The 282,705-nt window shown below is 49.0% G+C and overlaps 11 protein-coding genes, 1 long non-coding RNA gene and 2 other non-coding genes across 26 annotated transcripts; 6 read left to right on the top strand and 8 right to left on the bottom strand.

The window, feature by feature from the left end:
* Window positions 1-5,580: 5,580 nt before the first annotated feature.
* Window positions 5,581-33,471, top strand: CDH5 (cadherin 5). Its single transcript, XM_040982602.1, has 12 exons — window positions 5,581-5,604; window positions 15,173-15,398; window positions 20,384-20,672; window positions 21,202-21,318; window positions 22,132-22,296; window positions 22,839-23,026; window positions 24,155-24,405; window positions 27,766-27,908; window positions 28,956-29,080; window positions 29,346-29,454; window positions 30,397-30,642; window positions 32,830-33,471. The coding sequence occupies exons 2-12, from the start codon at window positions 15,192-15,194 to the stop codon at window positions 33,345-33,347; spliced, it is 2,358 nt and encodes a 785-aa protein (XP_040838536.1). The 5' UTR covers window positions 5,581-5,604; window positions 15,173-15,191; the 3' UTR covers window positions 33,348-33,471.
* A 3,742-nt stretch (window positions 33,472-37,213) lies between these two features.
* On the bottom strand, window positions 37,214-45,289 carry LOC121157731. Its single transcript, XR_005884099.1, has 3 exons — window positions 45,050-45,289; window positions 39,131-39,163; window positions 37,214-38,339 (listed from the first exon to the last, which is right to left on the bottom strand). It is a non-coding gene; the product is annotated as an uncharacterized LOC121157731 (long non-coding RNA).
* An 18,619-nt stretch (window positions 45,290-63,908) lies between these two features.
* On the top strand, window positions 63,909-70,396 carry BEAN1 (brain expressed associated with NEDD4 1). Of its 2 annotated transcripts, none has more exons than XM_040982601.1 (3): window positions 63,909-64,352; window positions 67,103-67,244; window positions 68,500-70,396. In XM_040982601.1, the coding sequence occupies exons 1-3, from the start codon at window positions 63,989-63,991 to the stop codon at window positions 68,825-68,827; spliced, it is 834 nt and encodes a 277-aa protein (XP_040838535.1). In that variant the 5' UTR covers window positions 63,909-63,988; the 3' UTR covers window positions 68,828-70,396. The 2 variants fall into 2 exon arrangements, with proteins under 2 accessions (XP_040838535.1, XP_040838534.1); XM_040982600.1 differs by having other exon boundaries at window positions 67,094-67,244.
* A 4,667-nt stretch (window positions 70,397-75,063) lies between these two features.
* On the bottom strand, window positions 75,064-92,354 carry TK2 (thymidine kinase 2). Of its 7 annotated transcripts, none has more exons than XM_040982593.1 (10): window positions 92,212-92,354; window positions 91,082-91,119; window positions 88,797-88,871; window positions 86,619-86,672; window positions 84,559-84,648; window positions 83,804-83,877; window positions 78,456-78,544; window positions 77,947-78,026; window positions 76,533-76,613; window positions 75,064-75,533 (listed from the first exon to the last, which is right to left on the bottom strand). In XM_040982593.1, exons 1-10 carry the CDS (start codon window positions 92,282-92,284, stop codon window positions 75,435-75,437), a joined length of 753 nt encoding a protein of 250 aa, XP_040838527.1. In that variant the 5' UTR covers window positions 92,285-92,354; the 3' UTR covers window positions 75,064-75,434. The 7 variants fall into 7 exon arrangements, with proteins under 7 accessions (XP_040838527.1, XP_040838526.1, XP_040838528.1 ...); XM_040982592.1 differs by lacking the exon at window positions 92,212-92,354 and adding an exon at window positions 91,846-91,988; XM_040982594.1 differs by lacking the exon at window positions 92,212-92,354 and adding an exon at window positions 91,855-91,988 and having other exon boundaries at window positions 91,082-91,113.
* Window positions 92,355-93,724: 1,370 nt separating this feature from the next.
* CKLF (chemokine like factor) lies at window positions 93,725-105,912 on the top strand. Of its 2 annotated transcripts, XM_040982590.1 has the most exons (4): window positions 93,725-93,934; window positions 99,101-99,259; window positions 102,826-102,921; window positions 105,731-105,912. In XM_040982590.1, exons 1-4 carry the CDS (start codon window positions 93,869-93,871, stop codon window positions 105,851-105,853), a joined length of 444 nt encoding a protein of 147 aa, XP_040838524.1. In that variant the 5' UTR covers window positions 93,725-93,868; the 3' UTR covers window positions 105,854-105,912. The 2 variants fall into 2 exon arrangements, with proteins under 2 accessions (XP_040838524.1, XP_040838525.1); XM_040982591.1 differs by lacking the exon at window positions 99,101-99,259 and having other exon boundaries at window positions 93,774-93,934.
* A 92-nt stretch (window positions 105,913-106,004) lies between these two features.
* Window positions 106,005-114,376, top strand: CMTM1 (CKLF like MARVEL transmembrane domain containing 1). The gene is made up of 4 exons (XM_040982588.1): window positions 106,005-106,970; window positions 107,948-108,106; window positions 112,504-112,602; window positions 114,140-114,376. Exons 1-4 carry the CDS (start codon window positions 106,323-106,325, stop codon window positions 114,374-114,376), a joined length of 1,143 nt encoding a protein of 380 aa, XP_040838522.1. The 5' UTR covers window positions 106,005-106,322.
* Window positions 114,377-114,693: 317 nt separating this feature from the next.
* CMTM2 (CKLF like MARVEL transmembrane domain containing 2) lies at window positions 114,694-125,569 on the top strand. Its single transcript, XM_040982589.1, has 4 exons — window positions 114,694-115,049; window positions 115,218-115,376; window positions 124,523-124,624; window positions 125,043-125,569. The coding sequence occupies exons 1-4, from the start codon at window positions 114,822-114,824 to the stop codon at window positions 125,295-125,297; spliced, it is 744 nt and encodes a 247-aa protein (XP_040838523.1). The 5' UTR covers window positions 114,694-114,821; the 3' UTR covers window positions 125,298-125,569.
* Window positions 125,570-131,739: 6,170 nt separating this feature from the next.
* CMTM3 (CKLF like MARVEL transmembrane domain containing 3) lies at window positions 131,740-137,975 on the top strand. Of its 2 annotated transcripts, none has more exons than XM_040982586.1 (5): window positions 131,740-131,984; window positions 135,243-135,398; window positions 136,039-136,134; window positions 136,351-136,471; window positions 137,097-137,975. In XM_040982586.1, exons 1-5 carry the CDS (start codon window positions 131,832-131,834, stop codon window positions 137,123-137,125), a joined length of 555 nt encoding a protein of 184 aa, XP_040838520.1. In that variant the 5' UTR covers window positions 131,740-131,831; the 3' UTR covers window positions 137,126-137,975. The 2 variants fall into 2 exon arrangements, with proteins under 2 accessions (XP_040838520.1, XP_040838519.1); XM_040982585.1 differs by having other exon boundaries at window positions 136,351-136,477.
* Window positions 137,976-144,009: 6,034 nt separating this feature from the next.
* CMTM4 (CKLF like MARVEL transmembrane domain containing 4) lies at window positions 144,010-181,019 on the bottom strand. The gene is made up of 4 exons (XM_040982085.1): window positions 180,754-181,019; window positions 150,943-151,119; window positions 146,001-146,099; window positions 144,010-144,548 (listed from the first exon to the last, which is right to left on the bottom strand). The coding sequence occupies exons 1-4, from the start codon at window positions 180,937-180,939 to the stop codon at window positions 144,384-144,386; spliced, it is 627 nt and encodes a 208-aa protein (XP_040838019.1). The 5' UTR covers window positions 180,940-181,019; the 3' UTR covers window positions 144,010-144,383.
* Window positions 152,603-152,706, bottom strand: LOC121158125. The gene has a single exon (XR_005884147.1). It is a non-coding gene; the product is annotated as a U6 spliceosomal RNA (small nuclear RNA).
* A 15,358-nt stretch (window positions 181,020-196,377) lies between the features above and the next one.
* DYNC1LI2 (dynein cytoplasmic 1 light intermediate chain 2) lies at window positions 196,378-220,883 on the bottom strand. Of its 3 annotated transcripts, XM_040982582.1 has the most exons (13): window positions 220,705-220,883; window positions 220,473-220,546; window positions 218,613-218,729; window positions 213,231-213,461; window positions 209,373-209,542; window positions 208,322-208,415; window positions 206,301-206,436; window positions 204,431-204,542; window positions 203,851-203,910; window positions 202,966-203,007; window positions 202,491-202,608; window positions 201,081-201,197; window positions 196,378-199,204 (listed from the first exon to the last, which is right to left on the bottom strand). In XM_040982582.1, the coding sequence occupies exons 1-13, from the start codon at window positions 220,809-220,811 to the stop codon at window positions 199,104-199,106; spliced, it is 1,479 nt and encodes a 492-aa protein (XP_040838516.1). In that variant the 5' UTR covers window positions 220,812-220,883; the 3' UTR covers window positions 196,378-199,103. The 3 variants fall into 3 exon arrangements, with proteins under 3 accessions (XP_040838516.1, XP_040838518.1, XP_040838517.1); XM_040982584.1 differs by lacking the exon at window positions 213,231-213,461; XM_040982583.1 differs by lacking the exon at window positions 218,613-218,729.
* A 3,010-nt stretch (window positions 220,884-223,893) lies between these two features.
* On the bottom strand, window positions 223,894-257,266 carry TERB1 (telomere repeat binding bouquet formation protein 1). Its single transcript, XM_040982579.1, has 19 exons — window positions 257,235-257,266; window positions 257,103-257,152; window positions 249,060-249,122; window positions 247,152-247,262; window positions 246,832-246,960; window positions 245,822-245,953; window positions 243,913-243,973; window positions 243,706-243,821; window positions 243,491-243,613; window positions 241,591-241,743; window positions 240,094-240,225; window positions 239,205-239,330; window positions 236,557-236,714; window positions 233,888-234,225; window positions 231,282-231,346; window positions 230,876-230,971; window positions 228,532-228,681; window positions 228,172-228,234; window positions 223,894-224,187 (listed from the first exon to the last, which is right to left on the bottom strand). The coding sequence occupies exons 3-19, from the start codon at window positions 249,088-249,090 to the stop codon at window positions 224,009-224,011; spliced, it is 2,163 nt and encodes a 720-aa protein (XP_040838513.1). The 5' UTR covers window positions 249,091-249,122; window positions 257,103-257,152; window positions 257,235-257,266; the 3' UTR covers window positions 223,894-224,008.
* On the bottom strand, window positions 245,265-245,475 carry LOC121158119. The gene has a single exon (XR_005884144.1). It is a non-coding gene; the product is annotated as a small nucleolar RNA U3 (small nucleolar RNA).
* Window positions 253,689-279,673, bottom strand: NAE1 (NEDD8 activating enzyme E1 subunit 1). Of its 2 annotated transcripts, none has more exons than XM_040982581.1 (20): window positions 279,591-279,673; window positions 275,315-275,424; window positions 275,158-275,221; window positions 273,839-273,869; window positions 271,693-271,764; window positions 271,417-271,496; window positions 270,399-270,508; window positions 268,558-268,667; window positions 267,006-267,068; window positions 266,546-266,609; window positions 266,138-266,229; window positions 263,973-264,032; window positions 263,727-263,860; window positions 262,386-262,461; window positions 262,068-262,107; window positions 260,090-260,176; window positions 259,641-259,733; window positions 257,235-257,349; window positions 257,103-257,152; window positions 253,689-253,928 (listed from the first exon to the last, which is right to left on the bottom strand). In XM_040982581.1, the coding sequence occupies exons 1-20, from the start codon at window positions 279,641-279,643 to the stop codon at window positions 253,819-253,821; spliced, it is 1,614 nt and encodes a 537-aa protein (XP_040838515.1). In that variant the 5' UTR covers window positions 279,644-279,673; the 3' UTR covers window positions 253,689-253,818. The 2 variants fall into 2 exon arrangements, with proteins under 2 accessions (XP_040838515.1, XP_040838514.1); XM_040982580.1 differs by having other exon boundaries at window positions 275,158-275,218; window positions 275,321-275,424.
* Window positions 279,674-282,705: the final 3,032 nt, after the last annotated feature.

Genomic DNA, 282,705 nt, shown 5'->3' with positions numbered 1-282,705 from the left:
TGTCCATTTTCCAGGTGGCGTGGGCTGCTCATACCAGGCGATCAGCAGCTCCGTGGGCTGGAGGCCCCGAGCTCCTGTCTTCCCGCTCTGCACAGTGCATTTCACACTGTCTTGTTGCCGTCCTTGACCTTACTCCTTCAGGCCACACAGGATCTCATCAAGCCCATGACTGCAGCATCACCTCCTTTCTACAGAAGGGAAAGTTGAGGTACCCCATGCTGTGTAGTTGCCTCAGCATCAGCCAGTTCCTGACACCCAGCGCATACCCACAGGCACCGCCCTGAGCCCAGCCACCTGCCTGTTCCCCACTCCTTCCTCCCTTCCTTGCTTGGGTGTCGCAGAGGAAAGTGAGAGACATCTGGGAAAGTGCTCCCCACCTGCCCCCCTACCTCCTCCCCCTGGAGGGGACATTGTTCTCCAGCCCCGCCTGTGAGATCTCTTCCTGGTCACGGAGGGGCTACGGCTTCCTCCCTTCCACACGCAGCTCCAGCAACCCCGGGGCCTCTCTCCCTGGCCCTACTGCAGCCATCAGCCCCCGCCCAGGAGGTGCCCCAGGCCAGCAGGCAGCCAAGACAGGGCACTCCTCCCACGATCCAAGGATCCCTGGGCCCCCCGTGGGGCATGAGATCCTGGAGCATGCCCAGCTTAAGCTCCTCGGTGCCACCTGAGAGGCCCAGGGCCAGCTGACATCAACCCCTGCCAGAGCCTGCCCCAGCACCTCGCTGCTTCCCCTACGGGAAGTCTTCTTTTCACCCAGACCATGTGCCTTTGATCTTGACCTTCCTCACTGTGTATGAGCTCTTGGGGAGTAGCTTGGGATCCCCTAGGCGACTTCCTCTGGGTACTCCCAGCAACACACATCTTGTCCCCAACCTGCAAGGGCAGGCCCCAGCTCAGGGCTAGGCAAAGACTGGAAACCATTATAGCTTTGTTTGTTTGTTTGTCCGTTTGTTTTTTCAAAAAACAAGTGAAATGAAATATTAGCAAACAATGATAGGCTCTCGAGGATAACACCTTACAGCTGACGTTGAACAGGAACCATGAAGGCAAGGGTTGGAGTCCCAGCTCTGCTGTGTGACCTGGGGCATGTTACTCAGGCTCTCTGCACCTCCGCCCCCTCCCCAGGAAATGAAACTATCACAGATTGTGAGGAATCATCCCCCTCATTCCCACCCACAAGGGGAAAGTGGGGGAAGAACTAAACAGGCTTTGAAGTCAAAACCAACAGAGTACAGCCAGCGGGGTACAAGGACAGGGTGTGGCAGAAGCTTCTCCAGGGGCGAGGTGCTTTGGAGAGCAGGGATCTGAAGGGCTGGGAGGGTTGGGTCTGACCGGGAGAGGAAGGACAGAGCACCCCAGGGTGTCAGACGAAGGCTCCGGGGCTGGAAGTTGGAGCTGCACAGCCTAGGATGGGATCTGGAGTGGTGGGTATGGCTGGGCAGCCACCTGAGCCTGGAGGGAATGGAGCAGTGCCACACTGGCTCCTTGCCACTCTGGGCCCTCTCGCAGGGTTTGGCACAGGGATGGCAGGGCTCTCCTCTGCCCCACTTCGTCCCCCAGCTCGCCGAGGGACAGCCTCGTGTCTTTGAGTGGGGCTGGGGTACCTGGTTCAAGCCCTCCTGGCACACACTATGCACCAGATCATTCCACAGAATACATTCCCCGTGCAGCCCCTGCCTCAACACACCAAGGTAGCTGGCAACATCCACACATTCATCCCTCCTCTGCCATTCCACACCCACTCTGACATCAGATCTGGGCACCCCAGAGTCCTGCTCAAAGCCTGTTCAGGAAATTTCTCAACAGGGATTGTGGCTCCCATCACATCCCTGTTCAATGAAGAACCAATAGCTGTGGGTGAGACCCCTCCCTGGCTCCTCCTCCCTGCTCATCCAAGCCCCCTCCACACTGCCCAAGGCTGACTCTGGTCCATTTTCCCCCTGAGGTGGATCCGCCCCTGTCCACTGGGCTAAAGGTTTGTTCTTCATCCACAACGGACAGGCTGATTCACCAAGACCCCAGTCTCAGGACCTCTCTTCCTTCTTCCACTGTGGGCAGCCTCGGAATCCACAATCCTCGCTAGGAGAAGAAGGAGCCACCTTGCCCCAGCCACCTGCCACCAGAACCATCACCAGAGGACGAAGGAAGGAAAGGAGCTTTCTCCAGCAAACTAAGGAGCCACAGACAGCTCCACCAAGTCAACGCTGGGTGTATTCCCGTGGGGGACCCTGCATATTATTCTGCTCTACTGGTCCATGTATAGGGCCAGGCATCTGGTCTGGAGGCTGAGACACAGACTCCAGGGCAAGCAGGAGAGGTGGATCGAACGGAAGGGCTGCTGTGTGAGACAGAGACCCGGATTAAGTCCAGCATCACTCAACTTCACCGTCACCCAGCAGTGGCCAGGGTGAGTGCTGGGGACAGGGTGGAAAGAGGGAACAAGCTGTCTTCCTGTCTCTCTCTCCCTCTTTCTCTATTAAAGAAATAAATACATTGTTAATTAAAAGTAAGCACGCACATCTGGTATTTGCTCACACCCAGAGAAGAGCCGTAAGGAAGGAAGAAAGAAGATGGTAACGATGCTGGCCACGCACCAAGGGGCTCCAGACCTCCAGGCCAGACCAGAAGTCACACGGCAAGGCAAGGGCAGAAGCAGGTGAGTGTGGGGAGTGGCCTGGGAATTTGAGGTGATTCAGAGCCCAGCTGCAGATCCCAGCACCCCAGAAGCCAGGGAGCTGGCTGTCCTGCTCCAGCAAAGACCCCGGCTGAAGCCACACTGTGGACCCTCATTGGGTACCTACACCCTGTGGACAAAGGAGAGCCTGCAGGGTGCCAGACACAGCGCAGCTCAGAGCAGGAAAGTGGGGAGGCCAGAGTGGGCTCCACTTTGCAGTCTGTGGTTCAGCAGCTCTATCCTGGCACCCACAGGCTCTGAGATCTTGAAGAGCCTCCATTTTTGGTCTGTACAATGGGTCCACAGGAGGAACTGTCTCAGCGTCACCCCAAGGGGCAAGTGAGGAGCCTACCTCACCTACCCCTGCCCCCATCCCCCTGCCTTGCAGAGGCAAGCTCACACAAGTGATGTTGTGTAGGTCTGGGACCCCACCACCAGCCCTTCTCACTCCATGCAGCCCAGGAATCTGTATTTCTTTTCTACTTCTCCTCCTTCTCTTCCTCCTTCACTTCCTCCTCCTCCTCTTCTTCTTTTCTTATATGGTGTGGGATGGGTCTTAAGCAGATGGCCCGAGGGCCACCCTCTAGGAAAGACTGTTCCGAGAAACCAGCTGTTCCCACGGGGTTGTTATTCCCACGGCCTCCTGGGTGCCCCTGCCAAGGGCCAGCTGAGCACCCAGTGCACAAGTAGGGGGAGAAAGGCCACTCAGACCCCCAGGCTTGCACCTTTCTAAGCAGAGCTTCTCCTCATCGTCTCCCTCCTGCACAGGGCTGGGTGGGTGTCCTGGACCTGGACCCCATTGTCGCATCCCCTACCCAGCCCCCTGGCAACCATTCATGCTTCCTCCTCTGGCTGCTAATCTGGTCCCCCAGACGGTCCCGTTTCCTGCCAGCCCACAGCAGCCTCCTTTGCTCCCATTGGCACTTCCTGCCCTCCTGGTCCTGCTGTAGCTTGCAGAGGAGTTGGGGCAGGGGCTTAGCAGAAAGGGGGCATGAGAGCCCACAAGGGGCTGGGGTCCCTTTCATAGTCAGAACTTCCTGTACCCCTCCTCCCATTCCCCACCCCGTGGTGCTGGTGACCCCCACCCCCAGGGGGCCTTCCAGCACGTGCCCAGCTGCCACCCCTTTGTTTATACATGATAGGAACAGCGGTTCTCAGGGCAGAGTCAACTTCCTCACGGGCCAAGCACACAAAGGGAATTGGCAGACAGCGCTAGGACACGACTCGCAGCCCCAGCAGGAAGTGATGGCCAGGCAGGCAGGTCCTGGCAAGGGACACATAGACCCAGGGGGACGGACCCCATGGGGACCAAAGCATTGGCCTGGCCAGTCTGCACACTGTAGGCAGGAGAGGGCAGAGTTAATCCCGCTGTAGGAGGAATCGCTGAGCTGTTGTTTGCTTGTTCCACAAGCAGCAAGTGACCCGGCTGGACCCACTCCGAGCCCCGCCCCAGGACTGGTCGCCCAGCAGGTCACTCCTCTTGCCCCAGCCCCATCTGGCTCCCTCTGTCTTCTTCGTGTGTTGTGGGGAAGGAGCTCGGATGGCCCCTGACTTCACCAGCCCTCCAGTGGCTCTCATCTGCTTCTTTCCATCTGACCTGCTCTGGTCCAAGTCGTCAGCCACCTCCATCTCCCAAATCCAGCCATCACGTCATATCCTCCCACCCCAGGCTGACCCAGCTGACCATGTCCCTTTTCTCCCTGGGCATCCTGCCCACAGATCCACAAAAATCGTCGTAAGCTCACCCCCTCCAGCGGCCCCAGGGGCCTGCCAGAAGCGCTGGGCCTCCGGGAACAGGCCGTACCCTGTGTGAGCACACAGGACCAACCTGACCCTCCCCTGCATCTCAAGGTCATTCTGCCCAAGATGGAGAAATCTCCACTCCTCCCACCCCGTCCCCAGATGTAGCTCCCACCCCCTTTCCCGCCTCACTCACTGACTTCTTCAGGGTCCATACTTGCCCGCACTGTGTAATGGGGGCAGTTGGGACTTCCCAACCACTCACCCGTGGGGGAATTGAAGGTCCAGGACCTGGAAGATTCCAAGTGAGCCAGGCTGGGGAGAGGGGGTGCAGTGGTGGTCTGACTCTCTCCAAAGCTGGCTCTCAGCCCCTCCCTCTCCCAGCCGCTTGGTCCAGCAGACTCAGGCCCAGGTCCTAGCTCCCCGTCCTTCAAACCCCTCTTGTTTATCTCAAGGGCTGGGTGGCCCTCGTCTTACAGATTAAGAAACTGAGGCCCAGGGACTCCCGTGGACCCTTGATCAATATCAGAAGCAGATCTTGGTGCCTGGATTCCACTCACTAGTCTTAAACACAAGTGGTCCCCACAGGCACCCAACGAGGAGGAGCTGACCACTAACTGCTCATCTCCCTCCCTTGGGACCCATAGGGCCACCTCTAAGGCTGGTGTCACAGATGCTCTAGGGCCAGGTTGAGCTTACCTCACCATCACAGGATGGACCAGCCCTTTCTACTCACTGAGCCTCAGCTTCCCGGGCTGTGAAATGGGAGTATGACACCTGCCACTGGGGTTCCCAGGAGTTCTGGTGCAGGCTCAAGATCCCCACAGCCAGGCCCAGGGCAGCGCTGGGCTCAGTATCTCAGGGCAGGGGCCTGCAGTTGTGGGGAGTGGTGGGAGGGGGGTCCAGGGTTAAGGGCTCCATGGGGACAGAGCAGCCAGGCCGCCCACCGTGGGGCCTTGCCCTATCGGCAGCCAGCCCGGCCCTTACAAAGGAACAATAACAGGAAGCCATCCCGGGGGGAAGTGGGCCAGGGCCAGCTGGAAAACCTGAAGGGGCGGCGGCCGGCCTCCCTGGCCGCCGGGTGTGGCTCAGAGCGAGAGGCCGCTGTTCGGCCGAGCTGCACGCAGCTGCAACCTCGCTCAGCCCTGGACGGCAGCCTGCCTGGACAGACTCCCTGGGCCGACGACACGGTGAGTGGGGCTCGCATACTCCAAACCCCGCACCCATCACCCCACTCCTTAAGACAGGGGTCCCTGGCAGTGCCCTCCCTAAAGGGGGCAACTCCCCTGGGAGAGCAACTCCCTCGCCAGCAGAGGGCAAATGGGCTTTCTTCTCCGCTCAGGGTAGGACTGGATGAGGGGCAGCCAACAATGGGGCCACTGCCCCATTCTGGCATCCCTGGGACGAGGGAGAACAGCAGACCTACTGCCCCCATACTCTGACTTCTGTGAACGTCATAAGGAGGGCAAGATCCTGTGTGAACCATCGCCCAGCCAGATGGCAGAGACCTGGCCCCAGGCCTTGGTTTGCCCTGGTGCCCCTCTTGTGGTGGGAGGGGACAGATGGGTCGAGAGCTGACACTGTCCCAAAAGGTTGGGTTGAGATTTGCACTGTATCTGTCAGCCAGTGGCACTCTGCTTTCAGAACTGGTAAATTGAGGCTCGGCTCTTGAGCCTTGCTCCCCTCACCCCTTGGTCAGCCTAGCTCCACAATGGGGACAGCAGCGCTTTGGCAATGTGCTGTCTCTAAGGGCCACACACACACAGGTGGCTCTCAGACCCTGGGGATCCTGAGTTTCCATCAGCAGCCCTGCAAATTTCGTTCGTTCTTCCTTTCTCAGTGGAGGCAACTGAGGTCTGGGAAAGTCATGTGATGGCTGGAGGCCGGGGTTCAGTGGGATTCGAACTGGGATTTGGTACCCCACAAAGCCAAAGCTTGTTTCTCTGCATGTTGGGTCTATCTTGTGCAAAGTGTGACGAGCCGTCTTCCTTCATCAGTTCACTGAGATCATGTGCATGCTTCATGTTACCAGGGAGGGTGTGAACTGGGGACAAGAGTGGGGGGTGGGACCCTTAAAAAATATTGCCCCAGGCCAGATCAAAACCTGGCACAGATTTGGACCCCTGGTAATGGCCTGCACTGTCGGCGAGGGGTCCACACCCAGCAGGTGGCAGGAACAGGTGCAAGCCAGAAGGCAAATCCTCCTGGGTGCCCATCCATGCCAGGCACTGTGTCATTGCCTCCTGTATAGTTCTGCTGAGGATGGTGGGCAGGCAAGGATTCAGGCTGAAGGCAAAGGGCATTAAGGGGAGACAGGGATGTTCAGGCAGCTTGGAGGACCTGGCAGGTAGGTAGGATCCCTGGCACAAGGGATCCTCAACGTGGGTAGTGGACGAGCAGAGCCATGGCACTTGAGGTCCTCGAGCCCTGCTCATCCTTAGGAGGGTGGGCAGCAAGTCTGCTCTCAGTCCAGCCACCTGCTTGCTGCCCAAAGCCTGGAGGACAGCTTGTGACCCCCCCTACCCCACCCCGCAAGGGGACTCTGGGGCTCCTAGCAACCCTCCCCAGGGAGCCCAGCTACTTCCAGCCGGGGTAAGGGAGCTGCCTGCTGGCCTTGAAGGGGTTAAGCTGCCCCCTCTGAGGCTCAGCCTGAACCATTGTGTAGCTAAACAAGGGCCGGACATGAGGGCAGGAAGCCAGAGAGGACCACGCTTATTTTCTTCCAAAGTTGGATGACTCATGGCTCCATGGCCACCTTGGGGACACTCACTGGACACAGCAGTCACCGTCCCAGGAGACATGCTTGGTGCCTTGCCTACATGGACCCATTCCCAGTATCACCACTGCAAACATTCCAATTTGATGGGTGGGCTCTCTGGATGAACTGGGAGAGACTGGGTGGCAAGTATAGATGGAAGCAGGACGTGCGTGAGCCCCCACCCTCCCGACCCGACAACCCACACGGCACTCCATAGTCAAGTTCATAGTGGGTGGGAAGATCGGGCTGTTCTGGGCACAGAAGTGGCACAAGAACCCTGGCGAAATTCTTGGGAACAGGCTAGGGAGATACTGAAACTGCCATCATGACCCAGATCCAAGCTGGTGTTGGGTGGGGAAATCACAGGTTTCCTGGAGGAAGAACAGCACTCTAGATACTGGGAGGCTTTGGACAGCCCCTCTGTAACCTGGGGCTGGGTCATCTTGTTAGGGCAAGGGACATTCTCTAAACTTGTCCAGGGACATCCAGGCCATGGGACTAAGAGTCAGACCCTGGCTGAGTTGAGTACTGGAAGAAGAAAGAAGCAGGGCTCAGGGACGGGCCAGGCAGACAGTGAACGAGATTTCCTTCTGGAAAGGGACAGAGGGGAGCAGGAGGTGGGACCCAGGGTGGAGCCAGGAAATGAAGTCAGGTGTGATTGGGCCAGTGGAAATCCCAGCCACCAGGCTGGTTGGGGGAGGGAAGGGGTACAACAGATCCAGCACATGCGCATTCACAGAGCCCCTCCTGAGCACTGGGCCCTGTACCTCACAACCTCTGTCACTGCCTTCACTGCGATGACAGCACTGAGGCTCAGAAAGAAAGATGCTGGCCTGGGCCACAGAGCTCACAGCAGCTGGGCAGGTGCGTGGGGCTCCCACTGTAGCCCCCAGTCAGTGCCAACCCATCCTCAGCCACCCAGGGCCAAAGGAAGCCCAATGGAGGCTGGGGGTCCCCTGTGGTGCCAGTGATCCCCCCGAATCTGGGAGCTGGTTCCTTTAGGAGGTCTTGGCACAGGTGACATGGCCAGGGGTCCAGCACTCCCTGTACAGATTTGTTTGAAATCATTAACTAGGTCTGGTGACTTGGGCTGCCTGCAAATCAAGGACTATAGTGAGAATCAGGATGAGTTCAAATTCAGAGGAAGGAACACTGTAGTTGATTAGTGATGCCTGCCACAGGTATGGGAGAGAATGACAACTTGTGAGTTCTGTATGACAGCCCTACCCTCTTGAGAGGCACCTGCTCAGATCCTTCCAGTTAGCTGCCATCCACAGGCATGCAGATTTGGTTTTCAAGTCCCACACATGGGGAGGGAACTCATGGCAAGGTTGGAACTGGAGACTGAGCCGGGTTGATGGGCAGGCATAGGGACTTGGACACGTCGCATCTGGGGCCATGCCTATGTGCATGTTCCTGGCTGTGGAGTGGAGTGGAGACTCAAACCCAGCCTAGACAGAGGCTGTGCTGCAGGCGGACAGGTGACAAAAAGGAAGCCCTCATGGAGGAGGTGTTCCCGGGGGCTGGAACAGAGTTAAGTTTTCACACAGGAAGAACATTTCAGGCAGGGAGAACAGGCTGTGCAAAAAGCCTGCTGGTGAGAGGAGGAGTGTTGGACATTCCAGAAACTTCTAGTTCTCCCCATGGGGGAGGGAGGAGAGGAGAGCTGTAGCTTCGAAGGCTGGCCTGGGAGGGGGATGTCATCCTGCAAGAGTGAGGGAAAAGGCCAGTTGTGTTGGCAGAGCCCGAGGGGGAGGAGGACAGGTCTAAGATCCTACAGAGACGCACAGAGCTGGCGTGGGGCCTCTTCCCAGCCCAAGACTCCCTGGGCCTCACCCTGCCCTTGCCTATAGCTGCCAGATGCCGTGGTGATGCAGGAGTCCCAGGAGAAGACTGGCAATCGCTGCGCCTTACTCCAGTCTAGGCTGAGACTTGGGGTGCAAGTGGGAGGGCAATGGGGAGAGCTGCCCAGGGTCACACAGCGAGTGGGGGGCTGCAGGGCCTCCCCCAGCCCACTCTACCCCCAGCAGGCATGCCTCGTGTTACCCTGCCCCTCCTCCCTGACCTCAGCCTCTGGGCTGCAATCCAGAGCCTGTGGGAGGCCCGGCCAGGACAGAGGACCCATCCTCCCTCACAGCTTTCCTCAGATCAGGCTTGGCTGCCAGAACTGGCCCTGGGTGCCAGCTGCAGCATGCAGGATGGGAGCTGGCACGGGCAGGCAAGAGTGTGGACATCTTTTGGCCCAGGTGTGTCCCAACCTGGAGCCTCCCTCTTCCCCACGTCCCAGGCCCTCCCAGCCTGTTCAATAACCCATCCGATCCCCCCACCTTTAGGCCTGGAATCCAAGGCTGCAGTAGGACTCAGGACAAGTGGAGGGGCAGGGGTCTACCCTAATCAAGGTCAGGACCCTTCTGGGGGGCTCCAGGCTATGTCCTGATCCCCTGCCATCTATTTAGTTGGGGCTCCAGGGACCCCACAAGGAGAAGTGGCAGCCCCACTCCCTCCTTCCTCTTCCACTACCACTGTGTTCCTTGCCCATCTGTGGAGCCCATCATTGACAGCACTGAGCCCACCTTGCAGCCCCCTCGAGGCCAGACCCAAAGACAGAAGGGGCCATAGTAAGAAAAGGATGAGAGGGGACGTTGGCTGATGTACCCATGAAGCAGAGTGAGAGGTCAGTGGCCTGGGGCCACCACCGCCCAGCCATCCTCTGGGCTCTCCAGGGCTGCCTATGTGCCACAGCCAAGTGCACATCTCAGTGGAAAACACAGTTCTTAAATCCCCTGACTCAGGTTCCTCTCCCCCAAAAAGGGCAGCCTGGCTCTGCTACCCTGGGGTGTGCAGCACCTGGAGCATGGTAGGTGCTCCACCCATGTTTGTCTGGCACCCATAGAACCCTGAGTAGCTAGACAGGGAGTTCCAGGGGGTGGTGCCAGGTGCCCCCATGTGCTGTCAGAGAGAACAGCAGTAGGGGAGGCCAGGAGTGTGTAAATAAGCCCGGAGAGGTCGGGGTGCTGCCCAGGGTGAAATAAAGCTGGGGTTGCACCTGGAGGCGCCACCAAGCACCTGGAGACACAGGCAGGGAACTGAGGAAGAGGATGGAGCCGTGGGAGCCCAGCCTGTGGCCATCCATGCAGGCCCTGGGCAGCCCTGCCAAGGTGCCCAGGCTCCAGGTGGCCTAGGTGTCTGGACTCTGAGCCATTGCAGGTGCAGGCCCAGCAGCACCCAAGGTCCCGACCGTCCACCCCCTAGTCCCTGCCCCAACTCAGGGCTCAGACCCCGGGGCACTTGGGCCACACACTGCCTGTATGACACCCCAGAACTTCCCAGGTTGACCAGGGGCACAGAGAAGGGTCTGTATCTGTGCAGTGATTCCTACCTCTCAGGCAGCGAGGGACAAGGAAGTGGTGTGGCTTTCAGAGCAGCTGGAGCAGGGAGAGCAGGCCCTGATGTTGCCTAACATGTCACCACAGACCCAGAAGGGTGGTAAAGAATACCCACTTTTGGGGTCAGAGGTGGCCCAAGTTCAAATCCCAGTTCTGTCTCACTGCTCTGTCACCTGGGTGTCTCTCTTGGCTTCTCTGAGCCAAGTCCATTTTCCCACATACTCAAGGGGATGGCTGACAGCTGTGAGCACAAGTCCCACCGCCCCAGCCCGCCCCGATCCCAAAAACTCAAAACCAGATATGTCAGCTTTTCTGCTCTCTTGGATTTGGGAATATTTGCAGGGACTTTGCCAGTTGAGCATCTGTAGTTTGAAAAACCTGAAATCTGAAAGGCCTCCAAGTCCCATGCACGTGTCAGGTCCTGGCTTGGGGACAAGTGAACAAGGGGAGGGGGCGGGGGATGGTGCTCCATCTGGATCATTTGATTCCAGCTTGAAAATAGCCCTAAGTGGGTGGGGAGGGCTGGGGAAACACCTTGCTGACCCATTGTACAGATAGTAACACTGATGTCCAGAAAAGACAAAGTACAGGGCCTTGGGTCACGCCACGGCCTGTGTATGGACCTTGAAGAGGATGGATGACACAGGCTGAGGCAAAAGGGCAAGGAGCAAGTGGAAGAGAAGGGTGGGACATCCCCCACTGGGTGATTGGTGTGGGTGCAAAAATTACAGTTGGGGGACTCGCTCAGACTCCCCACATGTCTGGCTCCACTTGAGCAGCGCTGGAGCTTTCTACTTCCTATGGTCCCTCAAACGCGTGGGATCTGCACTAGATGGGGAGCATATGATTAGAAGTCCCACCAGCTCAGTTGTGGGTAGGGGAAGCAGCGCAGGTACACTATTTGGGTTGTTAACTTGTGGCTTTATGACTTCCTGGAGATGTCCTCAGGTTGCTCTGCCTCAGGGCCTTTGCGTCTCCCTGCGTTCTGGGGGACCCAGCATTCGCAGAGGGGCTGCAGGGGTTTTTTCAGTCTGGGTCCAGCCAGCCTCCCCTCCCTCTGCATGCTGTCCACTATTGGGAGGCCCTGACCATCTGCCATCAGCAGCCCATGCTGACTTGTCTTTCTGTTATTCCTATAACAGCCTTCACACCCCAAGGGCCAGCCTGTCTGATTCACTGCAGCTAGAATAGTCTAGCATATAGTAGGTGCTCAGTACTGCTCAGCTTTGTGCTTGGGCTTTCACCCAGTTACGTCCAGAGGCCCCAGACCCACTCCCACCCTCCACCTGCCCACCATCCCTCCACCCCATTTCTCAATTTCACTTCCTTTTCTGCTTCCAAGTCACTTGATGGAGGCGGAACTACAACTTGCAGTTCCTTTCCCCTGAAGAGAAGGAAATGAGCTCAGGGGCCTGGGCCCAGCAGGGCTGGGGCAGGGGTCATAGCTGCCACTGCCTCCCCTGAGTCAGGACCTGCTTCCTGGAGACCTGCCAGCCTCCCCGCCACCCACCTCCACCCCCAAGCCTTTGACCACCACCTTCCTCTGAGGGCACCTGGCCCCTTCCAGGAAAGCCTCCTTTGTATGTGAGGACCTCGGGGTCTCTCCCGAGACCTGCGTGATACCTGTCTCTGGGGCCCTCTCCCTCCCCCACTCCTGCCCAGGGCATCTGCTTCCTCCTGGGCTGGAGGGAAGGAGGGGACTAGGATGCTAAGGTCAGCCAGCCCTGAGCAGACACCCATGGTCCCCAGCAAGGCCAACTTGGCGCCAGCTGCCCTGGAAATATCAGCGGAGTTTTGAAACCCTGGGAGCCACAGAGTCCGCCTCTCCCCCTGGGTGACACAGGAGCACCGAAAGGAGGGGTTCAGCCCACCCAGCACCCACTGCATCTCCATTTCTCTCCTGGCCATGAGTACTGGTTCCTGCTCCCACTGACCTCCTGCCTTTTGCCCCTCCCACCTGCACAAAGGGATGGCTGTAGGTCCCTTCTGCCTGCCTTTACACCTATTCCACCCTAGGGGTTTGCAGGTCAGTAAAAACAGGGACCCAGAGCAGAGGGGCCTCTGAGCTCAGGACTGAGGGATCTTAGTGACTGTCAAGGTCATGGCCTTTACCCACTCGGACAGTGGAGACATCTCTGGTCTCAGGATTCAAGGCGAAGGCAGACCTAGATCTCCAGGTGCCCACGTTGGCCTCCCAGAGTGTGCCACCTGTGCAGCCTCCCAGGTCCTGCCCCTAAAAGGTCCCCAGACTTGATTCCAAATTTGTCCATCATAGCTGTCTTGAAATTTTCTTCTTTGTCACTAAGCTGGCCAGTGTGTAGTACTTTTTTAAGACCTTTCTCTTGGATCAGCATAAATTACCTTTAAGTATTTTTCCACTTCTAGTAGGATTTCCCCCGTGGAATTTTCACATATCAAGTCCACATACAGTTTAACAGTTCAGTTATCCTGGATTTCAAGTGACCTAAGATGGCCATGTTATGCTGACTCAAAAAAATTAGTTTTCTTGCGCTGTGACATTAGAGGTTTCATCTTCATCCTCTTCTTTTGTCTGAGCAGCCTGTCTCAGGCAGCAGGAGGATTCATGTCCTGCCCCAGCCCACTCAGAGCTGACCACCATCTCTAAAGAGGTGGATTTGGATCTGCATTTTAAAAAATTACCAAGATGAAGCCTTTGATGGACACAGACAACTTCAGGAAAAACTCAAAGTCTTTGTGTTGCTCGATCAATTGTGTATACGTGGCAGGCAGCAGCGTGGGCCTCCCCAGCTGTGCCAAGAGATAATATTTTCATTGTGATCAGTTCTGCAAATACGCTCTTCCTGCTGCTCAAAGTTGAAAGCCACTTCTTGCAGCTGGTGAGCTGGGCGGGCAGCGTCCATGGTGACTCTCTGGGGCAGGGCTTCTGCCCGTAAAATTCCTGCCATTCGCATCGTGTCCCCAAACAGTGCTTTGTAACTGCGCTAATCGCTCAGCGTCCTGGCTCCAGGCTTGTTCCTCTCTCTCAAGTCATCGCATCTCATTCAGGTTTAATTCCTTGGGGTTCAAGACTTTAGGGCTTGGCTTGGTGATAAGCCCTGAACTTAGCAAGCTTATCAGTCAAGTTACTCAAGTCCTGCTTTCAACTGGGAGCTATGGAGATACAGAGCAGGGAAGGGGGTGTCCTCTGAGTGTATTTTCTTCCTCCCCCAACTCCTGGGAGGGTGGCTTTACCCTGCAGGTGGGTATTGAGACAAGTCACTTGAACCCAGCACAAAGGCTTAGTGATTAAAATCATCACATTGCATGCACTGGTATCCCATACAAGCACCAGTTGGTGTCCCTGCTGCTCCATTTTCCATCCAGTTCCCTGCTTGTGGCCTGGGAAGGCAATGGAAGATGGCCTAAAACCTTGGGACCTTGCACCCACATGGGAGACCTAGAAGAAGCTCCTGGCTTCTGATTGGCTCCAGCCATTACAGTCACCTGGGGAATGAACCAGCAGATGGAAGATCTTTCTGTCTCTCCTCTCTGTAAAATCTACCTTTCTAATATAAATAAATAAATAAATAAAAAGACAAGCTGTGATTTGGCACAGCCCTGTAAGATGCACCTGAGTGTGTTTAACAGCATGTAACAGCATTGGGCATCCCAGCTTTCCAGGGCTGTGCCACAATACTTTGTGTCTCCTGACCCTGGGAAGCTGGACCAAACCCCAGTTACAGGGGACCCTAATGGGGGACCCTAGGCCCAGGAGCCAGAGAGGCCACTTGTGGCTGTACTGCCTGGGGCATCTGGTCGTTCAAGACGCGTGAATAAAAGGCCCCACCCGCCGCTGTACACTGGCCCTGCAGGGGCCAGGGGGTAGGGTGCTTCAGAAAGCTTATGGGGGAAAACGGGATTACAAAAATCAGTTTCTTTTGGCACAAAAACATTCTGAAACACGTGAGCAGCTTTCAGTGTGTGCTTTCATGGATTTTGCAAGGATCCCTGGCACGATGAAGTCCTTTCTCTCAACAATCCCCACGCCCTGCCCCACAACAGACACACACACTACCAACATCACCTTGCTCTGGAGATGGCACCTAGGCTGACCACTCTGCCCCCATGAGTTTTGGGGTGAGAGCCTGGTCCTCAAAGTTAGCCCATGACCAAGGTAACAGTGCTAGGAAGATTCAGGTGCAGGATAGCAGTGGAGGTCCAACACCACACTTCCACTCTCAGCCACCACAACTCACTCCAGTGCAAACTTTGTCTCTCTGTGCCTCGGTTTCCTTATTTGCAAGGTATCAGAGGATACCCTAAGTGTCCCTGCAGGAGAATCTGAGCACTGCTACCAAGAACAGTCCCCTGGCCGCCCCCTCCTCCAGCGCTTCCCAGCATTCCTGCCTGCAGGTTCCCACATCCCCTGCCTTTGCATGTACCCTAGTCTACATGGAACTGTAGTTGGGTCTGTCCTCCCCTGTCTCAGACTGGGAACTCCTCAGGGGGCAGTCCCAAAGCCTGATCCTGCTGCCGTCAGCAGAGAGAAGGATGGAAGCATACCCAGCCAGAGACAGCTCAGTTCCCACAGAGATGGCCTAGCCCCTTGGACAGGGGCCACCCTGCCTCATGGAATCCCTCCTCTCTCTGCAGGTTCATCCCTTCTGGGAAGATGCAGTGGCTTATGATGCTGCTTAGCGCATTGGGCACATGCCTAAGCCTGCTGACGGCAGCTGCGGCCATGACAGGTGCTGACCCTGCACAACTGGATACCCCCAGCCTGCTGCTCAGTCACCGGCGCCAGAAAAGAGCCTGGATTTGGAACCAGATGCACATCCAAGAAGAGCAAAACTCCTCCCTGCCCCATTATGTGGGCAAGGTAAGGCACAGCCCCTGGGATGACCAAAACCAGCTGCAGTGGCCAAAAGATGGTGACACAAGTTGTGGCAGCTGTGGGAGGAAGATGATGTTTCTTGAAGGGAAGTGGCAATGCTGGCAGTGATGATGGTGATAACAACAGTGATGGTAGTGGCGGTGGCTGTCGGCAGTAATGGTGGCAGTGATGAAGAAAGTAGCAATGATCATTGTGGTGGTAGTTAGGATGGTGGTAGTGACTGAGGTGGTGATGATATTGGTAGTGAAGGAGGAATGTTGATGGGGTGGAAATGGAGAAGGGAGTGATGGTAGATGGTAGTGATAAGGGGTAAGAGTAGAGAAAGTGGTGATGGTGATGGTAGGTGTGGTGGTGGTGATAAGGGAGTGAGGATGCAGAAGGTGGTGACATGATGGTGATAATAAGGGGTGAGGATAGAGAAGGTGGTGATGGTATAGGTGAAGGTGCTGATAAGGGGAAAGGATGGGGTGGTGATGGTGGTGATAATGGTGGTCATAAGGAGGTGTAAGTGGAAAAGGTAGTGATGGTGATGGTGGAGACGATGGTGATGGTGTGATGCTGGTGGAGGTGATGCCAGTGGTGGTCACTGTGATGGTGGTGAACACTATAGTTCCTTTTTTCCCAGCTGTTGGTCTGTGGACGAGATATCTGTCCAGATGGACTTGCCCTGTGGGTTCAAGGCTCAAGGCGTAGCCCTTACATTTTCCCATCTAAGAGACCAGGAAAAGTCCAGAACGCCTTCCATAAAGCTGCTCTGGGGGGAGAGTTAGCCATCCAGGCCACAGTTTGCCAACCCTGGTCCAAGCCTCTAGGCTCCTTTCTCTCAAACTTACCTTCTTTGGTTCCCTGTGACCCCACAGAGCTCCTCCAAACTCCCCAACATCCACAAGGAAGTACCTGACCCAACTCCAGAGCAGTGCCTGGAGTTCTGACCTGCCACTTCATCCAAGAACACATATCATCCCAAACCCCTCTTCTGAGAGCTTAGAAAGAACCTGAGTGATACTCAACAGTCTCATCATGTCAAACTATCATGGAGGTCAGGACCAGACCATCTACCCTACTTCAAGGGACTGGCCCTGAAGGCAGAATTTCACGCATAATTACCAGCAGAGGGCTTGGTATTTTGAGAACTTTCTGCAAGAAAGTTTCTGAGTGCATTATAATCCCACTATGTCAACTTCTGGGAATCTAAACATCAGCCTGAAAATAGACTAAGACCACGTGCTGGGAAAGGTGGGGCGGATCCAAGCCCAGGGCTGGGGACTGAAAAGACAGCAGCAAGGTCCTCACCCTTAGAGGTGGCAGTCAAGAGCAGGACCCCCATAAGCTTCCACCTTTGGGACTTATTTGGCCCACTGCTTGGTTTTATAAATAAAGTTTTATTGGGATCCAGTCATCATGGCAGCAGTGAACAATTCTGGCAAAGACCCCTAAGGCCCACAGTCAAAAGTTTTCAATCTGACTCTTTGTAGGGATGGCTTACCCATTGACAACAGGGAGTAGCATTAGCCAAAGAACCACACCAGCAGCACTTCCAGGAAGGAGCTCCCAGACACACAGGCCAATTCCTGTTCCAGACACAACTGGGCACCTTATCCTGGCATGCTACAGCTGGCTTGTGTCACCTTGGTTTCTGAGAGCACCAACTTAAATTTCCAGGAGTATTTGTGAAATGATTGTTAAACACATCCATTATCCAACATTAAATTTTATAAATTAAGCATGCAGAAAATATCTTTAAAACAAAAGTATGAGCTACTTAGCACCTAACACTTCCCAGGGTGCCTTACTGTGTTATTGGGGTGATATGCTGCAAATCCTGTGTCTGCAAAAGGGAACAACAAGTAAATGCAAGCTTCTCTACTTGGTCCACTCCAGTAGAAGGGAGCCACGTGGAAGCTTTGCTTGACTCTGGATCTTCCACCTTTGCTAGAACAACAAACCAGTTTTCTGGGATAATACTTCCTATGAGAGTTCATGAGGAATGACAGTACAGAAGGAAATGAAGAGAAGTAACCTGCACAGAACAGGGCTCTCAATCAAAAGTCACCAGGTGGAGGTGTTAGGAGTTAGAACTGCTGAACATTCCCTTTAGATTCTGATCAACAGAAGCTATCAGGAATATGAGACAACAGTATTTCATGTCCACACAGTGGTGATCTTCAAAAAGGGAAGAATGCCTAGGCAACAGGAATCCAGTTAGAAGAACTGCTTGGGATGCCCATGTCCCATCTACGAGTGCCTGGATTTGAGCTTGTGACTCCAGCTTCCAGCTGATGTGCATGGTGGGAGCCAGTGGCAATGGCTCAAGCACTCGGTTCCTGCCATCCTCCTCACAAGTGAGACCTGGATTGGGTCCTGGGCTCCTGGGAATCTGGGAAGTGAGTCAGCAGAGGGGAGCTCCCTGTCTGTGATTGCTCTTGCCATTCTGCTTTTCAAATAAGTAAAATAAATAAAAATAGAGAAAGAGATGAGCCTAGAAGCAGAGGAAGTGAGGACAGGAAGTGGGGCCCCTCCCCTCCTAGGGTCTCAGCCGCTGGCAGCAGGAGATGCCTTGGAGTGGGGACTGTGGTGTGCAGGGTGCTGGGCCCCTGAGGATGTCCCAGGGCTGGGGTGGGGACCTCTGATGGACAGCTGGACAGCAGGCTCTGTAACCTGTGGGGGCGCTGGGGACTAGGGAGAAGAGGGGCCTAGCCTCCCTAGCCTGCAGGGACCCTGTGGGTGTTGCTTAGAGCCAGGATTAGAGCCCAGCTTTCAAACTCTGTCTTGGGGGAGGAGGAGGAGATGGAGGGGAGTGGGATATGCCTTAGGGCCTGAAGGCAGAGATGATGAAGGGAGTGTGTCGGCTTTCTGTCTGCTTTACAGGGGTTGTGCTTCTGGTTTTGTGCAGATATGTGCCTATCCCTCCAAGCATCCTAAATTGTCTTCCTGTTTCAGAACAGTTTAAGATGGACAGAAACATGGGGCTGCTGGAGAGGAGTTCTCATGCCCCTGCTGCCCTCACCCCTGGGTGGGCCTCTCAGGCCTGCTGAGCCATTGCTAAAATCAATGGATTGGTACTGATTCGTCATGCTCCAAGCCCACAGCCAGGCAGATTTCCATAGTCTTTACCTCCTGTTCTTGGCTTCCAGGATCCCACTTAGTCATTGTGTTCCTTTAAGCTCCTTTTGGCTGTGACAGTTTCCTGGACTTCCATTGTTCTTGTCTGGGGAGAGTTAGTGGGGAGTTAGTAGGGAGTTTGGTAGGATGCCCCACTACTGGAGGGGAGGGGAGCTGTACGCTTCAGGTCGCTCAACCCTCTCTAACATCCTTGTGTTTGGACACAAGTCCTGAGTGGCATGTGTGAGGCCGAGCCATATTTGGGGATGCAGAAGGCTGTGCAGGGCGTGTTCCCATTGTCTGATGCTGGGGTCTGTAAACAAAGCCTCTAGACCATGACCTTGATAAGCAGGGACTTCCTGACGTCAGATCCCAGCTTCGGGAGCCGAGGGGTGATGCTTGTAACCTGTCCCTACCCGGGCTGGGGACAGCCTGTGGCTCTCCTGTCCCCTGGTCCCCTGCTTTGTCTGTGGACAGATGACGTAGGCCTGACGCACGCTTGGCTGCTTGAAATCCTCGGGCAAGGGCGGCGGCACCCGTTTCCCTCTGAGTCACCCCACATACTTCCCTTGGGGTCGGCCATTCTCTTCAAGACTGACTCAGGGCACATGTATCCCATTGGGAGGGACACAGGTGGGTGGACGTCATTCTCCTGTGACATGGGGCTTGCATTTGTGACAGCAGTCAGGAACTCCAGGGCCAGCGTCTGCCCCTCCACCACGCAGCCATTGCTGGGAGCCAGAAGTGCTGGCTGTGGCCAGGGCTGGCCCCTCTCCTCCATGGGTGCTCACAGGCCTGGTGACCCCAGAGCTTCCCAATTAGAGTGCTGTTACAATGGAAGCAGCACTACTTCCTTTTTCAGAGGAGGTGACTATAAGTCAAAAAGGTTAAACATTCAAGGGGCAAAACATTCACTTTCCGATGGTACCAAGTATACTTCGCCATTCAAAGAAAAGTTTTCTAAGAACCTGCTAGGTGGTAGGCACTGTTCTAGGCACATGAGCTGCACCCAGGTGGAGCTTGCAGTGAGCTGGCTGCAAAGAGTTCACAGGTGATCAGTCAGAAGTTCTTGCTGAAGTCTCAGCATGTGAGGGAGACACTTGGCCTAATAGTTAAGATGACAGGCCACCCACATCCCACATCCTGGTCCCCCGTTCACTCTTCAGCTCTGGCTGCCAACTCCAGCTTCTTGCTAGTACAGACCATGCGAGGCAGACACAATGACTCCAGTTACCTGAGTTCCTGCCACCCACATGGGAGACCTGAACAGGCGAGCACTAAGGACGTGACAATAGATGGAAGCATATGTGTGTGCATTCTCTGTCTCTCTCTCTGACTCTTAAATAAACATTCAATTTTTTAAAAAAAAAAAAAACATTTATTTATTTGAAAGTCAGTATTAGAGAGAGGAATAGACAGATGAGAAAAGATTGTCGATCTACTGATTCAGTGACCAAATGGCTGCAACATCAACAGCTGGGCCAGTCTGAAGTCATGAGCTTCTGCCGGGTTTCCCACATGGGTGCCAGGGGTCCAAGGCCTTGGACCATCCTCTGCTGCTTTCCCAGGCACACTCATGAGGAGCTAAATCAAAAATGGAGCAGCCATGACCTGAGCCAGCACCCAAATGGGGTGCTGGTATCACAGACAGCAATGTACAACACGAACCTCTGAAGTCTTTAAAAAATCACCTCCGTGTCACTTTTAGGATCTCCAGCCAGCACCACACACAAGCAGGCACCTACACATAGTCACATGCACACAGGCATGCCCATGTACATGCACACACAAGCACATGCACCTTCATGCCTGTGCACACACAGCCATCACTTCCCACATCCAGCTCCCATCATTTCTTCTTCCCCCAGATCAAGTCGAGCGTGAACAGCAAGAAGGCCAAATATGTGCTCCAAGGGGATTCTGTGGGCAAGGTCTTCCAGGTCGACTCAGAAACAGGGACTGTGTCTGCCTTTGAGAGGCTGGACCGGGAGAAGGTCTCTGAGTACCACCTCGTGGCCCTCATCGTGGACAAGGACACCAACAAGGACCTGGAGTCTCCTTCCAGCTTCACCATCAAGGTCGATGATGTAAATGACAACTGGCCTGTGTTCTCACGCCGGCTGTTCAATGCCTCCGTGCCTGAGATGTCAGCTGTGGGTATGTGTGTTGCCCTCTCATGCCAGCTACTCCACGACCTCAGCTCGGGAGTTCGTGGGCTCAGGACTATCGTGTGTGTTGCTTGTGTTGCCACCTTATGTAAGGTGAAGGAAACTCTGACTCCCACGAACTGAGCTTGTCATTGACTGATCCCTGGTCCTAATCGTTAACTTAGCCTCCACCATAATGACTGTGGCTAAATAAGCCCTGGCCATCATACACACACTCATTATTCTTGGGAACAAACTCCATCCACTGTCTCTGACTCCCAAGACTAGCATATCAAGAGCACAGTTCTTACACAAAAATGCCATGCCTGCTACCTCAGGAGCCAGTTATCTCCAGAGGCCAGGAGGGACCAGGGGCCAGAGACTTGTGTCACCAGAAGGTTCCAGCTCCTGCCTCAGTCCTCCCCCGTGGGGAGGTGCTATGAGAAAGTTTCCCTTCTACCCAAACCCCCATAGTCTAGGGTCCCGAGCCAGGGCCACAGTCACACGGCAGCAGCCGCCTTAGGATCCTTTCTCGGCAGGAACCTCGGTCACCCGTGTGACAGCAGTGGATGCGGATGACCCCACCGTGGCAGACCACGCCTCTGTCCTGTACCAAGTGCTGAAGGGGGATGAGTACTTCGGCATCGACAATTCTGGTCAGTGGGACTAACCCTTCTGGGAAGGACCAACATGGAGGGAAGAGGGGAGGGAAGAGCCACATCAGGTTCAGGTGCTGGGGGAACCCAGGCTGCCAGGTCTCACCAGCCACAGCACTACACTGTCCCGTGGGGATGTATTGCCAGCACAAAGGCAAGACAGCTGCTCAGGGGAGAAGGAAGCAGACATGGACTTACAAACATGGACCCGGAAACAAAAGCAGGACCCTGTCTGTACCCAAGGAAGGAGCGAGAGACAACAGCTAGCAGCGCTGAGCATGGGTTCAGGCAGGTCTGGTTTCCAAGCCCATTCCCTCTAGAGCCCTTGAAGAAGCCAACGTGCCTCTGCAAGCCTTAGTTTGCCTATGGGCAGAATGGGCACGATTTATGCCTCCTGTATGCCAGCACTGACAGTTAGGTAATGTGCAGAGAAAATAGTGTGTGACTTAACAAAAAACTATAAGGACTAAATCCTGGTAGCCAGACAAGTCCCATGGGTCAGGCTGGGGTGATTGTCACACACTGTCCAATGTTGCACCAAGGCAGGCATCGCTAATCCATCCCAGCAATCCCTCACTCTGGGCCCGGCTGAAGCCTCAGGATCTCTCCCAGCATCATGTCCCAGGGGTTTCTGGCTCATGCTGGACTATGCTGTGGCCTTTCAGGGCAGGGCACGGAGGGTCAGAGGCTGTTGGTCCTCAGCCCTGAAATGAGAGTTCTCTAGATCCTCTCTGGGTCAGACTCAGGCATCAGCATTTCCCCAAAGCCACTCCCACCCCAGGTGACACAGCCCCTGCTGGGGCTCTTTTCCAGGACTCATTTATACAACAACCAAAAACTTGGATCGAGAGACACAGGCCAAGTATGAGATCGTGGTGGAGGCACGAGATGGCCAGGGCCTCCGGGGCGAGTCGGGAACAGCCACCGTGCTGATCAACCTACAGGATGTCAATGACAACTTCCCCATCTTCAGCCAGGGTGAGCCTCTCTCCCAGGACCCCAGGAGGGCAGACGTGGGTGGCAGTGGCACAGGCACAGCCTTTCCCACGGTGGGACGGAGTGAAGGAGAGTCAGATGTAGAAATGGGCTCACTTCCAGTGCTGAGGGTGTCATATGAGAGGTCAGCCACCCCCCAAACAGGCCAGTTCTCTTGAGGTGGCCTTGTTGTATGTCATGTAAACTCTGGAAGACAGGACTTGTCTATCTTGGGAATTGACAAGTCCCCTAGCAACATGCATGGCACACAGGAGGTGCTCAATAGCTGCTTGTTGGGAAGAAGGTAAGGAAGGAGGGACAGATAACTGGAGGGGATGAATGGATGAGTAGGTGGGTGGGTGGAAGGGTGGACAGTCAAAAAGACTTTCTGACTTGGGACATAAAATCCCAAGGTTATTCTTATACTACCATTTATTTTAGCATGTCCATTTTCTAGGTCAAAATACATTAGAATAGCATGAATGGGCAATTGCCTTGTCTGTCTCACTAATTTAATGCCCTCTGGGGTGTCCTATTTGCACCAGCCAAGTACACCTTTACTGTGCCTGAAGACGTCCGTGTGGGCAGTCCCGTGGGTTCTCTCTCTGTCAATGACCCAGATGAGCCCCAGAACCGGATGACCAAATACAGCATCGTGCAGGGCGAATACAGGGACACCTTCACCATCGAGGCTGACCCCACTCGCAATGAAGGCATCATCAAGCTCATGAAGGTTTGTGGCCAGGGTATCAGACATGGAGGTCAGGGCTCCTGGCACCCACAGGACCTGCTCAGAGGCCACTAAAGGACAATGGTCTGAGTCAGTTCAGAGCCACTCGTGCACATGAATGCTGTGCCCCCAAATACAATAGAAGCCAGCCCTGAGGCAAAGGTTTGGGTGTAGCTCACTTATTTGGGAGATGATGCCAGGAAGTCCCAGGAGCAAGACTGGGTGAACAGAAGGAAGTGCCTATTGGACTCTGAGCAGGAGTGAAGGTGGCGCACAGTCCCACAGTGGACATCTAGGAATAGCAGGGAACATGGAGCAGCCAGAGCTCAGGGTCAGGGAGCTGAGGAATTTGTGCACCTGCTCCTACAGTGTTGACTAAGGACTGTTCCTGGGGGCAGTTTTAGCTCCCTGAGTCCCAGCCAGGAAATGTCACCAGCATATAAGGGAACAGTGAGTGACAGGAGATTCAAGTGGGCATGGGCAGTACCGGCTGCTGACAGAACAGACAGACCAGAGTCTGGTGGGAGAAGGAGAGGTTCTGTTAGGAGCATAGAACTAGGGCATCCTGGGCCTGAGTCCTTCTCCAGCCTGGCTCCATGCTGGGGCCTGGAAACACCAAGGGGAGGCAGACAGATTGTTGGGAGTCACTGAAATAGGAACAGACAGGTGCATGGCCAGGCTGTGAGCAAGCACCTGTATTGGTAAGGCTCCTGAGAGGGTGTCTGATTACCTTCAGTCAGCTTCTTGAAGGATGAGCAAGTGTTTGTGAGGCAGACAGAGCTGGCAAAGCAGCTCAAGTAAAAACAGAAAGGAAAAGCATATCCATCGGGACCCACAGATAGAGCCATGCATTTATGACTCCCTAGTGAGCAGTACCAGAGCTGTCGCATTGTATATCCTCAATGCTTGGGCCAGGCCAGATCGAGAGCCAGGGTTGAGCATGTGGCCATAAAGCCACTGAGATGTGATGGGGACAGTAGGAGAGAGTCTCTTGGTAACCCTGGAAATGCAATGTGTACAGGCTACAGGCTCCCTGTCTGTAAGGCAGCTGCTGTCCTGGTCCTACCTTGCAAGGCTGTAGTGACACACTAGACTCAGAGCATGTGCCTCTCATCCTCTTCCTTTATGCAGCCCCTGGACTATGAACTCATCCGACAATACCGTTTCACCATCGAGGCCACAGACCCCACCATCAACCTCCGGTACCTGAGTGGCATCTCAAGCAAAAACAAAGCCCAAGTCATCATCAACATCACGGATGTGGATGAGCCTCCTGTCTTCCAGCAGCCCTTCTACCACTTCATGCTGCAGGAGAACCAGAAAAAGCCTCTGGTTGGTTCTGTACTGGCCATGGACCCTGATAGGCCCCAGCGTAACATTGGGTAAGAGGATGGCTGGTGGATGTGTTGACTATGGTGGTGGTGGTGGCCACAACAATAACTACCACTACCCTTGAATTGATGTTCTTACACCTGCGGGGCTGAGACCAGGAACAAGAGTGGGAAACTGGCTTCTCCCAGCACCCACAGAGAACGTAGTAGAGGCAGGACCAGACCCCTAAGCTCTCTCTGTAATCTATCCTTGCACTCCTGGGATTATATCCTGTGTGGTCCCAGCCATCTGCAGATGTTGGCTCTCTGTCTCACTTTAAGGGTTTGTGTTGGATCACGGACCCCACTATTCCAGAGAGGAACCCATCAGATGACATACCTGAAACCCCTTCACTAAAAATGTGCCCAATGTGGGTCTTTCCCAAGTCACAAGTCAGGCACATTCAGTTGGCACAGCGATGCAATACAAACACCTAAAAAGAAGACCCTGATGACCATGTTTCCAGGTAGCTGGCAGTGTTGGAATGATGGGGTCCTCCCCTGCTTTTCTTCATGATCATATGAAAGTAGAGGCACCTTACGCTGCATTTGCTCTTGCTGCTCTTTGAGGTGTTTGATTGCTTTCAGTTTTGGCAGGCGTCAAGCCGTGCCCATTCGCCAGCACTTAGGGTCTGATTCCATTTCCAGTTCCTGTTAACTGAATACCACAGGCTGAGTAATTTAGAAAGCAGTGAGGTCTTGTTAGCTCATGGTTCCGGACCATGGTGTCAGTGCCAGGATGGCAGCTTGGGAGGGCCTAGCATGGTAATATACTGACGCCATCACACAAGCCTCACCCTCACGACCTTCATCAGTTCTAACTACTTCCCAAAAGCCCCACCTCCAAAAAACATTTGGCTATGCTTGACAACACAAGCTGGGATGCATTCAAACCACAGCACTTGCTCTTGTAACTTGAGCTCACCCTGTGTTCTATAACACAAGGTACAGTTTTAGCTCCCACTCTCTTAGTGTCAGATTACTGGCTAGCAGGAATCCCCTCCAGTCTTACTGCTTTCCAGATTGGTAGCCATTTGTGCTGGGACGGGCTTATTAACCAAGTCATCATCTTCCTGCCTTTGTTTTGTAGACAAACTTCATGCACGTACCCAGCCTACTTCTGAATTGCCTCCTCTGTCAGTCGTTCTGTGGCACTCTGCTGTAGTGTAGCAGCTTAACTCTAAATAAAGGACATCTGCATAGGACAGCTATCACTCTGTCTGCCATTCAAATAGGTATAACACATAAATAAAAAGTTTTTAGAAACAAAATTATTTTAGCCAATATTTAGGGGGGAAAAATAGCTCTGATGAGTACTATATTTATGGATCACCTTTGGAAGAGCTAAGTTTCCCACGCTTATTTCCTAAACTGGTTAGGTCTCCTTCTTAAAGGAAAACAGGTCCCTCTCACTAAATAGTTTGTAAAGATGATTCTTGCTTTTTAATTAGAAGATTCACTTCATCTTTTTCTTTACAAATGGTGGGGATTTGTTGGTTTTGCTGTAGCTAATTCTCTGAAATAATACGATTGTGTTTGTGTCCACACTTTTCCTAGAATATCTGTTTTTCCTTTATGCATCCTAATTTTTATATTCAGCTAACAAAGCTTTGTAACAATGCCTTCATGATGGCTTATGCCTTTTATCTATACAAAATCACCCAATTTGTCCTGCTTAAACATTTTGCTTTCAGTTGCACGCTGCCTCCTGCTAAGTGTACCAGTCCTGTTTCCACGTTATCCATTGTGCCTGATATAAATTTTCCAACCTTTACTTTTAACTTTTCTAGGTCATCTGGCATTGAGTTGTCTCTTGAGAACAGAACATATTTGTCTTTGCTTTTTAATCTAAGCCAGGATGGTCTGTATTTTACATTTTTCGTAATAAACAATATGTTTGATCTTAGCTCCTTTATCTTGTTTCACATTTCCCCATTTAACTTAATGTGTTTTTTCTCTTCCCCCATCTTTGCTTTACAATTTTTCTTAACTTTTTTTTTTCTCGTAGATATTTTATGAACTACATCCATTTTCATCATTTCTATCAATAAGTAGTTTTCTGTCTGTAAAATTTCAATGTTTTTCTGGACAACACACACACACATACATACCCACCCCCCCACTAGTTTTCTATGTATGATAGAGAAATTAACAGTTTTATTTCCATTCCTTCCATATCATGTTTTTACTTTACATTGAGACATTTGTTAGCTAGATGGAGTAAATTTTCAAAATCAGTTTTCCAGGAAGGTCCCACCTTTGTGGGAGATATCCATCTGAGCTCTCGTGCACTGATGGAGAATTGAGTTCTTGCCTTCAGATTTTACTAGCCAGATACGCTCACGTAGTCATCAGAGGATAGCCGCCTGCCCTCTAACTGGCTAGCACCATGTTCCAGCATGGAAGTGCGTGGACATATCACAAGCAAATCCAGTTACTCATTCTTTGTGGGGAATTTTTTTTCTGCCTGGATTCTTTTTACTTTCTTCACATAGACTTGACCCACCTAAAATTTGCCTTAAAAAAAAAAATATGCCTGGGGGCTAGCACTGTGATATAGCTGGTAAAGCTGCCACCTGCAACACTGGCATCCCATCTGGGCACTGGTTCAAGTTCAAGCTGCTCCATTTTCAATCCACCTTCCTTGCTAATGGCCTGGCAGTGTAGCAGAGGGTGGCTCAGGTGCATGTTACATATATGTCAAGTATTTTTCATGCTTTCATCTTTGATTTCTGGAATAACTTTGCAAATGTTTGCTCCACAAATTTCTTTGTAACAACTTCTTATCCCTTCTAACTCGTTTTATTTCTTCCTGGTCCTTGCCCACAACATCCATTCTTTTGAAAATACGTATTCATTTATTTTGAAAGTCAGAGTTACAGAGACAGAGAGAGAGATGTTCCAGGCTGGAGCCAGGACCTTCATCCCGTTCCCCCACGTGGATGACAGGAGCCCATCTTCTGCTGCTTTTTCCCAGTGAACAGGTGCCCATAAGGGGTGTTGGCATTCCAGGTAGTGGCACCATACCACTGGCACCTGCCATACCCTTTAATTAAGCACAAAAATCAAGCCCCAGTGGGGTGCAGTTGGTTATAGGGTCACCTGCACAGCTATGGGTGCCACTGATAGCGTCTCGGGTTCCCCCTGCAGTCCCAGCACAGCAGCACTGCCAAGATCAAAAACCTCACCTTGCTTCCCGGTCCCTGTATGCTGGCATTTGAGTCTGCTCTATGCTGAGGGGTCCAGAAGGCAACAAGCAACGAGAAGAGAAGGCAGGGTGCAGAGGACATACCCTGAGGGGCCCTGTCTGTCATGATAAGCGGCTGGTACTTAGCAGACCAGCGATAAGCCATGAAACCCTCTCTCCCGCAGATACTCCATCCGCAGGACCAGTGACAAGGGCCAGTTCTTCCGAATCACGAAGCAGGGGAACATTTACAACGAGAAAGAATTGGACCGAGAAACTCATCCCTGGTATAACCTGACCGTGGAGGCCAAAGAACTGGATTCTCGCGGTGAGTGGGTCTGCCTGCTATGGAAGCCCGGACTCTGCTCCTCTGCCTTCTTCCTTTCTAAGCTGGCATCATCAACCTTTTGGGGTCTCTAGAAAGGTAGCAAGCACCTGTCGATGCCCCACGCAGCTGGGACACAATGGGGTTTCCATGCCCAGGTATGGCCCTTGGACCTCCACACCTACATCATCTGGGACCTTATTGGAGGCATAGAATCTCAGGCCCCACCCCCAGACCAGAGCAGACACTCCCTGAGCTATATGCTGCTCTGTGCCCAAAGCAGACAGCACCTCAGACAACTCCTCCCTGGAGGCACTGGCCCAAGGAAGGGGCCGGGAAATGTTCATTTCACCCACATGAATCTTCTGATGGTGGGTGGCTGGGAGATGCTCCTTGGAGGGCTGTTACTGCAGTAGTACGTGCACAGAGTCCAATGTCAGCAGCAGCTTCTGCAGAAACTGTGGAGCTCCTGGCAGAGGGAAGGGCAAGGGCTGAGGTCCTGCATCCTCCTACTGAATGAGAAAACCCTAGCGGGGGACTGATGTTGCCATTGCACCGGGGAGCCAAAGAGGTCCAGAGAGAGGGTGCGGTCTGCCTTAAATAATTAAGCCACTATGGAGTTATTACTACATGATCGCCTTACCTTCATAACTCACATCCGTTTGCTTAATGAATTATAACAATTAGTAAGTATTCATTGAGTTCAAGCCCTTTCAAATGCTCTTAGGTTGATTCTTACAAGACGAGGCTACCTCCAAAAGTTCCTAGAAATTGGCATTCAAAGACAAATTTGTTTGATGTAAAGCAGTTTTGAAATTCATGGGCTTTTTGCATCAGATAGACTTCTCACGGACTTGCTCATAATTCCTTTTGCATGAGATTGGCTGCCTCCTCTTCCTCGCTCCTCTCCTATGTAACAGTCTTCAGCCTCTTTTCTGGAGAGGCAAGAGCCCCCTCTTCCCTTCTGGGACCACCCACCCCCGTAACTTCCAGCTGCCAGGGCCAGCATCAGCAGAGCCCAGAGCAGGTGACAAGTCCTTTGTCCTACAGGGAACCCCACAGGCAAAGAGTCCATTGTGCGGGTACATGTTGAGGTTCTGGATGAGAATGATAATGCCCCTGAGTTTGCCCAGCCCTATGAGCCCAAAGTATGTGAGAACACAGCCCCAGGCAAGGTGAGTAAGACTGGGGCTGGGGTGGGAAAGGGAGGTAGCACTCCCTGGGGTGGAGGGACAGGACTGGGGCTCAGAGAGAATGCTGGAGGGCACATGGGATCTGTGCAGAGAATTGGGGTTCAAACACTGCTAGTGACTTTATGAAGGCTGCTTCTGGTTTATGCTGCAGTGAGGGGCAGCCACACTCAGGTGTAAGCCCAAAATCACCATGGCTGAATCACCATCCCATCACCACCACTGACCATGCCCTTTTTCCACACTCTAGCTGGTGGTGCAGATCTCCGCAATCGACAAGGATATAACACCACAAAATGTCAAGTTCAAATTCGCCCTGAGCACCCAAGACAGCAACTTCACTCTCACGGATAACTATGGTGAGCAGCAAAATGATTGGTCAGCTAGCAGCAGCAGGGTCGGGGGGCTGGGAGTGGGTAGGCTATGCCTACAAGTGCCTGGGACCAAGGACCAGCCCACCCAGCCAAGGGTAGGCCATCTCTCAGACTGGCAAGTGTCAAGGCATTTTGCATAGCTCCCACCACATACATCATACCTTTAATTTGCTTGGTAGAAAAACCACAATGACCCTCATGCTGACCAAACCAGGTCCCTGTGGCCTTCCACTCCCCTAGTGAGAAGTGCAGGTCAGTGAGGGGTACAGTAGACAGGTGGACATGCGGGCAGCCAGCTGTGGCCGCAAGGGACCATGTCCCCATAGTGCTTCACAAAGCCCTCCAAGTCCCTTCTAGGATCAAAGCTGGCAATGGGAAATCATGAGCCCCCAAGAAGGCAGGGGACTTCACTTCAGTAGCTCCCAGCTGACCACGAGGTGGCCCCCCAAACAGGACCTGGTCCACTACCCACAGCACAGCACAGCAAATGGGCTCCAGCAATCACACAATGCTTCAATGTCAGTAGCAGCCAATCAGAGCTTCCAACAGATATGTGCTTACTAGAATAATGACTCAGTTAGCCACAGTCCAGGTGAAGCACACACAGGTGTCTGTGGACTCTGCAACTTCCTCTGAGAAATGGAGAGGGGGCTCCTTGGGTGGAATCAGAGTTCCCTACTGCCTGTCCCTGATTGGCAACACCATGGGCTATGGGGGTCCCATGTTGAAATAGCCCTTGTAGCCTTTCAAAAGGTGGAAGTGTGAGCCTATCTCTGCTGAACAGTTGAATCCTGGGGCAGAGAAGTGGCCCAGGCAGCATGCGGGCTGGCGAAGACATGGTAGGCTTCCTAGAGAAAGCAGGTTCCTCTGTATGCAAAACAGAAGGAACATCCCACAGATCTGACTCTGTAGCTTTGGTGTTTTCAGATAACACAGCCAATGTCACTGTCAAGTATGGGCAGTTTGACCGTGAGCAAGCCAAGGTCCACTTCCTGCCGGTGGTCATCTCGGACAACGGGAGGCCGAGCCTCACGGGCACCAGCACTCTGGCGGTGACTGTGTGCAAGTGCAATGAGTATGGCGAGTTCACATTCTGTGAGGAGGCGGCTGGCCAGACAGGCGTCAGCATCCAGGCGCTGGTAGCCATCTTCCTGTGCATCCTCACCATCACAGGTCAGTGTCCAGGACGTGGGGATGGGGCGAGGCAGGGAGGAGACACGGTCATGAGGTCAGGATCCAGGTCCACGCCTCCAGCCCTGGGCCTCAGAGAGTCGGATACAGGGCCATGGGCTCTGCCAACCTGGGTGTGTCAGGCTAGGCATGGGCCAGGGATGGTGTGGGGGTGACCAACGCCACTTCTAAATAACCAGTATTTACCTTCACCTTGAAGCTTCTGTAGTGGCACCTCTAGGTCCACCAGACTTTACCTACAAGGCATTCAGTTTTTAAGCTTCTCCTATAGATTTTCCAGGGATTTTTTTTTCTTTTGCCTTCTTTAAAATTTTGTCCGGAAGTCTATAAGAAAGCCTTAGAGCTCACCCAGTGGTTTACTCTCCAAATGTCTACAATAGCTGGAGCTGGGTCAGACTGAAGCCAGGAACTGCAAACTCAGTCTGACTCTCCTGTGTGGGTGCAGGGCCCTAAGTATTTAAGCCACCACCTGCTGCCTCCCACAGTGCACAACGGCAGGAAGCTGGTACCTGAAGTGGCCAGAGCTTCATCCCATCCAGGGAGCCAGGAGGCAGGGAGAAGCCATGGGCAGCATTCCCCACCAAAAGAATAACCTGTCCCCACCCACCCGCTGCTCCCAGAGGGTAGATTGCACACTGCCCCCTGCTGGAGATGGGACAGAGGCTGGCCCTCCAGGGGAGGCCCGCAGTGGTCAGATCCCCCAGGCCTGGGGGAGGCAACAGCACATAGTACCTGCCACAGGCTTTCCCTGTGCAGGAGCTCCCGGGAGATATTCCCTGTGCTTAGTGTGAGTCGGCTTCTCATCACCACAGCAAACTACCCAAGGTGAGAGCTGCTTTCAGCTCACAAAGTCTGAGTGTGGGATCAGGCAAGCAGCCTCCGATGAAGTGCCCTTGCTGGCAGAGTGCCCGGGCAGGGCACAGCAGCACACAACAAGGGCAAGGAGCCTGCCTGTGTCTACATCCCCTGTGAGGCCACCAGGACTCAAGCCCGGGGCTCCACTCAGTTGACATAATCCAATCCAGCTGCCTCCTGAAGTCCCCAAGCTCCCAACACCATGACAGGACCACATGTCCACCCTCATAGTGGCTGCTCAGCCAGGTGGGTCCCACCGTGAAGCACTTGGGTTCAAGACCAGATACCAGTTCCTGACCCCAGTGTCCCACTAACACAGACCCTGGGAGGCAGCGGTGATGGCGCCACTTACTGGGTTTCTGTCACCTGTATGGGAGGCATGGATTGAGTTCATGGTTCAGGCTTTAGCATAGCCCAGCCCCAAACACTGCAGGCATTTGAGGAGTGAGCCAACTGAAGGAGTGCGTCTCTCTACCTCTCAAAAGGTCATCCCCTGTAACAATGTCTATGAATGAGGCTGGGTGCAGCACAGCCTACACAGGATTGCATCCAGCCTCATGGCCATCTTCCCAAACAGACTAGAAGTCATCTCTGCCAGCTCATTAACAAGGACACTGGAGCTGAGGGGAGGGTCTCCCTGGGCAGGCCAGCTTCACTCATACAGGTGGCAATCTCTGAAGTAAGTCAGGGCTCGAGGGGCAGAGCTCAGGGCATGGCCCCAACCTCACTGGCGCATGGCAGGTCCATGTCTACACCACAGCCTGTCCATATAACTCCAGGTGAGTCATTAGGTTTCCCAGAACTAAGTTAGGCCTTAACTGTATCATAGGAATAGTATCTCCTTGAATGAGATTTCATGAGAATCCACCCAAGTAAAGCTCAAGCAGTTATACAATCGGTGCTTAATAAGAGCAGCAGCAGCTGCTGCAGCAGCAGCAACAAACACCATGGCTGCCAGTCCCATTGTTTGTCACTGTCACCATCATGGTCCTCAACACAGAGGATGACTCTGAATCTTTACACCCCAAATTCCAAGCCCAGTCCCATTTCTGCCCCCACCTCTGGCCTGCTGGCCTTTGGGAGATGCCCCCCCAAAACGTACCACAGTGCCCAGAGCAGGAAGAAGAGGAGAGCTGAGGGGAGGGTGAACTTGAAGAGGCCCCCTCCCCCACCTGGATCCATGGCCACCAGCCAAGAGACAGTATTCCGGGGGTAGGCGTGGGAGGCAGGGGGGCTCTACTCTGGGGGGAGGGCATGGGCCCTGCCAGACGTCCTCAGCTGACCCTGTCTGTCGCCCCCGCTGACCGCCGGCAGTGATCACCCTGCTCATCATCCTGAGGCGGCGGCTGCGGAAGCAGGCGCGCGCCCACGGCAAGAACGTGCCTGAGATCCACGAGCAGCTGGTCACCTATGATGAGGAGGGCGGCGGAGAGATGGACACCACCAGCTATGACGTGTCAGTGCTCAACTCGGTGCGCCATGGTGGCGCCAAGCCCCCGCGCACAGTGCTGGATGCGCGGCCCTCCCAGTACGCACAGGTGCAGAAGCCACCGCGCCATCTGCCGGGGGCACACAGTGGCGGGCCCGGCGAGATGGCTGCCATGATCGAAGTGAAGAAGGACGAAGCGGACCAGGATGGTGGCGGACCGCCCTACGACACGCTGCACATCTACGGCTACGAGGGCTCCGAGTCCATCGCCGAGTCCCTCAGCTCCCTGGGCACCGACTCGTCGGACTCCGACGTTGACTACGACTTCCTCAATGACTGGGGCCCCAGGTTCAAAATGCTGGCTGAGCTATACTCAGATCCCCCGGAGGAACAGTGGTATTAGGAGGCGGGGAAGGGGCACCACCCAGGCCGATCGGACACTTAAGCCTCGCGGGTCCTTCAAGAGTAACCCTGACTCCCCAGCCTGGCACCCTCCTATAGCCCAGGAGTGGGGGGGAAAGGCACCAGAGACCTGACCATCTCCTAATAGGTCCAGGTCTCAGGAATGTGCTTCAGCTGTAGCCAGTCTACTGTCCTGTCTGGGCTGGGACAGCCCACATGGCCCTCACGTGAGCACACGTGCACGCACACACAACGGAACACAGACTTAAGGCTCTGCAAAGCTGCAGAGTCTAGCAGCCTGTGTTCAGTTGCTGAGTTCCTGGCTCCTGTCTGCCTGGAGGCAGGGGGATGGACAGCAGGACCCTTGGAAAGACTCAAGGGGCTGAGCCACTTCGGCAGACCTCCAAGGGACACTGCTCCTATGCGTCCACCTGTCTCTCCCACTCACAGAACCCTGTCACACCCACCCCTGCTAAGCCTCTCCCACGCGTGTCAAGAACAAGGAAGGCACCACGTGGCAGCTCCCCACCTTGGGTCCTGATATGTTCTCACAGACTGGCCAGACCCAGTCCCTGTGCTGTACTGAGCATCCATCCATTCAGCCAGATACAGGGAAGCGGCTTGTGGAACCTGAAGCAACTGTGAATTCATCCTGGAGAGATAGTGGTGACCACATGTGATAGATCATGGGCAAAGGAGGGCACCTCTACACCCTGCATGGCCAGAGGGGCATGGAGAAGCTGAGACCAAACTTCACACTCATCCACACCCCTCCAGTTCAGCCTAGGCGTGTGTGAGGAAGCAGGTGTCTTTGGAGAAGAGGTCGCTCCTGGTTTCTCCTACCTGGCTCTGACTGTACCCTTTGTTTCACCTCTCCCTGACCCTGCCATCTCTCAGAACTAAGTCCATCCACTCCCTGCCTCCCACCCCTACCTCGCCCCTGCTGCCATGTAGCCTTGAGCACAGCAGGCCAATGCCCCCACCTCCATATACAACGCTAAATGTGACTAGTGACATAGTCAGGCCACTTGCCTTTACGTCTTGAGGTGGCCACATCTCAGGGAACCAACCCCTCAGGCCCACCCTTGCAGAAGGCAAGGCCCCGCCCCAGCTCCATGGCACCTGCATGGCTCCCACTGTCACCCATGTAAGGAATATCCTACTGCCAGCCTGATATCATTAGTCCCAGAGAGGGCAGCAAAGGGGTGACTTCTGCTCTTCCTTCTTTGTGGACTGACCCTGGCCCAGGCCCCTTGCACTCCAGGGGGTTGTAGATATCTCCAACTTGTTTTAATCAATAACTTTTTTATTATTATTATTTTTTACTAATAGTACTCACAAGTTTCTAGCTCTCACAAACGTATAGAATAAGACTGTTCGCATGATGTTGTTATTTTAGGTTAACAATTCGGGATTTTTAGAGGGAGGAACAAGTCCTGTATCCTTTTGCTTCCTATTATTATAGTAGATGCCCTACAGGGACAGACTGTATCTGTTGGCCACACTGGTGCATAAGACGTACTGTATTTTTTATACTTAAATAAATTTTTTTTAATCTTGGGATTCTTACAGTTCTGGAGCTGAATATGTATGTATGAAACACTTATGCGTGCATGCAGTCATATTCCTGCATCTCAAAACACACACACAGACACACGCACCTCCACCACCATCATCAAAGGAATCCAAAGGGAAAAGGCATTGGCAGCCACTATAGAAAGGAGATTGAAGCAGAGGAAAATGGGAGCCCTGGCTGCTTCCCCCACCCCCACCAAAGCCTTCACTCAGCCCCAGAGCATGCCCCCCACCACCACACACACACTCCAACTCTACAAAGCAAGTCAGGGCTGCTGGGACTCGAGGCTGCAACATTGTTTGCATTTCGGCCAATAAGAAGCCAGGGTTTTCTCTGGGCAGGGGCACAGCCCAGCACACTGAAGGAACCCCAAGCAGTTCATGAGGAAAGAGGAATTATAAGATAATGCAAAATTTCCACCAAAGTTTGGAAGCCACTCTATGTATATAAGCATCTAGATTCCCAGGAATATGCCAGAGCTTTCCAAAGCATCCTATGGACAGCCTATACTCCAACTTTTCCTTGTAAATTTTGAGGATAAAAAGTAAACGTAGGGCCAGCTTCTGGCTTGCCCCAGATGTCATCTTCAATGTCACATAGTCGCTGCTGATTGTTTTCAACCAACACTCCCCAGCCCCAGGAGAAAAGGCTGGAGCCAGAGTGCTCCAGGCCAGGTCAACACAGCCTTCAAGGGGAGGGGGTCTATCTGGGAACCAGCTATTGATACAAGGTGACCACAGGTCTGGGGCAAGGAGGGTGGGGCTGGGACAAGTTAAACTGTCACCAAGTTCTCCATCACTACCAAAAACTCACTTGTGTTCATGGACTCGGCCCTCAAGCCAGATTGTTGCACATTTTTTATTAGTCTCAAAATCCCAAAACGGAAACACTTGGTTTTGACCACTTCTGCCAGGACTGTGTGTGTGCAGGAGAGGCGTTCTATAGGCTCTGCCACTCCTGCCATCACCTCCTCAGGAGGGTTTTTAAGCCCAGCAATTCCACCTGCCTGAGGCTCCTGTTTCCCAAATCCACAGCTGCCCATGTGCTCTGTCCACTAGATCCTACCCCAGGTCACAGGCACCTCCAATGAGGAAGTCCCTGTCGCTCCCTCCCTCCAGTGGGGCTTGGCTCTCGACTCCACCTGCCCTGTCTGGCTCCCGCATAACCAGGTGGGGGAGTGATGATCCTCCTGAAGGCCAAGGATCTGCCTTTGAATCTGGAAGCTCCAGTGGACACAATGGTGGGACCCAAACCCAGTGACTCCAGAATCTCCTGACCACATTCTACCGGCTAGCTTCACCCAAGTGGACAAGAGAGAGGCTGTGAGCCCTTACCGCTCCCCTCCAGGCCAAATCTTTGAGACCCTTCTTATTTCACAGACGACCAAGGGGAGGCCCAGAAGAGGGGAACCCAGGTGGCTTCCCCATACCTGAGGGCCAACAGCATGCAAGATGCAAAAATACCGTGGAGCCTGTTGGGGGGGTGGGGGGGAGGGAGGCTGCTGAACACGAACACTAGAGGGCGCGCTGGATCAAGAGATGCCTGGCCGGGGCTGGGGCACCAGTGCTGTCCTGCAACTCGTCCTGGGGTTCTGGGGGTCCCGCACCTTGATCAAAAACTTACGTCAGAGAGGTGGCCACGGGCCCGGCCAAGCAGCCAGGTTGGTTTGCTCTCCACTCCTTTGCACCAGGTTGTGATGAAGTAAGGAGAGCCTGACCCACCAGGGCAGTAGGCACAATGGGCAGATCCCGGGACTTTGGAGGGCTGTGGTGCATCCCCTGCGTGGCCTGTGCTGGGGCATTCTGCCTCAGGTGCCACCCCAATCTCAACCCCAAACCTTCTCTGCCCTCCAGATGATGCTGGGCCCACCTTCCTGAGGGCCCAGATGCCAGGTGCCTCCTTTATCCTCGATCCTTAATGGTCAGGCCAATGTGCTCCAGGTGGGAGCCCCACCTATCGAGCAATCCTGCCCTAAGGACTGGCCTGTGAGGTGCACACAGGTGTATCTGTTAACAGACCAAAGGAACTGAAACAACCTAAGAGCCAGCTGGGGTAAACAAAGTCAGGGGGATGGCAGATCACCATCCAAGTCACCTTGTGCCCAGGGGACCTGGGGTTGAACTCAAGGCTGAGCAAGAAAGCAGAACTCAATCCGTGGCTTATCCATCCCCGCCCCCAAGAATATCGCCATCTCCGGGCTGTGGCATTATCTTTTTTCTTCTGTATCCTGTGTTTCCCATAATCAGCATGTATTAACTTGAAAGTAAGAAAACAACATTCACTTTCATCTGTAAACACTTTCTTATAACTGAAAAACACCAACTCTAGGTCAATTCCATCCCCAACTATTATTTCAGATCAAAAGGCTTTGCTTTCTTAAGAAGATAAACAATTTTTAAATTAGTTACATCGCTTGTGAAGTCATGGTCCTTGAACCCAGAAATGTTGTGGGGGACTCCTTACCTTCACGGCTCTCTGACCCTGGTCACACCTCAGAGCCTTCAGCGTTCTTGAGCTCCACCTCTCCCGCAGCTTTCTAGACTAGAACCACCACAATCCATGGGGTGAAAGACACCACGTTTACGGCTGCGTGGGCCTCGGAGGCACCTTCCACGCTCGGACCCACTGACAGCTTGCTTTTCACAGCTGTGAGGTAAGCAGCTGGGGCCTGTTTCTCAGCCCAGCTAGAGGCTTTCAGGAAATTTGCGTGTGCAGTAAGACCTAGAGATCTCCACAGGACTCTGCCATGTGCGTTTCTAGTCCAGGGTGTGGGAAGCTGTGTTAACCTGGGATACACCTGGGTATTGGTTGCTGTGGGGGGAGGTTTGATGTTACACAGGAAGTTTTAACGCTGAGCATAGGAGGTTGCATTTCAGGTGAGGACTCTGAGCAGGAAGTGAATCTTCACATCGAAGAAAGCAAAGTAACTTCTACCTTTGGATTCAGGGAACCAGAGAAGATTATCTTCTGGTTGAACAGAGCGAGTCTTGCAGGCCCTGGGGCACCAGGCTGGCCAAGCCATGCCAGGGGCACAATGCAGAGCTCACAGTGTTTTGCTGAGTGAGGAATGATGCAGGGAGTTTGCAGACAAGAACTTGAGAATCTGGTGGCAACAGTGTCAGCATGGGTCGGACAGGACAGACGGCTTCTGTGCAGCTGGACACAGCGGGGCCATCCTTGATGGCCAGGCAGGGCTCTGGGGAGTGACAGATTCAGCCTGGCTTGCACGGGGCTACCTGGTTTTAGTTTGAAATTCTGCTGTCTTGAGAAGCCTCTCGGGCTCAGGCCGGCTGAGCTCTTCAGGAGTCAGCACTTTGCACCTGCAGGCAGGACAGAGATGTGCTTGCTGATGTCTGGGAGCCACAATGGTCTGTGTGTCTCTGAAGGCAGGGAATGTTATGACACCTGCTCCACGGGCTATAAAAGGAAAGAGATCTTGGAAATAGAATGGAACTCTAGCACCATCTCTCTCCTCCTTCTCAGGGCATCCATCTCTACCTCACTCCCAACATAATTTTCTATCTCCCTGCCCTGACTCTGAGACTTCTACACAGGGTCAAGCCTGCCTCACCCCAGTGACCCTGTGACTAGCCCAGCACCTGGTCCAGGGCAAGCAGACAGATGAATGAGTGAAGCAGAGAGCTTCCCAAGCAGGTTCTCTCCAAGTCAAGCCTTCACAGCTGCTGCTTCTCCCCATCCCCCTCCTTCCTTCCTGATTCTTCTAAATCCTTGAGCATCCGCTGCCCCACCCCTACCCATCCCTGCCACGAGGGAGTCACTCCCATCCCCCCTGCTTCCCACCCATTCAATATCTCCTTCTAACCGACTCCCTGTCCCATGGCATCAAGGTTCTCTCTAGTCTGTCCTCACTCTGAGAGCACCCTGAGGGCAGCGGGGCCTGAATCTGCCACATCTGGGTACATCTGGAACCTGCCTCCATCCAAGGTTCACACACATGGCTAGTCACCAAATGAACTCTGATCAGGGACTCAGTGATGGTAAGACAAACACCCAAGGTCAAGAAACACTTTTAGCCTTCCCTGTCTAACTGACCCCTGCTCTGGAAGACCCCAGGAAAACCAAGCAGCAGAGGAAAAGGAGCTGGCAATCTTGAACTTGACCTGAAGGCCGACCTCAGAAACCTCCAGCTTCTGGAAACCAACCAGGTACAAAGCCTAAGATTTTATGCAAGCAATGAGTATACTCACCCAAGGAGTAAAGGTCCTAAGAACAAAGGGACCCTGAAACAAAAGAACATGAAGCAGGAACTGGCAAAACCCACAGGATCCAATAACATTATAGCAGTGTCAACCTCCTGGTTTTCCCATTGTAACATTGTTCCAGTGTGAACTTCCTGTTAACCATTGTGTTGTGGTTACTTAAGTTGCTAACATTAGGGGGAGCCACTTCCAGGGTACATATGAACTCTATACAGTTTTTTTTTGGGGGGGGGGTTGTTTTGTTTTGTTTGCTTTTTAAATTTTCTCCAAGTCCAAAATTATCTTAAAGACTGTTTTTGCTTCATCTTCTAAAGGACTTCTATGCAGCCAGCGACATCCTGGTATGAATGAAGTCTTCCACCAAACCTGGTTTTGCTGAATGGTCCATGAATGTGGCTTCTTTAATTAGCAATCAGAGATATTGTTCTCAGAAACCTACAGCTCTTCCACGAAGCCTAGGAGGCTCAGTGGGAAGGAAGAGGAAAGCTAGGCATGACATCTTGGGAAGCGGCATGGAGAGCCAGAGGACAAGCATTAGGCAGTTCGAAGCCACTGGATGCCAGGACAGATGAGCCTCCAAACCCAGACAGTTCAGCACAGTCACTGGTATCTTTGTGAGCTCCTCTGTGAATCTGGTTATGTGCCACCCCGAGCTGAGGACAGAGCATCAGACAACACTCAGGTCCTCCCCACTAAAGGCTCCCCCAACAGGGCAGCAAGGAACTGAAATGCACACATGGTATATTACAGGATCCTGGATGAAAGATCTGTCTGGCCAGGGAGACAAGGTTAGCGAAGCCACCAAAGTAAGGGGTGTTTGGATACTACAGGTGGTAAAAGGAAGTGAGGAGTCGAAATAGAACCCAGAAGTGAACAGAGACCACATTAGCTCCTTAAGAGACAAGCACTGTAGCACAGTCAGTTAAGAAATAGTTAAGGTGCAACCCCCACAACCCACTGGAACGCAGGTTCAAATCCCAGTGCTCTGCTTCCAATCCAGCTCCCTGCTGATGCACATAGAAAAGGCAGCAGGTGATAGCCCAAGTGTTTGAGCCCCTGTACCCACTTGAGAAACAAATGATCCAGGAGGCCGAGGAGACAGAGCTGAAGCCATCACTCCCCACTGCCCTGAATAGTTACCCAGACTTTCCCCAAGTACCAAGCTCAGCTGCTTGTGGTGGGGTAGGGGGTGATTCACAACAGCACAGCTAACTTTTCCTGGGCACGACTTCTCCCAGAAGCTTTTTAAGTTCATCCCACTCAGCTCAGTACCAACAGACACAGGTGGGTTCTCCCAAGGGCAGACACAGGGGCAAGCCAAGCCCCACCCCAGCTTTAATGTTGCATTCTGGGATTCCTCATTCCTCCCAGTTGGGGGTGGAGTGTATAAGCAATGTGGGGACAATCTCCAGATCTGAAAGTCACTAGGCTCTCTAGAGGGAGGACCAGGTCACAAGGAATAGGGGCAAGCTCCAACTGATTCTTCCGGTGCGGGCCACAGACTGAAGATGCTGAAGAGAGCCCTAGGGGTTGCCTCCCGAAAGACCCTACCGTGGGACCGAGGTCCTGAAAGACAAGGTTGGCCCTGGGACATGGCGGGGGGGAGGGAAGTAAATGGCAGAAGGAGGTTTGAAACTCAACCCTCTGCCTCCTACCAGCTCCCTTGAGCACCCTGCAGTTTCTGGAACTTTGACAAAGCAAGGTTCTGGGGTGCCCCAATTGGTCCCTTCCCTATGTCCCCTGCCCACCAAGGTTTCACAAGGGTACCATGTACCCACTACACACCTGGTCAGCCTCCTGCCCCTCTGTCCTCTGAAATGAACAGTGGAAACACCTCATAGACACACACACACACGTTCTATGGCTGGCTGCTGCAGTTTAGTTTATTCATGCATCATCTTCTAGAAAGAATCAAAGCTGCTCAAAAACACACACTGTATAATGTTTCCTGTAATGAATAAAGAGCATCTCCACTTCTTTAAACCCCAGGGAGCACATGAGGACAAACGAAACATCAGTGTAACAACGTCTTAAAACAAGGGAGTGAGTTGAAACAGAAGAAAAAGATAGGAAACAAGAGCAAGCCCAGGATGGCACCAACAGACACAATTCCTGCACTTGGCCCTGGGTTGACCTCTCCCCATCCCCACCCCCAAAACTGACTTCCCTCTGAGTCACCAAAGAGGGAAGCATTGTCTGTTGCAAGTCACAAAACTCAAAAATAACAATAATGTGAAATTCCAAAAAACTCATTAAGAAGAAGTGAAACTGGAGAAAAAGCTCTCTCATGAACTGTAGAAAATATCTGTTTCTTCCATCTTCCGGTTGTTGACGCTATTGATTTGGGTGGATAATACATGAAAATGGGACATCCTTTAAAAAACTAAAGTATTAGCACAAAGAACATGCAACTGCGCCCCCAGCACCCCCAGCAGCCTTGCAGCCTCCGTGCAGTCCCCATGTTGTCACCCCAGGGTTCAGCATGGCCAGGACCTCCAGCTCTGAGACCTGCTTTTCCTGCTTCTGCGACTGGTGTGCACACAATCACACGGCCTGTGTTTGTGAGTCATGTATGTCATCACCCGCAGTTGTAAAAGTCCAAGCTCATTGCTGTAATGTCGCCATCACATGACCCTGCCATCATTCCCTCTCCTGCAATGAGCAGATCCCTTCTTCCCTGGACAGGACAATGCAAAAGCTATTGCAGGTGGCAGGCAGATATGTGCATAGGTGCTACCTCTGTTTATCATTGCTGAAGTGCTTGGCTTCATGAGATGCCAACTTGAACTCTCTCAACTTTTCAATGAGACTCCCAGCAGCATCTGAAACTGTCCATCTGGCAGCTGACATGATTTTTGAACACTGAAGTCTATTTTTGTAACCAGAGATGCCTCAGTCCTATGGCCAGGGGCGGGGAGAGCAAAAGCAAATAGAACACTTGTAAGGGGCCCAGTATCATGGCTCAACGGGCTAATCCTCCACCTCCTATTACCAGGATCCCAGAAGGGTACCGGTTCATGTCCCAGATGCTCCACTTCCCATCCAGCTCCTTGTAGTGAGGGATGGCCCAAAGCCTTGGGACCCTGCACCCACATGGGAGACCTGGAAGAATCTCCTGCCTTAGGATCAGCTCAGCTCCAGCTGCTTGCAGTAATTTGTGGAGTGAACCAGCAAATAGAAGACATTTCTTTTTGTCTCTCCTCTCTGTAAATTCTCTTTCCAATAAAAATAAATAAATGTTTTAAAAAATAAAGTTATGAGTTTTTTTCTTTTGCTCTTGTAGATTTTCAACATTTGGAGGCAACACTGATGGCAAATGTACAGTGTGTCAATTGCACACGTTGACTATACTCTTTCAGTTAATCCCAGTAATGACCATGTGAGATTAATCGACATTTATTTCTCTCATTTTTCAATTCCTTCATCCTCAATAATTAGCACAGCAGCCAGTACCAACCAGGTCCTCTATAAGTGCTCATTAAACATGATAATGAATGAATGAATAACAACAGCTACCATTGAAGAGTATTGGGCTCTTAGTATATCCCAAGCACTGTGCCAATGCCTACATCATTACAGTATTTAATCTTCATAACAAACAAGGCACTTCCAAGCCCCACTGCCTCTAAGAGCTACCCTCTGCTCAGCCACACTCGCGTGCCAGCTGCCATGTTTGTGCAGAATGGCCCCACCCCCTTGATCACAGTTGATTGGGCCAGGGGTGGACAGCCAGTGCATCTCTGCCAATTTTGTCCTGCCTTGAGAATTTGGAATTATGATTGCAGATAGCCAGATACTGCCACTTAGAGCTAGAAGCAAAATTCTATGCACTGACTTCCTAGTGTGGATTTTTCTATGGAATAAATGGAAGCAGAGGGTTGACAGGAAGAGAAATGAAGTGACCGAGCAGAGAAGCAGAGAGAAGAGTTTGGCCTGGGTTCCTGAATGTTTCTCTGTTTCTCACTTAAGTCCTCAAAGAGCTCAGACATGGGTTCTAGCAAACCCTCTTTTGTTGATTAAAATGGTTCAAGTGGTTACTACCAAAAAAAAAAAAAAAAAAAACAAACTAACCAGGACCAGCATTGTGGCACAGTGAGTAAAGCCACCACCTGCAACTCAGGCACCCTATATGAGCCAGAGTTCAGAGTTCAAGTCCCAGCTCTCTCACCTCCAAGTTAGTTCCCAGCTAACAGGCCTGGGGAAAGTAGCAAAGGACAGCCCAAGCACTTGGGCCCCTGAACTCCCATGGAAAAAAGGTCCTGGCTCCTGGCTTCTGCCTGGCCGATCCGTGGCTGCTGTAGTCATTTGGGTAGTGAACCAGCAAATAGAACATCTCACTGTCTCTTCCTCTCATAATCCTACCTTTCAAATAAATATTCTTTGATTCTAAAAGAATAACTAATGTACAATAGGTAAATATTATTTTCCCATTCCTTAGATAAGTTATTGAGGCTAATGAGAAGTAATATGACTTGCCCAAGGCCACCCATCCAGAGACTGGCAAAGGCTTGAACCCAAGCCCTTCTAACTCTGCCACCTGAGCTGTTCACACATTGGTGGACATCTGTCTTCCCACTGCCGCAAAAACTCTTGGGTGCTAAGCTCAAGTCTGACCCCCTGTAGCAGATCCATGGGGACTGAAACTACCACAGACCCTTGGAGAACAACCAGATGGAGATTCCACGGAAACCAGGGGCGACATCATTGGCTAAATTGGCAACATCATTGACTAAAGGAAATGAAACGGTTCTGAGGTTATAAACTGCAGAGGCAGAAAGTGGGACATGAAACTGCCGAGGAAGCCCTGGTGCCCAAGGTGGACAGAAGCAGGAAGAAAAGTCTTTGGCAGCCCTATAGCGGGAGAGAAGCCACCTGCGCCTACAGTCCTCACAGTATGTGCTGCACCAGCAAGAACCCTAAATCCTCCTCACCCACAAGCTTCAGTGTGGCTGCACCGGTGGGGTGAGGAGTGATTTTGGATCCTGATCTCTGGGCTGGCCCGAGTCTTCTGCAGAGGCTAGCCCAGCACTGAGCCCTTCTGTACACAAATGTCCCCTCCGGTCATCCACATGACAGCAGAACCCGACCACACCATCCTTCCTCAAGCCCTCCCATGGCTGCCAAGGCCTTCATCCTGTCACTCGAGGCTTTTATGACCCAGCTTTCCACATGTTGCTTATCACACACCACTAATTCACATTCAGCTTCACTCCCAATATCCCAAGCCTCCTACATCCCTGGACTCACTGTGGCCTCTCAATGCTCCCCTCCTCATTGTACACACTAGCTATTCCCTCTCCTGGAACATCTCACTTTACCCCGTCCAGCCAGCGAAATCTCCACTGAACTTGAAGCTCCATGCAAGAAGCACAACAGGCCAGATTGAGCGCCCTTTCTTGGCACACAGATCTGGCCCAGGAAGCAGCCTGTTCTGTGACCACTGGGCATGAGCTCTAACCTCCTAACAGGCTGCGGCTCCTGGAAGACACACCCTGCAGAGTCTGTGACCGGGTCACTGCCCTCCCACACCATCCTCCCACACCATCCTCCCTGCTCCTCTTACCCCTCCACACCTTCAGCTCTTCCTGCCATGCTTTGTTTTCAAGAAGTTCTTCCCAGACAGGTGCAAGCCTGCAAGTCTGACCTGCCAGTTCCCTTCACCTCTTTAAATCCCAGTGTCCTCATCAATAAATTGGGGTTAGGAGTGGTTTGGCCACAGGATGTGTCATCAAGTCATGCATCAAACTGACCGGGGCACACCTCCTGCAGCAACCCCTCCCCCCACACAAACACCTGCCAGGAAAGTAGGAGAGGCTGAAGGTGCAGACTGGGGCCACACAGGGTGATGAAAGCAAGCCTGCTGGTTGCTCCGGGGCCCATTTGAAACCCTAGTGCCCCAGAACTTACCTGCCAGCAACTGGGCAAGGGAGCCCCTCTACCTGCCGTCCGGTCTCCACTTTGCCTTGGGTTTCTGCCCTGGCCAGGGGTCCCCTGCCCAAGTGCGTCCGACCGCCTAACTGCCCCTTCCTGACACCGAGTGTGTGCCCATCCTTGTTAGCATGTGTCTGGGTGGCAGCCCTTCCCTGTCCCCGTCTGTCAGTGTGTCACTCTCTGTGCACGCCTGTCTGTCCTCCCCGCTCCTGTCTGGCTGGCTGACTGGCTGGCTGGCTGGCGCGGGCTGTGGCTCACCGCCTGCCCCGCCTGCCGCCGTGTGGGTGTCAGGCTGGCTGTGCGCAGAGAGGCGCGGCTCGGCCCTCCCCCTCGCCCGCGGCCCCGACCCCGGCCGTGGCGCAGCAGCGCTGAACCCAGGAGCCGAACGGCCACCGCCGCCGCCGAGGGAGCCCGAGCCCGGTGACGGTGGCGTAAACAGTGGCTCGGGGACAACAGGCGCCCGGGCAGGGCTGCCGCAGGGCAGGGTCGGGCCGGGCCCGGGTCCCCGGGAAACCTCCACCGCCGCCGCTGCCGCCGCTTGGTCCCGGGCTCGCGAGCGGCCGGTGCGCTCGGCCCGGCCCCGCCTCGCCTCGCCGCCCCGCCCCTGCGCGCCCAGCAGCCCGAGGCGGAGCGGCGCGCCCCCCGCGACGCCCGAGCTCGAGCCCGAGCGCGGCGGCATCCGAGCAGGACCCGGAGCTGGAGCTGGAGCCGGAGCCGGGGCCGGAGCGGGGACCGCAGCGGGGGCCGAAGCTGGAGCCGGCACTGCGGCGCACGGAGCGGAGCGCGGCAGCCAAGCCAAGTAAGGGGCGTGGGGGCCGGGGGGTACACTGGGGAACGGGGCCGGCTGCCTTCCCCGCGCGCGGCGGCGACAGCGGCTGTCGCACAGAGCCGGGGGCGGCGCGCGGCGCGCGGCGCGGCGGCGGGTGGATGCGCGGTCCCGAGGGCACCGCAGCGCGCTTGGAGGGAAGCGGGATCCTGGGACTCTTGACGGACCCCCGGCCCTTTTCCCGCTCCCACCCCTGCCAGGCGGCCCACCGAGATCCGGCGCGGGCAGACACTGCCCCGAAGCCCGCACCTGGGCCTCGGAGAACGGGAGCTGCCCCTGCAGGCTTCGAAGCTCCGACGCGCATTCATCCATCCAGCGTAGGGGTGGGGTGGGGAAGAGGATGCGAGATTCGAGACCGTCTTCCCGCCCTCGGTTTGGGGGACCCTGGAGTGTCCCAGCAAGGAAGGGAGCCCAGAGCACGCTTATGGCCGGAGTAGGAGAGGCAAGGGCCGGGGGTGGCATGGCAGAGTTTGGGGTCCTGAACCCCTAAGTCAGGAAGTTTGGCCTCCGACGGGCGGCTCTCGCGGGCTGCATGCCGGCTTCCATGGCCGCTGCGTCCGCTTCTTTGCGCCCAAGGTGGGACCGGGAGCATCTCCAGTGCGCCTTCTCCCGCTTTGGGGCCGACTTTGTCAGGGGCCTGAGGCAGAGTCCCACCGAGGAGGTGGCAGCGGTTTGTTGCCTGCGCGCGCGCCGGGCGGCAGTCGCTCTGCCAGGCCGAAGCCTAGCAGTGCGCGGCCCACCACGGCCGACCCACGCCACCCGGCCCTTCCTCTTAGCCTGGAGCCTAGCTGGCCCGCCTAGAGGCCGCCCCCTCCCACTTCCATCCCCACCCACGCCAGCATAAGTGGCCAGATCCAGACTGGGAAGCCAAGGGCGCTAGTGACGATGTTAAAGGCGCGGGTTCCAGGGACTTGATCCACAGTCACCTATCCTTGGAGGCCCTCAGCTGTGGCTGGCAACAGGTGGTCTTGTGTGAGGTATCCAGCACCAACAGATGCTTGGGGGCAGAGTGACTTCCTCTGAAGTAGTGAGTGCCCCCACTCCAACCGCCAAAGATGCCTGGGACTCACCCAGGGTGGCTGACTACCACTGCATTCCAAAGCCACACTTACTCCCTCTTGAGGCCCAACCCTTTCTCGCACAGACCCCTGCCAAGCTGCCTATCCCACACCATCTCCCTCCAGGCTGGACTTCTCTGCCTGTGGATCAGGGACATTTGGCCTCCTGGTGCCAGGCAGGGAGTGGGGGGGGGAGCCTTGGGGCCCCAGAAGGATTACCCCACACACTATTCTGGCTCTGTATAAGGGAACCCACACCCCTTGCTCCTGTCTGGGCTTTGAGGGCATGGCCAGAATGTCTTGCTATAGCTGTTGGACTGGATGTGCCAGTGCTGAGGGGTTCAGGCAGGCTGCAGGGACAGCAGCCACGAGGATCCCAGCCCGGAGTCCTGGTTGACCGGGACTTGCTCATCCAAGTGACAAGTCAGGAAGCATCTGAAGTGGTAATGTTTGGGAGGAGGGCTTGGAGCTGGTGACTGCCTGGGAGAGGAAGACTACAGAGTGGAGCGTGGCCCAGGGCCTGAGGAGCATGCGCAATCCTTGGGGTGGCAGGGAAGGTGTGGGCAACAGGAGCACTGATGGGAGGAAAGCAAAGTCCAGCTTGTGGGCGCTCGTGTTGGTCCCTGGCTACCTGTGGTCCAGCTTGGCACAGAAGGGCATGGATGAGTAGTTTCCAAGGGGGAATCATGGTCATGTGGCTCAAAGGGGAGCTAGTGAGGCAGCAGAATGGGCTGCCTCTTGCCTCGCCTCCTGTTCCTCTTCCTCTTGCTCTGTAGCTTGCCCCAGTGCCCAGCAGTGTGTCACAGTCCTGCATCTTCCCAGAGGAATGCTTCAAGGATGACTAGCTTTGTGTCCACCAGGTCACGTTGAGTGCTTACAGCAGCCCAGAGGGAATACCATGCGATGTGGGCACGGCCCTTGGGAGTCGCTGTCAGCAGATGCTGGGCTTGGAGCCAGGGGGTGAGGGCAGTTCTTGCCTCATGCCCCTGCTGCGTGCATAGGGTGCAGGGCAAGAAGTTGTTGGCCTCCCAAAAGCTGTTGGCACCTTGGGTGGGAAGTGAGGACAGTGGGGGGTCACAGTTGGGAGCGGAGTAGGATGCCTGGGTGACTGCAGGTGGTCCCGAGCAGATCCCTGCCTTTGCTAGATGGTTTTTTGTTTTGTTTTGTTTTGTTTTGTTTTGTTTTGTTTTTACCTTTCAAAGCCTTTGTTTATGCTCAAACACAGGACTAACAGTTAACGTGTCTCACGCACAGTCGTGGGACCCAGAAGGGAGGGTCCAGGGGCCTCTGCCATGGCCCTGCTGTGTCTGGGTTTCATGAACACACATATCACACACATGAGTGTTCTCTCTCTGAATCCTGCCGGCAGCTCCCGGTCAGTCATCGGCCAGCTGTGTCATCTGATGTCCCTGTTGTAAGAGTGACCGCACTGAGGCTCCCAGGGGTGAGGTCCACGGAACTCCGCAGGGGGCAGACCAGCTCCTTCATCGCTGTCACTCATGGGGGTTGGAGATGTGTTGGTAGAAGTGATGGCCCCGTGTCCCTCGGCGACACGTCACGAGTTGTTGGAAGTCTTCAGGCAGATCACGTCTCAGGGAAGAACATGAGTGCTGGTGGTCCGCAAGGGGCAGGGCTGTTAGAAGTGCCTTCAGTCTGTGCAGTCATCCAGCTGAGTTTTATCAGGCTGATTCGAAGAGCAGCCCTTCTTGCTTGTGGCCCAGCCCTCTGCAGGCTGCTGCGCCGTGCTCACTGCCCACACCGCTTCTACACATGGTCTGTTGTCACCTGTAGAAGCAGGCTTCCCACAGGTGGGGATGTTTGGCCATTGTGTTTGTTGCTCTCCCATCCCCGGGGCTTAGAATGATGTCTAGCATTCCCTGAGCGCTGCAGCGTTGTAAAATGTTTTTTAAAATGTGAGATCCAGGATTATCATGGCCAGGGGTGTATCAGTCGACTGGAAATAAAACCTTAAGGTTCACGCAGAAACCGTTTCCTCAAACGTTGGGCAGATCCAATTTGCTCCAGCACCAGGAATGATTATGAGGGTCAAGGACAATGGAGATTATTTGTCTAGGACTTTAATGAAGTTTCCTGTCAGAAAGTGCAAAGAAATGTTTGCTTTTTAAAATTTTTTTTTCAAAAGGCAATAAAATTAGCTTTAAAAGTTTTCAGTGAGTTAAATATCACTGACTTAGTCACCTAATCACTTTATTTTTGCTGGCACCAACGGTGTTTTGCAAATCTTCATTGTAGTGATTTCAAATTATAAAAGCAATGTGTGTTCATTGTCGAAAATTTGGTAAGCTTGTTAAAAACAACATGAAGGACACAAAACTAGCTAATCTCCCCCACCATACACAGTAACTAAACATTCTATTTTCCTCCTAATCTGCTAGATATGAATACATCCTGGGGGATTTTTTTTTTCTTTTTGTAAAACACAGATCGTGCTATTAGGCACAGTTCTGTAACCTGGCTGCCGTTTTAATGGTTTGGGATTTTTCTTCTTTGTATTATAGCAAAGGCATGTTGTTAGACTTCTCTAAGTGTGGGGTTTCACAGCTGGCCCGTATTCCACTCTAAGTGGATACCATCCTTGCGCAGCCTGCTCTCCACGACTGGGGCAGTGCTCATGTGTGAGTCCTCCGACATTTGCTGAGCCCTCACTCTGGCCTCACTACATCCCTCGTCATGACCTGTGGCAGGTGTTATGCAGATGGCTCATTCATACAGCCAGGAAATCCAGCCTTCTGCAGGGGAGTTGGGGAGAGGATGCTGCTGATTCCAGAGAAGGCTGTTGCTGGCGAATTGAGGCACCATGGAGCCCTGGCTCGCTCCCGAATTGCCCTGCCCTGCCCTGCGCTGCCCTGCCCAGGAGAGCCACAGGTGGCCACAGGCAGAGTCAGCAGGCCTCCTGGCCCAGCCTGTCTGACATGCAGGAGCCCTTTGCCAAAAGCAGAGCCGTATCACCTGCTTTCAAACCTAAGCACCTCGTGCCCCTTGCTTTGCTGCTGTTTCTCTCTCCCTCCACCACGGCTGCGTTCCTTCGTCCCTCCGTTCCATCACAGGGCATTTGGAAGCAAGTCCCCAGCCAAGTTCCAGCCTCAGTCATTGTTCCTATAACAGGACAAGAGCTTGTTGTCACCCCTGGACCTAGCCTGGGCCTCAAGGAGGCTGGTGTGGCACTTGCCAGCTGAGTGCAGCCCCCCAAAGGCCCTGGCATTTGTGCCTTCTTTCTGGCTCGGCATACCCACGAGTCTGTGGTGCCCTGGTGAGATGACATCCTATGTGCCAAGCACTGAGGCAGGTGCCAAGAGTATGGTAATTGTTTGGCCTGTCTAAACTGGAGTTGACCCTTTTCCCATCTCCGCCATCCCCCTGTCTCCAAGGCAGACACAGGAAGTCACCCTCACCCTCTGCATCTGATCCAGCTCTCCCCCCAAACCTGTCCAGTATGCTACAGGTCCTTGGCTCTCTCTGCTGCCTCTGCTAGAATTCTCTTCCTCAGGGATATGCCCACCTGGCTAGCTCTGGTCCCTGCTGACCTGTCACCCACTGGCCAAGGCCTTCCACAGCCTCCCAGCTGAATGTGAAGTCCCCTCTGCACACCCCATATACACAGCTCTGGCAGGAAGCTCTGTGAACTCTGGTGTTTCATGGTCAGGTTCATTGCCATCTCCCCTGTATCCCAGATCTGGCCTACCAGGGACACCTGGCCCAGTGAGCACAGCCTTTCCCCACCCCAACCCCCACTTTTAAAGCATCAATGCTGTCCCTCTGGACCCCATCACCTCTGACCCACTGGTTCCCAGACCCCACTGCCTGTTGCCACCATGCCAAGCCCAGGGAGAGCATCCTAAAAATGTACACACTGACCACATCACTCCCTGTCTCCAAACCCTGAGTCTCAGAGTTGTCATCTGTAGAATGGGTTTTTGTGGAGGATCCAGTGAGCTGGCAGCAAGTGACAACAGTGGAGCAGGAGCTGCATGCCCCGGGAAACGCCGCCTGGCATCATTCACAAGGCCAGCCACTCCCACAGCTCCTCCCAGTCTGCCGTGCTTCAAGGCAAAGCTAACTACTCTTGGGTCCTTCTGTACCTACAAGAGGCCCTATGCCCTGTGTCCCCCAGCATTGTTACCTAGGCCGTGCGGAGCCATGCTGCTCCTCACAGGTCTGAGTGGTTCCCACGGGACACATAGTAGCCATGAAGGACAATGAGCTACCTTGGGCATCCAACCTGGCGTGCCACCAACTACCCTCAGGTTCCCAGCCAGCCAGTCCAGATGGGAGGGGAGTCACTGGCAGGAAGGTTGAGTTACCAGCAGATGCTGGGCTCAGAAATGCCGGCTGGGCAGAAGTGACCTTGAGAGGGGTGAGCACTCCAGTACCCACAGCTGAAGTGCCCTGACTCCCGGCAAACCACAGCCTAGACCCATCTGTGCTGGGCCTCATCCACTGTCCTGGCAGTAGCTGTGGTCACAAACAATAATACCTTATGCATATGGGGGTGACTTCCATCCAAGTGTTGCTGGTCCCAGCGAAGCTGAATGCAAGCAGCACATCTGCCAAAGGCTGAACAGATTGTGACAATGAGAAGGGAAGGGACCCAGAGACCTCTTCAGTCTATTGTGAGGTCCCCAGGACACAGTGGGGATGCCTGGTGAGGGATACAGGGGTGCTGGGCAATGCTAAGTTTGCCAGATTATTTAGGGAACATGGCTGGTCGGCCGGGTTGTCACCAAGGGTGACAGGTGTCTCAGAGAAGCTCAGCTCCTTCCATGGGCCTCCTCGCCCTCACCATCATGTCCCATGTCCCAGCTTGCTGCAGGGCTCCGTCATGCCTAGTGTGCTCCTCAGTCCCACTGCTGCACAGGTCTGCAGAACCCACACTGCACTCGGGTCCTCACAAGCCCCCCAAGCTGGGAGAGGTTTGTACCACAGCCTGTCCCATGCTACAGAAGCAGCCAGGGAGGACCTCGCTGGGGAGGACTCGTGATTGGGGCATTGACAGTTCTATGGGAGCTCGCCAGCTGGGAGGAAGCAGCTGCATGTCCAGGAAGCGGGCCAGCAGGTCTGCACAGGGTGTCCCTGGCAACTGTGGAGGGGTGCTGGATGACAGAGGGAGGCCCTCTCACACAGCGCATCCCCTACCTCTTCTCTGTGACCTTGATCCAACCCTCACCCTGAGCCTCAGTACTCTTATCTACAGAGCTGAAGGACCTGTGGCAGAAATGTTGGTGACAGCCCAGGCACACCCACATGTGTGGCCCGAGTACCCTGGTGGCCTCTGCATAGAGAAGTATGATGGATGCCAAAACACAAGCCCCTCAGCAACCTCCAGCAAACTCCCAGGCTCGCTGTGGCAAACCATGTGTCGTGCAGGTGTTTCTGCGCCCCTGTCCCAGGAGGCCTCCTCCCTGGGCCCCCAGGGGACCCACAGCTTTCATCACAGACTCATGGAGGCACCGTGAAGTGACAAGAGGGGTACAGGAAGGAAGGGGCAGGATCTACTTTCCCTATAAGGAAGATCTCTCTGGAGAGGCGGGCACCCTAGGCACACACATGTACACACACACAGACACAAGACATGCCAACACCCCCACCAACACCAGTGCAGGCGCATGCACACATGTATTTTGAGAATGTGTGTATGGCAGGCCCCAAGATGTCTCTGGAATTTGCTAGTATGAAATCACTGTTCCCCAAGCAGCCTTCCCTAACAGCCTGGGAGAGATCACCTCCCACCCTCACAGCCACAGGTCAGAATTCATCCGTCAGTTACTATGGAGACCAGGAGTGGATGTATGTGTTGGGGAGGGGGAGAGAGGAGAGACTTCATACCAGGGAAGGAGTGGCAGTGTCGCTGGAGAGAGGGACTCTCCAGGTCACTCTCCCCAGGACAGGGCTCCCTGTGAGACCCTATATTCCTGGTGCAGACTAAAGGTGCTTCTCTCTATATGCTGCTAAGAATGCTGAAATGCAAAGAGAACAAATGCCTGGCCCAAAGTGATTGCAGGAAGTGACAGGCAGGGAGAATTCACCTGTGCTATAGAAACCTGTCACTCATTGATGTTTGCTTGGTCCATGGGCTCTGTCCAAATGTGGGACCCCACTTAGAGAGAAATGATACTTTAGTGCAGGTCTTCAGTGATGGAGAGTGGAAAATGGGGACTTGGGGAGGCGAAATTTGGGGTTCAGCCCCAGGTGCTACTCTTTCCTGCCCTGCTCATTGCAATCAGTTACCTTTGCAGAGACTGAGCCAATAGGAAGAAGGAGTTGGGGGCAGGAAGGACCGATGATGGGACACACTCCATGTTGCATTGTTCCTGTGCCCACATAAGGCATCACTAGTCAATTGCAGCACTCTTCCCCACTGAGCCTGGATACAACCTCATACCATAAACACATCAGACACAACTCAGTGGTCGTTAGCCTGTGCACCAAAACTCTGTCTGCTGTTGGCTGAACTCTGACATTGGAGTAGAAAATGAGTCAGGATTTAAGGCTAGACTTGTGTCTGATGCCTCACACACAGCAGAGCACAGACGCAGGACCAGCAGAGGCCAGCCTGGAGCTGAAGTTGTAAATTTAGGGTCTGTCAGAGCATGGCTGTGACTCAATGCTAGGAAGCTGGGTGAGGTTGCCCAGGGAGAAAGTGCAGGACTGTGGGAACTGAGGGATGTTCTATACTGGAGCCTCGGGCCATGGCAGGCAGATGACCTCTGGGTCTAGAAGCCTTGCCAAGGAAAGGCTGGTCCCCGGGGTTGTCGCCACAGCATCCCAAGATCAAGAACATGCAGGGACTAGGAGGTAGTGAGGATACTACCTTTTCTGTGCCTGGAGCTACCCTAGTTTGACATCCAGGACCTGCCTGCCCCTGGCACTATGCCCACAGGGTTGGGGCAAGGCTGTAGAAGAGAGCAGCTGCATGCTTCCAGAGAAGACAGAGGGACCCTGGAGGGCAGGCACGTGCCCAGGGACACACTGCCAGAAGCAAGCAGGATTCCAAAGCAGAACCCCTGGTCCTGGCCCAGGGCACCCTGACACCATGCCCTCCCTTTGGGCGCTGGAATCTGTGCTGCTTAGATTTGTCTCTAGGGTTTTTTTTTCCCCCAATATTTATTTTTTTATTTGAAAGTCAAAATTTACAAAGAAATAAAAGAGAGCTAGAGAGAGAGGTCTTCCATCCACTGGTTCACTCTTCACATAGCTGCAATGGCCAGAGCTGAGCTGGTCCAAAGCTGTGAGCCAGGAGATTCAGAAGAATCTCCCAGAAGGGTCTCCCATGTTGGTGCAGGGAACCAAGGATTTGGGCCAGTCTCTGCTGCTTTCCCAGGTCATAAACAGGGAGCTAGATCAGAAAGTAGAGCAAAGGGGCTTGACTGGCATCCAGATTGGATGCTGACACTGTAAGGTGGAGGATTAACCTGTTGAGCTCCTGTGCTGGTCCCTCTAGTTGATTCTCTGTGCCAACTCCTAAGGGATGTTCCCCTGTACCCTTGACCTCACACTGACTCCACATCTCAATGTCACCTCCCTCCACAACCCCAGTCTTGCTAGGGAAAACAATTCCAGAGTTTTCCTCTGCCCTTACCCCAGGGCCCTTTCAACCCCTGCATGACATCTGTGTGCCCCAGGATTGGGGCCCAGGGTGGGCCTTAGGGGAGAGGGAACAGATGGAGCCTCATGCAGTAGCAGCAGCGGGAGCTGGAAGACCAAGTTCAAGAACAGCTGGAGCCCGTGTGCTTTCCTCCCCTGAGTCTCCTCCCGCTGGGTCTCCCAGGACTGCTGTGGTGGGGAATGAGCTGGCTGTCTCCTCTCCCGGTGCAGGGTGCTGGCTGGCACACTGAGTGTCAGACAAGCCCTTCTCAGGAGGCAGGTCAGGGACCAGCCTGTCCAGACCCCACCTCCCCTCAGGGCTGGGCTAAGGCCAGCAGGCAGGCCCTCCCACCTTGCAGAGTATGCGTAAGAAATACTCCACGACCCTCACAGCTTTAAACCCCAGATGTGGAACCTGAGTGCTGAGAGGAGCCTGGGCTGTGCCAAGCAGCGTGGGAGTGGCTGACACTTCACTGTCCCCCTAGACACCCACGAAGGGCTCATTTTGTGCAAAAATGAGCAGATGCCCCAGGAAGGAGCCTGCTAGGACCCAGGGACAGCACAGGCCTCCCTTGGAGTAAAGCCATGATTGGCCCTGGCTGTTTCTCTAAGAGGGCAAGGATAGATGCAGCCAGGCCCCCTCAGACTCTTGTACAGGTAGCAGACAGACCCCAGACCCCAGACCCCGGGAGCATCCCTGCCCTTCTGGAGCGAGAACTGGGGGTATCCTTGCCTGGGGAGAGTCTCAGGGGAATGTGCTTTTTAAGAAGAAATAGCCAAACCAGGGAGTGAGTACAGAGGTTCCGTCATAAAACACTTGTTATGACTTTGGTAACCGGAAGCACACCATGATGAGAATGTATGTCATATACCATCACATTGGCAGATGGGACACATGAGGTCCGTCTGCTTCCTTCTCTCTGCTTCTCCCTCCCTCCATCACTCTCTCCCTTCGTCTTTGAAGGCAGATTTACTCACCATGCAGTCTAACATGCAGAAGTGTCCAGCGCAATACATTTCCACAAACTCACGTCAAGGAGCACCTGATGACCTGCTCCCCAACATTCTCCTTGTGTGCCCCTCTCATCACCACCCTTATTTGACAGCATCACTGGAAGCAGTTCCACCACTGTTTTCATTTTGCAGGGAATTATGTGGTCTGTTCTCCTTGGCGCCTGACTCCTTTGGGTCACTTCATGTGGCAGTATTCTACCGTGTTCCCAAGCATCACCTATAGATCAGGTATTCTCACTACGTGATGCTCCAGGTGGGGATAGACCACCAGGAGCTTATCTAGTCTGCTTTAGTGGGCATTCGCATACTCTTCCATCTTGAGTGAGGAATGGCCTGTGCTGCTGTGAACATTCTGCCCACTGTGGTCCAGGAGAAGTATGTGATACTGAAGCTGTTCCTTATCTTTGCCATGCAGTATCATGGCCACTAGCCACTGGCCGCTTTCAAGCCCTTGGAGTGTGACCAGTGTAACTTAATTTTTCATTTAAAATCATTTTAATTGAGTTGGATTTTAGTAGCTGCATGTGGCTAATGACCATTTCCAGGGGCAATACAGCTGTAGCATTTCTGTTGGAAAATACCTCCCTCTGGGAGTGGCATCTCTGGATTGCAGGGTAATCCTGTAATCGCCAGAATTAGGTTCGAATCACTAGAGCAACACAGTCCTCCAACACACGTGCGCCAATTCACACGTCTACTGCAATGCATGATGGTTCTTGAACCAGCCCTGGGTGATGCCTAAAGCTTTCGTTTTCATCATTCTCATAGGCAGCAGAAATTACAAATTGTGTTTTTCAGTTGACTTTTTTGCTAAGTAGTTTAATACCTTAGAGGTCCTCTTGTGAACCGACTGTTCAAGTCTTTTGCCCATTTTTAGTTATTTACTTCAAAAACAGACAGAGGTCTTCCGTCTACTCCCCCACATGGTCACAACAGCCAGAGACTGGGCCAGGCTCCAGGTGAGAAGCAGAAAGTCCATCCAGGTCTGTCGTGTGAGTGACAAGCACAGGTAACTGAGCCACCACCTGCTGCCTCCCAAGGTGCACACATCAGCAGGTGGCTGGGATCAGAAATGAAGCCGGGACTCAAACCCAGGCCCTCCAGTGTGGGATATGGACGTCCAAGCTGCATATTTACCATAGTGCTAAATGCCCTCCACCCTCCCCGTTTTTCTATTAGCTACTTTTATAACTGATTTCTAGGAGTTTTTTATACATTGTAAATGTGAATTCTCTGTTCGATATATCATTGCAAAAATTTTTCTGCGAACTGCCTTGGACGCTCCTAATTGCCTCTTGGGATAAATGGGCAGTCTGGAGGGTGGATTCTTGTACAGTTATTTCTTCTATGCACGTTTAACCTCACAGTTGACAGAAAGTAAAATCATACGGCTCACAGTACTCCCGGGACTCCTAGGGCCAGGTTAGACTGCTGCAGCTTAAAGAATAACCATGTGTAAGTGTGAAAACCACTTTGAACACATTTTAAGTTGGATAGCGGAGGTTCCCTCTTACTACTGAGATTTCAAGTTTTAGGTTAAATGCAACTTAACGGATGGCTAGTGAAGTAAGCTGAGCATTTTCAAAGATCTATTTTTTTTTTCAAGATATGGAAGCACCTCTGTCTAATGCTTGAGAATGTCCACAGGGCTCCAGGACAGTACCTGTGGCTGTCGTGGGCATGCTGCATGTCACCAGCAGGCCGTCAACAGTGAGAAGAGCCACCCAGTGGCATCACTGGCACATTACTTTCAGGATGGAGGGGGGCGATCAGTTACACCTGCCAAGCGAGGGTGCTGGCATGTCTGCCAAGCGGAAAATCCAATTCTCTACAACAACATGACTACCAGATTCCTGGGCAGTGTGTCATTTAGACCAAGTCTGTCTATTCAGAAACCTGTGGAGTATGCTTGAAATCCTTTTCAAATATAAATTATGCTCAGCGTTAAATAAAAACACTGAGCCAAACAGTCTGACTACAACAAATTCAGTATTTGGCTTGACAAACACAGGCCTGTCATTCCTGAGAGCAATTTTTTGCTCAATCTCAGCACACCGTGCTGGGGGAATTTGTTTGTCAGTGTGCAAATGGAAAAGCTCAGCTACACGCAGACGGCCTTACTTCTAGAACCAGACAGGGATTGGGGCGGGGGGAGCGGGCGGGGAGAGTGGTTGAAGGAACATATGTAGATCAAAGGCGAGGTGCAGACATATGCTTCCTTTGTTTAACATTGGCTTCGCTGTAGAGTGGAAAGCAAAAAGAAAGCATATTAATAAAGACAGAACAAGGCTCTGCTCCTGAGCCTTTTTATTCGATCACCAAGAACTATACTTGCATTGCAAAAATCTGTGCAACGTAGAAAGTAGTCAAGTGACATGAGTGCTGAGACAGGTAAGGAGGGATAGCAAAGGCCAGGGGAACGCGAATCACCGTCAAAGGTGGCCTGAATCGACGGTGCACGTTTCCCGTCAGCTGCTGCTAAGACCTGCACCTTCCGAACAGACCGGGGATCAGAAGGGGCTTTGCACTTCTTGTTTATTTGAGGAAGACCCCACTTCAGTGGCCCCATTGAATAGCAAGTCCTAGATGTCAGCATTCGGCTCCCTGCGGCATCACAAGAGAGATTAGACTCTATGCTGCTAGGACGGATGGCGCAACTGCCTCTCCTGTGAATTCAGCAAAGAACAAACCCATTAGAGGAAAAAGCTAATCATGAAAAAAAAAATGGATGATTCCATAAAGATGGGAGGAAGGACCACTGTGCGTGCTGGGGTCTATTCACCGGCATCCAGGTGTTTATACTGAGAAATCTGAGCATGTTTCAACAAAATGTCATGGGAAGTGGAATGCAAAGCTGAGTTGACTTGAGTGTAAAAGTGTCTGAGAGCCATAGCTTTATTCACAATGACATTGGTCGTGAACTTGATGGAGATTGTTCAGACCTTTGCCAAAAACATTCTCTGGGACCCAGGGGGATATGTTCATAAAGTCTTGTTCCATAAATCTCTCGCTGGATTTGATCATGGCCTTGACCCTGTTCGTGTCTTAATCTTTGGGCCAGTTCATAGCCTCAACCCCCTCGCCCCCAAGGTCTCTTCCTGTAGTCTGGTTTCTGCACTCAAGGTCATGACCCTGTCCTCTGTTGTCTTCCTCCTCGAGCTTTATCGTTTAGTTTTTGACATATAAATCTCTGTCTGGGGCATATTGTTGAGATTTTAGGTTTAGAGCAGCCATTTGGCCTAGCAGTGGCAGTCTCTTATCTAAGTGCCTGGGTGGGCCATTCCTGGCAATGCTTCCAATCCAGCTTCAGGGGTGCGCACTTGCTAAAAGCAGCAGGTGGTGGCTCAAGCAGTTGAGATCCTGCTAGCCATGTACAGGAGACCCACATTGAATTCTGGGCCCCTGGCTTCGGCCTGACAAGTGGAAGATCTCTCTCTCTCTCTCTCTCTCTCTCTCCTCTCTCTTCTTTCTCTCTCTCTCCTCTTCTCTCTCTCTCTCTCTCTCTCTCTCTCTCTCTCTCTCTCTCTCTCTCTCTCTAGCTTCTGGGAGCAATGCAGGAAACGACCCCAAATCAGGATGGGTGCCTGTTGCTTTTCTCCTTTCTACCATAAACCTGTCCTCCCCCTATTGCCACTAACAGCCATGTACATGTCCCAGCGTGGCAATCTGCTACTGCATGGAGATGTGTCTGCACTGAAGGAAGAACTCTGAATCCCTTGCCCAGAAGCGCGTGTCCCCACCAGCCAGCAACAGTCGAGGTGGCATCCCCAAAACGCCCCATTTCCCTGAGCTCTGCTGGGCCCCCGCCCCTCCGTGTTCCTGACTGTGCCCCTCACTCCCTCCCACACTCTTCAAGACACAGCCTCTCTCTGAGATGTCCCTGCCTGCTCGCAGCCTCCTGTCAGTTCCCCAGTGGCCAGAGGCTGAGGGCCAGCCAATGGCTGAGGTCACCCAGAAACAGTGGGGGAGGGTGGGACTCAGAAGTGCCCTCCCGAGGTCATACTTGCCAGGGCAGTGGGCTTGTGACAAATGTCTCTGGAATTTTTGTGACAGAAGCCATCAGTGAGGTCCGTGTGCTGGGGCCCCTTCTCCCTCTCCACAGCATCTCCTGGGAAGCAGCGGCAGCGGCTGCAGAAGGTGCAGACTCAGCACCGCCTGCCTTCCCTTTGTCACTGTGGCTCAGATGGCTTTGGGCCACCAAGAGCACATCCCTGCCCATTCGCCACCCTCAGCAGGAACTCAATAGGTAGCCATGGCTGCCTCTGTTTCCCTGCCTGTCTCTCAGCACCTCCCAGAGCAGAGTCAGCCCTGACTCAGGCCTGATCTCTTAGTTCCCACACCTTCCTCTCCCACCCAACTCACCCCAGAACCCTTCACCCACTCAGGAAGGAAAATAGTTCAAGAATCAAAGCCTCTTCAGCCGGCCAGCCAGTGGTCCAGTGAGTCTAGACATGGACCCAGGGTCACACAGTGAGGGTGAGAACAGGAAATAGATCCATTCTCCTGCCCCTACCCCCACAACCCCTTCCTCCCAGCCCCTGCTCTATGCCTTTGTTGGATGAATCATCAGGCAAGTCTGGGTTCAAATCCCCAAAGTGCCTCAAAACAAGGTAGCAGACTTGAGCACATGACTTCAGGCTCCCCAGGGCTCCGTGTCCTCATGGGTGTGGTGGGGCGGGGGGTGACTGTGGCATCTGCACAGACAGAGAGCAAGTGTGAGTGCAGGTGCATCCTCAGGGCAAGTCTTTTGAGATTGACTGACAGAAGCCTGGAGGCCCTTTAGCTGGCTTCTGCCAGGCCCAGCTGGGACCCAGGATCTACCTTAGCCCCACAGGGAGCCTTAGGACTGCACCTGCAAAATGGGAAGGACACAGGGTTGGTCAGCAGGGGGGCTCTGCAAGGGTACCATCATCAGAGGCCAGCCAGGTGCTTGGCCTTGCACAGTGTGGCCCTGCTGCCCAGGGTCATCAGTCTGTGTGGAGCCAAGGGCACTTGAGTGTGTGGGTTGAGGAATAGTAAAGAACAGCCTGGATTTAATTCCTGGCTCCATGCCTCTGCTTGCCCATCTGGAAAATGGGGAGAAAGGCAGTACTTCCCTCCCTGGGCTGCTGTGAAGATCAAATAGGCTCATCATGTGCTTCGAGCAGGTAGAGCCCATTGGATGCATAGCGAGGGCCCAGTAGCTGAGAGGTCTCTTATCACTACATCACTTGTCTTCTGGGAAGTCTCCCGGGGGGACCCTACACTGCAGACTAGAACTTTCCCTGGGCATATCTGGAGATGAGTTTGCATTCTTCTCTATATAACCTGCCCAGCAGGGCCATCATGCCCTGAGATGCTCCAGCTCTGGTCTCTGCAATCTTGGTGTCCTATCAGCACAAGTCAGCTGCAAATAAGGACCCTTGGTTATGGCTGCTCTGATTGCATCCACTGTAGCCCAGAAGAACCAGGCACTGTGTTCAGCTGTGCTGAATGTCACTGTATTGAGAGACCGTGGTGCTTCCAACCCGTCCAGTCTCCCGTGAAACCAGGACGAAGTCATTCAAGCTCTCTGAGGCTGTTTGCTTCTCTGTTCATGGTAGGAGAGGCGGGGGGTGGGGGGGGGGCAGGGAGGATCTCATCTGAGGCCACTAGGAGGATTAAATCAGATCATAAAGGACACACAGCAGGTGTCCACGAGGAAATGTTCCTGCTGGTGTGTGGGGAGGCCATGTGAGAAAGAGCTTCATTATAACTTCTACCTGACAATGGGCACCTTTATAGGAACAGATCTACAGAGATAAGGAGAAACAGAGAAAGATGTTTCATCCCCTGGTTCACTCCCCCAAATGGCCACAATGGCCAGAGCTGAGCTGATCAAGAGCCAGGGGATTATTCTGGGCCTCCCATGTGGTGCAGGGTCCCAAGGCTTTGGCCTGTTCTCGACTGCTTTCCCAGGCCACAAGCAGGGAACTGGATGGGAAGTGGAGCAGAGCAGCCGGGATTAAAACCGGCGCCCATATGGGATCCCGGCGCGTTCAGGTCGAGGACCCCAGCCACTAGGCCACGCTGCCGGGCCCTCAAACAACTCTTATCCCTGGAATAAATCTCACCTGATCATACTCTAGAATCCTTTCTTACATGGGGCTGGCTTCAAGGAGCTAGTATTTTATTGTTTTTGTTTTGCATATATGTTCAATAGAGAATTGGTTCCTATTTTTCTTTCTTTTTTTTTTTTTTTACATAGACATTTACGGCTATAACTTTCCCCCTAAACGTTGCTTTGGCAGTATCTCTCATGGTATGGGCATAGTGATTTCATTATTTTTCCCTTTGATTCCTACTTTATGAGTATGTTATTTCAACATATTTTTGAATTTCAAAAGTTAATTTCTGTTATTAATCTCTGCTTTTATTGTGATTGGAGGACATACTTTGTTTCATTTCAGTCATCTTAAATCTATCGGGAAGACATTCCGTGTGTGCTGGAGGAGGTGGTCTATTCTGCTGACTTGCTCTGTGGACACCTGCTAGGTCTAATGTGTGTTAGTGTTGTTCAAGGCAAAGATTGCTTGTTGGTCTTCTGCTTTGTTTTTCTATACATTGCTGGGAGTGGCGTGTTCAAGGCTCCACCTGTTTTTGTTGAATTATCTGTTTCCCCTTCATCAATTATCCATTGTGTCAGGTATTTTGAGACTTTGTTGCAAAGTACCTAAGTGTCTACCATTGTTATAACTTCCTGATAGATTGCCCCTTTTGTCATGATATGCCCTTCTAGTTTTATCATTAAAAAGTCATCTCTGATAACGTTTTATGCTTTTAAAGGCTATTTTTGTCTGACATTATTATAGCTCCTCCAGCTTTCTTGGGATTGCTATCTACACAGTGTATCTTTTCCCAATCCTTCCTTGTCTTTTGATTCTCCAGTGCGTCTCTGACAACTGGTGTGGAACTGGGTCTTATTTCTCACCCAGCCTGAGTCTCTGCCTTTTTTGTTGTTGAGTCTGTTCATATTTAACATTACATCAATGGAGTCAGACTTGCCTCTGTCATTTTGCCTTTTGTCTCACAATGGGAGGAGGAGGGGTTCTCCATTTCTCCTTTTGTTTTGAGTATTTTCTAGAATCATATTTTAATTCAGTTCATCTTTCACTAGATGTTTTTTGATTAGGTCTTTAGTGGTTGTCCTAAGGTCTATCATATGTATCTTCTCAGAATCAACTTCACATTTATACTAACTTCATCCCAGTGAGAATCAAGCCACTCTGGCTTTTCCTATTGAACTGGATTACTCTTCCCTCTTGTGCTGTTACTATAGGAGAGCTCTTCATTCAGCTCTGTATGGCCCAGAGTGGGCTTGGCTAGGATGCACACTGACTGCAGGTGAGTCACTAAATATCTTAGGACTCCAGTGTCCTCACCCATAACGGGGAGAACTGGATGAACACAGCTCCAAGAGCAAAGTGAGCTACCAGCCTGCAGCCCCCACACGGTGGGATTATGCAGAAGGCTCTGGCCTGTGTTGGGCCTTCAGGGAATTCCAGAATTTACCCCAGCGTTTCCCCAGCATTCAGACACCAGGCGTGGCCAGCCAAAGCCAGGAGGAGGTCCTTCTGCTGCCCAGAATTGGGCTGGCAGCCTGAGGACAGGCTTGTACCTGGGGTACGGGGTGCAGGAGAGTGAGCCATGAAGCTGGAGGGCAGACCTGGCAGTCCTGGGTCCCAGCCTGGCTTGTCCACAGAGTAACCTGGTTGGCTCCAGGTCTTACACGCAGTAGTGCTGAGCCTCAGTCCACCCATCCATTGAAGGGGAAAACCACATCCCCAGCTGTGTTGTGTGGCACTAACAAGGCTGGCGTCTCTGCCCCTGGCTGGCTCTGACCCCCAGACCCAATCACCTAATCTGTGAGAGCGGATAAAGTCTCCACAGTTCCCAGGGTGTTCAGGGACACAGCTCTCCACCCTGAAGTTCCTGCACCTTCCTTTGCTCTGCTACACCATGCCCCTTCTTTCACGTCCCCTCCAACTCTGTGTTCCTCTGTCCGGCCTGGGATGCCTCCCCCTTCCTTCTTGCCTTGCAAGAACTCCTCCAGGAAGCCTTCCTTGATTGGCTCCAACCCCCTGACCTGTCTGAATCAGTAGCTGGCCCCATGAGTCCCTCACCCTCCCAGAGGCCTTAGTAACATCACATTGACCTTCCACCCATTGTCTTGGGGCAGTAGAGCCCCTGCCTATCCCCAAGAGTCTTGGCATCTAGGCCGCAGCTCTGCTACTATTTGCTGGACAAATTCTCGGTCCTCCAAGACCCCTCCATCCTGCCCTATGAGTTAGCTGAGTGCCTAGTCCAGAGGAGGGGAGCTTTGGAGGAGAGGTGGGCTGGGCAGCCCCCAGCACAAGGGGCTCCTACAGGCAGTGGGTGAGCACAGCCCTTTCTTCCATGGTAGGGGCAGCCAAGACAGGGCCTACCATGGATTCAGGGATTAGTACCACATGGGGGAGGAGGGAGGCGTGCAGAAGCCCGGGCCCAGCACAGGCTCCCCTCTCTCTGTCTGCAGTAGCACGCTACAACCGCACCAGCTACTTCTACCCCACCTTCTCAGAGAGCTCGGAGCACAGCCACCTGCTCGTGTCCCCCGTGCTGGTAGCCAGCGCCGTCATCGGCGTGGTCATCATCCTCTCCTGCATCACCATCATTGTGGGCAGCATCCGCAGGGACAGGCAGGCCCGGCTGCAGCGGCACCGCCACCGCCATCATCATCACCACCACCGGCGCCGACACCGGGAGTATGAGCACGGCTACGGTGAGCTGCCCCCTCGGGGACCCTGCACCTGCATCCTGCCCAATGGTGACTGCTATCCAGGACATACCGGGAAGGTAGTGCTCAGGGAAGGCGTCTCAGAGGTCCTGGGGCATCGGGAAGAGTTCCCAGATGCCCACCAAAATGAATGTCCTCCATACCCTAGGAGCCCCCACCCCCCAACCCCTGTGCCTGCCGAAAGGGGAGGGACCTCAGAGGGAAGCTAAAGGCTGAGGAAGAGTGAATGTCACTGCTCTCCAGCCCCTACCACTGCTGGCCCAGCCTGGACCAATAACTAGTTCAGTTGGTGCCTGGAGGGAAAGATGGATGGAGAGGAGGGAGGGAGGGATTAGTGGAGAGAAGGATGGAGGAATAGAGGGAGGAATAAATGGAGGGATGGAGAGAAGGATAGAGGGAAGGTGGAGGGAAGAGGGATGGAGAGAGGGATGGAGATAGTCGGGAGAATGGAAGGAGGGAAGGATGGGGGAGGAGGATCCATGGAAAGAGGGATGGATGGGCGAGTGGGTTAGTGAAAGCTTGGTGCCTGTCCCTGGTGCCAAATCAGAATGATGACAAGCTTTGGGGGTGCAGGAGGGAGAACACAGACTCTGCCCACTGATGAGAGGGCAGCAGACAGGCTTCTGAATCTTAAGGATACTGTTGCACTAGGTGAGAGGGCTTATAAGGAGCCACAAAGAAGGGCCCACGCCTGAACCTGGGACGAGGAGCGGAGGGCAGGGGCTGCTGGAGTTCTCAAGCTGAGAGCGGTGAGAGGCCAGCCTGGGCTGTGGGGCACAGAAGTGGTATGTGGGCAGCCCCTCCTTAGCTGGGGATGCCTAAGGGCCAGGCCTGAGTCTGGGCTCTGACTCTGTGCAGCCCTGTGCCCTGTGGGGGAGGGGAGTTGGCATGAGGACACCTAGGTACGGTGCCCCCCTCAGCACTCCATCTGCTCCCAGCTGTGGCCTTGGCTCCTTCCTGGGCCTCAGCAGGGAGCCTGGAGGCACTGCAGTCCTCACCCCTCCCCCAACCTTGGGCAGTAGAAGATGCAGGGCAGTGCGGGGATGCAGGGCAGTGCGGGAATGCAGAGCACCAGAAACTGGGGCCTCTGGGGATGGGGAGCCCTGCCTCCTCCCAGACTCCCTGCCCTGGCTCCTGGGTTCCCGTCCACCCCTCCAGCTGGGCCTCCTCAGACTTCAGGAAACTCCTCTGCCTTGTGCACGCGGAGCCCCAGCCTTGTACCAAGCCCCCTCACTGTACCCATTCTGCTCTGGCTCCTCCACCGGCCAGCTGTAGCCTGCAGCCCCCTGAACATCACCCTGTGTGCACCCACGGCAGGGGGCGTTCCCCACTCGGGAGGGTCATCGCAGTCTCATCGCCCACTTCTCACTGTTCAACCTCAGGAGGGCTGCCCAACCTCTCTGAGCCTCAACCTCAAAGCAGAGACTTACCACAGGGAGCCACCACGAAGGCCAGAGCAGCCCAGTACCCTGCTGAGGAGGCTACCCCCACCCCCATATATTAACAGAAAGCCTGTTCCTGGCTGCTTCTCCAGACCCAGCATGTCCCCTGCCTGCCTGGCACCCCCCAAACCTTCACAGGCTGCTCCAGTGTCTGGACCAAAAAGCTTCTGTGGTCAGCCCTCTGCAGCCAGTGGCTTCCTGGTGACTTCAGGACTGAGCCAGCCCCAGGGCAGGGAGAGGGCTGCAGTCCTGGCAGTTTTGTATTCAGATTTTTCTCTTTGCTGTTGAAGCAGGCATGAGAAGCAGAGACTGTGGAAGGCAGAAACCATCTCTAGCGTTACACAGGCTGCATGCATTCCGGCTTCTGCATTTGCGACCCTGAGCCTCAGTTTTCCTGCCTGGGGTACAGGGTGGGCAACCCTGCCCCTGCAGCTCCCACAGTTCCCCCGCTGAGCCTGGGCGGTGGAGTTCAGAAAATCAGGAGCCAAGACCCCCAGCTGCCTTCAGCCCTTACTTACTGTGTTCTCCAGCAAGGCTCTCAGCCTCTCTGAACGCCAGCAGAGCACAGTGCTCCAGCAGTTTCCTAGGTCTAAGAAAATAAGATTCTAGGGCCAGGCACGTTGGACCTGCACACTAGCTGCCCTTCTTAGCTGCAGGACTGCTCAGAGTCTGTGATGCAGAGAATGCAGTGGGCAGGGGGGGTCACCATGCCCACCTCAGTTGTGTGTGCTTGGAGTAGGGGGTTGGAGGAGGTACCTGTTCCTGGAGACCAGACACCCTGCAGGCCTTAGTTCCCCCCACCCCACCATTCTTTTCCCTCACTTTATGCCCCAGGCCAATGCCGCAGCTCACAGCGCCCCCTGCAGGCCATACTCTTTTCTGCTCTCCCTCCATGGCTCAAACTGGTCCCTGCCTTCCCTCCTGCCCATCTCCCCGTTGGCTGAACTCGAGACAGCTCTGAAAGCCCCTCCCTTGGGGACCCCTCCCTGACCTTCCGCTTGTCAGCCTATGTGCACCCACAGCTCTAGTACAAGCTTTAAGCTTGGTTCACTGCTCAGAACAGACCTGTCCCTGGGCAGCCTCCCACCCGCTTGTCCCCGCCCTGCCCCAGTCAGGACAGCTCTCCCGGCTTCCTCTGGGACTTGTGCCCAACTCACTTCCTGGGACTGTCTGTGAGGGAAGGTGGGCCGCTGTGCTCGGGGCCCCTGGAGATCTCAGGTGGACCCGTGGGGACCGTCCATCAGCTGCAGCCTAAGGTCCAAGCTGAGGGTGTCTCTCCCGCAGTGTCAGAAGAGCACGCATACAGCCGTTCAAGCCGCAGGATGCGTTACGCCTGCAGCCCCGTCGAAGACTGGCCCCTACCCTTGGACGTCAGCTCTGATGGGGACGTGGATGCCACAGTGCTCAGGGAGCTGTACCCAGATTCCCCGCCGGGGTAAGGAGGTGTGACAGGGAGGGGTACGGGAGGAAAGGGTTCTGGACAGACACCCCTCCCCACACTTGCTCAGTGGGTGTGCTGTCCCTGCTCACCCTCCCCTGGAACCAGCTGGTCCCATCACGATAAGGTAAGGCTCAGCAGATGGGGAACAAAGAGAGGACGAGCTCAGAGGCTAGCACCTGGAGATTCCTTCTTGCACAATCTTAAGTGAATTCCATAGTGTCACCATGCCTATGGCTGCCCCAGTCACAGCAGCAGCTGCCACATCAAAGGGCGAGAACAACAGCGTGGAACATGCAGTTACATGCTCAGCTCTAAAACACATGGGGGCTCCTCCCCGCAACATCATTCCCGGCTCAAGACTGAAGGAGATAAGGTACCCGTCTGGGCTGGAGAGGGAGCAGCGAGAGCAGGCTAGCATGGGAAACTGGCCTTCATCAATGACTGGCCGCTGGAATGGAGCTGGGCCTTGGGGCTGTGGAGGAGGTGACTAGAGGCGGGGGAGGGGGAGCACAAGCAAAGGCCCAACAGTGGGGGAGCAAACCACAGTGCAACTGTGCTGCTCTAAGCTGGCTCCACCTCTCCTCTCATTCTTTCTGGCTTCCGGGGAATTTAGCCCTGATCCCGGCTACACCACTGCCCCTCTCAGGGTCTCTGCTGCTTTGTCTGTGAACCAGGTATGAGCAACTCTTCTGTGCTGGGCTGTCCAGGGCAGGAAAAAGACACTGTGGGTATCTGGGGACATGATGCCACCCCTGGCCCTGGAGCACAGTGCTTCCAGCCATTTGGTGGGGCAAGAGTGGGGAATTAGACCCTAGACACCAAAACCTGGGCCCAACGAGGATGCCCCCACCCAGTGTGGACTGACCACGTGAGCAGCTGCTGCTCTGCATCCATGCGCATGTGGAATGAGTCTGGAGACCCTGGGGCAGAGTTCTCCTTGAGCCGGGCCCAAGTTGGGTCTGGCAAGGCTCAACACTCTGTCCCAGGATGTCTGGGCTCAGGGCCTGGCCAGGCTAGGCAGGAAAAGGCAGGTCAGACACACTTGACCACCAAGCCTCACAGGTGACAGGAGTGTGGGGGAGCCCAGGGCATCATGGTCTCAGCTGCAGCCACTGAAACAGACATTGGCTAGTGGGTCAGGAGTCATGGTTATGGTATGGTCATGGTCATGTCCTCCAGCCCTCGGGAGACACCACCTCACCCAGGGCCTGGCTTACACAGGGCCCTGAAGGAGCTCCTTCTCTTGTAGCTACGAAGAGTGTGTGGGGCCAGGGGCCACAGAGCTGTACGTCCCCACAGATGCACCACCGCCCTACTCGCTGACTGGCTCCTGCCCCACATTGGACAGCGCCGTGGATGCCAGCAGTGGCCAAGATCCCAGCCAATCCCAGCAGGTGCACAGGCCTGAGGAGCTGAGTGGTCTCCATACCACCTCCATGGACATGCTGCCTCCATACGAGGCTGTGTGTGGAGCTGGTCCTCCGTCCGGTCTGCTGCCGCTGCCGGGCCCAGGACCAGGGCCAAGAAGTTCTCAGAGCTCACCCGACCCCAGCCAGGGCTCAGAGAGGACTGTGTGAGCGACTCAGCTGACCAGCTCCTGCTGGTCCCTCTGGGCTGAGCCATACCCTGCAGGCATACACACACACAAATATACAATGCACCCACCCAGGTACAGACACTGACACACCCCATGTGCACACAATCCAGACATGCAAGTCTCGTGTGCAGACAAACCTACCTGCACAGGTATCCTTCGCCCAGGTTAGGAGTGCCTCTGTGAATGGCACTGGGGGAAAGAGGGAGCCAAGTTGGAAAGGGCCTTTTTTGGCCATCTCCCCAGGCCTGTTTGCCCCTGCCCTGCCCAGCAGACTGTGCCAATATTCTGATTCCACCTCTGGAAACTTCTTGGCCAACCCAGGCCAGCCCCTGACACCAGGATCCAGAGGAGATCAGGCTGCGTGTTGTGCCTGTCTCTCACCTCCAGGGCAGAAGAACCACAACACCACCACCCTGCTACTTATGAGGCTGAGGGGCCTGGAGACCCTCGCAGCTCACTGAGCCCCCACTGACACAGGCCCCTCCATCTGGTGCTGTTAGTGGAGCTCTTGGCTCCCAGCTGTGTAGGGCCCTGCATGAGTTGGTGGTGGGTGTGGAAGGATGGGGCTATTTTCCCACCAGGATGCTGACCCCTGCCTGACACTGAGGTCTCCAGAACAGATGAGGCCATGGCCCTGCCCCAGGGGGTCCCATTTACAACGCTGCCAGGTCGCTGCTCCAAGGCAGAGATGTGGCTCCCCTCACCCAGCACGTGCCCGCTTAGCCACTGTGGCCTGACCTCAAAGAGCTGGTGCTTTTTCCCTGGCTGGCAGCAGGTGGCTGGGGACTGGGAGTCCCCCACTTTTGGCCTTGGCCTTCCGCAGTTCCTGCAGAGAGTGACCTGGGCCCCCTAAAGGTCGCTGTGCCACCTCAGAAGCAGTTGCAGTTGATGGTGGCTGCAACAGGGTATGCCAACAGGTCACCTCCTAGGAAGCCCGGCGACTTCCATCCGAAGCCACGTGGGCAACAGGTGGTTCCTAAAGAAGACTCAGCCAGCCAAGGGGCCCAGTTGCTCTGCCACCCCCACTTCTTGTCACCTACCCTCTGCTCATCCTCTTCCCCACACCTCAACTTCTCTAGTGAAGGGCTAAGACACTTCTGTAAATCCCTTTCCAAAGCAGAGGGGCAGCAAAGGTGGCAGCCCTGAACTTGACTTTCAGTCCAGAGCTTGAGTTCCAGTGCAGAATGGAAAGGAACTCACCCACTGGCCCCCGGAGCCCCTGACTCCACCTGAGGGCTGGGAGGGACCTTGTTTACAAGTTCCGTGCACCTGTGCGGTGTGCTGTTTCCTAGGCAGAAGTGCCTGCCTGCTGTGCTTAACGCCTTTAACATGCGCCCCAGGGACGAGGCAGCTCTGAAGACGCATCTGCAACTGCTGAGCGTGCTGGAGGAGAGGGCAGGGGACGGGAGAGAAAGATAAAGATCCCTGCCTCCTCCTCAGTGGGCACCAGAGACAGAGCCAAACTGCTTCTCTTGCTGCTGGCTGAGGCGCTGAATAAGCAACAATGTATCTTTTCTGTGTTCAAAATAAATATATCCTATCAATAAAACATACCCAGGAGTAACACTTTAAACACCAGCCCTGGAATTCATGCAGATCTGAAACTTCACAGTAACCAGCTGAAAATATGTCCCCAGCTAGCCGCCTGCCACCCTTTTCTTCTGGAGCCTTGTCACTGTTCTGGTGACCTGTAGGAGTTCTTTGCTTGCCTAACCTCACCCAGACATGGTTCCCATCCCTATGGCTTGGCTGGTGTGAAAGTCCCTGCTTAGGGCCACCGATGCAGGGAGCATCAGAGACTGCACACTGCCCTCTAATGGCACAGGCTTTTAGCACAATAGCATTGGCTGCTGGGAAAGGGGATAGGGGAGCATCGTAATGAGATCAAAATGATACCCCTTCTGCACAAATTCTTTTCCATTCTGTGCCCTCTGTAAGGTACTGGCTTTGAAGGTAAATCTTGTGGCAGACACAGCCCAGTTCCCTTCCTCTGCTAGCTCCCCTCCCACTAGGAGCCCACCAGCATCATCTGGGACGCCCCCCTCCCCGACCGCAAGTGTCCTAACATGGGTGTGATCCTGATGGAGGGTTCAGCCACGTTGAGGATACCCAGAGATAGGGCCCACAGCTCCTTCCAGGGCTCCCAGCCAGTTCCAGTCCCAGCTGGAGGTGCTGTCAGCCCACACTGCCACCTGCTGGCTCCCTGCTGCCACTGCTCCTAGTAAACAATCCCTGAGCCTATACAGACATTTGTCACATTGACTCTGGGCTTGTCTTCCATTTGAGGGGTTCAACCCATCCACGAGTCTCATGTCCAGGACTAAACCTGCCCCCATCCAGCATCTCTCTTTCTGCCCCAACTTCCTCCCTCCCTCTGGAAACAGCCTTGGGCCCATGCCCTCCTCTAGATCTAAAAGAATCATCCTCTTGCTCTGCCAAACACCCCGCCCCCCGCCGCCGTGGCTCAAGCACCAGCTCTGTGCTCTGGGACCCCCCCACCCCATCCCAGCACTAAGGCAGCAAGCTGCATCCCAACCTGGTGCCACACTGACTCCCAGCTCCCACAACAAACAGCCAGTATCAGGGCCTTGCTGGCCCTTCCATCTATGACATGCCCTGTGCACGCCAGATCCTTAGCTAATTTCTACTCCACTGGAGGGGTGAGGGGTGAGAACACGCCAGGAGGTTTCTTCAGCTCCCAAGGAGACGGGAGGCGAAGCTGCACCCCTGGGGCCAGATCCTGGGGCATGGCTGGGGTCAGGGCAATAACCCAGGAGCACCAGAGGGAGTGGGTCAAGGAAACCAGGAAGAGAAGGCAGGCACGAGGGGGGCACCATGAGGCTACTGCTATTGGCCGCCAAGCCCAGGCCTGGCAAGTCTGAGCAGGTAGTGTGGACATGAACTGTGCTGTGAGGAGCCACCACACGGGTCTCCACTTTCACATCAGCCACGTCCACTCAGATACACACACACTCATCTGGGGCTTCCCCTTGCTCCCCACACCTGTGGCTTTGCACACAGAGGGGCTTCACCTAAGCCACTACTGCCCAAACTTACCTGGCCATGGGGTACTTTTACTCACAGTCAGCTGATTTAAGAGCCCCAAATGAGGGGCTGGCAGTGTGGTCCAGTGGATCAGGTCAAAGCTTGCAATCTCACATAGGAGTGCCAATTCAAGTCCCAGTTGCTCCATTTTCAGTCCGGCTCCCTGCTGATGTGCCTGGGAAAGCAGCGGAGGATGACGGCGCAAATGCTTGGGTCCAAGGACTTAAGGAGACCCGGAAGAAGTTCCTGACTCCTGGCTGTGGCCTGGCCCCACCCTGGCCATTACAGCCATCTATCTGGGGAATAAACCAGTGGATGGAAGATCTGTCTCTCCATAACTGCCTTTCAAATAAAAACCTTTAAAACACAAAAAAAGGACAGGAGAGCCACCAAGGCGCAGATGGAGCCTGTCACAGCTGGGAGACCACATGAAATGCACTTCAAAAGTACAGAGGCAAAGGACAGGAATTATGGCCTCATCCTATTCCCCATTATGACCCAGGAGGAGATGAGCTCCCTGTGGCCTAGAGGGCACATGAAGCCCAACAGCTGGGATCCTGTGGCTGTGGACAGGATGTGAATGCCGCATGCTTATGGAGATGAGGACTGAGCTGAGCTGAGCTGGGCCCACCCCTCTGGGAGGGACTGGAGAAGGGGCCCCAGGTCCTGGTGTTCCTGAGTGACAGTAGCAACAAAGCCCTGGGCACAGCTTCTTCCTTGGCTTTCTGAGTCTTGGATCCATGCTGCCCAGTGCCCAGCACAATCCCGTGAGACCCTCTGCCCCACATCCAGACGCCACTAGTGGGCTACAGAGCTGCTCAGCTCTGGGTGAGCTGAATAAGAGCTCCCCCACCCCCACCCCACTGCAACCCCAGGACACGTGACATGCCCCAGAGTGCCAGTTCCCATGGAGGACATTAACCCTGGAGGGCACAGGGCAGATGCCCCAAGTATGGAATGTAATCACCCTGACACCCATCAGGGAAGGTGTTGGCAAGGGTCACAGCTCTGGGGCCAGCGTAGGGGGAAGCCAGCAGCCAAACTGAGGGCCCATCAGGCATGGGGACCCATCTGCTGAGTGCATCTTAGGACAGTCCCAGAAGCGACCTTGGACAACTCCCTCCAACTGTGAGCTAACAGTGAGCAGACCCAGCACACAGGAGAACTGGAGGAGTGGGGGTGAGAGCAGGAAGTGTGCATGGCACCCAAGGGCTCCCGAGGAAGGAAGCCAAACCAGGAACCAGAACAGGACTCAGCCAAATCCCAAGAGCCTGGAACCCTAATGGCCAGTGAGCCCCCATGCCCGCTCTAGGCCACATTTATTTTATCAGAGATTGAGTGAGAGTGAGCAAGTGAGAGAGAAGATTTCTTTTTTTTGTTTGTTTTAAGTCACCAGACCTGTGAAATATTTTCTGATGGTTCAAATCATGTGTTTTGCATATAAAACCAAATAGCTTAAATAGGCTTTGAAATTATTCCAGTAAAAAGGTTAACTGAAAAGTAGGAAATGTAGACTCATCAACATTTAAAAACCAAAACAAGACCTGGTAAGCCAGCAAACAGCAATGGACAGGCGGCCTCCTGCCAGCCTGGGGGTGGGGCTGGGTGGGAACAGCCACCCTCATGGTAAGTGATGGCCACAGCTCTGGAATGTTGCAACCCGTCTTGCCTTGCCATCTTGCTGCCAGCAGCTCCTCAGACAGCAGTCCCTAGGCTAGCTCTAGCCTCTCTAGGGAGGCTTCCCCCCAGGACACACCTGACATGCCATTAGCCTCTTGCTGCCCTGGCCCACAGCTCTGTGACCTTGGCCTGCAGCAGCCCCGTGTAAGCTGGCCCTGGTCCTGTCCTTTTGGGTGATCCTCCCAGCCTGGAGACTCTGTGGCTGACGTATGTCAGCTCGGTCAGGAGGGTGGAGGGCTCCTTCAGAATCTAGACACATGACATCAGGAAACCGGGGGTTCCAAACAAGTAAACAAAACCTGTGTCATGCTGATAGCAAACGCCAGCTGTGGAGGGTTCCAACACAGTGGGGAAAGCCCCCAGAGTGAACCACAGGGTTTAGAAGGATTTTATGGGCTACCACAAGACTCCCCAAACAGTGCTCCAACTGAGCCGAGGTAGAGAAGGTCAGATTGCACAGCCACAATGTCCCAAGGATGGCCCAGCATGTCAGGATTCCTGGGGTGCGCAGGGCTCTGCCTTTCGCAAGCTCCGGCTCAGCTCAGCATCCAGGTTGCAGGTGCTGTCAGGTGCGGTCCCCATTTAACTGCTGCCCTCATCCAGACACCTCCACTCCAAGAATTGGTCCAAACAGGGAGTACCAGGAGCTGGAGTCTATGACTGCTGGATGACCAGGATGGCCAGAGGCACTGGCACCAAGTTAGAGGGAGAGCGCCCACACACAAGGGTCCCCACACAGGAAGGGGTGCTCAGGGACCCCCACAGCCGACTGTGGCAGTCTCCTGGAGGCCTTCACACAGCTTGCCTCCCACTACTGTATCCAAATGGCAGGGCAGCAGTGCTTAGTGACTCCATCACAGACCCTAATTTGCTCATCCTGACCATTCCCACTAGACTCCAGTGGTAGCTGTGCCTCCATGCCTCTGATGGGCTGCGGCAGCTGGGTAACACTAAGCCACTTTGCAAATCAACACACACACCTTCACGCCCCATGGTCCCAGATACCCCTGCACAAACACAGGTCACAAAGACAAAAAGGCTACTCACATGTCTCCCCAAGTCACAAAGTCACAGTAGGGAGGGAGCTTGGGAAGTCATGGCTGCCTGTCCCTCGTCCCAGCTCACTCTGGGAAAACCGGCCAGGACTCCAAGGCCAGTGCCCAGCTGTGGACCAGGTGTGGCTTAGTATGTCCTACCAAAGTCCAAATGCCTGGATGGAAAACCGCTGACCTTGGGCTCGAGCCAGACAGTGTGGTTTGGGGACAGACTTCTAGTAACAGAACCATCCTTGAGAACAGCTTGCCCCACCAACACACTCAGGAAGTGTGGGAGGGATGATCTCCAGCATGGCAGGCACAACTTTGGGTTAAACAATCTTCTGGGTGACATGGCCAGTGGTCCAGTAAGTGCCAGCAGGGGGAGGTCCGAGGCCTGGCTGGGCTTCCAATTCCTCTCCTGGACACAAAACTGTTTCCTGATTCCCCCTACACACACACACACACACACACACACACACCCACACCTGGCCCAAACATAGTGTCCAGAATGACATCGGGGCCTCTAGTGCCGGTGGCTACACGAAGGCTTCCATGGAGGAACAAATGATAGGGAACCTTAGGAGACTTGCAAGGCTACCAACAACCAAGGGCACAGCAAACCCACTGGTCCCAATTGTCACTCACCCACGAAAGTTAGAAACCCAAGGCCAGGACCCTAGCCGAAGAGAACAGTTCCAGCCAGATAAGAGTCCCCCTGCCCTCCAGGCCCTTTCCCCCTCCCCCCCCCCCCAGATGGTTCCAGACAGTTCCTAACTGGGCAGTGGCAGGTATTTTTCTGACACAATCCCATGGGCCGTTCCTGTCCTAGGGGCCACGCTTCCGGTTTTCTGGTGCCAATATTTGGTTCCGGTTTTGCTCGAGCACTTCCAGCATCTTCTCCATGTCGTGATCAGCCTCTATCACCTGAAAATCAAACACCCGAGAGGCACAGGGCTGTAGCAGCCTCTGCAGCCTCCTCCCTGGCAGCCGGCAGAGAGCAGGTGGAGGGACGCGAGCAGGAGAAGTGGAGAGAAGGAGGGGGACCAGGCAGGGGCACGTACAACAGAATGCTGGAGCCACTGGCTTGCACTTAGAGGCCCACTCGTCATTTTATACCCACCCCAAGTTATTTTTTTTTTAATAATGGGGAAATAAATTTAATGAGGGTTTGTCAAAGAGTTTGTGGAAAATGGTTAGAATTAGGGTTAGGGTTAGAAAAACTACATGCATTTTGAAACCATTTTTTGTTTTTTCTGCACCACAAGACGCTTGACATTCCATTTTCCTGCAGGCTTTGTGAAGTCCCTTACACCTTGTTACAAATTCACTCTGGTGAGTTTCACGCTGTGACACCACACTGCTGTTCGGGGTGCCACATTAACATCCCCAACACAAGTTCTAAGGGCTTGCATGGCGTTCCCTGTGCCACACTGGTGCAGGCAGCAAGCCCAGGTTGCCCCCTGGCCTGAGGAAAGATGCCTCACAGCAGCTGGTGAGGATCCTTCATTGTCAGGCAAGAGGGGAGAGTGGCCCTACACAGCCAATGCGGGTGCCCAGGCCACACCTTGCCACAGACCATGATAGCACCGCGTGTTCCCTCTGCTGCCCAAGTCCTCATTCAGCTCTGAGTCACCCAATGAAGGAGGAAGGTCACAGCAGATGACTAACACTCAAGCCCAGGGCCACAGGCTGTCTGGCGGACCACACTGTGCTCAGCAGGTGCCATGGCTCCAGGACAGGTGTTGGCGGCCTTCCCTCAGGTGTGTCCCCTGGTGCTCAGCTCAGCCTAGGAGCAGGCACACAGGGACGCAGGGGGCTGCCCTTCCAGCTTTCCCACCTCCCCAAGTCTGAAGGGCTTGCCCCACCCCTGCCGTGCTGCAAAGTGCAGATACTCCCTGGTCATTCCCCATTCTGGGAACCTACCAGAACAGGAGCTGCCACAGAGAAACGGTCTCCAGCGATGAGCCACTCCTCGTAGAGGTGGTGGATGGCATGCAGATACTCCTGCCAAAAGTCCAGGAATGCAGGCTGTTGGAGGGGGCAGGAGCAAAGGCTTCCCACTAAGGGTCTCAGGGGACTCGGTGGTGGAGGGGGGACGTTCAGCAATGACCTTGGGACAGGAACCCGCAGCAGCCAAGCAGGCTTGATGGGGAAGCAGTGAACACAGAGCAAGGTGGAGAGTTGGCATGGGCACCTATGATCAGAGGCAGCATCAGCCACCCCACTCTGCTCCACCGGGCTTTCCTCTCAGAACCAGCCCTTCCCCAAGTGCCTGAGGCAAAGCCAAGTCTAACAGCCACACCTGGCTTTGCCTGCGTCCTGCTATTTCTACTGTGGCCAGGGCCCCGGAGTCCAACACAGTAACTGGGCATCATGGTGTCCAGCCTCCACACATCCCTACTGTCTTGCTGCCAAGACAACCGTGGCCACTAAGTCCTCACCCAGCCTCTGCAGACCAGGGCGCTTGCTGCCATGTTAACTGAGTGACCACTAGGTGCCAGGTCAGGGGACCTGTGCAGAGGACACACAGGGAATCCAACGTCAAGGCCTGAGGCTTAGCAAGGGACGAGGCCTAAGCCATATCACAGTGCTTGTCAGGGGAAGAGGTGTCATACTGTGGGGAAGGCCAGGGAAGGCTTGCTGGAGGAGGTCACACCCCCCATGGTTTACGTGTGGCCACAACCAGCTCTTCATGGCTTCAGCATGAAGGCAGGGGGTGGATGGAGTTAAGGCCAGAGAAACTGCTGTGACGAGGGAATAGGGAATCTTGTGCCTCAGGCTACAAGGTATGGACTTTGTCTGAATCAATCGTGAGGTACTAAGGGGTCTGGACTAGGCAAATCAATGGTGTGGTATGCCATAGTGAAAATACCACCCTTGTGGGCAACAGTCAGGGGTGGACGACCAAGGGGCACATGGTGGGTGGATGGGCCAGGCCACTACGATGGCCCCTGTGCAGCCAGTACAGCCCTATGTCAAGGTGACTCCTCTGCACCAGGGTCTGTGCTGAGCTCCATGGAGGCAGCAACGAGCCAGAGGGCTCCACCTTTCCGCCCAGAACTCAGCCTGGTGACAAGGCAAAATGGGATGCATGGCAAAGTCACTGCTGGGAAGCCCAGAGCCCTGGTGGTGCCCAGCCTGGAAAGGGGCCAGAGTGCAGGGCTGCAGCACCCTAGCTGGGGCCACCAGGAAGCCAGGATGCATCCTCCCATGCACTTAGCTCCTGAAACACAGCTCACAATGGCTACCACGTGGCAGGTGGGACCAGGACCAGGGCCAGAGTTCCAGGGACGGGGTTCCGGGAACAGGGACCTTGGCCAAGCCAGGGACCTCTTACCAGCGGAATGACCTTCTCCTCCTCCCTGCACCTCTTCTTCAGCCTCTGGTAGCAGTTCTCAGGGGTAGTCCGCAGATACACTGGGGTTAAACACACCCAGGGGCTCCAGTTACTCTGTGGCAGGCATAGAAACCACAGCCGAGGAAGAAGGGAGGAAGGCATGGGCAAGGGGTGGAGAGCAGTGCCTGCCGCAGCTCAACTCACCACCGACCACCACCTTCTGTCCCCTTTCACTGTCACCCACCAGCAACAGGCAGCCTGGCACAGGGCCTGGCATACAGCAAGTCCCAGCAGATGTGCCATGACTCTGTCCCTCCCTGTCTTTGCAAACCAGAAAAGCCTGTCACACCACAGCAGGCTCCTATTTGGAGATGGCTGTGGCAAAAGAAGGCAGCATGATGGACAGAGACCAGCAAGCGTCCTCCATGAGCCCAGAGGTCCCAGGGCAATGCGGACAAGGGTACCCCAAGGGTCCTAGGAGGTGGGGAGGGAGGGAAAGGCTGGCTTACCTATCAAATCAACATGCACATCCAAGTTCCTCCCAATCCAGTTAAACCACTCAGACAAGACCACATAGTCCACCTCAGGCATCTTCCCACTGTGGAGAGAGTTGCCAGGGCGTCAGCAGCCTCAGAGAGAGCTTCTGGGGCCGTGCCATCCCCCAGAAAGAGAGTTTAGGGGTTTTGTTACACGAGCATTGCCAAAACAGCAAGACAACAGGACCTTCGGTCATTGCACATGAGTAACGACAGCAACTGGGCTGTGGCAGGCCTTATACCATCCAGGGTAGCCTGCTGCAGCCAGAGCCCTGCTATGTGCCATCTGAACTCCAGATGAGACAAGGACATGCACGCTCATTCCTGGAGAACAGAGGCAGAGTTCAGGCTGGGAGACAGAAGAGGTTGAGGAGGCAGACAGCAAAGCCAGGTTCATATCTGGAAATGTGTTTGCTGGAAACAATCCCTGCACACTTGCTGCCTAAATTACTGAAGAGCTAGGTCTGGGTCTGCGTGCATCATGGAAGGCCCTGCTCTAATGGACACGGGGCGCACTGCAGCATCTGATGTGAAAGTCCCCAAGAGAGGAGAGACCATGTCTGTGCCCAGCATTCCTGAGGGATCGCTGCACCACGGGGGCATCCAGAAGGGACAGAGACAGAGGGATGGCAGCATTTGGGCAGGTCCCACAGCAGTTAGGGGTCCTCAAAGCCCAACAGAAGAAGGCTTTGCTGCTTGCCTTATTTTAAAACTTATGTATGTGAAAGGCAAGGAGAGCAAGATCTTTGTCTGCTGCTTCACTCCCCAGAGGGCTGTACCAGCCAGGGCTGGGCCAGGCCAAAGCCAGCAGCTTCATCTGGGTCTTCCACATGGGTGGCAGGGACCTGCAAGCATATGGGCTGTCACCTACTGCCTTTGCAGGTGCCTTAGTGAAAGCCCAAGGGGAAGCAGAGCAGCTATGCCTCAAAACAGCACTCCAACATGGGACATGATAACCCAAGCAGTGACTTTACTGGCTGTGCCCCAGCTCCTGGCCAGCAGCTCTCCCTTTAACACCCTTCCTGTGTGGGTGCCACTGGGATTGGCTCAGCCCTGCACTTGGCAAACTGGCTCTTGGCAGCAGGGGCTGGCCTGCCCGTGTCCATGCTGTGTGCAATGGAAGCTGCTCACTGGGACTACAGCAGCACAACCCACAGGCAAGGGCATGGAAGAGGCTGGATCCGCCCAGCTGTGTATAAATTCACTCCAGCCCCTTGGGAGGAAGGAGAGGGCCAAGGAAAGAGGGAGGCGAGAAGCTGGGAAAGCAGCTCAGGGAGGTGCTCTAAGGACTAAGCAGTCCCAAGAAGGCTGATGGGACGGCTTACACGTGTCGACAAAGATGCTATCACCTCCCAGAGCTGGGACTGTGGAACACAAGCACAGGCCAGGCCGCCCGCAGCCCAGAGAAGCCAACACCAAACCAAAAGCACCATGGCCCAGGGTCCTGAGTACCTGTGGGCATGCTGCAGACGCCCAGGGATGGGTTTGATTCCCACAGCTCCCACAGGAGCAGCATAGGATGTCCAGCCCAGGGCTCAGCAGCAGCGAACTGAGGGGCTTTGCTAGTAGCAACTCCTATCCCAGTGCAGGAAAAAGAATCCAGCTGACCTGTTTGTTGTAACCTGCCCCACCTCCTACTCCCTACCAAACCAGGGCCCAGAGAGCCCTGATGGCACACAGCATGGATAAGAACAGATGCCTGCCCCACGTTCAAACACTAGCTGCCTTGTATACTCCTTCTCCTTATTTCACAAACCTCACAGGGCTAGGATTAGTCCCAACTTAGAGACGAGGGAGGCAGATACAGAGAGGGTCATGTTCGAGCCTGGCTCCCCTGCCACCACCAAACTCATGTCATGTCCTCCCTGCTCTGTCGCTGGAGCACAGATCATGCCCAGAGTGACCTGGGCCCTAGGAGAGCCACAACTCTTGGACCCTTAACCCAGGCTGACCAGAGCTGGGGCAAGACAGGCCAGTGAGAAAGGTAGAAGGCCCAGGAGAGTAGACCTGGCTGAGCTCTCTGCAGGGTGACACTATAGCATCCTGCCAAAGAACTCAGTGCTCCATCACAAGTGGCTTCACTTCTGGGGAACAGCAGAAAGCTCTGAAAACTCCCAGTTACTCGGTAATATCGCACTGTGGATGAGCAGCTTACTGCAGGAGCTCCGGGGAGACATCACAAATCCAGCCCTGACCCATTCCTCCTGTCACCCATCCCTCTGCAGCTCTGGCCTCCTACTGTGCCTCAGAGAGGCAACCTACAGCCCGTGGCTGAAGCAACCAGAACACAGGTGAAATGCAGGGACCACAAGCAGTGGGCAGCACAGCCTGGAATGCCATCCCAGGATTCGACTCGCATTCTTATGACCCCCCACAGGCCCAGGGAGGCCCCAAGGGAGCCATGGGAGCAGAACGCTGGCAGGAGAGTGCCAAGGTGTGGGGCCAGGAAGCTAGCTCCCCGCTGGCCAGCTGGCTGCGGGCCACACTGCTCAGAACACAGCCTCACTGGGGCGCCTGCGAGGAAGGTGGACAGGGGTCCGGCCTAGCCTCACTGAAGCAGACCTTGCATGACAGTAAGGTGCACAGGACTTGCAGGGAGAAGCCTGTGCTGAGGCTGAGAGGGAACAGCCTCCCCAGGGGACCAAGGACCTGCCTTTAGGGGGCTTCTACGGGCTCTGAAGCCAGGAGCTACAGCTGCCCCTGGCCACTTCCTCATCCCCTGCAAGCCCCATATAGCAAAGTGCCCAGCACCACTCACCACCACCTCGTGACCACGGGCAGCCTCCACCCAGGCAGGCAGGGACAGTGGCCTCGTCATCATATCTCAGTTCCTCATCTGCTGATGGTCTCAAAAACCAGAAGACAACCACAACTCCTGTCCAGGCAGTCACCTGAATTTCCAGGGAGTAATGGGCAGGTCCAGGTCACACAGCAACGCCCTGCCCCTCTTGGGCACTCTGGGGTGCGTGGCTGCAGCAGGGGGTACTCCACAAGGCTCACCCACTGTCCTCAATGAGAAGTGAGGAAGCTATTGTTTGCGGTAGGAGCACAAGAACACATTACAAAGCAGAGCACAAAACCCAGATGAATCCCAGGACCAAAGGTGAAACTGTTAAGAACAGGTGGCTGCTCTGAGCCCCAGGGATGAGGTGGGCAAGGTGAGGAGGCAGCACAAGTTGGGGGAAGTCAGTGGGGGGGGATTGGTTTAGGGGCTCCCTGCAGACCGTGGTGGGTGGCCTAGCCCTCCAGGGTGTCCCAAGGCCATGTCTTTGGTTTCATCAAGTGAAGCTGGGGGCAAGGTCTCAAGGTTCCGACCTGGCTTTCAGGGAAATATGTGCCCACTTGGAGGTTGCAGAGGCTTAAAGCTATCAGAACAGAAACAGGAACTCTATGAATTTCTTCTTGAAGTTCATTGTCCTCCAAAGAAATCCTAGCCCCAGCTGCCAAGCATTCTGGGAAGACTGGAGGAGAGAATAGAAGAGTGTAAAAGCTACATTCTCTTGCTGTACTGCCCACAAAACAGGCCAGGCCATGGCCCTCGTGGCCTGGACCAGTGCCACGGCCACAGCAATTAGGAAAGGCAGGATGGACTCATTGAAGGTGCAATCATGAGGGAGGATGGGTGTGAGCTGGCAAAGTCATGATCATGAGCTAAACCATGGCTCAGGATGAGATGGGACAGACAGCTCCCAGGGTGTTCCTCTGGTGGTGGGTGGCCAACAGTGGGGGCAGGGGAGCTGTAGGATTACTGACTTTACCAAGTCCAAGGTGACCAAGGAGTCAAGCAAAGACCACAAGACCCAAACTGCACACCCCCATCTGAAGGCCCATGCAGAGTCACATCCCTGACCTGGGATGGTCCACTCAGCAGGAGTTGCCCACTGCCACACACAACCCACTCAGCTGGCTGTCATCAGCATGCGCTCGTGCGCACACACACACACACACACACACACACACACACACACCAGTGGCATTCTCTTCACAGGAAGCCCTACCCTACCGCCCCTTCTTACACCACAAGTTACACTTCTAGTTACAGCAGTAAACAAAACCACTCTGCTCTCTTCTGCCTGTCCTCCTCTGGCTAAGGAGCCAGGCAGCAAGAAGCCAAGACACAGCTTTGGGCTGAGTCAGCCCAGCGGGAGACTGCCCACAGCTGGGTGGGGATGAAACTCTGGCATAGGGAGTGCTGCCTCCTGGAAGAGCAAGCCCAGCAGCAGAGCCTGAGGCAGGGGCCAAAGTCATGGTCAGCACTTGCCCTGGCTGCCAGCCCCAGGCCCTGCAGCTTTGGTCTGATGTGCAAGATGGGATGGAGATTTAAGACTAGACAAAGGCTCTTACTGGAAAGGGGAGCCACACCTCAAATCAAGGTAGCTCAGGACCCACAAAGTAGCCCCCTCAAAGGAAAGCAGGCTTTCCCAGGCAGGTAGAGCCTGGGAAACAAACAGGCCAGAGGCCAAAGAGCAACCAGGGGTACCAGCCAAGGGTCAGCTTTGTGCTGGATCCACTCTGGGGAAATGAAGCAGACTCAGCCCCTTTCCTATAGGAGTTGGTGGTTGAGATGCCCCACATCCCACATGGAAGTGCCAGGGTCCCTGCTCCACCTTCCTGACAGTGCAGACCTTGGGAGGCAGGGTCAAGTAACTAGGCTACTGCTACCCATGTAGAACAGCCAGATTCAGCTGCCAGCTACCAGCTCCCTCCTGGGCCCAACCCAATCATTGCAGACATTTGAGGCATGGCACCAAGAGACAGGAAGATCACTCTCACACATCATTTTATAAAAGTCACACCACATGACACATGCACTACAGTAGACCAAATTCTCTAGTAAACCTGATTCTCTACCTCCCCCAATAACCTTGCACTTCCCCATGGAACTCTCTAGGCCCTCTCACCTCCCATGGCTGGGCTCCCGGGACCACGTGACCTGCAGCAGCCAATGGACTGTGACCCGGTCAGGAGCCAGGCTTTGAAAAGGCGCTCCTGCCCTCTGCCCCTACAGCAAGAGATGCCCGGTCAGCCCATGGTCCCAGGAGGCAGACAGGTGTCACTTCAAAGAGGCTCAGCTGCCTACTGAGGTTGGGTTAGGATAGCCAGACCCCAGACAACTCACTGATCCAGGCCATGTTCTGCAGAGCTGGCTGGGCAGGAACTACGGGCCCAGCCTATGGAGTTTTTGGATTGTCTGTTACATAGTATGACCGGAGTGATGGGTAATTGATATAATGCAGTTGGTATCTGCCATGTGTCCACCAAACATATCGCCAAAAACTTAATTGTTCAATAATTTATCGGGAACTGGGCAAACCACGTACCTTCTGTATAGGTTTTCTACAAAAACATATCTGGCGCTGTGAATCGACCGCTCCATCAACCGAACAGGTGATGTCTAAAGGGAAGCAAGAAGCGGTCACTACCTCAGGCGAGAGGAGTGAGCACCTGGAGCTCACTGAAGGCGAGGATACAGAGGCCACCGACAAAAGTGCTCCCACCTCCCCTTCCTAAGAGACACGGACTCATAAAAGAGTGATGGCTATGGCTGCAGGGACCCAAACCCACGCCCAAGGTGCAGCTCTGCGGCCGTGCCAGGTTTTTAATAGCTGGTAGGAAGATTCTGGCTGTTTCAGAAGGTCCCTACTGCACTGTCCTCTCTTGCAGGATCTCCTCAACCACCCTCTGTCCTAACAGGTTCTACCCGTGGTCACAACCCAGCTGATGGAAGGGGCCCACACAGCTATATCTGCGCCTCCTCTACTTCTGCCCCCAATACCTGATGCCCACGTCAGGCTCAACCTGTCAGACTCTTTCAAGAAAGGGATGACAAGCCAGGCTATGTGAAGGTCAGGCAGGCGACCCTCAGACAGGCAGACAAGGCCCACACTCATGTTCCCAGGAGGACTGGCTAAAACAGATAGCTGGGCCCTTATTCCCAGTCTCTGATCCTCACACAGCTGCAACGCAGGAAAACCTGGTCACCAGCTGGGCTTTCCTGTGAGTATTCCTCCACGGCTACTGCATCCCCGAACTGGAAGGTTTAGGGGGAGGTTGCAGCCGGGCACCTGAGACGCACCTGCGGGCGCATGTGCTGTTCCAGCATGGTGAGCTGCACGTACGTCTGCAGTGTGAGGCCCCATCGCCAGGCATCTCGGTACATCAGGCTCTGCAATAGACAAGGTGCACCTGTGGGACCTGGCCTCACCACTCACTCGCCGTAATTTTGTCAAGCCTATATGGCAGCAGAAATGGCCGCAACAGGGTCTCAGGGCCAGAGACTATGTGGCAACTACGCGATGGCCCAGTGACAGCCATTCTTGAACACAAGCCCCATTGTGGTCTGTCCTCCCCTCAAGTGAGCTGGCTGGACTTGTATTCATTTACTGTCGCCCTCCCCTCCCTCCTTGGTACTGAATTCTAGGTGAAGGCCACTCACTGCTTCAGAGCCACTTCCGTCTTCTTGCACCTCCCACCACTCTTCAACCCTTGAGCTTCCTTAGTGCCCCCCATATCTGCCCAGCATGGTCCCAGATCTACCCAATGGGATCCCATGGGACTCAGGCCAGAGGCCTGCTTTTTCCTACTGCCCAAACACTTCCTCCAGACATCTGCCAAGCCACTGCTCAAAGGCTATCCCGTTTGAGACAGAGGCCCACCCACAGCCCATCCATTCTTCTGCCGCCTGTTACTACAAACCTTCTGCTCCGGAGCCCAGCACCACTGTTCTCATTCTGCGCCTTGGCACATTTCTGTTCTCCGTTTTCCTCTGGATACAAACTAATGCAACAAAAAGGTCTGTTTTGTCCAGAATGCAGGCCTGTGGGAGACTCACCAGTCCTGACATATTCTGGCATAAAACTCATTGGAAACACCATTCCTTCCTAAAAGACACAGAGATCAAGCAGGCCCAGGCTTCTGAGGCAGGGGTGCTGGCCTGGGACATGGTATCCCCAATCCCTGACATTGGCATTTAGCCCTGGCTGCCACGGAGCGCAGATGCACCTAAAGTTTTCTGACACTCAACAAGAGATGGGCCCTGGAACTTCATCATGGGCATGGAGGTGAACTGCTTTTCATCCCCATGGAATTCCTTACAGATTCTGCAAGCTTCTGCTTTAAGAAAAGTGCTTTCCCGTCCTTCAATGTACTTCTGGGCACCCATCCCCATCCACTGTATTTCATAGGAGATTATCTTTCTGCCTCCCCACATGGGGATACCAGAGCCAGGATAGGGGCTTTGAATTACTCACTGCCCCAACACTCAACAGCATCTGCCACATGGCACGCATGCAATAAAATAGAGCTGAGTAAACAAATGAATGAATGAGCAAGCACTTGTAAAGTGGGGAGCAGTGGGCCTCCATTCTACTCTAGCAAAGAAGGGTGAACCAAATGGGCTCCGTCCCTGGCCCTATAGAAGCACACATGGAGATGCCAACTGCGTTGCTGACAATGAGAAGGCAGCACCTGCTCCCTGGTCCAAAGTTCAGACCCACATCTGTCCTCTACCCACTGTGTGACCTTGGGCAACGTGAAGAGACTAACTGTCCCCAAGCCATGAGAGCCAACATTGCTCTAAAGCTCTCTCTGGCAAGAGCCAGATCTTCACCATCTTGTTCACACAGCCAAAGCAGAGCCTCGTGGGCAGGGAAGAAACACAGTCAGTCCCCTTGCTTGAGGAAGCAGACAGGGCAGGATGGGGCGGGGCAGGGCGAGGCAGCTCCTGATACTCAGCAGTGCCAAGTTCAGATCCGCTCAGGGGTGCACCAACAAACCTGGCTACTTTGTGAGGCCCCGGGGGCTAGGCCTGAGGAAACCTGGATTCTGAAGGTTCTAGAATGAGATGGGGCATGGGAGGCAGGAGGTGGACAGCCGGGCAGCCATCTGGGGGGCAGCTGAGATCATCTGCTTGGAGCGGGGAGTAGGCCCGGTTTCTGGGCACGTCCCCACCACCCAGGCCTTGGGGACCCTGGCGCTCAGAACACCATTAAGATGCTCTTCTTCCTCCTCTTCCTCCCTCTCCGCTTTCAACTTGGCTTCTGAGGGCGGAAGAGGTCTCAAGTGCAGGCCCCAGCCCCACATCCCGCAGCACAGAAGGATATGCTGGGGCTTCATGCAAGAAACAACCTCACTCACCAGAGGATTGTGGCCACGCACGTTTCTCCACTTGGACACAGGTTCCATTAACACCTACAAGGCAAGAAAACATCAGAGTGTGGCCATGTCTCAGCTTAACGCCCTGTGACTGTGGGCAAGTGCTAACACAGAGAGAAGGGGACAAGCAAGATTCCAGGTGCCTGGCTCAGCGGGCCAAAAAAGCTGATCCACCCCCTCGGTGAGGCCACAACTCCTTCCAGATGTTGTTTCCTGATGTGACTCCCAGATAGGACCTTAGAGGCACTATCCCGCTCTGCTGCGGCATTGTGGCAGCAAACCAGTATCCCACAGAAGCGCCAGCTTGCATCCCAGCTGTGCCAGTTCTGATCCAGTTCCCTGGTTATTGCCTGGGAAAGCAGAAGATGGTCCCATGAGGTGATGATCCCTACAGCTGGCACCCAACACTGCACTGCTGAGCTAAGGTGTTCACCTTCATTTTCTTACCCCTGCTGCTGTCATCAGCAGGCTCTTAGGTCTTCAACAAGAATCCAGGCCTTCCAAAATGCCACCAGCATCCCAGCATGGGGGAGGTGCTGTGAGCTCCTCAACTCCAGCCCCACGAGTCGAGTCGTGGTGGAGTCATCATCACAGGACACACCCACACATCAAGTTCACAGCTAAGATCTATCATGTGACAAAAGCAGCAACCAGGAAAAGATGCTTGGGATGGTCTATAAGGGGCCCTCTCCCAGCCTAGTTGCAGAGGACATGAGCTCAATTCTCCCAGTAGGTTAATACCAGTATTGACCTAAGCCTGGGGCATCAGGGTTCCCAGGGGCGCTCAGTCTCATCCAGGGGAACTGTGCCGGACATGGTACCACAAGCAGGTTAACACCAGAGAGCTCTTCTCATCAATCAGCAATGCTGGAACTCCATTCCCAGCCAAGGACTGACCCTGCAGGCAGGTCTGCCCATGGCAACCTCCTCAGGCAGCAGGTGGACGGACATAAGTAAGATGGAGACACACAGTGGTCTTCCCTAGCAAGCCACATACCATTCAAGGGGAGCAAAAACAAGACAAGACAGAAGGAGGGCAAGAAAATGACTTTTAATGATGCAACTACAAGATTTGTAGCAAACCACAAAAAGCCACACACAGTGAATGGGACACCACTGGCAACAGGAAGAGGACAACAGGTTAGGCCCCCAGTGTGGACGACTGTGAAAAAGTTTGTGGGGTTGTTTTTAGCGACGGGGCTTTCAATGAGCCCAAGTTGTACTGACTGTCCTTTGTGCACACGGAAGTGAGGAGTGCACACTGTACATTCCGGCCTTGTTCAACAGCCTGACTTCTCTTCTTCCCCTACAGACCTCCTGGTGGCCAGATGGGGATAGGGTGGAGAGGGGGATATGTTTAAGTGTACAATACACTCACTTCCAGAGACCTAGTAGGAAAACCGGAAAAACCAGAATGCAAACTAGCCCACTGGTGGATTATCTTACATTTGACAGAGGTGTACAGGGACAGAAACAGATAGGCCAGCCATGGCCTGGGCTGAGCCAGGCTGAAGCTGAGACTCCATCCCAGACCTTCCCCCTGGACGGCAAGGCCCTAGCTACTTGAGCCCTCACCCGCTGCCTCCCAGGATGGAAGCAGGATGGAAGCAGAGCCGGGCCTTGAACCCAGGCACAGTGATACGGGATGATGGTATTCCAAGTGATATCTCAACTGTTAGGCTGAACACTTGTCCCCACTGATGGTTTTTACAATGATCACATATTGACATGATAGTATCAGGCAGGGTGTGATATTCAATAGGTTATTCTTTTTGCTTTTTTTCCCATGAGGTTATTAGAAACATAAATTATGAGGCTAGTACCAGCTTAGGAGCATAGGAGCACCAATTCCAGTCCACTTCTGAGCTAGCTCTCTGCCAATGTAACTGGGAAAAGCAGCAAGAGATGGCCCAGATGCCTGGGCCCCTACACCCATGTTGGAGACCTAGAACAAACTCCTTGCTTTAGCTTGGCCCAGTTCTGGCTGTTGTACCATTTGGAGAGTGAAGTAGTAGACTGAAGACTTCTCTCTGCTACCTCCTCCCACACACACTCTCTCCCTTTCAAATAAATAAAAACAACAGTAACTCTGTGTCATCCTCCATAAATTATCCTAACAAGTGTTTTTGGGTCCCCTTGCTCCCAGCGTGGAGGTCATACCTCGACATCTGTGGTGTTGGAGAAGAACTCCAGGCATGTCGTCTTCCCGCTGGCAATGTTGCCTTCCACACAGATCTGAAAAAGACAAAAGTGTGTTAGCCAGAAACTGGGCGCCTGGGGGAATGGCAGGAAATGATTTCCAGGAAAGGCTCTCAGGCAAACTGCATGACTGGTTGGATGCTGAAACAAATAGCAAGCTGACCGGAGAACTAAAGTCCCTCCTCACTAGCCCCAAGCATCCACAGAAACAGATCAACTACCTCGCCCTGGCTGGACCCAAGCGGTCCCTCTAGGCCCTACCTCACTCTTTCAATCCCCTGGTCTAGCCACAGCCTGTCCACCAGGCCCCTCCTCAGATGGTTTGGGCCCTTAACCTAAGCTCCTGTCCCCTTAACCAGAGCCCAATTTAAAGGTCTTGAGGGGGTTGCACATGGCACATTATCTAGAATCTAACATGTTGTTTCATGTGAAAAAAGCACTCAGTCACATGAAAACTGCCAAAATCCAAACAAAGTGGCTGTGATTATCCCATAAATAACTGGTGCAGCAGGTTAAGTTCCCACTGTCTGAAGGGTTGTGCTTCTCCGCCTTGGCCCAATGCCCGCAACAGTGGTATGAGAGCTTTTACGTACTTTACAAGGAAGCTACAATTCAAACCAATTACACCACAGTGCTAGGTGTGGGATATCGGTTTCAAAGCCCTGCAGGATTCCCCTGCCTGAGCCAGCACTGGTCTGCAGCGGGCTCTCTCCATGTGGGAGTGGTGGGGCATCAGCTACAGAAGCACCACCACCTGAGTCTGTTGAACACAAGGTGGCAGCAGGCAGCAGTGAGACCCTTGCGTAAGATTTGCAGACCACCAGAGAAAGAATATCTCAGCCAAATATACAAAAAGAATGTAGATGGCCTTTATTCCAGGAAATCACTGTCACGGGCTTCCCTTCCCCATGCAGGGGAAAGGCAGATGTGGAGGGGCTGCAAAGGGAAGAAAAGCCAGAAGAATGGTGCAAGGGACGGGGGAGGGTTTAAACTCCCTTCAACACAAAAGCTGGAGCAGAAGCTGGAGCAGGGATCACTACGGCCCTTCATTGGTGCAGCAATGATCTCACTGCCTCAAGGGCCCGCCAGAACTGGGCCCTCCATTCCAGGTTATAGCCTGGGACAGGGCTCAAAGCAAGCTCTACACTCCTCCGGTTACCATGGTAACCATCACCTTGGAACCAGGCTTCTGCTTGGGGCCCTCCAACCAGAGGCTGCATGGCTGCATGGCTGCATGGCTGCCGTGCTGGTGGCTCAGGAGTCCAACTGACCCAAGCAGGGAGGGGGGCTCTAAGTCAGAGGAAACAGCACACAGCAGACACCCTACAGGGGCAGGGGCAGGGTGGCACATATAGGTACAGAGGGACCCATCTAGGGAAATAAGGGCCATGTGGCTGGCTCCATAGACACAGCGCAGAAAGAGTTCACAGGCAGACCTGGCAGGCCTCATCTCACGATTCCCAGAGGGCTTCAGGCACACTCACGGAAAATCCCAGCAACATCTGCCTTGCCTGGGCACCCACTGTATGGGACTATGCCCAGTGACACTTCCTCTTGCTCCAGTCCTAGCAAGTATCTAAGGAACTAGACAAATATTTCCACCACAGACAAGTCTACCCTCCAATTCCCACCAGCTCACTCCTTCAGAACCCCAAACTCCAAAATCAACCCAAGTGAAAGTGGCAAAAAGGCAGAAAGGGACCCCACTAGGAGGACTAATGAATGTGACTTTCTTGTGGCTCTTGGGGGCAAAAATTACTTTTCCCGGAGCTGTATTGTGATACAGCTGGCTAAACTGGCACCTGCGACTTTAGTATACCATTTGAGTCCAGGCTGCTCCATTTCCAATTGAGCTCTTTACTAAGGCACTTGGGAAAGCAGAAGATGGGTCAAATGCTTAGGCCCCTGTCACCCATGGGGGAGATAGGATGGGGTGGAAGGAGTCAATGGGTGGGTATCTAGGATGGCCTTTCACAATCATTCCCCAAGCTTTAACAGTCCAAGCACACCTGAAGGCCACGAGGGAAAACCTTTCCACGCTAACCTCTGTGTAGATGCTAGGGAGGGAGAACAAGGGCCTGGCCCCGGGGAGGGAGAGCCAAGGGCCAAGGGTGGGGGGCCAGCCTGTCTTAGCCCTGACAACCCTCTTGCATCTGTACTATGAGCACAGAGGCTCTCATTCTCCCCCCTCCAAAGCTAAAACCAAAATTAACCTACAGTGGCGCTGCACATAAAAAGAGACTTACCACTGACTTTTTCTCTTTTTCATTTTCTCTACCTTTATCTACAAAACAAGACCAAAAAAATCAACTTGTAAACCCAGTTTTTAAAACTCACTCTTCTCCATCCCAGCTTGCAAAAAGGACATGTCTGTGCTTGCTCCCCAGGCTTAAACCTGGTTTCCATTTCTGGAGCCCCTGGAGGATGAGTGGAGGCACCTGCTTGCGATCCTGCCTGGAGTCAGGTGCGCACATCAGGGCCCCATGCGTGCGCAAGTGCTTCCTCCAGACCGGCTGTGTGCCCTTTTGCACACACGTCGTATTTCAGAGGTTTATGGGAAGGGATACACGAAAACGCCAGGAGTGGATGCCAGGTCCGGGTGTGGGGCAGGGACCGGCGGCGTCGCCCAGGCTCAGCAAGGCTTTCTCGGGGCAATTCAACCGAGTTGAATTCAATTCCCGAGTCTAGGCGGCCTCCAGGATCTATGCTCCTCCATTCTCTGACTGGAGCCTGGTGAGAGGCCGCTCGCAGCTCCCACCTAACCAGCCCCCCTACCCCCCAAAATCAGACTAGGAAATGAGCCGGGAGCCCTGAGCCCTGCCGCCACTCTCCGCGTCCCTTTCCCAACCCACAGCCCAGGCGACACCCGAGTCGCGGGAGTCCTGGTGACGGCTCGGCCCAACACCTCCGCACCCCCAGGGAAGGAGTTTCGGGGTCGGGAGTCCACGATGCGGGGGTTTGGTGGTGGTGGGGGAACCACATCGCGCCGCCGGCGAGGGGAGCAGACAACCTGAGTAGCCCGGTGGCCAGGCTGGCCGCTGCGCCCCGCTGCTCCCCGAGCCCACGCAGCGTAGCGCCCGGGCGGCCCAGCCCCGCAGCGGCTGCAGCAGCATGGCCAAGAAGAGGGAGACCTCGGCAGCCGGCTTCCTTCCTGCCCGAGCGCGGCCCGCAGCACGTCCCGCCTCGGCGCTCCGCCCAGGGCCGGCAGGCGCCCGCGAGCGGCAGCTGGGCCCGGGCCCTTAAAGAGACCTCGCCGCTTTTCTGATTCCCTGGGAAAAGGCTGGATTTCTAATCCTTGCAGGGAAGAGGGAGGTAGGGCGGGGGTGGGGAGAGGAGTGCTAATGATTGCGAATTACTTCACCAAGCATCTACTCACCTGTATTCTTGTCACTGCCATTCTTGGAGGTGGAGAGTTGCGCAACCTGTTCACGTTGATCAAAAATATTCATTAAGTGGCAGAGTGGAGTTCCAGCCCAAACCTCTTGCTTGGAAATCAGTAATCTTTCTTCTCTGCAGCCTGCACTAGATTGCTTGGGGAAGACCACACCCAACATACCAACTAGACAGACAACTAGCGAGTGGAAAGGAACGCTGCACCTCCTGGATCTGCTCAGCAAAAATCCTGCCTTGGGGCTGGCGTTGTGGCACAGGCGGTAGCCAAGGCAGCATCCCGGATGAGCACTAGTGGGTGTCCCGGTTGCTCCACTTGGGATCCATCTCCGTGCTAATGTACCTGGGAAAGCAGTGCTGGATGGCCCATGTGCTTGGGTCTTCACACCCACGTGGGCTTAGGCCTCTGCAGCCCTTCGGGGAGTGAACTAGCAAATGAAGAACTCTGTCTCCCTCTCTCCCTGACTTAAAAAAAAAAAAAAAAAAAATCCAGCCAAGCCTATCAGTGACAGGGAGTCACAGTTCCTAGAGCCTACATGGAGAGGTTCACACACACTGTAAGATGCTGGCAGCCAGGAAACCATTGGCCAGTCTGCTGTACATCTGTACTGGGAAACCAAGCCTTGTGTCTTGTGCTTCCAGCACAGCTGCTGCATACCTGGCAGGGGGACAGCGGGGGGTTGGGGGGGATGCAGGGGACGAGGATGCTCCCTTGTCAGCAAACTTCAGAATTAACATTTTTGTGACTTTCGATGACGGCACGGGAGTTAACAGCTGCTCAGATCAGACTGCATCCACTGGACTGAGGCTAAGAAAGGGCAGGAGCCACAGACAATGAGTGGCCTGCGACTATGGCCACATTATCCCAGGTAGAATTTCAGTCACATAATGGGGGCAAGATATATTTCACATTCCCACTGAAAAAAGAACTGACTCCCCCCCCACCCCCCCCACTCCCGTGTAACTCCAAGTTGATTTCAAGAACTGGAAGAGCCTACAGCTGTGATAGGAAAAGTTAGCACCAGTGGTAGGCAAAAGCAAAAGCGAATGTCTGCTGGACAGGTAAGGGATGCCCTGGGAGCAGAGATGGGGATGGGGCCCGAGGCCCAGGTCACTGGTTCAGGCTTCCCAGACTCAACACCTGCTGGGTGCCGGACCCTGGGGACCCTGCCCAGACCGAAGCCGACTGGTCTCTGCTTTTGTGGCATCTGTGTGCTCCCGGCGTCCAGCGCGCGGGGCTGAGGAGGCAGAGGTGCTGGCTACTTCTAAGGACGGGGCTGCTGAGATGCCCAAACCACGGGATGCGGGACAGTCAGACCAAGCCCTCCCTCCCTCGCCTGCCCACCTCCCCAGCTAGGAAGCACTTCCCGACTGGAATCACTCCCCCGGAGAGCAAGATGAGTTTTGTCATTCCGGTCAAAGAGGATTGCGCAGGCGGCCCACCCGGACACGGCCAGGCGGGGCGTGCCTGGAGCGGGCGGCTCAAAAGCACGCATGCGCACGAGTGATTCAGTGAAGCGGTGCGCCTGCGCACGAGAGGGCGGGAAGCCGAGAGGGGCGTTGGTTGTGCTGGCGGCTTGCGAGGCTCGGCAGAACGCTGAGCATGTGGAAGAGGAAGTGCGGCTGTTTCATCCACTGGCGCTATGGCGACACAGCGGTCTAACCCCTTCTGCTTGAGCGTGAAAGGCCATGTGAAGATGCTGCGGCTGGTGAGGGCCAGGGCAACGGGGATGGTCACGGGGGGCTCAAGGGTAGTGAGCAGTGGAGGGGTGCAGCCAGAGTGCCTGCTGGTGATGGAGATCTCCCCACGGGGCGAGGCCTTTCACCCTGCCCCCTGGAGGAGACGCAGCACCCAAAGCAGGTACGGTCTCCGCCTTTCCACAAACCCAACAGAGCTCTCCCCTCTTCCCCAATCGCCTACCCTCAGACCCCAGTCCCTCAGGGTGCACCGCGAGGCAGCTGTATTTGTGCTGCACGCTGAAGCCAAAAGGATTCAAAAGAAATTGTTTTCCATCATAGGGGGTGTGGTGGGTGCCCCGTTTCTAACTAAGTCAGGTGCCGGCTGTGGATGTACTGAACGCAAGGACCACCGAGTCCAGAACCAGGATCAGGGCTGCCCACGACCATGAGCCTGGCCGGCAGCTCGGACCAAACGGGAGAAAGTGACCCATCACGTGGAGCAAAGTGACCGGGCATAGATCAGCGGGGACTCCTAGTTGAAGGAATACAAGAGAACTTAAAGAGTATAGGAAAAGATATAAACTGTCTTAAATTATAAAGAGTTGACTCGAGGAAGGAGGGAAGGTGGAAATTACTAAAAACTACAGGGAGACATTTCTTCATAATCTGGGGAAGGCCTGCTCACTCCTGGTCAGCACTGGTTCCAGGGAGAGGCTAAGGCAGGTTCCAGGGGAGGGGACAGAATCCGGGAATTCGAGAAACAGCTAGGATGGAAAACAGGGCAGAACGCTTCAGAGAGACTCAGAAGCTATTCCAGAACCAGAAAGAGGTGAGGGTCCTTTCAGTTAAGTAACCAAAGGGAAAGAGAGCTGCAGGTAGGCCTGAGCAAGGGTTGTACCAAGTAGTAAAAACCCTGGAACACTGGCAGAAGAATGGGATCGTAAGAAAGGTCTAGTATGGAGCATATTAATTCTTTCAACAATCTGAGTTATTCGTTTGTTCTAGGCTCTAGATTAGGAACCCAGAACAACCAAGATGAATGAAGGCAGAAGTCCCTGACTAGAGGAGGTTTCATTTACTCATAGCTTGCATCTAGCTATGTAATATGTGATAAGGTGGAGGCAGGGCATGAAAGTGAAATGTCTAATCAAGAAAACAATGAGAGGTGTCAAAAAAGCTTTCTGGAAACCAAGGGAGGGGTCTGAGGGCCACCTGAACAAGGCCGTAGAAGTAAAGATACCATCTGTGCAGCAACCTGAAAGAAGCTGAATGTCGCCTTATTTATTCATTCAACAAATAGTTCCGAACACCCGTCAGGTGCCAGGAATTAACTCAGGCTCTTGAGAGAGATCGGTGAACGAAAGAAAGATCCCTGCCCTCCTAGAGTTTCCATCCTGGGTGGGAGGGTAGAGGAGACAAGCACAGTGTGTTGTGTTCTAGAAGGTGGTGAGGACTATGGAATGAGAAAAGTAAAGCCCGGCCAAAGGAGGGAGGGTTTTATAGTGAAAGGTGTTATGGTCAAGCTTTGTCAGGGTAACAGCCGATCAAAGACATGAGTGAGGTTAGCTGTAAGGATATCTGGAGGAAGAGTGACCCAGAAGGAAGTGCCACTGGGATGGTCCTATGGCAGTGATGTGCCTGACTGGGTCCAGGAGCAATGTGGCTGCAATAGAACACAGCGGAGACAAGGAAGGCTTTGGGTCTGATCATGTTATATTAAAAAATGCAATGTTAATGATAGACCAATGAGAAGGGACAAGAAAGAACTAAACTAGGGATCAGGGTAGACCAATCAAAAGTATTGCAATAATCTTGGCAAGAGGTGATGGCACCCCATCTTTCCAATAAAAATACATCTTTGAAAAAAGGTGCTGGCACCCCAAACTAGCTGGTGTCTGGTGGAGCACAGTAGCTAACAGGGATATATATAGGGACTTCAAAAAGTTCATAGAAAATCACAATTTAAAAATGTTTGTTAGGGTACAGAAATTTAAATCCATTGGCATTTTCATAAAGTATATTTTTATGATCTTCTTAAACAATCATCATATTCAGGAACTTCAGATATTTTTTTCACCAAGATAAACTTATCTCCTAATTCCATTTTTCGTGAAGTATGTATGTGGAAGTTAAGTATCCTTTATCCAAAATCTTTGAAACCAGACACATTTGGGGTTTTGGAGTATTTGGATATACGTAGTAAGATGTCTCAGGCATAGAGCTGAAGTATAAACATGAAAGTTATCTATGTTTCATATACATACAGCCTGAAGGTAATTTTACACAATGTTTTTTTATAATCTTGTGCATGAAATAAAGTGTGTACATTCAACCCTGAGAGATTCAGCCATGGAATTTTCCATTTAAGAAGCTTGGGATTTTGGAGCATTTGGAATGTCAGATTTTCAAATTCTAGATGTTCAATCTGTATTTTGAAAGTAGTGCCACGGGAGCCAGGGCAGGGGGCGGGCCTGGTGGGGTTTATTATGGTTCGTTACTACCAGGCCCCAGCTCCCACTGGTTTGCATGAAGGCCGAGTGTGTGGTGGGCAGGATTGGACTGGACTCCAAAACCTGTTGGTTTGTGTAGAAGACAAGGCTGGAGGCAGAACTGACCCAGCAATTGTAACCACCCACATTTGCACAAGCTGATTGGGACGACGCTTGGTGCCAGACCCTGTATTGGCAGACACACAGAAGAATCAGGTCTGAGATCACCTCAGATGAAGTTTCTTTTTGCCCCCCAGCTGAATTGCTGGACTCAGAACCCCAACCCTGGAGAGAATTACAAATTCCATGGTCGGACTATGGAGTGCATGTGTCAGAGCTGGGCCTCTTCAGTGGTTTAGACAGAGCAGTGGACGGCATGCCTGGGTGCATATGGAGGATATGGCAGCACATTGAAATCTGCAGAGGACACCTGGCACTACAACAGAGGATGGAGGACAGATCAAATTGATCAACCACCCCAGGCTAGTGAATATCTGCGTAAATGGTGACTCTAAGGTTGACTATGTCAACCAGTGGATTCTGGAGAGATTTCATCGTGCTTGGAGTGGCAAGATTGGCAGTAATTCAGAACTATTAAACTATCAAAACCTCTTGAGCAGGACCCTCAGAGCATGCCCCACATTGGGGACCCTGTTATGTTTGGAAGGCTGGGTGTGGCTTCTCCCCTTATCTCCTTCCTACCCCCAGATACAGGAAGGAAACTAAGAGAATGTGGAAATAATGGTCTCACCCACCTTCCTGTAGCCCTTGATCCTTATCACCCTAAGCAACTATGTAAAAATCATCAAAAATAATTATTAAAAAACAAAAAAATAAGGAGAAAGCAGTGCCAGCAAAATTGCTTATGAACAAAGAGAAAGAGAAGTCAAAGTAAGTGTAGGTATGTATGTATAAGTGTACGTAGCTGCTGAAGTGAGCACAAGCTAAGTCCAAAGCTTTGGCCTAAGCAATTGGAAGGACAGTCACTATCCTCAGAAATCAGGAAGTCTGTGGGGAAACTAATGTGAAAAGAAGATCAGGAATTAAATTCTAAATTTCAGTGTAAGAGTAGAGATATCTGTTAGACTTCTAAGTGGTGAAACTGGGTATGGAACTGAAATAGACAAGAATGGGTTTTGATAGGGAGGCCAGCCTTCAGGAACAAAAATATTTAAAGCCACAAAAGTGATTAACTCACCAAGATATTAAATCATGGAGATAAAGAAGTATGGACTGTACCACCGTGCACTTCAATACCAAGAGGCTGGGGGAAGGGAGGAACCAGCAAAGAAGACTATGAGAAAGCTCTGGGGAGAAACCAAGGAGTGACCAGTTTTGTCAGATGCATCAGTCCAAGTAACATGAAGACTGAGATGCAAACACTAAAATTACACAGTGCTTTGTTCCAGAGGCAGACAAGAGCTGAGTCTCTGCGGCCTCTGAAACAGGTGGAGATGCGCTCGATTCTGAAGACCGAGGAGAGCCGTGGAAGCACTTCAGCTAGATGAAGAAATGCATACATTGGCTGTCATTTTAAAAGTTCTACTGTAGTGTCTCTGTCCCAGGAGTTCAAGGGAGGGATGCTGCCCGGCAGTAGTTGCAGGGCTGGAGAGGAGAGGATGCCACAAAGGAACCCTAAGCCATCAGGACCTGACGACTGACCCAGCGGTTCTAGAGAATGAATAGCAGTAGTGGTCCTGGGTTCTCACCATCGGAATTAGTTCAGTTTTAGACATGGTGAATTTGAGATTCTGGCAAGTTATCCAGATGAGAATTCCAAATGGTTGTATTTATGTGTGAGCTGTGGAAGGAAGGCCTAGTGGGATGTGAACATATCACAGAGAAAGGCCAGCATCCTAAAGAGTAGATAAAAGGAGAAGGCATCACCAAGAGAGAGTAGTTGCAGAAGTAATGAGAACTAGGAAAGATAACATGGGATCCAAAGGGGTGGAGAAGTCAGGGGAAGACAGCCAAAGGCAAGTAAGTCATCAAGATCCTTAGGGATTTAAGACTGACAAATCATTATTCAGCTTGGTACTTCTGAAATCATCAGTGATGTTAATGGGACATTTAATGATAATTGGAAAACACAGCTGATCAAGAGTTCAGGAAAGATGAAGAGCTATCAGTATGGATTGAGAGAGAACTCAATGTAGTGGAAATCATAAAAAAAAACATCGAATGGAGTAAAATCAGCACTCGTTACTGTAGTACACACAGTTGACACAGAAAGGGAATTGAAAAAGTGACCCTGATTTCATAATCTATGAGCTTAAGACCTCGGTCCAGTAGAGGAACTGAAGTCGTTTCAGATGGCATGTTGCCAGAAGGGCACTTCAGAGAGTATGTGGGAAGTGCGGGTGTGCCTTAAAACCCTCCAGACGTGTTTCCAAGATGACGAGGAAAGGCGTATCAAAGCACGACTGAAGGTACGAGACAGAAAGGGAACATTGTGCGAAAATCAAGAGGATGGCTGTGCGAGTGACAGTATCAGAAGTACAAGTGGTGTTAATTAATTAGACTTAAAACAGAGAGGGTTACCTGGGCATCCAGTGCATACAGAGAAGCCATTACCTGCACATTTTTATCACACTCCTTTGAGGGGGCAGAAACATGCTTAATTTTTGAAACATTTTACAGCTTCATTTATTTTCAGTCATTTATTTCAATCATCACTGACTAAAGCCTGATTTTTTTTTCTTCTAGGCACTTTCTGTGGCGTCTATGACCTTTTTTATCCTTGCACAAGCCCCTGAACCATACATTGTTATCACAGGATTTGAAGTCACTATTATTCTCTTTTTCATTATTTTATATCTTCTCAGACTTGACCGTGTCATGAAATGCTTATTTTGGCCTTTGCTTGTAAGTGTTCCATTTCATCCTTTTTTTTTTTTAAGATTTATTCTATTTTTATTGGAAAGTCGATATACGGAGAGGAGGAGAGAAAGATCTTCCATCCGCTGATTCACTCCCCAAGCGTCCACAATGGCTGGAGCGGCACTGATCCAAAGCCAGGAGCTTCTTCGAGGTCTCCCATGTGGGTGCGGGGTCCCAAGGCTTTGGGCCATCATCCACTGCTTTCCCAGGCCACACACAGGGAGCTGAATGGGAAGCAGGGCTGCCGGGACACAAACTGGCACCCAGATGGGATCCCAGCGCATGCAAGGCGAGGACTTTAGCTGCTAGACTACCGCACCGGGCCCCCATTCCATCCTTAAAATGTGTGTGTTTCTACCACAGTGAGACTTCTGGTAACTCTGTTTTTTGGTGCTCTTGAAGCTTTAAGATAGTCTCTGGTAGCTGAAGGTCTAAGAGGAGCTGGACTCGGAGCTAATGTGCTTTGTGCAGTCCTTGGGGAGAATTCTCAGGTTCCTTCCCGATAGCTTCCCAAGACTCCTCTGAGTGCCATCTGTCGATAGATGTGGGTGGCCTTTCTGTAGGAAAATCCAGCCCAGCATAGAATCTTCTAAAATTAATTTAGGATCATGTTAGTAAAACAAAGCATTCCTAATCTCCTCTTCCCCTTGAACGCACGTTCATATGGCTTTTCAAGGAGAGAACTGAGAGAACTCTAAAATGGAAAATCGGACCGGGTGAGGAAGCTGACTGAGGCAGGTTGACTAGTCATTAATGCCAAGCAAGTTTCACTGATCATACAGAGCCTACTTTGCCGCATACAAATGTCAACCTGACATGCTCAGAGCAGCAGGAATCGCAGCTCCCAAGCAGGGTGCCCAGGTGGTTCTGGAAACTCAGAAATGCACGTGGAAGATACTCGTTCAGGCGCATGTGGTCCCTCCAGCTGGCCTAGAAGCTGGTTCTAGGAACATCTGAGTGACAGCACGCCAGCACACCGCCTCCAATGGGTCGCTGTCATGAGCCCCTGCTGCCCTTCTTTTCTGTCACTGACTAGCAACCACCATAACATTAATCAAGCTAACACATTTTGGCCATTCTTTTCCTCTAGACTATAATTCTCTGGAATATCTACATATCCCAATAATAAACTTAGAGCCCCACGTTTATCAGCACACACAGAGCAATCTCCTGTTTCCAGATCACTGAGAACAAACTGCTATGTGGGAAATCTGGTTATCACTCTTAAGAAACCCAGCTTGCTCTCTGAACTTGTGCTAAGCATCTGTTAATCCAGTCTGCTAATCAATATCTGTTACCTTGAGTCAGAACTAAACATGCAGCCCAGAAGAGAAGCAACCTAGGAAAGCTAGTCTCAATGTTTCCAGCAAGTGAGAACTGTTTTTTTCCTTAAGTATATCTAATCTGTCCTGCTGCCATTGAACTTTAATAACTCCAGAGTTATCCGGATTTTGAAATCTGACATTTCTGTTCATTCCTCCTGCTTATATACAGTTATATATATGCCCTTCCAGAATAAAGATGGCTTGCCTTTTGCACATTGTACATCTATTCAGAAGTATGAATCAGGGGTCGGTGGTGTGGCACAGCCATATTCGGTGCCACTTGCAATGTCAACATCTGATACCAAAGTGTCAGTTTGAGTCCCAGCTATTCTACTTCTTTTCTAGCTCCCTGCTAATACTTGGGAAGGAAGTGCAAGATTGCCCAAATACTTGGGCCCCTGCCATCCATGTAAGACACCAGGGTGGAGTTCCTGCAGCCTTCAACCTGGCTTAAACCTAGCTGTTGTGGCCATTTCAAGAGTTAACCAGTTATGGAAGACTCTCTCTCAATCTCTCTCTCCCTTCTAAAAAATAAAATTAAGAAATTGTCCTTTTAAAAAATATTTACTTATTTTTCTTGTAAAGTTAGCTTCAGAAGAGTGAAGGAGAGACAGAGAGAAAGATCTTCCATCCTCTGGTTCACTCCCCAAGTGGCCACAACGGCCATAGCTGAGCTAATCTGAAGTCAGGAACCAGGGGCTTCTTCAAGGTCCCCCAGGCAGGTGCAGGGACCCAAGGCTTTGGGCCATCCTCCACTACTTACCCAGGCCACAAGCAGGGAGCTGAATGGGAAGTGGAGCTGCCAGGACACAGACTGGTGCCCACATGTGTGCAAGGTGAGGACTTTAGCCACTAGGCTACCATGCTGGGCTCTAATTTGTTCTTCTGAAAGCCACAGTTAAGAATTAAAATGATTTATCTGGGGAAATTATTAGATGAATCAGCTGTATCAGAAATAGGAGCAGGTGTTTGGTGCAGGTGTTCAGGTACCTCCTGGGATGCTCACATCCCCCATCAGCACTGGCTTCACTTCTGATTCCAGCTTGCTGCTAATGCGTTCCCTGGGAGGCAGGGCACGATGATTCAGGTGGCTGCGTTGCTGCCACCCACAATGGGACACCAAGTTCAGCTCCCAGTTCCCGGCTTCCGTCTGACCCAGGCCCAGGTGTTATCATTCAGGCACTCAGCCAGAAGACAGTTCTCTTTGTCTCAGCCCTTCAAATAAATTTTTTTGAAAGAAAACATTCATTTTTAGTTTTTTTTAAAAGCCTCTACATTGTCAATCACAATTATAAAAATATCAGCTCAGATAGTTATGCTGAACAAAACAGAAATATCTTAGGTGAGAATTCTAGATAATCATATATACTACAGTAAAATCAGTTAAACCCATACCTGATATTCACTTGAACAGAAAGTTAATTTTCTTCTTGGTGAAATACTACAAGTAAGCAATGTTAACCAAGTTATAGTCACACTTAAAAATATAAAGGCACAGACAGAAAAAAGAACATTCTATCCAGATTTCCCACTGTGAAAATGAAAAACTGAAAGAAATAGGATCAAAAGTACTGATGCTTTTACATGTTTTAATTTACCTTAACTGGCTAATAAACGAGTATTTGAGGTTACAATGGGAAATCTAATCCTCTCCAAGTGATATAGCAAAGTGGCTTGTTTATGAACTGCATGCATCGAATCACCTAAAGCTTGGCATGTTTCCATTCACTGGAACTCCTACCTGTACTACAAACAAGTCTTGTTCTAATAGCTTACAATACACAGAAAAACACCAATTGGCCAACCTTTACGTAAGTGTGAGGTTTTTTTTGAAATTCACTTTCTCTTTGGTGTATACTATTTAAAGTTTATTTTCATTTTAGTAACAAAGTTACTTTATATACAGTGTAGAGTACTCAACATTTTCCCTTATTGAAACTGATCTGCATAACAAATGATCTTTCTTTCCTAACTAGATGAATTCTCATATCAGACATGCTAAGTGATAAATGCAAAAGAAGTTAAAGCTTAAATGATCGGTATGTGATAGCTTTTAAAAAGAATCATTAAATGCTGTCATAAGGATAACATTTTGAAAGATACATGGAATATAAATTTGTTAAATAAAAGGAATTTTTCAAAATCCTTGTAAATTCAATCTTTTTTTTAAAGTGTTGCTTAAAGAGTTTCATGTTAAGACTTATGCTTCTTGCTCTGTGTTTTCAGGATATTATCAACTCAGTAGTAGCAACATTATTCTTGATCATTTTATCTGTATTGGCACTGCTACCAGAAACCACATTATATACCATCTTTGGAGGGGTAAGTGAGATTTTTCTGGCTTCTTGAGGTTTGATTAGAAATTTATATACAAATAGAAAAGTGAAAAACTATGCTCTATTCGTCCTTGAGAGTCCTAGGCCTGAATGTAGCATCTAATGGCTTAACATGTTGTGTGTGAGAGTGCTTGCCTTTAGTAATGTGAAGCAGTATTATTTTACAATGGAGTTGATCAAATATAAGAGTTCCTACATAGTTCTTATGGGCATATAGTGCTAGAACAGACTGAGAAAAGCTACTAAAATCAATGCCAGCACTTAGCTCTGAGAAACCTGATATGAAACCAGAGAAAAGCATGATGGGTGAGTTTCAAAGCTCTCCCTTTTTAAGAAAAATATGTAGATGCATATCATTGACAAGATGAGACAGCCTGGGACCAGGGTTGTGGTGCATGAAGCTTTCACCTCATAGAGGTACCAGTTGCAGTCCCAACTTCTCTGTTTTCAATCCATCTCCCTGCTAATGCACCTGGGAAAGCAAAGGAGGATGGTCAGAGTACTTGGCCCCTACAATTCATGTGGGAGACACAGAAAGAGTTCCAGGCTCCTGGCTTTAGCCTGGCCCAGCCCCAGTTGTTGCAGCCATTTAGGGAGCAAACTAGTTGATGAAAGATCTCTGTCTCTCCCCCTCTATCTGTAATTCAACCTTTCAAAGAAATAAATACATGGGCATTTTTGTGCCTGGGAAAGCAGCAGAAGATGGCCCAAGTGCTTGGTCCCTGGCACCTCCCTTAAAAGATCTGGATAGAGTTCTAGACTCTTGGCTTTGCCTTGGCCTAGCTTGGCCTTGCACCGCTTTGGAGAGTGAATCAGCAGATGGAAGATCTCTCTTTCTCCCTTCCTCTCTCCTTTCTCCTGTGTCTCTATAACTGCCTTTCAAACAAATAAGTAAATCTAAATAAACAAATCTTAAAAAGAAATAAATATGGGTTTCATCTCTTTTAGGCTCTAAGCAACTATGAGTAATCACAACTTTTCTAAAACTGACATAACTCCCCCACCAAGTTGTTTGTGAAAATAACCGTATTCCTCTACTCGGAAGAAAGAGGAAACAGGTGTCAGATTTACTTCCATTCACTTAATTACTCATTCATTCATTTATTCATTCCACAAGTCACTTTTCAGTTTCTTAAAAAGTATGAACTGACCAATACAACTATGCGTAGACCTAAGTGACTAAGTATGGAATTATGGCTAGTCTAAATTAAGATAAATTCTAAGTATAAAATCAACATTGAATTTAAAAGATATACTACCTAAAATAAATGTAGAATAATCTGTTAGATTAATGGCATGTTAAATGATAATATTTTGTATATATTGAGCTAAATAAAATATTCAAGTCAATTCCACTTTTTTTCTTCCTTTTAAAATACTGTTATTTTATTTTCATGTTAGCCAAAGGGCAGAGAGACAGAAAGGGATTGCCATCTGCTGGTGCACCCACAGGATGCCCACAGTGGTCAGGGCTGGACCAGGCTGAAGCTGGGAGCTGGGAACTCAGTTTGGGTCTTCCACATGTGTGGTAGTAACCCAAGTCCTTCAGCCATCAGCTGCTGCTCCCAGGATACCACCCTGGCAGGGGTGTGGGACTCACACTGAGGCACCCCAGGAATGGGATGTGGGTATCCCCCAAGTCTTCATTGCTCTGTCAAATGCTCACCCTTTTCCTCACCTTTTCATGTGGCTCCTAGACAATGTTAAATTCGTTTTACAGCTTCCAGAGTGACACTTCTTATGTTTCCTATAGACCACAGCAGACTAGAGCGTGAGCCCCATGTTCCTGTTGCTCCGAGCCCAGTACAGCAGACAGAAGCAGAAACAGCTCAGCTTTAGACAGGCTGTCAGCAGAATGATGAGGGGCAGAGAAAAAAGGGAGCAACTGCCTCTGACAGTAGAATTGCAGTATGTGCTGAGAAAAAGGGAAAGATCCCAGTGGACAGAAATAGACATCAGCCTAACCCCAGATACAGGGAAAAATGATTATATTAGCGTGGAAACGATGATATTACCCACTTTCACCCTGTAGCCCTCAACCCTTTGTACCCTAAATCAACTAAGATTATTAAAATAAAAAAATTCAAAAAACAAAACAACAACAACAAAAAAGAAATAGACATCAGGAGAAATACTGAATCATGAAAGGGTTGGTAGAGGAAACTGTCATAATGGTCAGAAGCCAGGAGGCGGTGGTTCAAGACTTGATTCTGTGATTTGAAGAAACCAGAACTTGTGAATGAGGCCAACCCAATAGTGTGCTCGTTAGGACACCCACTCCATCCCTGGCCACGTCCTTGTTTGTGCTCTTCCATTTAACTTTATTTTCCCAAGGCTTATTTAAAGTCCCCCTCCTTAAGCAGACACAGCCCAGCCTTTCAGAATTCACTTGGGCTTGTCTTGTTACGCTCCCAGCCCAGTGCAGGCTCTGCACACTCCTACCTTCCAGTGTGTCGGTATGTCGCCAGAACTTTTATCACAGCTCCCATTCCCAAGATTGGATCCTGAGCTGGTGTGAACATTTACCATTGCACCAGTAGAGCCAGACAGTAGGGAAACAGAAATATTGACGGGTAACTGTCATTAGCAGGGCTTGAAAGATAAATGTAGCAGCCAGGAAAGAAATGAAGTCATCTGTACTCAGGGTCCAGTGTCACCTCCGCTCACTTAAATGACAGGTGCTGGGAAATCTGAGCAGTGAGGGGACTAAGAGGAACGGGTAGGTCACTAACACCTGTGAGAATCAGGGCAGCCTGGGCCAAAGCCGCGCCTGATGCTGTGTCTCTTGTCTGCAGGTGTTCGCACTCCTCACAGCGGTGATCTGTATTGCTGACAGTGCCCTTATTTACCGGAAGCTTCTGTTCAATCCAAGTGGTCCTTACCAGAAAAAGCCTGTCCGTGGCAAAGAAGATACGTAATTTATTCCTCCTTTGTAGTGAATCTCAAGAATTAAACCTATTTCTTCCTGTTTTCATACTATTTTCCATGGTCTTGTCATTTTAATCTCCAAATGGAAGCGGAAGAAGCAGTCTTCCAAAGACCTAGTACCTGTTCTTTTAAAGGGAGTATTGGGACCACTGGGCTGGGGTCGGGTATCCGAGCTCCTGGGCCTGAATGCATGGGCAGACAGCACTGGATGGGGCCGTGGAGGCTCTTCCTTCCTGGCTGGCCTGCAGCACGGAGGTGTCGGGGCACACAGATGGTAAGTTTCCTGGGAGCCGGAAGAGCAGATTGCAAGGCTGTGCTTGTCCGCGGGTCAGCCAGAGTTGGGAGCGCGTGAGGGAGAGGCAGCCACAGCCGTTGGTGTGTGGCAGCGCTGGCTCCTGGGAGCTGGGAAATCCAAGCTGGCTGCCACTACTCAGAGCTAGCCAGATCCAGTGACCCATCATGGATCCTGAAAATACCAGTGATGAGCTGTATAGTTCCTCTCTTGACGACTTCCAATACCCAGAAAAACCGGAACCTGTAGCACCCTCAACACGGGACGCCACTCTGGCACATCCCACCTCAGAGACGAATGCTGCTCACCCAACACACAAAGCTGCCTCTCATCCTCCAAGGCGTGCGTTTTCTGTGTACAGCAAAGCCTCTCCTCAGCCTTCTCTTGTCGTGCGCCCGGTACCTCCAGCCCCTTCCAAACCTGCTCAACGTAGTCCAGCTCCTCCCACAGGCTCCATGCGCCGTCCTGTGCGTCCAGCTCCTTCCGCAGGCTCCATGCGTCGTCCTGTGCGTCCAGCTCCTTCCGCAGGCTCCATGCGTCGTCCTGTGCGTCCAGCTCCTCCCGCAGGCTCCATGCGTCGTCCTGTGCGTCCAGCTCCCGCCATACCCCAAGTGCCTCCACGACAAGGGACTGACAATAAGGCAAATCCCGAGGCGTCCATGGAAAGCCAGTATGTGTGGCTCGCTGCATACCAGGGATCCAAGAAGGAGATCCAAAAGCGTGCTAAGGGCCGGACCAAAGTGCCACAAAAATTAACGGACAGCTTCAAGAAATTTTTCTTCTCACCCACTGGAATTCTGAAGCTCGTGAGAATGGTAAGAAGAAAGTGGGCGACCTGGCTGGGTGGACACTGGTGGGTTGGTAGCCTTGGGGACAGAGACTCAGAGGTGTCACCTGAGGCAAGAGATCCTTGTCTCTTTGCCTCTCCCCTTTGCTTTGCATCACCCACTCACCCCTACTAACCATCACCACTAAATTTGGCCTTTTTATTTTTTTGTCCCTTTCTTCCTTTCATAGTTCTCAAAGTTCCCCTCACCAAGAAAACAAGGTAGCAATGAGGACAGCATAAATGTGTGAATTAGCAAACAAACAAATGATCATGGGATGTCCTTTGAAATTCCTGTTAAATTGCTAGGCCACTGAGAGTAAATACAAAACACCTGTAGAATTTTTTAATCACAATAACTGAAAAAGGCACATTCTACTCTTGAGTGGGAGGGCTGAATTTTATCGTCTTCACAAATTGTAAAAGGTCAAATGCCAACAGGTCAGTTTGGAAGAAACTGATGAGGTCAACAGTCTGCGAAGGGGAGAGAAGGAAGACCAGACCAAACTCCACTCCAACAAAGTCAGTCTGCTCATCCTTTTCAAAGTACTGGAGGCAAAATCGGCAACCCACTGGGAAAGAATAGCCTCAAAAAAATGTTGAGCTACCCTTCGGGTTTAGAGAAAAAGAAAACTGAGGCTCAACCTCCTTGTTCCTATCAAAATTAGTAAATTAGTGCAGATATACATATATATATATATACGTGTGTGTATATAGATCCAGTGTAAAATATAAGCTTTAAGAGAGCATAGGGTTGGATTGGGAGAAAAGAAAGAAATTAATACATTTTTACCCTTACATACTATATACATTTTTATCGTTTGCATGCATTACTTCTTAAATATAGGACAAGTTTTTCGAAATAAAACCCCAGCAGTGGCACTGTATCCAGACGTACGTGCTGATGGCTGTATTTTCAGTGACATCGCCATTTGCATCCAGTGCATCCTGTCTCCTTTATTGCAGGGTGTCATCACGGCGGCAACCATCTGCTTCTTCAAGGCCAACGCCCCCGAGTCTTACATAGGGATCGCCATTCTGGAAGCCTTCATCGTCATCTTCTTTATTCTAATATATCTGCTGTCCCTCCAATACCTGCTGACTTACATACACTGGCCCTTACTTGTAAGTCATTATTTTCAGAATTCCAATATTCCAATATTCACTTTTGCCCTTAGGGAGTTGTGGCTGAGCTAGGACAGTGTCACCCTGGACTCAGGACAAAAACTAGCCCAGGACCCAGACAGGTTCCCTGGACCCTTCTGTCTATAGGCACACAGCCAAGGACACACACAACTGCTTCCTGTCCAGACTAGGAAACCCATGGCATCACTGCCAGGAACACACAGTATTTTACAGCTCCTCCTAACCAACATTGTAATTAGTATATTGGGCAGGTTAGCATATTCCCAACCCACTGCTTGTACAAGAGGGCAAGCTTCCACTTTATTATTTTTTTATTTTTTTATTGGAAAGTCAGATTTTACAGAGCGAAGATATAGAGAGATCTTCCTTCTGATGTTTCACTCTCCACGTGGCCACAATGGTCAGAGTTGAGCCTGTCCAAAGCCAGGAATCAAGAAGTTCCTCCAGGCCTCGCACACAGGTGCAGGGTTCCAAGTCTTTGGGCTATTCTATTTTCCCAAACCACAACCAGGGTGCTAGATGGGAATTGGAACAGCCAGGACATGCACTGATGTGCATATGGGAATCCCAGGAATACAAGGTGAGGACTTCAGCCACTAGGCTGCCGTGCTGGCCTCAAGCTTCCACTTTTCAAACAGCTTGCTCATTCTATCTTTCTCACACACACACACACACACACACACACACACACACACACGACCTCCATTCCCACCCCAAGTGGAGGAGCTGACATGGCAGAGCTGTAGAGCTCCGTGTGTATAAAAGACTGCAGGAGCCAACTCTTCTGTGAGTATTCAGAGTTCATGCTCCCAAGAGACTGGCATATAATGTAGTATCTAGAAAATGACATTGCATTTTCTCCCTCCAGTTGCTGTTTCCAAACTTTCACCTTCTCTCCCAAATAAGAAACTCCCTGAGGCTTATGATCTAGGTCTGACCAGATAGCAGTTTAGTTTTACCAGAGGAAGACATGAGCCTCGTTGCTAGCCATGCCACCTTACTGGCCGGCTAAGTGTGATGCTAACTACCTTGTAGATTTCTCATAACATTTAAAGGCGCATGATTTTTCTCATGTGCACATTTAAGGATTTTTTCCTTATGTTCAACTGAGGAGAACTTGATCATCATGTGTTTTGGTAAAGATTGCTTTTGTCAACTCTGTTGGGAGTCCTATGCCCCTCCTGGATCTTGTTTCCCAATTCTTTCTCTAGATTAGGGAAGTTTTCGTATATTATTTCATTGAATACACCTTTAATCCCAGTTGCTCTTTCTGCGCCTTCTGGAACTCCCATAATTTTTATGTTGGTCCTTTTAATTGTATCTTTTAATTCCTGGATACTTTTTTTAGCTTGGCCTAGCTCTGCTTCCAGCTTTTTGTTTGTTTCCCCCTGGTGACTGGAAATATCTTCCAATTCTGATATTCTTTCTTCTGCTTCATTCATTTTATGTTTTAGACTTTCCACTATACTTTTAATTTGCTCCACTGTATTCTTATTTCTGAAATGTCAGCTTTCATTTGACTCATTTCCTATGTAACAAATTCATCAAATTCTTTGAACTCTTGTATTATGTATGCGCTTCTCATTGTTGGTCAGAAGCTTTATGATAATTTTTTCTGAATTCTATGTCCCCAATTTTTTCAGTGTCTTCCTCAATTAACTCTGAGGGTGCTAGAGGCTTTTGTTCCTTTATTGGGGAGTCTTCAGTAACATTCATTGTGCCTTTGTCTCTTAACTTTTAACACTGCAATCCTGTTTGGTGTATTTTTCTCCTTAGTGCAGATTTCTAAGATGTATTACCTACAGGTTTACAAGTCAATTTTTATGTTCAATCAGTGTCCTGATTGGGGTTAGGAAGACCCCAATTGTCCCAGATAATTGGTTTATCGGCAGTATTTGGGCAGCTAAGGGCTCTGCAGCACCATCTGCTGTGGGCAAGGGGACCAGGTCCCTGCGAGAGAAGGCCTCAAGCAGTTGGGTCCACTGTCACAATGCTGGGAGGGTCTATGAGGGCCAGACTCCACTGCAGAGTACCAGGGCAATGTCCAAGAACCATCCCCAGAATAGCAAGAGCAAGGGCCTTGGAAGGATGAATTGGGAGCCTGCAGGCCACTCCTAGAGCCCGAGGTCTTTGAGCAACCTCACTAAACCAGCTCCCCCACCAACATTGTCACAATGATCTTAAGGGAGAGCACCCTATTTGGGGAGGGATTCTAAAGGGTGATTCAGACCTCCTGAATTTCCCTTTCTATTGTCCTCCAGGGTCTATACCCTGTGGGGGACCTGGAAGAAGCTCCTCATTCCCAACTTTAGCCAGTCCCAGTTCTGGCCATTGTGACCATTCGGAAAGTGAACCAGCAGATGGAAGGTGCCCCCGCTCCCCCCGTCTCTTGCTCCCTCTTTCAAATAAATAAAAATGTTTTTAAGATGTTTACACCCTGCTTCTTAGCTTCTTGGTTTACACAATCCTCAGACCTTACGCTTTCTGCAGAGCTGTCTAGGTCAGCCTGCCCGTGGTCGGGAGACCTCGGACTCAACCTGCAGAACCCAGCAGAGTCTGACCTCCAACTCTAACCAGCCCTGCCCTATGTATCCACCAGGAACACACAAAACCATAGACACTGGTGCTTTGTCAAGAGGCAAGTCAGATGCCATGAGAAGGCCCCTTGCCACCTTCACACAAAGAGTCAGTGGAGTCTGCAGAAAGCACATCTAACTGTGTGAACATGAATTCACATTTGTATGCCCTTCCACCACCATCCCACAGCCTGGTCTCCGATGCTATCAGACTCATTATGCCGGGCAGCTCTCGGATCCTCCCGGTGCAGCCCAGCCATCATCCACAGAGCAGAAATCAGCAAGTTGTCAGAGGTGACAGAACATACCCCAGGTCCCACCTCTAGCAAGGGTACCAGGCCAAAGCACCAAGCAATGAGAGCACTCTCAACTTAGTGTTCAGTTCCAACTTAACCCTCCAGACCCAGGCCAGAGAAAATTCCAAAGATGGACTGGGTGTGGTGCTCCCAGCCACTGGGGACAGTTCATTTCCTCCTAGTCTGGGTGTCCTTGATGAGAGGCAATGTGAGAGGAGTTCTGGCTCCATTCTTTAACAGTGATTCAATCTTAAGCAACAACAACAACAACAACAACAACAACAACAAAAAGCAAACAAAACCCTAAGTCTTCATTGTGTCTTGTATAAAGTGGGAAATTTTGTAATATTGATGTGGAAAGCTATGCTGTGGTGGTCACATGAGATGATAACCAGCACACATCTGGCCCAAGGAAGTTCCATTACAACGCTCTACCTGCCGCCACCAAGGCAGGCCATCGCAGTGACATGCTTAAAATGTTCAGATCAGGTTTCTGAGCCATACTCTAGTTACATCACCCTAGGCCGTGACCCTCCCCATAAGCCCAGCCTCTGCTCCCTCAGCATACCCCACCACCACCCTGCAACTCAACCTTCACACCAGCACATGCTGGCTAGGCTGAGCTAGCCAACAAAGCACCTTGTCCTGCATTCCAATAGAGTAAAGGACACAAAGACGCTGCTCATGTGTGGGCAGACTCAGTTCTGGCCGTGTGCAAGTCCATCCGCTCCAAGACAGCAGGCCTGCTGCTCAGATGGGACCCAACCTTCTTGGGATTTGTGAACACACAGAATAAACTCTACCCAACCTCCAGAGCATTAGTTTTACCTGTAGATTTAACAGGGGAATCAAATCACTTAAGTGTTCACCTGAAAGTTTACTTTTACATTAAAAAAAAAAAATGTGGGAGCCAGTGTTGTGGCATAGCAAATTAACCCTCTGCCCATGATGCTAGCATTCCATATGGGTAGGCACTGGTTCAAGTCCTGGCTGTTCCTCTTCCAATCCAGCTCTCTGCTAACACACTTTAGAAAGCAGCAGAGAGTAGTAGTCCAAGCTTTAGGGCCCCTACATCAATAAATAAATTATTTATTTATTTTTATTGGCATGTCAGTTTTACAGAAAAAGGAGATACAGAGAGAAAGATCTTCCATCCACTGATTCACTCCCCAAGTGACTACAATGACCAGAGCTAAGACAATCAGAAGCTGGGAGCCAGGAGCTTCTTTTGGATCTCCCACACAGATGCAGGGTCCCAAGGCTTTGAACCATTCTTGACTGCTTTCCCAGGCCACAGGCAGGGAGCTGGATGGGACATGAGCAGCTGGGACACCAAGAGTAGCCCACATATGGGATCCTGCCACTTGCAAGGCAAAGATTTAGTCACTGACCCATCATGCTGGAACCTTCAAAGGGAAAGTTCTTAAAAAGCATCTATCCTTAGATGGAAAAAAAACTGTTATATTTTCAGATGAAACTGACTGCTTTCAATTCTACCCTACAGGATCTTATCAATAGTATCATTTCTGCTCTGTTCCTTTTAATGGTTGGCCTGCTGGTGATGGAAGAGAAGAAGAGAAGACACCTGCTCTTTATTGGAGGGGTAAATTAGAGGCCTCCATGACTCCATGAAAATCAGGATTCCAAGCTTCTTGAGAGAGAAGCAGGCCGACCCTCACAATGTCACCAACAGAACAAACTCCCCCCCACCCCAACCACCACCATCTCTCCTTCTTGTTCTTGCCCTGATGCAAAGTTCCATGGGAACAATTCCAAAACAGGCCCAAAAACAAGAGGAACCCCTTTGGAGAACTGCACATACTGGTTCTGAAATGCCGTAAGATCTTTTTGTCCCTAAATAGGACCTTGACTTTTCTAGAGATTCATATTTTTAATTACTTTATTTATGTATGTATTTAAATGGAAGAAGAAGAGAGATTTTCCATCCACTGGTTCACTCCCCAAATGGCCACCCTGGCTAAAGCTGGGCCAGGCCAAAACCAGGAGCCAGCAGCTTCTTCCTAGTCTTCCACGTGGGTACAGGGGCCCAAGCACTAGTACCCACTTCTGCTGCTTTCCCAGGTGCATTAGCAAGGAGCAGGATTGAAGTAGAGCAGCTGGGATTCAAACTCGTGCTCACAAGGATGCTGGCATCACAGGCAGTGGCTTTACCAATTATATGGGTTCTGAGATTTGTATTTTAAAGACAGATGACAAGAGAGGTCCATTAGATTGAGCTCAGTGGTAGAGAGAGAGCCCCATCATCCCTCTTCCCCCTTCCCTGGGCAGGAGGGAGCGGCACACACAGACAATGGGACAAGACCTCTAAGAGGCCAGGGGTTCAGTGACCCTAAAGGGGGGCATCTAAGACCCGAAAAAAAACTGCAGACCATTGTGGTCATGAGCCCCTGGTCCCTCTCTGATCCTTCCGCAATCAAACTTCTCACTGCCAGGGGTTCCTACAGCCAGCTGCCTCCACCAGTTCTTACCTGGTGGGCAACAGCACCCCCAGCGAGCTTCCCGGCCACCCGGAATTCCTCCCCTGCTCCTCATCCCTTCTATCCCCCGCCCCCCCCCCCACACACACACTGTCTCCCCTACCACCACTCTGGGACACTTTCCTGTCAGCTCACGACCTCTGCTCTTGACAGACTCCAAGAGCTTGAACCTGTTCTGCTTTACTTCTGCCCCTGCTCCAGCAACACCTTAGAAGGTCTCAGCCATGGGAGATTGCCCAGAGACCTGGGGCCTGGGCTGGGCTGGGCTTCTCTCTCTAATCTGATCTTATCAAACATAATGTAACAATCCTTTCTGCTGAGACTTTCTCTGCACCCCTTACCCCGACCTGTACCTCTGAGGACCACCACCATTCCTTGCCAGAGTTCCGGGTGTCTCACGGGGCCACTATGGGCGGCAAACCCACATCCCCACCCCTTTCTCCAGGAAAAGCTGAACAGTCTGCATGCTGATGTGGGTAGAAATCAGGAGGGGGGGGGTGATTAGAGGGAATCAAGGACATCACTCCCAACTGCCTCTTAACGTACGTCCCTTTGGAGAAGGGGAGAGGGCCAGGGGGCTTGGTGCTGAAATGCGGAATAACCATCCCCTTTCCTTCCTGCCTCTGGTCCTGTGTCCTACAGACACTGTGTGTCACAGCGGCAGTCCTGTGCGTAATTGATGCGCTGATGGTCACCAAGAGGACGAGGGACGACATAAAGAGACTCCTAGGGGCCAACGAGGCAACCCGGCACACGCTGTACAAAGCGCCCCACCCAAACACGCGTGCAAGACAGAGCGACGGTCAGCACCTGCTCCTTAGTGGGCCCAAGCGCACGCGCGCGCAGTCGTCGTCTGTCACCATTCGGTCTCACCTGTGACCATAAACGCCCGACTGCTCAGTCGGGGCCACTGCGCTATCCTCGTGTTGCCTTGTGTTGAATCGCATTCCATCGTCCTGCGTCCGTGGAGCTCCTGCCCTCCGCACCCCCAAAGCGAGAATCTCCGCCCCGCGACCACTGCGCTTCGGAGGCCTCGCTGGGACTAGGACTGGGAGGGAGCTCCGGGGCTGGGAGCAGTGTGGTGGCGCGGAGGCTGAGCTCCTCTTGCCCGGCGGAAACACCCGCTTCGCTGGACCCGGCAAGGCGGCCACGTGCGCTCGCGCAGGGGGTGCTGGTGTTGGCATTCGCGGGGCCCCTGGCGGTTAGCAGAAATCAGCCTCTGAACAGGTCGGTAGTCAACAGGCTCTTTCGTGAGCTAGGCCTGTCGGAGGACAGCAACAGAGGCTGCACATAGGCTGTGAGATACTAGGGGTCCCGCACCAGGATGGCTGACAAAACCAAGCCTCCAGAGGGCGGTGCCCCGCAGCCCGCAGCACCACCCCCCAAACCTGGGGAAGAAGCCAACAAAGAAAAGGAGCCCCCTAAGCCATCAGTGCAGCCCAAGGATGAAGTGGGCACAAGAAAAGGGTGTCGCCGCTATCGGTGGGAACTCAAGGACAGCAATAAGGAGTTCTGGGTCTTTGGGCATGCCATCGTCAAGCTCATAAGTTTGGTGAGTAGGGCTGGTATCCCTGGGTGTGGTGTGTGTGTGTGTGTGTGTGTGTTGGGGGGGGTCCTAATCCCAGGGTTGGGGAAGAGGAAAAGCAGGCTCCAGGGGTCTCCGGAGGGCTTGGGGGGCTGCAGGAATCCCTGGCCGGCTCAGGTGTGTGTATCTCTGCAGGGCTGCCTGATAGCGGCACTGATGCTCTTGCACGGGCTCCCCGTCCATCCCATCATAATACTCATCATCAGCATGGAATTGTCCATCTTCATCTTCTTCATTGTGCTCAACAGCTTCGCCCTACAAAGATACATGCCCTTCATCCTGTGGCCCATCACGGTAAGTCCAGAACCAGGCTTGCCATTCAGGTGTGTGTGTTGGCACCTGGAAAGTGACCAACAGCAGGCCAACCTCATCTCCCATGTTTGTGCCCAAGGCAGGGAGGGGTTCAGCAGTTTTGGATGGGGCTCTGGCAGGAGCAGTAAAGTGAGAAATGTTGGAATGGGAGAAGCAGAAAAGGTTTCCCAAACATCTGGCTGTGAGTTGGGGTGAGGGTGAGTTCTGCTCAGCGTGTGATCAAATGATACACACTGAAAAGGAACAGCTGGGAAAAAAAAAAAAGTTGTGTCAGACAAAAGTGAGTAGGCATAGCTATTCTTACAGCAGAAAAAAAGTTTAGATCAAAACTAAAAAGAGATTAAAACATATTTTGACAAAAGGTTCGAATCAGCAAGAAGACATAACAATCATGAACGTACTACTGGATAATCAATGGATTGTAGAACAAACTAAGAAAGACATCAAAAACTTTCTTGAATTAAATGAACACAACAACACAACATTTCAAAATCTGTGGGAATCAACAAAAGCAGTATTAAAAGGGAAGTTCATAGCAGTAAGTGCTTACATCAGAACAAGAAAAACGTCTCAAAGCTCCAATGATACATTTGAAGACTTAGAAAAAGAACAAACCAAGCTTCCAATCAGCAGGAGGAGAGAAATAATAAGGAAGAGAATGGAAATAAATGGAAGAAACTAGTAATAATAACAGTAAGAGCCAAGGCAACGAGGTTGCTGGAAGAAAGCATAAGGGAAACACAGATATGGATGTAGGGAACAGCTTCTTGGACAAGACACCCAAAACACAAGCAACAAACGCAAAGCTAAACAAATGGGAATACATCAAACTTAGAAGCTTTTTACACTGCAAAGAAACAGTCGATAAGAGTGAAGAGACATCCAACACGTTGGGAAAAAAGATTTACAAACAACCTGACAATAGTTTAACATCCCAAATACATCAGCAGTTTAAAAAGAAAAAAAAAAAACACTTCGCAAGGATTTATTCACTAGACTATCCAAACTGGGCCTGGGATCCCATATGGGTGCCAGTTCGTGTGCCAGCTGCTCCACTTCCCATCCAGCTCCCTGCTTGTGGCATGGGCAGCCCAAAGCCTTGGGACTGCACCCACATGGGAGACCTGGAAAAAGCTCCTGGCTCCTGGCTTTGGATCAGCTCAGCTCTAGCTGTTGTGGCCACCTGGGGAGTGAACCATCAGAGAGAAGGTCTTTCTCTTTGTACCTCTTTCTATATATAAATCTTTCCAATAAAAACAAATCTTAAATCTCACACACACACACACACACACACACACACGTATCACCTTACCCCCTGTGAGAATGGCTGAAGTCCAGAATAGAGTAGAAATGCTGCCGGGGTGTATATGGAGAATGAGGAACCCTTGCACATTGTCGGCGGGAATGTAATTAATGCAGCCACAGTAGAAAACTGTGGAAATTTCTCTTTTTTTAAAAATAGTATTTATTTTTATTGGAAAGGAGAGACAGACAGACATTTCATCTGCTGGTTCACTCTTTAAATGACTGCAACAGCCAGAGCTCAACTGATCTGAAGCCACTAACAAGGAGCTTCCTCCTAGTTTTCCATTTGGGTGCAGGATCCCAAGGCTTTGGACCATCTTCTATTGCTTTTCCAGTAGAGAGCTGGAAGGGAAGTGGAGCAGCCAGAATACAAACTGGCACTCATATGGGATTCCAGCACTTGCAAGGTGAGGATTTAGCTATTGAGCCATCGTGCTGATCCTAGAAATTTCTCTAAAAACTAGAAGTGGACTTGCTATATGATCCAGCAATTCTACTACAGAAAGAGTGGTACATTTTATACCAGGGATACCTACATCATCACATTTACAGCAGCCCTGATTACAGTGGCCAAAACTTGGAATCAACCAATGTGTCCATCAGCAGATGAATAGATAAATAAAATGTGATACACACACACACACAGGACTGTTATTCAGCTTTAAGAAAGAATTGAGTTCTACCACTTTCAGCAAAATGGACACAACTGGAGAACACTAGGTTGAGTGGAATCAGCTGGACCCAAAAAGACAAACACTACCTACCCTTCCTTATATGTGAGAAATGAAATTTTAAAAATAATAAGTAAAAAAGAAAGTGTGTATACAATATTGCTGCAAATAGTTTTGCAAAGCATTGTTTCATAGCTTTATCAAACCAATGATGAGGAATATCATACTACTATAGTTTTAGTGATCTGTGATGACTTTAAGATTTACAAATGAAATTTTCATTTGATTATTTATAGTCATTATGTTTCTACTAACTAGGACCTTTTTGCTTTTTACTTGTTAAACTTCTTATTCAGTGAAGTATTAGCCTTTTTTTTTTTTACTGTAATATAAATTTAAAATGTTTACTCAAAAGCTTAAAAAAAAGGGAGAAAGTAGGAGGCTGAAAGAGGGGAGAGGGAGGAGGAGGAAAGGAATACCATTGTGCCCTTAGGATTAATCTACAAGCTACACTGAGTCTGTTAATAAGCAATTCAAATAATAAAAATAAATGTTTAAAAATTCCATTGACGGGCCCGGCGCGGTGGCGCAAGTGGTTAAGTCCTCGCCTTGCACGCCCGGGATCCCATATGGGTGCCGGTTCTATCCCGGCAGCCCACTTCCCTTCCAGCTCCCTGCCTGTGGCCCAGGAAAGCAGTCGAGGACAGCCCAAAGCCTTGGGAACCTGCACCCGCATGGGAGACCTGGAAGAGGCTCCTGGCTTCAGATCGGCATAGCATCGGCCGTTGTGCTCACTTGGGGAGTGAATCATTGGACGGAAGATCTTCCTCTCTGTCTCTCCTCTCTGTATATCCGCCTTTCCAATAAAAAACATAATAATAAAAAAATAAAATCTAAAAAAATTCCATTGAGTAAAATTTTAGCCAATAAAACAAGCGGGGTGATTAGAAGCCTTAAAGTATGGGCTGATAAAAGAGTTACCTAAAAATAATGCAAAGTTTAGATGATTACAGGCATAAATGAGGAACAAATACAGGACCATGAGTGCAGAATGGAAAACCTTACATATTCATTAATTTGAGATTCTGGGAGAGCATTCTCATCTGCTGATTGATGTCTGAAACGCCCACAATGATGAGAACGGAGCTAGTCCAAAGGCCAGGAGCCAGGAATTTAATCCAAATCACCCACACGGGTAGCAGAGACCCAAAGATTAGAACCATCACTGCTGTTGGTGTGGGTCATGGGGTTGTCATTTTCATTCCAGTTATTTGGGCCACCACCTAGAGAAACATGGTGAGCGCAGCAAACACCTATAAGGTGCAGAAAGTGATAACACATTTTATTCAAAAGGCAAGAAAGCAAACACACACACACACACACATAGCATGACTTGTCCACACAGGGAACTATCTATTGTGAGTGGACAAAGGATCATCATCAAATTTGCCCAGCAGGAGAAAAAATTCAGGGACAGAGGTGGAGAGAGGATATTTAAGAGTCCTTCCAGCTGTGGTCTACAGTGGCAGAGAAAGAGAGCACCAGTTGTTGGCCTCTTCTATGAGGTGGGGGCTGCACCCCTACAGGTAGGACATCACCAGTAGTTGTATGTCACCTTGACGAGTTCCATGCCGAACTCACTGTCCATGCTTTCATGGCATCTTCCTGCCAGCTCCAGGATAAAGCAGGAGCATCCCAGGAAAGAGAGCAATTTGATTGACTAGTACAAGGCTAGACTTACACTTGGTGCAGGGATGTGGCTTGCAGGGACCTCCAGCTCAGTGATCCCACCAAACCGCCTGCTTATTGATCCCACATCACTGCCTCTCTCAGTCTACACTAGCAGGAATTAGGGGCCAAAGCTGGGGATCAAATCCCAGCAGCCTGTAAAAACCTTTTCAAAGAGACATTCAGTACGAACAAGGGGTTAGCCTAGTAGTTAAGCTACCCACAACTCCTATCAGCAGACCTGGCTCAACACTTAACTCCGAGCTCCAGCTTTAATCTAGTGCCTGAAGACCCTGAGTGCAGTGATTATGGCTCAGGTCATTGGGTTCCTGCTACCCACGTGGGAGACATGGATTAAGCTCCCAACTCCTGGCTTTGGCCTCGGCTCCAGTCCCAGTCCCAGGCCCAGCACGGTATCTCAACATGGTGACCACCATCAGAACATTTTGGACTTGAACCAGCAGGTGTGATCTCTCTCTCTCTCCCTGTCTGTCTATGTATCTATCTGTGCATCCATCCATCCATCCACCCACCTATTCTTTTCTCCTTCTCAAGTAAATAAATTGTGTAAGTTGTTAAGAGACTGGAAGAGAGAAAATACTCAGGGATAATGAGTGAAAACCTTGTAGATTTAGAAAAGTTCACCCAGGGCCCCGGCGCGGTGGCGCAAGTGGTTAAGGTCCTCGCCTTGCACGCCCGGGATCCCATATGGGTGCCGGTTCTATCCCGGCAGCCCACTTCCCTTCCAGCTCCCTGCCTGTGGCCCAGGAAAGCAGCAGAGGATGTCCCAAAGCTTTGGGACCCTGCACCCGCGTGGGAGACCCGGAAGAGGCTCCTGGCTTCGGACCGGCATGGTATCAGCCGTTGCGCTCACTTGGGGAGTGAATCATTGGACGGAAGATCTTCCTCTCTGTCTCTCCTCTCTCTATATCCGCCTTTCCAATGAAAAAATAATAAAAATAAATCTTTAAAAAAAGAAAAGTTCACCGAAATATGGCAGAGAAGGAAATTCCACAACTTTGCCCCTCCTTGACAACAGCGATTAAGCTGGTGAAAATAGAAGTAGCTTTGTCAGAACTATGGAATCGAGCCAAAACTTACAATAACCCATGCAAGGCTTAATGAGAGAAAGAGCACTGTACATCTTATCCTATCCCCTGGCCACTGCTCACTCCACCTTGGCACAGGCCATGAAGAAGGCAGCCCACATTTCTGGAAAACCTTGGTGGTGGCAGAAGGAAAAATGTAGACTTTTGAAGAAATTCAGATCTGTATTTGCTTTGATCTGTATGGTAACCAATGAAGATACTGGACCTGGAACTTGCTGTTTGGTTTCAGCTAGCTGGTTCAGAACTGTCTTAGGGATACAGCAACTTTGTGGGTAGCATTTGTCCAAGCCATTCAAAAGAAAATATCCTAATCTGAGCCACCTAGGGTGAGAGAAGCAGATGACAAGGGCAGTAGACCAACCAGAGAGTCTGGAAAGGAAAAAGCAGGGGCAGGAAATACCAATGGGAGCATGGAAGCTTTGAGAAGCTCCCACACATAACACAAGATCTCCAAAAGGTAGGCACATTCCCAGGCTGGGGCAGGTGGTCAGAACTGACCATTAGGCTCTGTGCCAGCAGGAAATGAAGACTATCATCTTACTATCGAAATAGAGACTTTCATGGTCACACAAGAAAAAGCCTGCTATTTGGGCACTCGTCCCAGTTGCTCCATTTCCTATCCAATTCCCTGTTAATGTGCCTGGGAGAGCAGCGAAGGATGGACCAAGTCCTTGGGCCCCTACATCCATGTGGGAGACATGGAAAAAGTTGCTGGCTGCCAGCTTTGGATCATTGTGGTCTTCATAGGACTGAACTAGCAGATGGACAGATCAATGTCCTTCCCAATCTGTGTCCTCCTCTCTAACTCTCTAAATAAAAAAAATCTTTAAGAAAAAAAAAAACTTTGGGGCTGGCAGATGACACAGCAGTTTAAGTACTGCCTGTGATGCCAGCATCCCCTATAAGCATAGGTTCCAGTCTCATAGGTTCCTGCTCTGCTTTCTGATCTAGCTCCCTGCTAATGCACCTGGAAAAGCAACAGAAGCACCTGAGCTCCCACCACCAAATGGGAAACCCCAAAGGAATAATACCAAGCTCCTGGTTATGATCCAGGAGAGTGAGCCAGCAGATAGAAAATTTTTGTTTCATCATCTCTAAACTTTCAAATATTTTTAAACGATGCAGAAACAAAAAGAAAGCAGATTATAACAATTTGCCAACTTGTTACCTGCCACTTCTGTGGCTTTATTTTGTTACATTGAAATTATTTGATTCATTTGAGTGATTTGGGGGTGTGGTAGGAACCACGGCTTCCACCCTGTATCCTAATAGCTATCCAATGATAACGTCTTATCACCTCACTTATTCTCATATTAAATACTACATCTTTTCCCCATTGAAGGTGCATTGTTATTATGTGCTAATATATGTAAATACTCCATTTGTGGTGATTCCATTAGTCTTTTTTCTTTTTCTTCTTACTTTTTTTTTCATTTGAAAGACATATTTACAGAGAGGATGTCCCAGCCACTGGTTCACTCCCCACATGGCTGCAATAGCCAGAGCTGAGCTAATCTGAAGCCGGGAGCCTCTCTGGGGATTCCAATAGGAGGACAGGGCCCAGACTTGGCCATCCTCCATTACTTTCCCAGGCCATAACAGTGAGTTGGATCAGAAGTGTAGCAGCCAGGACACAAACTGGCACCCATATGAGATGTTGGTGTGTAGGGGAGAGGGTTAGTCTGTCGAACCACTGTGCCCTTCTAATCAGTTGCACTGTCAAATAGGGCTTTGATTGTAAAATTAGACATTATAAGAAAAGCAAATTCTAGACCTGTCTTATTTTAAGATGGATGTAAAAATCCTCAGTAAAAAGCAGCAAACTGAATCAAGCAGCACATCACAGTGAAGCAGGTGCACTGCCCGAATGCAAAGATTGTTCTAGCTTTGTAATTCTGTTACTATAATTCACCATATTTTAGTTGTTGGAAAGATTATCTTATACACAGCCAAAGGGGGCGGGGAGAAGGAATGGACAACTCAAAACCAATAGTTAGAAAAAAAACTTCACGAGCAAGAATCAAGAGGAATCTCCTTATGTGAATAATAGGTTTCTACTCAAAAATACAACATTACATTTTATGGTAAAACTTCAGAAACATTTCATTACAAATGCCTACTGTGGGGCTGGTGTTGGGGCACAGCAAATAAAGTCTCCACCTGCAATACCAGGTGAATTGGGTACCAATTCACGTCTCAGATGTTCCATCTCCAACACAGCTTCCTGCTAGTGGCATGGGAAAAACAGCAGAAGATGGCCTGAGTGTTTGGGCCCCTACACTCATGTGGAAAACATGCAAGTAGTTCACGGGTCCTGTCTTGAGCCTGACCCAGCCCCGGCTGTTATGGCCATCTGGAAAGTAAAAACAGTATATGGAAGGTTTCTCTATATGTATTTCTGCCTTTCAAATAAAATTAATCTTAAAAAAAAAAAAAGAAAAATGGCTGGGGCAGGAGGTGGGGAGGAGGGAGCTGCAGCTGAGTGGTCAAAACTTGAACTGGCAGGGCTTCCAAGTGTTGGCTTATCCCCCTGGGCCACATCTGGGGCCCTCACCTTTGCTCATTTTTGGGCTAAAGATCTTAATCACTATGATGTGACAAGATCAACAAAAGGTGCACAGATCGGGAAGGAGAGAAAGGAAGCACCACTCAAAGCTATGATGATTTTCTGAGCAAAGTCCAAGTGAATCTACAATCAAATGATTGGAACTGAATGAGTTCCACAAGCCTTACCAGAGTAAGTATTATATACAGAGAATAATACAAAGTACTATTCCTGAACACCAACCAGGAGAAGATACTGTTCTTACAAGAAAATCATAAAACAGCACTCGAGGCTAGAAGGTATCTAAAAACACACCTGCTAAAAGATATACAAGACTTCAGGTAGAGATCATAAATATCTTAGGAAATAAACACCATCCTCACAGGTATGGCAAATTAGTGTTATAGAATGAGCAGTTCAATTTCCAACTAATCTGTTATCAAATAAAGTTTAACCTGATAAGATTGTTCATGAAACCTCATAAGGGGATTCTCAAATTCTTTGGGAAGAATAAAAAGAATGAGGAGGTTGAATTTACCTGAGACACCAGATTGACCATAAAGCTTTGCTAGTAGACTAACAGAATTATTCCCTATCGCATGGCTGCATCCCCTCCAAATTCCTCTTCTGGATCCCTCACCCCCAGTGTGGCTGTATTTTGATATGGGGCCTCTAAGGAAATATTTACAATGAAACAAGGCAATAGTTTGGGTACCTGACAGGATAGGATTCATATTCTTGTCAGAAGAGACTCCAGGAGTTGGCATGGTGTTGCAGAGGGCAACGCTGCTTCCACTCCAGCTCCCTGCCAATTTGCAGGGAAAACCAAGAGACTAAATCTGTATTTCTCAATATGGGCAAGTCCCTTAAACTTGAATTTTAAAAAGCAAGTGTTTGGGCCCGGCGCGGTGGCGCAAGTGGCTAAGTCCTCGCCTAGCACGCCCGGGATCCCATATGGGCGCCGGTTCTAATCCCGGCAGCCCCGCTTCCCTTCCAGCTCCCTGCCTGTGGCCTGGGAAAGCAGTTGAGGACGGCCCAAAGCTTTGGGACCCTGCACCCGCGCGGGAGACCCGGAAGAGGCTCCTGGCTTCGGATCGGCATAGTATCGGCCCGTTGCGCTCACTTGGGGAGTGAATCATCGGACGGAAGATCTTCCTCTCTGTCTCTCCTCTCTGTATATCCGCCTTTCCAATGAAAAAATAATAAAAATAAATCTTTAAAAAAAAAAAAAAAAGCAAGTGTTCAACGGTCTGATAAAATTGTTGAAACAGTGGCCACTGTTATGGCATAGCTGATAAAGCACCGCCTCCAATACCTGCAACCCATATGGATGCTGGTTCAAGTCCCAGCAACTCTACTTGTGCTACTCCCTGCTAATATGCCTGAGAAAGCAGTGGAAAATGGCCCAAGTGCTTGGGTCCCTACAGCCACATGACTGGCCCAGAAGAAGTTCTGGAATCTTAGCTTCAGCCTAGTCTAGTCCTGGCTGCTGTGGCCATTTGGGGAGTGAAACAGTGAGCCAGTGAATAGAAGATCTATCCCTCTCTGTAACTCTACCCAAAGAAAGAGAGAGAGAAAGGAAAAGAAATAGTTGAAATCCACAATATAGCATGTTCTCTATTTATACATAAATATATGTGTCAGAGTATCTGTTTTAATATGTATATGTCTTTATATTATGTGTGTGGGTCAGGCAGATGGTTGAAAAATATCCCTTTGAGGGTGGCCATGCTGCTGGGTCACCAGTTAAGCCCTATCTGCCCCTTGCAGGACCTCCTCAATGATGTGTTCGCCTGCGGCTTCCTCATCGGAGGCATAGTGTTCGCCATGAGGGGCCGGCAGAACGTGCCGACGCACTATTTAATTGCTGTGGTGAGTCTCTCCTGGCTGGCCCATGCGTTTGTTCATTCTTTTGGAGAATTGCAGGGTTGGGTGTTTGCAAGGGGTGTATGTTTCCTGTTTTTAACAGGAGGGTGTCTTTTCATGAAAAACTTGGGGGTGGATGAAAATTGAAAAGTACAGTTGAGAAATCCAGATGATATCCCAGGAAAGCATTCTAAGATCATGGCTGCCTTGCAGCCAAGACTGGCCCCTCTCTAAGCTAGTCCTGAAGGGGGAAGACGGCACAAAGCTGAAGTGATGAGAGAGTGGGCTGGAGAAAGCGCAGGCCCTGGGTCATCTGCCTCCTGCTGGGGTGGTGCTGAGCAGGCGAGGAGTTGGGAACAGGTAGAAGACACCCGCCTCCCTCAGAAGGGCAAGCCCAAGTAATGGAGGTTGCTTTGTGTTCCAGATCCTCATGGGAGTGGCTGCCTTTTTTGCCTTTATTGACATTTGTCTCCAAAGAAAACACTTCAAGGGCAAGAAGGTCAAGAAGAACGTGCTGGTGCCCCCGCCGCCCAAGGGTCAGGAGCCACCCAAAGAAGCTGAGAAACCCAAGGAAACAGAAGCAAAGGCAGAAAAGGACAAAGGGAAGGACAAGGACAAGGACAAAGGAAAGGACAAGGACAAAGGGAAGGACAAGGACAAAGGGAAGGGGAAGAAGTAACTCGAAGGAGACGCTGGGCGTCAGAAATGGCGGTGTGTCACACAGCCCACCGCATTGCTATCACTGTCTTCCTTCAACAATAGTTGCCTTTTCCATCTTCATCACCACCTCTTCTTGTCAAAGAAATCCCCTTCCCCCTTAAAAGAACTCAAAAAACGTGAACTTGATGTCGATGTGATTTTGTTCATTGCACAAAAGTTCCTGGAAGTTACAGCTGCAGGGCAGGAGGCCTCCAGAGCTGGGCCTGGGGCACACGGGGTGGCGAGGAGGGGTTGCTGCCTATAGGCTGCAGGGCACAGAGAGCTGTGGGGACTTGCAGAATGATGGGTACCCCTGGCCATGCACTTTAATTGACCAAAGGCTCAAAAGCAAAACAGGAACAGGAAACAGTCCCTTTTGCTCACACCAATATTTTGATGTCGTTTGTTTTTTGTTTGTTTGTTTTTTAACCGATGATGTCAAGTTTTTTTAAGACACCAGAGCAGTCACATGCAGAGGATGTTTTTGGCTTGCCTTGCTTATACTTTGCAGCTTAATGTTAAGCCTCCTTTGAAATTCACCAAGGGGAGGGAACATGTTGGGGCCTGATTCACGCTGGCAGGCAAATGAACCAAGTCAAATAGGCAAGGGGTACCAGAGTGAGGAAATCCCTCAGAGTCAGACAGCCAGCCTTCTGGGACCTGGAGTATAAGTCTCCACAGAGAACTTGAACATGAGCCTGAACTAGGCTCCAGCGGGGCCTGGGAGTCAAGGCCAACATTTCAGCCTCTCAAGCTCTTGCCCCAGGGCCCTAGCCTTCCTGGGCTGTCCAGGCACCTCAGCAGGGGATAGGGTCATCCTTAGGAAGTGACAGCCCCAGCCTGGAAGCAGAGGAGATGGAAGGAGGGCTGGAGACCTCAGCCTGTAGTCCTGGGTTCCCCAGGACGAAATGGAACAGTAGCTGGGAGGGCAATGTGGTGGTGCAGTAAGTGAAACTTCCACCTGTGACACAGGATTCCCATAGGAATGCTGGATCGAGGTCTGGGTGCTCCACTTTCAATCCAGCTCTCTGCTAATGGGCCTGAGAAAGCAGAAGAGGATGGCTGAAATGCTTGGCCCTGTCAAGCATGTGGAAGACCCTGGTGAAGTTCTAGGCTCCTGGCTTCAACCTGGCCCAGACCCTAGCCATCATGGCTGTCTGGGGACTGAAACAACATATGAAAGTGATCTCTCTCCCTCTCTCTCCCCTTTACTCCCCTACCCCACACCATCACTCTGTCATTTTTCCTTTCAAATCATTGTTAAATGGTCAAGAAATACAAACGCATACTATTCTGCCAAAGAGCCAGAAGCCTGCTCTTAGGTATTTGACCTGGAGAAAATGGGTTATGAAACTGTTCATAACAGCAACCATCAACATCAACAACAACAAAACTAGACATCTAGAACCAGATGTTCAAAGGGAGATGCCAGTGTGCTGTGCTCACAGGCTAGGAGACAGTACTCAGCAGTAGACACAGCACACGGACAAATGTCACATCTTGGTGAAAGAAGCCAGGCATGGAGAAACACCCAAGGCCAGTTCTGAGATGCCCAAGGACGGAACTTGAGTGAAAGCTGTTGAGGGAGGCAGCAGTAGCCTCAGGGATGGAGGGTGAATGCTAATGATACAAAGGCAGAGGGACACTTCAGGGAACATTGAAATCAGCTGCCTTCTAACAGGGGCCCACATGAACGTCCACATTTGTCCCAACATGCAGTCAGGAGGCCAAAGGCTCAGATGCCATTTGTGGCACGCACATGTCCCACACAGGAGGGCCTGGGTCCCATCCAGTCTTCACTCCGGATTCAAGCATCTCCCTCCCACACCCCTGCTGTAGGCAGCAGGTGACTGGGCCCCTGCCACCCATCTGAGACTGGCATTGAGTTCCTGGTTCTTGGCTTCAGCCCAACCCAGCCCTGGCTGCAGCAAGGGTCTGAGGGAGGGAAGGAGACCTCCGGCAAGCTCTGTGACTCTGTGCCTTTCAAAGAAAATGTTAAAAGCAGGACATGCCAGCTGAGGGTGGGCGTTGCGAGCCATTCAAAGTCCACATCACAGTGGAGTACCCAGAGGAGAATCCCAGTTCCACATTCCTGCTGGGAGGCAGCAGGTGCTGGCTCAAGTGGCTGGTTCTCCGCCATTCACCTGGGAGACCCTGACTCCTGACTCCCAGCTTCAGCCTGGCCCAGCCCTGGCTATGTGGGCATTTGTGGAATGAACCATTTGATGGAACAGATTCTTTCTTTTCTTCTCTACCTCTCAAACAAAAATCATTTTTTAAAATGTATTTTTCATTGTAGGTAACGCTTATCTGACAGTGTGAGCTAGTACCCAAGGAGGAGTGACCCCTCCTAGACTCCTCTCTCGCCTAGAGCATGAACTGGTAGCAGCTTTACTAATGCCACAGTGGCAGCCTCAAGTTTGGTTGGTTATCTTTGTGTTGTAGAGTTGTAAGAATAGTTTATGGGAGCCAGTGCAGTAGCCTATCAGCTAAACTCCTCGCCTTGCATGCACCAGGATCCCATATGGGCACAGCGCCAGTTCTAATCCCAGCAGGCCCGCTTCCCATGCAGTTCCCTGCCTGTGGCCTGGGAAAGCAGTGAAGGAAAGTCCAAAGCCTTGGGACTACATCCGCGTGGGAGACGTGGAAGAGGCTCTGGGCTCCTGGCTTTGGATCGGCTCAGCTCTGGCTGTTGCGGCCACCTGGGGAATGAATCAACAGACACAAGATCTTCCTCTCTCTCCTCTCTGTTTTCTACTTCATCTTGGTCCAGCTCTAACCATTGTGGGCATTTGAAGAGTGAGCCAAAAAAATCTCTCTCTCTGCCTTTCCAAGGAACTAATTAAAATGTAAAACATGCAAAACAGCAGGCAGGATGCAGATAAGAAAATCAGGGTAAAAATAGACAGTGAGGCTAATAACTTTATAGGTGAATGCGTAGAAGAAACAAGGCTGCTTGGACCTGCGTTGACACTATTTTATTAAAACGAGAGGGCGCCCAGGCCAAATGCCACTGTTGGCTAAGTCTCCACCCTGAGTTCGTTCCTGAGTCTTTTCAAGGCAGGCTACTTAACTTTCCCTTTCTCTAAGCTTGGAATCACTTTCAGATAGACGGCAAAGAACATTTTTCTCATTCACAACAGATGGGCCATGTTTTTGATTCTCAAACAGACAGAGCTCACAGAAAACTACAAAGAAACAAAGTAGAGGTCAAATCTAATTAGGAAAATCAGGGTCAAAATCTCCAGGAAAAACATAGATTTGGAGGTTGATCGCAAGCATAGGCCATCTTCTACCATGTGAGCCACACCCCGCACACAGCAGAACGGCATCGTGGAAGGCTGGCAGTGGAATTCCTCTCCCCTCTCCATGAGGAAAGCAGCCAGTGATAAAAAGGAAAGTTCTCTGTGGCAAAAACAAAGCGAAAGAGCAGAGCATATGCCATCCCTACTTCAGAGAAAGGGCCTCTGTCCCAACTAGATACGCTTTTATGCAGCGACTACTTTCCTGTACATTGTAATATAATTCACACAAAATAAAATACTTGGAGGCCGGCGTTGAGATATGGCAGGTAAAGCCACTGCCAGCACCACTGGCATTCCCTATGGGCACTGGTTCATGTCGCAGCTGCCCCACTTCTCGATCTAGTGCCCTGCCAATGCACCTGAGAAAGCAGCCAAGAAATGACCTGGAAGAAGCTCCTGGCTCCTGGACCAGCTCCAGCTGCTGTAGCCATTTGGGGAGTGAGTACAAAGGTAAGATCTCTCTCTCTCTCTTCCCTTTTTCTGTCATTCTGACTTTCAAGTAAATAAATAAATGTTTCAGTATACAGTATGATGTGCTTAGACAAATCTACCAGGAGAAAATGTAACAAACGCTGCTGAAAAATGCAAGTCCAAGTAGACTGCAGTGCAAACTCTTTTGGCCTCCTTTGCAGGCTCCTTCCACACTGCCCATTCCACAGGAGCTTTTTGAAGAGCCATTCTATCACGCCCATGATCCCGGGTCACTCTCCTCCCTGCTCAACCCCTCCCATCCACCCCTGCAATCACAAGAAAGATGTTCCCATCTCCCCAGCAGGTTTTCCTCTGTCCTGCCTGGCCAGTGGCCAGCAGCTGGTTTCTGTCACCAGCTTGGGAATCTCATAAAAGACAAAAGCCATACACTGTGTATCTTTTTTGAACCTGGTTTCTTTTGCTCAATGCTGTAACATCCGCCCTTTATCAAAGGCGGAGTCGTCCACCCCAGCCCCCTCCCCCTGCTCCTGGGCCTGCGCCTTCCTGTTTGGGCTATTAGCAGGCAGGCTGCTGCGAGCCCCCAGGCGGGCATCTGTCTAGACGTGGACTTCCAGTTCTTCCAGTCAACGTCCATCAGTGACGGAGGTGGACTAATAGTCGCCAAACTGACACCCTGTATGGAAGTCTCACTCCACAACAGCTGGCCACCCCCAGATGTTTCCTACACCCTCCACTGAACCCTGTTCCCTTCCAGAAGTCATTTGAGGGGAGGTATTGTGGCAAAGTGGGCGACCTACACACTCAGGCATCTCAGATCCGAACAGAGTCCCAGCTGCTCTGTTTCGGATCTAGCTCCCAGTTAAGGCAGCTCAGGAAGACAGCCCGGGCACCTGCACCCCCCCAGCCCCCCCCCGACCCCCTGCCAAGCCATGGTATGGTGTCTTTTGCCAATAATGAAAATACTGGAAACCAGGTGGCCAGGTTATTTCTGTGGTATCTTTCACACCAGCAACAGCATGGCTCTGTTGGCAACCACACTGCTTCCCAGGCTAGCACCCTTTCCTCACACGGGTCACATGATGGGGGAGGGAGAGCAGCATCTCAAGCCACTCCCTGAGGAATGCTTTTGTGACCACCAAGATCTTTTCTCACTCTGCAGGACTCGCACTTGCAAAGAAACCCACCCTGGGCATCACGGCTTGGAGGAAAGTTTTCCCCAATGATATCCAGGTAGGTCTTTAGCCTTACCAAGCTGCTTCTGGTCTGATATTGTCTGGAAGCTGCTCCCCAGGCGTGTGATGGGAGGAGGGCATTGGTTCAGCTGTGGCAGATCACCCGGCCTCAGTACCACGGCCTACGCCTTGCAGCCGCTTCCAGGCAGCCAAGACCACAGCCCGCCCCAACCCAAGCCCCGCTTCATGTAGAATCTGCGAGCCAGCCAGGGATGCTCTGTCAAGGCAGCCACCTATCTCCTTTGGGGAACTGTCTGCTCAAACCGTAGTCCAATTTGAAAATAATTAAGTTGTGTTATAGCGACAAAGTTCAGAACCAACTTTTCAATCACACAGACCTATGTGCCAGCTGTGAGGATAACCCCAAAGCCACCCCGCTGCCAGCCCTTCCTCTGAGCCAGCAAGGTATCAGGAATCAACTTCATAGATGCTTTTTCGGACCCAATGAGCGTTCCCCAGGACTGTGAGAGTGCTTCCCTGCTGCTGCTGAGGAGGGTACCAACAAAAGTCAGGGACTGACGTTTGCGCTGGCCGTGTGTGCTCTGAAGAATAAGGACTTGCCAAGAGAATCAGGGCCCAGCAGCAGCAGACAGGACACCAGAGTCAGCCTGTGCAAAGGCCCTGGGACACAAGGCACTGGAAGGAAGGACCTCCTAGGGCTTCCAAGACACTGGGCAAGATAGGAAACTCCCAAGGTTTGTTTTCTGTTTGTTTTGTATGTGGAGAGTGGGCAGTGGGGATGGAAGTGATCTGGATTGATGATTTCAGCACGTCTGTAGCTGCCAAGGGAGGAAACCCAGAGTGCTGGCGGTGGCAGTGGACGGCCGCAATAGGAGCGTCCTGGAAAGGGACGCGGCGCAGCAAGCTTCGCAGCCGAGAGGAGTGAGCCCAGGGGAGGTGGGCACGGTGAGAGCCCCAGCGCGCAGGACGGCAGGATGCGCCTGCCCTGGGAAGGTTACTCTAAGCCCTACCTAGAGAGAGAGAGAGAAAGAGAGAGAGAGAGAGAGAGAGATCCTGGGGGGCTGGGCGCCGGGGTGGAGAGCGATGGCCCCGAAGCAGCTTTTGAACAAAGGGACAGTAGAGTGGCTGGGAGGCAGCCAGGGCACCGTAAAGACACGGAGGCGGAGGTTGGAGGAAGGTGCAGGCAATGCGATCGGGTTAGCCCCCTGGGGTCCCCAGCCCACGCACGAGCAGGAAGTTAGACGGCGGAGGGCGAGGTTGACAACTCCGCTGGCCAGAGACAAAAGAGTGGGCGTCTCGGCGGACCGCTCCAGGGTGGTAGTGAGGGGACCCGGGGGAGGGCCTGGACGCCGGGGACGTCGGGGGGCCTGCTGCAGGCGGGGTCCCCGGGGGCGGCGCGGGGGTGGGGCGTGGCGGCGCGGGGGCGGGGCGGGGGGCTGCGCCCCGAGCCGGGCTGGGCTCGCTCGCCGCGTCCTCCTTCCGCACAGCCCGGGTTTCCGCTTCCCTCACAGGCGCTGAGAGAGAGGGAGTGAGGCTGTGTCTCCGTCCCACCACTCTGCCGTAGCCGTCGCCTCCAAGGCAGCCATGTGGCCCCCGGACCCCGATCCGGATCTGGACCCGGACACCCAGGCGGACAGCGGCTCCCGGCCAGGGGCCGCGCTGCCCGCACTGCGCGCCCTGCTGCCGCCGCGCGCGTTCCTCTGCTCGCGCAAAGGCCGCCTCCTGCTGGCCGAGTCGGTGAGTGCCGGGGGGCTGCGAGGGGTTGAGGGGCCTCTGGGTTCAGAGGGTGACCCGGAGGTGGGGTGCCGGGACCGTCCCGGTGACTCCTTGGGAGAGTTCCGCCAAGTTAGACCAATGTCCCGCCAAGTTTCGGAGGGGCTCCCCTAGCTCCGAGCGCGAAGGGGGCCCGAACCTGGGCCTCCGCCGATGCCTTGGCCCACAGGAGGCTGGGGCGATGGCACGCTAGGCGGCCTCCAGCGCCTCGTGCTCCCAGTGCCCATGGGACCTCTCCGTTGGGGCGCCCACCCTCAGGACCCCCCAGGTGGCTTTTCTGGGCGCAGGGAGGGCAGGCCCGAGCTGCAGGGAGGCGGGGAGGAGTCCAGTGCAGCGGGAAGAAGGAGCCCCCCGGGACGGGGTGAGGGCCGACCCGGGCAGTGGGGGGCGGGGCCCCTGCGGGGTGACCTCATCCTCCCCACCCCTGCAGCCTGGCTCCCGCCCCGGCGCCCTCCTCCTCCTTCTTTTCCCCCTCCATCTCGCCCCGCTCCCCTGCGGGGCGGGCCTCTTTGTCCTTCCGACCCTAGGAGGCGGCCTCGACGTCGCGTGCGGAATGGGGAGGGAGGAGCGGGCTGGGCGGGCAGCGCTCGGTGGCGGCCACTTGTTGCGGTCCCGCAACTTGATAATGCCTGCCACATTGCCATTTGGCAGACAGGAGCCTAGGAGGTGCCTGATGTCGGGGCTTCAGCAGGTGGCTGAGAGGGGGGGATGGGGGCGGGCAGGGGAGGGGTCTGCCCGGGATCTCTCAGTTGCACCACGCAGGGCTGACGGCAGGAGGTTGCCCTGTGTCTCTTGCCTCTAACCGGCCCAACACCTACCCGACTCCTGGGGTCGGCCCCGTGGCTGGACACCCTTCCCCACCCTGGAGAGTCCATTTTGGGGAGGAACGTTAACTTCACCACCTTCTGAGTGAGCTTCATCCAGAACCCCCTCATGGATGGGGGAAGGAGGCACGGAGCATATAGGCAGCGTGACCCAGCCGGATGTCGGGAATCTAGGCTGGGGGGAAGCAGGAAGTGGGAGGGATGGGCACATCTGGCCCCCTGGGTCAGTTTTGCCTGCCCCATCAAGGGCACAGCTGTGCTGAGTTCAGGAATAAGGAAACTGGAGTCTATACAGGGGATCCCCAGAAATCAGGCGTGCGGGGGTGGGAGGAGGAAGGGGAAGAACAAAAAGCAGCAGACACAGGAAGTAGGGGTCCCAGCGCCACCTTCCGGGGATGCCTTGGCTGTCCAGCAACCCTGTGTGTCTCAGTGTCTCCCGGCCCTGGAGGAGCTGGGAGACTCCCAGGACTCCCTAGGGGCGGGGTGCAGCTCATTTGCCTGCAGCACCCGCAGTGTTTCCTGTGGGCTCTGCTGGGTGGCCCCAGGGGACTTCCCAGGCCCCACCCCAAGTCCCTCAGCCACCGCCATGGCTGGACCAAGGCCTCTCCAAGCATGCACAGGTCAGCCTGGGCTGGGTTCGCACTCTAGTGCCCTGTTAGTGGAGATGCCATGTTAGCTCCTCCCCACGCAGGTGCCCAGGAGGATCAGAGCAGCTGTGCAGAGGTCTCTGTGGGTGCCAGGTGCAGCGAGGCTGCTGTGCGGGCAGCCAGCTGCATGGTGCCCAAGGCCCACCCTGTGCCACACATGGGCTGCAGGGTGACACACACCTCAGCATGAGCCAGGCTGCAGCAGACTTTGGTGGTTTTTATCATCGCTGTTTGTTTTTTAATCTCAAAAGTGGAGAAAGAAATTTTTCACCTGCTGCTTTACTTCCCCCTCAAATGCCCCTGACTGAAGCCAGGATCCTGGAACTGGACCTGGGTCTGCCATAAGGGTGGCAGGGAACCAATTACCCGAGCCATCAGCAATGTTCTTCCTCCCAAAGTGTCCACTAGCAACAAGCTGGACTCCACTGGCCTCCAGGCATGCCCGGAAGGGATGCTGGCAAAGCCCTGGCATCCCAAACAAGCAGGTTCCTAACCATCACACCAATGCCTGCCCCAAGCTGTGAGCTGTTTTCTTTTCCTTAAGACTTAAATTTGAAAGAGTTACAAAGAAAGAGGAAGAAGACAGATTTCCATCTACTGGTTCTCTTCCCCCAGATGACCACAATGGCCATGACAGGGCAAGACTGCAGCCAGGTGCCAGGAGCCTCTTCCAGGTCTCCCATGTGGGTAGCATGGGCCCAAACATTTAGGCCATCTTGTGCAGCCTTTCCCAGGTCTTCAGCAGGGAGCTGGATGGGAAACGATGGGAACTCCAGGAAAAGAGCCAGTGCCCATGTGGGATGCTGGTGTTGCAATGCCAGCCTCAGCTGTGCCAGCTGTACTGTGAGTATAGCTGGCCCCAGATTTCACTACCTCCCCTGGTGCTTTCAAGTGTGGGAAAGCACTGATTGCTATCATTAGCACCATGTGCCCTCCCCCAAGGCTGCGCAGTAACGGACACCTTGGAATGGGTGTTGTGGTGCAGGGGGTTAGCCTCTGCTTGCAATACACACATCCCATGTCTGAGTTCTGGGTCACAGCTGCTCCACTTCGGATCCAGCTCCCAACTAATGCACCTGGGACCTGGAAAGGCAGCAGAGCATGGCCCAAGTCCTTGAGACCCTGCACCCATGCGGGGGGCCCAGACTGACCTTTAGGCTCCTGGTTTTGGCCTGGCCCAACTTTGACTGCTGTGGCCATTTGGTGAGTACACCAGTGAATGCGAGCCCTCTCTGTCATTCCCTCTCTCGATCATTCTGCCTTTTAGATAAATAAATCTTTACCCTCCTCTCACCAAGAAAAAGTTATTGCCTTGCTGTATTCATTTGATCACTTGTCGATCCACCCATCAATTCCCTTTATTTTCTGGTCTTCACATGAAGTTGTAGAAAGTAGAGGTAGGAACTTCATAAAGGCTCAGGGATTCTGTTTTGTTTTGTTTTTTTCCAGGCAACATTCACGTTCAGTGAAAAGCAAGAAGTCTTAGGGGGCAGTTGCTTTTGACACTGGGTGCTGCTGGGTTTGGATTCATCCCCCTTATCCCCCTCCGCGCTGAGTGGATTCTGCCAGAGAAGCAGTTAGGAGACGAAGCCATGGTGGGGTGCTCCAGGGAATAGTGTAGACGTGGGCCCAGGCTGGTCCTGGCAGCAGCAGGACTGTGGGCTGATGACTTCCCTGCTGGAGCCGCCTCTATCCCCTGGAATGAATATCCAAGACCACCTCTGACCTCTGCCCTCCACCCTTCCCTGCAGGGTCTCTCGTTCATCACCCTCATCTGCTATGTGGCATCTTCCGCATCTGCCTTTTTCACGGCGCCTCTGCTGGAGTTCCTGCTGGCCCTCTACTTTCTGTTTGCTGATGCCATGCAGCTGAAGGACAAGTGGCAGGGCTTGTGCTGGCCCATGATGGTGAGAGCCAGGTCTCGGGAGGCCAGGGTTGGCTGTCCATCCCAGGGGGCAAGTGCGCTGAAGGGTAAAGGTGCCCTGGCACACTCAGCTGCGCGGGCAGTAAAGGATTGTGGCGCCTTCCACGCTAGTTTCTGGGACACCACCAGATGGCGCCGGTGCTCCCAGCTCGGCCTTGGAAGAATGCGTGCCTCTGGCCGCAGGAATTCCAGCCATGTCACGCGGGCAGGGGGCAGGGCGGGTTAACTGAGGACTAGCGGGGCTTCCCCAGACCTTAGTACTCCTGACTTTGTGGTGTGGTCACTGGAGAGAACTCTGAGCCCCCACCAGTGAGCTTTACTTAAGAGGGAGAAGCCTTAGAGGAGCAGCGGTAGGAATGAGCAGGAAATGAGACCCACAAATGCACGTGGCCAAGGGGGCCCAGGGGCAGGCTTCCTGATGGAAAGGTGGTACGGAGCTGGGGGAAAGCAGGTGACATTGCCAACTACTGCCTCCCCACCAAATGGGCTGGGTCACAGAGCAGGGGCCAGCAGCCTGCAGCAGGAGGGCCCAAAACAGGACAGAGCCCTGGATTGGGCTGCTTCCCACTCCTAGTGCCCCCTCAGGTGACCTCTGTCCCCAGGCCTTGCCCTTCTCTCCCCAGGACTTCCTGCGCTGTGTCACAGCAGCCCTCATCTACTTTGCCATCTCCATCACGGCTGTCGCCAAGTACTCGGACGGGGCCTCCAAGGCGGCGGGGGTGAGTGGCCCTGCCCCTGGGAGAGGTGCCCTACCATGTGGGCTGGATATTCCCTCTGCCCTAGGGTGTGGGTGCCTGAACATCCTAGCAGGCTGGACTGCTCACTGTTCCCATTTGCCTGTTCCTGGTGGCATCTCCCACCGCCCCTCGGCTCAGTGCCCTCCTGGTGCCATGGAGCTGCTGTATAGCTGACGCCCTGCCTGCTGTGCCCCACAGGTGTTTGGCTTCTTTGCCACAATCGTGTTTGCTATTGACTTCTACCTGATCTTCAATGATGTGGCCAGGTTCCTCAAGCAAGGGGACTCTGCGGACGAGAACACGGCCCACAAGGCAGAAGGTGAAGGTGGGTAGGCACCCTGCACTTCTGGTGGGTGGGAGGACCCCAGCTGCCCAGGAGAAGAGGCCGTCGTTCTTACCTCCCTCCCTGCAACACTCCTAGGGCCAGCCCAGAGCGCACCTGGCCCCAAAGGCACCCCACAATGCTCTTCCTGGACAAGCCTGCAGAGCAGCCCAGGCCTCCGAAGCACCTGTCCCCTCCCCCACACTCACCCTAGGGCCCAGAGTGTCCACCTGCCTCCACACAGCTCCCCCTGCTGGCTCACTTGCCTCTGGCTTAAGGAACAGGGACCTAAGCTGGCATCCTCCTTAAACTCAGAGAGGCTGGCAAGCATGGGGCGACTGGGGGCCATGCCGACTACCACGTCATGTCCTCTGTGCTGGGGGAGGCCTGAAAGGGGCCTGCTGGCTTTCTACTGTTTTAGCTTTGGGTTAGGAAGAGAGCCACAATCACCTTTTCCTCCTTAATGGAGGTATAGATGATACAGGTGTAGGGCCTCCCCCTGTGGGAGGAGCCCAGAGGACGGGGCCAAGAGGAAGGAGTGGTGGGGTCGCAGCTCTGGGGAAAGGGCAGCCTGTGCAGGGTCCATGGCCTGAGCCCGCCCTCTTCTCTGCTTCCCTTATAGAAGAGAATTCTGACTCAGACTCTGACTGAGACCCTCCTGACAGTACTGTGGCCGGCCAGGGGCAAAGCTTCAACCGCTCTGCAGTGATGGGTCGTGCGGCCAGAGCAGGCCTCCCCGCCACCCAGGTTCCACTTCCTTCCCTGAGCTGAGCACCTACAACCACACCCCTCGGCTCAGCCCTGTCAGGCGCTGTGCACATGGGGCGTGTGTGTGTGTGTGCAAGGGTGTTCCCCATTTCCGTCCCACAGGCCCAGCACTTTTTACAGTCTCTGCTAAACTCTGGTCCAAGGAGCCCATGCAGATGGCTCCCCCCTCTGGCCACCATGGTGAGCAGTGTCCACACATGGTGCCCCTGCTTTTGCCAGGAGCTCAGTGGAGACTGACCCTGCCCGGGACCTTTATGCTCCAGGATTGGGTCCTTCTGTCCTTGTAGCAGGGAGAGAACTGACTTTGGCCTTGGTCATCTGGGCACCCACAACTGACACCTGTTACCCCACCCTGAGCCAGAGACTTCCTGAGGACTTAGCACGGACAGTTTCATGATGGGTTGCTGGGCAGGCCCAGCCACACCCCTTCTCCTGGGAGCTGGTTCTTAGGACCCCTGGAGAAATTCCAGACACCAAAGTAGATCTGCTGACCTTGCCTCCCGGGAGAGGACACACACCTTGTGTGTGCAAGGTCTTGCACTGTGTCCACATCTTTGATGGGACTTTGTAACTTTTTATAATTTTTTATACATGTATGCAAAAGCCGTTTTACCAAAGGTATTTTCTGAGATCTGTGAGGCTATATGAGTGGTGGACATTTGTATCCTTGGAATTTTGCATGAGGCTCTCCCACCCTGAAACAAAGCCGGAATGAATTAAAGCAGCCCCACAGTATGCTTGAGATGTATGTGTCTGGAAAGCCGCCGCCTGCCGTGGTGGCCCTGCCCCAAGCCAGACCGGGTCACGCCTCTGAGCCCTGGTGCGGTTCCCGTTCCGATTCTACAGGGCATGGGCTGGGGTGGGCGGTGAGGCCTCCTCTCTGCCCCGTCACTGCCCTGCTGGGTACTCTGGGAACCTCGGGCCACTGTGCGCATCAAGGCCATGTTCCCAGCTGGTGGCACTTCAAGAACCTCAGTGTCACACAGTGGAAGGTCCTGGTCGGTGAACTTCCCATGCCGATGGGAAGGAGCCCAGCTTTCACACAGGAGCCCTGAGGGTGGTATGAAGCATGCAGGGGCAGAGCCGGAGCACAGGCCAGCACTGAGCGGAGGCCTCGGCCAGCCCACCATCATGGCTTCATCTGGGGAACCAAGGTTGTGCGCACAGAGGTGAGAAGGAAGACTGGTTTTTGCACATCCATTTATTAAACAGGAACTCCTTCATGACAATTTAATACAATAGTAGCGATTAGTGTCGAGAAAATTATTTTCCTCTACATACAAAAATACAGATTTGCACACTAGGAAAACAACACAAATGCCATGAAGAATTGGTCCTTCAAAAGACACTGCAGGGGAACCAGGGATACCACGCTGCGCATCACTGGGGACAAACGGACAGGAGCCAGAGCTCTGGGAGCCCCTCTTCCCTGCCCCCCGCTCCCTGTGCCTGGTCGAGTCGGCCCTGGGAAAGGGTAGGGGGACCCCTGTCCATCCGAGAAGCCAGGACGGGAGTGCTGGCCAGGTGGGCACCACCTCAGGATGCCCAGAGCTGTGTCTGAACTGCTGAGGAGACAGACTGGACAAGCCACATGAATGGGTGGGCACAAGGCATCACCCTCAGCAGCAGTCTTGGCAGCATTACTGCCTGGCAGACCTGACTACCCGCTGTATCAGAGAATCATCGGTTCAGACTCAGGGCTGGCTCTGTGGGCCTGCGGAGATGACGGCCACAGCAGGGACATCAGGAGACATCTTGGTGCCAGGAAACCTCCCCAGGGCTGGGATGCACCTGCTCAGAGCCAATGTGTGAGCCCTGGGCACTGGGGAGGAGCCGGGAACCGGAAGAGGGGGAAGCAGAAGCAAGCACACTGATGACAAGGTCAAGGTAGGAAGGCGCCTTCCCTCTGGTTCTGAGGAGCTCTCTCCAAAGTGGTAACAAATTACCAGACGCAGTTACACCAATTCATCATTATTTCACAGAAACACAGACTCTCTGACAATCTAAATCAGAAGCAAGAGGGCGCTGGGGAGGAAGATGCAGATGATGCAAGAGGAGCAGCCGGGGCAGCGTGGGGTGGGGGAAATGGAGGGTGAGTTTTTGTTTTGTTTTGCTTTGTGTTTCTTTTTAAAAATACATTATGAAGATTAAAGGGAAGATGGCCTACACCAGCATTGTGGAAAGCAATAGTAAAAGGACTCAATCTAAATTCATGCTACAAAAATAGTGTTATCTGGTTTAACTAAATGTACATCTTCTCTTCCAATTCCGTGATGGACAAGAGTGCTCACATGACACATGGAAGGCACCATAGGTGAAGTGAGTATTATTTGTCTTCAACTACACAAAAACAGAAGTACCTACTTGGAAAAATAAATCATAGTACAATCGCACTTGTAATAAATAGCTTCGTGTTTCCATCACGGATTCCGGAACCCCTGCCCACTACCACATATAGAGACAGCCTCACTCCCTCGCCACCCTGGTTCCCACAGCGTGGTGCTATCCAGCTGGGTCCGTTCACCGTGACAGGCTTGGGAAACTCACTTCCCTGGGGGGTTAAGGATGAAAGGGCTGGGAGCAGGCTGGACCCTCTGTGGGCCAGGCTGGGGAGGAGGGGAGCAGCCCTGGAGGAGTGCTTCCCGCCTGGGTGTTCCTGGTGCTGCTCAAGACAGTGTGAGATTCTTCCCGACTTCTATGCAAACAAACCACTGTCAAAATTGAATCTTGACTGACAGCTTTTCTCGGTGTGGGCACAGCTAAAACTTGCCCAGGACCCCAGGAGGAGGCTCATGACGGTGGCTTGAGACAATCCCCCTGTGGTAACCCAAGGTCACCGTGAGCAGCTTGCCCACCCTCCCCCATCCCTGGGACTGCAGGAGAGTGAGTTGCCCAAAGCAAACTCTTGGCAGAAAAACCTTAGACGAGATGACGAGTGAACCCTCTTGCCAGACACCTCCACTATCCAGGGACCCGACAGCTGTCCCAGACCAGTGACTCCAGCTCTGAGGGAGACCTGATGATGACAAACCAAGCTCCCACACCCCAAGGCTGGGAAAGTACCCACACGGATGGGAATGCTGTCTGGACAGAAGGAAGGGGAAGCACAGCTTTCTCGGCTGGACCCGATTGTAGGATTCCCCGTGGCAGCAGATGCAGAGTCAGGACAGCTGACAGCACAAGGGTGACAGGGACGAGCTGGCATCCTGTCCCCAAGGACACCTGAGCCCAGGCTCATGGTTCCCACGATAGGTGCCAGGAGGCCGCCTCCAGGCCCACAGCCTCCATGGAGGGGGACAAAGCAGGAGCGCTTTTCCCAGGCTCATCTGGGATGCTGGTGTGCTGAGCTCCAGGCTGGGAAAGAGGGAACAACGTGTGGCCTGCACTCCTTCTGAGAGGTCCCCCCTGCATGGACCCAGGCAGTGAGTGTTGTGGCAGTCACTCAGGCCGGACGAGGAGAGGAGCCTGGGAAGCCTCTGCAGACCCCATGGGCTCACGGCAGGCCCTGCAGACCCCGTGGGCTCATGGCAGGCCCTGCAGACCCCATGGGCTCATGGCAGGCCCTGCAGACACCATGGGCTCACGGCAGGCCCTGGAGACCCCGTGGGCTCATGGCAGGCCCTGCAGACCCCGTGGGCTCATGGCAGGCCCTGCAGACCCCATGGGCTCATGGCAGGCCCTGGAGACCCCATGGGCTCATGGCAGGCCCTGCAGACCCCGTGGGCTCAAGGCAGGCCCTGCAGACCCCATGGGCTCATGGCAGGCCCTGGAGGCCTGTGCTCCCAGTCAGCCGAGACACCCGGCCAGAAAGTGTTTTCTCCTTTTACCTGTTGGTTTGATGCTACTAAGTCTCTGTTAAAACAAAATAAGATCTAGAGACAACAACTTGCACGTGGTGGCTGCTCGTGCCTTGAACACAGCTGGCACTGCAGGACCCGGTGACCTCATCACTGACCCAGTGCCTCCTTATCTGGGGTCAGGTGCAGAAGCCTTGCATGAATGGGGCACTGACCACAGCCCGCCTCAGAGTGCGTGTGGATGGGTGAGGGGCTCCTTCCAACCAGCAGGGGACACGATTGGCTCATTTGTGGCAAGCAACACTTGACATGCATGTAGAAAATTCACATACACACACGTACAAAAGCATTAACATGGCCTGGTCTCAGGGAGGCGCTGTGGCCCCACCCAGCATAGGCTGTGAAGAAAGCTTCAAGGGAGTGGGGATCAACATGTCAGCTTCAAGAGGTTGAGGGGCGTGGAGGAGGGTGCTGGCTTCCAGCCAAGCCCCAGAGCTCTGGCCAGAGGCTGGGGATCAGATGCAAGGGGGCCACAGGTAGGTACCCTCCTGGCAGGGACAGTTCCACAGAGCTGGGCTCTGCCCACACTGATGTCACCAAGGCACATGTGAGTCTTGGCCCAGCGCAGCTGCCACAAAAGTCACCACCCTCAGACAGCTGAGCTCTTTAACTCAGCCTCCCTGATGTGACTTGAAGCCAGCACAGCCTATGCTCGCTCCTGGCTGTATAAGGGGCTGCCTCATGTTCAGGACTTCACTGCCGCCACTGCTTCTGCAGCGGAGGTGCCTCTTCTCAGTGCCCAGCTGGGCCTTCTCCGCCAGCCAGACCACACTGTGGGCAATCCAGCCCAAACCACCTGGGCTTCCACCAGCCACCAGGGCGGGCTCCAAAGCTCAGAGGCTCAGCCAAGCCAAGAAGGCTGCCTCAGCCTCAAAAGTATCCCCAACCAGACGGGCCCTGACCCACATCAGAACTATTCCACGGGGACATGATGCTTCCTTCAGTCTGCAGAGGGGTCCTCTGGAGGCCCCCGAATCTGGGTCATCTTGCACAGATCACCACACTGCCTTTGCCATTGCCATCCTCCCTCGCGCCCCTCCCCCGCCTGCATGTGATGATGTGCGGGGACGACTGTGAACTCTGCCTATGAGTAAGGTGCACCTGGATCCCCACCGCATAGTTGGGCATAGGGGAATCTGCAAAATACAAAAGCCACGGGGCAGCCAATAGCACAAACTCCACTGAGCAGTAACAAGGACTTAAGTCGCTGGAAGGTCGCATCATATCGGTGCACATTCACTCCCAACGCATGGCAACGGACCCTCCTCACTTCTGGTCATTGTCTTCAGAGCTGTTTCTTAGACAACTGACCCTTTCTCCCCAGTTCACACATAAACTGGCTACACTGAGGTGATCTAGGAAAACTAGACCCCAAAAGGCATGGCTTTCCTTCCCTGGGGCTGAGCTACAGGACTCCCAGGTATGGGGGTATGGGGACATCTGATGATGCTTAGGACACCCCTTCCACGTGGCCCCCGGCCAACACCAGGCACAGTCCTGAGGAAGGTGAGTCCAGCTCTGGATATGCAGACACACTGGACAGATACAAAATAAATACATCCAGCCAACAGTGAGAAATCCAGACATCCTCTCTGGCCCTTCCCACCCCCACTTCCCAGATCACAACATAAAATCAGTCCAAAGTTTGTGATGCCTGACTCCTATCCATTCCTAATACCCAAGTGTGGGAGGCAATGCATGCAGCTGGGGCCAGGTCTGGCTAGCTCCTGGGGAGGATGTGGGGGAAAAGGCAGCCGCAAACTAGCTGTGTCAGCTGCCGAAGCAGCCCACGGTGCTGGGACCCATGGCCCAAGCCACCGCCCCTGGCGTGCACTGCCACGGGACTCCCATTGTACTGGATGTTGGGTTTGGCACCCTGCTTCGTACCACTTCCTGGAGAGGCCACAGGCTGGCAATGCTCCCCAGTCAACCCCTGGACAGCGCTGTGACTTGCACAGAAAGATTCTCTCGCTGCATGCACGGGGACAGGGGGTCACCTCTGCCCCCACATACAGCCCCCAAGCCCCTGTGTACAAGCCCAGCACACCTTGAGGCTGTAAATATCCAGGACAGGCTTGAGGGGCTTCTCAGCGTACCAGGACCCCTTCCCACCACGACTGACCCACGACACACTGAGCACGGCAGCCAGAGGGAGGTTTGTAAACATCAAAAGTAGCTCCAAGAGTGAAGATCAGACAAATAAAAACCATTTTTTTTCCTGTAAAAGATATAATTATTCTAATTGGGAAAAAACCTACAGCATGATAGGGACTCATTTAACTCATTCATCTCAAAAAAAATCATCTTCACTTGATCATCAACCAATCAAAACCTTAAGGAACCAGGATTTTCTTTCAATAACTCCTCAGCCTGATGGGTCACAGCAAGGACAACAAAGCACCCCAGGTGACAGCTGGTATCCCCCCAACCCGGCGTCAGAGGGAAAATGTGTCCAGTGTCTTCCTGAGTCATGCCGGGACTCCGCAGCCTCCCTAGCACAGAGCAGGGATCCAGAGCGGATTCCATGCACATCCCGCCTGTGCTCCCAGGACCTATGTGTGGGCAGAGACCCTGGCTGCCACGGTGGGTTCCATTTCTTTCCTGGCTTTAACCCAAGAAGGTAAAATCACAGGAAGTTACCCATTCCACCTCACGGGACTTAGGGGAGGAAGGAAACTGGAAAACAGGGTGGTCCCCGTGTTGCTGGAGAAGACGCAATGAGTCTGAGGATTCATCTGGGGAAGAACTGGGCGACTCAGCAGGGCAGATGATGGGAGGGGACCCTCCCAGGAGTCACCTGTCCCGGCCACCAGCTCCATCAGCACGCTCCTGCCCAGGACTCAGGGATCTATGTGGTCTCAGCCTTAGTGCTTGGACACCAAGCAGCCAGGCTCACATGAGCCAGGACAGACCCAGGATCTTCCAAGCTGGCACCTCCAGGCCTTATGTTCCCCCCTTTCTAGAAGCAGTCCCATGGAACCCAAAGGCTCAGCTCTTCGCAAACACACATGGATGACACTGCTTAAGGTCAGAGGGGTGCCTGTGCTCCAAGATGGTGGAGATGGAAGGACATGGTAGGTGGCTGGCAAGGCCAGCTGCTCCAATGGCCTTCAGGCGCCTCTACAGCCTGCCCTGGGCCCACCCATCACACTGCCTTGGAATCCCAGCAGGACAGAATTCCATCGCATCAAGTGAGGATTTGGCGAGCCGAGAGAAGGGGACCACGCCGGGGTGGAAGGGCCGAGGACGGGAAGAGGGTGGAGGGCAGAGGATTGGCGCGCGCCTCACGTGTCCAGGCGCTGGATCTCTGGGCGGCTGTCCACATCCCGGGACTCGGTGCGGGCTCGGATGTAGTCGTTGGCACTCTGCTGACGCATGCTCAGCCTCCACTTCTGCACAGCCAGGAACGTGCTGGCCGCATACACCGCTGTGGCCAGGAAGCCGAATATCTGTAACACAAGGCATGGCTGACCCTGCTGGCACCAGAGCTGCACCCTGGGCAGTCCTTCCCCGCCTGATCCCACTGCCGAGGCTGCTGGGCGCAAGGCCACGGGGGCAGCAGAGGCTTAGGCCCCCAGACGATCCCACTGTAACAGACGACAGCCTTCTATTCAAGTACCCAGGACATGTCAGAGGCCGCAGAGTTCCTCTCACAGGGCTTCCGTGGCCTCTAGGTTGTGAAAATACAACATAGATGAAAGTTGGGGACCCACGTGTCAGCCTCACACTGAGCCATATGGCCACCTTCTATGTGCAGCCTCACTGCTGCCCAGCCACTTCTCGCCTGGACAGCCCCAAGGTGAGAAGCAGCAGGGTTTTTTTTTTTTTTTTTTTAATAATTTGTAAAGTCTGAAGTGTTTTCTTTTAATATTTTATTTTTATTGCTAAGTCAGATATACAAAGAGGAAGAGAGACAAAGAGGAAGATCTTGCATCTGATGATTCACTCCCAAAGCGGCCGCAATGGCTGGAGCTGAGCCAGTCCGAAGCCAGGAGCCAGGAGCTTCTTTGGGGTCTCCCACATGGGTGCAGGGTCCCAAAGCTTTGGGCCATCCTTAACTGCTCTCCCAGGCCACAGGAAGGGAGTTGAATGGGAAGTGGGGCTGCTGGGATTAGAACCGGCACCCATATGGGATCCCAGGCAGCAGGGTTTTAAAGCTTTGATGAAGTGGCACCCAGAAGAGCTCCAAGCACAACTCTTTCTTACAAGTGTTCGAATCCCTCACCCCACCCTGAGCTAGGAACGTAAATCTTTTTAAAGCATTGTCTTTTTTTAAGATTAATTTTTATTGGAAAGGCAGGTATACAGAGAGGAGAAGAGAAAGAGAAGAAGATCTTCCATCCATTGAGTCACTCCCCAAGCAGCTGCAATGGCCAGAGCTGCGTCAATCTGAAGCCAGCAGCCTGGAGCCTCTTCTGGGTTTCACACTTGGGCGCAGGGTCCCAAGGCTTTGGGCTGTCCTCGACTGCTTTCCCAGGTCACAAGCAGGGAGCTGGATGGGAAGTGGGGCTACTGGGATTAGAACCAGTGCCCATATGGGATCCTGGCACATGCAAGATGAGAACTTTAGCCACTAAGCTACCACAAAGGGCCCAAACATGAAGTCTTGTAACTTGGGAACAACATAGACATGTAGAGCATGGGGAGTGGAGGCCTCACACACTCCAGGAGCCCTGCCCCAGCCATGGCACCCCACCTACAAGACACTGGAGTGGCCCAGGGCCTGGGGCTCTCTGGCAAGCCCCACTCTTTCCTGGCAGATGTGACTTCTACAATATCTGTTGTTAGGCAAGCAGCAGCTAAGGGTAGCGGCCAAGCAGGACACATGCCAGGGATGGTGGGACAGCAAGCCACAGGAGGGGCACCAGGCAGCTGTGACTCAACCCCTGGAGCTCACTTACCACGGCAGTGATTTCTGCTCCGGTTCTGTGGTTTAAAGCAGCCAGGGCAATAGAGGCAATGAAGAAAAAGAAAGTGCTGAGTCCAGTGTTGACCAAATCCTACAGGAAAAAAAATAAAAGAGAGAAAGAAACCTCTTGAAAGGGAGTATTCCATGCTCTGTTCTAACAACAACTTTCAACTGTGGACGCCCAGAGATCTAACCTCAGTATAGCTCTGAGCCTTGGTCCACGTCCCAGGGATTTGGTCACACAAAGCAAGATGAAGACAGGAGCCACTCCCGACACTGCTGGACATAACCCCTTGGTGAAACTCGCCTCCTAACCCACAGCACAGCCCTGTCTCGGCTTAAGGACTGACAGCCATGCTGCTCTCGCTGAGCATGGCTGATGCATCAGCTAGCACGGACAGGGCTCCCTGTGAGTTGAGAGGCACTGAAACGAGACATCCCACCAGCACACACATGACTCGCATCAAAAACGCTCTGTGCAGCTAGAACTCACAGCCCATCTTACAGTCTTTCTATGGAGCTGAAATCTGGATGGAGTGTGTTCCCCTCAATTCTTGCCCAGCTCATCCGGTTACAGAGATATCACTGCACCAGACTTAACTCCAGTCATGCTTGAGAAAGGAACCTACGTAGTTGGAGACTGAGTTAGAGCCAGGTGAGGGCCTGGCTGCACACTGGACCTGAGATAAGCCACTCTTCGTCCTGCAGCATAAGGGGCTTAGGGACTGAACAGGACCCTGCATGCGGCGAGCACACCGCCTGTTCTGCTGTCACTTCTACTGGTGCTGCTCTGACAGAAGAGGCTCCCAAGTGCCCAGGCTCTAGCAAGTGCTTCCAGCACCTTTACAGGACAAGAAAATTCAGGAAGAAGCCCTAACTGTCTCACTGTCAGGCGGACTACACTGTCCACACACGAGGAATTCTTTCGCCTGGCCAGCCTGCAAGGTGGATTTTTAAAGATGGAAAGTGGGGTGAGAGGGTAGTCCAGTGGTGATGACACTGATCGGGAAGCCTGCCACCCACACTGGAAGGCCCAGGTTGGCTTACCGGCTTCACTTCCTGATTCCAGCTCCCAGCCAGTGCAGAGACAGCGCTGGCCCAACTAATTAGGTTCCTGCTGTCCACGCAGGAGGCTAGGTTGAGTACCCACATGCCAGCTGCAGCCCTGGCCACCTGCAGCCCTGGGTGAACCAGTGGACTGAAGTCCTCCTTCTCCCTCTTTTGCTGTCTCCCAAATAAATAAATAAAATGCACATTTAAAAATAAAAATGCAGATAGACAATGTTGGCATGGTAACAGGCCTGCGCAACAGAAACCCCGGCTGCTCCAGCGTGGGAAAAGGGAGCCCAGAAGCAGCAGCCAGTGCATCATGGCTCAGCTGTGACGTGCAAGACACAAACACAATCCTCAAAGAGTCCAGTTAGGCATGGTTCTGGGGTCGGGGCTGGACAGAGTAAAAGGGAATAAAAATCTCCCTTGCTAAAGCAAAGACTATTTGGAATGCAGGAAAATAGTTTGTGACCTAACACTGAGGCCAAGCAGCAGACCCCACAGCACCACCAGTGACCATGTGGAAACACCAACATTTGTGGACTTCTTTCCAATGTTTATCAGGTTATCCTTTAACATTAATCAGATACCTAAACTGACCTCAACGCCAAGCAAGAAGGTCAAGGACCAGGAGCAGAGGCAGCCTGCAACTCTGCGTGCCTTCCCAGGGACGTGTGCCTGGGTCTCCCTGCAGCCAACACCCTGCAGTGAAGACAGGCCTCAGATCCGGGCAAACCCAGGAGCTGAGTGGCACCATCCCACCCAGAGGGTGCCAACTGTAGGGTCCACCTGTGCAGTGTGTGGCACAGACCTAGACAAGCCAGCACCAGAAGGCTGCGCGCAGAAAAATGCCCTCAGGAAGGTAACGTTCACCTTCCAGCTATGCTCAAAACCTTGGACTAGAAGACTCACTGAGTAAATGCCACAGGTGATCCCTGGTCCTTTGAGCACACCTGGAAGGCGGTGTTTTCTGGGAGCGCCCCTTGACAGATTCCTCCTTCAGGCCTTTCACCCAAAGCATCCTTCCCTCTCAGATCCTAGAGACCACCCATCCCGTAGAGCTGACGAGTGGCCTGCCTTGCATTTCCTGTTCCCAAACCCTAGCACAAAGCAGGTACATGATACGTTTGCTCAGATGACTGGGGCACTTGGCCATCAACCACACCTAACCACGAAAATCCCCAGTGAATAGCCTTGCTAGGTGCACCTGAACTGCTAAACTCATGCTCTGGGAGGGAGCCGGTTCTGAGTTCAAAGTGGATCCACAAACTTCTGGGCATCTCAGGCAGAGGTTCCTGCACAAGAGATCCACCGACCTCACCCAGCAGACTGCTTCCAGTGACTGCCCTGGGCTGCAGCCTTTACAACAAACCGGTAATCACATGCCAAGCACGTCCCTGGGTCCTATGAGATGTTCTAGTAAATTATTATTATTTTTTAAAGATTTATTTATTTTAATTGGAAAGGCAGATCCACACAGAAAAGGAGAGTCAGAGAGAAAGATTCTTCATCCACTGGAGCCAGGAGCCTCCTGTGGGTCTTGCCCCATGGGTGCAGGGTCCCAAGGCTATGGGCCATCCTCTACTGTTTTCCCAAACCACAGGGAGGGAGCTGGAAGGGAAGTGGGGCAGTTGGGATATGAACTGGCACCCATATGGGATCTCAGTGCATGCAAAGCAAGAACTTTAGTCACTACACTGCTGCCCCAGGCCAAGAATTTTTTTTTAATAAATTCATTTTTATCTTCCTTGAAAGATCAAAAGACAGAGAATATCTCCAACTTGCTGGTTCACTTCCAAATGCCTATAACAGCCAGGGCTAGACCAAGCCAAACCCAGGAGCACAGAAGTCCCAGTTCCTTCACTTTTGATCCAGCTCCTACCTGGGAGAGCAGCAGGAAATGGCCCAAGTACCTGCCCCCGTACCAGCACAGAAGACTCAGAGGAAGCTACTGGCTCTTAGTTTCAAACTGTCCCAGCTCTGGCTCTTGCAGCCATTTCAGAGGTGAATTAGCAGATAGAAGATCTCTTTCTCTGTCTCTCCTTCTCTCTGTACATCTGACTTTACAATAAAAGTAAACAAATCTCTTTTTAAATGATTATTTATTTTCATTGGAATGGTAGATTTACAAAAAGATCTTCCATCCACTGTTTTACTCCCCAGATGGCCATAACAGCCAGTGCTGAGCTGACCCAAAGCCAGAAACCAGGAGCTTCTTCCAAGTCTTCCATGCAGGTGTAGGGTCCCAGGGACCATCTTCTGCTGCTTTTCCATGCATAAGCAGGAAGCTGGATGGAAAGTGGAACAGCCAGAATACGAATCAACAGCCATATGGAATCTTGGCAATTTTAAGGGAAGGACTGGCCAACTGAGCCATCACCACAGACCCCAAAATAAATCTTTTTAAATGTAAATTAAATGTAAAACATCCCCTCACCCCCGCTTTCAGCACTAAGATAAAACCAGCCAAGTCTGCCACTATCTGCTTTCCCAGATCAGTGATCCTCCTTGGATTCTTCTCTCCTAAGGAGAGTGTGCATGTGCCCATCTGCATGACACAGAGGCTATTCTGCCAGAAGCCTCTCCTGACATGCCCAGGGCACGTCCCTCAGAGACCTTGCCAGGCAGTGGATCGGCTTGGGCCCCTTCCCACAGGGCCACCCTTTCTCACGGTCCTGTGCCTGCACACATCCAGTACCAGCCAAATAGATACACAGCCACCGCACTCCAGAGCCCAGGCCCTGAGCAACCGCAGGTCCCCTCGGCCCTGGCAGAGGGAAGTTGGTGCCCCCATCCATCTCCTCCACCCCGCAAGGGGTAGCAGCTGCATTGCCTATGGGGCTCCCCACCCCCAGGACAGAGGGTGAGGCCGCCTAATACAACCGAGCTCCTGCACCTGCTTATTTGCAAAGAACTATCAAGAAAACCAGTCACATGGACATTCCTACTCAGCACACAATGATAGGAACAAGTAGCACAGGCTGGAAATGGGGTGGGGCCAGGACCTGGCCAGCTCTGGGTGTTCCAGTAGAGCGGACAGCTAAGGCTCAACAGCAGAGGACACATTTCCTTTCAAGACTTTCTGATCAAACCTTGTAACCCACCATCCCCCACCCACAGGCCTCCCCTTCCCCACCAGCTGGTCATGTTGTACTCAGTGATATTTCTAGGGTTCACATATTATTTTTTTAAAAAGATTTATTATTTTTTTACTGGCAAGGCGGATATACAGAGAGGAGAGACAGAGAGGAAGATCTTCCGTCCGATGATTCACTCCCTAAGTGAGCGCAACGGCCAGTGCTATGCCGATCCGAAACCAGGAGACTCTTCTGGGTCTCCCACAAGGGTGCAGGGTCCCAAAGCTTTGGGCCGTCCTCGACTGCTTTCCCGGGCCACAGGCAGGGAGCTGGAAGGGAAGCGGGGCTGCCGGGATAGAACCGGCGCCCATATGGGATCCCGGGCGTGCAAGGCGAGGACCTTAACCACTTGCGCCACCGTGCCGGGCCCATGTTCACATATTATTAGCCTGTTATTAGTACATTCAATTCTTCCAGAATTGAAAGCTTTATATACTGCTTTTGTGTCCTATCTGAAAAAAAAAAATTGTGCATGGACTAATCCGCTTTCTTTCCCGTACCATGAGAACATCAACATCACCAGTCATCTTAGAGCGTCACAAAGCCAAAACAGCACCTCTTGCAGGACTAACATGATCATGGTGGGCACGTGTCCACCATCTGTCTCCTTCAACCCAACAAAGAATTTTGTCAATTTCATGGATGAGCTATGACAGAATCATTAAGGATCCAGCTCAACTGGAACCCCATAGCTCTCTCAGAGGGTGCTCTGGCGTTCCTGGTCAGACAGGGGCGGCTGGTACTCACGGTCAGGTTCCAGTTGATCTGGGGGATCCGCATGTGCAGGTTGAGACTGAACATGATCAGCAAGACACCAGTCACCACGAACGCACTGCAGCTCACAAACTCAAAGAAGTAGAGGCCTTCGCACGGGGAGCACTCCATGATGGTCTCAATGCAGATAAAGGCGATGAGGGCCAGGAGCTGCGGAAGGAACCATAGACCCACATGTGAGTAAACACGCATGCAGTGGCCTCCCACAGCAGGCTTTGGGCTGGAGCAGAGCCCATTTCCAATCCTGGGAAAAGACAGATCTGAGAAGGGAGCAACTAAATACCTCACAGGAAGAGGAAAGGCCCAGCTCAGCAGGGCGATTTTGGGCCCCTTTGCCTGCAGGTGGTGGATACTGCATGAACTCCAAGCTCAACACAGAGTTGAGCAGAATCAATTCTGTGCCATCCATAGCTACCTTGGGGCTTCAGGCCAAGGTCACCAGGTTACCTTTGACCTTGATGGCTTCCCCAACTGCAAGTGCCAAAGACAAAAAGCCCATGTAGTCCATCCACAGGTTCTCTAGAGAGAGCTAGCATGTACCAAAAAAAAAAAAAATTCAAATCCACCAACACAGCCAATATCTCTCTGAAAGTCCCTAATAGCATTTTAGCAAATGTGCTCCAAAATTAGAAAATCAAATAGTTCCCCATGAAAACTGCCAAGCAATCCGCTGTTGATTTTTGAGGGGCTAACAGACAAATGCTCCCGTCGGCAGGTTCTCTCTCCAGATGCCTGTGACAGTTGGAGCTGAGGAGCAGCAGGCAGTGCCTTCTCACTGTTGGTTGTGTTGTGTGTGCACCTCAGTGCACCTCCGGGTACCCTGGGGGCCATGGAGGACAAGGTCGGCTCACTTCCATCTCTCTCTGCTCCTGGGACACCACACACAGTAACCTGCACACAGTCAGCACGTGAGGGCTTGGCAGCTCCCAGAAAACCCACGCCTGTGCTTCTTCGCACTCTTGGGGACCAGGTATGAAGGGAGAGTGTCTCCACAGCCCTCGCTTGCTAACGGTCAGTGCATGTCTCACTGCTTTTCCACTCTGCTGAAGAGATGGGTCTTAACAGGTCTGCATTCCATTCAGAAAGGAGTTCAACAGCTGTGAGGTAAACACGGCGCCCGTGGGGAACAGTGGTGTGGTGTGGCGTGCTTAGGGAATGGTGAAGAGAGACTGTCGGTCCTCTGCCCGTGAAGCAGCAGGTCTACATGCACATGAGGTAGAGCACACGCTCGTCGGTGTGCTGGCACCATTTCAGTGCACAGGTTTCAGAGCATCGTGGTGCGCACAGTTCTATTTGTCCATTAAAAAATAACAGATGAGGGCCTGCTTGATGATTTGATTGGCTAATCCTGCACCCTGAAAGCGCCAGGATTGCTTATGGGCCCCACGTTGTGTCCCAACTACTCCATTTCCCATCCATCTCCCTGCTTATGGCTTAGAGAAGACAGGAGGATGGCCCAAAGCCTTGGGAGCCGGCACCCACACGGGAGACCCTGAAGAGCCTCCTGGCTCCTGGTTTTGGATCAGCTCAGTTCCAGCCATTGTGCCTTTTGCATAGTAAACCAGAGGAGAAAAGATCTTTCTCTCTGTCTCTTGGAAAATCTGCCTTTCTAATAAAAACAATAAACCTTTTTTTAAATCTGGAATGCTTCATGAATTTGCATGTCATCCTTGTGCAGGGGCCATGCTAATCTCTGTGTTGTTCCAATTTTAGTATATGTGCTGCCTTAGTGAGTACAAAACAACAAATCTTAAAAAAAAAAAAAAACAGATAAAAGTCTTCCAGCATACTCTGTGTCCCTCCCAGTGGCTCTCCTGACCACCTTACATGGACCTGGGGACTTTCTAACTGGCCATGTGACTTTCATACCTAACTTGCAATCAATTCATGTAAGGAGACAGTTCACATAAGGAAAACCCCCCAACTTTCCTTTTTTATTTCTTCACTCCTAACACAAGGGCCACAATGGCATACTGAGTGACAAATGTCCCTGGTATGCCAGTCTCAATCATATTACTGCACAAAGGTAACTCCTACAAGATAAGAAATGGCTTCTGGACTATGCAGATCCTACGGGGCTGTTCCTGACAGCAGCGGTGAACACAAGACCAAAAATCCCGCTGCTCCTTGATGCATAGTCTCAGGAAGGAGATATTTTTAAGAATTAAGCAAAAATAAATAAATAAATAAACAAAAATAAATTTTAAAAAGGGGTGGGTGATACAGTGATTTAGAACAAAAGGAAAATGTGGGTGTAGGAAAGCAGGACAAAGGCTGGGGAGAAGGCAGGGGATTTAGCGGGCTTGGGACCCAGTGGCTAGGGAGGCCCACCTGGGAAGGTGCTACCGCATAGAAGTGGTACAGCAGCCTTCAGCTGTCACCAAGAGCCACCAGAGCAGCTAGGAGTGGCACCAGCAGATTCAGGTCTTCAGGGCCACCAGCTGCTGTACAGAGGCCAGACAAGAGCGAGAACTGGGGCAGAAGCTCGGAGGAAGGTTAGCAGGCCTTTGTAACACCATGGTGAGGGGTGATGGAGGCATGGCCTGGCACAGATGGTGAGCACTTGCTGACTTCCAAGCATTGATGGGTAACCAGACCAAGGGGAAGAGAGGGCAGGCTCCACCTGAAGGTCTGGGTGGAGCAGGTAATAGAGCTGCGTTGTAGAAACCTGGCAGGAGCCAGTCTGGGGCTGGGGAACGTCAGACACTCAACTGGACAGTTGAAGGACAAAATGTGCTGTGCTGGCCGTTGCAGCCCAGATGGAGGGAGACCTACTGGGATATGGAACAGGATGAGATGACACCCTGGCTATCGGGGAGCCCCACAGCAAGGAGGGTGGCTGAAGGTCAAGCGAGGGGCCTTCCTTCGAGCCCACTATGGGAAGCAGCAGATAACCTATGTTTCAATTCCTGGCTGCTGGATACAAGATGGCCCCAAAGCCCACACCCCCTGGTCTGCTCCTCCTTGTGACATACGTGGAACAAGGCAACATGCTGTCATGTACAAGCAATGTCACAGATGTGTGGCTGCCTGGACTAGAACAGAAAAGTCCCTGTGGTCTGAGCCTTGCTCTTGTCTCTTAGGTGACTGCCTGGGGAAACCAGCCTCTTACTTCACAGTGAGGGAACCCCCGTGGAAATGGGCCTCAGTCCCACCTGCTCCTGCAGCCTCCCAAGGGAAACAGAGCCAAGCCACTTGACAGCTCCTGACCCACAGCAACCAAAAGATCGTGTTTTAAGCCACTGAGCTTTTAGAGTCACTCAATAACAGACAAAATATGGGGGGTCGGGGAAGACCCTTCTTGTTGTTACAAGATCATTAATGAAATTAAAAAGAAGCATCTGTTACTAATGATTGCAGATCAAGCACCACAAAGGCACCTCTTATTCTCCATCATCTAGTCCTCCCACCCAAGCCAGAGGCACGTTAGCTCCACATTACAGGAAGGGCAATGGGGGCCCTGGTACGACCAGCATTTAACAGCCCACACAGCACCCTCAGTCTCTCCAGCTCTTACTGGCCTAGGATCCCACATGCCCATCAGTTCTTCACCCACAAAGCAACATCTTTCTCTGTACTACTCAACTGATTTTTTTTTTTTGCTGTATTGGTCCCCCGCACTTGCAATTATCTGTTGTACTTCATATGTAACGCACCTCAACTACTGATTGTGTTTCAAGCACAACGAGAACACACATAAAAGGGCTCTATGAAAGATGAAATGGTGCACACAGGATCAGGAAATAAAAAACACAGTGTAGGCACCTGGCATGGAGATGAAGTCACGACTGGGAGGCCCACGTTACAGTGACTCAGTCCCAGTTCTGGCTCTGTTTTTGATTCCAGCTCCCTGCTATTGCTGCTGAGAGGCAGCAGATGGTTGGCTCAAACGCGTGGGTGCCTGCCACCCGCATGGCAGACCTGGACTGAGTTCCCAGCTCCCAGCTTCAGCCTGGCCCAGCCATGATCGCATCAGGTGCTGCAGAGTGAACCAGCAGATGGGAGCTCTTTCACTCTACCTCTCAAAATAACAAAGCTTTTAAAAGAACAAAAACATGTTAGAACCTATGCATAGTGTTTAACCTATAAAACATTATTATACAGTTTATTTTCTAGCCTACTGCTTTTAATATTGAAGATCCCCATCATTTCTACATAAATAGAAATATGCATAATATTTCAATGACTACATAGTAAAGATATATGTACAATACACACAGACACATCTGTATACCTCCCATATGCTAATCAATCCCTACTGATGGGTGCTAAGATATTTTCTAGGTTACTATAGCAATATACTCCTCACTGACACTGGGCAGAGCAAAATGTCCAGCACAGAATAATCTAATAACCACTATGAATGTACAACCTACTTATTGACCAACAAAAAGAAAACGGTGACTCAAATTTACACCAGCAGCCAAAATCTTCAAGGCAACAAAAGGTCAGAAGCAATTCAATTGACAACAACTCAGGTTGAACAAATCTCATGAGTGCAACCTGCACAGAGGTCCCAGGGAAAAGCTGCTGCATTTGCTAAGCTGGTGATCGGGATGCCCTTGGTGGGCCCTATCCTTGTACTGCCAACCAGCTGACTCAGAGTAAACGTTTGCACAGTGCATAAGTAAATCAACACTGGGAGGCTGTCAGATCTCCACAACTGGGATTCAGACAGAAAAGGATTGGGAAAGGGTGGGGCTGAAATATGAACAGCACCATCACTAACACATTCTGCTCTCCTGGTCCCAGGCACATGGGGGAGCTGGCAAATTTCTCCTAACGCAAAGCCAACACTTCAGAGCCCTCACTGGCCCCCGTTCCTTGTCGGACCCTGGAGGGGAACCCCAGCAAGGTGACAACACGGTCACGTGTCTGCCCAGCCTGCCACAGTTCCTTCTGCCAAGCCCTGACAGAGTAACAGCAGGTGTTTTGGGGGCTTGGCTGACGAAGCTGAAGCAGGGGTAGCAGGGGCAGCTGTCACTTCCACACATGCTGTGCTCCCACAATCTGCCGAAGGGGAGGATGGTAGGGCTTCCAGAGATGCTCTGGCACCCACTGCACTGTCAGGCCCCCAAACTCACAAACTAATTTGTCCTCCAGTTCCCAACACCTGGGCAGCAGGGAGGAACGGAGGCAACCTGGATGTGAAACAGGCAGCAGCCAGGAGCTTACCTGAGAGATTCTTCAAATCACCAGATGCATAAGCCTGCAAGTGGGAAAGCCCACCATTACGAGAGGCTGAGGGCCAGTTGCACCTCACCGGGAACCCACCCCTAATACAGTGCTCCACACATTCCCTGCCTTAGTGCGGATTGAAGGAGACGGCATTTATGAAAATCCCAGGGTTTTCCGGGCACAGGGCGGCAGCAGTCCACGTGGGAGGCTGTGGTTCTGGGCGTCCCCACATATCGGGTTACACATCTGACAAAGCTTGACATCCTTGAATAACAGGGCCTCTGAGATGCCTCCAACTCACAGACTGAAGAAACAGTATTCCACTGACTAACTCCTACATGAATTCATCAATACTCGTGAGCCTTCAGGAACATATTGGTTATATAATGATACTGCAACCTAAAATCCAAATTATGCTTACATACTCCTGGAATTCAGACTGGTTTTAATAAAATTTCTCAGAACTGTTTATTATACTGAAGTTTACATACAATGAGAAGCCTCTGTTTCAGTGGAGGTCAAAATAAAAACAGAAGGAAAATGCTTTCTAACTGTCACTTAGCAAACTTCTCACTCTAAATACATATCCACTATCCTCTCTGGATTTTGTATTCTTAATTATGAATCTTTTTCCTTAAAATAAGTGTCCAAAATCATCGAGTCTCAAGCTTTCAAAACCTCCATCTGCTTCTGGCTTTGTGCACTCCAGTGTGACTGGGTGAGATACCTGCGGCTTCCAACAGCAGCCTTTAGGAACCATCAACATTGTCACCAAGCTTCCCCCACCCTTCCAGCTACAACCACCAGCCACGTTTCTGGTCTAGGAGACAGGGGAACAAATGACCAACAATGCACACACAAGGTACCCAACTTCACACCCAACAACAGCAATGATAACTGGGATATCATGTCCTCCCACCAGATTCAGAAAATTATAAAGTGATAGCTTATTTTTAAAAATGACTGATTTCTTATGTCTTTCAAAAAGCAGAACTATAGACAGAGAGAGATACCATCTGCTAGTTAACTCCCCAAATGGCCACAAGGCTAGAGTTGAGCCATTCTGAAGACAAGAACCTCATCCTGGGTCTCCTCTGTGGCTAGCAGAGGCTTAAGGATCTGCACCGCCTTGTTCTACTTTCCCAGGCACATTAGCAAGGATGTGAACTGACAGTACAGCAGCCAGGACTTGAACTGGCACCCACATGGGATGTCAGCCCTGCAGGTGCTGACCCGAAAGTGGTATCTTGTACGAGTGACAGAAAGGGCACACAGGCATCTCCCACGCTACCGTGGCAGCACGGAGAAGGCCTTGCGGCACAGGTCACACCATCATCTGGGATACCAGCATCCCACCCCACAGGGCTGGGTCAAGTCCTGGCAGCCTCACCTCTAAACCAGCCGCAGATGGCCCAGCTAGAAGCAACATGGGTTGCCACTCTGCAGTTCAGATTTAAAAAAAAAAAAACACTGGGAGTGGGCCTGGCACAGTAGCCTAGAGCTAAAGTTCTCGCTTGCATGTGTCGGGATCCCATATGTGCACAGGTTCTAATCCTGGTCAGCCCTGCTTCCCATCCAGCTCCCTGCTTGTGGCCTAGGAAAGCAGTCGAGCAAGGCCCAAAGCCTTGGGACCCTGCACCCATGTGGGAGACCTGGAAGAGGCTTCTGGCTCCCGGCTTCAGATCAATGCAGTTCTGGCTGCTGTGGGCACTTGGGCGGTGGGGAATCATCGGATGGAAGATCTTCTTCTCTTTCTCTTATCCTCTCTGTATATCTGACTTTCCAATAAAAATAAATCTTTTTTAAAAAGAATTAAAAAAAAAAAAGAAACACACCACTGGGAGCTCATATACTTGCAGATACTCCAGAGAGCCTGGGAACGTGCCCTCCTGTGCTTACTGGGCACACACTGTGCACCCGAGTCAAAAAGGTCCCCCAGGAGAGCCCTGGGCAGACAAGTTACAGTGCATCCGCATACAGCAAGAAACAGAGTGGGAAACAAATGAGTTTATACACTGTGGCCTGGGAAGAGATCCAAGGGATATTCAAAGAATACAGTGCAGAAAGTAGGGAATAAGGTAACTCAAAACAGGGGTCAGTATACTGATGTCTGCAGACACCGTCAAAGGTCCTGAAGGACTCAGGGCAAGCAGCGACAGCACAATCCCCCATGAATTAGGATCAGGTGGGGAGGGACCAGTACCATGGCATACTACGCCAAGCCTCCACCTGCAATGCCTGCATCCCAGATAACCCTGGTTTGTACCCCGGATTCTCCATTTCTGATCCAGCTCACTGTTTACGGCCTAGGGAAGCAGTAGGGGATGACTCAAGTCTTTGGGACACTGTACCCACATGGGAGACCCCAAGCAAACCCCTTGCTCCTGGCTTCAGACTGGCCCAGCTCTGGTCATTATTGAGGCCATTTTGGAGAATGAAGCAGTAGACGGAAGATCTCTCTGTAACTCTTGACTTTCAAATAAAAATAAATCTTGAAAAAAATTTGTTGGAACAAAGGAAATTACAGGGAATTCCCCCTTTTGCGGGGGAGGAATTTTATTATTATTAATAGATATAGGTAGATATATAGAGAGGAGAGACAGAGAAAGATATTCCCTTTGATGGTTCACTCCCCTAGTGACCTCAATGGTCAGAGCCAATCCAATCCAAAGCCAGGAGCCAGCAGCTTCTTCTGGGTCTCCCACACAGGTGCAGCGCCCCAAGGCTTTGGGCTATCCTCTACTACTTTCCCCAGTCACAAGCAAGGAACTGGATGGGAAGTGGAGCAGCCAGGATTTAGCCACTAGGCTTTCGCACTGGACACTTTAGGGGAGGACTTTAAGCACTACTAGAGCCTGAATATGTAAGAAATGTGTATTCATTCAGGTGTGCAAATTTACATGCAAAGATCACACAACATCTGTATGTGTATATATGTATACACATACACACACCCTGGAATCATAGCTTTTTGCATATGTAAATAGCACAAATTTATGAGTTTAGGAAGAATCTAGTGAAACAGAAACCATGAATCCATTTACACAATAGACACATGGGTAAGTGGCTTTGTTTTTTCTTAAACGTGATCCTTTATTTTCCAAAATTTCTATGAGTAAGTCTATGTTTTTAATGAGAAAAAAAAATCATGCTCTAAGCATGAACATTCTGGAAACATCCCAGCTATGAGGAGTTAAAGAACAGTGACCTCCATGAATCTACTGTTGTTTTAAAGCCACTCATAAATATTTCAAAATGAAATCAAGAACTTTCATGGAAAACAAAAGGCACTCTGCCTGCCTCGGTTGGTCCCACATCTTTCTCAAGAGAGTCGGCATCTCAGCACGCACCCCTGCTTCCTGAGTGCCACTGTGCTCTGGGCAGAGCACGGCCGGGACAGGCCACCTCACTCTCACGGTGACGCAGGGGCCCAGGATGTCCGCGAAGATCACATGCAATTCTTTTAAAAATATATATATATATAAATACTTGAAAAACCAAGAGAGAGGGCAGGAGAGCTGTAGGAGAGAGCTCCTCCAGCCCCGGTGCATTTCCCAAATGGCCCAGCGCTGGGCTGCAGCTGAAGCCTCCATCTGGGTCCCCCTGGGGGCAGCCAGAATCCTGGTACTTGGGCTGCCTTCTGCTGCTTTCCCAGGTGTGGGACCAGAAGCACAGCACTGCAACCACCACGCCAATGTGGGATGCCAGTGACGCTGTGCTTTCACCTGATGCGCCATTAAGTAGGCCCTGATTAGACAAAATTCTGATTCTCCTTGATCACCAATTTATCAAAGGATCTAATGAAGTTCAATTTGAGACATACACACATCCACATAGCACAGCATTTTTGCATTTATTTTAAATCCTGAATGGCCTGAGGAGCCTCCAATGACTACTCAAAGGTGTCCACAACAAGGCACACCTGGAGGGCCCTCTGACGTCAGCAGCATCCTGAAGTGCATGCTGGCACCAGAACCCACCCTTGAAAAGGTGTCCAACAGCATCACAAATATGAACAAATAACTTAACCAAAGCCAAGCTTAGGAGATGAATTCCAGGTTTCCAAAGGATAAGGACTTTCCCAAACAGTTCATGGGCAGCACAAGCAATCAGAGAAACTGGCTTCCCACCATTCTCTCCAGCTTTCATCCCGTCAGTCATCCAAGATGTCGAAACTTCACTTTTCCCCCCAGGCTCTTACTGTCTAAAGACACGCACTAGGGCATCGCCTGGCAACACACGACCACAGCTTCTGCAGATCAACCACACACAAATGGAGGGAGGAGAGGGAAGGGCTCCCAGCAGGAGGCTCAGCAAGAAAGCAGCTGTGCTTGTCCCTGGAAAAATGGAACCCCCAGCACCTGCTCTGATTCCTTTTTAATTTATTTTTATTAGAAAGCCAGATCTACAGAGAAAAGGAGAGATAGAAAGATCCTCCATCTGCCGGTTCACTCCCCAGGTGGTTACAACAGCTGAAGCCAAGCCAGGAGCTTCTTCCAGGTCACCCACATGAGTGCAGGCTCTCAAGGCTTTGAGCTGGCCTTGATGCTTTTCCAGGCCACAAGCAGGGAAAGTGGAAGTGGAAAAGCCAACACACAGACTTCAGCCACTAGGCTACTGCTCTGAGTCTGCCTGCTGATTCTTAGCTGGAGCTGTTGGCTTAGAACAGTGCCAGGGTTACTGGAAAAGGGCAGCATTTTTATTTACAGCAATGCTGACCTGTTGCTTTGCACTTTGGGCTCAGTTGGTCTAGCCTATGGAGCCTGTAAAAGGTAGAATCTGTCATTGGGTCCAGAGCAGGAGTGAGTGCTCATCTCCAAATACTCTTGGCTCTGTCCTACATGATTTGATTGCCAGGGTGAGATACGAACACTCCAACCCCTTACTTCTGCCACAGTGCCCAGCAAGGCTGCAGAGGGAGCTGTCCCTGCAAGGGCAGACACAGACCCTGGCTGTCATCACAACCCTGCCGGGCTCACCCTGGTGCACGGCTGCTGCCTTCAGCTGCTTGAGAACCAAAAAACGTTCTCTCTGGATCTGGGACCTGGGTTCACTGTAATGTCTCAAGGAAGGACAGTCCCCAAGGTGAGGGCTGCCAAGGTATGTGTGGCCGTTTGCTTCTAAATGTTTAAAGTTGACTTTTCAGGGCTGGCTCGAGCCCATGGGGGATCAGAATTGAGTGTTGAGCTTTTAGCTTTGGCCTGGCCTGGCCCTGGCTGCTGTAGCCATTTGGGGACCTACTAAGCAGATGGACAATGTCTCTCTGCCTTTCAACTAAGAAGACACAGAGGCAGGCAGAGAAATAGACAGATAATACAGATAAAATACAACTTCTTCTAGAAGACCTCATGAAGAACAGAACAGGGAACTGGGGATTGTGGCGGAGGGCCAGGCAGTGAGCAGCTCCTCTTTGGAAACCAGCTCTGCTCTCGGCGACTTCCAGCCCATGCTAACACAGGCTCCTACAGAAGAGACATGAGGCCACTGCCCACTCTTTCCAGGTCCTAAGACAAGGGCTTTTAAGCTGTTCTTCACTCCACCCATGTTGGCTAACTGACAGATCCCCCCCCCTCGGGCCGGGAGCCATAGCACAACGGGGGGGCACTGCCAGCCCCTCAGGAAAATGATGGCTGCATTTCAGAAGCATTCGCAGGCAAGGATGCCACCAACCTTGGGCAGGTGCGAACTATTCACTATTATTGATCTTTGTCCCCCCTCAAGAAGCAGGTGGCACCTCTATGTGGCCCACAAGGTTATTCCAGGATCCCAAGGTTAGTTCTTCCACATATGATAAATGGTGATTTAACCTACTGTACCACAATGCTGAGCTCTGGAACTTCCAAAGCCTTTCTAGGAAAAATAACGCATGAATGCTTGAGACCAGCCCCATGAGGAAGGTGGGGTTTTAAACCTATTCCCCTTGAGACAACAGAACCACCAGAACTTTTTTTTTCTTTTTGGTTCCAAAGCAAAGGGGCTATTTGCAGAGGTCAATTACTAAACTTGTAGCCATCATCTTTGCCTATCACCCTTGGGTTTCATTGATTTCCTGCAGCTAAATAAACTGCCTGAGCTGTGGATCTGAGAGTTGCAAAAATTTTGAAAAGAATATTACCTGTTCTGACAGGAGGACACCACAGTCAGGAACACTTGGCTGAGAAAGGAGCCAAATGGACAAGGCAGGCAAATTACACTCTTGTAATAGAAGGGAGAGGCTGCCAAGGGCACAGGGCAGGGGTGTATCAGGGTGGGCAGTTCCAGCCAGGCTGTGCTGGCCTCAGACACCTGTGGGTCCCAAGCTACTGACACCTTGGAAAGCTGGCAGTTAGATGTGGACAGGGTTTGGCCAGCATGGGGAAGGCCTACTCAACAAGTGCTTCTGCCCGCACCTGCTAGCTGGTTCTCCTGGGTCAACAGTATTGCTATTCTGGAAACCTTGAGGAAGTCAAGAAAGAAACCCTGAGAAGTGCATTTAGTTTCAATCTTCTGGCAAGTCTTTCCCCTGCAACATGGATTTTTGTGTGGGTCACTGGGCCGCAGAGCTAGAAGAACACAAACAGGGCAGCTTTGGGATGCCCAGTAACTTAGAGCACTAGGAATGGTGTTACCTGCTGACAGGCAGAGAAAGTGAGGACATGCAGAGACCCCATCCATTGGTTCATTCCCCAAACATCCTGAAGATGGGGAGTGGAGTGGGGTGGGGAAATGGCAGGAGCCAGCATATCAATCCAGGTCTCCTAGACAGGCAGGCAGCAGGCACAAGCAGGAGGCAGGAACCCATCCACTTGAGCCATCACTGCTGCCAACCAGGATCCACATTAGGAAGCAGGAGCCAGAAGTTGGAGCCAGGAAACCAACCCATGTCCCTCCATCCTGGGATGTGGCATCCCAACTGCTGGGCCAAACGCCACCTCCTCTGGCTTGTTTTTACAAGAAACTCTTACGTGGTTGGATAATATAATTGCACATGACTTCAGAAAACCACAGGACGGTCAGCATCTTTCCTGCCAAAGGAATGCCCACAGAACCCGGGTGCCAACACCACCCTGCCCAGAAGGCCACATTTCTCAGCCCATTTGATGAGTAATAGGGCAGGAACAATGCATGTGCAGCCCAGGACATAGGCCATGCACAGCCTCCAAACTTCCAGCCACCAATGGCCTCGGGATCTCACCCCAACATCTGTGACAACCCGCTGCTTCAGCTGAACGCTGGCAAGGGCCACGCTTTTCTCACTGATGTGGAAACCCAGCAGGCCAGTAGCAGCTTTTTGTTAACTGATTTGGGCCAAAACAGACATCATTCCTGCATCATTCCAGAATTTTCTTGTCCTCTTCTTTTCTTTGTTTCTTGAGAGGCAGATTTTACAGAAAGAGAAGGAGAAATAAAGCAGAAATCTTCCATCTGCTGGTTCACTCCCCAAAGGGCTGTAATAGCTAGAGATGAGCCAATCTAAAGCCTGGAGCCAGGAGCCTCTTACAGGCTTCCAATATGAATATAACAGCCCCAGAACTTGGGCCATCCTCTTGTTTTCCCAGGCCTTAAGTAAGGAACTGGATCGGAAGTGGAGCAGCTGGGACATGAACTGGCACCCATAATGGGATGCTAGCAAGTGGAGGCTTAGCGTACTATGCCACAGCACCAGCCCCAGGAACACAGCTTTTAATCCCCATCTCAGTGATAAGGAAAACAACACCATGATGCCCAGTCACCCAGTCACAATGATGAATCTCATTACCAGCAGAGGTGGATGTCAAAGCCAGCCCCAGGCTCTTGCAACCGTCTTCCTCCTCGCCACATGCTGCCTCCTTCCTGCCTGCCTCCTCTCCAACAGCAGATGCTCCCCGTGTTCTGGCCTCTGCTGCACTCTCACCAGACTCATGCACTTCCCCAGCAGATCCCTGGCCCCATCCTGGAGATGGACGTCTAGCTGGAACCTCCAAGTCCCAGAGCTGGCTGCCTCACTGCTCCACCACTACAACCACGTTGTAATGAGGCCATTATTATATGGTGACTGTTAAACAAATGGTTACCACAATTCTTACCATAGGAAAAGTCCAAGGGACTCCATTGGGTCACAGTCCCTGCCTTTTGAAGCTAGGGTTGACGGGGGAAGTTGCTCACATGGCAGCTGTCAGAGCTGCCTTCCTTGTGAAGGTGCAGGGCTGCGCCCACCCGGGAGCACCAAGTGCTCTGTGCTTTCCCATCCACCCGTCATGGACACTTGAGTTACTTCCCCATTAGCTATGTGACTAGAATGAGATCGCCAGCATGCAGAGGCTCGATTTTGGGCATTCAGGGATCAAAAACTTAAGCCCAAGAAAAGAAAAAACTACATAAATTTACTTCTGTTCCTTAAAAAAAATTTAGCCAGGTCTGTTTTAAAAATGCCAGAAATAATAACTCAGTAACAATGAGCACATGCCAATGAGATACCTAATTATTTCCTATTGAAAGAAACAAGGGTTTCCTGGTGAAATGGCTTCTCTGAGTTCAGGGTGTAAATACATATAACAGCACCCAGGGGCCATCACTAAGGTGCAGCAGGTTAAGCTGCCATCTGGGTTACCAGCATCCCATACGGGCTCCAGTTTGAGTCCCAGCCACTTCACTTGTAGATTCAGCTCCCTGCAAATGCACCTGGGAAGGCAGTGGAAGATGGTAAAAATGTTTGGGCACCTACACCTGCACAGGAGTTCCAAATGGTTCCAGGTTCCTGCTTCAGCCTGGCCCAGCCCCAGGTGCTGCTGCCGTTTCAGCTGCGAACCAGCAGATCACTCTCCCTATCCCTTACCCTTTCAAACAAATAAATAAAACTTCAAAAAAAGCTTGTCTTTGGCTTTTTTTTTTCTCTTGGCTTGTGGGGACACAGCCAGGGACCTTTCTCACCCTTCTGCTACATGCAGACACATCAGGAAAATCCTCATCAGATGTTGACGCCTTGATGATGTCAGATCCGAGAGAGGTCTTGTGTCCACTAGTTCAATACTCAAATGACCACAACAGCAGGGGTTGCACTGGCCCAAAGCTGGGAACCAGAAGCTTCTTCAAAGTCTCCCACGTAGGTGAAAGGGCCCAAGCACTCGGGCAGTTCTTCACTGCTTTCCCAGGCCATTAGCATGGAGCAGCCAGGACTAGAACCAGTGGCCGTATGAGTTACTGACAGAGCAGGCAGACAGCAGCCTAACTTGCTATGCCACATGTGGTCCCATGTCTGTAGCTCCCGACTCCAGCGTCCTGCTCATGCTCATGCAGATCCTGGAAGGTAGCAGCGATGGCTCAGGGATTTGGGTTCCTGCCATGCACGTAAGAACCATGGAATGTGTTCCAAGACTCCAGCTTTGGCCTTCGCCCAACTCTGCTGTCATGGCCGTTGGAGAATGAATCCGTGGATGAGAGCACTCTCTTTGTCTCTCTACCTCTCAAATAAATATTTTAAATTCCTAGAAAGCTACAGTAATCAAGGTAGTATGATATTAACAAAAGAATGGACAGAGACTAATCAGGATGGCCTGAAAGACAATGTGGGAACTGCCCATCAACAGGCAAGCATAGGAACATCATCATACATTATTTTTACTTTGCATTAAAAAAAAAATATCATTTGGCCAAAGTCCTTTCCTTGCATGCGCCAGGATCCTATGTGGGTGCCGGTTCATATCCCGGCAGCCCTGCTTCCCATCCAGCCCCCTGCTAACAGCCTGGGAAAAACAGAAGATGGCCTAGTTGTTTGGGGTCATCATGGAGAAACCAGGAAGAAGCTTCTGACTGCTCCTGCCATGTGGGAAGTAAATCCACAATTGGGGGATCTTTCTGTCTGTCTTTCTGTGTAAGTCTAACCTTAAAAAATAATAATTTCTAAAGAAGAAAACAACCTCTTGGGAGAAAACGTGAGAGAAAAATCTTTACAATCTGAGATTCTTAGGATATCAAAAGCATGATCCATGAGAAAAAAAAAACTGACAAATTTCATAAACCTTAAGAACTTGTTCTACAAAACAATGAAAAGTCACAGGTTGATCTAAAATAAGTGCAAGTTATTTATTTATAAAGATCTAGTACCCAGAGGATATAAGGAATCTGCAAAATCCTATTGTAAGTAAACAAACTGTCCAATAAAGAAATGACTCAAAATGATACTTGGTTAAGGGGATACACTTATAGCCAATCAGATAGGCACAAGACACCTGACATCATTACCCATTTACGGGAATGCAGATGAAAACTACCCCAAGATACCACAGCAGATGACAGCAAGGGCCAACCAGGTAGCACCGCAACCGGAACTTCCATGCTAGAACGCTGCTGTCATTTTGAGAAATGGCAACCCACTCTAGAATACAGCTCAATTCAATGTCCCCTGACTCTCTGACCCAGTAATGCCATTCCTATATACTAACACAAATGAAATAAAAACCTGTAGCCAAAAAAAAAAAAAAAATACACAAATGTTAAGAGCAACTCCATGCACAACAGCCAAAAAAAGGGAAACAAACCAAATGTATTTCAACAGGCTGAATGAATAAAGAAACAATGTTGTACATCTACAGTGGTAGACTGCTCAGTAGTAAGCAGGAATGAGCTCTTCATAAAACATTTACATGGGGGAAAGCTGGTGTCAAAGGAACATGCTCTCAGACCAAACTATAGGGATGGCAATCATTGCCGAGGATTGGTGCGGGAAGCTCTGCAGATTGGTGAAACCGCTCCGGGTTGAACTGGGGCGGTGCCCCATCATGTCCTCATGTGCAGTGAACTGTCCACTCAGTGAGTGTCACAAAACATGGGAAGACTACTAACACTCTTGGCAGGTACCCAGCCCTCTGGAACTAAACTGCCAATTTTGTAGGCCTTCAGAAAATGATGTACGTTTCCCTACTTTGTTTTTTTTTTTTCTTTTGATTATTTAACTCTATACTATGATATGACAAAGTCCAAACCAGCTTTAGTTACTTGTTTCAGAGTCAAAGTATACAAGAAAGCCTTCAATATTGCCACTCAGTCATGAAACAAAACAAAAAATAATGGAAAGAAAGATTAATCTTTAAAGGAAAGAGTATATATGTGTGTTTTCATTCACTGGTTCACTTCCAAAATGCCCACAGGGATCAAGGTTCTGGGTCAGTGTCAAGGGTCAAGAAACTCAAGCTGAGTCTCCCTTGTGGGTAGCAGGAACCCAGCTCCTTGGCCAGCACCACAGCCTCCAAGGGTCCACCTTCGCAGGAAGCTGGGGTCAGGACTGAATATTGAACCCCAGGACACCAACATGGAATGCGGTCTTCACAAGGGTGTCTTTCATTCACTGGTTCAATCCCCATGTACTTACATTAGCTAGAGCCAGGCCAGACCAAAGCCAGGAGCTCAGAACTCAGTCGGTCTCCGGCACTTGAGCCGTCAGCTGAGGGTCCCCAGGGCGCACGCTGGCAGAAGCTAGAACCAGAGGCTGAGGTAGGACTCAAACCCGGAATCCCAGGCAGTATCCTTACAGCTGGAATACATGCCTGCTTCTGCCACGGACTCTCTGAGATGCTGTCAGACATGTATTACAGAGGAACGTGCACAGTGCTGGAAGGCTCCAGCAACGCTTATGCATCCAGAATCATCTGTTCAGTGCCCTCCATGTAGAAAACAATTGTGGATCCCATTTTTATTTGAAAATACAGCCTCTAGTTTAGCATTGCAGCTAAGGCATGTTTCTAGAACAAGCTTCCCAATCAAATGATCAAGACCTTTATGTCAATAAAAAATGGATCCCAGTCTGGTTGGGAACTTGGCTGGGTCTGAGCACAGCACATGTAAAATGGCACCCTGTCTGGCTGATGAACTGGGAACAGGCAACCAGTGGACACTGCCCAATGTCAGGACATGACTTGGCAAGCAGAACCTGTCTCCCTGGCTCTCTTGGCTGGACCTGCTGTGCAGTGCAGTCTGCCCAACTGTACAAAGTGGACTTGGATAATCAACCAGACATTTATCCAGGAGGTTGGGGACTATTCTTTGTAGTACTGAACCAATCTGGCTAATTCCTGGATTTCACAGGTTTAGACAATGTGTATGCTATGTATTAATCAGTTTCCAACTGTAAGCAACTAGAATTTTTAAACTGTTGTTTGGCTTATTTTCTTTATTTGAAAGATAGGAAGAAATGAGGAGAGGAGGAAGAGGAAAGGAGAGATTATTACAATCCATTGGTACACTTCCCAAACCCAGGCAACAGCCAGGACTGAGTCAGACCCTCTCCCCAGTCAGGAACTCCACCAAGGGATTCAACCGCTGGGAGCAGAGCAGCAACTAAACACCTGCCCAAATGGACAGTCTGGCAAATGCTGAGCAATGGCCTGGAGTTCACCACCATGGACGCTGAGTAGGGGAGCCTGGGTCTGGGCCCATGCAGACATGCACCAACTGATCCAAGCAGAACCTCGGCACCCGCAAACCAGTGCAGGGGGGGCACCATAAATGCAAGTACTTCTCTAAAACACCTCCCAGGACACCAGCCCAAGCAAACGGGGGCCTCCAAGGCCGGCGGAGGCAGGAACAGCAGGGAGACGAACTTGGGCTCTTGGCGCCCTCAGCCTCCCACCACACCCAGAGATGGCGCGGCAGGGCGAGGGTTGGGGTGGCCACACAGCAATTGCCCCCGCCATGTGATTCTGTGAAGGCACAAGGAGCTCCTGACCAGAGCGGCAGCAAGGGGACACAGAGATCGGTGCACAGGGGAGTGATGGGCAGCACCAGCAAACGGCCAGGTAAGATGGCCAAGTGCTTCCTATGGCCAGACTGAGTGCTAGACATGTTCCATTCAATCTTGCACCTGCTAAGGCCACAGGTAGCCTCCCCACCCCTCACTGCTAATCATTCGCACCTGAATCAGGTCATCAGCAGCCCAAAAGGGCACAGACCTGAGCAAAAGTTATCAAAACCTATTTTGGTAAAGAGAAGTGGCCAACAGGGAAATTTAGAAAGGAGAGCAGGGACAAGGGGCCATAAAGGACCCTCCTCCGGTGGTCGGCCATATTCCCCCCTTGGAGACAGGATGCCATTCAGGCTGGAGAAGACAGCGGGCACAGAGAGGAGGGCACCGATACAGTCGCGAAGGTCTGACATGCATGGCTTGGGTAGAACCCAGCTGGCCAGCCCCGTCCCCATGGAGTCCCTCTCAGGCTACACCATGAAAACCTGAAAAGGGCCTTAAAGATGTCCCAGTGTCTCCAGTACAAACTAGGCCTGGTTACAAAGTAACTTTCCAGGTTACTTGACCTGAGGGAATGTAAGCCTTTCCTTATCTTGGAGCCAAGTGGCAGCTCTGGAAGTCCTGTGTGGCTGCCAGCTGGGCCAAGGACACGAGTTTGGAGACAGGCGAAAGGGTTCCGCCTGGAGGAGACACAAGTGCTGCCCTGCCCCCACCCTGGAGGTGTGTGGGCCTGAAACACTAATATTCCTTGGAATGTGGTGCAACGTTTTACGGGTACCTGCATGAGTTTAATCAAGATCTTTCATGTGAGAGCCACAATCCTATTTTTGTAAGTTATCCTGAAATACCCACAAACTCAAGTCCAAAAGCCTGCCAACACCGTGTGCCAGCTGCACCTGGAAGGGAAATACAGATTCCTGAGTGGGGTCCACACTTCTTCCAGCCCCTGAGGGCCCAGAGGCAGCTGGTACAAAGGAAGATGATGGGTTCCCCTCTACCTGTGGACTCCGTGGTCACCAGCTTCCCTGTGCAGCTGCAGCTCTGCTTTCAGTGATTTTTTTTAAAAGATGTATTCATTTTTGAGCCCCATGCGTGATAGCTCAATGGCTACATCCTCACCTTGCAAGTGCTAGGATCCCATATGGGTTCCACTTCATATCCCAGCTGTTTCACTTCCCTTCCAGCTCCCTGCTTGTGGCCTGGGAAAGCAGAAGATGGCCCAAAACCTTGCGACTCTGCTATGTGGGAGACCCAGAAGAAGCTTCTGGATCCTGGTGAATGAACCAACAGATGGAAGATCTTTGTTTTTTCTCTCCGTAAATCAGATCTGCCTTTCTAATAAAAATAAACTTAATTTTTTTTGTTGTTGTTGGAAAGGCAGATCCACAGAGATGAGATACAGAAAGATCTTCCATCTGCTGGTTCAACCCCTCCTCCCACAAGTGTCTGCAACAGATGGAGCTGAGACCTCTGAAGCCAGGAGCCAAGAACAGGTTTCTGGGCATAAAGTGTGGGCTTCATAATCATTTCTTGGTAAATGTGTTTATTTTTCTTTCATTGTATTGGAAAAGCAGAGAGAGGCAGACAGGTAGGTAATGAGAGAGCTGAGGAGAGATTTTCCAACTACTAGTTCATATCCCAAATGCTTGCAATGGACAGGGCTGGGCCTGGTCAAAGCCAAAGGGCTGGAATGCCACCCGATCTCCCAAGTATTTGGCCATGGCCTCACCCCAGATGCCCCCCAGGGTGTGCATTAGGCGACTGGATGGAGGTGGAATGGCCAGGCATTCCAACATGGGATATGGACCTCTCAAGCGGTAACTTCACCTACTGTGCCAAATGCGCACTCACACTTGATTAGCGTTTCTTAAAACTGAAACATGGATTTAATTAATTGCAAAATAAACATGTAAGACATTAACTGCCACCTTGAATGCACTTGCTTGGCCATATCCTTTCCGTTCCCTCTCCCCGAGCCAGATTCACTCAGCCTCTTCCCACGCCACAGTCTTGTCCTTCCCAAAGCCATTCCTCCCAACCTCTAACCCAATAATACCCAACAGGAACATGGGAGCCACACTCCGATTACAGATGTCCCAGTAGCCATATTTTGAAAAGAAAAATCAGCAAGATGTTTTAAAAGATGCTTTATAAAACCCAACCTATCCAAAGCGTTATTATTTTAATGTTTAACATAGAGAAGTTTTACGCTTTTCCCATTAAGCCTTCAGCCACAAGCATATACTTTCCACTTATGTACATTTCAGCTCACACTAGCTGCACCTCACTGCTCAACAGCCTAGGCTGCTCCCACCTGTTAGAGAAAATCTAAATTCAGCCTCATACAACAGGCCCGCCCAAGCTGAGTCCCTCTCATCCATTCCTGAGCATCGAACTATTTTGCTCCCATTCTCCCACACCTTTGCCCAGTGGACCACATCTGACTTGCCTGCCTCCCACCTCTTCCTGGGCTTGCCCCTGACACCGCTCTAAACCACAGGACCTAGAACATCTCATTCCAGACACCAGCCATACAACATCTCACATCAGCATGCCACTTCCCACAGGGTCACAAGTGCTCCCCTGCCAGGCCTGCTAGCCCCAGATCTCTGCCAGGGTACTTTGAAAGTTCATGGAAAAAGAGATTAAAATAAGTGGGAGCAATGCGGTCAGTGCAGTGGCTCAATAGGCTAATCCTCCACCTGCAAACACTAGCATCCCTTATGGGCATTAGTTTGTGTCCTAGTTGACTCCAATTCCGAAGCAGCTTATGCCCTGGGAAGGCAGCAGAGGATGGCTCAAGTCCTTGGGATCCTACACCCACAAGGGAGGCCTAGAAGACACTCCTGGCTCCTGGTTTCAGATCAGCTCAACTCCAGCCATTGCAGCCATTTGGGGAGTTAATCAGTGGACGGAAGATCTTTCTCTCTGTATCTCCTCTCTGTAAATCTGCCTTTCCAATAAAAGTAAATAAATCTTAAAAAAAAAAGTGAGTATAAAAACAAAAATCTTGAAATCCAGCCATATATTCTTCATGAGCTTCAATAAGACCCCTTGTATGGATGGATCTAAATTTCTTTCTTTTTTTGGTATCCAAGTAAACATTTAATTCTACTTCCCATGGGGTTCCCTCAAATGACAGCACTCAGCTCAGGCCGGTCAGGGTTCCCTGGCCTGTTAATGTTTGTCTAACAGCACCTGGCCCTGCCTTTGCATCCAAATAAAGTATGTGTTTATTCTGTTTTGTTTTGAAAGAGGTAGGTATGTTGGAATCTTCACCAACATCAAGTCACAGGGCTTGATCTAACCCTGAGGGCACTGAGCCACTCCTAACCTCACCTCACACATGCGGCTCAGCCTGAAACCAGTCAGGAAGTAGACACGCTAGTCAGCCACACCACCGGCAGGGCCATTGTTCCTGCATTTATTTTTGTTGTTGTTTCTTTTTTATTCTTTCCATTGGCACAGAAATCTTTCAGCCTTCCACTGTTTTTCATAGCTGGGCTGGGATAAACGGGAAACCACAAAAATGAAGGCTCCCACTGCGCCCGTCATCAACCAGCAGGAGTAACGGAGAACCCAACCAGAAGCATCCTCCCAGTGACGAAACGCCGAGGGCTCTAAGTGTTTACAATTTGTTGGCTCCCCAAGTGGAACCAAGGCTTGGGGATGTTCAAGGCTGCGGCCCCAGATGGCGGCAGCACTTCTGCCAGCCCTTGCCTGCCCCTTCCTGAGCTGGAATCAGGGAACTTTACAAAAACCCTGGCAGCAACCCTGACACTCTCCATGACCGGCATCTCTTCTACTCCAGGGGCCCTCAGACAGACCCGGGCAAGGCTGGCACGGGCAGCGCTGCCCCGGGCGGGTTCAGCAGGCGGCAGGAGGCGGCGGCCATCGCTAGTTTCCAGCCGACACTTCTCTAAGCAAAGAGCTTGGCAGAGCCTCTTCACAGTTTCTCCCACTTTCACAAAAATCTGTGTTCTAAGCAAAAGTTTCTGTATCCTGGTAGCAGTACTCTTTGAAAGACTTCAAGTTAAAATTTTAAAAAGCAAAAATAATGATAGTGGCATTGTATTCCCATACTTTCTCCCCAGCATTTTCCACTAATAGAGGCCCACTGCTTTATTTACACACATTTACATGTTATGTTTCCCTTAAGGATTCCATGACTTCATGTCAAGCCAGTACTTATGTGCATCACTTACTAAACCAATACGTGATATCTGTTCTTCACCCTCACCTTTGTGCATGTCCAGGCCCGGGCCTAGACATGGCAGACAGAGCTGGGAGCTGCCCGCAGTCCCCCTGGTCAGGTGTAACCACTAAAGGGTAGGGACCGCGTCCAGCTGCACACTGTTGGGGAGGCCCTGTTTGGCTCAGTGGGACTGGGTTAGCGGTTCACGGCCCCTCGTTCTGATTCTGAATCCCTGGGCATCACCTTTCACTCCAAGAGCTGCTGGAAGGCCCCAAGGCCTCTGCACAAAGGAAGAAATAAATCTCCTTCAAGGGAGATTGATTTCGTACAAAGTTCTGCCCCCTCAAGCTGTGAAACTGACTAAAAGCAGAGTCTCCCACAAACTCAAAATAAAAGGAGAATTTTCTCCCCAAGGAAGTGTCATCTTGAGACCCGTGTCCCCCCTCGCTTTGGTCCCCTCTCCAGCCAGCACTGCCACATCCCTGCACCCGAGACCACCTGTCCTTTGCCACCACAACACTGCCCCTGGCAAGTGTGTCCCTCCCTTCCTTCTGGCTGCCTGAAGTCCCAGTGTTGTGGTCTTTTTTTTTTAAGATTTATTTATTTTTATTGCAAAGTCAGATATACAAAGAGAAGAGACAGAAGATTTTCCACCCAATGATTCATTCCCCCAGTGATGGCAATGGCCAGAGCTGCACCGATCCAAAGTCAGGAGCTAGAAGCTTCCTCCGGGACTCCCACATAGGTGCAGGAACCCAAGGGATTGGGCTGTCCTCAGCTGCTTTCCAAGGCCACAAGCAGGGAGCTGGATGAGAAGCAGGGCTGCCTGGGACTAGAACCGGCAACCATATGGGATCCCTGGGCATTCAAGGTGAGGACTTTAGCCTGAAACAAGCCTTTTATTTCCAATTTGTGTACTTTCAAGAGTTCCAGGAGAGACAGGCTCTAGCAGTAATGGAATGTGGACAGAGAAGCCAGGAAAAGGTGAATACCCACAGCTTTGTAAGTGTGTCCAGGTTGTTTGCTGCATGTCTCTTAGGATAATTTATATTGCTGGGGAAGCTGGGACGTAGGCCTTCAGTTTAGTGGACAGGTTTCACGGTAATGACCATTTGTCAGACTAGACTACCACTGGACTTGTCATTTGCTAATTTCTACTAGGCATTGCCATCACCAAGCTTGGTTAATAAAGACTCCTTAACACCTCCCAGGCTTGTCTAGCATGATCTTCTCCACATGCTGCAATACCACCTTGCTGTGACCCAAATCTCATCCCATCTGTCCACACCCGTGCAACACACACACACAGATTCATCCCCCTTTGTCTTCCAAATAAAACATCAAGACACACTGTGAGCGAACAGGTGCCTGCCACATGAACCGGTGTCATGTCACTGCTTGGAATATTTTATATTTTAAAGTATATTTTTTAAATTTAAAATATACTTACACAGTCCAATGAGGTAGTACAGGCAACTGGGACTATCCAGGAATTTACTAATTTTGGTCACAGCCCTTCTGACTACTATGCTATTCCCTAACAAATTACTTTATTTTCCAAAGAATTCTGACATCATCCTACCAGAAGGATTTGGGGCTGTTCCTAGGAACTAGGATAGAAGCGGCCGTGGCATTGAAGCCTAGCACACTGAGATTTCCAGTTGTTGATTTCAATCACTCAGGCAGGATCTCTGGCGGGGGTGGGGGACCTCAGTCCCATGTGCTAAAGGGAACCCACATGGGGTTGGGGCAGGTCAGACACATCCAGCATGACCCCTAGGCTGGAACCAGACCCCAGCAGGCAGTGTTCTTGGTCTGATTGCTGCTGCTATGTCACAACACCTGGGTCTGAGTAATTCACAGAGAAAAGGAATTTTCTGTGGGCTTGGTGTTCTGGAGGGTTCTGGTGACCCTTACACAGGTCCAACTCCCAACGTACAGCAGCCAGGTGAGTGGGAACACTGGAAACAGAGCCCAAAGGCCACAGTGGGCAGCTATGCTTCACAAACAGCCTCCAGTCATTGTGGCTGATCTGGTCTTGCCAGTGCCAGTGCAAAGAAGGCATTATCACAAGGGCTCTGCCCCCATGACACAGACCCTGATGCTAGGCCCCACTTCCCGACGGTGTAGCACCCAGGAACCCAGCAACATACACTCAGCATCCCTGGGACAGGGTTACAGCAGGGTATGTACGACCAAGCCATCGTCTGTCAGCACCTCGTGGAGTCCCAGGACCTGGGAAAGACTCTCGGCAATCTCAAGGTAAGAACCACATCCCTCCCAAACTGTCCAGAAAGAATTCACTTGGGCTTTGCCAGCACCACAGTATAGTAAGTCATGCCTCAGCCTCCAGTGTTGGCATTCCATATGGGCAAAGGTTCTAGTCCCAGCTGCTTCACTTCCAATCCAGTTCCCTGTTCATGCACATGCCAAGACAGAGGAAGATGGCCACACCCACATGGAAGACCCAGAGGGAGCTCCTGGCTCCTGGATTCAGACCAATCCAGTTCTGGTGATTGCAGTTATTTGAGGAGTGAACCAGCAAAGAGAAAATATCTCTCTCCTTCTCTCTCTATAACTTTCAAATAAACAATAAATAAACCTTACATTTTATTAAAAAGCATTCTGACAGCATTATCACCAAATGAGATACTTTTTAAAAAAAAAAAATTTATTTTTACTGGAAGGGCAGATATACAGAGAGGAGGAGAGACAGAGAGGAAGATCTTCCATCCGATGATTCACTCCCCAAGTGACCGCAACAGCTGGAGCTGAGCCAATCCGAAGCCAGGAGCTTCTTTCAGGTCTCCCACACAGATGCAGGCACCCAAGGCTCTGGGCTGCCCTCAACTGTTTTCCCAGGCCACAAGCAGGGAGCTGGATGGGAAGCAGGGCCACCAGGATTAGAATCAACGCCCAAATGGGGTCCTGGCGCGTTCAAAGAGAGGACTTTAGCCACTATGCTACTGTGCTGGGCCCAAATGAGATATATTTGTCTGAAGTGTTTTTTTTGCCTTGGCAGGGCCTGACCAAATGATTTCATGGGTCTCATCTGGCCTGCACAGAGATCTTTCCCAGACATGGGGCCACACCCAGAGGGTCTGAGAACCCAGTACCATGAAAGCCACTATCTTGCCTGTCTCATTCCTGCAGGACAGGTTAACACCAGAAAGGCAAAGGAACCTTTGGCCCCACACAGAGCCCTCAGCCTCTGACAGGCACAGCCCAGGCCCGCCTACTCCTACTTCAGGTATTCAGACACAGGGCATCAGCTCCCACCTGACAGAACTTGGGACGGACCAGCCCCTCCTACACAGCCAGGGGTGGGTGTGGGAACTGGCTCAGTGCTGTGACAGCAGCCAGTCTCTTGTCAAGCCTGCTGTTTTGCAAAGGTAGCCATTCCCACATCACATCTACCTTTTAAAAAAGATTTATTTATTTTTATTGGAAAGGCAAATCTACAGAGAGCAGAGACAGAAAGAAAAATCTTCCATCTGCTGGTTCATTCCCGAATGATCACAACAGCCAGACCTGAGCTGATTCAAAGCCACAAGCTTCCTTCTAGGTCTCTCACATGGGTGCAGGGTCCCAAGGCTTTGGGCTATCCTCCACTGCTTTCCCAGGCCACAGGCAGGGAGTGGATGGGAAGTGTAGTAGTCAGACATGAACCAGTGCCCATAAGGAAACCTGATGTTTGTAAAGTGAGGATTTAGCCATTGAGCTACTGTACCAGGCTCCGTCACATCTACTTTCTAGCATTTATTTCTCATTTGGACTTTAGTAGCAGGAACCAGTCTGGAGGCTCTGAGGGCTGACCTGAGATGAAAAGCTATCCAATCAAAGGCATGCTGTCACCCAATCCTCACAGGCAAATACTCGGATTTGCCTTTCAGTCACCTAAGAAAGCTTCAAGCAAACATTCATTCAGATCGCTCCTAAAATGCTCATTGAGTTATTACTGCACACTTTCCGTGAGGAGGCTGAGAAGCACCAGGGTTTAGGTGTTCACAGCCTACCCACGAATACGCCAGGTCCCTGACACACTGCACCGAGAAAGGTGGGTTGGGGTCAGGAGAGGTTTGAGAATGAGACCTGAAGCAAAAAGGACTCCATAATGCAGGGCCTTGGAGGAACTGCCATGCCTTTGAGAGGGCCTACGCCTGTACCCCTGCAAATGGGTAAGCCGTCAACTCCAACAGGAGCTCCCATCTCCAAAAAGCATCCCTTTGGAGAGACCAGAACCTCTGCTTGCTTGACAGCACCGACAAACTCACCCACAAGACCCCTGGATGCTCCCAGACCACAGGAAGCTCCTGCACTGGGGAAGGACTATTCCTAACTCAAACTGCTAAGGTTCAAATCCCAGCTCCTCCTTGCCTAAGCCACGTGACCCACAATGCCGTCTATGCCTGTTTCCTAATCCACAAAATGGAAATGCTGGTAGTCAAGTTGGCCCCATTAAATTATACCTACTGCTATTACTACTCAAAGTTGTGTCCAGTAGGGGGCCTTGTCCCACATCACAGCGTAAATGACAGTGGCAATCTCCACATCAAGAGCAAAACTCTTTCAATCATTTAATTTAAAACGAATTAACAAGTGAATGGCCTATTATTACTATTCCATTCACTGATGCCTAAGGGTTAAACATGAGTTGTCACAGCATTCACACGAGGGAGAGGCAGGTGATTTGGGTCAGTTAGTCAAGCCAACTCTCTTTCCACACAAAGTGATGTAGCCCCCACAGACACTCCCAGGCTCCAAAAGTAGGTCCCCATTTCATTGTGAAAGGATATAATCTCAACAATGGCACTAATCAGTGTTTGTAATATTTCAGATTGGTTTTACCCTCAAATAACATCCCATTAAGAAACCTAAATCAAAAATTAAGCTATATTTATTCAAATATGTAATTAGGATTTTGGGGTGACATTACTGCCAAGTTTCTCTAGAGACAGGAAATATTAATTAGCAACAATGATAGCTTACATTTATTACACCAATTAAATGCCTAACGAGTGAGGTGCTAATTTTTCCATAATGGCTCTTTCTTAATTTTTTTCCGGGAGGGACCAGCTCCTTTTATGGGAAAAAGAAAAAAAAATCTCAGCCTTAATTGACTACTAATGGTTCTGACAGAGAATTGGCTGCTGGCACCTGTGAAAAGTTTTCATCCTCAAATGATAAAAGTTTAAATCTCAAAGTTTAATGTCCACATGAATCACCTGGGAGAAAGTTGTTAAACTGCAGATTACTGTTCAGAGGTCCAGAGTGAGGCGCTGCTCCTATATGCCAGCAATTTTATTCATTCAATAGTATGTATTGGAAATGCAAAGAAAACAGTGAGAAAGAGCAAGAAATCTTCCATCAGCTGATTCATTGCCCAAGTGCCAGCAACAGCTGGGGCAGGGCCAGGCTGAAGCCCGGAGCCTGGAACTCCAGTGGGTCTCCCACATGGGTGCCAGGGACTCAAGCACCTGAACCGTCAACTGCTGCCTACCAGGGCACACATCAGCAAGACTGGAAGCAGAGCGGGGGCTTGAACCCAAGTGATCTGATGTGGGATGCAGCTGTCCCGAGCAGCAACGTGACCCCGTGCTAAGGTCCCGCCCCTGCTTCTCCAGGGCTAACTGGCTCTCCCAGGAGGAGGCAGTGCTGTAGGTCTGTGGGACACATCCGAAGGAGCACAGAGCAGGTTGCAACAGGTGACCAAAGATGTGTACGGGTTATCAAAAATGTCTACAGATTTCTTGATGGGACTCCGGGTTTTGACTTCTTTTCTTTCCCAGCTTCAAGCATTCTCTCTTGGAGTTCGATAAAGGTTTTCCCTTCTACAAATGCAGGCTTTTAGGAAGGCTGAGCACAAAGAAGATGCCTTCAAGCTGCCATGCTGTCAGGCGCAGGCCTCTCCTTCACTCACCCACACCCAAGTTCTCACCACTTGAATTCCAGAGAGTAGATCAATGGTAGAATTGGGCAGGATCTTAGGGGCTGGGATCCCAAATTGTTCCAGATTAAAAGGTCCATAAAGCAGCACCTTCTCAAAAGGATATTCAATGCTGATAACATTCATCCAGGGTACAGGCAACAAAGTCCCAGCAATGAAGTGATAATTAACATTCCTGCCTCAATCACTGGATTTCCAGTTTTCTACCAGCCTTGGAGTGACAGGTGAATCCACCAATGGCAAAGTTCTGTCTACCTTCAAAACCCCACAAAGACAGACATCTGACAAGGCCCTCCATCCGGTCAAAGTGCAGCCTCACTTAATCATTTCCAAGGAGCTGTCCTGGACTTGCAACAATGGCAAACACCTTCCTCCTTGCACCTCCTCCACCTCTATGCTAACAGCAGCATCTACCCCACTGAAGCCAATCACCCCAGGGAACGTTCCAGAGTCTGGGGTAAGGTCAGTCAGTGTAAAAACTCAACCTGTTCCATGAATCTGTTCTGAAGTCCTCCAAATACACCTCCCTCCTTCCCCCAGCAGTTAGCGGAGTTAGACCTGCCTGTGGCAGAGATCGCATACTGCTCCTGCAATGAACACACAGATCTGGACTGAAAGGCTGTCCACGCCTGCTCCGATCCCCCAAGGAATGCTTGTTTACCTCTCTCAAGAAAGCGCGAGAAACACAGTGCACACACGTCGGGGTTCTCTGCTAATGGCTTCTCTGGCCGAGAAGTACATAAAGCTGGGCGCTGCAGCAGCCGGAGGAAAGCCCACTGTGACAGGGCCAAGAAGTCACACACACACATCTCTGTAACATGCCCTGTTAACCAACTGCGCAGGGAGGCCTGCTAGAAAACTGCGGCACAGGCCCGTGTCCTGGGTACATGGGGAAGCAACAAACAAGGACCCCGAGGAATGCTCATTCTGCTCCGGACAAGTCCAACAGAAAGCTCTCTGTTTCTGTTACCTCCCAAACTGGCTGTCCTCCCAGAGCGATTTAACTCTGGGTACCAGTTGGGCAGCGCCAGCCACCATGCTGGGGCAGAAGACTGCCAGAGGCCCATTCTGGTTTCTCGGGTCATCAGGAGGGCTCAGAACTCGACAAGATAAACGGGAGAAGCCGTGTTGCCAACCCGGGCGCCCACTCAACCCCCCACACCAACACACATACACACTGTATCTGGGCTACCGGCGGCCCAGCAACAGTTGCTGCACCTCTACCATATGCTCGGCACCCTGCTAGGCGCCAGAGGGCTAACCAAGCCAAAGTTCCCCATCTCCGGGGGACGGAGACAGGCAAGGACCGTGCACAGGTGGTGGCAAGGGCCCCCGAGAAACTACCAACAGTTGCTAAGCCCAGTAAATACCCAAGGGACAGCATTAACCCTGCGCGCCGGGCTCCGCGCACAGACGGAGCCACGACGAGCGCCCGAAGTGGGGTAGGCGCGAGCAGACAGGTAGGCCTGGGGACAGGTGCTAAGGTGGAAGGCGCACACCTGAGGCAGCCAGGATGCAAAGCGGAAGAGGGCGGGTTCCCCGGAAGGTGGGGCGAGGGCAAGGTCTCCCCTCTCCTCGGAGGCAACGGGAGGGGAAGGCCCAAAGACCCCATGCAGCAGAGAGGGCTGCGCGAAGCCGGGGTCTGGCCCCGGGAGGCGGGGACGCCTCAGAGGCCTGCGGGGCCTGCGCCCCCCGCGCAGCGGGAGTTGAGAAGGGAAGGTGCACGGCTAGGCCGCCCGCCTCGTACCTGGGGCCCCGCCCGGCACCTACCACTTGGGCGACCTTGAGGCGGCCGAGCGCGCCGCGCAGGTAGTCGGGGTCGCAGCGCAGGCCGGCCAGCCCGCGGCGCTGGCTCACCGGCTCGGTGGTGGGCTGGTACGGGCTGCTGGCGCCCGAGATCATGGAGGTGCTCGAGGCCTCGCCCTCGAAGCCGTCCAGCTCCTCGCCGCTCCGCATGCTGCCGCCTGGCCCGGGCCGCCTCTCGCGCGGCCGCCCCCACCCACCCACCCACCCACCCACCGGCGCCAGGAGCGGGCGCACTCGCTCAGCGGAGCCGCCGCATCGCCGCCGCCGCCGCCGCTGCCTCTGCGCCCCCCGCCCGGCTGCGGCCGTGGCTCGGTGCGCTCCGGCTCGGCTCCCGCCGCCTGGACAGCGGAAAGGGAGGGAGGCGGGAGCGGGCGCAGAGGGAAGGAGGCGGGAGCCGGCGCGCCGGGCCCGGAGGGGGCGGAGCGAGCGGCCCGGCGAGGCGGAGGGGGCGGGGCCGCGCCGCGGGGGCGGGGCGTGGGCCGCTCGGGCCCCGCCCCCGGCGCCCCGCCCTCACCTGCGCCGCCCGCCGGCGGGACCCGACAGGGATGGGGGCGCTCTGAGGTGTCCAGAGCCGGGGCGGAAAATTGCTTCCCCAGGGCCTTGCCTCGCGTTTCTTGTTGGGGGAAGCGGGGTTCTTGTACCAGTGGGGACCAAGATGGGCTATGCCACCTCCCGGGCCCGGGACAGTGGCGTGGCCCGAGTGGCCCGTACGCGGACTATTCGGCCAGCCAGATGGGTAAGTAAGGAGCTTTCAACTAGCTGAAGACGGGGCGCGGTCGGCACCGAGTTAACACCGGGAGAGACACAGTCAAGGGTGAGGTGTCCGCACCCCCATGCTGACCGGGCAGCGCACATAGTAGGTCCTCCATGACTAACGTTAGTTTCCTCTAAAAGCCGGGAAGATTTCCCATCAAACAGATTTTGCCCCGAAGGGCATTCATGAAGGAACAGTTTGGAATTCTAGCGTGAAGGTTAACTGGAAGCCCAAGCGTAACTTTCTAGGAATTGTCACTTTGTTACTGAACCTCCTGGCTTGAGTGCTGAGCCAGACACCCCAGGCTGTCATGACATAGTACAAAGGGTTAATTAAGGTCCTGCTTGGAAGTGGCTCGTCCCAGGTGACACTGCTAATTGGTGCAAAGAGCCCAGGTTCCAGCTTATTTAGAAAAAATGGACAGTGGTACTGGAAGGACCATGATGTTAATTAAAACTTTATTTGGCCCAAAACTTATGTGTTGGGCTCTCATTAAATGTTAAGCCTACGTTAAGAACTGGGGGAAAGCACCCAGCCCCAACCTGGGAGAGAGAGTGTTAAATCGTTAGGTGTAGCCTCTGGCCTCAATTCACCTCAAATCCCAGCGAAATGACAGACACAGGGATTCGTTTTTATTCAGGGCATAAAACCACAAGGGCAAAAAATGGCAACAAAATAGGGCCCAGCACGATGGCTCAATGGGTAAATCCTCACCTTGCAAGCGCCTGGATCCCATATGGATGCTGGTTCATGTCCCAGCTGCTCCTCTTCCCATCCAGCTCCCTGCTTGTGGCCTAGAAAAGCAGTTGAGGATGGCCCAAAGCCTTGGGACCTTGCACCCATGTGGGAGACCTGGAAGAAGTGCCTGGCTCCTGGTTTCGGATGGGCATAGCACCAACCACTGCAGTCACTTGGGGAGTGAATCATCGAATGGAAGAACTTCCTCTCTGTGTATGTGACTTTGCGATAAAAATTTAAAAATAAGTTAAACAAAATTTTTTCCAGAAAATCTAACAGGAAATACAGCCAAAGGACAACGTGGAAAAATAAAAGATGAACAAATTAGGGAAACAATCCAAGAGAATGGGATTTCCATAAAGTTATGGGGGGCATGGGCAGAAGAAATTATAAAATAATTCAGTATTTTCCAGAAGCAAAAGGGTATGGGGCAGATGAGGGTCCTCAGCATCCCAGACGGGTACCGTACAGGTTTCAGTTCCGCTGAAGAATCAGGAATCAGAAAGGCAGCAACTTTGCCTTCCCCACCCACAGGGCAAACGATCTCTTCTAGGTGAGTTCCCACAGAGCCTGACTCAAGTACAAGGGTGGACCTGCAGTCACCCTGTCTCAGGAAGCTGCTAGAGGAGACTCCACAAAAACCATCAAACATAGGGACCCTTTTATTTTTTTATTTATTTTTTTCTCTTTCCCAAAGGTTATTTGAGTATTTAGAACATCATTTGTGAGCCAAAGTTGTCAACTTAAAAATGAGCCTACACACACACACACACACACACACAAAATAAGCCTACAAGCTGGTACTGTGGTATAGCAGTTAAAACTACCACCTGCTATGCTGGTAGCCCATATAGGCAGCTAGTCAAGTCCCAGCTGCTCCACTTGCAATTTAGCTTCCTGCTAATGCACCTGGAAAAGCAGCAAAGAATGGCCCAGATGCTTGGGCCCCTGCACCCATGTGGGACAGCTGAAACAAGTTCTTGGTTCCTGGCTTTGGATTGGCCAGCTCCAGCCAATAGAACCCTTTGGAGAGTGAACCAGCAAATGGAAGACCTCTCTCTCTCTCCCTCTTTATCGTCCTTCCTCCCTTCCCCTCTCTCTCAGTAAACTACTCTGCTTTTCAAATAAATAAATACACCTTTAAAAAAAAAAAAAAAGCCTGAGCCTGGTGCAATGGCTCAATTTGCAAATCCTCCCCTTGTGAGCACTGCTATCCCATATGGGCACCAGTTTGTGTCCCGGCTGCACCATATACCATTCAGCTCCCTGCTTGTGACCTGGGAAAGCAGTCAGGCATGGCCCAGAGCCTTGGGACCCTGCATCCACATGGGGGACCTGAAGAAGCTCCTGGCTCCTGGGTTTGGATCAGCTCAGCTCAAACTCTCGTGGCCACTTGGGGAGTGAACCAGCAGACAGAAGATCTTTCTGTCACTCCTTCTCTCTGTAAATCTGACTTTCCAATAGAAATAAGTAAATCTTATTTTTAAAAAAGTGGATCAAAGGGGCCTACAAGTGCAGCATGTGGACCAAATTAAATGTTCCCTTCCCCTGGTTCTAAACCAAGAATTCAGAGGATCTGGGACCCAGGCGAGGATAGATACAGCATGAGAGAGATGCTAAGGGTCGCGGAAATGACAGCAACACAGGCTTCTGTGCAGCAGGGCCAGGGGCTGACAGTCCAGGACTTGACAGAGGCTTTGAAGACGACTTGTCTAGATGAAATGAAGTGTATATTTGGGGGCAGGGATTCGGCACAGTGTTTAAGCTATTGCTTTGAAAACCTGCTTTCAATGTCAGAATATCTGAGTTCAAGTCGCAGTTCAGCTCCCAATTCCAGTCTCCTCACTCATTCCTAACAGAGGATGGCCCAAGTCCTTGGGCCCCTGCCACCCACATGGGAGACCAGGAAGAAGCTCCTGATTCCCGACTTCAGCCTGGCCCAGCTCTGATTATTGCAATCATCTGAAGATGAACCAGCAAATGAAAGATCTCTAAGTAAACAGCATCCATTAGGGGAAGACCAGTAAGTACTTAAAAATCAAGAGGCAGCAATATATGCATGTTATAAAAATATAATCAGTTTTAAATGCTCAATAGTGTTGCCTTTGGGGAACAGAAAATGGAATGAGAATCATGGACTTAGTTGATCTGTTTGATTCTACTTCAATAAAGATTGCTAGGAGCAGGTGTGTGATGTGGTACTGTGGGTTAAGCCACGACTCGGGATCCAGTTCAGCTCCCTGCTAATGCACCTGAGAGAAGATAGATGATGGCCCAAGGATGTGTGTTCCTGGCACCCATGAGAGAGACCCAGCTGGAGTGCCTGCCTTCTGGCTTTGGGGAGCCTGTGGCAGGCACCTGCTACCTGGAGACCAAGTGTAGAAGCCAACAGATATCACGGAGTGTGTGCTGAATGTTACCAGTGGCAGGAGGTATTCCAGGTGGTATGGGAATTTCCAGTGCAAGGATTCAACTAGGATAGAGGGAGATGTGGGGTGGGAGTGATCAGAACCTCAGCCAAGATATGAAATAGGCACAGCAGCCAGGCAATAGGACGGGTAGGGAGAGTGGAAGAGAATGCCGGGGAGGGAGAATGGCATACAAAAGGCCGGCAGAGTAGCCCAACAAAGCACACTGAAAAGGTTCAAGTGTGGAACTGAGGGGAAGGAGGACAGGCAGGCCAGACCTGAAACCGAAAGGTGGCCTAGAGCCAATCTCTGTGAGGCCTCTGGGGTCACACGAGACGGGGGCACTATACACCGCAGTGTCTAACATGAGGGCGGCCCCATGGGGCCTGCCTTCTGGATGCTCTCTCTGGCTTCCGTGCAGGGCTGGATGGAATAGAAGCAAGACTGGAGGCTCCCCTCCAGCACTTACTCACTGTTCCCTGTTCCTGGACCCTAGCCTATATTTATTTTTAGCTCCAGGGACAGATTCAAGATTTTTCTCTTGGGGGTTTTTAACAGAAGTTCAGAGACTTCCAAAGGGTGTTGCTGGGAATCCCACGTGGATCCTTAAATAGACCGCCACGCTGGATGTGAGGGTACCTTCCACAGGAACCCATCCTGAGTCCCTGGCTATAGCTGTGCTTTGGAGTGTCTGTGAGGGGCCAAAGACACAGTGGAAACAGGAAGTAATAGAGAAGCAGGGGACCCCTGCCAGCTGCCCAGGTTCCAGGGTCTGCTGGCTACATATCCAGGGCTGCCTCAAGGCAACCAAACTCAGAAGTCTGCTGCATCAGCCAGACGCTACCTCCTTCATTGCTGTGGGAGGAGAGATTGCCAGCAAGCTGATTCTTATCTCAGACCCTGGGCGCATCCTGCAATGGGCTGCACGGGGGCTTGGATTGCTGCCCAGAGCCTTTGGCAGCTTGGCCACTGCTCAGGCATGGATAGGTTGCTTTCTGTTAGCACCCATCCTCCCTATTAAGATTTATTCATTTATGTGACAAAGCAAGATATCTTCCATCCATTGGTTCACTCCCCCAAATGCCCACAAGAGCCAGCGTTGAGCTGGATCAAAGCCAGGAACCTGATGTGAGTGGCAGGAAGCCAAGCTCTTAGGCCATCCTCTGCTGCTTTCCTCAGGCACATTAGCAGGGAACTGGCTGAGAATTAGAGCAGCTGCAACTCACTCTGATCAGGCATGTTGGCACTGCAAGCAGGGGCTCATCCCTCTGGACTACACCCCCAACCCCTTCACTGGCCCTTTTCTCACTGGCTGGTCCACCTATCTTCAGGCTATGCTCCAGAAGGCATCCTCTGTTCACCTGGATTAGGTTTGGCTTCTCATTCTGCCCGGGTTTAGCTTCTTTCAAAGGCAGCCCCATCCAAGCCTGGGGACCCCTCAGTGTACCTCCCCACCCCACCCCACCATTGAGCATCAAGATTCTTCGAGAGGTCTGGCCTCAGGTTCACTTTGTGCTGCTACCTGAGCTGGGGACTTTCATTCAACTCACGAGGCCTGCATCAGCACAGCTCTGGGGAGGGCCTCATGGTAGACCAGAGCTCATGCAGGAGACACACACACACACTTCCATAGTTAGTGTTTCAAGCTAACTACTTGGTTTGAAATTATTTCTCTGAGAGGAAACTCCCAATACGAAGTCCGTCGGACTGGTCTCCAAGATGCAGAAATAAACAAAATTCAGCTTTCCACTCTGTCAGCAACTATGTCCCTGCCGTCCCTCTCCTCTGTGGCAGGAGGAGTCTGTTCCCACAAGCTGGGAAGGGCGAAAGAACCCGGGCCTGAGCCAGCCCGCAAGGCAGCAGAGGTTCGGGACCTGGAGCTGACGACTGCTTCTCGAAGAACTGTCCCCACAGCTGGAAAACGCTCTCCCAAAACAGCCTCTAAAAATAGTGCCTGCTGGGATTTTTCCAGTGTGACATTCCTCTAATTCCTGTAACCAGGGACAACCTGAGCCCCCCATTGATGGGACTGCAGTCCCCCTGTGGAAGCCCACGCTGTGTGGTGCATGCCATGCATAACCCTATGCTGGCACTTGGGAGACGCAGGGGCAGGTCCCGGTGGGCCTCATCCCTGGCTGTCTTCCACCTCCTCTTCCCCGGCAGAGGGCTGCAGGAAGTTGGGGAGCTGCCACCAGGGACTCCAAGGGCTGTGCTGGCTACATGCACCTCTGGGAGCTGCTGAAGCAGCCAGAAGTTCACATACGGACACGCTACAGATGCCCCATCACCCGTGCCGGGCTCTGGGTCACATCCTTGGGCCCCAGGCACCCAGAGCAGAGGGAGCGCCACACAATCTGCCCAGTTTCCCTGCTTGTCATACAATGGATGGTGCCCCCAGCTCATTTTGGGGACTGTGCCCCTTCTACTCCAACACCCACCTCTCTGGTCAGAAGGAGTAAGCAGCTGACCCAAGAAATGCCAATCACGCTTCCCTTCTATCCTTGCGATTGGTTCAGGGTAGGCATGAGTTTGTTTTTACATATATACTTATTAATCTGAAAGGCAGATGGACGGGGGGAGACAGGAAAGCAAATCTGTTCCGCTGAGTCACTCCTCCAATAGCCACAGCAGCCAGGGCCAGGCCAGGCCTAAAGAGCAGAGCCAAGAATTCTATCCTGATCTCCCTCATGGGTGGCAGGGACCTAAGTACTTGGTCCATCCTCTGCTGCCTTCCCAGGATCATGACCAGGGTGTTCAGTCAGAACAGAGCTCGTGGGAGATGCCAGCATTGCAATGTGCAGCTTCACCTGCTGCACCACAGCGCTGGCTCCAGCAGGAGATCTTAAGTTGAGGCAAGCTGAGTCTCTACTCTAGGACTTTGCTCTCTGGAAGGTGGGGATCACAGCAATTATCCAAGGGGGAAGATTTTCAGGGTTTAGACAATCTGATGGTTGGGTCTAAGGCAGAGATAGGAAGCTGTTGCTTTAAGTTATGGCTCCAGGGCCCGGTGGCGTGGCCTAACAGCTAAAGTCCTCGCCTTGAACACACCAGGATCCCATGTGGGCGCCGGTTCTAATCCTGGCAGCTCCACTTCCCATCTAGCTCCCTGCTTGTGGCCTGGGAAAGCAGTTGAGGACGGCCCAATGCTTTGGTATCCTGCACCCGCATGGGAGACCTGGAAGAGGTTCCTGGCTCCTGGCTTCGGATCGACACAACACTGGCCATTGCGCTCACTTGGGGAGTGAATCATCGGATGGAAGATCTTCCTCTCTGTCTCTCCTCCCTTCTGTATATCTGACTTTGTAATAAAAATAAATAAATCTTTAAAAAAAAAAGTTAGGGCTCCATAGTCCAGTATAGCTGCCTGGCTGAGAGAGGCAAGGGGATGGGTTCTTAGGTTTCCTGTGGCTCCGGAAGGCCAAGCAGAGGTCGCCTGCCGCTCTTGCCTCCCATGCACAGCCCCCTTGGGTGGTGTCCACAGTCCCAGGCTCTTCTGATTTCCCACCCACCTCTGGGGCCACTCTCCTACAGTCCCCTTTAGCAGCTCAGTCTCTAGAGAATTGTGCTTCTCGGGACTCTGTTTTTATTTTCATTTGTTTTTATTGGAAAGGCAGATTTACAGAGAAGGAGACATAGAGACAAAGATCTTCCATCTGCTCTTTCACCCTCCAAATGTCACCAACAGCCAGAGTTGAGCTGAAGCCAGGAGCCACTTCCAGGTCTCTTACATAGGTGCAGGGGTCCAAGGATCCACTGCTTTCCCGGGCCATAAGCAGAGCTGGATTCGAAATGGAGCATTAACCTGCTGTACCACCACGCCTGCCTCATCGAGACTTGTCCTGACCCATTTTCCATGACCTTTCTCCTGGACTCAGACCACTCGGCTTCGGCTTCCCAACTGACCTCTCCTTCAAGGTGTCTCAAGTTCCACAAGATTCTAATGTCATTGTCTTATTCCTCCCACCTTTTCCCTACCATAAACACCTGCTCCCTTATGAAGAGGAGCTAGAAGCATTTAGGTAATATATTCTATATGCCAGCACTTGGTTTTCATGTATAATCCACTTAAACTATAAAACAGCCCAGTCCTGGTTCCTGGCTTCAGTCCAGGTCATTGTGGCCACTTAGGGAGTGAGCCAGCAGATGGAAGATCTTTATATCTCGGTCATTCCTCTATCATTCCACATTTCTTTCTTCTCCTCTTTTTTTGTTTTAAAAGATTGATTTTTATTTTACTTGAAAGAGTTACAGAGAGAGATGAAGAGACACACAGAGAGAGATTCCAGGTACCAGTTCACTCTGCAAATGGCTGCAACAGCTAGAGCTGCACTGATCTGAAACTGGGCATCAGGAGTTTCTTCTGCTACTTTCCGAAACATATTAGCAGGCAGCTGGATTGGAAGTGGCACCCTTATGGAATGCAAGCATCACAGGTGCCTGCTTAACCTACTATGCCACAATGCCAGCTTCAAAATAAATGTTTTTTTTTTCTTTAAAAAAAAAAGGTCTATAAGGAGAACTGGCTCCCGAACATCCTGAAGGGTCTAAGCTAGAAGCCACTCCCCAAGAACAGCCTCCCAGGGCCCAAGCTGGGCGAGAGGCACCTGCCCTGGCTTCCACAGCCCCTGGCCTCATAAGACTGATCATGTAGTATCATGCTTCCTCATTTACCCACCCCACATACTGCCTGATTAGGCTATGAGCACCAAGAAAAGCAAAAGCCCCATTTGTCTATAGCCTGGCTTAAGGCCAGCCACGTGGCAGGCACAAAAGGAAGCATTTACAAGGAAAGTGGGGCTGTATGTGCCTGTTCTGTCGCCTCAGACAAGATGTGACCCTCTGGGCAGAGGGGAGTGAGCAGTCTCCTCCTCATCACCAACTGCGAAGGGTTGGAATTGTGTCTGGGACGAAGCAAACACTTCACCAGTGCCATGATGCTGAAGGTGCAAGACATTCTGGAGAGAGCAACTGGCCCAGGCCAAGGGCTGATGGAAAGGCCTCGAGGTTTCTACTTAAACATGGCCGGGGCTGAAGGTTGTGTGATGGCAGCAACAGGAACATATGGGGTGGGAGGCAGGTAGGGACAGATGCTGAAGGGACCTGCAGGAGGGAGCCATCAGAACTGCTGCATCTTGCTCTGAATCAGGCACCTATGTGATCAGATCCCCGCCCAAACCAAAGTACAAATGAGTGATACAAAGTAACATATGCCTCCAATTGGCAGCAGGGATACTGTAAACAAGGTAGAGAGCCCCTATACAGGGGAATGCCCAATGTCCATGTGAGGATGCCCAGGGGTTCCCGGACCCATGGCAGGGCTGGCAGACACATAGTGAGCACCTGAGCCACGCCTCACAGTGAGCAGTCACAGCAGGTGGGAGGGTGGGCCCCAGGGGTGAGGAGACCAGGCAGGGGGAATGTGTAAGAGTAGCGATGCTGCTGACAGAGCCCGGCCTCATACAGCTCCCTCCCATGTGCTTCAGTCTGCAAACATGGGTGGACTGGAAGATTGGCTGTTTGTTTGCATTAAAGCACCTATTTGGAAATGCCATGAAATTCACCACCATCCCTGCAATAAAAGGGCAAGAACAGTCCCAGGACCTTTCCTCCTGTGCAGCGCTTGTAAACTGCCCACCCAGCAGCCCGTCTCCTTCGGATACTGAAGTGTGTGTTTCCTACCAACAACGGCCTCCCTTAGCAGAGCACACACGCTAACCAGGAAACCACTGACACATCGCCACAGCCCAACCTTCAAGGTCTGCGCCTATCTTGCCAAATGTCCCTGTGGCAAAAGGCACTATTGGGAATCATATGCTGCTTCAAAAAAACAAAAACAAAAACAAAAAAAAACTTTATTTGAATAGCAGAGACACAGACCCTCTATCGTCTAATTACCCTCCTAAAAGGGCAGCAACAGCCAGATGGGGTTAGGCCAAGGCCCGGAGCTGGTCATTCCAGCCATGTCTCCCACTGGGTACAGGGACCTAAGCACCTGAGCTATCTCCCACTGCTCTCTCAGCTACCAGAAGGAGATGGATCAGACTCAAACCAATTCAATATGGATGTCAGCGGCACACACTACAACTTAGCTTGCTGCACCACAACAGCAAGAGAAGGATATTTACAAACTGAAGTCTGGGCACTGGTGGGCTCATTGCTAATATGCAGCTGCTCTTGGGCCTCTGCATGGCAGGGAGCCAGAGGAGGAGAGTGTGTGTGCATGCTGTCACCCACACATACCTGCACACAGACCTCTGCTTTTTTAATCTATGTGTATTGAAAACCACAAGTTTACAATGACCCCAATACCATGGGGTTCTTGTTGGTTTTCCATTATGTGCACCTCTTCTCTGGCAGAAGGAAGCCTGGCCCCTATTATCCTCATCCAGTAATGTACTTGACCAATGCCCTTATATGCGGACACCCTCCCCCTATAACATCACCCCTCTTCCCAGCACAGATGTCTCCCTCATCACATGACCCCACTGTGGTCACGCTACTCAGGTTCTGACACCCACGCTTGGCTGCTGTACTCCACTTGGAGCCCCTCACCCTACTGCCCAGGGCTCTGCCTCCCCCTGCCAACCACTTGCCAGGAGAGTGTTCCCTTCAACCTGCCTTGATCAACACTGCATGAAAGACTGGGTGCAGTGGTTCAATTGGCCTCTCTCTTTAAGAGCCAGGACCCCATATAGGTGCCAGTTCATGTCTCTGCTACTCCACTTCCCATCCAGCTCCCTGTTTGTAGCCTGGGAAAGCAGTAGCATGACCCAAAGCCTTGGGATCCTGCACCTACAAGGGAGACCTCGAAGAGGCTGCTGGCTCCTGGCTTTGAATCAGTTCAACTCTGGCCATTGTAGCTATTTGGGGAGTGAACCAGCAGATGGAAGATCTTTCTATTTCTCTTCTCTGAAAATCTGCCTTCCCAATAAGACAAGACATCAAACAAAATAATACAAGAAACCCCTACTCCATGCAGGATTATTCCCCTACCCTTACCATGCTCACACTCCCAGCCCTGCCCAGGTCTGCATGCCCCTCCCCCCCCCCACCCAGCCCAGGCACAGACCTCCACTGCACTCTGCCCAGAGAAAGGCTGTAGACAGGGCTAGGAAAGCCTTTTGAAGCTTCTGGTTTTTGTGTGGAGAGTAACTGGCCTGTCTGGTGCTCCCAGACTACCAGTCATGGAGGACAGCCCGTCCTCTTCACCTCCCTAGCACTGCCTTCTCCAGTGTCACCAACCCATGCCCTGGGCAGACAGCTCTGGTTACGGAGGATGGCAGGGAGGAGGGAGCACCCAGGAAGCCACACTCCTCCACCATGTATTTGGATGCCCACACAAACAGATGGTGGAGGTGCCTTGTCCAAAAAAAATCAGGCGGTTGCCCAGGTGACAGGATTTATGGCATATTGAAAGCCCGTGTGCCCTAAAATAGCGCTCCTGCTCAGTCTGCACTCGTGGCTGTGTTCTTCAGCCTAGGACCTGACGCTTAGCGCTGCCGGGTCTGGGGCAGGTGTGCTGATGAGGTGGAGGGGGCAGGAGGGCAGCAGCAGCACTTGGATGGATGCTCACTGCCGACCATGGCTCCTTCCGACACTGGCATGATTTGTTCCTCTAAAGTCATAATTTCTTTTGGTTTTACTTGCTTATTTGAAAGGCACAGAAAGAGAACAAGAAAGAAAAAAAAAATTTTCTATGCTGGTTCACACCATAAATAGCCACCAATGGCTGGGGTTGGGCCAAGCCAAAGCCAGGAGCCAGCCACTCCATCTACATGAAAGCAGAGGCCCAAATATATAAGCCATCTTCTGGGGCCAGGTGCAGCAGCCTAGTGGCAAAAGCTTCATATTACATGCACGGGGACCCCACATGGGCGCCAGTTCATATCCAGGCTGCAGAGGTGTGCCAAACCTTTCCAGCTCCCTGTCTATGGCTTGGGAAAGCAGTAGAGGATGGCCCAAAGCCTTGGGACCCTGCACCTGCATGGGAGACATGATTAGAAGCTTCTGGCTTCAGATTGGCTTAGCTCCAGCCATAACGGCCACTTGAGTGAGCCAGTGGACAGTGGATGGAAAATCTTTCTATATTTCCTTCTCTATATATATCTGCCTTTCAAAAGAATAATTTTTTTTAAAAAGTGCTGTTTTTCACTGATGCATGAGTAGGGTGCTAGATCTGAAGTGGAACAGCTGGGACCCCAGCTAGTGCCCATTGCAGATGCCAGAGTCACAGGCAGTGGCTTAACTCACTGTGCCACAACACCAGCTACTGAAATGGCTTAATAAATACATATATATATAAATATATAAATATATATATATAAATACATATATATGTAGTATGTTTAAAGAGAGAGAGATCTCCCATCTGCTAGTTCACTCCCCAAAGGTTGCCAACAGCCAGAGCTGAGTTGATCCCAAGCAAGAAGCAAGGAGCCAGGAGCCAAACCCTCACCTTTTACTCATCTCATAGTACTTCCCAGGAACCCACCACCCAATGCTAACTGGAGGTTCAGCACACAAAGCTGACACAACCGCGGTTTCGTCTCCCGTGCAGCTCCCAGGCTAGCGATTGTTAGATTAGTTCTGAATAGGTCAGACATGGATGCACACTGTAACAGTGCCAAATAGTTTAAATATCAAGGACAGATGTAACATGACACAGGCTGCTGACAGATGGAGCAAAGCACCCCGTCTTTAAAATAAATTACTGCCTTATAAAGGAACAGTTTTAAATTGTGGAATTCTTCCCACAACAAAAACTCCAGTGTCTCACATTGCGCCTGAATTTTCCAGAAGGACTTTGTAAAGTGTCGCTGGGGGAGGTGGGTCTGGGGATTGTTGGGGGAGGTTGGTGATCACTTAGGAATGTTGATTCAGAGCCACGCAAGAAAGAGGGTCAAGTGCCTGTTACAGAGAGACACGACACAGGACAATACTGCCACTGTCATTTATCTGCAGTCGCCTGATGAGAACAATCACAGTGGAACACAAAGTGAAATGTTTGCAGCGCTAAAGGAAAAATGCTACCTTGACCCACAGAGCCTGCCGAGCAAAGCCTCCCTCCAAGGCCGAGAGAGGCACACTGGTCCCTAGTCCTGGATGGGCACCCTATGGCAGGTTGAGCACCAACAGCTCCTCTCCTCACAGGCTGTGGCACTCCTGGGCTCAGAGCCTGGGTCTCAGCTGCGGCCCAGCTCGCCAGCATAGCACACTGGATGCCCTCAGGGGAGTTGTGGCTTCCCAGATCCTGGGCACTGAACAGCATCCTTCTGGGTCAGTGCCAGGCAGGTACCCATCCTCCTGATCTCTGCCATCTGCCTTCGGGATGAGATGGCAAACTAGAGTGGAATGCTACAGGCAGAAGGAGCATGGCCTGAGGATGGCAATGCTGGACCCACAGGAATTAGGGACGACAGCCACCATGCAAAGACCCACCAAGCGACAAGTGCACGTGCACCTCTCCCAGTGTTCATGGTGACTGGAAAGAAAGCTTCTCCCCAACTTCACAAAGATGGGGTCAGGAACCTGGCAGGGTGAGTCTTGTGCGTAACGTTTCTTATCTGATGGATCACTTGTGTTTTGATTCATAATATAATGTGAACCTATTGGAGCCTGCACTCTCCCTGCATGTTCCAGCTGTTTGCTTCCCAACCCAGAGGAGGCAGAAGGGAGTCCAGAATGGCCAGGGGGTGGGGAACTCAGGCAGGCTGGCACACAAAGCAACCTTGTCCACACCTGTACTGAACAAGTCCAATCTGGCCTGCTACAGTGAGCCCTGTTGTTGTTCATGCTGTAAGCAGCTTCCCCAGGCAGAAGGGGACAGGCACGCCATCTGCCTTTCCCAGCCAGGTCCTGTGCTTGCAGCCTCACCCCACCAAATGTGACATGCTGGATATATCCTCTGCCTCTTATGCTCACCTGACAGCAGTAGCTGCTCCACCCGTGACAGCAAGAAGGCTGAAGAGCAGCACGCAGCAGCTCAGGCCCACAGTCAAACACAGCACCCATGCTGTCATTTCCCCATCTGCTTCCAGTGAGCAGGAGGAATACCAGCAGGGCATGGCCACGAGGTCAGGCTCCGCAGCGGGCATGCCAGCCTTGTAGCTGTTCAGTCTGTGCCTCATCTCCTCATCTGTAAATGCAGGTGGAGATGACAGCAGTGCCTGCCTCACAGGGCTGTGGTGATTGGGGGCTACCACTCTGGCACTTTCATTTGCTACCACAGTGGTACTATTGCTGTGACCAACGCAAATAACCCCAAACCACCTGGCAGACCCCCCAAGATCTGAAAGACAGCACCCTGACCAAAGACTCAAACCCGGCACCACCATTGTGGGGAGAGGCTGATGGACATGCTCAGCCTCACAGAGAACACTGTGTTCTCACCCAAGTGTCTCCCCAGAATCGTCCCACGTCAACAAGGTAAACCCAGAATGCAATTCTATAGGGGAAAAATAAGTTTGCAGTGCACAACAGTGTGTAGTGAGAGGGAAAGAAGGCCAGGGGAGAAGAGAAAGCAAGCACACATGGTGAGCAGGCTAACAGTGGTAAACTTGTGTAAAGGAATCTGGTGCTCATTTAGAACTTCATAAAATAAAAGGCTGGGGAGGTAATTTGTGTGATAAATCAACTTTAAACAGCAAACAAAACTCAATATGCTTAAAGTCAATTCAGTCAACAGAAAAAAGCAAAGGAGCCAGTGCTATGGTATAGTAGGTAACACTACCACTTGTAACACTGACACCCATGACACCAGTTCAAGTCCCAGCTGCTCCACTTTCACTTCCAATCCAGCTTCCTATTAATGTATCTGGGAAAGCAACAGAAGGATGACCCAAGTGCTTGGCCCCTGTACCCATGTGGGAGGCCTAGAAGAAATTCCTGGCTCTTGGCTTCGAATCAGCTCAGCTCTGGCTGTGGTAACCATTTAGGGAGTGAACTAATGGATGGAAGATCTCTCTGTCTCTCCCTATCATCTGTAATTTTGCCTTCAAAAAAATCTTATAAATAAATAAAATAGGGTTAAGCTGCCACCTGCAATACTGGCATTGGTATGAGCTTCAGTTCAAGTCCCAGCTGATTTTGCTTGGGAAAGCAGTGCAAGATGGTCCTGGGACTTGGATCCTTGCACCCCTAAAGTGCAGAGACCAGAGAGACTAACAGACTGTTAGCCTCAGGCTGGCCCAGCTCCAGCTACTGTGGTCATCTGGGAACCGAACCAGAGGATGGAAGAAGTCTATTTCTCCCTCTCTCTGTAACATCTTTCAAATAAATAAATAAATCTCTATAGAGAAAAAAAGAAATCATTCTTCTTGGAAAGATTGTTGGCACCCTACTTAAGTCAGTGAGGAGCTTGATGGTACAGTTGCTCTGAAGTCCTTTCATAAATCCCCTGGGTTGCCCACTGAGTCAGGAAAAATCACTCAGTGCAATTCAGACAGGAGGAAGACACCCAGGCGGGAAGAGAGTGCAGCAGACAGCTCACACACCAACCCCGCACTCCACACACAGCTGGGCACACCACCACCACCTTCAACACTTGGCTTCATGGCTTTTCAGAATTTCTGGTAATTTCAAGTGAGCGACATTCACTTTTAGCTACCTAATCTGACACCTCATATAATCAGCAATTCAATGTATTTCCGGATAATGATTTATCATAAAGAAAGTCACCAAATACGTAAGCAGTCTGGATTCATGTTTATTGAAGCCAGTAATTAGACATTTCCCCCGAGCACTAGAAAGCAAGGTTCCACATGACTGCATACGGCCCCCAGATTGAGTCATACCCCTGTCTAAGGCTGGTGGGGGACAGATAACCTGCAGTCCTAGTTTGACGTTAAAAACACCAATAAACTTAGTATCTAGATGACAGCGAACTTTCACTTACAGCATCAACATGTTATGATCATGATGTACAGAGCAGTCACTTTCAACTTTGTTAAATTAATAAAACAGTTTAAATACTGATCTTAAAAGGCCAAACCAAAAAAAAAAAAAAAAAAAAAAAGCAAACAAAATAAAATAATCTAGCAGCATACCTGTTGCATTTTTTTAGGAAAGACCAATTCATGGGCCTTCATCTAGGCCCCCTCTTCAAGGCTGGGCTTATTTTTCTTTGATTTTTCCATTTTAAAGACAAATAGTAGATGTGATCATTATAATGTGTATAAATAGCCATAAAATTTTCTTTAACAGTCTACCATACAAGTGTATTCTGCAAATAAAATGAATCTTACTTTAATGAGTAAAGGCTACTATTTGGCCTTTGGTTCCAATGCTTGAGAACCCTAAAGTAACAAAGTCCTCTCTCCTTCCAGCCCAGGAAGAACCCTGCAGCTCCTCAGGGTAGGTTGGCTTTGGCAAGCACTGAGCACAGACGCTGTGCCCCAGTTACTCCCGCTCCAAGGAGCAGCCCTCTGACATAAGAGCCAGGAAGTAGTCTCCATGAAGCCCTTCCTTCCCAAGACCGGTGTCTGGACCTTTTTCTGCGTGCTCAGGACATTTGATATTGACACACAAAGTGCTTATCAGTTCAAAGGATAAAAAATAAAAACAATTTAAAATTCTGCATTAAAATTTCAAACCACACCACATCCCTCTTGGGCATGTGCCCTTCCTAAAATGCTTTCCGACTCCTGAGGTCACTCATTTTGCCCCCGCCTGCTGCAGAAGCAGTAAGTATCCCTTCTACTCCCTGCCCTTTGGTGTGGCCACAAGCTGTTTGGACTCTGTTGGTCATCACACCATTACTATCATTCCACAGAGTTTGCCATCATCACCTAGACAACCTGATAATAGGAAGCCACAATATATTAAAAGAAAAAAAATTTAAGAAAAAAATAATATATTTCAACAACAAAAACTGGCACAAGAAACATATTTTTGCTCGTCAGAAAGGCAAGTAAATACTCAACTTTCTCATCAACAGTGTTCAGACCTTATAAGCAAGTCAAGACAGTTTTATGGGTCTTGTTACATCACACAGGCTATGCTGTGATGCCCAGCACATTAGTGGTCAGTCAGAGCAGGTATGTACATATCATAACATTACAGAAGTGATGCTGAGACAGGACAACACTCATAGGAAATGCCATGTATGTGAAGTGTGGTTCTCTCCCTTGGTTTGACAACACAGTTCATGGTAGTGTTTGCATCTCAACGCTGTATCATATATAAAATTAAAAAGTGCCATTCCAAATTCACAGAACTCAATCCCAGAATAGTGATGTGACATGACAATGTGCATGGATTTGCCCTAAATGGGAGATATCTGAAACTATCATTTCCATACGAAAACAAAGTGCTACATTTTATGTAAAACACAAAAATCTTTAACTTTCATCTTCAGTAAAAAAGACTCCCACATATTTGTCCACCTAATAGCACTGGTCAGACCAGGGAGCCAGGACTCTGAAGGTCCCCCAGCTAGGAGGCAGGGCCTGCTGCGAGCCAGGTAACTGGAGTGCAATGGCCTGTGAACTGTCCCCACACTGTGCAGCGCACTGCACCACGACAAAGGGAGGGCGGTCACCCCATTCCTATTATAGGCCAGCCTGTGGTAGTTAAAAAATAATTAATAACAATTTAAAAAGCAAGAACTATTTAGAAAACACAAGTTAAAGTAAATTAAACTGCTGACTTTGAACACATTCTGCAGTGACTGTCTGCCCCACCACGCATGTGCGTGGAGCCTAGGGCCTCCCATCAGAACATGGCTTGGCCAAGTATGTGGACCCTGGGCAGCAGCGCCAGCTGACTCAGACGCCTCGCACTTAACACATCTTTATTAGTGCAAAATGCTTCAAGAACAGGTCTAATTCCCATTTGCTTAGTGTTTAGTTTGGAAATGTTTCTAATTGGTAAGTCTTAAACAATGATTACTCGACTTGTAAACACAGTCTGTTAACACTGCTCACCTCCTACTCCTCCACCTCCCTCACGTTCAGCTTCTCCATCATCACTTCTCTCGCTTCCCCCTCCAGTCGCTCCCTTTCCTGCACTTTCTGCTACTTAATCTGCCTCCAAGAACAAGTGAATTTGCTAACACACAAATGGTCAGACACCACCCTCTCAGGTCAATGATTGCCTAGGCTCTTCTGCTCCACCCGACAGGAAAGGGGCCCTCCCTCTCTCGCTCTACTTTCCCTCCACAAGAAAGCAGCGGCATTCCCTGCCAACGAGAGCACAACCCAAGAGTCCAAGGGTTTTCCTTAGTAAGGGGTCTGACATACAACCTTCCTCAATGTGTATTTCACACCTGGACAAGCCAATGAAGTTTTTTGTTTGTTTAGAGTTCATCTCCCCTGCCCCAAAACTGATAGCATGTGCCATATCAGAAAAATCCTGGTCTTAGCAGATCAATATACAGAGTTATTTGGTCATTTGACATATGCACTTTGTAAGGAGGATCAGGCTTCATTTTCTGTTGAAGAGTTTGTTACCATGGAGTCTGGCTTTCGAGTCATTCTATCCAGTTCTTCCTGAACATTTGATAACACAGTCTTTTGTCCTAAAAAAAAGAAAGAGAAAGGACAATGGTATGAGAAAACAATCTTTACAAAGGGACACTTCAAAAGAGGCAGGCTTCTGCAACTATGTGTGGCAGCAATGCTGAGACCTGGATGTACTTTGTCTCCCCAAAGTCCACGTGCTAGATGGAGTTGGCACAGCAAAATGGAGGGGTAAGGGGGACACACGAGGGGCAAGGGCCTTGGTCTCTGGGGTGGGCTCACCAGGGGACTGTGGAAGCTGCAGCTGGGTCTCTGTCTTTCAGTTCTGAGACAGGACCCTTTCTCCTGCCACACACCAAGGGGCCCAAGCCAAAGCCTGGACCACACCATCCTATGAGCCATATAAACCTTTGCCCTTTATTTAACAAGCAGTGGCAAAACACAGAAAATACAGATAGTAACCTCAATGGGAATGAGGAAGCTTGTTCATTGCAGAAACTTAGAAACCGACTCTAATTCAGCCCTCCTTGATTCTCAATGTCTTAGGTCTGTGCCGAGTCCTGGCAGAGGGCACTTTGGGCCACAAACACAGGCCTTTCTAAAAACTTTTAGCCTGCAAATTCACATCCTGCACACACCACCTGGAAGGGGCAGAGGGTCATGCTGTCACAAATGCCTTTTTGCCCTGCACAGACATACATGTGGGATTTGCTTCTAATTTCCATAATCTAGACCAACTCCTATAGTCAGCCGGGAAACCCTTTCTAGCAGTAAGAGCCAAGACAAATGCCAGAGCGCTCACAGAGTTGGTGCCCACAGCTTTCTGTTGTCAAACATCAGCTGGGGTCCAGAAGAGCAACCTGAGCCACCAGATGAGACTCTGAGTCACAAGGGTGCCCTATGGATGGATTAGGAACCTCCGAGGATCTCCTCTGCCCTGAGAAGCAGTCTGGAAAATACTGTAATAATACCCCTATGGTCTATGGAAAATTAAAAGTAAAGACCTTTTAAAAATGCATTAATTGCCAAGAAACTTGGTTCTTTCCACAGATCTCCAAGACCTCATATCATCCTAAAGGCTCCCAGAGGAGGTGAGGCAGGCGGGCCACCAGAGACGTTATATGTGATGGAGGAATCTGTGTGTGGGAGGAAGAGACCCTTACATGTGTTAGTAAGGATTCACAGCCCAAGCCCACGGTAAGCCTGGGGACAGTGACCTCAACAGAAACCCTATACAGCACCACAGAAAAGATGAAACAGGATAAATGCCAACAGTCCACTCTAGATCCTGTTACATAAACCTGTGGGAGACCGTGAATTTGGACTGGGTACCAGTTCTGGATTCAACACAGACCAAACCATTTCAGAATCTAATCACAATAACCAATCTTTGGCTAGTGGCAGGAAGGCCTTCAGCAAGTTACGTAGGCATTAACCAACCATCTGGCTCACAGACCAAGCAGTATCCAAGTAGGGTGTTTTCTGTATCTCACTTCCCTTCTCTTCAACTGCTGCACTTCTCAGAGTAAGCTCTGCTCCTGAGAAGTATCTGACTTGCAAACTGTTTTTGCTTTACTCTACTGAAATGAACTCGGCTAGTTTTCATTGCTCTAAGGAACCACATTGCTCTTTCAACAACCACAACCTCTAATAGAGCTGCTACAGCAGCAGGGTCACATTTATAATTCACTTACTCATTCAAAGGACAGGTCCAAAGAAAGTGAATGGGCACGAATTATACACAATATGGGCAGAGGGAACCTCCAGGACTAAAATGCTCCTACTGCTCAGTATGAGGGGGACCTGTTTCCCTGCTTGGCCACTCAGGAGCCCAAGGCTCTGTAAGTCAGGTGTGGGTGGGCACTCCTGTCTGCTCCCCATCCTCCCAGCCCTGCTGAACAGCCAGGGTCCCAGGTCCCCGGCACCCAGCTCTACCTGACTTCTTGGCTGTGCTCTGTGCCCCTCCAGCACCAGGACTTCCAGGGGAACCGGTTTTTTTACTCAAAAGACTGTTGAAGAAGCTGGCCAGCACGCCTTCACTGGCTGCATTATCTGTGGGAAAAACAGAAAAAAAGCACTTCACAAATTGGATGACTTAATTAAACAAAAACTGGTTCTTACTGGAATCAGTCATTGTGGTTACCATCTTCTCAGACTACCAACTTCTATACTGAGTCCTTATCCAATGCTACTGCTGAGGCTAAGTAGGTGATAGCAGCAGTACTAAGCAGAAACATGTTACATCTGTCTGGGAGCCTAACAGATGACCTGTGCTTCACGCCATATCCTTGTCTGCAAGACAGGATTTTTTTAAGATTAATTTTTTTAATTGGAAAAGCAGATATACAGAAAGGAGAAACAGAAAGATACTCTGTCTGCTGGTTTACTCCCCAAGTGGCCACAACAGTTGGAGCTGAGCTGATCTGAAGCCAGGACCAAGGAGCTTCTTCTGAGTCTCCCATGTAGGTGCAGGGTCCCAAGGCTTTGGGCCATCCTCTACTGCTTTCCCAGGTCACAAGTAGGGAGCTGGATGAAAAGAGGAGCAGCTGGGACACAAGCCAACATTCATACAGGATCCCAGTGGATCTAAGGCAAGGATTTACCCATCGGACCTAAGGCAGAGCTCTTAACAAGGTTTCTAAGCCTAACACTCCAAACCTGCTGAAAAAGGTACACATCCTGAATAAACACTCACCAAGCAGGTAAGAATTAAGTAGTAATAATACAAATGAGAAACAAAAGTAAGAATTCAAGGCAAGTGTTGTGGGGCACAAAATTAAGCTACCACCTGGGACGCTGACATCCCATACTGGAGTGCGCATTCAAGTCCTGCACTCCACTTGGGACCCAGCACCCTGGGAAGCACAGCAGCTAATGGCTCAGATGTTTGGGAATCTGCAAACCACATGGAAGATCCAGAGGAAGCTCCTACCTCCTGGCTTTGGCTTGACCCAGCCCTGGTCGCTGCAGGCATTTGGGAAGTAAACCTGTAGATGAAAGGCCCCTCGGTCTGTCTACCTTTTGGAGTAGGATGGGATTAAAAATCAAGAATTCAAAATACACATTTAATATGAATTTCTAATTTGGAATCCTCTATGAGGGACTGTGTAGAACCTAATCATCATTTTTTTCCTCTCTCTCTTTTTTTTTACACTAAGTCAAATATGTGGACTATCAGTTCAACAAAGGAATAAATAGGCCCTGGTCTGGCAACCATGAACCTCTCCCTCTGGGAGAAGAGAAATGGAAAGCAGTCCACCCTTGGGAAGAAAACAGCCCTGCTTTCAGGGGCTCCACCTGAGCCCCAGCAGGGAACAGCTCTCCCCAGGCAGATGGGATACATACTTTTGATGTTTGGGTCTGGCTTCTTCACTGACGTGCCAGGGGAAGCACTGGGCACACTGGCTGGCCCTCCTCGGCCCTGGGTCCTTGGAGAGCCAGAAGGTCCTCTCGCAGGGGATTCCTAAGTCAAAAAGCAGCCCAGATCACATACAGGCATAAAAATAACAGCCAACACATATTCCAAAAATGAAGACCTGATTCCCCTGGCTCCTTCCCAGTCTGGGAGTAAGACTGGAGTCTGCTCCCAGCCTAGTCCCTTTCTAGACCTCAGCTTCTCAGAGAAGAGTGATCGTGAGAGCAAAGTTAGTTCACTCCCAGCTGTCTTCCTTCATCACATTCCATGTTTCAAGCTGTGGGGTTGGCTATAGGGAAACCAGATTCCCTCTGAAAATTTGAACACACACACAAGTAATAGCATCAAGTTTGAAGCCACAATTGACACTGGGCCTTGACCCTCTGTGTAGTGTAAGATACTCACGGAGGCTCTTGTGGCCGTGGCTGGCTGCTTGGCAAGGAGTGACTGCAAAGAGAGGGACAAACTGCCCATTAACCAAGGCCCGCACAGTGTACAGGTCAGGAGAATAATTTACTCCAATATTCCACCAGAGGGCACTATTAGCAACAACAAAGTCCTAAGTTTTACGCTGTAATTACAAAACAAAAGCAGCAGTGGAATGGTGAATATTCCAAGGAACCAGTTAAGAACTTAGCAAAACCCACTCTGGCTCCTGCTGCCAGCTTCCTGCTTAAGTCATCCAGGGAAGCAGCAGTGATGGCTTAAGTAGTTGGGGGCATCCCTGCATGGGGGGGTTGGCGCTAAGATCTGAACTGAATTCCTGGCTCTGGCCTACTCCAGTCATAGGGAAGATAACAACTTGGTCTGCTGCTTGAGTTAATAAATTTTAACAACCCTGTGACATCCCTGTCCCATCAGGCATACCCAAGACTGTAACAACAGCCCAGGTAAAAGAGGAATGAAGTTGGGTTAGTGTTCTAGATTGTCAACTCAGGGAAGTTACCATCATTACTCACAAAATAAGCTTCACCTGCCTTCCTGAACGGGGCTGTGCACAGCTTTGCAATACAACAGAGGTGAGGCCGACTTGACTGACTGTCCCCAGAGGAAGTAGGCCAGAAAATGAGTCCTTCCAGAGAAAGGACATTTAAAAGACACTAACACCATGCCTGCAGGACAGTCTGCACAGCACGCAGGTAGGCACTCCAACCGCAACTCGCCGCAAACCAATGGGGAGAACTGGAATACTGTCAGCTCCTTGACTCCGACGAGTGCCTCCTAGCCCTGCCCTGGAGCTAGCACCTCCCGCACGCAGCAGTCACTGTTCCAACCTCACAGCCTTCTTACCTGTTGCTTCATTAGGAACACCTGCTCATCCTCCGCTGCTAACTCTTTGTCATGGACCAGCTGTGAAGTGACATAGGTTTATGACCACAGGCCAAAAACATTCACAACTACCCTCATGATTCATGCTTCAAGGAGAAGCTTGGGCTAGGACCTCCACACAGGGCCGGGGGGATCCCTGCTCAGATCATTTTCAAGCCTGGCACAGACCCCTCCCCAAACCAGCCAGAGCAGGTGGCCAATTACCGTCTTTGAGTCTGGCAGGTGCAGAATGCCACCTCCCAGGAGATCTACAGAATACCCTAGCATCAGAGGGTTTGAAACAGCAAAGCAGAGGGGGTCACAGTTGGGTGTAGACTTCGTGAGCCGCCACCAGCTTCAGGGGCATACTGAGTATACATTCATTCCTGGCCCACCACCCCAGGCCATCTGCACACCAGACCTCGTTAAAGACCAACAAAAAAGCTCTGGCATGACTTCGCTTTTTTCCCCCCATAAAGTAGCAGAATAGGTAAAAACTGCTTCTTTGCCCATTTAAAATATTTAAGCCCTGCAAAGCATAAGCAAGCAAAGGCTTGAGTACCTTTCTCACAGGGGGTTTCACAATAAAGTCTTCATATGCATCTTCTGGCTTCACAGTTGTGAAGTTTTCATGTAAAATAGCGATTTTCTTCTCATTGTCCCAGCCTGCAGGTCTGAAGCAAAGACAGGGCCTCACCAGCTTTTCTTGGGACTGCCTCCAGGCACCAGCAGAGCACACCTCTCCTAGATGGGGGTCTGTGCAGGCAGCGGCTGGCGTATAGATTCCAACAGTTAAGCAGAATTCACTGCAGAAGGAGCCAAGCAGGTGATACTGCCTGTCCTGCTCCACCCAGACCAGCTCATGAGATGCAGGCCTAAGGAGCCAGTATGGGATGCAACCACACACCAGATGTGCAGAGTCACCAAACCTACCACAAAGAGCCAGATTAACAGGCCTATCTGGCAGAGGAGCATGCGGATAGCAGCACATAGCAGAACGCTCAGCGAACAACTCTTTCCCCCAGGTGGGAGTCCTAGAGGATCCTTTCCTGCAGGAAGTGAACTTCCAGGGACACCCTCTGTAGATGTGTTCATTCATTTTGCTGGCATGCGAAGATGTGTCTAGAAGTCTGTGTATAACCTACAACCCAAAGAGTCACTGAGAATCCTACATGGAGGCTGTCCCTGCTCAACACCACAGGGTAGGATGGCACCTAATTTGCAAGATGGCTGAAGCCTAATTTAAGAGAGTGATTATTCGGGGCACTCCACCATAATGGCCTTGCCAAATACAGCAATTCTCAGATAAGAAACGGAACCAAAAGCACAAAACAAGGCATGCCCAAGATGCTCAAGACACGGCAAGACCCACACATCCTTAAAGGCTCCTTCATTGCTAGCACCCCCAAAGTCTCTGATCCCTTCCTCCTTAAGACCACACGTGGTGTAGGTAGGAGCGATTGACTTCCAAAATCACACCACAAGCTCCCTGAGCCTGTGTCTCTGCTGCCTGCAGAACGCCCTGGATGACTTTCTGAAACAGGTGTGCTAGATATAGCACTTGGGACACCTGTGTCTCAGCTCCAAGTCCCTGGGTGTGAGTGCTAGTCCTGCTGCCAATCTAGTTTCCTGCTGGTATACACCCTGGACGGCAGCAGCGGCGGCCCAAGAACACGGACCCTCACTGTATCTGGACGATCCAGATTGAGTTCCAGGCTCCTGACTTCAGCGTGGCCCAGCCCATTAGTGCAGAAATGGGGATTTGTCATTCAATAGATAGAAGATTCCTTTACACAAATTAATAAAGACAAAATCAGGAGGAGGAGGCCAAATGAGGCCTTCCTACAATGCACACAAAGAAGCATATTTGATTCAGGAAGAGCCCCTACTGCACCTGCAGCCTTTCACCTTCTATCCCTGATCCCGCACCGCCTGGGAGACCCACCACCCTATCTTCCAGCATCCCCCACTGCCTTTCCTGCCACAATGCCTCCACTACTCTAACATTGATCTTCTCTTTAGCTACGTGTGTCCTCTGCAGGACTATGAGCAGGGCCCACTCATTTCTCTGTGTGCAGCAGAGCACCTGGGGACTCAGGAGGGGTTGGGTAAGCTTTGCTGAATGAACACATGTAAATGCTTTTAATCAGACTGTCTCCGTTGATTCTTGCTGCGGCTGAACACCATCACTTCACCCCCTTAGTGGTTGCAGAGGCCTGCTGGTCAGGAAACCCCGAGCAGCATCCCTCTTCCCTCAGGCAGAAAACTGCACAAGCCAGAAAGCAGCAGAAGGTCAAAGGTGACGTTCTCTAACCCAATGCAGCGAGTGCCAGCTACGCATGACACAGCCAGATGCACCTTCCAAGAAACATGCAGAAACCAAATGAACTATAAAGAGAGGAGTCTCAAAGTGTTACCACTGAAGAACTCACATAAAAACTGCATCCTTTTCCACAACTAAGGCAGGTGTGGTAAAGTGGAACCCGTATGTTTTATGCACGATGTACTTATACAGTAAGTCGAGGTTTTTCTCTTCTTTCACTGATGTGTAAATCAAGGCAGCTCCATCTAATCAATCTGCTTAAGGAAAACACTCAGCAGAAGAGACAAAAAAAATCATACACAAGTACAATTCTAAAAATAGTGGTCTCACAGATTAACCAATTTGATCAATACAGGAGCAACAGAAAGTATTACCAGTTAAAAAGGTAGAAGCTAGTGCTGTCATAGCAAGGTAAGCCACTGACTGCAATCTTGCATACTACAGGCACCGGTTTGACTGTTCATTTTTCATCCAGCTCCAGTAATGAGCCTGAAAAAACAGAGGAGGATGACTCAAATGCTTGGGCTCCTGCACCCGTGAGGGAGACCTGGATGTTGTTTCTGGCCATTGCCTGGCCCTGGCCCAACCCCAACTACTGTGGTCATCTGAGGAGTAAACCAGCAGATTCAAAATTCCCTCCTTTCTCTTTGTTAACTTATGACCAAATAAAAAAAGGCAGGGGGAGGCTGGTGGTGTGGCAGAGTGGGTAAAGCCATCACCTGTGACCCCCAACATGCCATATATGTGCACCAGTTCTAGTCCGGGCTGCTCCACTTCTGATTCACCTCCCAGATAATATGCTTGGGAAAGCAGCACATAGCCAAAGGACTTGGACTTGTGTACCTCACCAGGATGAAGCTCCTGGCTTCAATGTGGCACAGCCCTGGTCATGTGCCCATTTGGGAAGAGAACTAGCAGATGAAAGATAATTCTCTAATTTTGTCTTTCAAATAAATAAATAGGTAACTTTTAAAAATGAGAAAGGTAGGGACCAGCACAGTAGCACAGTAGGGATCCCATATGGGTGCTTGTTCATGTTCCAGCAGCCCCACTTCCCAGCCTATGGCCTGGGAAAGCAACAGAGGATGGCCCAAAACCTTGGGACCCAGCACCCATGTGGGAGACCTGGAAGAAGCTTTCTCTTTAGATCAGCTCAGCTCTGGCTGTTGTGGTCACTTGGGAAGTGAACCAGCGAATGGAAGATCTTTCTCTCTGCACATCCATCTCTCTGTATATCTGCCTTTCCAATGAAAATAATCTTTAAAACAATTGTAAAACAAATCTGGTAAGACAATTACATATCCATTTCCTCATAATGAAAAACCATCAAACACATAGCATTAAAATGTAATCAAGGGGGCCCAGCCCCATGGCCTAGCAGTAAACTCCTCGCCTTACAAGTACCAGGATCCCATATGGTCACTGATTCTAATCCTGGTAGCTCCTCTTCCCATCCAGCTCTCTGCTTGTGGCCTGGGAAAGCAGTTGAGGACAGCCCAAAGCCTTGGGACCCTGCACCTGTGTGGGAGGCCCAGAAGAGCTCCAGGCTCCTGGCTTCGGATTGGTGCAGCACCAGCTGTTGCAGCTGCTTGGGGAATGAATCACCAGACAGAAGATATTTCTCTCTGTCTCTCCTCCTTTCTATATATCTGACTTTGCAATAAAAATAAATAAATCTTTAAAAAAAATTGTAATCAAAGATAGGCACAAGGGGTCAATGTTGTGCTGTCAACAAGTTGTTGCCACCTGTGATGCAGGTATGCGTATGAGTGTCAGTTCAAATCCAGGCTGCTCTAATCCAGCTCCCTGCTAATGAGCCTGGGAAGGCCAAGGAAGATGACCCAAGTGCTTGGGTTCCTGCACGTTATGTGGGAGAACTGGAAGATCCTGAGTACTGCTTTCATTTAGGTCTAGACTGCAACCATTGAAGAGTGAACCAATGGGTCGAATATCTCTTTAACTCTGCCTTTCAGTTATATAAATACTTTTTTACCCTAAAGCACAAGTCAATAAGTCTCAAATTCCAACACAGCAAAAGATACAAGCAATTTCCCTGGGGTTGCTATGGTGCTTTACCCCTTTGGAGAGAGGTCCATGCCTGTGGGCCCCGACCCAGCGCCCCAAGGATACACTGGAGGCAGAACCTGCGCAGGTGCGACTGGATGAAGTCCAGGTGCTCGTCCTTGTAGTCGTGTTCCTTTTCCAGGACGCTCATGGCATCACACTGCAGGGGAGACACCAAGACAAAGAGTTACTGTCCGCCCACTGAGGCCTTCTTCAGCACCAGCTTCAGGGTACCGAGGAGGACAGGCGGCCAAGCACTAAGTCACTGGGGAGTTGTCCCTTTCATTCTAGGCCTCAGTTTCTCTACAGACAGGCCCAATCAGTTTACAGTAGCTCTCAACACAGAACAAGGTCTCATCAGGCCCAAGGGTCATGGCTGTGACTGCTGGCCGCCGGTTTCCATTCTCACTACCAGGAGGAGACAGGCACACCCCATTGTGGGGCAACAGGTTCATTTGGAACAAAGCACTTTGCAATCCAAAATGTTTTTAAAACTATTTTTCCCCTTATGTAAGAGATGTTAAGTTTGTTTCTCTACAACTGAACTTAATTCCTATTTCCAACTCATTCTCTTTTTCATTACCAGTTTGGGTGACATGAAAACTGCTTTTGGGGCACGCATTTGGTATAAAGGCCAAGATGCTGCTTGGGACTTCAACACACCACACAGGAGAGCCTGGGTTTGTGTCCCAGCCCCACCCTTGATTCCAGCTTCCTGCTAAGGTGCACCCTGGGAAGTAGTAGGTGCTGGTTCAAGCAGCTGGGTCCCTGCCAGCTATTGTGGACATTTAAGGAGTGAACCAGCAGATAGGCTATCTGTCCCTCTCCCTGCCTTTCATAAAGTAAATAAACAAAGCAAACAAGCTAATATCTTACAAAGAAAGTCAACAGTGTGCCACAAGAGAATTAGCCCAGGCCAGAAACAACCTGAGCAATCTCATTCCCAGTAGCATCATTAAATGACAGTTTTCCAACCTGACATTCAATGCCATCTTGATGAACCACAAGTGAGACCAATGCCCCCTTGTGAAAAAGTTTTATCTAAATGTCTCCAACTTTCTTGACAGCAGTGACAATTCATTGGTCACCCAGCATGCTAGGCCCCCCTGGCCCACACCTTTGTGCACACCACCAGCACGGGAATCCCCAGGTTGTGAGTCAGCACGTTGTCCCCCAGGGGCAAAGCAACGCTCTCCTCATCTGAGCCTGTGGTCAGAGGGCCTCTTCTCTGGGGGGAACCTTGACAACCTTCTTCGGGCTCAACATAGTCTTGAAAATCTTTCACAACTAATGGAAAAAAGAAATAAAATCATATATACAAATACAACACACATTAGCTTTAGCAAACTGAGAGAGGCAGCATACCAGCACAGAAAATAAGCAGTTCCATGTGACCAACCTCCTAGTTGCATCAGATTGTATCATCACTTCTCACCACATATATCCCCTACCCTGGCTAATGAGGGCCTTCAACTTGCGAGTAGTCCATCAGCTCTGTTAAGCCAAGAAGCCCAAGGCCCACATGCCTGCACTCACTGTGGGCGCTGCAAAGTTGACCTGTCCACGGCACATGGACACAGCGGTTCAAGTTACTTTGAGTGAGAGGAGCAAATAGGCAGCTCTACTCTTCTAAGCTCAACAGGACTGAAGGACCCAAAGGCCTTTTGTCTCATCAACATCACAGGAGGCAAGTAAAGGCAAAGGACAGAACTGAAGCTGTGTTTGGCAGGTGTTTGGCACACCCTCTAAGAACCACCTGGGATTTCCACATCCCCTACTGGAGTGGCTGTGTTCAAATCCCAGCTCAGGTCCCGATCCCAGCTTTCTGCTAATGGGCTCCTTGGGAGATGGCAGGCAACAACTCAAGCAGCTAGGTCACTGACACTGACATTGGATACCCAAACTGTGTTCTAAGATCCTGGCTTTTGTCCTGACCCAGCCTCAGCTGCTGCGGATATTTGGGGAGTAAATCAACTGATGGGAAATCTCTTTTTCTGTCTTTCACAAACATCACTGAAAAGAATTTATAAGAGGCCCAGGCAAAAACATATACACTTCACACACAGCTTTCAAATAATGCATTTTAATTTTTTATTGACAAAAACTTTAGGTTATCAATACAAGAGCTGCAGACATTACCTGGGAGCTCACAGTGTTTCACAGAATATTGGGTAAAAAAGAAACTAGGCCCTAAGATGTGGCTATAAGACAATTTCTCTTTAATTAAGTTTATGTATATATTCTAGTATCTACTCAAGTGATGCCTTAGTTTAAACAGAAACTTAACATAGTTGTTGAAGGGGCTTAAAAGAACCAAAGATTCTCACATTTCCTTCTCAAAAACATTGTGAGCAGCCTTCACATCAAAGAAAAATACAATGGCTCAACTGTCTGGGTGAGCTCCCAAGAGGCACCACGGCTTTCCATAGAGCCATATCCCAGTGGGAAGGGAGGGGGCAGTGGGCAGTTGAGCAGCCTGCGTCATGGACTTCCATTACTTAGCAGCTGCCCTAACTCCACAGGATCCTACTACGGAAGCCAGGGCAGGAGGAGAGTTCAGGAGCCTTGGGTCAGACCATTCCCACCCTAAAGCAACAACTTACCTGTGGCTAACAGCAGTAGGGGATTCACAGGTTTTTAAGTAACTTGTCATTTTACAGGTAGGAAGGCAGAGGCAATGCGCCTACCATACACATAAGAGAGGCCCAAGAAAGAGTGTGTAATTTAGATGTAGGATGTGTAAAATTTTGCTTAGCTCAACACAATCCATAGTGCTAACTATATGTCTCCCAACAGGTAATGGCCAGTGTCTCCCAGCAGGAACCCTAAGCTTCCCTTCTGACATGAGGGAGCAGGGAAAGAGATCACAGGGAACGTGACCCCTGCTGCTGCCGCTGCTTGGACCTTATCCCTCCAACCTCACTGACCACCCACTGGTTCCACAGTTCTAATGACCCCCTAGACTCACATACACAAGAGATGCCCCAGACAGAAAGCATCACATACCCAACACAATGAACAGAATACCTGGGAAGTGATGGCCTGTGAACACAAGGTTGCCCAATGCTTTATTAAAATGTAAGCTAACCCCAGCCCTAACAAAGGCACTCCTTCTACACGTGGCACAAAGACATCCTGCCATGCCAAACCCCTCTAAGAAGGGACAGTGAGAGCAGAGGCTCTGGGCACGTTAGCCAGACCTGAGACGCAGGCAGGCATGATACCAGCAACTGCTATCTGCCCCCAGCATGTGCTCTTCTTCCCCTTCAAAGCCAAACAAAATGCTTTAAGACTCCAGCCTTAAAACACAGGGCTCCGCAGGATTAAGCCTAAATTTCCTGGCCTCCGTAACAGATTGATGAGTGCCCTTTGGCCTGTCCTTCCACTTCCTCCTTCCTGCTGCCTGGAACATGGGTGTGAGAGCTGAAGCTCCAGTACCAGGAGGAAGACAGCCACACCTAGACACAGCAAAGCAGCAAGGCCACAGGAACCCAGGTCCCCAGCCTGTCTCCCTGGCTAATTCCTATCCTGAACTGCCTCACTGTGCCAGCACACCTGTGTCCTGTAAATACTAGCATTTCCCAGGTGTTCTGCTACATGCAGAGGGAACACACCCCCAAGGGCACGGCCATCAATAACTGAGACCACAGAAAGAAGACAGGGGTTCAGGGATGCCCAAGAGCCCCAGAAGCAGACCTTTATTCAGCTGTGCCCCAGCACACTGCGCAGCACCTGGTCTCGGGCAGATGCTTCCCTACCTGGGAAGGAACCCCACTCTTGGCTCAGTCTTTCTCCTTTTTTCTTTTAACAAATCCTTACAAGGTTATCCCTGTAAGAAAACAGGTTCAAAGAGCCGCAGTCTGCGGCACACTAGCCCCCTCTCAGAGCAGCAAGCTCTGATTGCACTGGATACAGATGGCCCTTCAGTCCCACGTCTACTGTGAGAAGCGGCCTTTAAGGTCTCTATTTCACAGGCACAGAAGCTTTATCTGGAAAGGTCAGTGGCCGGAGACAGACAAGCTGAGCTGCATATCAATAACGGCAGCTCATTCAGGAAACCCACAAGCACACATACACACAGAGAAAAAGGTTAAAACTCCGTTTTAGCTACTGCGGGGCTCAAGCCAGACAAGGTGAGTACAGGAAGACACACACAGCAGGAAATGTGATTTGAAAAGCAGATCACAATTCTTGAATCTTCCGCCAGCAAGAATGAAGATGCCATGTGTCGTGCCCAGCAGCCCTCAGTATTCACAAGAGGGAGTGATGTCATCCTATGGCAACAAGCCAGAAGAGGCCAAGCCTCCCCTAGCTAGGACAGCTGCAGCTCCAATGCTGGCCCCTCCCAGTTCCCTGGCAAGCGGACAGAAGGTGATGTAACCGCTCAGAAGCAAGGGGAAAGAAAAACAAGCTTCTGAACCACAGCAAACGGGGAAACCAACTTCCTTTTATTTCCAAGTTCTTTGTTCTCTTAAGAGCTTGGGACATCCTCAGGCTTAAAATAGCCTTTCATTTCAAGAAGCACAAAAATGACTTCCTATCTTGAACTAAAATTTTAGAACCCAGTACTAAACTGCCAGGAGCCAAAGAATTTGTCTCAGGTTTGTCTCAGTAGGGCTTCCCCGAAATGCGCCCATGACAGGGACCCCAGAGGAACTCCAAAGCAGGATTCAAGCTGCAGAGAGCACCCCACATCCCCAACACCCTCTGATGCCAACTCCACAGGCAGAGAAAACACAAAAGCTTGACAGCCACAGTACAGAATCTCATTTCAGGGACCGAAGGAAGAAATCTCCTTTGAGAACAGACCCACTAAGGTACCAGGCAACACTGCCTCCTCTTCTCCAGTTGTGACACTGAGCAGCTGAAATGTGCGGTGAACTTAGGACACACACAAGCAGGGGAAGCCTCTCGCCTTCCACAGAGTAGGCAGGCAGGGTCATCCAAAGAGAGTGCAAAACTCAATTTTACTTACACTTCCGTTCTAGCTCCCGTATTTCTTCTGGCGGAATTTTCATCTTATCAATGTGCTCACGTAAAACACTAGCCCATTTCTGTAAGGATTCCATCACAGTCCAAGGCCTAGACATGTCTGCAACAAAAATGACCAAGGTCTCCGGCAAGGATTCCGCAGACATTGCGAATTTCAGCAGGCCTTTGTGGTACAGGTCTCCATCCAGAATCCAAACATTGCAGCGTGTGTGATCTGAGGGGAAAAAAGAAGCTAGGCGTAAAGGTAAGGCATCTTATTATCATTAAAGATTTTATTTATTTTTATTGGAAAGTTATATATACAGAAAGGAGGAGAGACAGGGAGGAAGATTTTTCATCCAATGATTCACTCCCCAAGCGACCACAGCAGCCGGAGCTATGCCAATCCGAAGCCAGGAGCCAGGCGCTTCTTCCCGGTCTCCCATGTGGGTGCAGAGTCCCAAGGCTTTGGGCCGTCCTCAACTGCCTTCCCAGGGCACAAGCAGGGAGTTGGATGGGAAGTGGGGCCACTGGGATTAGAACTGGAGCCCATATGGGATCCCGGAGCGTGCAAGGCAAGGACTTTAGCTGCTAGTCCACTGTGCCAGACCAAATTTTTAAGACTTTATTTTATTGAAAAGACAGAACAAAGAATGGAAGGGAGGGAGGCAGGAAGAGAGAGAGAAAAAAGAGAGAGCCATCCTATCCACTGTTCACTTCCTAAATGGTGACTCCAGCCTGGGCTGGGCCAGGCCAGGCCAAAACCTGCAGCCAAGAACTCCATCCTGGACTTTCACATGGGTGGGAAGGGTCCAAGTTCAAGGACCATCTTTCGCTGCTTTCCCAGGCACACCAGCAGGGAACTGGATTAGAAGCAGAGCAGTCAGAAATTGAACCATAGCTCCTGGCACCGTGGCCTAACAGCTAAAGTCCTCGCCTTGCAAGTACCGTGATCCCATACGGTCACCGGTTCTAATCCGGGTCATTCCACTTGCCATCCAGCTCCCTGCTTGTGGCCTGGGAAAGCAGTCCAGGACAGCCCAAAGGCTTAGACCCTGCACCCGCATGGGAGACCCAGAAGAGCTCCAAGCTCTTGGCTTCAGATTGGCGCAGCACCAGCCGTTGCAGTCACTTGGGGAGTGAATCATCAGACAGAAGATCTTCCTCTCTATCTCTCCTCCTCTCTGTATATCTGCCCTTCCAGTAAAAATAAATAAATCTTTAAAACAAAACAAAACAAAACAAAGAAATTGAACCGTGGGCCCAGTGCAGTAGCCTAGTGACTAAGATCCTCACTTTGCATGCACTGGGATCCCAAATGGACACTGGTTCATATCCTGGCTGCTCCATTTCCCATCCAGCTCCCTGCTTGTGGCCTGGGAAATGAGTCCAGGACAACCCAAAACCTTGGGACCCTGCACTTGAGTTGAAAATCCTGGAAGAAGTTCCCTGCTCCTGGCTCTGGATTGGCTCAGCTCTGGTTGTTGAAGCCACTTGGGGAGTGAACCAGTGGATGGAAGATTTTTCTCGCTGTATCTCCTTTTCTCTGTAAATCTTTCAAAATAAATAAATAAATGAAAAAAATCTTAAGAAGAAAGAAAGAAAGAAAGAAAGAAAGACAAAGAAACAAAGAAACTGAAGCAGAACTAGATATGAAATGCTGATATAACAGGCAGCAGCTTAACCACTGTCACAACGCCAGCCCCAAGACAGTTCACCTTCCAATAAAAACCAAAAAGAACCAAAAATACCAATGTTCACTGTGCCCCAAGCCAGTGGTTCCAAACGCCTTTGTTGTGTCGGTTCCATGAGGCAATTTTTCACACACTGTGAACGTGCCAGACAGGACCTTTGCAGTTTAATGCCAAGATAAAACCAATACACACATAAATCTGGATCTGAATCACTGGATGCCTGATGATATGACAATGAGCTACCTTTGTTGTGACAATAATGTGGTCATACTTCTTAAAAATCCTCATCTTTTAGACACAGAAGCACTTGTAGATGAAATACCTAAAATCTGCTTCAAACTAACCCAGGATGGACTTAAGGGAGAAAGGAAAATCACATTGGAAATAAACAGGCCAGAATTCATAAAAGTGACAGACACATCATGGCTTGGGACACTGGATTCTACCTTCACACATATGTACACATACACACATATATTTGTCATAATCTATTAAAGCGCAAACGTTGACATTTAATGCAGTGTATGCTTCCAAAATCAAACCTGAATCACCAAACTGTACAGACTATTATTCAAACTGGTAATACATTTCTGGAAAATATATTAACAATTACTCTTCAGAAAGAAGCTTGAGAGAGAAATCCTGCCATGAAAACTATCACTTTGTGAACTTTTTTTTTCCAATAAATTCCAACATACATATTAATTTTGTATAACCATTAATATACTATAAAAAAATTATATACTCCTGACTTTAAAAAGAATAAGGCATCTAAATCTAGGTACACTTTCAATCCCAATATTGAAGTATTTCCCAGCAGCTGTGGTCTGGGCTCTGGAAACCCACTCTACAGAGCACTGGTCCACATGCAGACATCAGCAGATGTGCGGCCCTTAAGGCCAGCAGTGGGTCCTCTTCCCACTAACCCAACTCACACACGCGCATGGAGATCACACACACACACTCACACACACATCATGTACCCAACTTGGGCTGGCAGCTCTCCGTTGGAAAGGTGTAAGCCAGAGACCACTATCTAATGTGGGCCTGAAAAACATGCTGTCACACCAGTCACACACACGATCAAAGGGCTCTGCGGAAAGCTGTATAATTAAGCACAGATAAGGGCAGCTCTTCCATCAAAAAGCAACTCCCACATAGGCAGCCTTAAAAACAATCTCATAAATGCAGAGCTCAAGAGGTTTTTAAGGTCATCCTAAAGCTGTCTGTAACACAAGTTTATATGTATTTCAACTCCAAGGCACACATGGACATACGGTCAACATGCAGTTTCGGTATGAAATATGCGGGCCCGGTGCGGTGGCACAGTGGTTAAGGTCCTCGCCTTGCACTCCCGGGACCCTTCCAGCTCCCTGCCTGTGGCCCGGGAAAGCAGTCGAGGACAGCCCAAGGCTTTGGGACCCTGCACCCGCACGGGAGACCTGGAAGAGTCTCCTGGCTTTGGATCGTCATAGCATTGGCGTTGCGCTCACCTGAGCAGTGAATCATCGGATGGAAGATCTTCCTCTCTGTCTCTCCTCCTCTCTGTATATTTGCCTTTCCAATAAAAAAAATAATAAAAATAAATCTTAAAAAAAAAAAAAAAAGAAATATGCCTTCACCATCTGGAAACAGAAGAGGGTCCAGAGACCCCCAGAGTATCTGCAGCACTTTGTTCCTTCCAGAGGAACACAACAGCGCACGAGGGCTGTTCTGGGTTTCAAACTGCTCCTTCACCACAACACACATCAATTCATTCCAACCACCTGCAAGACAGGTATCATCACCCCAGTCCACAAATGAGGAGACTGAAAGTGGTGAAGTCAACTACCCAAGGACGCACAATGACGAACCACAGAAGTGGTTCAAACCAGTTACATGTCACTCCAAAGCCCAGATCCACAATAACCAGACTGCCCAATTAAGACAGGAAGCAGAGGAGGCAAACATATGGGCCCATTCGGCCTAGTACAATAGCCTGAATCCCAGCCTGGCTTGTAGACTCCAATGGTCCTAGATGCGTCAGGTCCCCAAACGCTTGCTTCTGTCATTTTTACAGAAGCCCTTGGCAGTAGGTCAATCTCTTGCCTCTCACCTTCCTTTCACATCCTCAGGGAATGCCGGGCAGGACAGACACAGCAGATATAAAAAACCCCAGGGTTCTAAGATGACTGCTGAGTTAATACTGGTACTGTGTGGATAATCAAAATTAACAGGAGACTCTAGCCCATGCCCTCTATGAAATGGCTCTTGGAGGGGACAGAAATTCCAGTGCTGGAAAAAAAATCTGCTTCAGGTTCTTTAGCAACAAAAAATTGTGGGACCAGAAAGTGCCCACTTACATAATCACTCTTTAATCATGAGCCTTGCTGTTTACATAGGTAAAGGAAATTTAAAAGAAAGCAATTTAACCAATATATACCTTCTCAAGTATACCAGTAACTTTCCTACCAAAACCAACCACCTAGGCAACAATAATTATCGACTTCAAAATCACTTAAAAAAAAAAAAGTAAAACCTAAAATATGGGATTGATGTGACACAGGAAGTAAGGCTGCCACCTGCAACACCAGCATCTCATATTAGCACTGATTCATATCCTGACTGTTCCACTTCCCATTCAGTCCCCTGCCAATGGCCTGGAAACAGCAGTAGAGGAGACCCAAGTGTTTGGCCCCTGCCACCCAGGTGTGAGAACCACATGAAGTTTCAGACTCTTGGCTCCATCAGGCCAATCCTGCCTACTGCAGCTACCTGGGGAGTGAACCAGCACATGGGTCTCTGTCTCTCCTGCTCTGTAACTCTTTTCAATAAATACATAAACCTTAAAAAAAAAAACAACAAACAAAAAATTTAACATTATACAGGAGGCATTACTGATTAGTCGTCACTAAAAACCATTTTTGCCAATCTAACACATAATTATGAGAAGGAATGATAAAACCTTTTTTTCCCCTTCATTTGTGACAATCTTTACATAGTTAATTAGGGCACAAAGGTTCAAGGGCTACAGGAAAGTTGGTAAGACTATTATTTTCACATTTTTTTTCCTGTATCTGGGGTAAAGGGGAAGATAAAGGGAGAAGCCCCACTCAGTCTCCCACCCATCCCAGGTCTCTGGATGTGGGGCATGCTCCGAGGGTCTTGCTAAAGTGGTTTTCCTAGTTCAACAGTTATGAATTGCTGCCAATCTCCCCAAGGAATGATAAAAACTTCTCTCATCCCTGTGAGTTTTCCCATTCTAGCTCCTGTGAAAGCAGAAGTAATTACACCCACATCACACCTTGGGGATGAGAACTCGCAAAGCATTCATGCCCAAGCCTCTACCCCCGCCCCAGGAACCCAGACAGGAGCACTCAGCAGCCACAGATAGCATCAGCAAACGTCTTCCCTTGAGAGGCCACGCTGGGACCAGGCAGAGGCTGTGGGTTACGGAAACTCCATAGCTTTTTAAAAACAAAATTTTCACTGCCAGTCTGCATATGTCAAACTCGTCTCTTTAGTCTCTCCTCTTCAGCAGGGGCTGGCCAGAGCAGCGGCAGCCAGTCCCATTCTGGTGTTTGCAAACAGGAAAAGGCGTGAAGTTCTACTGAAGACACACAGTTCATGCATCACTGCCTTAGTTCTCCCAGACCTTCTGCCTACACTGCCTGGCAAAAGGTGGAATGCCACCCAGATCCCCGCCCACTCACCATCTCGGTCCTCATCATGAACGCTGAGGTAGAGATATTCCAGGCCTCTGCCCTTCTTGCCATGTTCAGCCCCTTGTAGTTTCGTCATGAGAGTTGTTTTACCAGAACCATCTTCACCTACAATTGATGGTTGAGGGAGATGAAGGTGTACAGTTTATTTTGAGCAAGGCTAGGGAGTCATGGCACGAAAGTCACAACTAAGAATTCCATTCAAACCCTGCCGCAGGGGATGCACCTGCTTCAGTAAACAGCTGATTTTGCTGTATGAATGCTTGGGGTGGGAAAGGTGGCCGATCCCCATGCTCTAAAGACATTCTACCACATTCTACCTCACGTCCCGAGAGAGGAAAGCTATACGGCTGACAGGATGTGCATTTGGAGAAGTGCAAGTAAAAGGTGGGGCTAGTGTCTCACAAGACAAACTTTTCTCATAAGAATAACAGGAAACCTTCAAAATACAACTGGCCTCAAAAATCTTGGAACTGTGAACTAAAATAGGTCTGCTCCTGCCCCACAATCACGAAGAACAGAACAGACGAACAGAAGCCGCTCCACGTCTGACCTTAGTGCATCTCCTTCACAGCCTTCTGAAGGCTAGGGAACTGGAAATAATTACAGGCCTAAGCACAACTCTCAAGTATAATCTTGGTAATTACTACCGACTTCCTCATCTCCCTCTGCCCAACTAACTACAACCCCTCCCAACCTTTCTCAACAAACTCTAACCCAGCAAACCCCCCTAAGCACTCCTGGGGCTTGATACATGGCATCTCAGGAAAATGGAGCCACTATCTAAGAATCCATGCCCACTCTTCCCACCCACGGCCATTACTACACAAAGGCTGTCCTCCTGCGGGTGGACCCGGACAAGAACTCATCCGCCTCACTTTGCACCTGCTCTTTCTGACCCTGGGCCCCTCTCTGATCACACACAGACCCTGAGGCTTTTGAAGGATCCTCTGGTGCCCACAACAGTGGTCAGCATATGTTCACCTCAGAAACAGAAGGAAAACCAACAACATGCAGTGCCTCCGAGAAGACCAGCATGCCCATGAGATAAAGGCCTGCGGCAGGGAGTACTGGGACTCGGTCTCTCCCAGTCTCCGCGCCCCTGCTCACCTTAACAGGCTCCTAGTACAGAAACTGCCCATGGTCTCAGAGCTGCTCACCGTTCTGTCACCCCTGGGCCACCGCACACTGACACTTATTTCCCACAACACCATCATCTGCCCACACCCGGCATGCGGCAGCAGTCACCAACACACATCTGTCTCTTGGTGGATGGAGGGGTTCTTGTGGGGGTGTCTCAGCGCTGCCTTTGCCGTCCCAGTCCCACCAACGGGCTCCTTTGGTGAATGTTCCAAAACTCCCCAATGCTCATGAGCAAACAAGGGAGCTGCCCCAGGAAAGCCTAGCAGTAAGGGCTGGAATACACGCAGGGAGGCCTCAAACGCCTGACAGCGCTGCTCAAGAGGACGGAGAAGGGCTGGTGTGGCACTTTCCACGGCTCTGAGCTCACAGCATCTCCTTTCCCGCCTTCTCCAGGTCACCACCTCACCGACTCACTGCTCTCTCCAAGCCCAGACACGGGGAGTCGGGGACACCTAAGGCGAGGGCGCAAACCAAGGCTGCGACCAAATCACTTCAGCAACACACCGATAGCCCCACGCAGCCACACCGCACTCTCTCCCAAGGAGCAGCATCCAACCCCCGACTCCTAGCCGGGGTCGCCAGAGCCGTCCTGCACAGGACACCTGCTGCAGGCGGCAGGTGAATGGGGGGCGGCTGACATCTGCCAGAGAGACGCCTGCCTTGCCCACCCCAAGCGCCCCTGGGCAACGCCCCGGCACCAGCGCTCACCGAACACCAGGATGTTCTTGCCAGACGGCAGTTTGGACCTGGCGCGGGTGGACACTTCGCTCAAGATCGAAGACCTGCAGCGACAACGACAGGGGCGGTCAGCCCCGGGGCAGACCTAACCTCCCGGGCCGCGATGGCCCCTCAAGTGCCGGTCCCACGGTCGCCCCCGGCCTACCCGGCTCCCGCCCAGGGCAGGCCCTCCTCGGCTAGGCCCGGCCGCCCGCGACCTCACCATAGACTCTGACCCTCCTCCTCTTCGCTAGTTAGGTCGCCGGCGGCCGCCACCGCGGGCCCGTTGGGACCCAACAGCAGCTTCTTTTCTACCCCCACCGGCGCCATCTTGCCAACTGCAGCCACAAAGAGGGCCCTCCCCCGGGCCTGCCGAGGACCCGCGAGGACCCCGAACCGGCCGCCCGGCGCCCGCCGCTCCCCGCGGAGCTCCGCCACCACCCGGCGCCTCTCCCGCAGGGGACGCGCCACCCAAAGCCGCCTAAAGGGCCGGAGGTGGCTGCGGCCTCCCCCGGGGTGCGAGGCCGCTGGCGTGGCGGGCGGCGGTCAGGCGGTCGCCGGGGCAGCCCAGCGCGGGGACGTGCGGCGGGGGCGGGCACCGCCCGGCCAGAGGGCGCGCTGGCGGCCCCTGCCGGCCGAGGGGCGCAGCGCCGCGCCCCGCCCTGGCCTCGCCCAGCCGGCCGCCCCGCCGAGGCGTCGCCCAGAACACGCGCGGGTAGCCCGGGCTTTGGGAGACTCGCGTGGCCGCAGCCTTTACCCAACCCTGATCACACATCTCGCATCACACATGTGTCGGCATCACACATCTCGCTGAACCTTAGCCAACTCTTATGCATGAGAAAGTTCAGGAAGCTCGTCCAAAGTCCCAATGTTAGATGATAGCGTCCCTTGCACTCTGATGGACAGTATTGGGCAGTCTTAATTTTTTCAGGAATTTGGCCTAATCCTAACCAAGTCGTGCACTGTAACACCAGCCTTAAGCACATCACTGTTAATTCTCACCAATCTGTGGCTTTTCACCTTCATAGGTGTTAAGGTTGTAAATCAATGTAACAATTCCACGATACAATTTTAGAACATTTATCATCCCAGAATGATTCCTTACGCCCACAGCCCCTTTTGTGAACTGCTTTTCCCACCCACCAGACAACCAATAATAAATACTTCCTCTATGTTTGCCTTTCCTGGGAAACCATCTATAAACGGAATGCCACAAGTGATCTCGTGTCATTTAGTCTGTTTCTGAGATTCAGCCACATTGTTTCAGGTGCATTTTGCTTCTTTTTTGGATGAATGTATCTCACCACATGGACATACCACATGCTGTTTACTCACTACTTGGACATTGTTGTTTCTCCCTTTTTGGCTCTTATAATGCTGTGCTCAACATTTGCACACCCAAGCCTTTGTGTGGAAATGTGATTTCTTCACTTTTTAATGCAAATGACTAAAGCCAGGCCAAGTGTATTGTTAACAGATTTTGACATTCGAAACTAAAATCAGCCGCTTTAGTTCTCTGTCAGAGTGGAAATGGGGAGATAGGTGGAAGAGAAAGAAAAAAGGGGGGCTGCAAAGGGAAGGGGAAAAGGCAACACAGAGGACCATGTAGAAAGTGTGTCTTCCGGTATGACCTCCACCTGAGGGACTGCCATTCTGCTGGCCGGAAGCAAGCTGGCACTACAAACACTTCTTTTTTTTTTTTTTTTAAAGATTTATTTTTTTATTAGAAAGGCGGATATACAGAGAGGAGAGACAGAGAGGAAGATCTTCCATCCGATGATTCACTCCCCAAGTGAGCGCAACGGGCCGATACTATGCCGATCCGAAGCCAGGAGCCTCTTCTGGGTCTCCCACGCGGGTGCAGGTTCCCAAAGCTTTGGGCCGTCCTGGACTGCTTTCCCAGGCCACAGGCAGGGAGCTGGAAGGGAAGCGGGGCTGCCGGGATTAGAACCGGCGCCCATATGGAATCCCGGGCGTGCTAGGCGAGGACTTAACCACTGTGCCACCGCGCCGGGCCCTACAAACACTTCTTAAGGATCACAGGAAGTGGAATCGGGCAGAAAAATATCTGAGCAGGACTGTGGTCCTGGCTCTACCACAAAAAAAAAAAAAAAAAAAAAAAAAAGCAGTATGAAACACAGGGTTCCAAAAAGGGGACTATTACCTGCCAGCCCAGATCCAGGGTTTAAGAAAGAAAATGGCAGGGAAAAGTCATGAACAGTTATATCCCTGGAGGTCTGGGAAAAGCGGGCAGAGTGGTGGAAGTCATAGGCAAGAAGAGCCTGGGTTTTCACAGGATAAGAGATGGGGTTGAAAACTACAGGCACTGAGTTTGATCAGCAGCACCAGGTAAAATTCTCTACAGTGATCAGTTGAAAAATAAAGTAATAAAATGACACAATATATTTTGTGCAGGAATGTTGTGTAAGATACTACAGACATAGCAAATGCAGATTTCAACAGAATACTGGACAATTCTTACCATAAACAAGTGAGGGTACCTATCACATAGCAGCTAACACACTGTTGGGATAATCCCATCCCATACTGCAGTGCCTGGGTTTGAGTGCTGCTGACATTGCCAACTTGAGCTTCCTGTTAACGCAGACCCTGGGAGGCAGTAGGTCATGGCTCAAGTAGTTGGTCCCTGCCATCCACCTAGGAGACCTGGACTGATAGAGGCTGAGTTTGATCTGACCCAATACCAGCTGTTGTGGGCATTTAGGAGAGAGAGGAGGAGGAAGTGATTCTTAGACTGGAGCCCAGGACAGGCTCCTCGGTCACATAGCATGCCAAGAAGCATTTTCAGGTCCATAAAACCTCACTGAACCTAGCACAGAAGCTGATCCCCTACCTGGCCCTGCAGGCCACATTTCTGTTGGGACATATTTTACAAAGCAGTGTCTGGTGGTCAGCCTCAGGGGATGTGACACTGTCCCATTGCAGCATGAAATGGCACAGCTTGTCACCATGAAGGATACCAAGTGTGAGAGAAGGGAAAGGAATAATCACTTTTGAAAACCTAAAGCAAATAAACATATGCCAAAAAGAAGTGAACCAAATCACACAATATGGAAGCATTCAAAGCAACTGCAAAATCAGCTTTTAAAACAAGAATGTTAATTAACAAAATGTCAAACAACGATTTAATATGTGGGAACTCGGCTGAGCAGCTTGGGCAACTATTCTGTTTTTCTGAGTTCTGGGGAGGGTCTTTGGCAGTGAGTAAGACGCTGATTACTTTCCTCTCTGAACCATATTCTTTGAGCTTAAGGAAAAGTAAGACTATATTCACAACCGTTTGGCCTTATGATAAATTTTTCTTAACATTGAAAGTACATTTACCTTATAAACTGTTGCAACAATTACAAGAATTCCAGTATTACAAACTGTTTAATTATCATATCTCTGCTTCTACAAATTCTGCCTTGGAAAAGTTTAGACAAATACTTAAATTTTTTGTATTTTTCAAGGTTTTTTAAGAGATCAAAACTAAGCTATGACAATATTTTCTGCCAATCAGGGAGTTAGACACTTGGAGCTTTGGTCAGCTTGTGATATTTGTGAGCAAGGTCCACAGATGTCCGACCTTGTTGAAACGGGAAAGACCATAAAATCAAATTCCAGTGATTTCCCATTTTCTTAACTCCACTGAAAATGTAACTTATTTCTTCTTCAGTAAAATTTTTACGAATTCTTCTTTTTTCTGCAATTGAGAATTGTAGAATATATTAGTACCTGCTGAAAAAAAGCATTTTTTGAGACCCAAGTAAGTGCTTAACTTATTCCAAGGTTATGAATAACAGAGATGATGTCATATCTAGGTTACTCCTCATTGAGAAATCCAAATATAAAGATTTATTTATTATTATTGGAAAGGCAAATTTACAGAGAGAAGGTGGTATAGAGGTTCATCTTCGATCCACTGGTTCACTCCCAAAATGGTCCCAAGACTGAAGTTGAGTGTAACTGACACCAGAAACCAGGAGCCTCTTCCAAGTCTCCCACACAGGTGCAGTGTCCCAGGGCCTTGCATGCTCGAGAATCCCATATGGGCACTAGTTCATATCCCAGCTGCTCTACTTTCTTCCCTTTCAGTTCCCTGCTTGTGGCCTGGGAAAGCAGTAAAGGCCAGCCCAAAGCCTTGGAACCCTGCACCCGTTGGAGAGACCTAGAAGAAGCTGCTGGTTCATAGCTTCAGATTGGCTCAGCTCCAGCCATTGTGGCCATTTGGGGCAGTGAACCAGTGGATGAGAGTTTTTTGTCTTTCCTTCTCTCTGGAAATCTTTCCAATAAAAATAAATAAATGTTATATAAACATTCAGCTTGATCAAAACTCAAATTGGTTGTCCTATGGGAAATGGAAAGGAAAGGAAGATTTTAACTTTTTTTTAAGGGATACTTTCTGTAACAGAAAGAATGTATAGCTGGGGTGATGAAGTGACATGCAGGCTAATCCTTTGCATGCAGTGCAGGCATCCCATATGGGCACCAGTTTGAGTTCAGCTGCTCCACTTCCAATCCAGCTCCCTGATAATGACCTGGGAAATTAGTGTAGGATAATGGCTCAAGTGCTTGAGCCCTGAACCCACATGGGAGTTCCTGGCTGTCAGTTACTGATCAGCCCAGCTCTGGCTACTGTAACTCTTTTAAGTTAAAAAAAAAATTAGAAAAAGAATACATAGTTGATATCTATGAATATAATTTTTTCTGATGATGATTACTAGCTAACCATTTGAGTTTTCATTGATTTTTTTTTAAAGATTTATTTTTATTATTTTTTCATTGGAAAGGCAGATATACAGAGAGGAGAGACAGAGAGGAAGATCTTCCGTCCAATGATTCACTCCCCAAGTGAGCGCAACGGGCCGATACTATGCCAATCCGAAGCCAGGAGCCTCTTCCGGGCCTCCCATGTGGGTGCAGGTTCCCAAAGCTTTGGGCCGTCCTCGACTGCTTTCCCAGGCCACAGGCAGGGAGCTGGAAGGGAAGCGGGGCTGCCGGGATTAGAACCGGCGCCCATATGGGATCCCGGGCGTGCAAGGCGAGGACCTTTAACCACTTGCGCCACCGCACCGGGCCCGAGTTTTCATTGATTGTTAATTCCTGGTGGGAAGGAAGACTCTTCTATATTGCCAGTTAAAGTTACTGCTGACATCAGAAGGGTCAGGTATAGACATGCTGGGCCATCCTTATAAAATCTAGTATGTGCCGAGATCCCATATGGCACCGGTTTGTATCCTGGCTACTCCACTTTCCATCCAGCTTCCTGCCTGTGGCCGGGGAAAGCGGTAGAGGATGACCCAAAGCCTTGGGACCCTGCACCCTTGTGGTGACCTGGAGAGGCTCCTGGCTCTTGGCTTCAGATTGGCTCAGTTCCAGTTCAGCTTTGGCTGTTTGTAGCCACTTGGCAAGTAAACAGTGGACAGAAGATCTTTATTTCTTACCTCTCCTTCTCTGTGTAAATCTGCCTTTCTAAGAAAAATAAATAAATCTTTAAAAAGCATGATTAAAATAAAATTTAAAAGAAAAAAAATCTCATTCTTACAGGCCCAAACCATTAGCTATTTGTTCACGTTTTAAATAACCACAGTGCATACCTTTTCAAGCAGAAATGTCTTTCTAGCAGAAGGCTGAGAAATCAATGTAATGTTTCTTAACAATATCTAGAAAGCAAGTTCCATGAAGGCAGGGATATTTCTCTATTTTGTTCACCACTGTATTCCTAGTACCCAAAAGAGTAGCTAACAAATAATACACGGTGATCAGTAAATACCAAGAGAAAGAAAGATTCTTGGTAACAACCATTTTGAAACTCTCAATGAAGCTGCTCCTTATGTTTGAGTCTACTAGAAACTGTTTATCCAGAAACTGGTTTTAGCTTCATTTGCTCAAAATGAATTGAGCTCATTTTAATCAGGAATGGATAAATTAGTATAATTTTGGAGATACTGAGGCTGTATGGTTAACCAACCACCAGCCTTAACACTGTGGCTACCATTTCGCCAAGTCTTACACTTAACGTTTGCCCCCAAGCCCTCACATGTTCCTGAAGAGTATGGGGCAGTACGTAGATCTACAGAGTGTGGAAGGAGTACATAGATTCCTCTTCTTCCTGGATCCCCTCTGTGGCTGCTTCGTATCAGCCACCATGGAAGACTGGCAAGGATGCTGAACTACACAATTTCCCATTTCCACACTTTTCCTAGAGACCAATTCATCCTGATAAGAAAGCTCCCTGATAATTGAGGAAATCCTTCAGTGCTAAGATAGTACAGTGGCCACGTCCCAAAACGAAAAATACAAACTTAATTGTAAATAAATAAATGGTGGTAAATGTCTTATTAAGAAAGGGAAATTCGTTGACAGGAAAAAAAAAATTGCAACATATCAAGTATTCCTGGCCTGCTTGTGAAAAAAGATGTAAAACAAACAGAATGATTAACTTTCTGAAAATTCCTTTCTAATTACTAAAAAAGCAAGCCAAATTATAAACTGCTCATCCAAAAAAGATGTGTGGTATCTATGAGCTGAATGCCACCTCAAATACTTAGGGTCACTCTGTACAATCAATGTTTGACCATCATTATGCCATTTCATGAGGCTCTGCAGGTGATTTAATTTCTACATCTTTTTAAATGACATGTTGCAGAAAAAACAATCTGTTACTAACTTAATGTCAAGTTCTTGACAAGAATAAGATTTCCAAAGGCAACATGTTTCTACAGAAAAACTAACCCTTTCTAATAATTTCTACTAAAAACATTACTTCAAAAAGTGGGTTCCTCTATAGTGATACTTAGCATTCATTCGCAAGCAGAATGTTTCACCTAGCAAAAAACTATATGTTTGGAATTTCTTCCAAAGTTCTGCAAATTAAAAATAGTCAAATAAACATATGTGGAAAAATGCTTCCTGCATATACCAAGTACAAATGTCTCTGTAACAAATAATGGTGGCAGTATAGATTTATTCATTTTCAGATTAGTTTGATAAGCAAGGTACTATACTATCTATTCTTACCATGCATTCTAGCTTCATAGGAATAGAAAGAAATGTTAAATTTCTGATATTTGGAATGGTGATAAAATTGAAATGTTAACCCTTTAGTCAAATAAAATTCACATAATTAAGAATATTTTTTATTTTTAAGCAGGGTTTTAAGGTTCATACTACTTGCCTATTTGGTTTTGAACAACTGAGGCAATTGAGCTATCTACAAAGTCTCTCTGAAGCACTTGTGCATAGCAGAAGAAATGTGTTTTTTTTTAATTAAAATAATTGAAATAAAACTTCTGTAAGAAATGCGTTCTTAAAATAGAAATGTGATCCAGAACATAGACAAGGGCTTCTGGAAAAAGAGTTGCATTTGAATTTCAATTCCACTATTTACCAACTCCATGTACCTTAAAGTGGGAATAAAGGAATACCTACATTATAGTATTATAAAAATTAAAAAAAAAATACTATCTACAAAACACCTGAAACATTAGCAGGTACTTAGTGAATACTGATTTCCTCAGCTTCTTTCCCACTGGGTGAGCAAGCAACAAGAAATTCTCTTTGTTCCTCATCAGAGAACAGAATTGTCATTTAAAAGCCATGCATGATGCAACTTAAAGCAACCACACAGCTGTCCTCTTCTTTCTTAGGAATACATAAAATTTATTTAAAAATTAAATATATTCACTTATTCCTCTGGGAGCAGATTCAATATTGAGTTGTCGCCGTCTTCGTGGAGTCAACAGAATTTCTGAAACATATGGAACATATTTAGCACATTTAGTGTTTGAATCAGAATGCAGCATATTAATTCTATTAGTATAATACTTTTCTCCCCCTCCTAGTGGGAATCCTTACAGCATTAGGAAGAATTTTAAAAATACCAGAGAGCAAGACTACTCCCTGGGTTCACCTTAAAATTACTAGTTACTTAGAAACAGCTTTCTTCTTCTACATATTTTACTTGGGCTTTTAATATGCTTAAAACTTTAGATGACAATTCAGAAAACAGTCATAATTATACTTTCAAAGGTGCTGAATTAATTACTTTTGTTACAGATAAGTGATTTCCTTAGTTCATTTTTATATCTGTCTTCTGCTTCCATAATGACTTTGTGACGATCACATTGGTATGGGCAAGAGTGTAAGAGGTTGCTAAAATTTCGGCTATTCACAGATTTTCCCACGGCTATGCAACCTAAAAGAAAACAAATTAAATTGATGTACAAAAATATCCAATAACAAATTTATGAAAACAAATATCAATGATGATGATTGATGTGATATCAGGAACTTAAATATCTCAAGAAGTCAGGTGAGAGCAAAAACAACAAACACAGTCCAATGAGGTATGTGTTGGAATTAGAAGATGAGCCCAGAGTTATGTTGATAAAGGAGCATCTGACTTGGTCTTCCTCTGACTTGGTATCTGACTTGGTATTCCTCTTAGGAGGAATACTCAAAAAAGGTGATTCATAAGACTGGTCAATGTGGGTTTTTTGTTGTTAACATTTTAGTATAGAAATTTCAAATACAACATTAAAGGGAAGAATATGAGTCCTCAAGCATGATTTCCACATCTTCAATATCATGGTTACTTATATCCTAGCAACATCCGCACTTACTCTGCTCTGTCTCCATCAATGTGGATTAGATTATGATGCCTGAAATTTGGATTAAAGTATAATTTCATCCGTAAATACTTCAGTTACACCATTAACACATTATGAGTTAAAAAACAACAACTCAGGGCTGTGACGTCGTGAGTAACGTCCTGCATCCTGTGTAGGCACCATTTCGTGTCCCAGCTGTTCCACTTCCCATTCAGCTTCCTGATAATGTAACTTAAAAAGCAATGGAAGAATGCCCAAGTGCTTGGAAGCCTGCACCCAGGAAGGAGACCTAGAAGAAGCTCCCGATTCTGGGCTTTGTGCGGACTCAGCTCCAATCACTGCAGTCATTTGTCCTTGACTGCTTTCCCAGACCACAAGCATGGAGCTAGCTGGGAAGTGGAGCTGCCAGGACACAAACTAATGCCAATGTGGGATCCTGGACATGCAAGGTGAGGACTTTAGCTGCTAGGCTACTGCGCCGGTAGTTTGTACTTGTGATAAAAGAATTTCAAGGAATGATAATCAACATTTCAAAGAAGTGAAAGTGATTAGGAAAGGTTGACCTTTGGGACAGTGGTTAAGATATCACTTGGGAATCCACATAACATCCAGATTTGACGATCAGTTCTGCCTCCACTTGCTTCCCATTAATGTGCACCATGGAAGAAACGGGTGATGGCTCAAGTACGTCAGTTACTGTCACCCCGGTGCAGAGACTGAGTTCAGTCTGGTCCAGTCATGGCTGTTGCAAGCATTTGGAAAATGAGTCAGCAGATGGAACTTCCATGTCTACCCTGCTGCTCCAAACTTTAAAATCAATGAACAAATTATAAACACACATATACGATTTCAATAAAGGAAAGAAGAATTTTTCAAAGTAATTTGATTTGAGATTAAAAGGAAGTTTCAAGTAACCTTTAAAGTTTAGGAGAATGACAGTTTTAAAATATCATATTTCATTAAAAAGTTGTATTTCAGGATAATAAACTAAAACTGAAGGAAGCCAAGAAGGGAATCTGGCAATATGAGAGTATATGAATACTTAAAAGGATAGTAGATCAAACAATGTATTGGGACTTTTAAGACGAGAAAGCAGAGGACAATTTAGGGTGGACAAAAGGATGAATAGAAAGGGACTGAAAAGATATTTCAATATAAAAACAAAGGCAAAAAAAGACATGGAATTCATGTTACACACAGCTAGACATCAGCTTTAGAGTGACACAAATAATGTCTTCACCCAGAAGGAAAGCACGATAATATCTTCAGCTGAATATAGAGTGACTTCAGTTTTCTCCTTGGAGCAACACAGAACAAAGAGGAGATACCAAGGTGTAAAAGAGGAGGAAGAGACGGAGTAAGTGCTATGGGCCATTTACAAGGGTCCTGCAGGGAAAAAAGGTATGCAACACTGAAACATTTATATACTACAGATTTTAAAAAGATATTAACTTTTCATGTCTATATTTGGAGAATAAGTCAGAATACATATGTATTTAGTTGCCTTTTGAAAACATAAAAAAATATTTACTCAAATTTATGGATGGTATTGTAATAAAAAAGGAATAAAATGACAAGAGAGAATAAAGTAATAAGGGTGATGACTGCTGATTCAGATAAATATCAGGAGCTCAATGTGTTACAAAAGATTATTTTATTACTTGCTTCTACAAAAAGAAATTAAGTTTAAGTCATACATGCATAACCATTATAAATTCTAGTTAACATGTATCAAGTAAAGCTTTAACTATGAAACAGTAGCAATTAAAACAGATTTACCTGAGCACCTATATTTCAATGTTTTGCAAGAACTGTCGGTTGCTAAAAAACTGGTGACTTCTTTATTTATTATATCTGAACATAATGTAAAAGGATCTGCAAAGGATTATAAAACACAAGATTTCTTGAATTAACTAAAAAGGATCTGACATTTACAACATTTATTAGGTATCAAGATTTTCATAAAGTTTTGTGCAGTACTACATAGCCAGTCTTCCTGGTAGGTAAACAAGAAAGGTTCTGGAGAGCAATATAGAAGTGACAGAGACATTTACACCAAAGAGACAAGTGTGTGACTTACACTTAGGAGTAAAGACATATCAATGTATATATTTTTTTGTTTTATTAGTCATCTAAATATCTATTTTCTTAAAAAAAAATGAAGAAGAAACAGTTTAAATCATACCTGTAACAGGTAACTGCTGCTTTCTATTTTTGATAATGTGAGTTGGATGTTTAAAAACTTGGTCACTAGAAACAAATAGATACCAAATTAACAAAAGTAAATACCACTATTGTAGTAAAATGGGGAAAATCTGTCGGGGGGTGGAATGTGAGCCTATATAAAATTGTACCACATAATTCAGAATTCAGAATAAAAATATATTAAAACAAACAAAAAAGGTAAATACAACATTGTACATGTGGACAGACATTTTGCATCAGGTAGAATTACAGGGCTAGAATTGCAGCACAACAAGCTAAGCTGCCACCGGTGATGCTGGCATCCCATCTAAGTATCTAAGTACCTTGAGTCTTGGCTGTTCCACTTCTGCTCCAGCTTTCTGCTAACATGCCTGAGAAAGCAGCAGAAGAGAGTTCAAGTATTTGAGTCCTGGCCATTTCTGTGGGAGACTAACAAGGAGCTCCTGGCTCTAGGCTTCAGCATGTCTCACCCCTGACCGTGGTCTCCATCTATGAAGTGATTGGAATTGCCTTTCAAGTAAATAAATAAATCTTTAAAAATTATTTGGAAAAAAAAGATTTATACGGGGGAAAAAAAGACTTATATTGGAAGGACAGATCTATAGAGAAGGTAGAGATAGAAAGATCTATAAGAGGATTCACTCACTCCTCAAGTGGCCACAGTGGCCATGACTGAGCTGATCAAAAGCCAGGAACCAGGGGCTTCTTCCAGGTCTCCCATGCAGGTTCAGGGTTCCAAGACTTAGGGCCATCCTCCATTGCTTTCCCAGGCCACAAGCAGGGAGCTGGATGGGAAGCGGAGCAGTTAGGACACAAACTGGTGCCAAATGGGATCCCGGCACATGCAAGGTGAGGACTTTAGCCACTGAGCCACTGTTCCAGGCCCATAAATAAATCTTAAAAGAATTGGTTTGGGCCTAGAGCGGTAGCCTAGTGGTTAAGCTCCTCACCTTGCATGCACCAGTTTGTGTCCCGGCAGCCCTGCTTCCCATCCAGCTCCCTGCTTGTGGCCTGGGAAAGCAGCAGAGGACAACCCAAGGCCTTGGGACCCTGCACTCATGTGGGAGACCAAGAAGAGGCCGCTGGTGCCTGGCTTTGGATTGGCTCAGCTAAGGCTGTTGAGGTAACTTAGAGAGTGAACCAGTGGACAGAAGAGCTTCCTCTCTGTCTCTCCTTCTCTCTGTATATCTGACTTTCCAATAAAAATAAATAAATCTTTTTTAAAAACTGACATTTGACAATTCTTCTGGTCTAAATATACATATAGCCAGAACCTTATAATCCTTTTTTAATTTCTAAGATATATTTTATTTTTCTGATAGGGAGAGTTACAGAAAGAGGGAGAAATATGTTCCATCTACTGGTTCACTTCTAAATGGCTGCACAAGCCAGGGGCTGAAGCTGGGAGCCTAAAACTCCATCCCAACTCCCACGTAGGTGGCAGGGGACCCAGGTGCTTGGGCTATCTTCCGTTGCTTCCCCAGATATCTTGGATGAACAAATGTGTTTAACTACACTGTCACACTGGTAACCCACAGTACAGAAAAAGTAAAAGCTATAGACCAGAAATCACACATAGCAATAACTATAGCCATAGATATCTACCCATGTGTAGCTATTTTAGAAATGCTACACAGAAGCAAAAAGACATTTAAAAGAAATGTAAATATGAAAAACTCAACTGATATATTTCCAACTCAAATGAAGCAGAGATGTGGCTGATCATAAAAGAAAAAAGAATGACACGATGTAAGACTTGAGTCAGAAGGCAAGAAGGCTGACTCAGAAGCAGCCGACTTATGTCACCCACATCCCTGAACGATCAAGTTAAAATGATCAAGAATGGTCTTGAAAAGGAAAGGTGCATGGTGATGGTGTACTCTACCCTACCCAAGGCCTTGGACCATTCTCTGTTGCTTTCACAGGCCATTAGCACTGAGCTGCGTCAGAAGTAGAACAGCCAAGACTCAAACTGGCATTCACACGCGAAGCCAGTGCTGCAGGTAGAGGATTAACCTGCCTCTGGCCTCCTCCCTTCATTATTCTAAGCATTAAACAACACGGAAAAGATTTCAAGAGGAGCTACAGCTGCAGCAGCAGTCCCACAGGCCACATGAGAGAACACAGAATTGTATTCAAGATTAAACACAGAACAAACAAGAAGAAGCCCAAATCAGATTGTCCTTTTTCCTTTTATCATGTTAAATTTATAACCTAGTCTGCTAAATTGCTGATGGACCACCAACACATGTATTGGCATATCAGGTAGAGGGTTTCAGTTTAGGTTTCTTTCCTTTTAGGTTTTCATCCTTTCTAAAATTCAAATTTATTTCAGTCAATTTAAAATCCTTAACAGCTCCTTATACACTGTGAATTTGAAACAATAACCCTGAGTACGATACCAAAGCCTTTCAGCAACAGGTCCTTACCTCCCTATCCAAACTCCTTTTCCAACATTTCCTATTTTAGGCTCCTCCCAAGGGCATGTTTGAAGGTGTCTACATTCATCTCCTGTGCCTAACAGCATAACACACAGCACTGTGTAGACATGCTTGATAAATGATTATTAAAATTATTAAACTATACCCTGGTAGAGAAATAAGATTCTTCTTTTCAAAAGTTGTTCCTTCAGGTAATTTTTGATTGCAGCTCAAACTGGTTTTACGTAAAGTTTGATTTTGTCCACTCTCCCTATAACAAGCATTAACCGGATTTGCATTTTTTGATGCTATCTTCATTTGATCATCATTTTCATGTGCTTTGGACATGATTCCACGGGGCACATGACTCTGACGTTGTCTGGACTGCCTTTTATTCTTATCCTCTGCTTTGTTTCTTTCACCAATACTATCCACGTGAAGTTGTTTCAATGTATTCTCAATATTTGTATTCATGATACTCTTACATGTTTCTCTTTCTTTACCCTGTGATGTAAAAATAACAATAAATAAGCAATTTAAATATAATCAACTTGTTTTAGAAATTGCTTTATACTTCCTTTAAATCATGCAGGAGAAGTTTATGATTGTCAGAAGATTATATTATAAAAGAAATAGTTCACATCAGAAAATGAAGGAGTTTATCCAACAAATGATGTTAGGACAATTTAGTAGCCATCAGAGGAAAAAAAATAAATGGAAATCTCACAATTTATATAACAGTAAAGTCAAAATGGACCAAAAACCTAAATATAAAAACATGGAAATACATTCTAAAAGAAATCATATTTTAATATTCTGAAGAAATGGAAGACCTTTCCAATTGTTATGCAAAAATAACAAATCATAAGAGAATTAATATTCTTAAGCATACAAAATATTTTTAAACATTTTGATAAAGACCAAGAATGTTGAGGTGATGGGAATTAAAAAAAAAGGGTGGGGACTAGAAGCAAAACTAAGTGACAATCGAAAGATCTGAAAGTGATTTATATCTATATATACACATATAGAAAAATCATATCTAGGAAAAATATAACTCTTAAAGTAGCATTCATAAAATATGACTACAATGAAATATCAAAGGCAAATAACAGTGTAGAAAGTGGACAAATTAAACAGACACTTGATAGAAAAAACAAATAGCTCCTTAACACATGAAGAAAGGTTCCATCCCTCTTGTAACAAGAGAAATATTACAGCTACATTGAGATGCTTTTCTCATCACATTGGAAAGGATCAGAAACAAGCATACCACCAAACATGACTGGCAGGAGTATAAACTAGTCTCTATGAAAGTTTTTTTGATCATTTCTTGGCCTTTTGATTAAAGTTTTCGGTATCTTTCATAATAAAAGCTGTGTATATCTGTATAAAAACTATCAATTACTTTTACATGTGCACAATGTTAATGTTAATTGCAACAATATTTATAACACCAAAAGTTGATAATAACATTAGCATTTATCAGAAAAGCTAGCATACACATTCAATGGAAAACTTTGCAACTGTAAAAGCAAAGAGGAGGCAGGTGTTGAGTTAAAATGCTTGCGTTGCACATAGGTTTGAAACCCCACTTCAGCTCCTGAATCCAGTTTCCTGCTACTGCAGACTCAAAGGAACCAATGATGGTTCAGGTAGTTGTATTCCTGCCAACCAAATGGGAAACCTAGATTGAGTTCCTGGTTCCCAGATTGGGCCCCAGCCAAGGGCCATTGCAAGCACTTTCTGTCTCCCTCTCTGCCTCTAAAATAAAGTTAAGGGGGCCTAGTGTGGTAGCCTCGTGGCTAAAGTCCTCAACCTGAATGTAATGTGCCAGGATCCCATATGGGCACCAGTTCATGTCCTGACTGCTCCACTTCCCATCCAGCTCCCTGCTTGTAGCCTAGGTAAGCAGTTGAGGACAGCCCAAAGCCTTGGGACCCTGCACCTGCATGGGAGACCCAGAAGAAGCTCCTGGCTCTTGGCTTCAGATTGGCTGCTCCATGGCCACTGTGATCACTTGAGGAGTGAACTAGCAGACAAAAGGTCTTTCTCTCCAGATCTCCTTCTCTCTGTAAATCTGTCTTTCCAAATAAACAATTTAAAAACAAGTTTAACATATTGCCTAGGACTGCCACACCTCTTATTAAAGTGTATGGTTCTAGTCCCAGCTTCTCTGCTTCTGATCTGGTATCCTATTAATGCACACACTACTGCCTCAATACTTGGGAACTTATTGTGCACATGGGACACGTGGATGGGAAAATGGGCTCCTGGCTTCTGCCTGGCCCAGCTCCAGCCACTGCAGCCATTTGGGGAGTGAACCAGCAGACAGAAGACTCCTATCTCTGCCTTTGTATGTGTGTGTCTGTTGCTCTGCTTTTCAAAATTTTTTAAATTTACAAAAATAAATAAACAGAAAAAAGAAAGAAAGAAACTCTAGAAAGTGGGCTAAATGTGGAGCTAAAAGCAAAGATTGGGCCTAGTCTTGTGGCCGAGCAAATGAAGTTATCATTTGCGATGCCAGCATTCTGTATGAAGAATGCCAACTGGAGTCCTGGCTGCTCCACTTCCAATGCTGCTCTATGCTAATGGTTTGAGAAGCAGCAGCATTACATGACCCCAGTGCCTGGGCCTGTGCAACAACGTAAGGGAACTGCATGCAGCTGTTGGTTCCGGACAGCAGCCCTGCGCAGTCTCAGCAGTTGCAGTCATCTAAGGAGTGAGCCAGCAGATGCAGGATATTCATTCATTCATTCATTCTCAAAACAAAGAAATACATATTTTAAAAAATAACAGAAAACTTTCTATACTTTTTGAAACAAAGAAGCCAACCTCATTGTCTTTTCTTTCAAGGTGTTCCAGTTTTTGTAGAATTTCCTTTGCTCTCTTCCAGTATGGTTCAAGATTCTTTGCTTTCATTTCTGTGTTCTTTAATTGTTCTGTATCACTTTCATCAAAATATTCTGCTAAACTTAAAGATAATTTCTCAGCTTTGTAAAAAAGATGGGGGGGGGGGAGGAAATGTGAATTTATTTATCACCAGAAATGCTATTTTAGCACTTTAAATAAAACAACTTTATACTCCACTATAACCCTTCTCTAAATTTTGTCCATCTAGACTACCTTACCTGCTTAACTAGTACTGAAAATACATGGGAAGCGTTTGGCAGAGGTCTCAGACTCTAACACTCATAAGTAAAATGTTTAAAAAGAATTACTTTCTCCAAAGCTTTTTCTACTCCAGGTCAAGGTCAGGTTCTCAAAAATCTGTGTTCTATCTTTTCACAATCTATGTTAAATTACAGTAACACATATCTCTCTCTTTTTTTTTTTTTTTTTGAAAGGCAGATTTGAAAAGACAGGAGAAACAGAGCTAGAGAGAGATCTCTCATATGCTGGTTCACTCCCCAAATGGCCACAATAGCCAGAGCTGTGCTGATATGAAGCCAGGAGCCAGAAGCTCTATCCAGGTCTCCAACGCAGGTACAGGGGCCCAAGGACCTGGGCCATCCTCTATTGCTTTTCCAACCTACAGATAGAGAGCTGGGATAAGGAGTGGAGCAGTCAAGACAAGAAACAACACCCTTGGGCCCGGCGCGGTGGCGCAAGAGGTTAAGTCCTCGCCTTGCACGCCCGGGATCCCATATGGGCGCCGGTTCTAATCCTGGCAGCCCTGCTTCCCTTCCAGCTCCCTGCCTGTGGCCTGGGAAAGCAGTCGAGGACGGCCCAAAGCTTTGGGACCCTGCACCCGCGTGGGAGACCCGGAAGAGGCTCCTGGCTTCGGATCGGCATAGTATCGGCCCGTTGCGCTCACTTGGGGAGTGAATCATCGGACGGAAGATCTTCCTCTCTGTCTCTCCTCTCTGTATATCCGCCTTTCCAATGAAAAATAATAAAAATAAATCTTTAAAAAAAAAAAAAAAAAAAAAAAAAAAAAGAAACAACACCCAAATGGGATGTCAATGCTAGCACATGGAGGATTAGACTTTTGAGCCATGGAACTGGTACCACATGATCTCATTTTAAAGAACATTCCATTACTATCTCTAGTTAAACTAGACTTTAAAAATACACAGACTGTTTCTTATCACATCCCCAGTGCCTAGGACACTGCCTGGAACAAAGAAGATACACAAGTCTTTTTTAAATAAATAAATGAATGGGAGCTGGAATGGTAGCACAATAGGATAATCCCCCATTTTCATTGGCAGCATCCCATAAGGGTACCTGTTTGAGTCCAGGCTGTTCCACTTCCAATCCAGCTTCCTGCTTATGAGCTAGGAAGGCAGTAAAGGATGGCTCAAATCTTTGGCCTCTGCACCCACATAGGAGACCCAGAAAGAAGCTCCTGGACTCCTAGTTCATGATTGGCTCAGCTCTGGCCATTTCAGCCATTTAGGTAGTGAACTAGTTGATAGAAAACCTCTGTTTCTCCTTCTCTCTATAAAATCTGCCTTTCCAATGAGGGTCTGGTGGGTGGGTCCAGTGGCTAAATCCTCGCCTTGCATGTGCCAGGATTCAATATGGGCGCTGATTCATGTAATGGCTGCTCCACTTCCCATCCAGCTCCTTGCTTGTGGCCTGGGAAAGCAGTGGAGCACAGCCCAAAGCCTTGGGGCCCTGCATCTGCGTGGGAGACCCAGAAGAAGCTCCTTGGTCTTGGCTTCAAATCAGCTCAGTTCTAGCCATTTGGCTATTTGGGTAGTGAACCAATGGATGGAAGAACTTTCCTTCTGTATCTCCTTCTCTATGTAAAATCTGCCTTTCCAATAAAAGTAAATAATGGATTTAAAAATGAATTAAATGAAATATTTAATAATATGCTTTATGATTAAATAATTACCTTAAATATAAACTAAATTTCACACATACCAGAAAACATATGACTTATCTCTATTGCTGTTTTTTATATGCTCTCTTCCACATGTTTTTATATGCTGTCATGTTCAAATTACACAGATACTTCGATTCTTGCCATTTTTTTTTCATAATATACATTTTTTTAAAGTATTTTTTAAAATTTATTTTATTATTTTTTCATTGGAAAGGCAGATATACAGAGAAGAGAGACAGAGAGGAAGATCTTCCGTCCAATGATTCACTCCCCAAGTGAGTGCAACGGGCCGATGCTATGCCAATCCGAAGCCAGGAGCCCCTTCCGGGTCTCCCACGCGGATGCAGGGTCCCAAAGCTTTGGGCTGTCCTCGACTGCTTTCCCAGGCCACAGGCAGGGAGCTGGAAGGGAAGCGGAGCTGCCGGGATAGAACCGGCGCCCATATGGGATCCTGGGCATGCAAGGCGAGGACCTTAACCACTTGCGCCACCGCGCCGGGCCCATAATATACATTTTTTTATGAACTTTTTGGAGGCACTCATATTTCTGCCTTTCAAATGGAGAAAGAATTTGGCTCTTTCAGACTAACATAAATTTTCCTCTATTAACTTGAGTTGGTATTTTCTTAAAGTAATATTAAACTTACTTATTTTTTTGCAATTGTAAAGCACAAAAGCAGCAGCTCTTTTTAGTTCCTCATTTTGAGATTCATTCAAGGCTTGTAGTATGAATGGAAGCCCATTGTTTTTTAAAAGGTCATACTGATTCTCCTCTGGAAAACATCAAAAATTGAAGTTGAAAATCTTTATCATAAATTATATAAATTAGGTCGTAGGTCAAAATTTTTAAGTAAATAAAAACATAATTTAAAAAATATTTTCAATTTAGGAAATCATTTATAGAAAATGCTTGAGTTTCATAAATGATGATCTCTGAAATGCTGCCAAATAGTAGTATCATAAGAGCAAACAAAATCCCCTTACTTGGTTTAAAAAAAAAAGTTCATCCTAACTTGCACAGACTTACAGCAACAATAGAAAAAATGAGGGAAGGAGAAGTGACTGAAAGGAGCAAGTAAGCAAATGGAAAAGAGAGAAGTGGGAGGGACAGAGGTGGTGGAGGAAAGTGGAGAAAGGGGGAGGAAAGCAGCTGGGAGAGTGGGAAGAGAGTAAAGAGGAGGAACACAGAATAGGGAGAAGAAAATAAAGGGACGCCAGGCAGGGAGAGGAAGAGCCTTTCAGAGTTCTCAGCAAGGGGGAGTAAGATTGGTACAGGAACTTAAACAGTAAACTAGACAATGGAGACAGAAGAACAATACTGAGGCGAAGGGGGCCAAAACTGAGAGAATTCATACTGGAACAGGGAGAAAGAAACAAGGAAGAGAAAGCAGAAGCAGAGCCGCAAACAATCTGTGAAGGACAAGGAGCTAAGACGATGGGTTTGGGAGCTGAATGGGGAGGAAGGAAAGGGAACAACCACACATTTCTATTCCACTATCTTAATAAGCAAACCAAATAAATACAATGCTTATTTACCACAATCCTCTGTGCAATGACCAAGAGCAAGCATGATACTGAATTTTTCTCCTGAATCCAGACTTTCATGAAGCAGTAATGCCAGAAGTTTTGAAACAATGTGGTACTTGGACAATATTGCCCCAAAAGTTGCTATTAATATAAAATAGTGAGGGAAAGGACAGTAAGTACAAATTTAAAACATAAATATACAGTCTATTTGTTTACTCAAGATTATATAACATCTAATTTACCTGTATAAATATGAAAGTAAGATGAAGGTTTATTGCAGTGACTCATTAATCTCTCAATTATTTTGCATAATTTTATAAACATAAAATAAAACTATCTTTCTAAAGTAGAATAAGCTTATGCTCCCCCTGTATATCCTTTTCTTATTTATTAAAACTGAAAATTATTATTAGGTGATCAAGGTTCTGCTATCATTAATGATGCAATAAAACATATCTGAAGCCATGCTGAGGTGTGACAAAGTTCAGGAAATTCATCATTTGAAGCTAAACTTCTCCAAAGCACACTCAGAATATAATATTGATGCCAATAATAAGGCTAAAAATCCCCAAGAGACACTGTCTCAACCCTTTTTGTAATCTCTAGAGCTCAACAAATGGCAAGTTTTCTTTAATCTTTTTTCAAAAACCATCTACGTTTATCCCAATTATTTTTATAAATAGAATTTCTTATCCTAGTTTATAGATTGTCATTCCTCAGTGCCAGTACATGCAAGAAACATGGGTTCAAGTGGTTCTGCCACTCATTCAGTGTTATAGTGCATGGGTAATTCACACCTTATACTTATCAGAATGATGCATATATTAATTCTTTATGTAATTTTTACAAACCTATATGTTGGATTTTTCCATTTCTTACATTTCTAAAATCTGCCTTGATTTCAAATCTAAACTCTGCATTTAACATTGCTCTTCAAGTGAAATAAAACTTTGAAAGTGATGATGGAGCTCAATTTTGATTATATCACCTGAATTTTAAACTTAAAGGCCTACATTTCAGTTTAAGGAAGTATAAAGAGTTGTGTTAGGGTCCAGTGTGGTAGCCTAGTGGCTAAAGTCTTTGCCTTGCAAGTGCCAAGATGCAGTTCATATCCCAGCAGCTCCACTTCTCATCCAGCTCCCTGCTTGTGTCCTGGGAAAGCAGTTGAGGATGGCCCAAAGCCTTGGGACCCTGCATCCACGTGGAAGACCTGGAGGAAGCTCCAGGCTCCTGGCTTTGGATTCGCTCAGCTCTGGCTGTTGCAGCCACTTGGAACGTGAACTAGCAGATGGAAAATGTTGTCTCTCCACCTCTCTGTAAATCTGACTTTGAAATTTAATAAATGAATAATTATTTTAAAAAAAGAGTTGTGCTAGATAATTTTTAAGATTAGTTTCTGTCTATGACAAACTAGAAGTCCAGATCATTTTACGTTCAATCTATTTCTTCATTCTCCATGATTTTAAGCAAAATTTAAATGTAGCAATTATAACTATTTTCACTCACAATTGTCAGCAATGCATGCATCCAGTGTTTTCGTCACCACAACAGCAAGATTAGCACTGGAGTTAGTCTTATGTGAATCAGATTCCAGCTGCACAAGAACTTGGGACAATACATCCAATCCACCCACAGTTACAAAGCATTTCTGTACATATGCTTTAGGAATAAAGTACAACAATCAATATCTCAAACAAGTATGTAACTTCATCAACTAATCTGCATTAAATGTAACATTGACTTTTTCCAAATATTAAGAATCTCAGAGTCAAAAGAATTAGAAAATTAATTTCTTCCTTTGCATAGATTTATATCCTTAAGATAACTTATTTTGAGAGCATCTCACATCAACATATTACACTGCACTTCATACAACTTATTCATTGTATAAAAGACACATATTATTCATTCAAGTTTGGTTTGAGGAAAAAATTAATGTTACAGTATTGTAAAAATAGATTCTAGTTTTTGGAATTCTAGATATATATTCTTTTGCATGTGAAAAAAATAGTATTTACTTTTAACACTTGAATATAGATAAACATCAGCAATGTGTGGAAGTTCTAGTTGCTCCACACTCTCACCAATATTTAACACTACCAGTCTTTTAGCCACACTCCTGGCCATGTATTTCTCTGAAGTGTTACTTTGGATTTCTGTAACAGAATCTTTAAATACTTTTCAAGTACTTAAAATACTTTTCAAGTACTTCTTTAACAGTCATATCTTCTTTGGAGGCTTATCTGTTCATTTCTTCTGTCCACTTTTAAAATTATTAGTCTGTTTTACTATTGATATTTTAGTAAGAGTTTTTAACATATTCTGAATACAGTTCTTTATCAGAGTTAAGATTCTCAAACAGAGTCTCGTGCAATGACTCAATGGCTAAATCCTTGCCTTGCAAGCACCAGGATCCCATAAGGGTGCTGGTTCATGTCCCAGCTGCTAGGCATCCTATCCAGTTCCATGCTTGTGGCCTGGGAAAGTAGTGGAGGATGGCCCAGAGCCTTAGGACCTCACATTCACATGAGAACGCCAGAAAAAGCCCTTGGCTCCAGGCTTCAGATCCACTCAGCTATTGTGAGTGAACCAGCAGAGGGAAGATCTTTCTGTTTCTCATTCTCTCTGCAAATCTGCTTCTCCAATAAAAATAAATACATAAATACATAAACCTTTAAAAATAATTTCCTTTGGTTGAGTGTTGTAGTACAGCAAGTTGAGTTGCCACTTCTGATATTCACATCCCATGTTGGAGTACCAGTTTGAGTCTGAGATGCTCTGCTTCCCATCCACCTTCCTGGTAATCCACCTGGGAAGGCAAATGAGGATGTCCCAAGTGCTTGGGCCCCCAAACTTCTATGTGAGAGGACCCAGATGAAGCTCCTGGCTCTGGTCTGACCCAATCCTGGCTGTAGTAACTTGAGTAATTTGGGGGGTGGATTTGCTGATAAAAGGTCTCTTGCCTACATCTTATTGTTATTCTGCTTTTCAAATAAATAAGTACCTAAAAATAATTTCCTTTATGATTTATATTTTGGCTTTTAAAAATAATACTAAGTTATTTACCCAAATTTTAAGTTTTTTTCTAGATGTTTTATTTTTGTTCATTTCTAATTCCATAGTGATCTAAAATATACCCCATGGATTTTTAGTTCTGCTATCCAGTTTCTCTAATATCTTGGGGGAGCTGGTACTTGAACCGGCACCCATATGGAATCCTGGACTTGCAAGGTGAGGATTTAGCCATTGAGCCATGGTACTGGGCCTGAGATTTCCTCAGCTTCAAGAATGTAAATGCATCAACTATGATCCAAATCATTGTAACACTAATGAAACCATGAATTAAATTGTTATTTTTTAAAGTATGTTTCTTCAAATATGACCTAGACAATAGCAAATACTTAACTGTTATTTGCAAGAGTGAGTCCAATGAAAGAGCAAATAGGGCGAATTATCTCAGGTTTCATGCAGTTCATTAGCCAATCATTAGCATGTGAAAAAAGTGAGCAACAAAACCTTTGATTTTCATCTGAAAGACAAAGGCAATCATGTATGACACACTGAATATCAGTTTTAATATTTTTTACTCTAATTTTATAATTAAATGTTTGAAATTATTACCATTTTGAGGATTGTTAACACAGACACACAGAGTACTACATACTGAAGCCCACAACTGGTAACTCTGGAAAACGTTTTCATCTGACAAATCCAAATCATATTTTGAAAGAATTTTCCTATTAGGGTAAAAAGAAAAGGAAGTAAATTAATACAAATGTGTTAAGGTTTTAAATAATGACTAAGTAACAAGAATTTGTATTTGCTTACTTAAACAACTGTGACAGAACAGTAATGCAATCTGTTTCTCTCACGAGTGTTTGTCCAGTTCCTTAAAAAAAGAAAAAAAATATCATGTGAATGATTTTAGAAATAACTTTGCAAAAAAATTTTATATTCTGTAATTAAAATTTTACTATAATAGAAAAATCCATAATCAAGATTATGGAAAATGCATTACTTATGCTCAGAGTCTGACAGCATTCACATTTCTTAAACCTTTACTAAGTCTCATAGTCTGTGTTACAACACAAAAAAAAGGATACAAAATAAGAAAAAATATTTGATCCTTTCTAGTTTTTCCAAAATAGAAAAAATTGCACATTAAATGAATGTAAAAGTTCTAACAATCTGAAAAAAATACAGCAATATTAAAAGAATAAAAACAAAAAAAACATGGCCTGCACAGCAGATATACAGATTCTACATTATCTCTGAAAGTCTAAAATTATTCCAAAAAATAAAAACCATTGTCTAATATAATAAACACTAATTGGCCACGTTTTCAGTAAATCTACTAAGTGATTCGTTTGATTCTCTTTCCCTTCAAAGCTGTAACTTTTCATTCATTTGCAAGGTGAGCACTTTAGTCACTAGGCTAGTGTACCAGGCCCTAAAAATAACTCTTAAATTGACCAAATATCAGAGCAGGCATAGAGTAGTGCAGCAGTGTACCAAGCTAACTCTCTGCCCTGTGGAGCCAGTTCCCCATTTGGGTGCTGGTTTGCATCCCAGCTACTTCACTTGCAATCCAGATCTCTGCTTACAGTCTGGAAGCAGAGGAAGATGGCCTAAGTCCTTGGGACCCTGCACCAATGAGGGAGACCCTGAAGAAGCTCCTGACCCCCCGCTTTGGATGAGCTCAGCTCGGTGACTGCCATTTGGGGAGTGAAGTAGATGGAAGAGCTCTCCCTGTAAAATCTGCCCTTTAATTAAAAATAAATAAATCTTAAAAATAACAATATCAAATGGTTAAATAAATGCTATTAATTGCCTTTTTTTTTTTAAAGATAGCATTTCTCAGGAGTCAAATTAAAAGACATGTGGGACAGGCAGTTGGCCTAGCAGTTAAGAAGCTAACATCCCACACCAGGTATCTATGTTCAAGTCCCAGCTCTACTCCTCTTCCAATTTCTTGCTAATGTACAGGAACAGCTCAGGTGACTAAGTGCCTATTACCCAGGAGCAGGCCTGGGTTGAGTACCCCCCTCCCCACCTTGGCTTGATCCAACTCTGACTACTGTTTTATCTGGGGAATAAACCAATATTTTTAAAAGCAGGCATTTATATAAAGACTTGAATTTTGAAAATCATAACCATTCCAGTTTGTTAATTTAATGTAAGCCAATCAGACAACATTCTCTCCCTGTTACTCTCCCAAAGAAAAGAACCACCACCCATGGCAAACACCAGTTACAGCAAAGCAACACCAACAGCTGGCTTCATCTTCAGCAGAGAACACTGCTCCTCCTCCAAGTGGTTTCTGGCGCTCTGCACTTTCTGGTAAATCTCTTGGAAGGAATTACATAAAAATGATCCCTGGGGCAAGCACTGCAGTATAACAGGTTAAGTCTCTTCCTGCTGTCAGCCCATAAGTGAACTGGTTCTAGCCCTAAATGTTCTGCTTCCAACCTAGCTCCCTGCTAATGTGTCTCAGAAAGTAGCAGAGGAAAGCGCAAGAGCTTGGGCTCTGGACCCACATTAGAGACCTTGATGAAGTTCCCGGCTCCTGGCTTCAGCCTGGCCCAACCCCAACTTTGTGGTCATTTGGTTGGGAGTGAAGCAGCATATAAAAGATGCATCTGTCTTTCAAATAAATGAAATATTTTTAAAATGACCCCAAAAAGCATAATCTTGAAATTTCTTTAAATATTTTAATGTCATAAGAGAATATACTTACTGTTGTTTGAAACCAGAACCAAAATAACATAGACAGACATTCTTTTCAAATTTGTGTTTGAGTCATTATTAGATAAGAACCAAGTTAAATCTTCAAAAAATTCTGAAGTACATAAAGTTTGTTGACAATAAACTGAAATATAAAAATATAATTTTAGTTTCAATATATTAACACAAACAAGCTTTAAAATATGTCTAAGTTTTCAAGGTTGGAATGGTTCTTAATCAGATCTAACTTAACTGACATTTATTAGTCATACAACAAAATCTCAAACTCATATGTGCTTAATTCAATAAGCAGACAAAAGAAGCAATTATCTTAATGAAAAGTACTTGATCTCAACTCAAAAACCACACTGCAATCTCAGAATTTCCAATAAAAAAACCTAAATAAAAAAATTAAGTATGACAGTTTTAAGATAAACACAGCAAATGAAAGTTTGAGAAAACTCATAAATCTGCATTAGAAAATAAAATGAAGATATGTTTTTTACTTTTCCAGAAACAAAAATATTTTTAAAAACATAACTCACATGACTTTAATTTTTGTAATACTCTTGAAATAAGTATAATTTTACAAAAATAATTTGAATACAGTGATGCAATCAGCACCTATACCTGCCTAGAACTTGTTATCTACCCTGTCTCAAAGGCAAGGGGTATATAATTTATCTCAACATGCCCAAAGACTAGCACAGAGCTTGGTTCTGCATAGGTAATAAAGCAATATCTAGTTAAAATTTTAAGAATATAACGTTGAGCTGGCAAATCAGTGGTTTAGATAACCTCATTTCAAGTGCACCACAGAAAAATACTTTTGTCAACATGAATTTCTGCACATATAGCCTATTAACCCTGATACAACATGGTCATCCTCTTCCTTTGATTAAAGTACCTTGATAAAACAACCCATACAAGCAAAACAAAATTGCTTAATTCTGAAATTATTTCTTAGTAGTTTAAATAAAACAGAATTATTGAAGAAAAATGAAATTAAATTTTATATTTTACCATTTTTTTCTGCAATAGCTCCTAATGTATATAAGGCTGCTTCTTTTACCACCCTATGTTCACTTGATTTTGCAAGGTTTTTTAAAAACACCAAACCACCAATTTCCCTAAAATAAACACCTGCGTTACCTGTAGGGGTGCAAACAAAAAAAAAAAAAATAGAAACTGTTTATTTTCATTATTTTTTTAAAGGATATAACAAAATGCATGAATAAAGCAACACAACATGTATACTGAGTAGAAGCTTTAAAAGTATGCACATTTACATAACACAGTGCTAAAGAACCAGAATCAGATAAAAATTCTCTATTGTATCTTACTGTTTTGTTGACAAATTGAATGAATAGTGACCAAAGCTTCCTTTTGTGAAACAGGATTGTCCATTTGATGTTTTATACACTCTAATAATAAGTTCACGTCGGTCTTCATTTCTAAAAATCAAAAATTTTAAGTAAAAGTTTTCTTTTAAAAATTAACCAGTTTTACTTTAGTATTATATATCTTTAGAATGTTCAACTTTGTAAATATGCACATGCATTACTTTATAATCTAATAAATTATAAAGGTATATAAAAAGATGCTCTTTATACAATATAAAACTTAGAATTCTTCGGTTTAGCACATAAGGCCACAGCCTGTGATGCTGGAATCCCATATGGGCACTGTTATAATACTGGCTTACAATCCTGCTCCCTTCTAATATGCTTTGAAAAGCAGTGGAAGATGGCCCAAGTGCTTGGGTCCCTGAACACATGTGGGACCTAGAAGAAGCTCCTAGCTTCTGGCTTCATATTGGCCCAATTCTAGCTGTTGCAGCCATTTAGGGAGTGAACCAATAGATGACAGCTCTCGCTCAGCACCACAATGCCAATTCTTTGTCCTTTTTTGGAAAACTCTCTTCATCAGCTAAACTTTTTTTAAATTTATTTTTCATTGGAAAGGCATATACACAGAGAGGAGGAGAGACAGAGAGGAAGATCTTCCATCTAATGATTTACTCCCCAAGAGGCCACAATGGCTGGAGCAGAGCTGAGCCAATCCGAAGTCAGGAGCCAAGAGCTTCTTCTTGGTCTCCCACGTGAGTGCAGGGTCACAAGGCTTTGGGCTTTTCCTTCACTGTTTTCCCAGGCCACTAGCAGGGAGCTGGATAGGAAATGGAGTGGTTGGGATTAGAACCGGCATCTTTATGGGATCCTGGTGCTGACAAGGCAAGGACTTTAGCCACTAGATTGCCGTGCCAGGCCCACTAAACTTTTATGTGATTATATGTATTGAGGGATACTAATTCCCCATATTTTTTTTTTAAATAATTTCCTCTGATCAACTTCCTTCATGCCCATGGATTCAATTACCATCTTTCTCAGAACAATTCTGAAATCTACCTCCAGGCATATACTGAGAGGTATATACTGCCATTGTTCTTGTATTGATCACTACTAAGTTACTCAGATAATTTTCTAATGATCAGCTTGTCCATTCACAGGAGGGTGTCTATTTGCAGACAACACAAGTTAGGAGACAAAGAGCAGATGCTCAATATTTATGTAAACTGATCAATGACTATGACCTTAAGATTTATTTATTCTTGGGCCTGTCACAATAGTACAGTGGTTAAAGTCCTCGCCTTGCCTTGAACATGCTGGGATCCCATATGGACACCGGTTCTAATCCCAGCAGCTCCATTTCTCATCCAGCTCCCTGCTTGTGGCCTGGGAAGACAGTCAAGGATGGCGCAAAGACTTGGGACCCTGCACCCACATGAGAGACCTGGAGGAAGTTCCTGGCTCCTGGCTTTGGATTGGCTCAGCACCAGCTGTTGCGGTCACTTGGGGAGTGAATCATTGGACAGAAGATCTTCCTCTCTGTCTCTCCTCCTCTCTGTATATCTGCCTTTCCAATAAAAATAAATAAATCTTTTAAAAAATTTATTTACTTTTATTGGAGCTGCTGGGATTAGAACCAGCGCCCATATGGGATCCCAGTGCGTTCAAGGTGAGGACGTTAGCCGCTAGGCCACGCTGCTGGGCCCTATTTACTTTTATTGGAAAGTCAAATTTACAGATAGGAGGTGAGATGGCTGCCATGACAGAAGCTGAACTAAAGCCAGGAACCTCCCCTGGGTCTCCCACTTGGGTACAGTGAGCACTTTCCCAGGCCACAAACATGGAACTGGACCTATAAATACAATCTAAAACTACTTCTAGATACATGATCCATGAATCGCTCACCTTGTGTTTTCTTTGTGTCCTCACTTTCCATATTTGCTTGTATTCTTTTTCTCTATATTTCACCTAAAAGAAAAAGGTAGGTTCTCAAATTCCATGTTCCAGAATGCCAGAGAAATAAATACAAAAGATTGGGGAAAGGATTCAAGAAAAAATGGTTTTCCTGAAGCCAGAATACAATGGACTGAATCTGCCATTCATTATTGTTTAGGTGACAATTTAATATTCTATAAAATAGGACTATTTCTACTTCATAAAGTTATTTTTTAAAGTAAACATTTCGCATTTTAAAATACATTTACTTGACATAGTAAACAAGTGGTTGATTGACTTTCTCTTTGTCTCTCCAAGCTAAGTTTGGTACCATTTTTTCTCTAACAATTCATGATTATTTTGCCATGATATTCAGCATTTAGCTTGAACTTTTGTTTAGATATTGTTAGAACTTTTAAAATAACTAGCAACTCTAATATGGTCTCTTACAAGCCCTGCTTTAAAATACTAAACTTATTATTCAGAAAAATGTATCAGAATTCAATTAATTTCTTCAACAAATCAGGATTCATAGAACTTAAAAAGTTCCCATTTGCCCCCACAGTGTGTCGTTAAACAGATAGGCAATTATTCTGTGTATTTTTCATTCTCATTCTTGAAAATTTTCCTAAGAGAAAAAAAATAAACAACAAATATAAGATTATTTAATGAATGTATACTTGTTTTGACATTTCTAATCTAATTATTCCATTAAACACGGAATTTTTAGTTGCATAGAACACTGACATTTAGGTACAAACATTTTAGGTTGCAAGAACGGTGACAGAACTGACACTGGAGCACAGCAGGTACAGCCACAGCTTGTGATGCCAGCATCCCACGTGGAAGCTGGTTCAAGCCCTGGCTGCCAATCCACTCCTGATCCAGCTGCCTGCTAATCATCTGTGAAAATGTCCCAGGTACTTGAACCCCTGTTATTTATGTGAAGCTCCTGAATCCTGGCTTCAAACTGGCCTAGCCCTGGAGGTTGTTACGGCCATCTGGGGAGGAAACCAGCAAAGGGAAGATCCTGCCTCTCCCTTCCACTCTGTAACTTTGGCCTCCAAATAAATACATCTTTAAAATGTTTTGTTTGTTTTACTTGAAAGTCAGAATTATAGAAAGAAAGAGGGACAGAGAGAGAAGCTTCCATTCACTGGTTCACTCCCTCAAATGGCTGCTATAGTCAGAGCTGTGAATAGGTACAACTTGTTACAACTGATGAGATTTAAGTTTCTACTGTATTCTTTCAGGAAAGAAATGAACTTCTTCATATAACAGAAAGGGCCAATTTTACTTAGAGATTTTGCTCAGTATACTTCCCCAAACAGTACTGGGCAGATAAAAGGCAAGGGCAGGCATATAGCTGCAGTTAGGGCATTTAGGTCCCACGTGAAAATACTCAAGTCAGTAACCCAGCTCCTAGGGGAAGCAGTGGCAGCCCAAGTAATTGCATCAAGTCCCCAGATCTCGGCTTCACGCATTCAGGGGAGTGAATCAACAGATGGAATCAATCAAACAATACATTTCTTTAAAATTTTAAAAGAAAAAGAATTTCAAATTTCTCTAAGAAAACCAACTTAATGTTTGTATGTACTAGAAAGTGTTATTATCACAAGCTTTTTTTTTTTTTTAACATAAAGATTATCCCCAAAATACAAGAAAAATAAATGACATCTTTCTGGGGAAGGCTGGCATCAAACAAACCGCCACCATTTAAGGGATTGACAGTGGCCATGCAAGTTGGACAGTGGCCAGGATGAAAAGGTCCTTTAAAGGAACAGCAACATTTTGCCCAGAGCACACATCCTGCGGTGGAGCCCGGGGATCTAAGAGGCCTTGCCCATAATGTAGGGCAGCTAAAGTCCAATGGGGGTGACCTAAGGATTTACTCCACTTGGGGAGGTGATCCACAGCGCCCAGTGGTGGACACCGCCTGGTCAGAGAGCACAGCGTTGCATCCAAGCACCGACTGATTGCCTGGCTCGGCGCGGTGGCCGTCTTATCCCCTCAGGGACACAGGCCTCAGCTGGCTCAGTTTAGTCACCCTCTCCACCAGATCCCATCAGACCTGTGTGAGGTAACCGCAAGGGGCCGGCCGGGCTCACCCCAGATGCTGAGAGAGCAGCAGTCTGAAGAGGTGGTTCCTCAGCTCGGGGCCCTGCGGGGAAAGAGGGAGAGCGCGGGGAGCGGGTGTCCAGAGCGCAGTCAGAAGCGCGGCCCAGTCGCGATGCCACGAGCAGTCGTGCCCACGCCAGCTGCCGCCTGTTTGGCGTGACGAACAAAGGGGAACCAGGCAGTTTCCACCCGGGGCAGAGGGGCTCCCGCCCATCCCCGCATTAGAGTCGCGGTGGAGAGCTGCTTTCCGGGGACTACGAAGCGCCATCTGACTAAAAGGCACGCGGCAATTATCTTTTCCCGTCTGTAGCTGTGGGGACTGTTCTGGAAGGCTCTGCTCCCTCAGCTTGGCCAGGGATGAGAAACGCCTCCCTCTGCTGCTTTGAGGGTGGACTTGGTCAGGGAGAGCGCAATATGCCCTTCACACAGCAATGGGCAGGTTTGAGGGGCTGGGGTGGAGACGAAGGTGGACCTTTACCCTCAAGCGGCCAGCTACCTCGACGACGACGACGACGCCCAACCGGTTTCCCGCGCAGCAGGCGAGGCTGACCTTCGTGGGGGCGGGACTTCCGGGAAGACAGTCCCGCCCCCATCGTGAGACTTCCAGAGAGCAGATGTAGCAAATGTGACTGTGACGATGAGGGGTTTGCAGGTGAAGGAAAATCACAGATTTAAGGGAAAATCATGTCACCTCATTGCTTCTGGTTTTCTGGTTTTAATTCCTCAGGAAGACATTCGTTCCAAGGCTCTGAGGTGGACATTACTGGGCTCCGGGCCAAGGGCCACGCATGGGTACATTCGTGATGGGTAGTCCTCCCTCACGACCTCCCTGGTGCTTTCTTCCTTTGTCCAGGGTATTCCATCAACTGATATCCCTGCCACATATTCCCAGCCTGACCTCAATGGTTATGATCCCAGCATCGTCTGTCTCCTCCACAATAAACACCAGGAAACCTTGACCCATTAGGGGCCAGACCAACCAAATTCCTGTATGGTAGATGCCGTCTTGGTTAATCTGAGATTTCATTTATCTACCAGCAGTCAATTTAGGGGCCTTAATTACTTAGAGTCCTTTAACACATTCTTCAGTCATAAAGAAATGAAATCAAACTGGCCACTGTCTCCCTCTACTGAATTGCCAGTTTGCTTACTTCCATGAATTCTTAGTGAGATTTTTATTGTTTCTTTATCCACTGACTTGTAAATTTTACAAGTTCAATTTGACTTTTATTTTTTAAGTTATTTGAAAAGTGAATAGGCAGAGACAGAAATCTTCCATCTGTCATGGGCATTAGTATCTTCATTTATATTCCCCAGTTCTTGCCCCGACGGAGAAATTTTCAAAGACATAAATAAGGTGCACAAGTGAGAGTGGTATTTAGTTAAGAGAGTGAATATACATTCACATGAATGTGGGCAACCCCACCTGGGGAGCTAGCTGTCATGAGTGGGCCAGAATTGCAGACAGCATTCAAGCATGGTCCAGAAACCAAGCTGATGTCACATGATGCCTCCTTCTCACAGTAAAGGTTGTTGCCCTGACTGAATACACAAACACGAAGTATGAGTGGGGTTTTTGTGTGCATGAGGCTTTCTGGGAGTTACATGGTACCTCCATGTGAAGCTTAACTCCCATTTGATCATTGTATCTTCTTCCTGGTCTGATATTAGACACAGGTGCATCATGGGAAAGTGGGTGTACTGCCTCGACAGGTAAAGGGGTGGAGTTGCAGTGCGATGGAATGCTACACAGACATTTTTTTAAAGTTCTCCAACTTTATGCATTCCTGATTCCCTGCCTCATTCCCAATATCACATCTACTGGTTTATCCCCAAATGCCCTTAGACAGTCATGGCTGGCCTGGGCAGAAGTCAGAAGTCCAAACTCCATCCAGGTCTCTCATGTGGGCAGCAGACTCTGGTCTTTGAGCCATCACCTGTTGTCTCCCAGGTTGTGCATCTGCTGGAAGCTGGAATCAGGTCCTAAGACAGAATTTAAACCAAGTCACCCTGATAACAAAAGATGCTGGTGTTCCAAGCAGTGTCTTAACTGCTGTGCCAAACGTCTGTCCCTAATCAAGTGAAATCTAAGATTTTATGCACAGTGGATAGAATGACTACATAAAAATTTAAGAATGTATACTCAGTAAAACCTAAGTTTAGATAACACCACATACATAAACAAAGTCTTATTTTCTGATAAAACTATACATTCTGAAATAGTCTTTAAAATTCTAGTTGTTTTAACAAATGTTCCTAACATATCCATAGCTGTAATCTGAATGTGGCTTAATCTGATTATTTACCATGGTAAGAAAAATATATATTTAAGTTATTTCTGGTGAAACCCAAAAGATATCCATGATAAGCAGCCTGACATAGCAATCCATCTGTTAATGAATTTCACTGGAAGGGACAGCTGCCAGTCTCTGGGAAAATGACTGCTTCCATCCCTCTCCCAACAGAGAACAAGACACATTATTACAAATGAGAAAAACGTTTATTAAGGAAACCATCTCACGGCTTTCCTTCAGCTTAGTTTTACAGACTACAAGGCAATCTGAAGACAACTACAGTTTCAATCATTAACATATAACATAAGGTGCTTATTCTACAACTGGAAAGTTGCTGAGGTTTGTGTCAAACCACTATAAATGTAAGTATTATTAAAAATTACAAATTGTTTGGTGATTACTTTGATAATCTCTTGAGCAGCAGCTCCTACAAAGAAAGAAGAGAAAAGCAAACCTTGAAAAGATTTTCAAGAGTAATATAAACATATTCAACTCTGCACGAAACCTTTGCCAAGGCAGTTATTTAAAAGTAATCCAAAACAGGCATAGCTTAGTGAGTCACATAAAAATTTTAAAGTATAATTTTTATAATAGTCTTATTTTAGATATTCCTTTTCTTATTTTATTTTATTTTATTTGGAAAGTAAGATATACAGAGAGAAGGAGAGACAGAGAGGAAGATCTTTCCTCTGTTGATTCACTCCCCAAGTGGCCACTATGGCTGGAGCTGAGCCCAACTGAAGCCAGGAGCCAGAAGCTTCTTCCACGTCTCCCATATGGGTGCAGGGTCCCAAAGACATTTGGGCTGTCTTTGACTGCTTTCCCAGGCACAAGCAGGGAGCTGGATGGGAAGTGGTGCCTCCAGGACATGAACCAAAGTCAAGACTTTAGCTGCTAGGTTATTATGCCGGGCTCTTATTTTAGATATTTCATACAATGCATATTATTATTTAAAACAATGAAATGGATCAGCAAGATACAGGAAGCAAACAAAAATTGTAACTGCAGCATGGCTGAAAGAACTTTTTAAATGGATAAAGAGGCAAAAGGATTCTCAAGGATACTCTTCAGTCCCAGCATTTTAATTTTTACCTTGTGCCTGTTTTAGACAAAAAAAAAAAAAAAAGACAAATGTACATATGTTCTAAATGAATTTTTTAATTTATAAAAAAGCTACAGAAAAAACTATTAGGTTTCAGTAATTACTCAAAACAAGAGGACTGGCATCATAGCACAGTAGATTAAGCCACTGCCCATAACACCAGCAACCCATATGACTTGTGAGTTCAAGTTCCACCTGTTCTACTTCTAACCCAGCTTCCTGCTAAAATGCTTGGGAAACCAGCTGCAAATGTTCCAAGTGCTTGAGCCCCTGTCACTCCATGTGGGAGACTTGGATGAAGTTCTTAACTCCTGGCTTTGCTCTGGCCTAGCCCTGGCCACTATGGTCATTTGGGAAGTGAACCAGCATATGGAAGATCATTTTGCTAACTCTATCTCTGCCTTTTCAAATAAAATAAAAACTCTTAAAAAAAAAATAGGACCCCCAGCAGCATGGTAGTCTAGTGGCTGAAGTCATTGCCTTGCAAGCACCAGGATCACATATGGACACTAGTTCTAATCTCAGATGCTCTGCTTCCCAACCAGCTTCCCAACCAGCTCCCTGCTTGTGGCCTGGGAGGGCAGTTGAGGACGGCCCAAAGCCTTGGGACCCTGCACCCATGTAGGAGATTCAGAGGAAGCTCCTGGCTCCTGGCTTCAGATTAGCTCAGCTCCGGCCACTGTAGCCAGTTGGGGAATGAATCATTGTGTGGAAAATCTACCTTTCTGTCTATCTGACTTAGCAATAAAATAAAATCAAATAAATTTTTTTTTAATTTTTATTTTTTTCTTATAATCAGAACCTTTTTCTTTCACAACTATTTATAGACTTCGTAAAATTTAAGACTCTATTACATAATGTTTTAGGCAGGAAAGATACAGCAGGGAGAAAAAGCCAAAAAAGATTCATTTGCCCTCATGGATCCTATGTCTAACAGTAAGACAGATAATTTACAAAGAAATAGAATGTATAAATATCACATGGCCTTTACGGATAAGAAGAAAAAGCAAGGGAGGGGTCAAGGACAGCCTCAAAGAGATCATATTTAAACAAAATCTGGAAGAAGAGAAGGAATAAAATAGCATGTACAAGATGCTACAGAATACAAAGAGATAAAGAAACATCCATTTATGTTTTTTTCTACTACAGGCAAGTTCTAGTCATGCAACCTCTTTTTAAAATCTGAATAAGCAATTAATAGCTTTTTTCTATGAATCAGCTGATTGTTATTTTGGTACAAGATGTTGTGTTTTAGTTTCAAATAAAGTATCCAGATCCAGCCTTAATTTAGGTCTGTATTATTACACTTTAAACACTGAATATTAACTAGACCTGTATCTATTTCCAAGTGTTAATCATCTAGATGGAAAATGGCATAAGCAAACAGCTCAGTCTACAGAAGAGCACAAGCAGAAGAGGAAAATTTTTCTTTACTTTTTGTTTATTTGAAAGGCAGAGAGACAGATCTTGTATCCAAGGGTTGACCCTCCAAATACCCACAACAGCTGGGTAGGGCTGCACTGCCATAAGCTCCATCTGGCTCTCCCACGTGGATGCATGGACTTAAGTTCTTGACCCATCACCTGCTGCCTCCCAGGGAGAGCATGAGCAGGAATCTAAGTCCAAAGCAGAGGAAAGACTTCACCCTAGGTCCTTAGACATGGGATACTGGCATCCTAAATAGCAGTCTGACACTGCCATAACGTCTTCTCAAAAGATGTTATGAACTGAATTGTGTTTCCCTGAAAACTATTATGTTTTCTCTTGACATTTTTACCATGTGAGAAGTGACAGTGAGAAGGGCCTAAACCCAGGATTTAGGTGCTCACCACACCCTAACTTTCAATTTTCAGCCTTCAGAACTGTCAGAAACAAATTTCTGGTGTTCGTAAGTCACCTAGCCTATAGAATTATTTTTTCCCCCTAGCCTATAGAATTATGACACAGCAGTACAAACTAAGGGAGAGAAATAAATGAAGTGAAGGAAGGAGAAAGGGAATTTTTATGAATGAGATGGCATTTTCGAGTTGTGCCTTGAAGAACAGGTAGGTTCTAGATAGACATGCAGAAAATAGATGTTTAAGGTGAATGGACCCAGAGGAACAATGATCCAAAAGCAGAAAATCAAAGGGTATTTCTGACAGGAAAAAAATGAACTTGGTAGAAGTAATCAAAAAGTTAAGCAGAACCAAAACACAGGATCTTTAATGTCCAGCTAAGTTCCTGGCCTTATTTTCTGAGGACCCTAAGAATGTGCATTGTGCGACAGAGCACTGATTAAGTGAGGGACAGGATCAGAATTAACACCTTCAAAGAATCTGTGCTTATTCTGGAATTCCAAATGGATGTCAGAGGGACAGATGGAAGGATGGAGAACAGTCTGAAGGAAATCACTGCAGCAGGATACTCCAGTGAAAACAGCTAAGACAAGAGGACTTCATATTAAACTAGTAACTACTAGGTAACAACAGACGACAGTCGTCTCAGCTTGGAACTCACCCCCCAGGAAGGCAGCGATGGTGTGTGGCTCAGTAGCTCCATAATGACAACTACAGGAAAGAAAGACAGGTGACCTTAGTAGAGCCTGAGGATAGCTGGGAACTAGTCTTAAACGCCCTGACAGATACTCACAATTCATGGATATAATCATCTTTCACCATCACAGATAACCCATATTCCTGAAGGAAGGCAATGAGACAAGACTTCAACTTTCCTATGTCTTCTTCAACTTGATAATTAGACACTCCTAAAAATATATAAATATATATATACATATATATAAATTCATTTTCATTAAAGTAAGTATGACTCAAAATTAATGCCTACAATCTCTATTTAATTCAGGTTCAGCTGCTCTATTCAAAAAAGTAAAGCATGGAAGTTAAGATAAAACAAAAATAACGGAAAGTATGAGATCAGTATTTGCAACTATCATGTATCTATAATAAAAGACCCATTAAACCTTTTAAAATTTTGAGTTCAATTAAGGTTCCCTGTTCTACATCCAAAAAGCATGTGGCACATGATAATTACTTGATAAAATAATTGAGTAAATTAAAAAAACTTGCTCTATTTATACCCTTCATGCAAATTATGATGCTTTTTATTTATTTATAAGAAATTTAATGACTTTGAGGAAATAAAGCTACAATAACAGGTAATATTTATAAGACATTCATGGATGCTAGATACTGTCCATATATGTATATCTTTTAAAGATTTATTTATTTTTATTGGAAAGCAAATTTACAGAGAGAAGGAGACACAGAGAGAAAGATCTTCCAACTCCTGGCTCACTCCCCAAATGGCCACAGAGGCCGGAGCTGAGCCAATCTGAAGCAAGAAGCCAAAAGCCTTCCTTGGTCTCCATGAAGCCAACAGAGCACAATCTAAGTAATGCTTGGAGACTTACAAGGCAAATCCAGACAGTTTTGTCCCTTCCATTCGTTGCTTTTAGAGCTCTAACTTTAGAAAGCAAGTCATCATGTAAGAAGCCAACCCTAGGGGCTGGCATGATGGTTCAACTGGCTAATCCTCCACCTCCAAGTGCCATATCCCATACAGATGCTGGTTTATGTCCTGGCTGCTCCATTTCCCATCCAGCTCTCAGAGCTTGTGGCCTGGGAAAGCAATGCAGGGTGGCCCATATGGGAGACCTGTAAGAAGTTATTAGCTTTGGATCAGCTCAGCTCCAGCCATTGCAGCCATTTGGAGAGTGAACCAATGGATGGAAGATGTTTCTCTCTTTCCTTTTTTTTTTTTTTAAGATTTATTTTATTTTTATTGGAAAGTCATATATACACAGAGGAGGAGAAACTGAGAGGAAGATCCTCCATCCATTAATTCACTTCCGGAGCTGAGCTGATATGAAGCCAGGAACCCAGAGCCTCTTCCGGTCTGCCACGTGGGTGTGGGGTCCCAAGGCCCTAGGCCATCCTCGACTGCTTTCCCAGGCCACAAGCAGGGAGCTAGGTGGGAAGCAGGGCCACCAGGATATTGTGCCGGGCCCTCTCTCTTTCCTTCTTTCTATAAATGCCTTTCAATAAAAAGAAACAAATCTTAAAAAAAAAAAAAAGTGAAAGAAAAAAAAAAAAAAAAAGGAAGAAACTTACCCTAGCATTGTCAAGCCCAAGCTAGTCATGTGAAAAAAGAAAGGCCTAAGCAGCCCTGGGATGTGCCCATTACCCCAGGTGACAGAGACCTGAGTGAAAATGTCTTCCTGCACATCTAATTCATTCATTCAGACGACTCCAGCACTGGGCACTATGCAACTCCAGGAACTGACCCCACCCCAGAGAAAGTTGCCAGAGCCCCATCAATCCATAAAATTATTAGATAATACACTAATTATTTCACACCACCAAGTTTTGGAGTGGTCTGATGTATACTAGGTAACTCAAATCTTATCGAATCACATTTTTTAAAAAATCAATATACACATGATATTTATTTATTTTATTTCTTCTGGTGTGTATACACATTGCTCTTAGGTCACCTGGCAATAGACAGGCAACAAGTTTTAGGATATGTATAGGATAAGCTATTATGCAATAATCCTGGACAACTAAAACTATCAACAAAGATAAAAAATATTCTATACAACTTTACATATTTGAAATTATGCCAATTCTCTAATTATTGCATTTACAGATAACAAAAATGTACACGGAACAAAGAAATCCCCATAAAAAATGTATACGAAATAAAGCAATGTCAAGAAGTCATTGGCATAAACCTCTGTGATTTTCCTAGTCCACTAAATTACGCTCAGTGTGCATCTTGATAGTAAATTATACAAACCGATAGAAAAAAAACAGCTTTTTTTTTACATGCATGTTACGACATTCCTCCTGCAATAATTTAGAACTAAACACTATTTGCAAACAGTTACACTTAAAAATCTTCACTGGTATGAACTATAGGTGCCATCTGATTACATTCCAGTACCACCTTGAAAACGCTATGAGAACATGCAAGATTCAATTTACATGTCTACTCAAGATTTTGCTATATTGGTAATTCACTTGGTATTCTTACCTGGGTATCTACCATGATGCTTATGAAATCTGTCAACAGCCCGCAACATTAAATAGAATACTATTTCATTATCTGGATTGTCCATTTTGGAAACTGCAGAGGAAAAATTCAGTGTAATTTCACTAATTCACAACTAACCATGTTAAGTTTACTACGTACTCAAATTTCAAGATAGAATACAAAATTACTACAAAATATTTAAGTATTTTTAACAATAAAATAGAAAATGATAAGTTAGCAGCACAAGGAGACACATCGAGATGAGATCCTATAGTCTCAGACACAATTTCAACTGAAGCAGTGGCATGCCGACCTCAGCTCCTACATACATCATACCACAGACAGCAAAACAAACATCATTTCATGTAAATTCAGTTTATACAATATGTAAATTAAAATTTGCATCTTTAAATTAAAATCAAGTTAGCATCAAAAGTTCTGATACTTACTAATTTCACCCTTGTTAATTGTATCCAACCCATATTCTTCAGCTAAGGATCGACATCTTACCACTCGAAGAAATGCAGAATTGCTGCCTGAACACAAGAAAGAAATCATGGAAACACTGGTTGTGGATAGGTGAATATTCTGAGTCAAAGGACAGCTAACAAATAGGATTTTTTTTCTTTTTTAAAAAGATTTATTTTTATTGGAAAGGCAGATATACAGAAAGGAGGAGAGACAGACAGGAAGATCTTCTATCTGATGATTCACTCCCCAAGTGACCACAACAGCCGGTGCTGAGCCAATCCAAAGCCAAGAGCCAGGAACCTCCTCCAGGTCTCCCACGCGGGTGCAGGGTCACAAGACTTTGGACCATCTTACACTGCTTTCCCAGGTCACAAGCAGAGAGCTGGATGAGAAACGGAGCTGCCGGGATTAGAACCAGTGTTTATATGGGATCCCAGCATGTTCAAGGCGAGGATATCAGCCACTAGGCCACCGTGTCAGGCCAAGGAAATTTTCTATGTATCTTTCACAGATACAGAATGTAAAAAAATGTCTAATAATTAGTAGAGAAGACAATGGAACACAAATCCTCTTAAATTTGTATCCCTGGCATAAAACCAGGTCAGTACTAGTTAAAAAGGTGCCTCTCTGAGCTCCATTTTCATTTGTAAATTCAAAACAATACTATTTACCTTTTAGAGTTTTCTATAGATCAAATGTGACAAGCATATAAAATACAGAGCACAATGCCTGAAATGGCTCAATAAATGTGTTTCCATATTATGGACAAACAGTCCTAAAGAAAATAGTGTTACTACTGTGCTCTTGGTATTTAAATTTTTTTTAATGTTTCATATTATGGAAATTTATCAATAAGCCCTAACACAGACAGAACAGAATAGCAAACTCTCAAATAACCAACATCAAGCTTTTAGTTTACAACTGTGTAATGACACAAATTCAGAAACAAAGTGTACGTTACACAATGGCACAAAACAGTAAGATTGAGCCTAAATAGATACTGTGGAAAAGTCACGAAACAGGGAGGTTGAGGAAGTCTACTGTAAAGTAGGGAACATGAACACAGGCGTATGGCAAAATGGTTAACACAACAATTGGGATGCCTGTATCCCCGTATCAGAGTGCCTGGGTTCAAATCCCAGTTTTGCTCTCAGTTCCAGGTTCCCATTAATCTATATCCTGGTAGGACACAGGTGCTGGACCCAATTCTTGGGTCCCTGCTATCTATGTGGGAGACATCAGCTTGAACTCCAGGGTCCTGGCTTCAGCCTGGCTCAGCTCCCACCATGCTATGGACACTGGGAAATCGAATAGTAGATAGGTCTTTCTGCCTTTCTCTGTCTTCCAAACAAAATAAAAACAAATTTTTTAAAAGACAGGTAGTATGTAGAATATAAACCTTTGTAGAAACTAGGTATAATAGATTGAGGGAAAAATCTTCAGATGACATGTAAGAGAAATTTTAAAAATATTATTTTGAAAAAAAAATATTTTTAAACTTATTTCATGAATAAAAGAATATGAGTCATAGAGAAAACTGAGCCTAGCTACTCTGAAACTAGACAACCAGTTCTTAATTCCATCAGAGTCATTCAACATAGACCAAAATGAGTTTTTAAACCAGTACCATCAATGTATATGTAACTCAAGACTTCAAAGTCTTTAAATAAAATTTCCCAAATTAAAATTAACAAGATGAAAATAATTCTGCATTAATGATAATTTTGACCTTCAAGCCTTTTTGGCATTGTCATAGGTAGATATGTTCTACCGCAGAGACAGTGTTAAAGTATCCTCTACAGAAAGAGGGGGGAAAATCTTACCTAACAGCTATATATCTTTCCATTAAGACCACAGAAAATTCAGAATCCAACCATTTATATTTGGAACTCCTAGGAAATGTTCCTTGTGGTAAATTTTTTTTTTTACAAAGTAAAATAAGCCAAGTAGACTTACAGACCAACTTTAATTCTTTCTCTGAAATGGACTCTGGTGCCTGTAAAGAGATAAAGGCAGGTTTTTGCTCCAGTACAGCAAAGATGAACAAAGGATGGCACAAAGCCAATCACTGTTACGACGGGAAGACTTTCTCCAAGAGCTGGGAGGGTGCCTGAAAAACAGCATGGTTTGCCTATTGCTAACATTCACTCTAGGCAGACAAATGAGAGCTCTGTCGAAAGCATCACAGAGCCAACGAAACCCTTTCTGGCTGGAATTACATGATCAGGCTATACAGAGACGTACGGCAAAACCAAAGTGCGCCCATCAGCTTACCTGGCCAATGGACTGTAGCAATTTGGCAGCATGATTACCCACAGCAGCAGCATCTTTCTTTGCTTTTTCACGGTAACTAGGGACAGAGAAGCAGCAGCAACCATTAGGACAATTGTTACCTGGCAGAATTTAAATTATCACTCTGAAGCAAACAAATAATCTCTTTTCATGAGATACCATGAGTCTGGCAACGCATGAAATGTGAAAATACCAGGAAACACCACCAGCAGCACCTGGTAGAAGTTGGGGTTTTTCCAGGGTTGGCAAGAAAAACACCACTCCCCCTAAAATCCAGGCCCCCTGTATAACGAACGGAACCCAACTTAAAAACTTCTAGAGCGAGCCATGATCCAGGCCTCTGACTCAGGAACTGAGAAAACATGTTACTGAAGAACATGACTTACCTCATCCAAGTCAAATCCAAGGAAAGCTAGATATTTCAAAACTATTTATAAATTCATGTAAAAAATATTCTTAAGATCTATTTAGAAATGATCACTGTGTAAGCTAAACTATCTCCCACACTAGGCCACACTTTTTTCTACCTTCAGTTGTTTTTCCTCAAGCTGAAGTCACAGGCTAAGCCAACAAAATTAAGATTTGTTAGACAGTAACTGGCATGAAGGGTGGTTTGGGGAAGCAACATCCCTGTGTGACACCATTTGACTCTTGAGGAAACCAAACCAGCAGCCGGGGATTCATCAGTACCAGGGGAATAGTGACTGAGACACATCCCTGGAACAGTCTATGTGGGTTCCAGCTACTGACACCTGGGAGGTAGGTGTCTACCTGTTGTTTATGAACACATCAAATGCCAAAAAGTCCACCAAAACTAAGCTTTCACAGTTCTGTGATAGAGATAATATTGCAAGAGATGGCCAAGGCTCAGAGCAGAGGCTCTGGAGCCAGGCTTCATGGAGCTCAAACCCTGGCACCGTCATTTACCTTGTCTGCCTCTGTTTCCTCTTTGTAAACCAGAGATGACCACAGCATCTTTCTCACATGGTTGTTTAAACCCAACGCATGTGTTGTTAATTACTACACAAACTAGCTCAGAGCTCAGAGTAAGTGATGAAATGTTAAGTTTTATCATGAAATCTGAAAGTTCTGGAGGATATATAGGAATTCAATGCATGTTCCACTCAATCTTGCTTCAACCTACAACTTTTCAAGCAGAAAAAAAATCTTTGAAGGGAAAAAAAATTTCCCCTAAATTCTTTAGCTTATTTCTAAAGCAATGAGAGCCCTAACTGACTGATTTCTGAGTGATAAAATGTTCATCTTAAAAAAAAAAAAAAAGATTAATCTGTCAGTTAAAATTATTTGAGTACAGTGACTTACACATTTTGCAGTTTTATATATTTTCCTGAATCTGCAATCATGTCAGGAATTGTGCCTCGAACAGGTAAATTTCCTTGACCTTCTTTGGCCACAAATTCCTTTAAGGCACGAACTAGGATCCAAAATGATGGTGTCTAGAAGAATTCAGAAGAAATTAACATTCAGAGGCACCTTACATTGAAATGAACTTTTAGAAAAAAAATTTTTTTTTTTTGAAAAAAAAATTTTATTCCTTACTATCATTACCTGTTTGGTGATATTTATGCAACGATCATCATTAAATATATCTTCAATACTGCTTGGGATCTAGCAAAGGAAACAAAACACTTATTAATACTAAGAATGCGTCCATGTTTTTTTTGTTTTGTTTTGTTAAATATTTATTTATTTTTATTACAAAGTCAGATATACTGAGAGGAGGAGAGACAGAGAGGAAGATCTTCCGTCCAATGATTCACTCCCCAAGTGACCGCAATGGCCGGTGCTGTGCCGATCTGAAGCCAGGAACCAGGAACTTTCTTCAGGTCTCCCACATGGGTGCAGGATCCCAAAGCATTGGGCCATCCTCGACTGCTTTCTCAGGCCACAAGCAGGGAGTTGGATGGGAAGTGGAGCTGCCGGGATTAGAAATAGCGTCCATATGGGATCCTGGTGCATTCAAGGCAAGGACTTTAGCAGCTAGGCCATGCCGCTGGGCCCTGTGCCCACTTTTGATGACAATTCTATTTCTTCAAATAAGTTTTTTGAATTCTCAAATTGTATCTTCTAATGAATGAACTTCTAATTTATTTGGTTTTATCTAGAATCAGTACCAGAGGGATTTTTATTGCATCATATATTAATAACTACACAAAATATAGGTTTTGATTCTAGTATGTGGAAAAAAGAAATCTCTTAGTGGGTAACTTCCTAACTGGCCTTTGTACTTTCACTTAAAAAAAAGATTTATTTATTTTTATTGCAAAGTCAGATATACAGACAGGAGGAAGAGACAGGAAGATCTTTCATCCACTGATTTACTCCCCCAGTGGCTGCAACAGCTGGAGCTGAGCTGATCCCAAGCCAGGAGCCAGAAGCCTCTTCTGGTCTCCCACACAGCTTGCTGGGACACAAACCAGTGCCAACAAGGGATCCTGGCATGTGCAAGGAGAGGACTTTAGCTGCGAGGCTGTTGTGCTGGGTCTGTACATTCACTCTTTATCCCTGACATTCTGATTGCCTCAGAAGAGCCAGAATGATGATCTTTTAGAAATACAAAGTCTATTAGTCCATTCTCTGATCTAAATACAATCATCCACAAGGCCCCAGGATGATCTGGCCTTCTGGCCTCAGCTTCTTCAACATTTTCTGCTGGCTCCACTTCACACCAATCACACAGGGTTTTTTTCCTGGGCCCTGAACACAAAGGGCCTCAGCACAGGTGCTCCTGGTCCTTGGGCAGCTACCAGACAGACATACCTCTGCAGGTCATTTCAACCAGGCTTCTGCTTAAAAAACTCTGCCCTCATAAAATTGCCTTCCAGTCCTAGACCCCCTCCACCTTATTAGGCTGTCCCTCTTTGTTCTGCTCTAATTTTGTTCACAGCAACTGGTACATTTCTATGTGCTTGCTTACTTACTGTGCCCTAACCATCAGGACATTGTATTTTTTAAATTGGGGTAAATTATATATATTTAGTGTGAAATCAACCCTAAGTATACAATTTGATGTTTTCTAATTAAGTATACTTATGTGTTTTCACCCATCAACCCAATTAGGATATAAAATTTATACCTCCCCAGGAAACAGATATGCAAAGCACACACCTCCACCACTTAGCAACAAAGCCTTTTTGTGTGTAATGATAACTGTTTTCCTAATGTGAAAACAAAAACAATTTTACTCTTTTAAACTAATAAATTTTGAACTTAAACTACCCAGGTGTGTTATTCCAAAGCTCTTTGGTCATAATCAACATCAAAGCCGTAATAAAAGAAAAGAGATCTGAATTATCCTCTGAATTATCCTCCAAATAATGTTATAATTAACAAAGAACATCTTCTATTATGTCCAAATAACTGCTGTAAAACAAATGCAGAGAAACACAATTTGATTTTCAGGCAACACTATTTTGGGCCAACAAAACATCACCTTCATTATATAACTTTTACCTCTAGGCAGTTACAATTCACAAGTCACGAATCTCAACTAAGTCGTATGAACTACTGTTATCAGCTTTATACGCTGAAGCTCTGACATTCATTTTAACAAGGACTACACAAACTCTTATGAACATAGTTTTAAGCTATATCAGAAATGCTTTTTTCCAACTATGTATTTAGAATCAGAAGACATTGATGGAAATCATGATAATCAACTATTTGCCGTCAGAGGGCATCTTAGATGAATCCCACGGCCACCCTTTTCATACCTGTGTTGTATTAAGTGCAGTGTTCACATTTTTAATAGCTTCTTCAAAATTCTCCTCATCTTCAGGAGTCCCGTTTTCATTCTTTAGGATTCCTATCAGAACAGGAACTAATTAGCAAACAGTAGCCCTTTTCTTCTCATGCCTGTTTCCTCAACAACACAACCAACCTTGTCAGATTCTGAAGGCAGCAGCATCTTGGAACTTAAGAAATAGAGCTTAGCATCATTCCTTCAAATCATACAAGAAGTGGTTCCTCCACCACCCCACCCCCAGAAAGAGGAGCAAAACAAAAGCTCAGAATGTCATCCTCTGATGAAAGTATCAATAGAAATCCCATCGATGTTTACTTGAAGCAATCTGACTTCCAACTTTATACAATATTTCATTATATACATCCCATACTATTACCTTGTCTAATCAACTCTCTGAAGTCTTCTTTTTCTTTATATGTTTTAGGTATTCGTCCATTTGTCTATATTGGTTTAAAAAAATTTAAGAATCTAGTTATAAAACTCAAAATACGGAAATTCAGAGTCCAAAGTCTTCCCCATCCTCCACCTGAGATTTCCTCAGTCTGTACCTCAGTAAAATCAGGGCTCACCTGACAGAAAACAGAACCTGTGGGCCAGCCCTCTACATTCACCACCCACTGTCAGTTCCAGGATGACATTTATTCAAATTTTACTTTGTTAATAAAAGTATCATCAACCACAGAAGAACTGCTCAGCTTAAAATTTAAAATACCCATTTGCTCTAAAACCTCCTAAGGGGAAAAAAATAAAATCAAACACTATTCCACATAAGGAAATCTGTTATAATAAAGTAAAAACAATCACACAGAATTTCTTGTTTAAAAAAAAAAACTTACCTCACTACACCACTGAGCTAAATATTTACCAACGATCACAATCCATGGAATATGGCTATGGTCCTAAAATTGAGATATAAAGAAAATGTCAGTATAAATTACCATAATTCTTTATTAAAACACATTCTTAATAAAAACAGCATTTACGATCATCTAGTATATTCAAAGCAGTGGACAGAAAAGAATGAACCGGCTTAATAAAATTTACACATTTTATTGAGAGGCAGTGTTCAAATGAATCATGGATGGCAAGGTATGTACTATGACTGTTCCTATTTCACAAGCAAGAAAACAGTCTCAAGGGTTACAATGACTCAGATTGCTGGATTTCAGACATCAATTCTAGAGGAAGAGAAAAGGACCAGGCCTAGCACTGTAGCCTAGTGGCTAAAGTCCTCGCCTTGCATGTGCCCAGATCCTATATGGGCACTGGTTTGTGTCCCTGCAGCCCCACTTCCCGTCCAGCTCCCTGCCTGTTGCCTGGGAGGGCAGTGGAGAATGGCCCAAGGACTTGGGACCCTGCACCCAAGTGGGAGACCTGGAAGAGGGTCCTGGCTCCTGGCTTCAGATTGGCTCAGCTTGGGCCCGGCAGTGTGGCCTAGTGGCTAGAGTCCTTGCCTTGAACGCACCAGGATCCCATACGGATGCCGGTTCTAATCCTGGCAGCTCCACTTCCCATCCAGCTCCCTGCTTGTGGCCTGGGAAAGCAGTTGAGGACAGCCCAAAGCCTTGGGACCTTGCATCCGTGTGGGAGACCTGGAAGAAGTTCCTGGTTCCTGGCTTCAGATCGGCATAGCACTGGCTATTGCGGTCACTTGGGGAGTGAACCAGTGGACAGAAGATCTTCCTCTCTGTCTCTCCTCTCTGTATATCTGACTTTCCAATAAATAAATAAATCTTAAAAACAAAAACAAAAACAAAACAACAGATTGGCTCAGCTCTGACCGTTGCAGCCACTTGTGGAGTGAATTATGGGACAAAAGATCTTCCTCTCTGTCTCTCCTCCCCTATCTATATCTGACTTTTCAATAAAAATTTTAAAAATTAAAAAAAAGAGAGAGAAGAAAGAAGAGGACTCTTTATGTTTCCTGAGGAGCCAAATAAACTTGGTCAATTTAGTTAAATGTGAAAAACAAATACATTCTTTATCTACTCATTATAAATGTCATGATTTCTGTAAGGAAGAATACAGTTGCCTTCATAATTTCCAAACACTAAAACTAAGCTGCAAACGGAATCAATTTCAGCAAACACCGAACCCAAATCCCAACTTTTCTAAAGTACAATCATTTGTTGAGGAAAGAGCTATGAAGAAAAATGTCTGATTTCTTGACCCAGTTGGCGAACTTTTAGTTTATATACTTCTTAAAGTTTTTTTTAAATTAGGAGGGAAAATAAAGTTATTAAAAATAAACATAGTAAAACTGTACAGAGTAACCTATATGATAGAAAAGTGAAAGTTTATAATACCTTCCCATTTTAGTATAATTCAGAAAAATCAGGCTAAAAATTTTTAAGTCTATCTAAATGGTAAGGGCACAAAACTACGAACCTTTTTTTCCATATGATCCAAATCGTAAGACTGAAAATGTTCTCGCAGTTCAGGAAATGGCTTGTCTAGGCGTAAGTCCTCCAATGCATTATCTGGATGAGATTCTATTACTGTGAAGCAATTCCAAAAGGGAAGCTTAATTAAAAACACTGCTGGCACAAGAGCACCTTACAGGAACTTAGAAATTTGTAATTTGCCCTCCACTCAGTGAGACATCCCAGACAGGGAGGAGGTGGCAGAAAATGGAAAGCCCACATCTAAATAATAAAAACTCCAGTATGAGTGCAGATGGGGCTCTCAGTTTTTTTCTAAGATGCCCATGTGGCCTACCGAGTGTATTTTATTTCCAATAAACTTTGCTTCTTCAATATTAAGAAAGGAAGAAGGAAGGAAAAAGGCAAGGAAGTAAGGGAAAAAAAGAATAAAGGAAGGAATTTCTAATTCTTAATTTTCGGGACCTACAAGATTTTTGCAATGTTATACTTTACACATAGCAACATGCACAAATTTTGATGGCTTGTTAGTTTTAATGAAATTAAAAAACAAAATTCCTTAGAACAGAACTGAGGTTAATTGTAAAGTAACACCTAACAATCTACTCTCCTTTTGGCCTTCAAAAGAGAGCTCACTGCCTCCTTAATAGATCTCTTCCCTCAAAACCCAATGGTCATCCTGACTTCCTGCTTCCTAGGCTCCCACGTCAGGCGGTCCCCACCTCCTGACCTCACTTGGCACACAGCATCCACATGGGAAGGCACACAGAGAATTTGGAGCCAGGCCTCCTCCTGTCACTTGTTAGCAACATGATCTTATACAATAAGTCAGGTAGTAATAATCTCTGTCTCAGCACCATCAATAAAAAGATACAGCACTTTCTCAGAAACATTAAATACATTAAATAAACAATCCACATAAACAGGTAGGTATGCAGCAAGCAGAGGTATCTTCATCATTATCTAACCCCTCTCTCCCCATCCTATAACATCTTTCCTAAGTCAGGGGTTTTCACTTGCTTTTACCTACCCCCCCAGTCTTTACCTCTATAAATTCATTCATTCCCCCTCTCAAATTCAGAGTGACTCACCTTTTAAAAATAATAATTTTTTGGTCACTTGTCAATTTGTAATTCTTAAATGCCATCCCACTCTCACCCTCACCCCAGAAACTTCTGACAGGCCGCTCCCTATCTGCACAGGTGACACTCCCCAATGATGGTACCAATGTGAAGAACTGTCACTGCACCAGCAGGGCGTGTGGCTCATCGCCAGCACAGCACAGGAAGAAAACGCTTCCTTGAGTGTTAAAGGCACAAATGTACACTGACTGAAAATTTATGAGAACCTAAGTTAAAATTACACAGAGGCTAACATCATCCCTGAGTTGATACAGGCCTGCCTTTGGTCTCTCCTAACACTGTCTTCAGAAACAATACGTAGGCCAATGCCTTGCTTTTCTGTGTGGAACTGGATTGTGAGGTCTGCATGAAAGACTGGAAGGGGAAAAACAGTGTCACTTCTGTGGCAAGGTGATTCTTACACACCGTGGCTCTCTCCCATGGCAGCCTTACAAACTCCATGCGCGTTAGCAGGTAAAAGAGGAAAGCTACTTGGATAGCTGCTGGGCATCGTAAGGAGGAAGAGGCTCAGTTGTTATCTTCCACTTTCTATCTTCCTGTAATACCACTATCTGAAGAAAATAGTGAATTAAAAGCATACTGAATCTGATAATGACATGCTGCTACAAACTGTCTTTGTAATTTAAAACTGACTTCTTAAATTGTCAAGTTTCTAAATCTGTAGCTAAAGCAACCAGCGGAGGCCCCATATGCGCCTCAGTTGTACCTGTATGTTCTTTTATGATGATCCTCATGTAACCAACCAGTCCATATGTCCTGCAGATCAAAAGAGGGATCTGGAAATTCCAGAGGACATCTGCTAGATGAAGTAAAGTACTATAAAGGAAAGCAAAACAAAAAGGAAACATAAGCAAATGGATATATATGAAACATGCCAATACAAAAATGCCTTAAAACAAAGCAGCTTTCTTACTAAATAACAAATGCAGAGATATATTCATTGCATTAACTTAAGCAGGTCAAGAATATACCAAAAAAGCAAGCAATTCCACAACAGTGCAGACTCAAAGAAATGTGTACAGCCCTAAACTGTTGTATCATGGAGAATGTTATTGAAAAGATACTTTCCAAACAAGTCTATGACAGACAATAAGACTTTAAAAACTGAATTAATACAACACACCCCAAATTCCTATAATCAACTTTAACTAGTTTTTGCTTTTGTTTTTGCTTTTATTCACTTAAGAGGCTGACTGGCAGACTTCCCAACTCCTCACTGCACAGATGTTAGCAATGGCTGAGATTGATGCTAAGAGCTAGGAGTTCAATCCAGGTCTTCCTCATGGGGGCAGGAACCCAACCACTCGAGCCATTCCCACTGTGAGGCCACATTAACAAGAAGCTGTCATTGGGAGCTGCAATGGGGGACTGTACACTGTACTCTGACGTAGGACAGGCATCCAAGCCGCAGTCTTCGCCACAGGCCAAGTCCCAGCACCTAACTAGCTCACTAAAAAATAAATTAAATAAAAAAGAAAAAAAAAACCCACAAAAAATAATCACTGTCCTATTTAACTGCTCTAAATACATTCAAAAAAGTTTTGTACCCCCATTCGTCTCTTTCCCATCCCATATTCCCATTGCTCAAAGATGTAAAAGAGCTTCAAGTGAAAAGTTTCTATAGAATTTAAGAATTTTAGAACTGAATCTTAGACTGTCCAGATACAATAAAACCAAGCAAACCTCAAAGATTAAATTAAACACACATCCACATGAAAATTTACCTTTCTAGAAGTTGAGTTGCAATCACAACAGTAAACCTACAGAAAAACGAAGGATCATTGTCTAGAAGGTGTTCTGGACTCTAAACAAGACAAAGGGAAAAATCCAACAATTTCACAATCATATTAAACATGGCAGAAAAAGTTAAGCTGTTTTAGAACAGATGAGGCAAAGATCCTAAACATAAACGACACAGACATAAAATTCTAAATCTCTAAGGTTTTGTATTCTTATACACTTATATTTCAGAAAAGTAATAATGCATATATATATTGTACCTCTTCCACAAAATTTCCAGACACATCGCTGTTTAGTTCTTGTAACAATTCCATGGCAGCTTGAGCTCGGTTCTTTTTAAAAATAAAGTATTTGGCTTGAATTAGAACAAACTTAAGTACAACATAATCTCCCTATTTACAAATCGGGCAAAGCACACTATAAAACTGTTCAATTTCATACACAGGCATGACAATTCTGCTTGCTATAGTGGTTGAGACTCAATCAGAATATTATTTAAAATGGAGTTAAACATTATTATCCAGAATTCTTAGGCGATCACATTATTTGCACTCTGGTTTTCTGATCAAATGACAAAAAAGCCCTGAGCATCAGACAGGGATATTCTGGATCAAGTTTAGAGTCATTCTAACTTCCCATACCTTCAACACTTCCCAATAATAGTCAGTGATTAGCAGTCATTTCCACTCAGAATATTCATTTAACCGGTACAATCTAGTAAGATTTCTTATCTGGGGCCCAGCGCGATAGCATAGTGGTTAAGGTCCTTGCCTTGCATGCTCCGGGATCCCATATGGATGCTGGTTCTAATCCCAGTGGCTCTGCTTCCCATCTAGCTCCCTGCTTGTGGCCTGGGAAAGCAGTCAAGGACAGCCCAAGGCTTTGAGACCCTGTACCCATGTGGGAGACCCAGAAGAACTCCTGGTTCCTGGCTTTGGATTGGCTCAGTTCTGGCCATTGCGGTCACTTGGGGAGTGAATCATCGGACAGAAGATCTTCCTCTCTGTCTCACCTCCTCTCTGTATATCTGCCTTTCCAATAAAAATAAATAAATCTTATTAAAAAAAAAAGATTTCTTATCTGAAATAAGTATTATGAAAGAATCTTATAGCTAAAGTGAATAAAACTTTTATTAATAAAAGTTTCCAGGAGCCACATTGTGGCTCAGCAGGAAAAGGTGCTCACTCCAACACTAACATCCCATATGGGTGCAGGTTTAAGCCCCAGCTATCCGCTTTCTATCCACCTCCCTGTTAATGACCTGAGAAAACGAGAAGAAGATGGTCCAAGCACTTTGATCCCTGCCACTCATATGGCACACCTGGATAAAGCCTTATGGTGTGAATTAGTAGAAGATTTTTGTCTCTCTCTCTTTATAACTCCACCTTTCAAACAAATCAGTAAATATATTTTTCGAAAAAGTAAAAGAAATTAGAACATGTTTTCTTAGGTTGATCCTATTTAAAAAATAATTCATTCTGTGAAAGAACATTACTAAAGATTTAGCTTTGATGTGGGATACAGACAGTACTTACAAATTCCTTAAAACAAAACAAAATAAAACTATTACTTTATTTGATACACAGTATGATAGAGAGAGAAAGAGACAAAGAGATCAAAAGAACTTCCATTCACTGGGTTCACTCCCCAAGTGGCCCTAATGGCCCGGTCTGGGCCAGGCTGGAGCCAGAAGCTTGGAATTCCATCCAGTTCTCCCACATGGAGAGCAGGGATCAAAGTACTTGGGCCAAAATCTGCTCCCTCCTAGGCATATTGACAGGGAGTTGAATCAAAAGAGGAGCAGCTGGGATACGAACCAATACACAGTAGGAGATACCAGTGTCACATACGAGGGTAGCTCAACCTACTACATCAAAACATCTGCCTCCCTCCTTCTAAATGGTTAAACTACTGGGGCCCGGCACGGTGGCACAAGTGGTTAAGGTCCTCACCTTGCCCGCCCGGGATCCCAAATGGGCGCCGGTTCTATCCCGGCAGCCCCGCTTCCCTTCCAGCTCCCTGCCTGTGGCCCAGGAAAGCATTCGAGGACAGCCCAAAGCTTTGGGACCCTGCACCCGCGTGGGAGACCCGGAAGAGGCTCCTGGCTTCGGATCGGCATAGCATTGGCCGTTGGGCTCACTTAGGGAGTGAATCATCTCCTCTCTGTCTCTCCTCTCTGTATATCCGCCTTTCCAATAAAAAAATAATAAAAATAAATCTAAATGGTTAAACTACCAAACACATAAAGATCTATATGATTAGGAAAACAAGCTAACTTAGTTTTTTTTCTTCTCATAGAAATGACATATGCCACGCTCTTTTAAAAGTCAAAGCTTTGCAGATAATTAAGTCACAGTGGTATAATCCAATGCTTACACATCCACATTCTATAATTTACTGGTTTACCTTGCCAATACTGCTTCTTTGAAGGAAAAAACTAAAGTGGAAGAACAAAAAAGAAAAAGATTAAAGGTATATCTTACTATAAGGAAAAGCTGTTGGTAACAGTGCATATATTTCATTCATAGTATACAAATCCTGTATCTCAATGATGGATTCTAATAGTCTTTTCAGATGAAGAAAATCAGGTGAAAGTTATAAACAAAGACAGGCCAGTAATTCAAATTTTCCAAACATATATACTACAGAATACAAATTTAAGAGAAGCCTTGAAAGTAAAAAGGTTCCCTGGCAAAAGTTTGACCACCACCAGCTTATGGCCCCTGCTTGGAAATTCATCACACACACACACTCTGAAGTCTTAGAGCAGAAGACTTCTAACCTCATGTGGTCCATTTCTCAAACTCCTCTGACCCTGGAATCTTCTGGCCCACTTAACACCTATTCATGCTCCCTAGAAGCAGAGGTCACGGTGGATCATGCCACACTGAAGCATTCACCTTTGCAGGTAACTGGGAGATTCATCCAAGCTTCCTCCCATGCATTCCCTCCTGCTGGCCTAAGGCCCAGCTAGGATGCAGGTGGCTGCAAGGCACTACTTTGTGGCATGAATTCACTAGCTCCCTAACAAAAAGAAACCTTCCTCTGATCACATCCTGCTCCAACCAAACAGGTAAGCAAAGCAAAAGCACCGGGACTAAAGAGATCCCAAAGCAAAATATCAACTAAACCCCAGTTCTTCTTGCATTTTTTCATTGTTGCTTACTGACCAATATTACGGGAGATCCCAGGCTTCAAGACCCTGAGAAGGTAAACTTGAAGTCCAATTGTGAGAATGCTCTGAGAATCTAAATATGATAACTGAAGAATGATACTCAGGCCATTGCTAAAACATCATTTTTATAGCATGCGTAGTATAGCAAAAGCAACCTGAGCTAATCTTAGAAGACACCACAAATTAAAGGTACCACCTTTTGTTTTTGTTTTACCACAAATCAAAGGTAATTCAAAAATGTATTATTGTTCATTATGGCCTAACACTTAGGAATCAGTGCAAGGGCTTAAGAAGTAGCCAGATTTCACAAACAGACACAATGACTACTTCTTCCCACTAATATCAAAGACCACAGACTGCATGCCTTTTATTAATGGTCTACCTGTTAGATACTGGACTAGCAGTTTACCTGTACTAACTCACTTCCCCCTCATCACAACTCTAAACAGGAAGAGCAATTCCATCAGAAAGTGAAGGTCACCCTGACAGCCTCAAGCTCCCAGGACAGTGTGCCATCTTCCCTGCACGGATTTGAAAAGAACAAACATACTTGTTTCCAGCATCTTCTCCACTGACCAGATTGCAATCCACAATTGTAAATGAACCAATACCTGGGAGAGAAAATGAATACCGGGGGGTCAATGAAAAACAGGTGCTTCTCGTTCAAAATGTTAAAGAAACAAGTTTAGAACAGAATTGCCAAGCGGCATTACCTGGTAGTACCAAGTTTTTAAGAATTTCAGTACCCGTAGCTGTTGCATTTATCAGGCAAACATGAGCAGATTCTAAAGCTTCTTGCCCATGGTCACCCCACAACCTGCAAAACAAGACACAATTCAATATCTTTAAGAACTGTCACAAAAACATAACTTTCTTACTCAACACTGACCTTGATCTCTGAATGTCTTGTGCAGTGTAAATGATGTGACAGCCACACCAAACTCACGAGAGAGGAATGCAGGTTACTGAGGGATTGACGGTTGAGAAATTTAAGACTCAGGTTGATGATGTCTCAAACAGTTTTAGGGCAGAGCTAATTCACAACTAGAAACCTGGGCCTCCCACCTGGTTCCTTACCTGTTACTTTTTTTTTAATAATAACCACATAACCTGCAGGACAGAAGATCTTTAGATATATTCACCAACACAAAGTGTCTTAGACTTAAAACCTAGTCTCTCCTCTAACTCATTTCTCCTTAAGTTACTAGTGCATCTAAAATCTTTACATTGTAATGTCTGCAGGAGCTAGCGAAAGCATTACCCAGAGGCTACTCTGCTTACAATCCAGCTTCCTGCTGATGTGCCTTGGAAGTTCACAGGGGACTGTTGCTAACACAACATCCGCATAGGATGTAACTCCTGGCTCCCGGCTTTGGTCTGACCCACACCTGGCTATTGTGGCTTTTCATCCACTAATGGATGAAAGATACGTCTACCCTTCTCTCTTGTTCTGCCTTTCAAATAAATAGTATCGAGTGAACATTTTAATAGGATTAACAGGCACATGCATTAATGAAGATTAAATAAGGATTAGAAACCTTTGATACAACCTGATTCATGTGGGGGTATCATTAACAGGACAAGATACAGACCACACAAGGATGGTGACTTCTAGGACAATCTGATTCACTTCACCCAGGAAACTGCTGTTTGGTCATGACAGTATCAGTTGACCAAGACTAGCACAAAGACTTAAAAATTGCCTTCTGTCACCCTAAGTTGGTTCATGCTCCAGAACTTATGACAATAACCACTTCACAAGTGTTCGATCTGTTAATCATCCATCACTAACTCCAGCTACAGCACCAGAAGACTGCTGGAGTCCCATGTCTGGCACAAGACAGAAGACGGCTAAAGGGCTATCAAATGAAAGAATAACCTGGAAAAACCAGATGGACTGGGAAAATCCCTTTATTTCCATGAAAGTAGGGCACACAGAAGACACCTGACCTATGTAGTTGATGGCCTGGGTAGTTGGAATGTTATCCTAAGAACACTGATGCTGAGTACAGCACGGTGGCAGAATCCTCACCTTGCATGCACCAGGATCCCATAGGGGTGCTAGTTCGTATCCCGCCTGCTCCACTTCCCATCCAGCTCCCTGCTGTGGCCTGGGAAAGCAGTGGAAGATGGCCCAGAGCCTAGGGACCCTGCACCCACGTAGGAGACCTGGAAGAAGCTCCTGGCTCCTGGCTTTAGATCAGCTCAGCTCTGGCCATTACGGCCACTTGGGAAGTGAACCAGCGAATAGAAGATCTTTGTCTCTCTCTTTCTCTCTGTAAATCTACCTTTTCAATAAAAAGGAAGGAAGGAAGGAAGGGAGAGGATGGAGGAAGGAAAAGAAGGAAAGAAGGAACAAACACACACATTGGTGCCTCTCCGCCTTAAATGTTCCAAACAAGGGTTCAAATAGGAAAGCAATCTTTTCGCTCACTCTTGCCAGCCTCAGTAGAACCAAACCCTTGTAAATCACTAGTTGGCTGGACTTTTTTTTTTTTTTAATCTCATGTACTCTTTATTTATTTCATTTTTTCATTTTCATTTTATTTCGTATTTTATTTCATTTCTTCATGGTGCTATGATTTGTTTTTGTCATTGTCGTTGTTGCGGTTGTTCTAACTCATGCCAGTTTTAACTCATTTTGTTCTAACTCATCTTGTTTCATGGCTTCTCAATTATGGAAATGGACATAGTAATGGAGTACTGGGGTCCACCATATCCAGATGTGGGGGTTTAAAGCAACATTCACTACTGCTTCCAGACGAAAATTGGACTCCCAATGAAACTGTTGGAAATGTGTAGACAATGGGATGCTGGAATGTCTAATATTGCCTGCACCAGCAATGTCAGGGTACACTTACATAAGAGACTGATGGAATTGTGGTTCCTTATGAAGGACTATACCATTGTAATAAAATGAGGAAAAATCTATCGGGGGGTGTGAATTTAGGGGGGAATCCCAGTCTATAAGAAACTGTACCACCCAATTCAAAAATTCAAAATAAAAATATATAAAATTTTTTAAAAAATGATTTAATTTAAAAAAGCAAAGTTGGGCCCAGCACTGTAGCCTAGCGGCTAAAGTACCTGCCTTACACACACCAGGATCCCACTAATTCCGGCAGCCCCGCTTCCCATCCAGCTCCCTGCTTGTGGCCTGGGAAAGCAGTCGAGGACGGTCCAAAGCCTTGGGACCCTGAACCTGCTTGGGAGACCTGGAAGAAGCTTCTGGCTCCTGGCTTTGGATTAGCTCAGCTCCAGCTATTGTGGCTGCTTGGGGAGTAAACAAACAGAAGATCTTCCTCTGTGTCTCCCCTCCTCTCTGCATATCTGATTTTTAAATTGGAAAAAAAAAAAAGAAAGAAAGCAAATCTTAAAAAAAAAAAAAAAAAGCAAAGTTATAAACAGTTGAGACAACTTATTCTTCCATCCATTGGGCTCACTCCCCAAGTGCCCAGCTTCATTCAGATTTGCTACATAGGAGTAGGAGCACCCGGGCTGTCTTGTACTACTTTCCCAGGAATGTTAGCAGGGAGCTAGATGGCAAGTGTGTTCAGACAGGACTTAAAACAGCACCCATATGGGATGCTGGCATCGCAGGCAGCAGCTTATCCCATTTACTACAAAGCCATTCGCAGACAACGTTGCTTCTAATTGCTTTCCTCTGACATTCTTTCTGTGAAAGCTTAAGTGTGGCCCTTCAATAGGAGGGCTTCAGTAAAAACCTGCATGTGTCCCAGCTGTTTAAATAGCCTCAAGACAGCGGCTAGCACTGCGGCATCACGGGTAAAGTCACCGACTGCAGTGCAGATATCCCAAATCGACACAAGTTCAAGTCCCAACTGCTCCACTTTCAATTCGGCTTCCTACTAAGAGCTTGAGAAAAGCAGAAGAAAGCCAAAGTGTTAGGGTCCTCACAGTCACGTGGGAGACGGAACCACGTTTCTGCCTTCTTGCTTCAGCCTGGCCATGTGTGGTTATCTGGGGGAGTGAACCAAAGGATGGATGACATCTCTGTCTCTCCCTCTCTTCTTTGAAAAACAAAACAAAAAAACTTAAGTGGGCTCTCTGTTCAGCTCTCAGCAAAAGAATAAAGTTCCAATCCTTAGGAACCTATTGCTCCTGTAACTGCAAACTATGGATGGGCCCCGGAAGGAGGGTGCCAAGAATTACTCTAACTTCCAGTGCATCAACATGACAACTGCCCTCCCACACACACACTGACCGGGCAGTGCCAGAACAGGCGAGGGTAGAAGTGGCCAGCTACCACCTAGCGCTTCACACCCGCACTGTCCCTCCAAGTAGCCACTGGTTCCAGGTGGCTATTGCACACCAGGAACGTGGGACTCTGAACTGAGACATGCTGTAAATGTACCGCAACTGCCACATCGAAATGGTTGTACTTAGAGCATGCTGGGTTCAATAAACCATTAGTTTAAAATGGCTTCACCTTTTTTTTTTTTTTAACTTGTTAATGAGGCTACTGGAAATTTTGCAGTTGCAAACATACGTGGTTCACACACTAGGAATCGCATTTCTGGTCTTGTTACTGGACAGCGATGACTCGGAACAAAACCTAACGCCCAGGGCCGCTCTAAGTGTCCGAGATGCGGTACTCTGGGTCCCACCCCCACCGCCAATTCTACCAAAACGAAGCGATGGAGGGCAGCACCGCGGCGAGGCGAGACGGGCCGCGGCCCTGCACACCCGGCTGGACGCTGGGGACCGCGCACCTTGACCCGCACCCCGCGCGGCTGGCGGGCGCGCCCTTCTGGGGACGGCAGTGCAGATGCTAGCCGGGCTCTCCAGGCCCCGGTCCGCAGCCCGGAACCCGGAGCCCTAGTTCCTGCACGGCCAGGCCCCGTTCCGGCCTGGCGGGCGCCCTGACGGAGGCCCCCAAGCTTCGTCCGCGCGCTTCAGGCCCGGCCCAGGCGCAGAGGACCCCGCTGGCCCGCCCGCTGGGCTCGGTGAGGCCCGGCTCACCTCAGCTGCCGGTCGTACTTCTGCTCCTTCAGCGGGTTCCCCGACTCTGCCATGGCCGCGCCCGCCGCGCACAGGAGAGCAAAGCCGCGGACGAGCGCCACCACCGGCTCCACGAACGCGCAGGCGCCCTGGGCACGCCTTCGCCACCGCCTCCTGCGCGCGACCCGCAGGGCTCCGCCACCGAACTGCGCACGCGCCACAGGTACGCCCGAGACGAGCGCGACCCTGGTCCGGTCCACTGATCCAGTTCTTAAGTCCCTGTGTCCACGCAGCGGTTATGAAGGGCTTACAGCTGCTGGAACGGGCTGAATTGGTTGTAATTGCGTACTAATTGTGCGAATGCCTCTTTCTCCTTCAGTCTTGAGTTTATTCAGCTGTGCTATGGAGATTTATGGGTACATAGGGGCCAGCCTTTAAAAAAACATAAATCTGAGTAATATATTCCATTATTATGAACATCATTGTTCATGTCTGCCTTCCACCTTTGCTAACAAAGAGCGCACACCGAAGAAAGTTTTCAATAGCAAGGTTCATAAAGGGGTGCTGGGGGTCCCATGCAGAGATGTTAGGGTGTGGGGGGGATGCACAGAGGAGCACCCCTACTCCACTCTCAGGGAACATTTCCTGTGCTGTGGGGCTGGAAGGATGTTGTAACCATCAGAAAGAGCAGGGCTAGTCCCCACAAGACCAGGTAGTCCAGGCAGGCTACTGATGTTTACTAGAATCAGCTTGGTCAAGTGGAGGACAGCGAAGGGTTAGGCCATTGAAGCCCACTGCTTCCTTGAAAAGAACCACTTTCCAGGAAAGGACAACTGCAGTGTGGGGATGAGTGCTCCATGGGGAGGGCCCTGAAGGCCAGGCCCCCAGCAGGAAGGTCACCTTCCTCTGTCTCCTAGTCCATCCTGGGAAATAAGGGGAAAAGGAACACGGATTCCCATGGGAACCCGAAGCCCTGCTTCCTCTGCCTATCAAGGGGACCAGGGAGGGGCTCCAGCTGACAGCAATGATGGAGTGATGGATGCACTTCCCCTGGGCAGGGTCACCAGGGCCAGGATCACACCCTCCAGGGACCTGAGCTTTTTCCCAGCACCATGCAGCACAACTTATGGGAAGCTGAGGCGGGAGGGCTTCCCAGATCATCTACTTGGTTTCCTTCTGTCATAGGTGAGATAAAAGGGGCCATAAAATGTGCCCAGGAAGCATGGGAAGGTCAAAAGGCAAGAGGTGAAGAACATGCCACTTCACCTCCTGTGCTTGGTGCAGTCACAGATTGCATGGAAGGGGAGGGTGGGGGAAGTCGTGGCCCAATCCCAGACCTACTGTATCAGAAAGTCTATGTGAAGCCCAGGAAAGTTTCAACAAGCCCTCCAGGTGTTTTTTTTTTTTTTTCCCTGAAGATGCATTTATTTGTTTAAAAGAGACACAAGGAGGGAGAGAAGGGGGAATGTTGTATCTGCTGCTTCATTCTCCAGATGCCCACAATGGCCAGGGACTAGGCAAAGCCAAGGCCAAGAGCTTGGAACTCCATGTGGGTCTCCACATAGGTGGCAGGGACTCAAGCACTTGAGTCACCAGCTTTTGCCTCCTAGGCATATTAGCTGGAAGTTGCACCAGAAGCAGAAGCAGGACTCACATCCAGATGCTTGGAATGCCCACAGCACCTTGGGCTTGGGCTTAACCCACAGCATCATAACCATTCCTCCAAGGAATACTGAGCATGAACCTAGGCCAACTTTCCACTGAGCAAATGGCCAAACTGATCTCCTTAGCACAGTGCTGATCGCATTTTTTTTTAAAAAAAAGAGGTTTATTTATTATTTTTATTGGAAAACAGATCAGATTTTACAGAGAGACAAAGATCTTCCATCTGCTGGTTCACTCCCCAAATGGCCACAAGTGGCTGGAGCTAAGCCAGTCTGAAGCTAGGAACCAGGAATTTTCATGATCACCCACATGGATGCAGGATTCCAAGTTCTTGGGCCATCCTCTACTGCTTTCTCAGTTCATAAGCAGGGAACTAGATATGAAGTAGAACAGCTAGGAAGTGAACTGGTGCCCATTTGTAATACTGGGCTTGCAGGTGGCTTCATATCCTCCTATGCCACATTGCTGGCTCTTTCCTCTCCCAAACCCCACAAGCTCCCTGAAGTAGCATTACGTTCACAATTGTGTCATCCATGCCTGGCCCAGCACTTAACATCTAACACGATTTTTAACAAATGCTTGTTGAACAAAAGAATAAATTTTAAAAACTGCTTCCACCAGACTTTCTCCATTTTAAAATTCATTACAGTGCTGTGTGTGTGTGTGTGTGTGTGTGTGTGTGTGTGTGTGTGTGATTTGGCAATTCTACTTTTAGCAATTTATCCCAAGGAAATCATCAGGCACACCCAAAGAGGTATAAATAAGGATGTTCAATGCAGCACTGTCTACATGGGAAACCCTGGAAATAACACATGTGCCAGAGGGATGTGAGAATGGCTGTGTGTCAGGTTCTCCAAGGCTGACAAGTCCTGAGTATTATGTGAGAAAGACTGGTCACAAAGTCACCCATGCGACCCCAGTTGCACAAAAACCTGGAGGTACAGCCATGAAAATATTTATAGTGCTGATCCTGGGGTAGCAGCGTGAGCAGTGATCTCAGTGCTTTTCTTATTCTTGCTTATTTTCTGCAATGAACAAGTATCACTGCCACAATTGGAGTGTTGGAGGTTTTAACTGCCCAGTCAGCTAAGGGAAAAGGAAGCCAGTGGGGACCCCGGGTCTCAGGAGGCTTCCTTGATACTAGGAGTCATAGATGCCAGTACCTGACCATTTTATTAGCTGGCTGGACTCTGCATTTCCATCCAACAGCAATAACAGTACCCTGGGCTTACACAAGTCACATAGCCAGTGATGCTAGGAGCAGTCCATAGTTGTGGTCCCTTCTATCCCACTGTATACACACCTACACATAGATACTGGACTGGAAAAGTTAAAAATATAAGAAACAGGGCCTGGCACAATAGCCTAGTGGCTAAAGTACTCTCCTTGAACGTTCCGGGTTCCCATATGGGCGCCAGTTCTAATCCCGGCAACCCTTCTTCCCATCTAGCTCCCTGCTTGTGATTCAGGA

Source organism: Ochotona curzoniae, unplaced genomic scaffold, assembly GCF_017591425.1.
Source record: "Ochotona curzoniae isolate NIBS_2020 unplaced genomic scaffold, NIBS_Ocur_1.0 contig_3622, whole genome shotgun sequence".
In the NCBI taxonomy this organism is placed as follows: domain Eukaryota; kingdom Metazoa; phylum Chordata; class Mammalia; order Lagomorpha; family Ochotonidae; genus Ochotona; species Ochotona curzoniae.
This window is presented reverse-complemented; position numbering and strand designations above follow the sequence as displayed.

Coding starts and splice junctions, on each gene's coding strand:
- DYNC1LI2 (XM_040982582.1), bottom strand. CDS start 220,811: ATGGCGCCGGTGGGGGTAGAAAAGAAGCTGCTGTTGGGTCCCAACGGG. Junction 218,730..220,472: donor CAAGAACATCCTGGTGTTCG/GTGAGCGCTGGT, acceptor CATCAATTGTAG/GTGAAGATGGTTCTGGTAAA. Junction 213,462..218,612: donor TCATGATGAGGACCGAGATG/GTGAGTGGGCGG, acceptor TTTTCCCCTCAG/ATCACACACGCTGCAATGTT.
- CMTM1 (XM_040982588.1), top strand. CDS start 106,323: ATGGATCCTGAAAATACCAGTGATGAGCTGTATAGTTCCTCTCTTGAC. Junction 106,971..107,947: donor TTCTGAAGCTCGTGAGAATG/GTAAGAAGAAAG, acceptor CCTTTATTGCAG/GGTGTCATCACGGCGGCAAC. Junction 108,107..112,503: donor ACATACACTGGCCCTTACTT/GTAAGTCATTAT, acceptor TCTACCCTACAG/GATCTTATCAATAGTATCAT.
- CMTM3 (XM_040982585.1), top strand. CDS start 131,832: ATGTGGCCCCCGGACCCCGATCCGGATCTGGACCCGGACACCCAGGCG. Junction 131,985..135,242: donor GCCTCCTGCTGGCCGAGTCG/GTGAGTGCCGGG, acceptor CCTTCCCTGCAG/GGTCTCTCGTTCATCACCCT. Junction 135,399..136,038: donor GCTTGTGCTGGCCCATGATG/GTGAGAGCCAGG, acceptor TTCTCTCCCCAG/GACTTCCTGCGCTGTGTCAC.
- TK2 (XM_040982592.1), bottom strand. CDS start 91,948: ATGCTGCTGCAGCCGCTGCGGGGCTGGGCCGCCCGGGCGCTACGCTGC. Junction 91,120..91,845: donor CTGGCCACCGGGCTACTCAG/GTTGTCTGCTCC, acceptor CTTGTTTTGTAG/ATAAAGGTAGAGAAAATGAA. Junction 83,878..84,558: donor AACAGCACATGCGCCCGCAG/GTGCGTCTCAGG, acceptor GCTTCCCTTTAG/ACATCACCTGTTCGGTTGAT.
- BEAN1 (XM_040982600.1), top strand. CDS start 63,989: ATGGTAGGGGCAGCCAAGACAGGGCCTACCATGGATTCAGGGATTAGT. Junction 64,353..67,093: donor GGAGTATGAGCACGGCTACG/GTGAGCTGCCCC, acceptor TCTCTCCCGCAG/TGTCAGAAGAGCACGCATAC. Junction 67,245..68,499: donor TACCCAGATTCCCCGCCGGG/GTAAGGAGGTGT, acceptor CTTCTCTTGTAG/CTACGAAGAGTGTGTGGGGC.
- CKLF (XM_040982590.1), top strand. CDS start 93,869: ATGGCGACACAGCGGTCTAACCCCTTCTGCTTGAGCGTGAAAGGCCAT. Junction 99,260..102,825: donor GCTTATTTTGGCCTTTGCTT/GTAAGTGTTCCA, acceptor CTGTGTTTTCAG/GATATTATCAACTCAGTAGT. Junction 102,922..105,730: donor TATATACCATCTTTGGAGGG/GTAAGTGAGATT, acceptor TCTTGTCTGCAG/GTGTTCGCACTCCTCACAGC.
- TERB1 (XM_040982579.1), bottom strand. CDS start 249,090: ATGGAAAGTGAGGACACAAAGAAAACACAAG. Junction 243,822..243,912: donor GTTCTGTCACAGTTGTTTAA/GTAAGCAAATAC, acceptor TTACCCTAATAG/GAAAATTCTTTCAAAATATG. Junction 228,235..228,531: donor ATCACTTATCTGTAACAAAA/GTAATTAATTCA, acceptor CATATGTTTCAG/AAATTCTGTTGACTCCACGA.
- CDH5 (XM_040982602.1), top strand. CDS start 15,192: ATGCAGTGGCTTATGATGCTGCTTAGCGCATTGGGCACATGCCTAAGC. Junction 29,081..29,345: donor AGAACACAGCCCCAGGCAAG/GTGAGTAAGACT, acceptor TCCACACTCTAG/CTGGTGGTGCAGATCTCCGC. Junction 29,455..30,396: donor CACTCTCACGGATAACTATG/GTGAGCAGCAAA, acceptor TGGTGTTTTCAG/ATAACACAGCCAATGTCACT.
- CMTM4 (XM_040982085.1), bottom strand. CDS start 180,939: ATGCGGAGCGGCGAGGAGCTGGACGGCTTCGAGGGCGAGGCCTCGAGC. Junction 146,100..150,942: donor AGATCAACTGGAACCTGACC/GTGAGTACCAGC, acceptor TTTTTCCTGTAG/GATTTGGTCAACACTGGACT. Junction 144,549..146,000: donor GAGCAGAAATCACTGCCGTG/GTAAGTGAGCTC, acceptor CTTGTGTTACAG/ATATTCGGCTTCCTGGCCAC.
- NAE1 (XM_040982581.1), bottom strand. CDS start 279,643: ATGGCAGAGTCGGGGAACCCGCTGAAGGAGCAGAAGTACGACCGGCAG. Junction 266,230..266,545: donor CAGAGAGTTGATTAGACAAG/GTAATAGTATGG, acceptor CTGTTCTGATAG/GAATCCTAAAGAATGAAAAC. Junction 263,861..263,972: donor GCATAAATATCACCAAACAG/GTAATGATAGTA, acceptor GAATTCTTCTAG/ACACCATCATTTTGGATCCT.
- CMTM2 (XM_040982589.1), top strand. CDS start 114,822: ATGGCTGACAAAACCAAGCCTCCAGAGGGCGGTGCCCCGCAGCCCGCA. Junction 115,050..115,217: donor TCGTCAAGCTCATAAGTTTG/GTGAGTAGGGCT, acceptor GTATCTCTGCAG/GGCTGCCTGATAGCGGCACT. Junction 124,625..125,042: donor CGCACTATTTAATTGCTGTG/GTGAGTCTCTCC, acceptor TTTGTGTTCCAG/ATCCTCATGGGAGTGGCTGC.